The sequence below is a fragment of the Heterodontus francisci genome, chromosome 10 (genome assembly GCF_036365525.1).
Source record: "Heterodontus francisci isolate sHetFra1 chromosome 10, sHetFra1.hap1, whole genome shotgun sequence".
Classification (NCBI taxonomy): Eukaryota; Metazoa; Chordata; class Chondrichthyes; order Heterodontiformes; family Heterodontidae; genus Heterodontus; species Heterodontus francisci.
In genome coordinates this window covers 125,386,589-125,673,971 of record NC_090380.1, presented here as the reverse complement: position 1 = coordinate 125,673,971, position 287,383 = coordinate 125,386,589, and the positions used below count along the sequence as shown (strand labels likewise).

The window sequence follows — 287,383 nt, the reverse complement described above, 5'->3', positions numbered from 1 at the left end:
TCTATGGAGGAGTTGAGGAAAATGGCTGAGCAGTGTGGGATCACTGTATGTGGTGAGGCTGGGAAGTCTGAACTCCTAAGGCTAGTGGTCAACCATTTTTCCCTTGAATCTGAATTAGAAGACAGGGAAAGAGAAAGGGAGAGACAGGAAAAAGAGAGACAGGAGAGGGAGAAAGAGTGAGCCTTTCAAAAGGAATGTGAAGAGAATGAAAGGCAGGAAAGAGAAAGAATATTCTGGAAAGAATGTGAAGAACGAGAGTTGAAGTGGCTTGAGTAAACTAGGAGGCGACAGAGTAACCCCAGTGAAAGCATAGCCAATATGGAGGAGCATAATTCAGGACTGGGTACACAATTGCTAAAACTCGCTCAACTAATTCCAAAATTTAATGAGGAAGATGTGGAAGTGTTTCTTGTGTCTTTTGAGAAATTGGCAAGGCAGCTAAAATGGCCAGCTGAGACCTGGTCTCTCTTATTGCAAAGCAAACTAATTGGAAAAGCCCATGAGGTTTATTCCTTGTTGCCAGATGAGAGTTCATCAAATTATGAACTTACCAAAAATGCTATCCTTGGGCCATATGAATTAGTACCCGAAGCCTACCGCCAAAAGTTTAGAACCCTCAAAAAGCAAGCCAATCAAACTTATCTGGAGTTTGAAAGAAGTAAGTAGCTGGATTTTAACCAGTGGCTGAGGGCTCTTAAAATACTCAGCTCAGCTATGAGACTCTCAGAGAAGTAATCTTGTTCGATGAATTTAAAAACTCTCTCCCATTCTCAATATAGACCCATGTAGAGGAGCAGTGGGGTCAGGGAGTCCGGCAAGCGGCCATTCTGGCCGATGAATTCGCTTTAATTTATAAGTGGTTTCCTGGGGGAGAACCTTTCTTAATCACCCTCACAAATCCAAAAAGGACAAAGGGAGGGAAGGTGATATCCACCCAGGCAGTCCTGGAAGAGAAAGGAAAGCAGGAGACACAGGGGGTCCTCCTCCCGCCAAAAAGGAAGGTGCTGTGAGCAAAAGTGAGACCTGGAGACCTGTGTGCTTTCATTGTAATAAGGCAGGCATTTAAAAGCTGACTGCTGGAAACTAAAGGGGAAACTAAAGGTAGGGTTAATCAGGGCACACCCGCTCAGTGAAGACTGATAAAAAAACACAGAACAAGCTGTGGCTTTAACTGCAGTAAGCGTGCAACCCAGGAAGCTTACTACAGCCAGTCCAGGAAAAGTTAATAGAATATAAAAACAAGCTGGAAACACTCAGCAGGTCTGGCAGCATCTGTGGAGAGAGAAGCAGAGTTAATGTTTCAGGTCAGTGACCCTTCTTCAGAACTGCAGTTTAAAGTTAATAGGATTCCTGAAGGTTATCAGGGTTTTGTATTTGAAGGGAAAGTAACCCCGTATCCCTGGAGTGGGGCAAGCAAGCCCATAGTGATTCTCAGGGACACAGGGGCCACTAGATCCCTTTTACTGGAAAAAGGCTTGACCTTTCTCCCAGAGAGTGCAGTGAACACCAAAATGGTGGAGAATGGTATTGGAGGGCAGTATATGGCTGTACCTGTACGGTGCACCTGGAGTGCGACCTAGTTTCGGGACCGGTGACTGTAGGGATTGTCCCTAGTTTGCCTGTGGACGGGGTTGACCTGCTCCTAGGTAATGATCTGGCAGGGGTGAAGGTGGTAGTCACCCCCCTCCCCACCCCCGTGGTGAAAGTAAGACCACAGGAGGTCAGAGAGATAGGGTGGTGGCAGGAGACAGTCCCCTGCAGAGTCCCTGAATGTGTAATGGATCAGGCCATGTTCAAACCAGCTCCCCCAGAGGAGACTGCATTAGCACTGCAGGCAGATGACCAGGTCTGCCTGTCCGAGACCTTCTTTGGAAAGTTAGGAGACCCAGGGAATTAAATGGATTTTCCCTCACTGAGGCTCAGTAAGCCAACCCAGTATTGCAAGAATTAGCACAGGCTGCCCAGTCTGAAAGTGAAACAGAGGGAGTCCTGGATTGCTAATGTTTAAAGAATGAGGTATTGATGAGGAAATGGAGTTCTCCTCACAGACCTGAGGGCAAGGAGTGGACAGTAGTTCACCAGTTAGTGGTGCCACAGAGGTACCGGGGAGAAATATTAAGAAGGGCCCACGAGACTGCAGTAGCTGTACAACCTGGTATACAAAAAACCAATTCCCTCATAACACAGCAGTTTGACTGGCCAAAATTCCACAAAGATGTGGTGGAGTTCTGCAGGAGTTGCCACATGTGCCAGTTTGAGAGGAAACCCCAACCTACAGTGAAACCTGTGCCCCTAAGTCCTGTACCGTTGTTAGGAGGACCCTCCAGCAGAGAGCTGGTGAACTGTAAGGGACCCCCGCCGAGAACAAACGGGGACAGACAGACACAAGGCTTGCAAAAGTTTAGAAAGAGAAGGGGAAAAAGTGACCAAGAGGGCAGGTTAAAGGAAGTCTGGGAGGAATCCCGGATGAAAACCCTACTGCCCGGTCAACCAACCCCGAAAAATGTGAAACATTAGGCCCCACATCCTCCAATGTAATTGCAGATTCTTGAAGCAGCCCACCAGAGCTGTTAACAGCATTTACAGGAACCTGCAGAGACAAAGAGAGACCTCTAGGGGGCAGAGAAACCGTAAGGGTGATGCCTCACCTAGTCGAAGTGTCACAGGAGAGTGCAGTTAAGTCCGCACAAATGCATGCAAGTAGGAGTGTCTCAGAGAACAAAGGGGGGATTAACAAAGGCTCCTCCCCTGCAGTCAGAGGAAAAGGGAACCACCCATCCCTTGAAGCCAAAAGTCTTTGTATGACTTAGAGATTTCAGAAAAGACCTGCCCACTCCTACTCTCCTGAGAAAAAAAGGGGAACTTAAAGCAGCCCTGGCACACATAAAAGACCATTTTTAATAAACTTTAAGATTGGTCACTGAATGGAAATGAATGAGAGAAATGCATGGTTTTTCTTTCTGTATCTTATATTTCTCTCAAACCCTGTAATGAAATGTGCCGTTTTTCTTCAACTCGCATTTCATTCCCCTGGGTGTGGAGGTGTCAGGCAAAGTCCCCACCTGCCAAGACTGAGGCACACATGATTTCGCCATATGAGTGTTAAAACTTAAAATTGCAAGCCCCTGACTGGAAAGACATTTGCATAGTAACCAACAGTGTTGAATCAATGGGGACCCAGTCATTGCTTCCCCAATACACAGAAGAAGTGATCAGACCAGTTTTGGTCACATGACTGACTGACTGTTGGAGGTTTTGAATTTGCACTTCCAACAGAGGATTTGTACTTAGAAAGCCGTTTGGAACAGAACCTCCTCTCCTGTCTGCCTGCTCCATCTCTTTCCCATGGAACTGAATCTTGTGAGAACATGTGAACCTCAAGGAGAGAAAAGTCTCCTATATGAACAAGGTTTAAGAAGAACACTGGGCCCCGCAAACAGCAAGACTACTACAATCAAGTGAGCTCGAAACACAGTAAACAAGAAACTTTTCTGATATTGCCTCAAACCCCTCTCTACTATATTTTCCTCTCCTCTTTTCTGTCCCTATTTTCATGTGTATTTCGTGTGTGCATAGTAGCGTGGGCATGTCGTATATCCGTAGGCATCAACCGTATTAGAGTTTAAGTCTAAGTTTGAATAAATTTCACTTTTCTCCTTTAAACCTGAGAAAACCTGGTGTGTTGGTTTCTTTGCCTGATAATTGGAAAGCTGTGAACAAGGATTCACAAAAGGGAGAACTCAAAACACAGTGTGTTTAAAAATAAAACCCTGTTACAATAAGACCAGGTGAAGACAGCAGACACCTTTGGCACCTGGTCGTAACAACTCTAAGCATAGCCTGCCTTTCCAATACATCCTCCCCATCAATTTTCACTGCATCCATTACATCTATCATTGCTACTTCTACCAATATTTTATCAGCATCCTTTTGCTTAATAAAGAGCGATACAAAGTATCTCCCTTCACCTCCTCCATCACCCCCTCCCTTTGGCCCCTCTCCTTCGTCCCCTCCCTTCATAGACCACTGGTGGAAGATTTCTCAGGTTCTCTAGAATTCCCTCATTAAATCCCAGTAACACTTCTCTCTTTAAAAATTCTTCCCAAGCCTAATTCAGCCCTCCCAAACCCTCTTCTCTTGGCTCAGCACTCACGTTTGCTAATTTATAAAGTGCCTTGGGATGGTTTTAAAGCAGGTTTTGAAAACAAGGAAAAGATAGAAAAATAAAAAAGCTACAAATGCATCAAATAATGTCATCAATTGTTAGTACATACAGGTCGAAGGTTGGAAAATATTATTTGAGGATCAGCATTGAGCTTCCTATCTACAGTGATGACTGCACACAAACAGCCATTTACCTCATTCAGAATCCACTTGGGTCATGAGCTGATCATAACCTGACTCATACTGACTAACGTCACAATGCGGGTGATTTTCTGAGGAATTACTGATTCCACTAACTTGATTCTTCCATAAGAAAATGAGTGGCAAAATTGTGTTTTGCACTTACCTAATTTGAAATAAAACTGCTACATAACTTGACAGCAGATTTGCTGCTAATTACAATACACCAGTGAGTGCAGGTGAACGGGCTGCTTTCCCCTTTATGCAAGTTATAAAAATGTGGATATAGGTTGGATTGGAGCTTAAGGGGAATAGAGGATTTTATGCCACTAATTCACTGTAAAATACATGAAAAAATGTTAAAACGTAATCATCATTTACAATTTTTAATATTTAACCTCAGGATGTGGGTGTCAATAATCAGGTCACTTTTGTTGCCCATCCCTGTTTGGTTTCAAAGATTCTGATGTCCCCTTGAATATCTGCAGCCCTTGTGATGATGGTGTTTCGATTCTGAGATCGGCCCTCATGCACAGGCCACACGCCAAAGAGCTGCTGCGATCGCACGCGCAGCGGCTCATGTAAATAGCCAGGGTGCACACCCCCCACCAATCAAGTGGAGGGGGTGGGCTGTCCGTCCTCAGCAATGGCATCAGCTGCCTGTGCGTAGGCACTGGCGTCATTTTTAAAGGGCAGATAGCCCTGCTGGTCAATTTGAATTTTTAAAGATACACCCCTCCCCAAAATGTATTAAATACATTTCTAACGCCTCTTTCCCACCTCCAGTAACAGTTACATTAACTATTTTCCCTTTCCCCCTACCAAAACACTTAGCTTTTAAATCTGACCTTCACCCCCGCCCCCTCCACAGACTGCACAAAGTTTGAAGTTCAACCCTTCCTAACATCCCCTACACCCATTACATTTATTTGACCCCCTCGCCCCACACTGAAAATCATAACTCCTCCCGCCTCCCCACCAGTGTCACGCTAGTTTTCCCCGGACGGGGAATTAAAGGCACAGCAGTGCCAGCTGCCACGCCGAAGATCGCTGTGGACCCAGAAGATTGAAGATAAGCTTATGTTAATGTATTCATTTCATTGATTTAAATATGTAGATGCAGGTCCCGTCACCCAGCAGCAGGGGGGGCCGCCACAGAGCCTCGCCGCCACCAGGAGGACAGGCTGGGTCCTCTCGACATTGAGCTCCGTGGTGGGCCTCTTCCAGACCCAGCTTCTGGCCAACCCCCCCACTCCCCCGCCATGGATCACAACGTCAGGGGCTTGGTAAAATCCAGCCCAATATATGTGTGACTTGGACAGGAACTCAGAGGAGATGGTATTTCCACAACATTGATAGGTCTTGTGTGGAAATATGTGCTATCACACTAACCTTGGTGCAGTGCATTCTGTAGGCCATACATACTGCAGTCATGGTGTGCCAGTGGCATAGGGGCTGGATAATGAGCGTGGTATCAGAAGTGTTAATCAAACAGATTGCTAGATGGTGGTGAATTTCTTGAGTGGTGTTGCAGCTTTAGCTGTCCAAGCAAGTGGTGAGAATCAATCATATGCCAGACTTGTCCCTTGTAGATGGTGGAGAGACCATGAGGGGTCCCCAGCCTCTCTCCTGCTCTTGTGATATAGCTGGTCAATGGTGACCTACAGAATCTTGAGGGAATGTCACTAAAGATCAGGGAGCTAGCTGGGCTTTCTCTTATGTGAGATGGTCATCACTTGGCACAAATGAAGGTGCACATTACCTGCCACTTATCAACCTAGGGGTGTCAGTTCTGCTTTCGACTGGTGTGAGCCACTTCATTATCAAGAACTGTGAATGGAGTTCACCATGAGTGAACTGCCTGACACCTGACAAGAGGATCGAGGCAAGGTCATTGATGAAGCAGCTAAAGATGAGTAACTCCCGGCTCCACAAATGTTTGGCCTGCAATAACCAGCTTCCTTTGTGTCAGGTTTACTCCAGCTATTGGAGAGTTTCCCCTTGATTTCCCCCCTTCCTGCTACTGACCGCAATTTTGCTAAAGCCCCTTAGTACCACACTCAGTCAAACTTATCTTTGGCCTACTTATCTGGAGAGACAATGGATAAGTGCCTGGAGGTGGTCAGTGGTCTGTGAAGCAGCGCCTGGAGTGGCTGTAAAGGCCAATTCTAGAGTGACAGGCTCTTCCACAGGTGCTGCAGAGAAATTTGTTTGTCGGGGCTGTTGCACAGTTGGCTCTCTCCTTGCGCCTCTGTCTTTTTTCCTGCCAACTGCTAAGTCTCTTCGACTCGCCACATTTTAGCCCCGTCTTTATGGCTGCCCGCCAGCTCTGGCGAACGCTGGCAACTGACTCCCACGACTTGTGATCAATGTCACAGGATTTCATGTCGCGTTTGCAGACGTCTTTAAAGCGGAGACATGGACGGCCGGTGGGTCTGATACCAGTGGCGAGCTCGCTGTACAATGTGTCTTTGGGGATCCTGCCATCTTCCATGCGGCTCACATGGCCAAGCCATCTCAAGCGCCGCTGACTCAGTAGTGTGTACAAGCTGGGGATGTTGGCCGCCTCGAGGACTTCTGTGTTGGAGATACGGTCCTGCCACCTGATGCCAAGTATTCTCCGGAGGCAGCGAAGATGGAATGAATTGAGACGTCGCTCTTGGCTGACATACGTTGTCCAGGCCTCGCTGCCATAGAACAAGGTACTGAGGACACAGGCCTGATACACTCGGACTTTTGTGTTCCGTGTCAGTGCGCCATTTTCCCACACTCTCTTGGCCAGTCTGGACATAGCAGTGGAAGCCTTTCCCATGCGCTTGTTGATTTCTGCATCTAGAGACAGGTTACTGGTGAAAGTTGAGCCTAGGTAGGTGAACTCTTGAACCACTTCCAGAGCGTGGTCGCCAATATTGATGGATGGAGCATTTCTGACATCCTGCCCCATGATATTTGTTTTCTTGAGGCTGATGGTTAGGCCAAATTCATTGCAGGCAGCCGCAAACCTGTCGATGAGACTCTGCAGGCACTCTTCAGTGTGAGATGTTAAAGCAGCATCGTCAGCAAAGAGGAGTTCCCTGATGAGGACTTTCCGTACTTTGAACTTCGCTCTTAGACGGGCAAGGTTGAACAACCTACCCCCTGATCTTGTGTGGAGGAAAATTCCTTCTTCAGAGGACTTGAACGCATGTGAAAGCAGCAGGGAGAAGAAAATCCCAAAAAGTGTGGGTGCGAGAACACAGCCCTGTTTCACGCCACTCAGGATAGGAAAGGGCTCTGATGAGGAGCCACCATGTTGAATTGTGCCTTTCATATTGTCATGGAATGAGGTGATGATACTTAGTAGCTTTGGTGGGCATCCGATCTTTTCTAGTAGTCTGAAGAGACCACGTCTGCTGACGAGGTCAAAGGCTTTGGTGAGATCAATGAAAGCAATGTAGAGGGGCATCTGTTGTTCACGGCATTTCTCCTGTATCTGACGAAGGGAGAACAGCATGTCAACGGTCGATCTCGCTGCACGAAAGCCACACTGTGCCTCGGTAGACGCGCTCGGCCAGCTTCTGGAGCCTGTTCAGAGCGACTCGAGCAAAGACTTTCCCCACTATGCTGAGCAGGGAGATTCCACGGTAGTTGTTGCAGTCACCGCGGTCACCTTTGTTTTTATAGAGGGTGATGATATTGGCATCGCGCATGTCCTGGGGTACTGCTCCCTCGTCCCAGCACAGGCATAGCAGTTCATGTAGTGCTGAGAGTATAGCAGGCTTGGCACTCTTGATTATTTCAGGGGTAATGCTGTCCTTCCCAGGGGCTTTTCCGCTGGCTAGAGAATCTTTGGCATCACGGAGTTCCGATTTGGTTGGCTGTATGTCCAGCTCATCCATGACTGGTAGAGGCTGGGCTGCATTGAGGGCAGTCTCAGTGACAGCATTCTCCCTGGAGTACAGTTCTAGGTAGTGATCAACCCAGCGGTCCATTTGTTTGTGTTGGTCAGTGATTATGTCCCCTGATTTAGATTTGAGGGGGGCGATCTTCTTGATGGTTGGCCCAAGAGCTCTCTTCATGCCATCATACATTCCTCTGATGTTTCCGGTGTCTGAGGCCAGCTGAATATGACGGCATAGGTGTTGCCAGTAGTTGTTTGTGCAACGCCTAGCTGTTCTTTGTGCAGTGCTTCTGGCTGCTTTAAGTGCTGCGGATGTTAAATCGCTGGGGGCTTTCTTGTAGTTCAACAGTGCAATGCACTTAGCGGCTATGACAGGTTCCAGCTCTTCATTATGAGATTGAAACCAGTCTGCATTTCTCTTCGCACTTTTGCCGTAGGTGGTCAAAGCTGACTCATAGATGGCGTCTCTGATGTGGGCCCGCTGCCTTGACATTCAGGGCAACTAATCTCTCTCCTCCTCCAGTAGTTTTCTCTTGCACCAAGTCTGGGTTAAGGTGATGATGGGACCTGGATTAAGGCAGTCATAGGGGCTGGATCAAGACAGTGATGGGGTCAATTATTTTAAATCCATGGCCTCTGGTTAACAACCCATTTGCCAGAGGAAACAATTTCTCCCTACTTGCTCCATCAAAACACCTCATAATTTTTGAATAGCTCTGTTGGTTGCCCCTTAACCTTCTCTGCTATGAGGAGTGCAGTCTCAGCTTTTCAATCCACATAACTGAACACCTTCAACCTTGGTATCATCCTGGTAAACCTCCTCTGTAGTCTGTCTCGGGTCTTGGCAGCCTTCCTAAAGTGTGCTACTTAAATACTCCAGCTGACAGCTAACTTGTAAAGGTTTAACTTGAAACCAAATATCCCATACACGTTCTTAACCTTCTTATCAATTTGTTCTGCAATCTTCAAGGATTTGTGAATCTGCACCCCCAAGACTTACCTACCAGGACAGCATTGGAGAGGAGCAGACCTGTGGGAAGAACATGGAGCTGGGAGCAGTTAAATAAGGCCCGAGGATCACTGCCTAGAGCACTTACCTTCCGGGAGAGCAGCGGAGAGCAGTGGACCTGTGGGAAGAACACGGAGCGGGGAGCCAATAAATACAGCCCGAGGATTGCGGCCTACAGCACTTTACCTTTCTTGTGCAAATTGTCATAGGCAGTGACAAGGTATTGGAGGTTTTGGAAGGCTTAAAAGTGGACAAATATCCAGGTCCGGACGATTTGTGTCCCAGGATGCTGTGGGAGGCGAGGGTGGAGATTGCAGGGGCTCTGACCCTAATTTTTAATTCCTCTCTGGCCACGGGGGAGGTGCCAGATGACTGGAGAACAGCTAAGGTGGTCCCACTATTTAAGAAAGGTTGTAGAGATAAGCCAGGGAACTACAGACCAGTGAGTCTCACGTCAGTGGTAGGGAAACTATTGGAGAAAATTCTGAAGGAGAGAATTTATCTCCACTTGGAGAGGCAAAATTTGATTAGGAATAGTCAGCATGGCTTTGTCAGAGGGAGGTCATTCCCAACAAATTTGATTGAATTTTTTGAGCATGTGACCAGGTGTGTAGATGAGGGTAGTGCAGTTGATGTAGTTTACATGGATTTCAGCAAAGCCTTTGACAAGGTCCCACATGGGAGACTTATCAAGAAAGCAAATGCACATGGGATACAGGGTTTCTTGATAAGGTGGATTCAAAATTGGCTTAGCTGTAGGAGACAGAGAGTGATGACAGACGGCTGTTTTAGTGACTGGAAGCCAGTGTCCAGTGGCGTACCACAGGGATCTGTGCTGGGTCCCCTATTGTTTGTCATTTATATAAACGACATAGATGAAGATGTGGGGGGTAAGATCAGTAAGTTCGCGGATGACACAAAGATTGGCCAAGTGGTTAACAGTGAGGTTGAGTGTCTTGGGTTACAGGAAGATATACACGGGATGGTCAAATGGGCAGAAAAGTGGCAGATGGAATTTAACCTGAAAAGTGTGAGGTGATACACTTTGGAAGGAGTAATGTGACACGGAAGTATTCAATGAATGGACTGACACTGGGAAGTTCCGAGGAACAAAGGGACCTTGGTGTGTTTGTCCATAGATCTCTGACGGCAGAAGGGCAGGTTAATAGGGTGGTGAAAAAGGCATATGGGACACTTGCCTTTAACAATCAAGGCATAGATTACAAAAGCAGGGAGGTCATGTTGGAGTTGTACAGAACTTTGGTAAGGCCACAGCTGGAGTACTGTGTGCAATTCTGGTCGCCACATTATAGGAAGGATGTGATTGCACTGGAGGGGGTGCAGAGACGATTCACCAGGATGTTGCCTGGGATGGAACATTTAAGCTATGAAGAGAGGTTGGATAGGCTTGGGTTGTTTTCACTGGAGCAGAGAAGACTGAGGGGTGACCTGATCGAGGTGTACAAGATTATGAGGGGCATGGACAGGGTTGATAGGGAGCAGCTGTTCCCCTTAGTTGAAGGGTCAGTTACGAGGGGACACAAGTTTAAGGTGAGGGGCGGGAGGTTTAAGGGAGATTTGAGGAAGAACTTTTTTACCCAGAGGGTGGTGACGGTCTGGAAGGCCCTGCCTGGGAGGGTGGTAGAGGCGGGTTGCCTCACATCCTTTAAAAAGTACCTGGATGAGCACTTGGCACGTCATAACATTCAAGGCTATGGGCCAAGTGCTGGCATATGGGATAAGGTAGACAGGTCAGGTGTTTTAATGCATCGGTGCAGACTCGATGGGCTGAAGGGCCTCTTCTGCACTGTATGATTCTGTGATTCTGAGAGCAGCAGAGAGGAGTGGACCTGCGGGAAGAACACGGAGCAGGGAGTGGATCAATAGAGCCCGAGGATTGCGGCCTACAGCACTTATCTTCCGGGAGAGCTGCAGAGAAGAGTCCAGGTGCACCAGAGTTTGAAAACAAAGTGAACAGTGAAGTCACAGGAAAGCTGCAAGGTGATTGGCTGGTGAGTAACTGCTGTTAGGGAATAACTCCAAATAACTGGGTTAGTACACCAGTGTTAGGGTGCATGTGTAAATATCTTAATAATAAGGAATAAGAGAGTAGCTGGGTTTATTTTGAGTAAGGTTTATTTTAAGTAGTGAACTGTATTGATTTTTAGTAGGATTTATCAGTACTAGTAAGGATGTACTAGCGCATGGGAAAGCCGTCCACTGCTATGTCCAGACTGGCCAAGAGAGTGTTGGAAAATGGCGCACTGACACGGAACACAAAAGTCCGAGTGTATCAGGCCTGTGTCCTCAGTATCTTGCTCTATGGCAGCGAGGCCTGGACAACGTATGTCAGCCAAGAGCGACGTCTCAATTCATTCCATCTTCGCTGCCTCCGGAGAATACTTGGCATCAGGTGGCAGGACCGTATCTCCAACACAGAAGTCCTCGAGGCGGCCAACATCCCCAGCTTGTACACACTACCGAGTCAGCGGCGCTTGAGATGGCTTGGCCATGTGAGCCGCATGGAAGATGGCAGGATCCCCAAAGACACATTGTACAGCGAGCTCGCCACTGGTATCAGACCCACCGGCCGTCCATGTCTCCGCTTTAAAGACGTCTGCAAACGCGACATGAAATCCTGTGACATTGATCACAAGTCGTGGGAGTCAGTTGCCAGCGTTCGCCAGAGCTGGCGGGCAGCCATAAAGACGGGGCTAAAATGTGGCGAGTCGAAGAGACTTAGCAGTTGGCAGGAAAAAAGACAGAGGCGCAAGGAGAGAGCCAACTGTGCAACAGCCCCGACAAACAAATTTCTCTGCAGCACCTGTGGAAGAGCCTGTCACTCTAGAATTGGCCTTTACAGAAACTCCAGGCGCTGCTTCACAAACCACTGACCACCTCCAGGCACGTATCCATTGTCTCTCGAGATAAGGAGGCCAAAGAAGAAGAGTAAGGATTTATTAATAATTCTAAGCTGTTGTAGTATTCTTAAGGTTTTTTTTTGGCGCAGCAAAGGGTCAACTAATAAATAAAGGAATGGCAGGGTTGCTTCAACCTCAAGAGTGCACCTCCTGTGCTATGTGGGAGCTCCAGGATGCTTCCCGTATCCTGGAGAACCATTTATGTAGGAAGTGTCGTCAATTGAAGCAGCTTGAGCTCTGGGTTTTGGAACTTGAGCAGCAGCTGGCAACACTGCAGTGCATTCATGAAGATGGGAGCTATGTGGATAGCACGTTTATAGATGTGGTCACCCCACAGCTTAAGAGTATGCAGGGAGAGAGGGAATGGATGACCACCAGACAGTCAAAAAGAGTCAGGCACGTAGTGCAGGAGACCCATGAGTGCATCTCACTCTCCAACAGGTATTCAGTTCTGAATACTGAGGAAAGTGATGCTTCACCTGGGGAGTGCAGCCAGAGCCAAGACCATGGCACCACGGGTGGCTCAGCTGCACAGGTGTGTACAGGGAAGACTGGAAGAGCCATAGTGATAGGTGATTCAATAGTCAGGGGAACAGACAGGCGTTTCTGTGGCCGCAGACGTGAATCCAGGATGGTGTGTTGCCTCCCTGGTGCCAGGGTCAAGGATGTCACTGCGCGGCTGCAGAGCATCCTGAAGGTGAACAGCCAGCAGTCGTGGTCCACATCGGAACCAATGATGTAGATAGAAGGAGGGATGTGGTCTTGCAGTCAGAATTTAGGGAGCTAGGTAAGAAATTAGCTCAAAAGTAGTGATGTCCGGATTACTCCCTGTGCCACGTGCAAGTGAGTATGGAAATAGAAGGATAAGACAGATGAATGTGTGACAGGAAAGATGGTGCAGGAGGGAGGGCATCAAATTCCTGGGACATTGGGACTGGCTCTGGGGGAGATGGGACCTGTACAGGCTGGACAGGTTGCACCTGAACAGAGCCGGGACTGATTTCCTTGTGGGACGTTTTGCTCATGCTGTTGGGAAGGGTTTAAACTAGTTTGGCAGGGAGAATGGGGACCTGAAGGTAGACTCAGCTGGAACAAAATCAGAAATTGAAATGGAAGATGGAAAATTAATGGATGAGTGTGGAAGACAGAGGAAACGAGGGTTAGAAAATTTAAAAAAGAGTTTAGCAGTGTTCAAGGGAATCTATTTCAATGCAAGGAGTATAGCAAATAAAGCAGATGAGCTGAGGGCACAGATAGGCACGTGGCAGTATGATATCATAGCTATTACAGAGACATGGCTTAAGGAGGGACAGGAATGGCAGCTCAACGTTCCTGGTTACAGGATTTTCAAACGCGATAGGGAGGGGGATAAGAAAGGAGGGAGAGTGGCAATTTTGGTCAAGGAAACTATTACAGTTGTGAGGAGGGATGATATGTTGGAAGGTTCATCAAATGAGGCCATTTGGATTGAGCTAAGGAACAAAAAAGGGGCAATCACACTGCTGGGAGTGTACTATAGACACCCAAACAGTCAGAGGGAGATAGAAGAGCAGATATGCAGGCAAATCTCTGAGAAGTGCAAAAACAATAGGGCAGTAATAGTAGGGGATTTTAATTACCCCAATATTAACTGGGATAGTTTTAGTGTGAAAGGAATTGAGGGAGCAGAATTCTTGAGGTGCATTCAGGAAACTTTTGTCCAACAAGAGGGGGCGCAGTTTTAGACATAGTTGTAGGAAATGCAGCTGGGCAGGTGGAAGGAGTGGCTGTGGGAGAGCATTTTGGTGATAGTGATCATAATTCAGTCAGTTTTAACATAATTATGGAAAAGGACAGAGATAGAACAGGAGTTAAAGTTCTCAATTGGGGCAAGGCCAATTTTACTAAACTGAGGAGTGATTTAGCGGAAGTGGACTGGAAACAGCTACTTGAAGGTAGATCAGTGTTAGAGCAGTGGGAGGTATTCAAAGGGGAGATTCAAGAGGTTCAGGGTAAACATGTTCCCACAAAGAAAAAGGGTGAGGTGGCCAAATCTAGAGCCCATTGGATGTCAAGGAGGTTACAGGGTAAGATAAGGCAGAAAAGGAAAGCTTATGTCCGACACTGAGAACTCAATACTACAGAAAGCTGAGAGGAGTATAGAAAGTGGAGGGGTGAAATCAGAAAGGAAATTAGGAAAGCAAAGAGAGGGCACGAAAGAATATTGGTAAGCAAAATCAAGGTGAACCCAAAGATATTTTATCAATACATTAAGAGTAAGAGGATAACTAAGGAGAGAGTAGGGCCCATAAAAGACCAAAAAAGGTAACCTTTGTGCAGGAGTGGAAGATTTGGTATGGTTCTTAATGAATACTTTGCATCTGTCTTCACAAAAGAGGGGGACGATGCAGATATTGTAGTTAAGGAGGAAGAGTGTAAAATATTGGATGTGATAAACATAGGGAGAGAGGAAGTATTAATGGGATTAGCATCCTTGAAAGTTGATAAATCACCAGGGCCAGACGAAATGTATCCTAGGCTGTTAAAAGAAGCAAGAGAGGAAATAGCAGAAGGTCTGACCATCATTTTCCAGTCCTCACTGGATACAGGTGTGATGCCGGAGGATTGGAGAATTGCTAACGTTGTACCTCTGTTTAAAAAGGGAGTGAAGGATAGACTGAATAATTACAGACCAGTCAGTCTAACCTCTGTAGTGGTCAAATTATTGGAATCTATTCTGAGAGACAGGATAAACTGTCAGTTAGAAAGGCACAGGTTAATCAATGATAGTCAGCATGGATTTGTTAAGGGCTTGTTTCACCAACTTGATCGAATTTTTTGAAGAAGTAACAAGGAAGATAGTTGCGGGTAGTGCAGTTGATGTGATCTACATGGATTTTAGCAAGGCTTTTGACAAGGTCCCACATGGCAGACTGGTTAAAAAAATAAAATCCCATGGGATCCAGGGAAATGCAGCAAGGTGGATACAAAATTGGCTCAGTGGCAGGAAACAAAGGGTAATTGTTGATGGGTGTTTTAGCGACTGGAGGGTTGTTTCCAGTGGCGTTCCACAGGGCTCAGTACTGGGTCCCCTGCTTTTTGTGGTGCTTATTAACGATTTGGATGTAAATTTAGGGGGAATGATCAAGAAATTTGCGGATGACAGAAAGGTTGGCTGTGTTGTAGAAACATAGAAACATAGAAAATAGGAGTAGGAGTAGGCTATTCGGCCCTTCGAGCCTGCTCCGCCATTCATTATGATCATGGCTGATCATCCAACTCAGTAACCTGTTCCCACTTTCGCCCCATATACTTTGCTCCCTTTAAACCCAAGAGCTATATCTAACTCCTTCTTGAAAACATACAATGTTTTGGCCTCAACTGCTTTCTGTGGTAGCGAATTCCACAGGTTCACCACTCTCTGGGTGAAGAAATTTCTCCTCATCTCTGTCCTGAAAGGTTTACCCCGTATCCTTAGACTATGACCCCTGGTTCTGGACTCCCCCACCATTGGGAACATCAAAGAACAAAGAACAAAGAACAAAGATAATTACAGCACAGGAACAGGACCTTCGGCCCTCCAAGCCTGCGCCGATCCAGATCCTCTCTCTAAACATGTCGCCTATTTTCTAAGTTTCTGTTTCTCTTTACTTCCTGCCCATTCATGTATCTGTCTAGATACATCTTAAAAGACTCCATCGTGCCCGCATCTACCACCTCCGCTGGCAATGCGTTCCAGGCGCCCACCACTCTCTGCGTAAAGAACTTTCCACGCATATCCCCCCTAAACTTTTCCCCTTTCACTTTGAACTCGTGTCCTCTAGTAATTGAATCCCCCACTCTGGGAAAAAGCTTCTTGCTATCCACCCTGTCTATACCTCTCATGATTTTGTACACCTCAATCAGGTCCCCCCTCAACCTCCGTCTTTCTAATGAAAATAATCCTAATCTGCTCAACCTCTCTTCATAGCTCGCGCCCTCCATACCAGGCAACATCCTGGTGAACCTCCTCTGCACCCTCTCCAAAGCATCCACATCCTTTTGATAATGTGGCGACCAGAACTGTACGCAGTATTCCAAATGTGGCCGAACCAAAGTCCTATACAACTGTAACATGACCTGCCAACTCTTGTACTCAATACCCCGTCCGATGAAGGAAAACATGCCGTATGCTTTCTTGACCACTCTATTTACTTGCGTTGCCACCTTCAGGGAACAGTGGACCTGAACACCCAAATCTCTCTGGACATCAATTTTCCCCAGGACTTTTCCATTTACTGTATAGTTCACTCTTGAATTGGATCTTCCAAAATGCATCACCTCGCATTTGCCCTGATTGAACTCCATCTGCCATTTCTCTGCCCAACTCTCCAATCTATCTATATTCTGCTGTATTCTCTGACAGTCCCCTTCAGTATCTGCTACTCCACCAATCTTAGTAAATATCCTGGGATATTTAGTTGCCAATCATGCCCTTCCCTCAACCAAGTCTCAGTAATAGCAATAACATCATACTCCCAGGTACTAATCCAAGCCCTAAGTTCATCTGCCTTACCTACTACGCTTCTTGCATTAAAACAAATGCACCTCAGACCACCAGTCCCTTTACATTCATCATCTGCTCCCTGCCTGCACTTCCCCTTAGTCACACTGACTTCATTATCTAGTTCCTTACAGGCTTTCGTTACTACCTCCTTACTGTCAACTGACCTCCTCAATTGGTTCCCATCCCCCTGCCACATTAGTTTAAACCCTCCCCAACAGCGTTAGCAAAAGCACCCCCAAGGACATTGGTTCCAGTCCGGCCCAGGTGTAGACCGTCCAATTTGTAATAGTCCCACCTCCCCCAGAAACGGTCCCAATGTCCCAAAAATCTGAACCCCTCCTTCCTGCACCATCTCTCAAGCCACGCATTCATCCTGACTATTCTTTCATTTTTACTCTGACTATCACGTGGCACTGGTAGCAATCCTGAGATTACTACCTCTGAGGTCCTACTTTTTAACTTGGCTCCTAACTCCCTAAACTCTGCTTGTAGGACCTCATCCCGTTTTTTACCTATATCATTGGTGCCTATGTGCACAACGACAACTGGCTGTTCACCCTCCCCCTTCAGAATGTTCTGCAGCCGATCTGAGACATCCCTGACCCGTGCACCTGGGAGGCAACATACCAGTCGGGAGTCTCGTTTTCGACCACAGAACCGCCTATCTACTCCCCTTACAATCGAATCCCCTATGACTATAGCCCTTCCACTCTTTTTCCCGCCCTTCTGAACAGCAGAGCCAGCCACGGTGCCATGAACCTGGCTACTGCTGCCTTCCCCTGGTGAGCCATCTCCCTCAACAGTATCCAAAACGTTTTCCCTTAGCGGAGGGGTCAGTAACCAGGAGGCATAGATTTAAGGTAAAGGGCAGGAGGTTTAGAGGGGATTTGAGGAAAAGTTTTATCACCCAGAGGGTGGTTGGAATCTGGAACACACTGCCTGAAGAGGTGGTAGAGGCAGGAACTCTCACAATATTTAAGAAGTATTTAGATGAGCACTTGAAACATCATTGCATGCAAGGCTATGGGCCAAGTGCTGTAAAACGGGATTAGAATAGCTTGATAGTTGGCACAGACACGATGGGCCGCAGGGCGAGTTTCTGTGCTGTATAACTCTATGACTCTATAACCATCTCCCGTTGACATACAGTGGCATTACACTTACTGAATCCCCCACTATCAACATCCTGGGGGTTACCATTGATCAGAAACTGAACTGGAGTAGCCATATAAATACCGTGGCTACAAGAGCAGGTCAGAGGCTAGGAATCTTGAGACGAGTAACTCACCTCCTGACTCCCCAAAGTCTGTCCACCATCCACAAGGCACAAATCAGGAGTGTGATGGAATACTCTCCACTTGCCTGGATGGGTGCAGCTCCAACAACACTCAAGAAGCTCGACACCATCCAGGACAAAGCAGCCCGCTTGATTGGCACCCCATCTACAAACATTCACTCCCTCCACCACCGACGCACAGTGGCAGCAGTGTGTACCATCTACAAGATGCACTGCAGCAACGCACCAAGGCTCCTTCGACAGCACCTTCCAAACCTGCGACCTCTACCACCTCGAAGGACAAGAGCAGCAGATGCATGGGAACACCACCACCTGTAAGTTCCACTCCTAGCCACACATCATCCTGATTTGGAACTATATTGCCATTCCTTTACTGTCGCTGGGACAAAATCCTGGAACTCCCTTCCTAACAGCACTGTGGGTGTACCTACCCTACATGGACTGCAGCGGTTCAAGAAGGCAGCTCACCACCACCTTCTCAAGGGCAATTAGGGATGGACAATAAATGCTGGCCTGGCCAGTGATGTCCATCTCCCACGAATGAATAAAAAAAAGCTTCTAAAATTTTCCCTGTAACAGATGTTAAGTTCATTGACCTATAGGTTCCAGCTTTCTGTCTCCCTTCCTTTTTGAATAAAGGAGTTACATTTGCTAATTTTCAGTCTAATGGAACCTTCCCCGAATCTAGAGAATTTTGGAAAATTAAAGCAAACGCATCAACTATCTTACTCGTGTTACGGAATTTCCATTTTGTTTGTTAAAACTTGGAATCTATATTTTTAAACGGAAGAAGCTGACCTTTGGGTGTTTTTTTGAAAGGACGTTCAACAAAAGTTTAGCCAGTAAACAAATTTTTACTGGAAAGCAGGTGATTTCAAGTAAAGACCACAAGGGGTTTGACTTAAGAACTATTTTGTGTTGTGACAAGAGAGAATTTATGATTAGCATGGGACTTGCCTGGAAAAAAGTTGGTTTTATTTTGAACTGATAAAAGCCAGCTTCTTTTTTCGACTAAAGGAATTTGCTGGAGATCAGAAGAACATCCAGGACACTGTTACCTCTCTTTGAAGAATCCCTGCTCAGGAAAAGCAAGGCTTGTATGAAGTTGTACTGTTGCCTCCTGCATTTTTGAAGAAACCCTGAATGGTTGCAGAAAACTTACATATTTAAAAAAGGACTTTGCATCGAATTTGAGAGATGGTGCAGGAGGGAGGGGTTCAGATTTTTGGGACATTGGGACCGGTTCTGGGGGAGGTGGGACTATTACAAATTGGACGGTCTACACCTGGGCCGGACTGCAACCAATGTCCTTGGGGGTGCTTTTGCTAACGCTGTTGGGGAGGGTTTAAACTAATGTGGCAGGGGGATGGGAACCAAATGAGGAGGTCAGTGGACAGTAAGGAGGTAGTAACTAAAGCCTGTAAGGAACTAGATAATGAAGTCAGCGTGACTAAGGGAAAAAGTAGGCAGGGAGCAGATGATGAAAGCAAAGGGACTGGTGGTCTGAGGTGTATTTGTTTTAATGCAAGAAGTGTAGTAGGTAAGTCAGATGAACATAGGGCTTGGATTTGTACCTGGGAGTATGATGTTATTGCTATTACTGGTTAAGGGAAGGGTGTGATTGGCAACTAAATATCCCAGGATACCGATGCTTCAGGCGGGATAGAGAGGGAGGTAAAAAGGGTGGAGGAGTTGCATTACTGGTCAAAGGTGATATCACAGCTGTGCTGAAGGAAGGCACTATGGAGGACTCGAGTTGTGAGGCAATATGGGCAGAACTCAGAAATAGGAAGGGTGCGGTAACAATGTTGGGGCTGTACTACAGGCCTCCCAACAGCGAGCGTGAGATAGAGGTACAAATATGTAAACAGATTATGGAAAGCTGTGGGAGCAACAGGGTGGTGGTGATAGGAGATTTTAATTTTCCCAACATTGACTGGGATTCACTTAGTGTTAGAGGTCTAGATGGAGCAGAATTTGTAAGGAGCATCCAGGAGGGTTTTCTAGAGCAGTATGTAAATAGTCCAACTCGGGAAGGGGCCATACTGGACCTGGTGTTGGGAAATGAGCCCGGCCAGGTGTTTGAAGTTTCAGTAGGGGACTACTTTGGGAATAGTGATCACAATTCCGTAAGTTTTAGAATACTCATGGACAAAGACGAGAGTGGTCCTAAAGGAAGAGTGCTAAATTGGGGGAAGGCCAACTATACCAAAATTCGGCAGGAGCTGGGGAATGTAGATTGGGAGCAGCTGTTTGAAGGTAAATCCACATTTGATATGTGGGAGGCTTTTAAAGAGAGGTTGATTAGCGTGCAGGAGAAACATGTTCCTGTGAAAATGAGGGGTAGAAATGGCAAGATTAGGGAACCATGGATGACAGGTGAAATTGTGAGACTAGCTAAGAGGAAAAAGGAAGCATACATAAGGTCTAGGCGGCTGCAGAAAGACGAAGCTTTGTAAGAATATCGGGATTGTAGGCACAATCTGAAACGAGGAATTAAGAGGGCTAAAAGGGGACATGAAATATCTTTAGCAAACAGGGTTAAGGAAAATCCCAAAGCCTTTTATTCATATATAAGGAGCAAGAGAGTAACTAGAGAAAGGATTGGCCCACTCAAGGACAAAGGAGGAAAGTTATGCGTGGAGTCAGAGAAAATGGGTGAGATTCTAAACGAGTACTTTGCATCGGTATTCACCGAGGAGAGGGACATGACGGATGTTGAGGTTAGGGACAGATGTTTGATTACTCTAGGTCAAGTCGGCATAAGGAGGGAGGAAGTGTTGGGTATTCTAAAAGGCATTAAGGTGGACAAGTCCCCAGGTCCGGATGGAATCTATCCCAGGTTACTGTGGGAAGCGAGAGAGTAAATAGTTGGGGCCTTAACAGATATCTTTGCAACATCCTTAAACATGGGTGAGGTCCCGGAGGACTGGAGAATTGCTAATGTTGTCCCCTTGTTTAAGAAGGGTAGCAGGGATAATCCAGGTAATTATAGACCGGTGAGCCTGACGTCAGTGGTAGGGAAGCTGCTGGAGAAGATACTGAGGGATAGGATCTATTCCCATCTGGAAGAAAATGGGCTTATCAATGATAGGCAACATGGTTTTGTGCAGGGAAGGTCATGTCTTACCAACTTAATAGCATTCTTTGAGGAAGTGACAAAGTTGATTGATGAGGGAAGGGCTGTAGATGTCATATACATGGACTTCAGTAAGGCGTTTGATAAGGTTCCCCATGGTAGGCTGATGGAGAAAGTGAAGTCGCATGGGGTCCAGGGTGTACTAGCTAGATGGATAAAGAACTGGCTGGGCAACAGGAGACAGAGAGTAGCAGTGGAAGGGAGTTTCTCAAAATGGAGCCGTGTGACCAGTGGTGTTCCACAGGGATCCGTGCTGGGACCACTGTTGTTTGTGATATACATAAATGATTTGGAGGAAAGTATAGGTGGTCTGATTAGCAAGTTTGCAGACGACACTAAGATTGGTGGAGTAGCAGATACTGAAGGGGACTGTCAGAGAATACAGCAGAATATAAATAGACTGGAGAGTTGGGCAGAGAAATGGCAGATGGAGTTCAATCAGGGAAAATGCGAGGTGATGCATTTTGGAAGATCCAATTCAAGAGTGAACTATACAGTAAATGGAAAAGTCCTGGGGAAAATTGATGTACAGAGAGATTTGGGTGTTCAGGTCCATTGTTCCCTGAAGGTGGCAACGCAGGTCAATAGAGTGGTCAAGAAGGCATACGGCATGCTTTCCTTCATCGGACGGGGTATTGAGTACAAGAGTTGGCAGGTCATGTTACAGTTGTATAGGACTTTGGTTCGGCCACATTTGGAATACTGCGTGCAGTTCTGGTCGCCACATTACCAAAAGGATGTGGATGCTTTGGAGAGGGTGCAGAGGAGGTTCACCAGGATGTTGCCTGGTATGGAGGGCGCTAGCTATGAAGAGAGGTTGAGTAGATTAGGATTATTTTCATTAGAAAGACGGAGGTTGAGGGGGGACCTGATTGAGGTGTACAAAATCATGAGAGGTATAGACAGGGTGGATAGCAAGAAGCTTTTTCCCAGAGTGGGGGATTCAATTACAAGGGGACACGAGTTCAAAGTGAAAGGGGAAAAGTTTAGGGGGGATATGCGTGGAAATTTCTTTACGCTGAGGGTGGTGGGTGCATGGAACGCTTTGCCAGCGGAGGTGGTAGACACGGGCACGATAGCGTCTTTTAAGATGTATCTAGACAGATACATGAATGGGCAGGAAGTAAAGAGATACAGACCCTTAGAAAATAGGCGACAGGTTTAGATAGAGGATTTGGATCGGCGCAGGCTTGGAGGGCCGAAGGGCCTGTTCCTGTGCTGTAATTTTCTTTGTTCTTTGTTTTGTTTGCCTAAAACCTCTGTTGCTGCACACCTGCTGTAAGACCTATGTGAAGCCCTCTGCAGTTGAATTTCTTTGAATGCCTACCCAAACAGACTGTTCATCAAACTCGCCTGGACCCCTCTGCACCACTGTAGCTGTTAATGCTGCATTTTTACCTGCTGGACCCCTCTGCACCAACACTGCTGCAGCCATCTGGACAGACTGGGAGTGAACTGGGACCATGTCTGAGGCAAGACACTTGGGTGGCCCCACGGTTTAGCGATTATCTCCCTGGAGGTTCTGCTCCAGGCTGCAAGGGAAATGCGGGAGATCCTCTTTCCAAGGGATGGCAAGAAGGGATCCTCCCGCCTGACTAAGCAGGCCTGGTCAATGACCTTCTACCAAGGTGAGTCCTCTATTCCTCTCTTCTCTTTGGGACTTGCATGTTGCTACCAAGGAGGGAGCGCTATATGGTGAGGGAGTGACCACAAAGACAGTGACAAGGGGGTTAGGCATCACCACATCCTGGCAGATGCACAGCAACAATGCACCAAGGCTCCTTAGACAGCACCTTCCAAACCTGTGACCTGATGATCTACATCCCAGATTGTTGAAAGAGGTGGCTGTGGAGACAGTAGATTCATTGGTGGTCGATTCTGGAATGGTTCCTACAGATTGGAAGGCAGCAAATGTAACACCACTATTTAAGAAAGGAGGGAGAGAGAAAACGAGGAACTGCAGACCCGTTAGACTGACATCAATAGTAGGGAAAATGCTAGAATCTATTATAAAGGATGTGATAGCTGGACATTTAGAAAATAATGGTAGAATTGGGCCGAGTCAACATGGATTTATGAAAGGGAAATCATGTTTGACAAACCTGTTGGAGTTTTTTTGGGGATGTAACTAGCAAAATAAATAAGGGGGAACCAGTGGATGTGGTGTATTTGGATTTTCAGAAGGCTTTCGATAAGGTCCTGCACAGGAGGTTAGTAAACAAAATTAGAGCGCATGGGTTTGGGCATGGATTGAGAATTGGTTAATGGACAAAAAACAGAGAGTAGGAACAAAAGGGTCATTCTCAAGTTGGCAGGCTGCAATTAATGGGGTACCGCAAGGATCAGTGCTTGGGCCCCATCTATTCAGAATCTATATAAATGCTTGAGATGTTGATGACACAAAACTAGGTAGGAATGTGAGTTGTTTAGTTTAGTTTAGAGATACAGCACTGAAACAGGCCCTTCGGCCCACCGAGTCTGTGCCGACCATCAACCACCCATTTATACTAATCCTACACTAATTCCATATTCCTACCACATCCCCACATGTCCCTATATTTCCCTACCACCTACCTATACTAGGGGCAATTTACAATGGCCAATTTACCTATCAACCTGCAAGTCTTTCGGCATGTGGGAGGAAACCGGAGCACCTGGAGAAAACCCACGCAGACACAGGGAGAACTTGCAAACTCCACACAGGTAGTACCCAGAATTGAACCCAGGTCGCTGGAGCTGTGAGGCTGCGGTGCTAACCACTGTGCCGTGGTTGGAGGTGAGGCAAACAGTGAGGATGATATGAACTGTCTGCAACAGGACATAGATAGACTCGCAGAATAGGCAGATTGGTGGCAGATGGAATTTAACACTAACAAGTGTGAGGTGATGCTTTTTGGCAGAAGGAATAGGGAGAGGCAATATACACTTAATGGCACAGTTTGAAAGAGTGTGCAGGAACAGAGGGACCTGGGGGTACGTGTGCATCGATCTTTGAAGGTGGCAGGACATATTGAAAGAGTAAAGCATATGGGATCTCGGGCTTCATAATAGAGGCATTGAGTACAAAAGCAGTGAAGTTATGCTGAACCTTTATAAAGCTCTGGTTAGGCCCCAACTAGAGTATTGTGTCTTGGTTCACCACACTTTAGGAGGATGTGAGGATCCTTGACAAGGTACAGAGGAGATTTACCAGAATGATTTCAGGGATGGGGGATTTTAGTTATAAGGTTAGGTTGGAAAAGCTGTGTTTGTTCTCCTTAGAACAAAGGAGATAGAGGGGAAATTTAATAGAAATGTATAAGATTATAACAGGCTTAGATAGCTTAAACAAGGAAAAACAGAGCTACGGGGAGTGAGCAGGGGACTGACAGAAAAGCTTTGTGGAGAGCTGGCATGGACTCAATGAGCTGAATGGCCTCCTTCTGAGTTGTAAATGACTCTATGACCCTAAGCTAGTTAAACACGGTTTGCCCTTAACAAGTTCGTGCAGGCTTTCCTTAATTAATCCACATTTGTCCAAATAACTGTTAATTTTGTCCAGAAGTATCCTTTATAAAAGCTTTCTCACCACCAAGGTTAAGCTGACTGGCCTGTAGTTGCTGAGCTTGTCCTTACAGACATTTTTGAACAAGGGTGTAAAATTTGCAATTCTCCAGTCTACTGGTACCATTCCTGTGTCTAAGAAGGATTGGAAAATTATGGCTAGTGCCTCCGCAAATTTCACCCTTACTTCTCCCAGTATCTTTTTTTAAATTTGTTCACAGGATGTGGGTATCACTGGCCAGGTCAGCATTTATTGCCCATCCCGAATTGAGAAGGTGGTGGTGAGCTGCCTTCTTGAACTGCTGCAGTCCATGTGAGGTAGGTTCACCCACAGTGCTGTTAGGAAGGGAGTTCCAGGATTTTGACCCAGCGACAGTGAAGGAACAGCGCCAGAGTTCCAAGTCAGGATGGTGAGTGACTTGGACAGGAACTTGCAGGTGGTGATGTTCCCATGCATCTGCTGCTCTTGTCCTTCTTGATCCTCAGATGCATCTCCCTGATCTGAAGCCAATATTCGTCGCTTGACCAACATCATTCAAAACAGATTATGTGATCATTACTAGATACACCCTACTGAGCCAGCGGCGCTTGAGATGGCTTGGCCATGTGAGCCGCATGGAAGATGGCAGGATCCCCAAGGACACTCCTGACAAATGGATATCTATCAGGAATACTCCACATCGCTATAAGAGTAGTGCGGGCAAACATTGACTACTTGTGCAAGCAAGAAAATGCCAGATATCTCACTAAATCAGTGTCCAACTTCGTGATGAGAAAGTAAGTCACTAAATTAATCCTCTCATTTAAAGCTTCTTCACAAAATTGCACATTTGTTGTTTATATGATTAACAGTAAGATACATTTTTAATGCCTTTATCTTTCCGAAATTGTCTCACCGGCCACCCATGTAAGACAAAAATTGTAATGTGGCCCTCCCATGTGAAAACATTGGACAACCCTGGTGTAAACATACAGCACATTACTGCCCTAAACATCCCCTCACTCCCCAGCATTGGCTCAAGCTCCTGGTATCACACAAGCTGCTTTACTCAGAGGGTGATGAATCTTTTTAATTCTCTACCCGAAGGCTGTGGAAGTTCAATCATTGAGCATGTTCAAGACAGAAATCGACAGATATCTAAATACTAATGACATCATGGGATATGGGGATAATGCGGGAAAGTGGCATTGAGGTAAATGATCAGCCATGATCTAATTGAATGGTGCTGCAGGTTCAAAGGGCTGAATGGCTTCTCCTGCTCCTAAATTCCTATGTTTACCTCAACAGTCTTCTGTCTGTCGATGCCAAGGCTGTGCATGAGGCTGAGGACCTGCTGATTGTAATTGCCGAGGTTTGAGTTGTAGTCTTTGAGGGAATAGGTCAGTGGTTCCTGTGCCAATATCCAGCAGTGTTGCTTAATCTGTGAGACTGTAATCCGCTTCAGAGGATCCACTATTAACATCCGCCGAATTAAACTTTCACAGTCTGTTAGAGCAAATAACCAATTTTAGTCAGGATTAAGCTCAAACTGCACATAAACTTCACATTACAGGAGTGGCTTCTGGTCAAATTAATCTGAGGAATGTTAAAAAATTAATCTAAAAGGTACTGCCTAGAAATGATAAGTGTGCGGAGACTAAATGTACCTTCAGATAAGAAGAATGGGATTCGGAAACGGCCCTCTATCACCCTCTGCCTCAGAACTGGTAATGTTGGCCCATCAAATGGCAGGGATCCACAAACCAGAACATACAGGACCACTCCCAAACTCTGTTGGAACAAAAGGACATTTGTCATTTCTTCACCTGCACCAGAATCAACAATGTCCCAAGTCTGTTAGCAAGCTTCTTTTGCTTTACGTACCCAGATATCAACATGGGGACCTTCATATTCTTTCCCTTCAAAGACCTCTGGTGCTGCATAGGGTGGGCTTCCACACCACGTGGATAATGGCTCACCGTGCTTATAAAAATTTCCAAAACCAAAATCTGTGAAAGAAGAGGCAGGTTACACACCCAACATATTAAATCCTGCAATAATAAAAGCAAAATACTGCGGATGCTGGAAATCTGAAACAAAAACAAGAAATGCTGGAATCACTCAGCAGGTCTGGCAGCATCTGTGGAAAGAGAAGCAGAGTTAACGTTTCGGGTCAGTGACCCTTCTTCGGAACTGACAAATATTAGAAAAGTCACAGATTATAAACAAGTGAGGTGGGGGTGGGGCAAGAGATAACAAAGGAGAAGGTGCAGATTGGACCAGGCCACATAGCTGACCAAAAGGTCACGGAGCAAAGGCAAACAATATGTTAATGGTGTGTTGAAAGACAAAGCATTAGTACAGATTAGGTGTGAATATACTGAATATTGAACAGCAGCAAGTGCAAACCTGAAGAAAAACAACCTGTGTCTCAGGAGCATCATTCAGAACTTATACAAAGCACAATTTAACTTCATGGGCTGCAAAAGATCCTTTACCGATCATCGTGCCTTCAGTTTCAGCATACCAACATTCCAAAAACCCAAATTCTTTCACTCCCTACTTAGCGCTACCTCTTCCATAAAGTACTCCAATATTCTTTTATATGAAAGACTCGATGCAACTGGAAGCTGTTGTTGTAAATACAGGAGTTGAGGCATGGAGTGATCTATATCCTTGACTGTCCCCCATGCACCCTTGACTGTTCCCCACACCATGGACTGACTGTAAAAGGTGTTGCTCTGGGTACCCACATGGGTCCTAGTTATGCCTGTCTTTTTGTGGGATATGTCGAACATTCCTTGTTCCATTCCTACTCAACTCTTTTTCCGGTCCATTGATGACTCTATCGGTTTTCTGCTCCCGCCCGGAACTAGAAAACTTTATCAGCTTTGCTTCTAATTTCCACCCTTCTCTCACCTTCACATGGTCCATCTCCGACCCTTCCCTTCCCTTCCTCGACTTCTCTGTCTCCATCTCCGGGGATAGGCTGTCTACTAATATTCATTATAAGCCCACTGACTCCCACATTTACCTCGACTACACTTCTTCACACCCTACCTCCTGTAAGGACTCCATTCCATTCTCCCAGTTTCTCCGTCTCCGACGCATCTGCTCTGATGATGCTACCTTCCATGACAGCGCTTCTGATATGACCTCCTTTTTCTTCAACCGAGGATTCCCCCCCACTGTGGTTGACAGGGCCCTCAACCGTGTCTGGCCCATTTCCCGCACCTCTACCCTCACCCCTTCCCCTCCCACCCAGAACCATGACAGGGTTCCCCTTGTCCTCATTTTCCACCCCATCAGCCTCCATATCCAAAGGATCATCCTCTGCCATTTCCGTCACCTCCAGCGTGATGCCACTACCAAACGCATCTTCCCCTCCCTTCCCCTGTCAGCATTCCGAAGGGATCGTTCCCTCCGTGACACCCTGGTCCACTCCTCTATTACCCCCACCACCTCGTCCCCTTCCCACGGCACCTTTCCCTGCAATTGCAGGAGGTGTAATACCTGCCCATTTACATCCTCTCTCCTCACTATTCCAGGCCCCAAACACTCCTTTCAGGTGAAGCAGCGATTTACTTGTACTTCTTTCAATGTAGGTACTGTATTCCTCCGCTCAGTCCGAAAGCAGGACCCCAAGCTTCCGGTTCCTTGCCATTTCAACACTCCCCCCTGCTCTCATGCTCACATCTCTGTCCTGGGCTTGCTGCAGTGTTCCAGCGAACATCAACGCAAGCTTGAATAACAGCATCTCATTTACCGATTAGGCACACTACAGCCTGCCGGACTGAACATTGAGTTCAATAATTTCAGAGCATGATGGGCCCCCCATTTAACTTTTATTTTTAGTTATTTTTTCTTTTTTCCCCTTGAAAAAATTTTTTTTTGTGTTTATTTTATTTTATTTTCGTTTGTTCAGTTTGCTTACCCACTGTTTTTTTTTCATGTTTGTGAACAAAGAACAGTACAGCACAGGAACAGGCCATTCGGCCCTCCAAGCCTGCGCCGATCTTGATGCCTGCCTGAAGAAAAACCTTCTGCACTTCTGGGGCCCATATCCCTCTATTCCCATCCTATTCATGTATTTGTCAAGATGCCTCTGAAACGTCTCTATGGTACCTGCTTCCACCACCTCCCCCGGCAGCAAGTTCCAGGCACTCACCACCCTCTGTGTAAAAAACTTGCCTCCCACATCCCCTCTAAACTTTGCCTCTCGCATCTTAAACCTATGTCCCCTAGTAACTGACTCTTCCAACCTGGGAAAAAGCTTCTGATTATCCACTCTGTCCATGCCGCTCATAGCTTTGTAAACCTCTATCATGTCGCCCCTCCACCTCCGTCGTTCCAGTGAAAACAATCCGAGTTTTTCCAACCTCTCCTCATAGCTAATGCCCTCCAGACCAGGCAACATCCTGGTAAACCTCCTCTGTACCCTCTCCAAAGCCTCCACGTCCTTCTGGTAGTGTGGCGACCAGAATTGCACGCAATATTCTAAGTGTGGCCTAACTAAAGTTCTGTACAGCTGCAACATGACTGCCAATTTTTATACTCTATGCCCCGACCGATGAAAGCAAGCATGCCGTCTGCCTTCTTGACTACCTTATCCACCTGCGTTGCCACTTTCAGTGACCTGTGGACCTAAACGCCCAGATCTCTCTGCCTGTCAATACTCCTAAGGGTTCTGCCATTTACTGTATACCTCCCACCTGCATTAGACCTTCCAAAATGCATTACCTCACATTTGTCCGGATTAAACTCCATCTGCCATTTCTCCGCCCAAGTCTCCAACCGATCTATATCCTGCTGTATCCTCTGACAATCCTCATCATTATCCGCAACTCCACCAACCTTTGTGTCATCCGCAAACTTACTAATCAGACCAGCTACATTTTCCTCCAAATCATTTATATATACTAAGAAACAGCAAAGGTCCCAGCACTGATCCCTGCGGAACACCACTAGTCACATCCCTCCATTCAGAAAAACACCCATCCACTGATACCCTCTGTCTTCTATGACCGAGCCAGTTCTGTATCCATCTTGCCAGCTCACCTCTGATCCCGTGTGACTTCACCTTTTTCCTCAGTCTGCCATGCGGGACCTTGTCAAAGGCTTTACTAAAGTCCATATAGACAACATCCACCGCCCTTCCCTCATCAATCATCTTTGTCCCTTCCTCAAAAAACTCAATCAAATTAGTGAGACACGACCTCCCCTTCACAAAACCATGCTGTCTCTCGCTAATAAGTTTGTTTGTTTTGAAATGGGAGTAAATCCTGTCCCGAAGAATCCTTTCCAATTGTTTCATTGCCTCATTTCCCGGCGGAGCAGCAGGAGAAGGTAGCGACTCTTCGGTGGGTGAGTGAAGGCATCAGGAGCTGTGTTTTAAAAGTAAGTACTTACTGTTTTACTTACTGTTTTCCTTGTCTTTGAGTTTCTTTTGGCGCCGGAGGAACCGGAAGCTGGTCGGCAGCGAGGACTCCTGGGTAGGTATTTTCCTTAAAGGTGCGGAGCTGAGTAAACCCGAGCCGCTACACATGTAGTGTCTCCCACCCATCCTCCTCCTCTAACATAATAATAAGACCCTTTTTACCCTCCTCCTCTAACCAAAAAGGACTGAGCAGGTAAGCTATTTACTGTTTTTTTTTAATATCTATAGTTGTACTTAACTAAGGGGTAATTGAATAAAAGAAATGGCAGCCAGTGTAGTGTATTGCTCCTCCTGCAGAATGTTCGAGGTGAGGGAAACCTCCGGTGGCCCTGCCGACTTCACCTGCTGGAAGTGCATCCGTCTCCAGCTCCAATCAGACCGTGTTAGGGAATTGGAGCTGGAGCTGGATGAACTGAGGATCATTCGGGAAGCTGAGGGGTTGATAGATAGAAGCTACACGGAGGTCGCTACTCCACAAATCAAAGGCAGCTGGGTAACAGTTAGAGGTGGGAAGAGGTCAGTGCAGGGATCTCCTGTGGTCGTTCCCCTCAACAACAAGTATACAGTTTTAGATACTGTTGGGGGGGACGGCCTATCGGGGGCAGGCTGCAGTGACCGGGCCTCTGGCACGGGGTCCTGCACTGTGGCTCAGAAGGGAAGGAGGGAGAATGGGAGAGCACTAGTCATCGGGGACTCGATGGTGAGGAGTACGGACAGGCGGTTCTGTGGGCGCAGGCGAGACGCACGGATGGTTTGTTGCCTCCCTGGTGCCAGGGTCCGTGATGTTTGTGATCGCGTCTTCAGGATCCTTAAAGGGGAGGGGGAGCAGCCAGAGGTCGTGGTGCACATTGGCACCAACGACGTAGGAAGGAAGGGTGGCACAGATGTTAGAAGTGAGTTTAGGGAGTTAGGCTGGAAGCTGAAAGCTCGGACGGACAGAGTTGTTATCTCTGGTTTGTTGCCGGCGCCACGTGATAGTGAGGCTAGGAATAGGGAGAGAGCACAGCTGAACACGTGGCTGCAGGAATGGTGTAGGAGGGAGGGCTTCCAGTTCTTGGATAATTGGACTGCATTCTGGGGAAGATGGGACCTGTTCAAACAGGACGGGCTGCATCTGAACCAGAGGGGCACCAATATCCTGGGAGGGAGGTTTGCTAGTACTGTTCGGGAGGGTTTAAACTAGTTTGGGAGGGGGATGGGAACCGGACTTGTAATCCAGGGACCAGTGGGTCCACTCAGAAAGACAAAGAGTGTAGTGAGGTATTGGGGAAGGTAGCACTGTCGCAGAGGACAGATGGGCACGGAGAAGGGTTAAAGTGCGTATACTTCAACGCAAGAAGCATCAGGAATAAGGTGATTGAATTGAAGGCGTGGATGGGCACTTGGGACTACGATGTTGTGGCCATCACTGAAACGTGGATAGGTGAGGGGGAGGAATGTTTTTTGGAGGTACCTGGTTATAGATGTTTTCATAAGATTAGGAATGGTGGTAAAAGAGGTGGGGGGGTGGCATTGTTAGTTAGAAATAGTGTAACAACTGCTGAAAGAATTTTCGAGGAGGATCTGCCGACTGAGGCACTGTGGGTTGAGGTCAGGAACAGGAAAGGAGCAGTCACCTTGATGGGAGTTTTCTATAGGCCCCCCAATAGCAGCAGGGAGGTGGAAGAGCAGATTGGGAAACAGATTTTGGAAAGGAGCAGAAGTCACAGGGTAGTAATTATGGGGGATTTCAACTTCCCAAATATTGATTGGCAACTCTTTAGATCGAATAGTTTGGATGGGGTAGTGTTTGTGCAGTATGTCCAGGAAGCTTTTCTGACTCAGTATGTAGACTGCCCGACCAGAGGGGAGGCAATATTGGATTTGGTACTAGGTAATGAACCAGGGCAAGTGATAGAGCTGTTGGTGGGCGAGCACTTTGGAGATAGTGATCACAATTCTGTAGCATTCACTGTGGTAATGGAGAGGGATAGGTATGTGCAACAGGGCAAGGTTTACAATTGGGGGAAGGGTAGATATGATGCTGTCAGGCAGGAACTGAGGAGCATAAGTTGGGAGCATATGCTGGCAGGGAAGGGCACGGTCGAAATGTGGAACTTTTTCAAGGAGCAGATAGTAGGGGCCATTGATAAGCATGTCCCTGTCAGACAGGGAAGGGATGGTCATGTGAGGGAACCGTGGTTGACAAGAGAGGTTGAGAGTCTTGTTAGGAAGAAGAAGGATGCGTATATAAAGTTGAGGAAAAAGGGCACAGGCATAGCTCTGGAGGGATACAAGATGGCCAGGAAGGATCTGAAGAAAGGGATTAGGAGAGCTAAGAGAGGGCATGAAAAATGCTTGGCGGGTAGGATAAAAGAAAACCCCAAGGCCTTTTACGCGTATGTCAGAAATATGAGGATGACTAGGGGGACCGTAGGTCCGGTCAAGGACAATAGCGGGAGACTGTGTGTTGAGCCGGAAGAGATAAGTGAGGTTTTGAATGAGTACTTCTCTTCGGTATTTACGAATGAGAAGGGGTGTATTACTGAAGAGGACGGTGTGAAACAGACTGGTAAGCTCGAGGAAGTGCTCGTTAGGAGGGAAGATGTGTTGGGGTTTTTGAATAACTTGAAGATAGACAAGTCTCCCGGGCCTGACGGGGTATATCCAAGGATGTTATGGGAAGCAAGGGATGAAATTGCAGAGCCGCTGGCAATGATCTTTTCATCTTCTCTGCTGACGGGGGTGGTACCAGGTGATTGGAGGGTGGCAAATGTTGTGCCCCTGTTCAAGAAAGGGAATAGGAACAACCCTGGGAATTACAGGCCAGTTAGTCTTACTTCGGTGGTAGGCAAGTTGATGGAAAAGGTGCTGAGGGATAGGATTTCTGAGCATCTGGAAAGACACTGCTTGATTCGGGACAGTCAGCACGGTTTTGTGAGGGGTAGGTCTTGCCTCACAAGCCTGATTGAATTCTTTGAGCAGGTGACCAAGCAAGTGGATGAGGGTAAACCAGTGGATGTGGTGTACATGGATTTTAGTAAGGCATTTGATAAGGTCCCCCATGGTAGACTTATGGAGAAAGTCAGGAGGCATGGGATAGTGGGGAATGTGGCCAGTTGGATTAAGAATTGGCTAACTGATAGAAGGCAGAGAGTGGTCTTAGATGGTAAATACTCAGCCTGGAGCCCAGTTACCAGTGGCGTGCCGCAGGGATCAGTTCTGGGTCCTCTCCTGTTTGTGATTTTTATTAACGACTTGGATGAGGAAGTCGAAGGGTGGGTCAGTAAATTTGCAGATGATACAAAGGTTGGTGGAGTTGTGGATACCGAGGAGGGCTATTGTCGTCTGCAAAGGGACTTGGATAGGTTGCAGTGCTGGGCTGAAAAGTGGCAGATGGAGTTTAACCCTGAAAAGTGTGAGGTCGTCCATTTTGGAAGGACAAACATGAATGCAAAATACTGGGTTAACGGTAGGGTTCTTGGGCATGTGGAGGAGCAGAGAGACCTTGGGGTCTATGTGCATAGATCATTGAAAGTTGCAACTCAAGTGGATAGGGCTGTGAAGAAGGCATATGGGGTGTTAGCGTTCATTAGCAGAGGGATTGAATTTAAGAGCCGAGAGGTGATGATGCAGCTGTACAGGACCTTGGTAAGGCCTCATTTGGAGTACTGTGTGCAGTTCTGGTCGCCTCATTTTAGGAAGGATGTGGAAGCCTTGGAGAGGGTGCAGAGGAGATTTACCAGGATGTTGCCTGGAATGGAGAATAAGTCTTACGAGGAAAGGCTGAACATTCTAGGCCTCTTCTCATTAGAACGGAGAAGGATGAGGGGTGACATGATAGAGGTTTATAAGATGATCAGGGGAATAGATAGGGTAGACAGTCAGAAACTTTTTCCCCGGGTGGAGCAAAGCGTTACAAGGGGTCATAAATTTAAGGTGAAGGGTGGGAGATATAAGGGGGATGTCAGGGGAAGGTTCTTTACCCAGAGAGTGGTCGAGGCATGGAATGCCTTGCCCGGGGAAGTTGTTGAGTCAGAAACTTTAGGGACTTTCAAAAGGCTTTTGGATAGGTATATGGATAAAGGAGAATGATGGGGTATAGATTAAATTGTCCTTGACAGAGGACAAAGGATCGGCACAACATTGTGGGCCGAAGGGCCTGTTCTGTGCTGTATGTTCTATGTTCTATATGTTCTATGTTTCCCTACCACTGACGTAAGGCTCATCGGCCTATAATTTCCTGGATTATCCTTGCCACCCTATTTAAACAAAGGAACAACATTGGCTATTCTCCAGTCCTCTGGGACCTCACCAATGAGGATGCAAAGATTTCTGTCAAGGCCCCAGCAATTTCTTCTTTTGCCTCTCTCAGTATTCTGGGGTAGATCCCATCAGGCCCTGGGGACTTATCTACCTTAATGCTTTGCAAGACACCCAACATCTCCTCCTTTTTGATAATGAGATGACTGAGATTATCTACACTCCCTTCCCTAGACTCATCATCCACCAAGTCCTTCTCTTTGGTGAATACTGATGCAAAGTACTCATTTAGCACCTTGCCCATTTCCTCTGGCTCCACACAGTTTCCCATCTCTGTCCTTGAGTGGGCCAACCCTTTCCCTGGTTACCCTCTTGCTCTTTATATATGTATAAAAAGCCTTGGGAGTCAGTTGCCAGCGATCGCCAGAGCTGGTGGGCAGCCATAAAGGCGGGCTAAAGTGTGGCGAGTCAAAAGAGACTTAGCAGTTGGCAGGAAAAAAGACAGAAGCGTAAGGGGAGAGCCAACTGTGTAACAGCCCCGACAACCAATTTTATCTGCAGCGCCTGTGGAAAAGTCTGTCACTCTAGAATTGGCCTTTATAGCCACTCCAGGTGCTGCTTCACAAACCACTGACCACCTCCAGGCGCGTATCCATTGTCTCCCGAGACAAGGAGGCCAAAGAAGAAGAAAACTAGATTGTTGTTTGTGGGATCTTGATGTGCATGAATTGGCTGCCCTGTCATTCCAATAGTGAATACACTTCATTGGTTCTGAAAGGGGGAGATGTTGGTGTAGTTGTCCTGTCACTACACTAGTAATCCAGTGGTGCAGGCTAATGTCCTGAGAACATGGGTTCAAATCCCAACATAGCAGCTGGTTAAATACCATGAATAAAATCTATTTTCGAATTGAAAGCTAGTCTCACTACTGAAAGTATCATCGATTGTGGTAGAGTAATGTCCTTGCGGGGATGAAATCTGCCATCACTAGACCCTGTGCTTGTGCCACATTGAAAAGGCTTTGCTTTGGGCAAGGTCTTTTCCAAAGGCTTCTTCCGGCCTGCAGGTGCTGCCCAGAGTTGATTGGACAACTGGTCCCTCACCGCTGACGTCAGGCAGTGATTCGCCATGGTAACCGGCACAGGTGTTACGTCACCAGAGTTGCCATGCCGACTGAGTCTGTCATTCACCGGCTGCTTGCGCCCGAGCTGGTCGCTTTGACGTCAGCAATACGTCAATCAGAAGGGGGGGGTTCCGGCGCGCGGGGATCCCGCCTCAGTGTCAGAGTATCTGAGAGAGCGGAGCGGGGCGGCGGGCCGAGCGGGGCTGATACCCGTCATGGTGATGAGCGATTGGGAAGGGGCCGCAGTCTGGCCCCGGCCGCAGCCGCAGCGCCGGCCTCTCAGAGTCGGTTTTTATGACATTGAGAAGACGCTGGGGAAAGGGAATTTCGCAGTGGTGAAGCTGGCGAGGCACCGAGTGACCAGGAGCAGGGTGAGTGACCAGGAGCAGGGTGAGTGACCAGGGGCAGGGTGAGTGACCAGGGGCAGGGTGAGTGACCAGGAGCAGGGTGAGTGACCAGGAACAGGGTGAGTGACCAGGGGCAGGGTGAGTGACCAGGGGCAGGGTGAGTGACCAGGAGCAGGGTGAGTGACCAGGAGCAGGGTGAGTGACCAGGGGCAGGGTGAGTGACCAGGGGCGGGGTGAGTGACCAGGAACAGGGTGAGTGACCAGGGGCAGGGTGAGTGACCAGGGGCAGGGTGAGTGACCAGGAGCAGGGTGAGTGACCAGGAGCAGGGTGAGTGACCAGGAGCAGGGTGAGTGACCAGGAGCAGGGTGAGTGACCAGGAGCAGGGTGAGTGACCAGGAGCAGGGTGAGTGACCAGGAGCAGGGTGAGTGACCAGGAGCAGGGTGAGTGACCAGGAGCAGGGTGAGTGACCAGGAGCAGGGTGAGTGACCAGGAACAGGGTGAGTGACCAGGAGCAGGGTGTGACCAGGAGCAGGGTGAGTGACCAGGAGCAGGGTGAGTGACCAGGAGCAGGGTGAGTGACCAGGAGCAGGGTGAGTGACCAGGAGCAGGGTGAGTGACCAGGGGCAGGGTGAGTGACCAGGGGCAGGGTGAGTGACCAGGGGCAGGGTGAGTGACCAGGGGCAGGGTGAGTGACCAGGGGCAGGGTGAGTGACCAGGGGCAGGGTGAGTGACCAGGGGCAGGGTGAGTGACCAGGAACGGGGTGAGTGACCAGGAACGGGGTGAGTGACCAGGAGCGGGGTGAGTGACCAGGGGCGGGGTGAGTGACCAGGGGCGGGGTGAGTGACCAGGGGCGGGGTGAGTGACCAGGGGCGGGGTGAGTGACCAGGGGCGGGGTGAGTGACCAGGGGCGGGGTGAGTGACCAGGGGCAGGGTGAGTGACCAGGGGCAGGGTGAGTGCTGGGGTAAGGTGGGTGACCAGGAGCAGAATGGGTGACCAGGGGCAGAGTGATTGCTGGGGTAAGGTGAGTGACCAGGGCCAGAGTGAGTGCTCAGGGGCAGTGAGCGACCAGGAGCCGGGTGAGCGACCAGGGGCGGGGTGGGCGACCAGGGGCGGAGTGGGCGACCAGGGGCAGGGTGAGTGCTGGGGTAGGGTGAGTGACCAGGGGCAGAGTGAGTGCTGGGGTAGGGTGAGTGACCAGGGGCAGAGTGAGTGCTGGGGTAGGGTGAGTGACCAGGGGCAGAGTGAGTGCTGGGGTAGGGTGAGTGACCAGGGGCAGAGTGAGTGCTGGGGTAGGGTGAGTGACCAGGGGCAGAGTGAGTGCTGGGGTAGGGTGAGTGACCAGGGGCAGAGTGAGTGCTGGGGTAGGGTGAGTGACCAGGGGCAGAGTGAGTGCTGGGGTAGGGTGAGTGACCAGGGGCAGAGTGAGTGCTGGGGTAGGGTGAGTGACCAGGGGCAGAGTGAGTGCTGGGGTAGGGTGAGTGACCAGGGGCAGAGTGAGTGCTGGGGTAGGGTGAGTGACCAGGGGCAGAGTGAGTGCTGGGGTAGGGTGAGTGACCAGGGGCAGAGTGAGTGCTGGGGTAGGGTGAGTGACCAGGGGCAGAGTGAGTGCTGGAGCAGAGTGAGGTTTGGTGTTTATTTGTCTGCTTGGGGAGGGGAAGGGCCAAACTGCAAACTGACTGAAATCCAAACTTCTTCAGGTTGCAATCAAAATAATCGATAAGTCACGGCTGGACCCTAGGAATCTGGAAAAGATTTATCGCGAGGTGCAGATCATGAAGCTCCTAAACCACCCGCACATCATTAAACTATACCAGGTACAGAAGCCCCAGCCTTCCAACCCCAGAGTGCTGGGAGTGGAGAGGGAGGGAGGGAAGGTATGAGGGAGGGAGAGGGAGGTAATGGAGAGGGTTAATGAGAGTAATGCAGTTGATGTGGTGTTAATGGACTTGCATATGAACTGGGAGCAGGAGCAGTCTGTCTGGCCCCCTCGTGCCTGCTCTGCCATTTTGTCAGATTATGACTGATCTGTTTGTGGGCTCAACTCTGCTTTCCTGCCTACCCCCGATACCTGTCAGAATCTGTCTACCACTGCCATATAAACATTCAATGACTCCGCCTCCACCGCTCTTTGGGGAAGAGTTCCACAGACTCACGATCACCAGAGATAAAAATTTCTCCTCATCTCTCTGATCCTCCATGAGGATGAGAACTTCATGGATAGTATGTTTATAGATGTGGTCACCCTGCAGCTAAAGAGTATGCAGGCAGAGAGGGAATGGGTGGCCACCAGACTATCAAGAAGAAAAAGGCAGGAATTGCAGAAGACCCCTGAGTACGTCTCACTCTCCAACCGGTATTCAGTTTTAAATACTGAGGAAAGTGGTGGTTCTTCTGAGGACAGCAGCCAGAGCCAAGTCCATGGCACCACAGGTGGCTCAGCTGCACAGGGGGACACAAGGAAGACTGGAAGAGAAATAGTGACAGGAGATTCGATAGGGGAACAGACAGGTGTTTCTGTGGCCGTAGATGTGAATCCACAATGGTATGTTACCTAAAATTGCTGGAAATCCTCAGCAGGTCTGGCAGCATCTGTGGCGAGAGAAGCAGAGTTAACGAAGGTTAACTGACCTGAAACGTTAACTCTGCTTCTCTCTCCACAGATGCTGCCAGACCTGATGAGTATTTCCAGCACTTTTTGGTTTTATTTCAGATTTCCAGCATCTGCAGTATTTTGATTTTATATTATGGTATGTTGCTTCTCTGGTGCCAGGGTCAAGGATGTCACTGAACGTCTGCAGAGCACTCTGAGTGGGGAGGGTTAACAGCCAGCAGTCATGGTTCACATTGGTATCAACAACATAGGTAGGAAGGGGGATGTGGCCCTGCAGTCAGAATTTAGGGAACTAGGTAGAAAATTAGTAATCAGGACCTCAAAAGTAGTAATCTCCGGATTACTCCCAGTGCCACTTGCAAGTGAGTATAGAAATAGGAAGATAAAGCAAATGAAAGTGTGGCTGGAAAGATGGTGCAGGAGGGAGGGATTTAGATTCTTGGGACATTGGAACCGGTTCTGGGGGAGATGGGACCTGTACAGGCTGGACGGGTTACACCTAAATAGAGCCGGGACTGAGATTCTTTCAGGACAATTTGCCAGTGCTTTTGGGGAGGGTTTAAACTAACTTGTCAGGGGCGTTGGAATCAGGAGGAAATATCAGAGAGGAATATCAAGGTGCACAGAATACTGAGAGAGATAGATAGCATGCGATTAGGGAATAGTAAGTTATTAGGTGGGGTCAGAGTAAGGGAGAAAGTAATAAAGTCTGAATCAGGGTTAATGTGCATGTATGTGAATGCATGGAATGTGGTTAATAAGACTGGTGAGGTACAGGCACAGATTGCCATGTGGAAATATGATGTTGCTATAACAGAGACCTGGCTCAAAGAAGGGCAGGGCTGGGTGTTAAATATTTCTGGATACAAGGTGTTCAGGAAAGATAGGAAAGCGAAAAAGGGGGAGGGGTGGCGGTACTGATTAAGGAGAGCATTGCAGAGCTGGAGATAAAGGATGTCCCAGAGGGGTCGAGGACAGAAGCTATTTGGCTAGAGCTAAGGAACAAAAAAGGTGCGATTATATTGCTCGGTGTTGTCTATAGACCATCAGCTAGTGGGAAGGATAAAGAGGAACAAATTTGCAAGGAAATGACAGAGAGGTGCAAAAATTATAGTGTAATTATAATGGGGGACTTGAATTATCCAAACATAGACTGGGATAATAGCAGTGTAAAGGGCAGTGAGAGGCAAGCATTCCTAGAGTGTGTTCAGAAAAATGTTCGATAACAGTATGTTTCTTGTCCAACGAGAAAGGAGGCACTGCTAGACCTGGTTCTTGGGAATGAGGTGGACCAAGTGGATCAAGTATCTGTCAGAGATCATTTAGAGGACAGTAATCATTGTACCATAAGGTTTAGGCTGACTATGGAAAAGGACAAAGAACAATCCAGGGTAAGAATAATTAACTGAGGGAAAGCCAACTTCAATGGGGTAATAACAGAGCTGGGCAAATAAATTGGAGTCAAAGGTTGGCAGGAAAAACAGTAGCTGGACAATGGGCTACCTTCAAAGAAGAGATAGTTCGGGCACAGTCAAGGTATGTTCCCTCGAAGGGGAAAGGTAGGGTAAACAAATCCAGAGTTCACTGGATGACAAAAAAGGTAGAGATTAAGGTAAAGAAGAAAAAGTGTGTTTATGGCAGATGCCAGGTAGAAAATACTATTGAGGACCAGGCTGAATATAGAAGGTCCAGAGGGGAAATGAAAAAACAAATAAGAGAAGCAAAGAGAGAGCATGAGAAGAGACTGGCAGCTAACATTAAAGGGAATCTATAGTTTTCTTTAGACATATAAATGGTAAAAGGAGGAAGTGCGGCCAATTAGGGACCATAAAGGGGATTTACACATGGAGGCAGAGGGCATAGCTGAGGTATTAAATGAATACTTTTCATCTGTCTTTACCAAGGAAGAAGATGCAACCCAGGCATGGTGACAGGATGGATTAATGATTTGTTAACGAGCAGAAAACAGAGAGTAGGAATAAACAGGTCATTCTCGTGTTGGCAGGTTGTGGCTTGTGAGGTACCGCAAGGATCAGTACTTGGACCCCAGCTGTTCACAATCTATGTCAATAATTTGGATGTGGGGACCAAATGTAATATTTCCAAGTTCACGGATGACATAAAATTGGTGGGAATGTGTGTTGTGAGGACGATGCAAAGCGGCTTCAAGGGGATTTGGACAGACTTAGTGAGTGGGCAAGAATGTTGCAGATGGACTATAGTGTGGAAAAGTGTGCAGAGTATTTCTTAAATGGTAAGCAAATAGAAAGTGTAGATGTACAAAGGGACCTGGGTGTCCTGGACAATAAGTCACTAAAAGCTAACATGCAGGTGCAGCAAGCAATTAGGAAAGCTAATGGTATGTTAACCTTTATCACAAGAGGATTTGAGTACAAGAGTAGTGAAGTCTTACTTCAATTGTATAGAACCTTGGTTGGACCGCACCTGGAGTACTGTGTGCAGTTTTGGTCCCCTTACCTTAGGAAGGATATTATTGCCATAGAGGGAGTGCAATGAAGGAATCACCAGACTTGTTCTCGGGATGGCGGGACTGTCCTATGAAGAGAGATTGGGGAAACTGGGCCTGTATTCTCTAGAATTTCAAAGAATAAGAGGTGATCTCATTGAAACCTACAAAATACTCACAGGGATAGATAGGATAGATGCAGGTAAGATGCTTCCGGTGATTGGGGAGTCTAGAACCAGGGGACACAATTTCAAAATAAGGGGGAAGCCACTTCGGACAGAGATGAGGAGAAATTTCTTTACTCAGGGTTGTGAATGTTTTTTAAATTCATTCATGGGATGTGAGCGTCACTGGCCAGGCCAGCATTTATTGTCCATCCCTAATTGCCCTTGAGAAGGTGGTGGTGAGCTGCCTTCTTGAACCGCTGCAGTCCATGTGAGGTAGGTACACCCACAGTGCTGTTAGGAAGGGAGTTCTAGGATTTTGACCCAGCGACAGTGAAGGAATGGCGATATAGTTCCAAGTCAGGATGGTGTGTGACTTGGACGGGAACTTGCAGGTGGTGGTGTTCCCATGCATCTGCTGCTCTTGTCCTTCTAGTTGATAGAGGTTGTGGGTTTGGAAGGTGCTGTCTAAGGAGCCTTGATGCATTGCTGCGGTGTATCTTATTGATGGTACACACTGCTGCCACTGTGCGTCGGTGGAGGGAGTGAACGTTTGTGGGCAGGGAGCCAATCAAGCGGGCTGCTTTGTCCTGGATGGTGTCGAGCTTCTTGACGACTGTTGTTGGAGCTGCACCCATCCAGGCACATATTCGGAATTCTCTGCCCCAGAGGGCTGTGGAAGCTCAGTCATTGAGTATGTTTAAAGCAGAGACTGACAGATTTCTAAATACCAATGACATAAAGGGATATGAGGATAGTGTGGGGAAAAGGCATTGTAGTGGATGATCAGCTATGATCATATTGAATGGCAGGGCAGGCTCGATGGGCTGAATGTCCTACTCCTGCTCCTATGTTCATATGAAAGAGGAGGTAATTCAGACACTAGAAAGGTTTAAAATTGATAAGGGGGACCTACTAGATAGGTTGTTTGTACTGAAAGTAGATAAAGCACCAGAACCAGATGAGATGCATCCAAGGATACTGTGGGAAGTGAGGGTGGCGTGGAGGCACTGGCCATAATTTTCCAGTCTTCCTTAGACTCTGGGGTTGTCAGAGGACTGGAGAATTGCAAACACTACACCCTTGTTCAAAAAAGGCAGTAAAGGTAAGCCCAGCAACTACAGGTCAGTAGGTTTAACTTTGATGGTGGGGAAATTTCTAGACAGAATAAGTCAGGACAAAATGAATAGTCACATGGATAAATGCGGGTTAATTAAAGAAATCCAGCATTGATTTCTTAAGGGAAAATCATGTTAGAGTCATAGATTCATGGAGTTATACAGCACAGAAACAGGCTCTTCGGCCCATTGTGTCTGTGCCGGCCATCAAGCACCTAACTATTCTAATCCCATTTTCCAGCACTTGGCCCATAGCCTTGTATGCTATGGCATTTCAATTGCTCATCTAAATACTTCTTAAATGTTGTGAGGGTTCCTGCCTCTACCACCTCTTCAGGCAGTGTGTTCCAGATTCCAACCACCTTCTGAATGAAAAATGTTTTCCTCAAATCCCCTCTAAACCTCCTGTCCTTTACCTTAAATCTATGCCCCCTGGTTATTGACCCCTCCGCTAAGGGAAAAAGTCTCTTCCTATCTAACCTATCTATGCCCCTCATAATTTTGTAAACCTCAATCAGGTCTCCCGTCATCCTTCTCTGCTCTAAGGAAAGCAACCCGAGCCTTTTCAGTCTCTCTTCATAGCTGAAATGCTCCAGCCCAGGCAACATCCTGGTGAATCTCCTCTGCACCCTCTCCAGTGCAATCACATCCTTCCTATAGTGTGGTGCCCAGAACTGTACACAGTGCTCCAGATGTGGCCTAACTAGCGTTTTATACAGCTCCATCATAGCCTCCCTGTTCTTATATTCTATGCCTTGGCTAATAAAGGCAAGTATCCCATATGCCTTCCTAACCACCTTATCTACCTGTGCTGCTGCCTTCAGTGATCTATGGACAAGTACACCAAGGTCCTTCTGACCCTCTGTACTTCCTAGAGTCCTACCATCCATTGTATATTCCCTTGCCTTGTTTGTCCTCCCAAAATTTTATACTTCTCCACAAAGTGCTCTGTTGATGTCTTTGCAGACTGCAATCAAATTGAAATCACTGAATTGATGAACTTACCCTTTACACTGTTAGTGTCGCTGCAAAAACCTTTGAAAAAGTTAGACTTGAATGAGGTTATTAACGGCGTACTAATGTCATAAATTACTCTGTAAAACTTCTTGGCCCTGTAAAAACTAATTTTATATCTGTGGAATGTCAAATTTCTTCAATATGATAAATTACACTTCTCAGGATTAAAGTCCATTTGCCACTGCTCCGACCATCTTACCTGCCCATCTATATCGTCCTGTAATCTAAGCCTTTCCTCCTCACTATTTACAACACCACCAATTTTCGTGTCATCTGCGAACTTACTTATCATACCTCCTATATTCACATCTAAATCATTACTGTACACTACAAACAGCAAGGGTCCCAGCAACGATCCTTGTGGTACACCACTGGTCACAGGCTTCCACTCGCAAAAACAACCCTCGGCCGTTACCCTCTGCCTCCTGCCACTAAGCCAATTTTGGATCCAATTTGCCAAATTGACCTGGATCCCATGGGCTCTTACCTTCTTAACCAATCTCCCATGCGGGACCTTATCAAAAGCCTTACTGAAGTCCATGTATACTACATCAACTGCTTTACCCTCATCTACACGTCTAGTCACCTCCTCGAAAAATTCAATCAAGTTAGTTAGACACGATCTCCCCCTGACAAAGTGTTGCTGACTATCCCTGATTAATCCCTGCCTGTCCAAGTGGAGATTAATCCTGTCCCTCAGAATTTTGACCACTAGTTTCCCTGCCACTGATGCTAGACTCGCTGGTCTGTAATTACCTGGTTTATTCCTGCTACCCTTCTCTGGCACCTCTCCCATGGCCAGAGAGGATTTGAAAATTTGTGTCAGAGCCCCTGCCATCTCCTCCCTTGCCTCACAGAACAGCCTGGGATACATCTCACCTGGGCCTGGGGATTTATCCACTTTTAAGCCCGCTAAAACATCTAATCCTTCCTCACTTTCATTGCGAATAAGTTCAAGTATATCGCAATCCCCCTCCCTGATCCCTACACCTATATCGTCCTTCTCCATTGTGAACACAGATGAAAAGTAATCATTTAAAACCTCACCTATGTCCCCTGGCTCCACACACAGATTGCCACTTTGGTCCCCAATTGGCCCTACTCTTTCCCTGGTTATCATCTTACCCTTAATATACTTATAAAACGCCTTAGGATTTTCCTTTATCTTGCCTGCCAATGTTTTTTCATGCCCCCTCTTCGCTCTCCTTGATTACTTTTTTAAGTACGCCCCTACACTTTCTATACTCCTCTAGTGCCTCCACTGTTTTCAGCCCTCTGAATCTGCCATAAAGCTCCTTTTTTTTCCCTGATCCAATACTCTATATCCCTTGACATCCAGCGTTCCCTGGACTTGTTGGTCCTACCCTTCACTTTAACGGGTACATGTTGGCTCTGAACACTCACTATTTCCTCTTTGATGACTCCCACTGGCCTGATGTAGACATTCCTTCAAGTAGCTGCTCCCAGCACTTTGGCCAGATACTGTTTTATCATATTGAAATTGGCCTTCCCTCAATTCAGTACCTTTATTTCCGGCTCGTCTTTGTCCTTTTCCATAACTACTTAAATCTTAGAGTTATGGTCACTATCCCCGAAATGCTCCCCCACTGATACTTCTACCACTTGTCCAACTCATTCATTAGGATTAGGTCCAGTATCGCCCCTTCTCTTGTAGGACTTTCTACATACTGGCTTAAAAAGCTCTCCTGTCTGCATTTTAAGAATTCCGCCCCCTTTAAGCCTTTTGCGCTAAGACTATCCCAGTTGATATTGGGGAAGTTGAAATCCCCCTACTATTATTACCCTATTATTTTTACACCTCTCTGAGATATGCCGACATATCTGTTCCTCTACCTTTCCCTAACTGTTTGGAGGCCTGTAGTACACGCCCAGCCAAATGATTGCCGCCTTTTTGTTTTTACGTTCTACCCATATGGCCTCATTTGAAGAACCTTCTAAGATATTATCCCTCTTTACTACAGTAATTGACTCCTTGATCAACAGTACAATGCCACCTCCTGTTTTATCCCCTCCCCTATCAAACCTGAAGATTCTATACCCTGGAATATTGAGATGCCAGTCCTGCCCCTCCCTCAGCCATGTCTCTGTGATAGCAACAATATCATAATTCCATGTGCTAATCAATGCCCTCAATTCATCTGCCTTATTAGTAAGACTCCTTGCAATAAAATAAATGCAATCCAGCCTTGCATTTTTCCTTGTGCCTTAACAGGTCTATATTTGCTCTGCCTTCCAGACTGACTCAGTTTCTCTTCTATATTTGACTGTGCATCACCCCCTACTGTACCTCCACTCTGTATCCCATCCCCTGCCAAATTAGTTTAACCACCCCCCACCAACAGCACTAGCAAACTAATTCATGTTCAACTAACTTGCTAGACTGTTTTGAGGAGATAACAGAGAGAGGGTTGATGTGTGTACATGGACTTTCAAAAGGCATTTGGCACAGTCCCACACAACAGACTTGTGAGCAAAATTATAGCTCAAGGAATAAGGGGGATGGAAGCAACATGGAGATGGGGATGGAAGCTACCCAGGTTAATAGGGCTGTTAAGAAGGCATATGGTGTGTTAGCTTTTATTAGTAGGGGGATCGGGTTTCGGAGCCACGAGGTCATGCTGCAGCTGTACAAAACTCTGGTGAGGCCGCACCTGGAGTATTGCGTGCAGTTCTGGTCACCGCATTATAGGAAGGATGTGGAAGCTTTGGAAAGGGTGCAGAGGAGATTTACTAGGATGTTGCCTGGTATGGAGGGAAGGTCTTACGAGGAAAGGCTGAGGGACTTGAGGTTGTTTTCGTTGGAGAGAAGGAGGAGGAGAGGTGACTTAATAGAGACATAAGATAATCAGAGGGTTAGATAGGGTGGATAGTGAGAGTCTTTTTCCTCGGATGGTGATGGCAAACACGAGGGGACATAGCTTTAAGTTGAGGGGTGATAGATATAGGACAGATGTTAGAGGTAGTTTCTTTACTCAGAGAGTAGTAGGGGCGTGGAACGCCCTGCCTGCAACAGTAGTAGACTCGCCAACTTTAAGGGCATTTAAGTGGTCATTGGATAGACATATGGATGAAAATGGAATAGTTTAGGTCAGATGGTTTCACAGGTCGGCGCAACATCGAGGGCCGAAGGGCCTGTACTGCGCTGTAATATTCTAATTCTAATTCTAAAAAAATGGATATGAAATTGGCTGAGTGACAGGAAACAAGGAGTAGTGGTTAATGGATGTTTTTCGGATTGGGGGAAGGTTTGTTGTGGAGTTCCCCAGGGATCAGTGTTGGAACCCTTGCTTTTCCTGATATATATTAATGACCTTGATGTACGGGGCACAATTTCAAAGTTTGCGGATCATACCAAACTTGGAAGCATTGTGAACTGTGAGGAGGATAGTGTAGAACTTCAAAAGGACAGAGGCAAGTTGGTGGAATGGGCAGACAAGTGACAGATGAAATTCAATGCAGAGAAAGGTGAAATGATTCATTTTGCTAGGAAGAATATGGAGAGACAATATAGAATAAAAGGTGCAATTCTAAAGGGGATGCAGGAGCAGAGGGACCTGGGTGTATATGTGCATAAACCATTGAAGGTAGCAGAACAGGTTGAGAGCGTGGTTAATAAAGCATACAGTATAGAAAATAGGAGCAGGAGTAGGCCATTCGGCCCTTTGAGCCTGCTCGGCCATTCATTATGATCATGGCTGATCATCTAACTCAGTAACCTGTTCCCGCTTTTGCCCCATATCCTTTGATCCCTTTAAACCCAAGAGCTATATCTAACTCCTTCTTGAAAAAATACAATGTTTTGGCCTCAACTGCTTTCTGTGGTAGCGAATTCCTCAGGTTCACCACTCTCTGGGTGAAGAAATTTCTCCTCATCTCAGTCCTGAAAGGTTTACCCCGTATCCTTAGGCTATCCTGGGCTTCATTAATAGAGGCATAAAGTACAAGAGTAAGGAAGTTATATTGCACTTGTATAAGACACTAGTTCAGTCTCAGCTGGAGTATTATGTCCAGTTCTGACTGCTGCACTTCAGAACAGATGTGAGGGCATTGGAGAGAGTACAGAAAAGATTAATGAGAATGGTTCCAGGGATGAGGAATTTTAGTTATAAAGATAGATTAGAGAAGTTAGGACTGTTTTCATTGGAGAAGAGAAGGCTGAGAGGTGATTTGATAGAGGTATTCAAAATCATGAGGGGTCTGGACAGAGTAGATAGAGAGAAACTGTTCCCACTCGTGAAAGGATCGAGAACGAGAGGGCACAGATTTAAAGTATTTGGTAAGTGAAGCAAAAGTGAGATGAGGAAAAACTTTTTCACACGGCGAGTGGTTAAGGTCTGGAATGCGCTGCCTGAGAACGTGGTGGAGGCAGGTTCAATCGAAGCATTCAAAAGGGAATTAGACAGTTATATGAAATGGAAGAATGTGCAGTGTTATGGGGAGAAGGCAGGGGAATGAAACTAAGGGAATTGCTCATTCAGAGAGCCAGTGCGGACAGGATGGGCCGAATGGCCTCCTTCTGCACTGTAACGATTCTGTGATTAAATGGGAGACCAATTATTTTAAACTGTGCCCCCTAGTTTTAGTGTCTCCCACAAGGGGAAACGTCCTTTCAATATCCACCCTGTCAAATCCCCTCAGGATCTTATATGTTTCAATAAGATCTCATCACATCCTTCCAAACTCCAATGAATACAGACCCAACCTGTCCAACCTGTCCTCATAAGATAACCTTCTGATCCCAGGAATCTGTTGGGTGAACTTTCTCTGAACTGCTTCCAATGTAGAAACATAGTAAGCATAGAAAAATAGGAGCAGGAGTAGGCCATTCGGCCCTTCGAACCTGCACCACCATTCAATACGATCATGGCTGATCGTCCAAACTCAGTACCCTGTTCCTGCTTTCTCCCCGTATCCCTTGATCCCTTTAGCACTAAGAACTATATCTAACTATTTCTTGAATATATTTAATGATTTGGCCTCAACTGCTTTCTGTGGTAGAGAATTCCACAGGGTCACCACTATTTGTACTTATTACATACAATTTAATTATATCCTTTCTTCAGTCAGTAGACCAAAACTGTACACAATACTCGAGATGTGGTCTCACCAATGCCCTGTACAACTGTAGCAAAACATCTCTACTTTTATATTCCATTCCCCTTGCAATAAATGACAACATTGCATTTGCCTTCTCAATCATTTGCTATACCTGCATATTAACTTTCTGTGTTTCCTGTACCGCCGATTTCTGCAATCTCTCTCCATTTAAATAATGGAGTTATTTAAATCTCCATTTCTATTCTTCCGGCCAAAGTGGACAAGATCACACTTTCCCACATTATACTCCATCTGCCAAATCTTTGCCCACTCACTTAACCTATCAATATCCCTTTGCAGACTGCTTATGTCCACTTCACAATTTACTCTCCTTGTGTCTAACTCTAACAAATTAGTCAAACATGATTTTCCTTTCACAAAACCATGTTTCCAAAAGGCATTTGATAAAATGCCACATAACAGGCTTGTCAGCAAAGTTCGAGCCCATGGAGTAAAAGGGACAGATACAAAATTGGCTGACTGACAGGAAACAGAATAGTTGTGAACGTTTGTTTTTCGTAATGGAGGAAGGTATATATTGGAGTTCCCCAGGGGTCAATGGTGGGACCCCTGATTTTTTTGATATGTGTTAATGACCTAGACCTGGGTGTACAGGGCACTGTTTCGAAATTTGCAGATGACACAACAATTGGAAGTATTGTGAATTGTGAAGAGGATAGTGATGAACTTCAAGGGCACATAGACAGACTGCTGGAATGGGCGGACAAGTGGCAGATGAAATTTAATGCAGAAATTGTAAAGTGATTCATTTTGGTTGGAAGAATGAGGAGAGGCAATATAAATTGAAGGCTACAACTCTAAAGGGGTGCTAGAGCAGAGAGATCTGGGGGTATATGTGCACAAATCATTGAATGTGGCAGAAAGTGATTAATAAGGCATAATGGGATCCTGGGATTTATCAATAGGGGCATTGAGTACAAAAACAAGGAAGTTATGATAAACTTGTATAAACCAATGGTTTGGCCTCAACCGGAGTATTGCGTATAATTCTAGGTACCACACTTTCAGAAGGATGTTAAGGCGTTAGAGAGGGTGCAGAACAGATTCACAAGAATGGTTCCAGGGATGAGGAAGTTCAGTTATGTAGATTAGTTGGAGAAGCTGGGTCTGTTCTCCTGAGAGAAGAGAAGGTTGAGAGGAGATTTGATCGAGGTGCTCAAAATCATGAGGGGTCTGGACAGAGTAAATAAGGAGAAACTGTTCCCATTGGCCGAAGTATCCAGAACCAGAGGACACCGACTTTAGGTGATTGGCAAAAGAAGCAACAGCAACATGAGAAAGAAACTTCTTTATGCAGCGAGTGGTTAGGATCTGGAATGCACTGCTTGAGAGTGTGGTGTGCAATCGAGGCCTTCAAAATAGAAATGAATAATTATCTGAAGAGAAAAAATTTGCAGGGCTATGGGGAAAAGGCAGGGGATTGGGACTAGCTGAGTTGCTCTTGCAGAGAACTGCACAGACTCGATGGGCCAAATGGCCGCCTCCTTTGCTGTAACCATTCTATGATTCTATATAAATAGGGGCTAGGAGTACAAGAGTAAAGAGAGAATGATAAATGAAATCAAAAGTAAAATTTCAAAATCTGAAGATGAGACCAAACTCTAGGCATAGTTAAGAAAAAGGAAGAATACATCAAAAGAAGGCTTTCATAAACTTGCAGATTGGGCAGAATGGCCTGTTTCTCTGCTGTAAATTCTGTCTAACTTTGAAGTAGGTAACAGTTAGGTGTATGGTTTTGAGCACCCCATTATAAAGGGAGACTAAAACCATTGAGAGAGTACAGTGTCAATTCATCAGGATGTTAAACCAGAGTTATGAGGAGGGACTTTTTTTTTGTTCATTCGGGGATGTGGGCTTTGCTGGCTAGGCCAGCATTTATTGCCCATCCCTCAATTGCCCTTGAGAAGTTGACAGTGAGCTGCCTTCTTGAACTTGAGGTAATGGGATTGTTTCCACTGAAACATAGAGAGTTAAGAGGAGGTTTAATAAAAAATTTCAGTATGACATGCGGTCACTGTTGTAATGTTGGAAAGACAGCCAGTTTGTGCAAAACAAACTATTTTAATTCTGTAATAAAAGCAAAATACTGCAGATGCTGGAAATCTGAAATGAAAACAAAAAGTGCTGGAATTACTCAGCAGGTCAGGCAGCATCTGTGAAGAGAGAAACAAAGTTAACCTTTCGGGTCTGTGACCTTGCATCAGAACTGGCAAAAGTTGGAAATAATTAGGTTTTGAGCAAGTGAAGGGGAGGGGGAGAGAACAAAGGGAAAGTGTTTGATAGGGCATAGGTAAATTAAATAACAAAGCTGTCCTAGGACAAAGGCAAAGAGTGTGTTAATGCTTGTGGTGAAAGACAAAGCATTAGTCCAGAGAGAGTGTTAATAGCAGAATAATGAGCAGCTCTGACTACATGAAAAACAGGCACATGGTTAAAAAATAAAATATTAAAAAAATTCTATCTGCATTTGGTCTCCCCAACCTTCAACCGTGTCTGGCCCATTTCCCGCACCTCTGCCCTCACCCCTTCCCCTCCCTCCCAGAATCACGACAGGGTTCCCCTTATCCTCACTTTCCACCCCACCAGCCTCCACATCCTCCCCCACTGTATTCACTGCTCACAATGTGGTCTCCTCTACATTGGGGAGACCAAGCGGAGATTGGGCGACCGCTTTGCGGAACATCTCCACTCAGTCCGAAAGCGTGACCCCGAACTTTCAGTTACTGGCCATTTCAACACTCCCCCAAACTTTCAAGCCAATATTTCTGTCTTTGGCCTGCTCCAGTGTTCCAGTGAACGTCAACGCAAGCTCGAGGAGCAGCACCTGATCTTTCGATTAGGCACTCTACAGCTTTGTGGACTGAACATTGAGTGCAATAACTTCAGAGCATGACCATGTGTTCTGGTGAAGGGTCACTGACCTGAAACGTTAACTCTGCTTCTCTCTCCACAGATGCTGCCAGACCTGCTGAGTATTTCCAGCACTTATTGTTTTTATTTTAATTCTGTGTTCTTGAAGCATCTCACCTCGGGCACATTGAGTCATTTCCTATAGTTAAAATCCTACCTGGAATTTTATGGACAGGATATAACCCTCCAGCAACAGGGGCCACTCTCTGAGCTTTTATCTCCTCTCTCCGCTGACTGCTATACAAACTGCAGGTTTACAGAGCTGAGGCCAGGGTTTGAAGTGCAGTTTTGGCCATTGATCAAGTTGTTTTGGTAATCAGGAGGGTCTAGTTGTCCTTTCCACATGAATTGTTCTCACTCAAGTGTAAAGCTCCTTTGTCCCTGGGCCAAAGGAAATCATTGAATGGCAGTTTCTGTCCTCCTGAGCTGAGACATGATGTTGCCTGAGAGTCTGGCTGTGGTCCCAGAATGTTCAACACGACATACTCTGCTTGCTTTCCCACTTGAACTTGTCGTTTCCTGGAACTGCACTGCTCTCCTTGCAGTTCTTGGTAATTACTCTTTTTGTCTGACGTATTTCGAGCAGTGTTATTACTCAGCCAGTCAGCTGCTCTTGCCTTTTAGCTTTCTTCATTGTGCACTCATCATGCATTTGAGTGTGCGTTAGTCATTTATTTAACCAATTTAAGGTAAAGTTCTAATTGTAAAACGATTAACTTGTATATTAACGATTTGGACGTAAATGTAGGGTGCATTATCAAGAAGTTTGTGGATGACAAAACGATTGGCCGTGTGGTAGATAGCGAGGAGGATAGCTGTCGGCTGCAGGAAGATATTGATGGTCTGGTCAGATGGGCAGGAAAGTGGCAAATGGAGAAGTGTGAGGTGATGCATTTAGGGAGGTCAAACAAGGCAAAGGAATACATGATTTAATGGGAAAATATTGAGAAGTGTAAAGGAGGTGAGGGACCATGGAGTGAATGTCTACAGATCCCTGAAGGTAGCAGGACAGGTGGATAAGGTGGTTAAGAAGGCATTTGGAATCCTTTCCTTTATTAGCTGAGGTATAGCATGAGATGGCTTGGCCATGTGAGCTGCATGGAAGATGGCAGGATCCCCAAAGACACATTGTACAGCGAGCTCGCCACTGGTATCAGACCCACCGGCCGTCCATGTCTCCGCTTTAAAGACGTCTGCAAACGCGACATGAAGTCCTGTGACATTGATCACAAGTCGTGGGAGTCAGTTGCCAGCGTTCGCCAGAGCTGGCGGGCAGCCATAAAGACGGGGCTAAAGTGTGGCGAGTCGAAGAGACAGCAGTTGGCAGGAAAAAAGACAGAGGCGCAAGGGGAGAGCCAACTGTGTAACAGCCCCGACAAACACATTTTTCTGCAGCACCTGTGGAAGAGCCTGTCGCTCTAGAATTGACCTTTATAGCCACTCCAGGCGCTGCTCCACACACCACTGACCACCTCCAGGCGCCTACCCATTGTCTCTCGAGATAAGGAGGCCAAAGAAGCATACAAGAGCAGGGAGGTTATGTTGGAACTGTATAACTCATTGGTTAGGCCACAACTTGAGTACTGTGTGCAGTTCTGGTCACCTCATTACAGAAAGGATGTAATTGCACTAGAGAGGGGACAGATGAGATTTACGAGGATGTTGCCAGGACTGGAAAAATGCAGCTATGAGGAAAGATTGGATAGGCTGGGGTTGTTCTCCTTGGAACAGAGAAGACTGAGGGGAGATCTGATTGAAATGTGCAAAATTTTGAGGGGCCTGGATAGAGAGGGGGGGAGGGGTCTATTCACCTTGGCAGAGAGGTCACTGACGAGGGGGCATAGATTTAGTGATTGGTAGAAAAATTAGAGAGGAGTTGAGGAAAAACTTTTTCACCCAGAGGGTGGTGTCAGAGAGTCATAGAGTTATACAGCACAGAAACAGGCCCTTTGACCCATCGTGTCTGTGCTGGCCATCAAGCACCTATCTATTCTAATCCCATTTTCCAGCACTTGGCCCATAGCCTTAAATACTATGGCGTTTCAAGTGCTCATCTAAATACTTCTTAAATATTGTGAGAGTTCCTGCCTCTACCACCTCTTCAGGCAGTGTGTTCCAGATTCCAACCACCCTCTGGGTGAAAAAATGTTTCCTGAAATCCACTCTAAACCTCCTGCCCCTTACCTTAAATCTATGCCCCCTGGTTATTGACCCCTCCACTAAGGGAAAAAGTTTCTTCCTATCAATGCCCCTCATAATTTTGTACACCTCAATCAGGTCCCCCCTCAGCCTTCTCTGCTCGAAGGAAAACAACCCCAGCCTTTTCAGTCTCTCTTCATAGCTGAAATGCTCCAGGTGATGGTCTGGAACTCACTGCCTGAAAGGGTAATTGAGGCAAAGACCCTCAACTCATTCAAAAGGAGTCTGGATATGCACCTCAAGTGCCTTAATCTGCAGGGCTATGGACCAAATTCTGGAAGGTGGGATTAGAATAGGTGGATTGTTTTTTGGCCAGCACAGCCACAATGGGCCAAGTGGCCTCTTTCTGTGCTTTAAACTTTCTATGATTCTATGAAAACATTCATTGGCAAAAATGATTTTATAAATAAATTCAAATTTCATACCCAGCAATTATACAAGAGATATCCACTGTCTTTTTCACAAGAACACAAGAAGTAGGAGTAGACTACATGGCCCATCAAGCCTGCTCCACCATTCAATACGATCATGGTTGATCTTGGGCTTCAATTCCACTTTCCCGCCTACTGCCATATCTTTTGATTCCCTGAGCGACCAAAAATCTATCTATCCCAGCCTTAAATGTATTCAACGACGGAGCATCCACAACCCTCTGGGGTAATCTCCGGAATACTCCCAAGGCCACGTGTGAGTGAGTACAGAAATAGGAGAATACACCTGATGAATGCATGGCTGGAGAGATGGTGCAGGAGGGAGGGCATCAGATTTCTGGGGTATCAGGACCGGTTCTGGAGAAGGTGGGACCTGTACAAGCCGGATGGTCTACACCTGAATAGGACTGGGACAAATATCCTCACAGGAAGGTTTGCTAGTGCTGTTGGGGATGGTTTAAACTAGATTGACAGGGGGATGGGAACCTGAGGGCAGTTTCAGATAGGACAGATTCAGAGCAGAGAACGGGAGGCAGAAAATTAGCGAGTGACTGAAAGACAAAAGAAGCAAAAGTTAAAAAGTGTGCAGCACAGGAATTTGGCAGTGTTAAAAGGTATTTATTTAAATGCAAGGAGTATAGTAAATAAAGCCAATGAGCTGAGGGCACAGATAGCATGGTTTCATTGCCATAATGGAAACCTGGTTTAAAGAGGGGCACAAAAGACAGCTTAATATCCCTGGATGTAGAGTTTTCAAGCGGGATAGAGAGGGGGATTAAAAAAAAAGGAGTTGTAGCATTATTGGTTAAAGAATCAATAACAGCTGTGAGGAGGGATGATATGCTAATTGAATCATTAAATGAGGCCATATGGGTTGAGTTTAGAAATAAAAAAGGGGCAGCCACACTACTAAGAGTGAACTACAGACCCCCAAATAATGAGAGGGAGGTAAAGAACAAAATTGTAGGCAAATTTCTGAGTGCAAAAACAAAAGGGCAATAATAGTTGGGAATTTCAACTACCCGACTATCAACTGGGATACAAACAGTGTGAAGGGCACAAAATTCTTGAACTGCATTCAATAGAACGTGTTGAGCCAGCACGTAACAAGCCCAACGAGAAGGGGCGCAATTCTAGATTTAGTCTTGGGTAATGAAGCTTGACAAGTGGATGAAGTAGCAGTGGGTGACTATTTTGGAGATTGTGACCATAATATAGTTAGATTTCGTATTATTCTGGAAAAGGACAAAGATAGAACAGGAGTAAAAGTTCTAAATTGGGGGAAGGGAAGTTTTACAAAACTGAGAGGTGATCTGGCGAAAGTGGACTAAATACAGCTACTTGAAGGAAAATCATTGGCAAACCAGTGGGAGGCATTCAAAAGCGAGATTCTACAGGCTCAGTGTAGACATGTCCCCATAAAGGAAAAGGGTATATTGCCAAATGTGGAGCCCCCTGGTTATCTAGAAGCATAAAGGGTAAGATAAAGCAGAAAAAAAAAGATTATGCCAGTCACAAAAAGCTTAATACTTCAAAAATCTGGAGGAGTGTAGAAGTGCAGGGGGTGAAGTAAAAAAGGAAATTAGGAAAGCAAAGAGAGGACATGAAAAATTATTGGCAGGTAAAATCAAGGAAAACCCAAAGATGTTTTATCAGTACATTAAGAGCAAGAGGATAACTAAGAAAAGGGTAGGGCCTATCCGAGATGTACAAGGTAACTTATGTGTGAATGCAGAAGATATGGGCATGAGAACTTTGTCTCTCTCCATAGAGGAGAGGGATGATGCATACATTGTAGTTAAAGAGGAGGAGTGTGAAGTACTAGATACGATGAGCAGAATGAGAGAGGAAATACTAGATGGTCTGACATCCTTGAAAGTAGATAAATCACTAGGGCCGGATGGATTGTATCCAGGTTATTGAAGGAAGCAAGGGAAGAAACAGCAGATGCTCTGAGGATAATTTTCAAATCCTCACCAGATAAAGGCGAGGTACCAGAAGATTGGATGTCTGTGAATGTTGACCATTTTTTTAAAAAAGGGTGTGAGGGATAGGCCAAATAATTATAGGCCATTCAGTCTGACCTCGGTGGTGGGCACATTTTTTAAAAATTCATTCATGGGATGTGGGCGTCACTGGCTACGCCAGCATTTATTGCCCATCCCTAATTGCCCTTGAGAAGGTGGTGGTGAGCTGCCTTCTTGAACCGCTGTAGTCCATGTGGGGTAGGTACACCCACAGTGCTGTTAGGAAGGGAGTTCCTGGATTTTGATCCAGTGACAGTGAAGGAATGGCGATATAGTTCTAAATCAGGATGATGTGTGGCTTGGATGGGAATTTGCAGATGTTGCCATGCATCTGCTGCCCTTGTCCTTCGAGGTGGTAGATGTCGCAGGTTTGGAAGGTGCTGTCTAAGGAGCCTTGGTGTTTTGCTGCAGTGCATCTTGTAGATGGTACACACTGTTGCCACTGTGCGTCGGTGGTGGAGGGAGTGAATGTTTATAGATGGGGTGCCAATCAAGTGGGCTGCTTTGTCCTCAATGGTGTTGAGCTTCTTGAGTGTTGTTGGAGCTGCAGCCATCCAGGCAAGTGGAGAGTATTCCGTCACACTCCTGACTTAGATTAGATTAGATTAGAGATACAGCACTGAAACAGGCCCTTCGGCCCACCGAGTCTGTGCCGAACATCAACCACCCATTTTATACTAATCCTACACTAATCCCATATTCCCAACAAACATCCCCACCTATCCCTATATTTCCCTACCACCTACCTATACTAGTGACAATTTATAATGGCCAATTTACCTATCAACCTGCAAGTCTTTTGGCTTGTGGGAGGAAACCAGAGCACCCGGAGAAAACCCACGCAGACACAGGGAGAACTTGCAAACTCCACACAGGCAGTACCTGGAATCGAACCCGGGTCCCTGGAGCTGTGAGGCTGCGGTGCTAACCACTGCACCACTGTGTCTTGTAGATGGTGGACAGGCTTTGGGGAGTCAGGAGGTGAGTTACTCGCCACAGGATTCCTAGCCCCTGACCTGCTCTTGCAGCCACGGTATTTATATGGCTACTCCAGTTCAGTTTCTGATCAATGGTAACCCCCAGGATGTTGATGGTGGGGGATTCAGCGATCGAATGCCATTGAATGTCAAGGGGAGATTCTCTCTTCTTGGAGATGGTCATTGCCTGGCATTTGTGTGGCGCGAATGTTACTTGCCACTTATCAGCCTAAGCCTGGATATTGTCCAGGTCTTGCTGCATTTCTATTAGAACTGCTTCAGTATCTGAGGAGTTACGAATGGTGCTGAACATTGTGCAATCATCAGTGAACATCCCCACTTCTGACCTTATGATTGAAGGTCATTGATGAAGCAGCTGAAGATGGTTGGGCCTAGGACACTACCCTGAGGAACTGCTGCAGTGATGTCCTGGAGCTCAGATGAATGACTTTCAACAACCACAACCATCTTCCTTTGCACTAGGTATGACTCCAACCAGTGGGGAGTTTTCCCCCGATTCCCATTGACTTCAGTTTTTCTCGGGCTCCTTGATGCCATACTCGGTCAAATGCTGCCTTGATGTCAAGGGCAGTCACTCTCACCTCACCTGTTGAGTTCAGCTCTTTTGTCCATGTTTGAACCAAGGCTGTGATGAGGTCAGGCGCTGAATGGCCCTGGCAGAACCCAAACTGAGTGTCACTGAGTAGGATATTATTAAGCAAGGACTACTTGATAGCACTGTTGACAACACCACCTTACTGATGATTGAGAGTAGGCTGATGGGGCGGTAATTGGCCGGGTTGGACTTGTCCTGCTTTTTGTAAATTGGACATACCTGGGCAATTTTCCACACTGCAGGTAGATGGCAGTATTGTAGCCGTACTAGAGCAGCTTGACTAAGGGCACGGCAAGTTCTGGAGCACAGGTCTTCAGTGCTATTGCCGGAGTGTTGTCAGGGCCCGTAGCCTTTGCAGTATCCAGTACCTTCAGTCATTTCTTGATATCATGTGGAGTGAATCGAATTGGCTGAAGTCTGGCGTCTGTGATGCTGGAGACTTCAGGAGGAGGCCGAGATGGATCATCAACTCGGCACTTCTGGCTGAAGATTGTTGCAAATGCTTCTGCCTTATCTTCTACACTGATGTGCTGGGCTCCCCCATCATTGAGGATGGGGATATTTGTGGAGCCACCTCCTCCAGTTAGTTGCTTAATTGTCCACCACCATTCACAACTGGGCGTGGCAGGACTGCAGAGCTTAGATCTGATCCGTTGGTTTTGGGATCGCTTAGCTCTGTCTATCACATGCTGCTTACGCAGTTTTGCACGCAGATAGTCCTGTGTTGTAGCTTCACCAGGTTGACACCTCATTTTGAGGTATGCCTGGTGCTGCTCCTGGCATGCCCTCCTGCACTCTTCATTGAACCAGGGTTGGTCACTTGGCTTGATGGTAATGGTAGAGTGGGGGATATTCCAGGCCATGAGCTTACAGATTGTGGTTGAGTACAATTCTGCTGCTGCTGATGGCCCACAGCGCCTCATGGATGCCCAGTTTTTCATTGCTAGATCTGTTCGAAATCTATCCCATTTAGCACGGTGGTAGTGCCACACAATACGATGGAGGGTATCCTCAATGTGAAGATGGGACTTTGTCTCCACAGGACTGTGCGGTGGTCACCCCTACCAATACAGTCATGCACAGAAGCATCTGCGGCAGGCAGATTGGTGAGGACGAGGTCAAGTATATTTTTCCGTCTTGTTGGTTCCCCCACCACCTGCCGCAGACCCAGTCTAGCAGCTATGTCCTTTAGGACTTGGCCAGCTCGGTCAGTAGTGGTGCTACAAAGCCACTCTTGGTGATGGACCTTGAAGTCCCCCACCCAGAGTACATTCTGCACCCTTGCCACCCTCAGTGCTTCCTCCAAGTGCTGTTCCATCAGCTGAGGGAGGGTGGTAGGTGGTAATCAGTAGGAGGTTTCCTTGCCCATGTTTGTCCTGATACTATAAGACATCATGGGGTTTGGCGTCGATGTTGAGGACTCCCAGGGCAACTCCCTCCCAACTGTATACCACTGTGCCGCCACCTCTGCTGGGTCTGTCCTGCCGGTGGGACAGGACATACCCGGGGATGGCGATGGCATTGTCTGTAAGGTATGGTTAAGTAACTATGAATGACTATGTCAGGCTGTTGCTTGACTAGTCTGTGGGACAGCTCTCCCAACTTTGGCACAAGCCTCCAGATGTTAGTAAGGAGGACTTTGCAGGGTCGACAGGGCTGGGTTTGCCGTTGTCGTTTCCGGTGCCTCGGTCGATGTTGGATGGTCCATCTGGTTTCATTCCATGGTGACTTTGTAGTGGTTAGATCCACTGAGTGTCTTGCTAGGCCATTTCAGAGGGTATTTAAAGGTTAACCAAGCTATTAGAATCAATTCTGAGATATAGGATAAACTGTCACTTAGAAAGGTACAGATTAATCGGGGATAGTCAGCATGGATTTGTGTCTTTCTAACTTAATTGAATTTTTTGGGGAAGTAACAAGGAGGATTGATGTGGGTAGTGCAATGGATGATGTCTACATAGAGTTTAATAAGGCATTTGACAAGGTCCCACATGGCAGACTGGTCAGAAAAGTAAAAGCCCATGGGATACAGGGGAATGTGGCGAGTTGGATCCAAAATTGGCTCAGTGACAGAAAACATACAAACATACGAATTAGGAGCAGGAGCAGGCCACTTGGCCCTTCGAGCCTGCTCCACCATTCAATAAGTTCATGGCTGAACTGATTACTCCATCTACCCCCGATAACCTTCCACCCCCAAACAGAGGGTAATGGTCGTGGGATGTTTTTGTGAATAGAAGGCGGTTTCCAGTGGCGTTCCACAGGGTTCAGTGTTGAGTCCCTTACTGTTTGTGGTATATATTAATGATTTGGACTTAAATGTGAGAGGCATGATTGCAAAATTTGCAGATGACACAAAAATTGGTCGTGTAGTTGATAGTGAAGAGGATAGCTGTAGACTCCAGAATGATATCAATGGTTTGGTTGAGTGAGCAGAAAAGTGGCAAATGGAATTCAATCTGGAGAAGTGTGAGGTAATGCACTTGGGGAGTGCAAAGGAATACACAATAAACGGGAGGATATTGAGAGGGGTCGAGGAAGTGAGAGACCTTGGAGTGCATGTCCACAGGTCCCTGAAGGTGGCAGGACAGGTAGATAGAGTGGTGAAGAAGGCATATGGAATGCTTTCCTTTGTTGGTTGAGGTACAGAATACAAACGCAGGGATGTGATGCTGGAATTGTATAAAACGTTGGTTAGGTCAGAGCTGGAGTATTGCGTACAGTTCTGGTCACCACATTACAGGAAGGACAGAATTGCTCTGGAGAGAGTACAGAAGAGATTTACAAGAATGTTGCCAGGGCTATGAGGAAAGATTGGATCAGCTAGGGTTGTTTTCTTTAGAACCGAGGAGGCTGAGGGGTGACTTAATAGAGTTGTACAAAATTATAAGGGGCCTAGATAGACAGACAGACTTTTTCCGATAGTGGAGAGGTCAATTACCGGGGGCACCGATTTATTGTGATTGGTAAATGGTAAAAGGTTTAGAGGGGACATGAGGTGTCTGGAATTTGCTGCCCGGATTGGTGATGGAGGCAGAAACCCTCAACTCATTTAAAAGATACCTGGACCTGCACCTGAAGTGCTGTAACCTGCAAAGTTACGGACCAGGTACTGGAAAGTGGGATTAGAATGGGCAGCTAGTATTTTTAGCCAACACAGACATGATGGGTTCAATGGCCTCTTTCTGTGCTGTAACTTTTCTATGGTTTCCAGAGAATTCCAAAGATTCACAACCCTTTGAGTGAAGTATTTTCTCCCCATCTCACTCCTAAATGATCAACCCCTTATCCTGAGACTGTACCTGTGTTTTAGATTCCTCAACCAGTGGAAAAATCTCTGTGTCTAACCTATCCAGCCGCTTCAGAACAAAGAACAGCACAGGAACAGGCCATTCGGCCCTCCAAGCCTGCGCCGATCTTGATGCCTGTCTAAACTAAAACCTTCTGCACTTCCGGGGACCGTATCCCTCTATTCCCATCCTATTCATGTATTTGTCAAGATGTCTCTTAAACGTCGCTATCGTACCTGCTTCCACCACCTCCCCTGGCAGCAAGTTCCAGGCACTCACCACCCTCTGTGTAAAGAACTTTCCTCGCACATCCCCTCTAAACTTTGCCCCTTGTACCTTAAACCTATGTCCCCTAGTAACTGACTCTTCCACCCTGGGAAAAAGCTTCTGACTATCCACTCTGTCCATGCCGCTCATAACTTTGTAAACCTCCATCATGTCGCCCCTCCACCTCCGTCGTTCCAGTGAAAACAATCCGAGTTTATCCAATCTCTCCTCATAGCTAATGCCCTCCAGACCAGGCAACATCCTGGTAAACCTCCTCTGTACCCTCTCCAAAGCCTCCACGTCCTTCTGGTAGTGTGGCGACCAGAATTGCACACAATATTCTAAGTGTGGCCTAACTAAAGTTCTGTACAGCTGCAGCATGACTTGCCAATTATTATACTCTATGCCCCGACCGATGAAGGCAAGCATGTCGTATGCCTTCTTGACTACCTTATCCACCTGCGTTGCCACTTTCAGTGACCTGTGGACCTGTACGCCCAGATCTCTCTGCCTGTCAATACTCCTAAGGGTTCTGCCATTTACTGTATACTTCCCACCTGCATTAGATCTTCCAAAATGCATTACCTCACATTTGTCCGGATTAAACTCCACCTGCCATTTCTCCGCCCAAGTCTCCAACCGATCTATATCCTGCTGTATCCTCTGACAATCCTCATCACTATCCGCAACTCCACCAACTTTTGTGTCGTCTGCAAACTTACTAATCAGACCAGCTACATTTTCCTCCAAATCATTTATATATACTACAAACAGCAAAGGTCCCAGCACTGATCACATCCCTCCATTCAGAAAAGCACCCTTCCACTGCTACCCTCTGTCTTCTATGACCGAGCCAGTTCTGTATCCATCTTGCCAGCTCGCCTCTGATCCCACTTGACTTCACCTTTTGTACCAGTCTGCCATGAGTGACCTTGTCAAAGGCTTTACTGAAGTCCATATAGACAACATCCACTGCCCTTCCTTCATCAATCATCTTTGTCACTTCCTCAAAAAACTCAATCAAATTAGTGAGACACGACCTCCCCTTCACAAAACCATGCTGCCTCTTGCTAATAAGTCCATTTGTTTCCAAATGGGAGTAAATCCTGTCCCGAAGAATCCTCTCCAATAATTTCCCTACCACTGATGTAAGGCTCACCGGCCTATAATTTCCTGGATTATCCTTGCTACCCTTCTTAAACAAAGGAACAATATTGGCTATTCTCCAGTCCTCTGGGACCTCACCTGTAGCCAATGAGGATACAAAGATTTCTGTCAAGGCCCCAGCAATTTCTTCCCTTGCCTCCCTTAGTATTCTGGGGTAGATCCCATCAGGCCCTGGGGACTTATCTACCTTAATGCTTTGCAAGACACCCAACACCTCCTCTTTTTTGATAATGAGATGACTGAGACTATCTACACTCCCTTTCCTAGGCTCATCATCCCCCAAGTCCTTCTCTTTGGTGAATACTGATGCAAAGTACTCATTTAGTACCTCGCCTATTTCCTCTTGCTCCACACATGGATTCCCTTCTCTGTCCTTGAGTAGGCCAACCCTTTCCCTAGTTACCCTCTTGCTCTTTAAATATGTATAAAAAGCCTTGGGATTATCTTTAATCCTGTTTGCCAATGACTTTTCATGACCCCTTTTTGCCCTCCTGACTCCTTGCTTAAGTTCCTTTCTACTGTCTTTATATTCCTCAAGGGATTCGTCTGTTCCTAGCCTTCCAGCCCTTACGAATGCTTCCTTTTTCTTTTTTTTTTACAGAATCTTGTATGTTTCAATGAGATCGCCTCTCATTCTTCTAAACTCCAAAGAATATAGGCCCAATTTACTCAGCCTCTCATCATAGGACAGCTCCCTTATCTCAGGGACCAATTTAGTGAATCTTCGGTGTACCACCTCCAATACAAGTATACCCTTTCTTAATGTGGAGACCAAAACTGCACACAGTATTTCAGGTGTGGTCTCACCAAAGCCCTGTACAGTTTTGGTAAGTCTTCTTTATTCCTGTACTCAAATCCCTTTGCAATAAAGGCCAACGTGCCATTTGCCTTCCTAATTGCTTGCTGTACCTTCATGCTAACTTTCTGCATTCCTTGTGCAGACTGACCCAAGTTTCTTTGAACATCAACAGTTACAAATATTCTGCTTTTCTAGTGCTAGTGCTGTTGGGGAGGGTTTAAATTAGATTGGCAGGAGGTTGGGAAGCTGAGAGGGAGCTCAGATTGGAGGGAAGCAAAACTGGTAACAGGAAGTAGAAAAGTAGTAAACAAAATTAGAAGGCAGACATCAAATAGGATCAGAATGAGAAATAATGTTAAGACAAAGTTAAAAGCACTGTATCTTGAATGCATGCAGCATTCGCAACAAAGTAAATGATTTGAAGGCACAAACAGTGGTGAATTGGACTGATTTAATTGCCGTTACGGAGAAGTGGTTACAGGGTGGCCAGGACTGGAACTGAATATTCAGGAATATTCATCATTTAGGAAGGATAGGCATGGGGGAAACAGCGGTGGGGTAGTGCTGTTATTAAGGGACGAGATCAGTACATGAGTGAAAAAGGATCTTAGTTTGAAGGAGCAAAATGTAGAATCAGTTTGGGTGGAGCTAAGAAACAGCAAGGTGCAGCAAACATTGGTGGGAGTTGTTTATAGGCCACCAAACTGTCATGGTAATAGTGGGCACAGTATAAATCAGGAAATTAGAGGTGCATGTAGCATGGGCTATACAGTAATAATGGGTGACGTCAATTTACATGTAGAATGGGTAATACTGTGGAGGAAGAATTCCTGGAGTGTATATAAGGTGGGTTTCTGGAGCAGTATATTGAAGAACCAACTAGAAATTGGGCTATTTTAGATTTAGTATTATGTAATGAGAAAGGTCTAATTAATATCCTTGCTGTAAAGGAGCCATTAGGAAATAGTGACCCCAATATGATAGAATTTCACATTAAGTTTGAAAGAGATGTAGTTTATTCTGAAAGTAGGATCTTCAATCTGAAGAAAGGAAACTATGAAGGTATGAGGGGCAAGTTGGCTATGGTGGATTGGGAAAATACATTAAAAATTTGACAGTCGACAGACAATGGCTACTATTCAAAGAAGTATTACATGGTTTACAACAAATATACATTCCTCTCAGACACAAAAACCCAACAGGAAAGATGAATCAACCGTGGCTAACAAAATAAATTAAAGATTGCATTAGATCAAAGGAAGTGGCTTATAAGGTTGCCAGAAAAAGTGGTAAGCCTGAGGATTGGGAGTAATTTAGAATCCAGCAAAGGATGACCAAGAAACTGTTAAAGAAAGCGTAAAGAATATGAATGCAAGCAAGTGCAAAACATAAAAGGCGGACTGTAAAAGCTTCTTTAGATATGTGAAAAGGAAACAATTAGCAAGGACAAATGTGGGTCCGTTGCAAGCGGAGACAGGAGACTTTATAGTGGAGAATGGGGAAATGGTGAAGAGTCTAAACAATTACTTTGTCTTCATGGAGGAAGATACAGAAAATCTCTCAGATGTATGAGGGAACCAATGGACTTGTAAAACGAGGAACTGAAAGAAGTTAGTATTAATAAAGAGGTAGTACTCGAAAAATTAATTGGATTGAAAGTTGATAAATCTCCTGGACCAGGTGAGCTACATCCCAGAGTATTGAAGGAGGTGGCTATAGAGATAGTGGATGCATTGGTGGTTATTTTTCAAAATTCTATAGATTCTGGAAGGGTTCCTGCAGACTGGAAAGTAGCAAATGTATTAATAAGGGAGTGAGAGAGAAAACGAGGAACTACAGACCTATAAGTTTGATGTCAGCAGTAGGGAAAATGTTAGAATCTATTATAAAGGATGTGATAACTAGACACAGGGAAAAACATAAGATTGGGCAGAGTCAAGATAGTTTCATGAAAGGGAAATCATGTTTGACAAACCTGTTGGAGTTTTTTGAGGATGTTCTTTGTAGCATCGATAAAGGAGAACCAGTGCATGTGGTGTATTTGGAGTTTCAGAAGGCTTTTGATAAGGTACCACACAGGAGCTTAGTAAACAGATTTAAAGCACATGGGATAGGGGGTAAAATACTGCTTTGGATTGAGAATTAGTTAACAGACAGAAAACAGAGTAGGAATAAATGGGTCATTCTCAGGATGGCCGGCTGTTACTAGTGACGTGCTGGAAGGATCAGTGCTTGGGCCCCAGCTGTTCACAATCTATAGAAATGATTTGTATGTCGAGACCAATTGTAATATTTCCAAATTTGATTATGTTACAAAACTAGGTGGGAATAAAGCTGTGAGGAGGATGCCAGAGGGCTTCAAGGGGAATTTTGACAGGCTAAGTGAATGAGCAAGAACATGGCAGATGGAATATAATGTGAATAAGTGTGAAGTTATCCACTTTGGTAGAAAAAAACAGAAAGACAGAGCATTTCTTAAATGGTGAGAAATTGGGAAATGTTGATGTCCAAAGGGACCTGGGTGTCCTTGTTCATGAGTCAGTAAAAGCTAGTATGAAGGTGCAGCAAGCAATTAGGAAGGCAAATGGTATGTTGGCCTTCATTGCATGGGGATTTGAGTACAGGAGTAAATGCGTTTTGGTGCAATTGTATATAGCCTTGTTGAGACCGCACCTGGAGTATTTTGTACAGTTTTGGTCGTCTCATCTAAGGAAGGATATACTTGCCATAGAGGGAGTGCAACAGAGGTTCACCAGACTAATCCCTGGGATGGTGGGATTGTCTTCTGAGGAGAGATTGCAGAAACTGGGCCTGTATTTAAAGAATGAGAGGTTATCTCATTGAAACTTACAAAATTCTTACAAGCTGTGACAGGGTAGATGTGGATAGGATGTTTCCCCTGGCTGATGAGTCCAGAACTAGGGGACATAGTCTCAGAATAAGGGGCAGACCATTTAAGAGTGAGATGAGGAGGAATTTCTTTACTCAGAGGGTGGTGAATTCTTTATCCCAGAGGGCTGTGGAAGCTCAATGAGCTTGTTCAAGACAGAAATCAATAGATTTCTGGATGCTAATGACATCAAGCAATATGGGGATAGTGGGGGAAAATGGCGTAGAGGTAGATGATCAGCCATGATGTGTTTGAATGGTGGAGCAGGCTCGACGGGCCGAATGGCCTACTCCTGCTCATATTTCCTATGTTCCTATGTTCTATTCTTACAAAGTGCATAACTTCACACTTCCCTACGTTATACTCCATCCACCACCATCTTGTTGCCCACTCACTTCACCTGTCTATATTTCTTTGCAGCCTCTCTGTGTCCTCCCCACAGTTTACCATTCCACCTATCTTTGTATCATCAGAAAACTTATCTGCATTATTCTCTGTCTCTTCATCTAAGTCATTAATATAGATTGTAAATAGCTGAGGCCCCAGCACTGATCCTTGCGGCACTCCACTTTTCACTGCTTGCCAACTTGAAAAAGCCCCATTTATGTCCACTCTTTGCTTCCTGTCTGTTAATCAATCCTCTTCCCTTTTAATTTGCTTAATTTTATACACACGAATGTAAACCTCTGAAAATTTTCCATGTACTCCCAGGGCAGGTACGACATGGGGTTAGATATCGAGTCTGGCTGCCTCCAATACTGTCCCATCAAATACTCCCAGGAGATGTACAGCATGGGTTAGATACAGAGTAAAGCTCCCTCTACACTGTCCCCATTAAACATTCCCAAGACAGGTATAGCACGGGGGTTAGATACAGAGTAAAGCTCCCTCTACACTGTCCCCGTCAAACACTCCCAGGACAGGTACAGCACAGGGTTAGATACAGAGTAAAGCTCCCTCTACACTGTCCCCATCAAACACTCCCAGGACAGGTACAGCACAGGGTTAGATACAGAGTAAAGCTCCCTCTACACTGTCCCTGTCAAACACTCCCAGGACAGGTACAGCACTGGGATTGGCTGCTCTCTGATTTGGAAGCCTGAGTGCATCAACGAGGTGCAGCTGACTGTGGCTGTGTGCAGAGGTTGGAGGCTGCAGGCTGTGTGACTGCTGCAAGAGGGAGACTCAAACTGAAACAAAAGTTTTTTTCCAAATTTCAACAAAGGAAGGAAGGCGAAGAACTGGAAGCTCTTTTGTGAGTTTGCTTGGTACTGAAAGTCTTTTTCATTGATTGTTGGGGATGGGGAAAGAAGAGACCTGAAGACCTTGGGTGGGGCTGTATTGTTCAATAGGGAGCTCCTGTGTTTAGCATCTTTGGATAGGGAGCTCCGTCCCCACCCCAACTACTAAGCCTGGGACAGCTGGAGCTGCCCAGGTGAAGAGACTTATTATCTGAACATCGAAGGAGGCGTGTGCCTGGGCAGCTTACAGCTGACCCAGGTGAAGACATCACCCCACCCCACCCTCCCAACTGGAAGACCAGCTACAAGACTTGTGCAATACTAACAAAGACTGATTCCTCTTGGCCTTCCTCTCCCTCAGCCTCTTCCCCTGTGCTACATCCTTTAAATGTTGCTTTTTTGATTTATTGTATTTGCTCTTTTTTTTTTCTCTCAGCAAAGTGCCTGTAACTCTTCTACCCCATGACTTCTCAGTCCTCTCCGGTGGCGGGGCCCTCCTATGCTGCAGCAGCTGCGACAGCTGCTCCTGTGGCCCCGTCACCATTTAAAATCTTAACATCAAAGCATGGGGTGAAGAGTTACACCCACCCTACCATGACTATTGAGGCTTGTGTTAAGGCAATGGCCGTGGTTGTCGGCCCCTCGGCCATTGTTGCAGACTCAAAGATGTATGGGAAGGCTGTGTTCTTCCTGAAGACCAAGCGGGCTGTGTCCCTCGCCCTAAGTACGGGGCTCTCAGTGGGTGGGATTTTCCTGCCAGTGGACCCTCTGGGGGGCCACTGCACATCGGGTAATCTTGTCGAACGTCCCACCCTTCATTCCTGATGAGCTCCTCCTCCCCCACCGACACCATCAGTCGGTTCCGGGGGCTGTGGTTTTCACAGCCTCACGGCGGGGAGGGGAGCGCCCGTCCGAGTGGAAGGAAGACACGGGGGAAAAAAGAAACATCAAGAGGCGCGTCCCCTGGACACTTTGACACAATCCGAGCCTGAGCTCAGCCCAAAGCCCATTCCCATGGAATCCACCTGTCACAGGGCTGGGCTCAGGCCCAGGGTGACTAAAAAGGAAAAAAAGGAGGCGGAGGCCTCTGATGACATTGAGGTCTCTGAGCCTCCGCGCCCTAGTGGGAAAAAGAGGAGAAGGCACCCCTCCACAGAGGTAATGAGGGGCCCTGAGGTGCAGGGCCCATCTGTTGGAGGGGAGCTGTCTCCTGTTTCGGGTCCTCAGGTTCCCCCTACCGCCACCACCAAGGCTACAAAGTCTGGGCAGGAGCTCCCTATTCCTCAGGATGGAGGGGAGGGGAAGGCCCCGGTACATGAGGCCCCTCCTGAAGGAGTAAGTGGGGCCCTGCTTGTGGTGGGGGAGCCTGGGGACGCCACCCATTCTGTCACTGCTGCTGGGTCGGGTGCCCTGAATGAAGGGGAGGGCGACGCCCCAGAGGGTCAGCCCTCCCAGCCGGAGTCCACCACCAACCAGGAGACACCGGACCCGGTGAAAACTGAGAATGCTGCCCCATCTGCTGGGCCTGTGGGTGCTGGCGGAGCGGGAGATGGCCTCCTCTCCGCCTCCGGTCTCGGCTCCGGCTGGATTTCCGGAGTCGGGAACTTCTGTCTCCCCTGGACCACTCATTGGCCTGGGGTCGGAGGTGGAGGGGAGTTCTGGGCTGCTGGCGCCCACAGGCTCCAGTTTCACAGTAAAACCCAGAGAGGACTCCTCCGCCATCGATCCTGGGGGTGGGATCGTGATGGAGGCAGGACCAGCTGGCGGTTACGACCCGGAGAAGGATGGGGATTCGGTGGGGGGCACGGAGGATGATCTTGATTCCATCGCCAGTGAGGTGGTGGAGTCCCTCGTGCCTCCCACCGAATCTCCTCTCATCCCCACGGCGGAACTCCGGGATTTCCTCGCGGTTTGCAGGGGCTGCCGCAATAAAGTTCAGCTGGCCCTCGACCGCTGACCATCCAGTCCGTCCGTGCCGCCCTTAAGATAGCGGGCAAGCGCGCGGGCGTGAAACTGGTTGAGAGGCGCCGTTTTAATGTGTTCCTCAATGGGTTGCTGGGGGAGTGGAGGGCCAGGAGCACTTCCACTCCCTCCTCACAGTGAGGTGTTGGTGACGGGTTTTAAGTACCTTTGACATGAAGATAACCATAGCCAGCCTCAACATCAACGGCAGCAGGGGGTCTCACCGCAGATTTCACAATCTCTTAGTCCTCAGGGAAGGGAGATACGCGGTGAGCTTTCTGCAGAAAACCCACACCGTTCCGGGAGACGAAGCCACCTGGCTCCTGGAGTGGCAGGGTGGGGTCTACATGAGTCACCTCACCCCTATTTCTAGTGGGGTGGCTATCTTGTTGGCCCCGACTTTTCAGCCGGAGATCTTGGGGGTCAAGGAGCTAGTGCCGGGCCGCTTGCCCCACCTCGCCGTTCACCTGGGTAGCGTGCCGCTCCACTTTGTGAAAGTGTACGCGCCCAGACCTGGCGCGTTGCAAGCGCGCTTCTTTGAAGAAGTGTCTGCTCTCTTGAGCTCCATCGATAGCGGCGAGTGCATCATCCTCGGGGGGGATTTTAACTGCACCCTCGAGGTGGGGGATCGTTCCGGTCCCCAGCGCGGCCAAGCGTCGGTGGAGAAGTTGAGGGGACTGATCAGCTCCCTTAACTTGGTGGACGTCTGGCGGAATCTCCATCCCACCTCCAGCGCCTTCACGTGGAGGTCTGGAGGAGGAGGGTCGCGAATTGACCGCCTCTACATTTCGCAGGCGTACGTCTCCCGCGTTTCGGCGGCCTCCATGCGGCTGGTGCCGTGCTCGGACCACCACCTGGTGTGGGCGGAGTTCACTCCGCTCCGCACGCGGGCGGGGTCCGCGTACTGGCACTTTAACAACCGGCTGCTGGAGGATGAGCGATTTCGGGACTCGTTTTGTCGATTTTGGGCCGACTGGAGAAGGAAGCAGGGGGGCTTCCCCTCCTTGAGGCCATGGTGGGATGTGGGCAAGACTCACATCCGCGTCTTCTGTCAGGAGTGCGCGAAGGGGTCGACTAAGAGGCGGGAGGCCGTGATCGGGCGCCTTGAGAGGGAAGTGCTCGACTTAGAGTCCCGCCTCGGTCATGCCGTCGTGGACTCGGCCCTGTGGCAGGCGTACAAAGAGAAGAAGGGCGCGCTGAGGGACCTGCAGCTCATAGGGTCCCGAGGCGCGTACGTGAGGTCGCGGATCCAGATCCTGGAAGGTTTGGACCGCGCCTCACCCTTCTTCTACTCGCTGGAAAAATGGCGGGGGGTCCGTAAGCAGCTCGTCGAGCTGCTGGCCGACGACGGATCCTCCATCACGGATCCGGAGGGAATGGGCCTCCTGGTCCGTACTTATTACAGTACGTTGTTCTCTCCGGATCCGTCCAGCGAGGATGCGCGCAGAGTTTTGTGGGAGGACCTGCCGCAGGTCAGCCCGGAGGGCACCGAAGGATTGGAGGCTCCGCTCATGTTGGCGGAACTGACTGGCGCCCTCCACCAGCTCTCAAGGGGCAAATCCCCAGGGCTGGATGGGTTGACCGTGGAGTTCCTCAGGGCGTTCTGGGACGTCCTGGGGGACGATTACGCGCGGGTCCTGGGGGAAAGCCTGGCGACCGGGCAGATGCCCCTCTCGTGGCGCAGGGCGGTCATCGTCCTGCTGCCGAAGAGGGGTGATCTCCACCTGCTTAAAAACTGGTGTCCAGTCTCCCTCCTCAGCACGGATTATAAGATCTTTGCCCAGGCTATGTCTACCCGCCTGGGCTCTGTGCTGGCCCACATGATCCACCCCGACCAGTCCTACACGGTCCCGGGCCGGTCCATCCAGGACAACATCCACCTGGTCCGGGACCTGATCCATCTTTCCCAGAGGACTGGTCAGTCGGTCGCCTTTCTCTCCCTCGATCAGGAGAAGGCGTTCGACAGGGTGGATCATGAATACCTTTTCGGGACTCTGCGCACTTTCGGACTCTGGCCGCATTTCGTGGCCCGGGTCCGACTTTTATACGCCGCCGCAGAGTGTCTAGTCAAAGTTACCGGGTCCTTGACGGTCCTTGAGTTACCGGGTCCTTGAGTGCGTCAGGGATGCCCCATGTCTGGCCAATTGTATACCATCTGTGTGGAGCCCTAACCTGTGCCTGCTTCGCAGGAGGTTGACGGGATTGGCTGTGCGTGAGCCGGCCATGCGGGTCGTCCTCTTGGCTTACGACGACGACGTGCTCCTCATGGTCACAGATCCCGTTGACTTGCGGAGGATGCGCGACTGCCAGCAGAGCTTTTCTGCCGCGTCCTCCGCGAGGATCAATTGGGAGAAATGTTCCGGACTCCTGGTGGGTCAGTGGCGGAGGTGTTGACACCTTTTGCATGGAGCACCACGCACCTCCTCTATCTGGGAGTCCACCTTCGCCCCACTGAGGAAGCCTGGCCAGCAAACTGGCCGGAGTTGGAGACGAAAGTCACCGCTCGGCTGGGGCGCTGGACAGGACCGCTCCGAGTGCTTTCCTACAGGGGCCGAGCGCTGGTCAGAAACCAACTGGTGGCCTCCATGTTGTGGTACCGGTTGGTCACTTTGGCCCCGCCCCCTGCATTCGGCAACAAGATCCAGAAGAAACTCGTCGATTTCTTCTGGGGCAGGAGGAAACACTGGGTCTCTGCCGCGGTCCTAAGTCTCCCGATTGAGGAGGGCGGTCAGTCGCTGGTGTGCGTCTGCACCCAGGCTGCGACTCTCCGCCTTCGGACCCTGCAGAGATACCTGTACGTCGAGCGTACTCCCAGATGGTGTGCACTGGCGACGTATTTTTTCCGCCAGTGTCACTGCCTTCAAGACGACACGCAGCTCCCGGTGGAGTCCGTTAGCCGCGCCTCTCTGAGGGAGTTGCCTGTCTTTTACCGCGATCTATTCCGAGTCTGGAACATGGTCGCCTCCAGTCAGGGAGCTCACCCGCCGGCGGAGGAGAGTGCCTCGGCTGTCGACTCTGGGGACGGTCCGGCGGGCGGAAGAGTAGCTGAAACCCCCGGGACGCCCTTCACTGCGGGTGGCGAGGGGGCTCGGGAGTGTGGCACGCTCCCGGCCGAGCTGACACCCGCTCGGCTGGAACTGCTCATCGGACCCAGGCCCTGAAACCCTCCTCGGGAGCCGGTCCCGCACAACCCAAGCTGCCTCTCGGGAATGCCCTCCGTGCCATTCCAATCGGTGCGGAGGGGTTTCCTGTACGGGCTGCTCCTGCACACTCTCCACTTCCTCGCCCTCGTCAGCCGGCCGGACATACCCTGGCGGTCCGCGTTGCCATCTGGCAGCGAGGGGAAACCCCGATGGAGGTCTCTCTACGCGGGAGTCTTCCTTCCCCCTTTACATCGGGGACCTGGGGTGGAGGGTGTTGCGCAGAGCAGTCCCGTGCAATAGGCTTTTAAGTAGGTTCACGGACTCCCAGGCCGCCTGTACTTTCTGTGGCCTGGACGGGTCCGTGTTCCACATATATACGGGGTGTGCGAGGTTGCAGCCCCTCTTTGAGTATCTGAAGGGGCTGCTGCTCAAGTTCTGGCTGCGCTTCAGTCCCACGCTCCTGATCTTTGGGCACCTGGTGCGGAGGGGCGTGGGCCGGGAGGAGGATCTCCTCGTCGGTCTGCTCCTGGGCCTGGCCAAGGTGGCAATTCACAGGTCCAGGTTGCAGGCCGTCGGAGGGTCCGTCCTCCCCGATTGCCTGCCCCTCTTCCGCGGTTATGTTCGCGTCCGGGTGTCCCTGGAGAAGGAGCATGCGGTGTCCGCCGGTACGCTGGAGGCCTTCCGTGACCAGTGGGCACCGCAGGGACTGGAGTGCATCGTCGACGCCGAGAATGGCATTTTAATTTGAGTTTTTGTTTATCTGGTTTTAATAAAGTTATTTTAAAACTGTAAATATGTATATAAAGGGGGCTTGAGGAATAAAGGCCCCCTCGACATAAAAAAAAACCAAAAGAAAAAATGGGGTTAGATACAGAGTAAAGCTCCTTCTACACTGTCCCCATCAAATACTCCCAAGACAGGGACAGCCCGGGGTTAGATACAGCGTTAAGCTCCTTCTACACTGTCCCCATCAAATACTCCCAAGACAGGGACAGCCCGGGGTTAGATACAGCGTTAAGCTCCCTCTACACTGTCCCCGTCAAATACTCCCAAGACAGGGACAGCCCGGGGTTAGATACAGAGTTAAGCTCCTTCTACACTGTCCCCATCAAATACTCCCAAGACAGGGACAGCCCGGGGTTAGATACAGCGTTAAGCTCCCTCTACACTGTCCCCGTCAAATACTCCCAAGACAGGGACAGCCCGGGGTTAGATACAGCGTTAAGCTCCCTCTACACTGCCCCATTAATGTGCTTCATTTGCAATTTTAGAAGCGTTCCCCACCCATGTTAGTTTGCCCTCTCTCACACCACTAATCTGTTTTGAGCCTACAGGACCTGCATTTAAACTGCCAGAAAATGAGTTTTCATGGGTTCTTGTAGCTGGTGGAGAGGGAGAGTACTCCCAACAGTCAGCTTGCTTAAAGTCAGTGCACTGGAGCAGGAACACTGTTTCATGTTGTCCAATGTGTTTTTTTAGAGCGATTTCTGGAATTCAAAGTTGGCTTGGCCTGTTATCGGGGTAAAACTGAAAAGCATAGTGCACTTAACACTATTATAACGTTATAATTAAATTCTTTAAGATCCTGGATAATCTGTTTTTTGACTCCAAAGGTAATGGAAACGAAGGACATGCTGTATATTGTGACAGAGTTTGCACAGAATGGAGAGATGTTTGGTGAGTCTGTGTTTCCTCTTTGGAAGTATCTTGCGCTGAGTTAAGAGCTGATTTCCATTTGCTGTGAAAGATGAGCAAGCAGTAACTACATTCTTTGTAATCTATAGATTACCAGCAGTAACCTTCGCTTTGGCCTCCTTGTCTCAAGAGACAATGGGTAAGCACCTAGAGGTGGTCAGTGGTTTGTGAAGCAGCGCCTGGAGTGGCTATAAAGGCCAATTCTAGAGTGACAGACTCTTCCACAGGCACTGCAGATAAAATTGGTTGTTGGGGCTGTTACACAGTTGGCTCTCCCCTTGCGCTTCTGTCTTTTTTCCTGCCTATTGCTAAGTCTTTCGACTCGCCATCCCTTTAGCCCCGCCTTTATGGCTGTCCGCCAGCTCTGGCGATAACTGGCAAGTAACCACATCTATTGTAATCTATAGATTACCAGTAGTAATCACAGCCTTTCTAATCTATAGATTACCTGTCTACAAACGGCCCCTTGAGTGAGAGTGAGGCTCGTAGCAAGTTCTGGCAGATCCTGACAGCAGTGGAATATTGTCACAATCACCACATTGTTCACAGGGATCTGAAGAGTGAGAATCTACTCCTGGATGATAATATGAACATTAAGATTGCAGGTAAGAGTGTGTTTCTGTCAACCTCAGTGCTGCTTTGTGTCCTGTTAATGCCAGTGACTGGTGTTTTAGATGTTTCTGCGTTTCATTCTGTGGAAATTAATGAACATGTTGAACCTGTTCTCCAAAACATTTTCTTTCCCTCTGCTACATACTGTTCTGTTGTGCTCAGGTTAGGGACAAGCTCATTACTAGGTTGCACTTCCACCTGCAGTAAAGAGGAGGTGAAAGGGGCTCCAAGCTCCACTCATGGTCTTTACTTCCTTTTCTGACAACAAAGAGCCGCGGCACTAACCCTGGTAAAACGAGGCAGTCGATGGTGCGTGGGGGCAGTCGGGAATGTGGGGGTGCAGTCAAGGGTGGGTGGGGGAAGATGGGGGTGTAGGAGGTCAGTCCATGATGTAGGAGGAGCAGTCAGGGAGTGTGGGGGGCAGTCGAGGATGTGGTGTAAGAGATCCCTGCTCCCATTTACCCCTTGCTAATGGTTCTTGACTTTAGGATTTTATAAAGGACAAATTGCACAGATACAGGGTTTGACTGAACCACAAACTTGTTTATTAAAACCCTCCTAACACCCTGATACAAAGACCTCGAAACTGATTTAAAGGACACCACACAACACCTTGATTGGTTAGTCCGATTTAAATCCCTCCACAATTTAACCTCAGCTCCTACCCAAATGCACAAGTCACCACGACTTATAAGATGAACCTTTTTTGAAAAATCACAGGGAAAACCCCATGTTTCTGCCCCAAACTCACTCAATTCAAAACCCAAACCCTCCCAGGATTTGGTTGTTACACTTAACATTACTCTCAGCCCCAAATACCTTTTGGATTTGGCTGGTAACTTACAATCCTCCATGCGCTTGGTGCTTCCGGTGAGAGCCAGGTTGACAGTTCCTGACCCCCCTCCTTGATTGCAGTCCCAAACCCGTCGATCTGGTCCCTTTTATGCTGATCCTTATCGAAATATCATAAGCACACATCTGAAGCCATTCAGGTGGATGGTCAGTGCTTGGCACCTTTTAATCTCTTTCGTCTGTTATCTGCCTGGTCCAGACAGATCCATTTAGTGCTGATGTTATTTCTATGAACGATAAACAATGAACTCCACCAAGGTGAGGTATTCCAGGCTGCAGAGCTGATATACATGAAAAGGTTTCTCTCCTGTCTTGACAGGAGTGAATGCTGTGCTCTGGGGCAGGTTAGTTGTAACAATGGCCTCCCCAATTACTATGTTGGGTTACATGATGACCGTTATCCTGTGTCACTGTTATGATAATGTCCCAAATTCCGTCCTTTAATAGTATCAGTTCTGTTGTGATGTTGGAATGTTTGAAATTGACCCATTGCAATGCAGCCTGCCTCTGTGTGCCTTGTGTTGAGGTTTGGCTCTCATTCACAGTACTAGTGTCCATGGGGGTTGGCGTTCCTTCCCCATACTTCATAAAGTCCAGTTTTAGAGTCATAGAGGTACACAGCACAGAAACAGGCCCTTTAGCCCATCGTGTTTGTGCCAGCCATTAAGCACTTATATATTCTAATCCCATTTTCCATCACTTGGCACGTATGCTATGGTGTTTCAAGTGCTCATCTAAATACTACTTAAATGTTGTGAGGGTTCCTGCCCTTCAGGCAGTGTGTTCCAGATTCCAACCACCCTCTGGGTGAAAAACATTTTCCTCAAGTCCCCTCTAAACCTCCTGTCCCTTACCTTAAATCTATTCCCCCTAGTTACCCCTCTGTTAAGGGAAAAAGTTTTTTTTCCTATCAAGGCCCCTCATAATTTTGTATACCCCCCTCAGCCTTCTCTGCTCTAAGGAAAACAACCCCAGCCTATCCAGTCTCTCCTCATAGCTGAAATGCTCCAGTCCAGGTAACATCCTGATGAATCTCCTCTGCACCCTCTCCAGTGCAATCACATCCTTCTTATAGTGTGGTGCCCAGAACTGTACACAGTACTCCAGCTGTGGCCTAACTAGCATTTTATACAGCTCCATCCTAACCTCCCTGCTTTTATATTCTATGTCTCGGCTAATAAAGGCAAGTATCCCATATGCCTTCCTAACCGCCTTTTCTACCTGTGCTGCTGCCTTCAGCGATCTATGGACAAGTACACCAAGGTCCCTGTGACTCTCGGTACTTCCTAGGGTCCTACCATCCATTGTATATTCCCTTGCCTTGTTAGTCCTCCCAAAATGCACCACCTCACACTTCTCAGGATTAACTTACATTTGCCACTGCTCCGCCCATCTTACCAGCCCATCTATATCGCCCTGTAATCTAAGGCTTTCCTCACTATTTACAGCACTACCAATTTTAGTGTCATCTGCAAACTTACTGATCATACCTCCTATATTCACGTTTAAATCATTAATGTACACTACAAACAGCAAGGGTCCCAGCACCGATCCCTGTGGTACACCACTGGTCACATGTTTCCAATCGCAAAAACAACCCTCGACCATCACCCTCTGCCTCCTGCCATTAAGTCAATTTTGGATCCAATTTGCCAAATTGCCCTGGATCCCATGGGCTCTTACCACCTCAACCAATCTCCCATGCGGGACGTTATCAAAAGTCTTACTGAAGTCCATGTAGACTACATCAACTGCTTTACCCTCATCTACACATCTAGTCACCACCTTGAAAAATTCAATCATGTTAGTTAGACACGACCTCCCCCTGACAAAGCCATGCTAACTATCCCTGATTAATCCCTGCCTCTCCAAGTGGAGATTAATCCTATCCCTCAGAATCGTTTCCAATAGTTTCCCAACCACTGATGTTAGACTCACTGGCCTGTAATTACCTGGTTTATCCCTGCTACCCTTCTTGAATAATGGTAGCGCATTCGCTGTCCTCCAGTCCTCTGGTACTTCTCCTGTGGCCAGAGAGGATTTGAAAATTTGTGTCAGAGCCCCTGCTATCTCCTCCCATGCCTCACATAACAGCCTGGGATACATCTCATCTGGGCCTGGGGATTTATCCACATTTGAGCCTGCTAATGCAGCTAATACTTCCTCCCTTTCAATGTTAATATGTTCAAGTATATCACGTTCCCCCTCCCTGATCTCCACACCTACATCGTCCTTCTCCATAGTGAACACAGATGAAAAGTAATCATCTAAAACCTCGCATATGTCCTCTGGCTCCACACACAGATTGCCACTTTGGTCCCTAATGGGCCCTAATCTTTCCCTTGTTATCCTCTTGCCTTTAATATACTTATAAAACGCCTTTGGATTTTCCTTTATCTTTCCCGCCAATGTTTTTTCATGTCCCTTCTTCGCTCTCCTAATTACTTTTTTAAGTACCCCCCCTACACTTTCTATACTCCTCTAATGCCTCCACTGTTTTCAGTACTCCAAATCTGCCATAAGCCTCCTTTTTGTTCCTGATCCAATCCTCTATATCCCTTGACATCCAGGGTTCCCTGGACATGTTGGTCATACCCTTCACCTTTATGGGAACATTTTGGCCCTGAACTCCCACTATTTCCTCTTTGAATGACTCCCACTGGTCTGATGTAGACTTTCCTACAAGTAGCTGCTCCCAGTTCACCTTGGCCAGATCCTGTTTTATTATGCTGAAATCGACCTTCCCACAATTCAGTACCTTTATTTCCGGTCAAATAAAAGCAAAATACTGCAGATGCTGGAAATCTGAAATAAAAACAAGAAGTGCTGGAAATGCTCAGCAGGTCTGGCAGCATCAGTGGAGAGAGAAACAGAGTTAATATTTCAGGCCAGTGACCCTTCTTCAGAACTAGCTGATATTAGAAATGTGAAAGGTTATAAGCAAGTAAAGCGGGGTGGGGCAAGAGATAACAAAGGAGGTGTAGATAGGACAAGGTCACAGAGAATAACCGACCAGAAGGGCATGAAGCAAAGGCAAACAATATGTTAATGGTGTGTTGAAAGACAAAGCATTAGTACAGAGAGGGTGTTAAAAGACTGAAAATTGAACAGCCGTAAGCACAATATGAATAGGATGGGAATAGAGGGATATGGGCCCCGGAAGTGCAGAAGGTGTTAGTTTAGGCAGGCATCAAGATCGGCGCAGGCTTGGAGGGCCGAATGGCCTGTTCCTGTGCTGTACTGTTCTTTGTTCACAAACATGAAAAAAAACAGTGGGTAAGCAAACTGAACAAACGAAAATAAAATAAACACAAAAAAAAATTTTTTCAAGGGGAAAAAAGAAAAAATAACTAAAAATAAAAGTAAAATGGGGGGCCCATCATGCTCTGAAATTATTGAACTCAATGTTCAGTCCGGCAGGCTGTAGTGTGCCTAATCGGTAAATGAGATGCTGTTATTCAAGCTTGCGTTGATGTTCGCTGGAACACTGCAGCAAGCCCAGGACAGAGATGTGAGCATGAGAGCAGGGGGGAGTGTTGAAATGGCAAGCAACCGGAAGCTTGGGGTCCTGCTTTCGGACTGAGCGGAGGAATACAGTACCTACATTGAAAGAAGTACAAGTAAATCGCTGCTTCACCTGAAAGGAGTGTTTGGGGCCTGGAATAGTGAGGAGAGAGGATGTAAATGGGCAGGTATTACACCTCCTGCAATTGCAGGGAAAGGTGCCGTGGGAAGGGGACGAGGTGGTGGGGGTAATAGAGGAGTGGACCAGGGTGTCACGGAGGGAACGATCCCTTCGGAATGCTGACAGGGGAAGGGAGGGGAAGATGCGTTTGGTAGTGGCATCACGCTGGAGGTGACGGAAATGGCAGAGGATGATCCTTTGGATATGGAGGCTGATGGGGTGGAAAATGAGGACAAGGGGAACCCTGTCATGGTTCTGGGTGGGAGGGGAAGGGGTGAGGGTAGAGGTGCGGGAAATGGGCCAGACACGGTTGAGGGCCCTGTCAACCACAGTGGGGGGGAATCCTCGGTTGAAGAAAAAGGAGGTCATATCAGAAGCGCTGTCATGGAAGGTAGCATCATCAGAGCAGATGCGTCGGAGACGGAGAAACTGGGAGAATGGAATGGAGTCCTTACAGGAGGTAGGGTGTGAAGAAGTGTAGTCGAGGTAAATGTGGGAGTCAGTGGGCTTATAATGAATATTAGTAGACAGCCTATCCCCGGAGATGGAGACAGAGAAGTCGAGGAAGGGAAGGGAAGGGTCGGAGATGGACCATGTGAAGGTGAGAGAAGGGTGGAAATTAGAAGCAAAGCTGATAAAGTTTTCTAGTTCCGGGCGGGAGCAGAAAACCGATAGAGTCATCAATGGACCGGAAAAAGAGTTGAGTAGGAATGGAACAAGGAATGTTCGACATATCCCACAAAAAGACAGGCATAACTAGGACCCATGTGGGTACCCAGAGCAACACCTTTTACAGTCAGTCCATGGTGTGGGGAACAGTCAAGGGTGCATGGGGGACAGTCAAGGATATAGATCACTCCATGCCTCAACTCCTGTATTTACAACAACAGCTTCCAGTTGCATCGAGTCTTTCATATAAAAGAATATTGGAGTACTTTATGGAAGAGGTAGCGCTAAGTAGGGAGTGAAAGAATTTGGGTTTTTGGAATGTTGGTATGCTGAAACTGAAGGCACGATGATCGGTAAAGGATCTTTTGCAGCCCATGAAGTTAAATTGTGCTTTGTATAAGTTCTGAATGATGCTCCTGAGACACAGGTTGTTTTTCTTCAGGTTTGCACTTGCTGCTGTTCAATATTCAGTATATTCACACCTAATCTGTACTAATGCTTTGTCTTTCAACACACCATTAACATATTGTTTGCCTTTGCTCCGTGACCTTTTGGTCAGCTATGTGGCCTGGTCCAATCTGCACCTTCTCCTTTGTTATCTCTTGCCCCACCCCCACCTCACTTGTTTATAATCTGTGACTTTTCTAATATTTGTCAGTTCCGAAGAAGGGTCACTGACCCGAAACGTTAACTCTGCTTCTCTTTCCACAGATGCTGCCAGACCTGCTGAGTGATTCCAGCATTTCTTGTTTTTGTTTCAGATTTCCAGCATCCGCAGTATTTTGCTTTTATTATTGCAGGATTTAATATGTTGGGTGTGTAACCTGCCTCTTCTTTCACAGATTTTGGTTTTGGAAATTTTTATAAGCACGGTGAGCCATTATCCACGTGGTGTGGAAGCCCACCCTATGCAGCACCAGAGGTCTTTGAAGGGAAAGAATATGAAGGTCCCCATGTTGATATCTGGGTACGTAAAGCAAAAGAAGCTTGCTAACAGACTTGGGACATTGTTGATTCTGGTGCAGGTGAAGAAATGACAAATGTCCTTTTGTTCCAACAGAGTTTGGGAGTGGTCCTGTATGTTCTGGTTTGTGGATCCCTGCCATTTGATGGGCCAACATTACCAGTTCTGAGGCAGAGGGTGATAGAGGGCCGTTTCCGAATCCCATTCTTCTTATCTGAAGGTACATTTAGTCTCCGCACACTTATCATTTCTAGGCAGTACCTTTTAGATTAATTTTTTAACATTCCTCAGATTAATTTGACCAGAAGCCACTCCTGTAATGTGAAGTTTATGTGCAGTTTGAGCTTAATCCTGACTAAAATTGGTTATTTGCTCTAACAGACTGTGAAAGTTTAATTCGGCGGATGTTAATAGTGGATCCTCTGAAGCGGATTACAGTCTCACAGATTAAGCAACACTGCTGGATATTGGCACAGGAACCACTGACCTATTCCCTCAAAGACTACAACTCAAACCTCGGCAATTACAATCAGCAGGTCCTCAGCCTCATGCACAGCCTTGGCATCGACAGACAGAAGACTGTTGAGGTAAACATAGGAATTTAGGAGCAGGAGAAGCCATTCAGCCCTTTGAACCTGCAGCACCATTCAATTAGATCATGGCTGATCATTTACCTCAATGCCACTTTCCCGCATTATCCCCATATCCCATGATGTCATTAGTATTTAGATATCTGTCGATTTCTGTCTTGAACATGCTCAATGATTGAACTTCCACAGCCTTCGGGTAGAGAATTAAAAAGATTCATCACCCTCTGAGTAAAGCAGCTTGTGTGATACCAGGAGCTTGAGCCAATGCTGGGGAGTGAGGGGATGTTTAGGGCAGTAATGTGCTGTATGTTTACACCAGGGTTGTCCAATGTTTTCACATGGGAGGGCCACATTACAATTTTTGTCTTACATGGGTGGCCGGTGAGACAATTTCGGAAAGATAAAGGCATTAAAAATGTATCTTACTGTTAATCATATAAACAACAAATGTGCAATTTTGTGAAGAAGCTTTAAATGAGAGGATTAATTTAGTGACTTACTTTCTCATCACGAAGTTGGACACTGATTTAGTGAGATATCTGGCATTTTCTTGCTTGCACAAGTAGTCAATGTTTGCCCGCACTACTCTTATAGCGATGTGGAGTATTCCTGATAGATATCCATTTGTCAGGAGTGTCCTTGGGGATCCTGCCATCTTCCATGCGGCTCACATGGCCAAGCCATCTCAAGCGCCGCTGGCTCAGTAGGGTGTATCTAGTAATGATCACATAATCTGTTTTGAATGATGTTGGTCAAGCGACGAATATTGGCTTCAGATCAGGGAGATGCATCTGAGGATCAAGAAGGACAAGAGCAGCAGATGCATGGGAACATCACCACCTGCAAGTTCCTGTCCAAGTCACTCACCATCCTGACTTGGAACTCTGGCGCTGTTCCTTCACTGTCGCTGGGTCAAAATCCTGGAACTCCCTTCCTAACAGCACTGTGGGTGAACCTACCTCACATGGACTGCAGCAGTTCAAGAAGGCAGCTCACCACCACCTTCTCAATTCGGGATGGGCAATAAATGCTGACCTGGCCAGTGATACCCACATCCTGTGAACAAATTTAAAAAAAGATACTGGGAGAAGTAAGGGTGAAATTTGCGGAGGCACTAGCCATAATTTTCCAATCCTTCTTAGACACAGGAATGGTACCAGTAGACTGGAGAATTGCAAATTTTACACCCTTGTTCAAAAATGTCTGTAAGGACAAGCTCAGCAACTACAGGCCAGTCAGCTTAACCTTGGTGGTGAGAAAGCTTTTATAAAGGATACTTCTGGACAAAATTAACAGTTATTTGGACAAATGTGGATTAATTAAGGAAAGCCTGCACGAACTTGTTAAGGGCAAACCGTGTTTAACTAGCTTAGGGTCATAGAGTCATTTACAACTCAGAAGGAGGCCATTCAGCTCATTGAGTCCATGCCAGCTCTCCACAAAGCTTTTCTGTCAGTCCCCTGCTCACTCCCCGTAGCTCTGTTTTTCCTTGTTTAAGCTATCTAAGCCTGTTATAATCTTATACATTTCTATTAAATTTCCCCTCTATCTCCTTTGTTCTAAGGAGAACAAACACAGCTTTTCCAACCTAACCTTATAACTAAAATCCCCCATCCCTGAAATCATTCTGGTAAATCTCCTCTGTACCTTGTCAAGGATCCTCACATCCTCCTAAAGTGTGGTGAACCAAGACACAATACTCTAGTTGGGGCCTAACCAGAGCTTTATAAAGGTTCAGCATAACTTCACTGCTTTTGTACTCAATGCCTCTGTTTATGAAGCCCGAGATCTCTCTCTCTGCCCCCTCTCTTTCTCTCTCTGCCCTCTCTCTCTCTCTCTCTCTCTCTCTCTGCCCCCTCTCTTTCTCTCTCTCTGTCTCCTCTCTGTCTCAGTCCCCCCCTTCTCTGTCTCAGTCCCCCCCTTCTCTGTCTCAGTCCCCCCCTTCTCTGTCTCAGTCCCCCCCTTCTCTGTCTCAGTCCCCCCCCCCCCCCCGCTCTCTGTCTCAGTCCCCCCCCCCCACTCTCTGTCTCGCTCTCTCTCTCAGTCCCCCCCCCCCCACTCTCTGTCTCAGTCCCCCCCCCCCCACTCTCTGTCTCAGTCCCCCCCCCCCCCGCTCTCTCTCTCGCTCTCTCTCTCTCGCTCTCTCTCTCTCGCGCTCTCTCTCTCGCGCTCTCTCTCTCGCGCTCTCTCTCTCGCGCTCTCTCTCTCCTCGCGCTCTCTCTCTCTCGCGCTCTCTCTCTCTCGCGCTCTCTCTCTCTCGCGCTCTCTCTCTCTCGCGCTCTCTCTCTCTCGCGCTCTCTCTCTCTCGCGCTCTCTCTCTCTCGCGCTCTCTCTCTCTCTCGCGCTCTCTCTCTCTCGCGCTCTCTCTCTCTCTCTCGCGCTCTCTCTCTCTCTCTCGCGCTCTCTCTCTCTCTCTCGCGCTCTCTCTCTCTCTCTCTCGCGCTCTCTCTCTCTCTCTCGCGCTCTCTCTCTCTCTCTCGCGCTCTCTCTCTCTCTCTCTCGCGCTCTCTCTCTCTCTCTCGCGCTCTCTCTCTCTCTCTCGCGCTCTCTCTCTCTCTCTCTCGCTCTCTCTCTCTCTCTCTCTCGCGCTCTCTCTCTCTCTCTCGCGCTCTCTCTCTCTCTCTCGCGCTCTCTCTCTCTCTCTCGCGCTCTCTCTCTCTCTCTCTAGCGCTCTCTCTCTCTCTCTCGCGCTCTCTCTCTCTCTCAGCGCTCTCTCTCTCTCTCGCGCTCTCTCTCTCTCTCGCAGCTCTCTCTCTCTCTCGCGCTCTCTCTCTCTCTCCGCGCTCTCTCTCTCTCTCTCGCGCTCTCTCTCTCTCTCGCGCTCTCTCTCTCTCTCTCGCGCTCTCTCTCTCTCTCGCGGCTCTCTCTCTCTCTCGCGCTCTCTCTCTCTCTCGCGCTCTCTCTCTCTCTCGCGCTCTCTCTCTCTCTCGCGCTCTCTCTCTCTCTCGCGCTCTCTCTCTCTCTCTCGCGCTCTCTCTCTCTCTCTCGCGCTCTCTCTCTCTCTCGCGCTCTCTCTCTCTCTCGCGCTCTCTCTCTCTCTCGCGCTCTCTCTCTCTCGCGCTCTCTCTCTCTCGCGCTCTCTCTCTCTCGCGCTCTGACAGTTGCAGGGAGCGGGGGCGCTCAGCACGGCAGCTTTTGTGGTTGGTCAGTTTTTTTTTAAATCACACTGTCAGTTTCACAGCTGACAGGTGTTCACATCGGGAACAGCAGTTTCTGAACTTTGGACAGATTTGGCGTTTTCTGACAGGCTTGAAATAAAAGTCGGAACATGCCAGACACCCCAAACCTGTGCAAAGTTCAGAAACCGCTGTTCCCATTGTCAGCACTTGTTAGCTGTGAAACCGACTTGCGATTTTTAAAAAATGCTGGTCTGAAAGAAGAAGACAATGGAATATTTCTCATCTCGGAAATCCGTCTATGGGCCAGATGGAAACCTTTGGCGATCCAGATGCTGGCCGGTGTGCTGTATGGTGGACAACCCTGGTTTACACCTATGTCACAAAGTGGAAGTTGTAGAAAATTGAAAACCATTGCCTTTAATGTTAAATTTCAAATTAGAAGTAATTTATTAAAGATAATGTTCCATAATTAAAATTATTTTTAAAATGCTGGGTTGGTTTGGCGTCCTTCCATCTATGAAAGCTGATGGACACTCAACAAACAATCCATTTAACTGGGGTGTCTTCTCTTGGTGCACCTTTGCTGATGGCTGTGAAGGACAATCCTCGAGAGGCAGGTTCTGCCACAAGTGCCACATGTGAAGCTGCCATGTGACGCTGTGAGTTTTTGCTTTTGACGTTGGCGCCTGTTACTAAGCTGCTGTAGCAACTGTGCACACCAGTCCACGGGATGTGTCTCCATTTCCCTCTTTCACCAACTAGTGACTCCAGGTGCTATAGTCAACATTTAGGCCCTTCATGTTACGCTTGCAAGCATCCTTGAAGCCGAACTTTGGGCGCCCAGCTACCTCACCATCCGAGAACTCCTTTGGTCTTCCATTCTGTGGACATGTCCGATCCACTGAAACTGCCTCTGTTTGATTAGTGCCAACACACTTGGGAGCTTTGATGTTAAATATCAAAGTAGAAGTAATTTATTAAAAAATAACTTTCCATAATTAAAATTATTTTTTAAATATTGGAATGTATAGTTATGGAATTGACTGGATGTGACTTGAGCACATGTAGTTATAATACCAAATATCTTGTGTTGTCTGGTTTCATGCTGCTGATAGATGCTATAATTTTAGATCCTTATGTTACTTCATTCAATGGAATTTTTATTTTGCAGTCATTGCAGAACAGCAGTTACAACCATTTTTCTGCAATCTACTACCTTCTTCTCGAACGAGTTAAAGAGTACAAAAGTAACCAAGCAGTAAACTGTCAGAGCTCAGCACAATATCAAGTGCCCGGATCGGCCACCGGACACGTACAAACAGGGGTGAGTAATGAATGGTTGCTGTGTTAAGTGGAGTTTAATGGAACCTGCAGTGCATTTCTGGGGAGGTTCTAGTGACTTTATTTTCTAAAGTGTAAAGTAATATTAACATCAAGGAACAAGTGACGATCAGAAATGCTGATTGACTAGTGTGAGCTTCACACTTGGGCCCTGTGATAATCTCTCTATACTTGTTTCATTCAGGGTTGCCTTGCATCCTCCATCTGGTCACTGCATTTCTTATTTTTATGATTTACTGGCTTTTAGGTGTCTCGAGAGGCTTTTGCTGTGGAATTGATGACTCCTTGTGTACAAATTGGACCCCAATCCACTCCCATGCTTCACAGTGACTTGGAATGTGACCTTGCCTGTTCTTTGCAGGTTAGTCCAAGAATGCATTTAAAGGGAGGGATGGTTTATATTTGCTTTATACAGTAGTTTAACATTGTTAAATATCTGAGAATAATAAACTACATTTAAAATAAAATTGATGTAGCTGCTGAACTCTGGAAAATCTCTTGCTCCACTTTGCATTTTTTTTAAGATTGTATGAAATAACTTATTTCACAAGCGAAACCACTAAACTTCCTTTCATTTTCCATTTATTGATTTAAGCAGCCAGTCCTTCCCCCAGTGGATGCATCAGTCGATGTTCTGATCAGGAATCGATCAGTGTCTCGCAGCAACTTACTAGAAAGTGCTGTCAATGGAGAAGTGAGACAGGAGAAGGACCTGGAGGAACATGTGATGGAGAAAGTCCAGAACTCTTTGCACATTGTAAGCAGTGCAATCCGGCGACACACAGTGGCTGAAGTTTCTACACACTTCAGCAACCACACTGCACCCTGTAAGTTTTTGTCAATTTCTCAGTTGCTATAAAGTGGAGATTTGGGAAGGGTTTGTCTGTTCATTAGGGTCTCTCAGTAAAGCAGTATTTTGAGGGAGTTCCAAAGTCTGGAAGCACTATCTGGGAGTTCTGAGGTTCTAAGAACTCTGGAGAGAGGTCCTGATTTCTGGGAGCATTGAGGAGAGTGTGCCAGGGTTTTAGAGAGTTGTGGATTGCTGGGGCATCGGGTAGCACAGAGAATGCAGTCCAGGCTTTGTCAGTACTGAGTCTGAGGTCCAACTGGATGAAGAGGGTTTGTTGTTGTCAGTTTGTTAATATTGGGCTTACTGGAAGGGAACATGCTTGAGAAGGGAAACGGAATTCAAAACTACCATTGTTCCCTTTAAAGCCATCAGATTCCCACCATTCGGTCTCGGACCGAATCTGTCTTGTCTCTTTTACATCCTCTGGTATTCATGCCCCACTGATCCCTTCATCAGCTGCTTGCTGTCTTTACTTCTTGGCATTAAACATTTAATGAATTTTCTGTTTTATAACATTAAAAGAAATTTGCAGCATGGAGTTCCAGCTCCCTGTGAGAGCCTGTGACAACAGGCGGAGCTTTCCAGCTCCCTGTGAGAGCCTGTGACAACAGGCGGAGCGTTCCGGCTCCCTGTGTGAGCCTGTGACAACAGGCGGAGCGTTCCGGCTCCCTGTGTGAGCCTGTGACAACAGGCGGAGCTTTCCAGCTCCCTGTGAGAGCCTGTGACAACAGGCGGAGCGTTCCGGCTCCCTGTGTGAGCCTGTGACAACCGAACTGTACAGTTAATAAGCTTTGCCCAATTATATGGTTGTTAATGAGCAAACGAAAAGCATCTAAAAGCAGAAATATCAGTTGTAGGCCAGGCTAAGGTCTTCAAGATTTAATGAAATTTTAAGGTAAGCCACAATGTAGTGAGTATATTTAATTACCTGTGGAAGAAATATGTAATTTTGTACAGCATCTTACTCCTGGTAACCATGCTTAAATCTCTGCAGCACCGGGGCTGCTCAGAGTCACTGGCTGGGAGTGGGTGGTGGAGTGATTCTTGGGGAGAGTTGCTGAGATTCTCTGCTGTTTATCTCTGGGTTTTTACAGAATTCACTGTTTCTTGACATTTATCATCCACTTTGCTGTGATGGTCAGTTTGACGGATGCCTGGTTATGGGCAGGTGGGGGGAATTGTTTGGGGTGTCCAGGGAACGGGGTAGTGGGTAAGGGTGGTTTCTGGAGTAACCATGCACACATTTCAGCGGCTTCGGATTCAGCCCACAGCCAGTCCCCCAGAGTTTGAGCACGGCTCTTATCTCCCAGTTTGGCATGGAAATGTCTAATGATCTCTTTCCCCCAATTCCCCCACATACAGCGTCCCCTGCACGCACATGAGTACAGTAAGGTACAACAACTGGCTGAATCACTTGTCCCCCGGCACTTGCACACACAGTGACGCACACATAGCAACACACGTGCAGGTAGCCACATGTGCACATAGTGACACACACATGTAGCGACAGACACACAGTAGCACACATTGATGCGCACAGCGACACATGCATGTAGCAACGTGCACATAGCGACGTGTAGCGAGAGACACGCACAGTGCGGGCACACAGTGACGCGCACAGCGACATATGCAAGTGCACAGTGACACGTGTGAGCATGTACAAGCAGATGCATGCATGTGCACAGCGACATAAGCATGTGCACAGCAATACATGCATGCAGTGACGCATGTACACGACACACACCGACAGTCTGTGAATCACTCGTTCCCTCAAACTTCTTAAGTTTTCTCACCAACTGTTAAAATATTAAATGCGACCAAAAAGTTTGAAAACAAGAAGGACAGTTTGTGGTCAGGAAGTTTTATGTGGACAAGATTTTTAATCATAAATTTCACCACTTTTCTGTTGACTTGTGAAATTTGCATAAAATATCAGGTGAGCTCAGTGTTATAGAGTCATAGTCATTACGGCACAGAAGGAGGCCATTCGGCCATCGAGTCCATGCCAGCTCTCTGTAGAGCCATGCAGTCAGTCCCACTCCCACACTCTATCCTCGTAGCCCTGCAAGTTTATTTCCCTCAAGTGCCCATCCAATTTCTTTTTGAAATCATTCATCATCTCCACTTCCACCATCCTCGTAGGCAGCTGCCTACAAATGAGTTCTTCCTCACATCCCCCCCCTGCATCTCTTGTCCAAAACCTTAAATCTGTGTCCCCTAGTCCTTGTGCAATTAGCTAATGGGAATAGCTTTTCTTTGTTTACCATGTCTAAATCTGTCATAATCTTGTACACCTCTATCAAATCTCCCCGCAATCTCCTTTGCTCCAAGGAGATTGTGCTGTGACAATGTGATTCATTTTATATTTCAAAAGTCGTGACTATGTAGAAATGTGGGTTTTGGATGCGTGTGACTGGGCTTGTTACTTGGGGCAGCAGTGGTGTTAACACGGAGACACTGCAGTTGAAGACCTCGAGGCATCACTGCAAAGGGTAGCAGCATTGACATAGTTTCCACTTTCCATAGGTATTGTCGTCTCCTCACAGGCCAGCATACCAGAGGGTGCATGTTCTGAAAGCTGCCTAATGTCCTCATCCAATGATGGATTCCATTCCACAAAGAGCCCTAGCCTTACAGACAAGGTGATGACCCCAGCTTTTGTGTACACCACCTCTGCAACTCCGATACTGCAGGCACAGGAAAATGGAGCTGGGATCAGTGACACTCAGCTCCCAGTCACTTTCCAGGAAGGACGTAGAGCCTCTGACACCTCAATAACTCCAGGTAAATCTCCAGGAAAGCTTCAGATTTGCAACTTAGCAGTTGAAACAAGAATTTAACCCTATGTATGTGGTTGGGCCGTTGCTGAGTTCTGTTGGTTTTCCAGGACTGAAGCCTTTCCGACAGCAGCTGCGTAAAAGCACCAGAGCGAAAGGATTATTTGGGCTTAACAAAATCACTGGTTTTACTCGGCATGTCTGGCGGTCTCCATCCTGCATCAGGCCACGGAATGGACCGTGCCATCAGCACCCTCCTAGCAGCCCCCAGCAGGTAAACTTCAAGCCACTTCAACAATTTTATATAATCTTTCATTTGTAACATTTTACCTTTTCAAACAGTGGTTGTGATTGTTACTGATGTAGTTGTGTTTGTGATTCAGGTTGTGAGCGTTTTGCCCACTCTCTCCATCGGGATCTCCACAGAAGGCAGAAATCTGCTGGAGGAAGTTTTACACCAACAGAGGTGAGCTCGGTTTCTGTTAAAGGTCATGGGAAACTTTCCAATTATTTAAAACCCTGAAGTAACAGGCACAGAGTTCAGTTACATAATTGTAATCAGCTAGAGGGTTGCTGCTGCACAAACAGTCTTTTATCCAAGAGATTAAAAAAATCCAGGAATCTTTGGGAATTTGGAAAAAATGCAGGAAGTGTGTAGCATTTAGTTAACGGAAACTTGATGAATGTTTTCCGGCAATAGCAGGAATTAAAATGAAACCTCAGTGACCCTGGGTTTCCACTTCTGATTGCAGTCCAGTGACTGCAGCTGGAGAGCAAGGTTTGTACCATTTTGCTGTGGACCCTGACCCCATATTACAATCCAATAGCCTGATGCTCACTGTCTAGACACACAAACTGTGTCTGTGTGGGAGGGGAGCAGGGACCTGTCAGATGCACCTCAGGGTGCTTGTGCTTTTTTGGGTTCAGTGGGGATAGGTTTTGATTCAGACTCTGAACTCTTATCAGTTTGAGAGCAATGGGCTGGGAGGGAATATAAAACATTACAAATCATCTCTCTCATTTCTAACTTTTTTTGCAGAATGCTGCAGCTGAGATATCCAAACAATCCCCAACCCAAAAGCTTTGTACAGCCCAACCCTATCAAGACTCCTGTGTTCCAGAGCAAAGTGAAAACAGCACCGCATGGTTTTAAAACTGCACCTCACCTAATACCCCCTTTCCTTCTGTCTGACTTTACACATGCAGACTCTGAGACAGTCTACAGAGCTCAGTCACAGTTGCACTGCTTAGTAGGTGTCAGTCTGTCACAACCTCCTCCCAACACCAGCCCTTTGGATTTATATCCCACATTCTCCAAATTCCTCCAACAAACTCCATTCTCATCACCAGAGCACAGCGAGGGTCTGGGAGTGGACTGTGAAATGGAAGATCTCACAGCAACACAACTTAGCAAAATTGTGCTGGTGAATTAAGCTGCTCAGCTGTGCAAACTCTGAATTCTGCAAGTTTTAAAGCAATAAAACCTTCAGTCTGTGATATTCTGGTAAATAACTGCACTTGACAAAAGTCAATCAACAATGTAGATTTGTGAAGTGTTTGTGTGTCTGGGAACTTCAGTAACCAAAGGATGATTCCACTCCCCCATTGATATTTATAAGCTGCAATCTAAAGCATAAGTCACTTTAATTATCAATTCACGCCAAAAGTAAACTCAGGTCTGTTCAAGGAAGCATCGAATATCGGGACTGTCTGTCTCTGTCCAGTCAGTAGGTGAGGATATACTGGCCAGAATTACCTCAAGCATAGAAGAGGCTGTTCTGCTGTATTGAGCCACTCAATCAGATCAACTGTATTCCAACCATGAATCTGTGTTTTCGTGAAGTGAAATTACTGAATTTCTGGACAAATTCACCTTCATCTTCTGCAGGAATCCACAGATTTTACAGCTAAACATTCTGTGAGCATCTGAAAAATCTGTCTGGCTACAAAAGAGAGAATCCTTGTACTCCTAGAATTGTTTGGCTGTGTACTGGGTTTGAAATTCCCACGATTGCATTAGATTTATCAGGAAATATATTGTTATAAAGAATCCAGAGGAGACCGGGATTCTGCTGCTCATGTGAAAGTGTTTTATATTATCCAATTAGGAATGAATCTACTTTAGGGACTGTGCAATAATCTTTTCCAATTTGTACCTGATGTAAAGAGAAATGAACAATTTTAAAGTACCTTATTTACGTGTTAGTAAAGTAATGAAATCTGATCAAAAACCACTTGTGTTTGTATAGTGATTCCTATGTCTGTTAAGCCACTATGTAGTTGCCATGATTTTTCTGTGTTTTAAAATGGTCCCAGTTACTTCCAGGTTCAGCTAGAGATTGATTTGAGCTTTTCTCAGTATTTGGCCACCCTGCATTTTAGTTGAGTTTTTTAGTTGTTGTGTACTCCTGCACTTGGAGACCAAATGCTGGGAACAGGGGGTCAGGCAGCATCTGCACTGAGAGAAGCAGAATTAATGTCAATGACCTTTCAGCAGAACTGACTTGCACATCAGTCTGGCTTCTCAACACAGTATTACAAGCAAGCCAGCACCTTCTACTGGATAAATGGAGGAGACAGCTGGATGCTTGCACATTCGCTTCAGAGAATAGAAATACAGGACTGCAGTTATAAAAGCAGAAAGTGCTGCAAATACACAGCAGTTCTGGCAACATCTGTGGAGAGAGAAACAGAGTTAACTTTTCAGGTCTGTCATCATGAAAGGTCATTAACCTGAAACATTACCTCTGTTTCTTATTATTTCTTTTTATTTCAGATTTCCAGCATCCGCAGTATTTTGCTTTTATTTTACAGGACTCCAGTCGTTAGCTGTGCTGCCTTGCCTCACTGGATTATAACTGTCAACTCTTTTGAGGCCAAAAGGGCAGTGGTTTTGTCACTGTTGGACAGATTTAAAGCATTAAACTTGTTTCTCTCAGTTTCCTAATGCCCAGAATGGGTGTTGCCTCCATCTCTGGACTGAGCTGAGCTTCTCCTGAGGGGTTCTCAGTTCCTGGAAATGGAGGGTGCTGGAGTTTTTTTAAATTTGCTTCATTGGATGTGGGCGTCGCTGGCTAGGGAGGGAGTTCCAGGATTTTGATCCAGTGACAGGGGAGGTGGCACAGTGGTATTGTCACTGGACTAGTAATCCAGAGGGTAGTGCTCTGGGGACGTGGATTTGAATCCTACCACAGCAGATGGTGAAATTTGAATTCAATTAATAAAATATGGAATTAAAAAGCTAGTCCAACGATGGCCATGAAACGATTGTCGATTGTTGTAAAAACCCATCTGGTTCACTAATGTCCTTTAGGGAAGGAAATCTGCTGTCCTTACCTGGTCTGGCCTACAGCAACGTGGTTGATAGGGATGGGTAATAAATGCTGTCCTAGGCAGTGACGTCCACATCCCACGAACAAATTTTAAAAAAGTAAAGGAACAGCAATATATTTCCTGGTCAGGATGGTGTGTGCTTGGAGGTCACTCCTGTGGCCTACAAAGAACAGAGCAGGAAAGCAGGGCACCAACAGTGAGGACTCCTTTGTCCAGCTCGGAGTCAGCTCGACCACACAAGTCTTTTGTTTTTTTAACAGTTGACTTTAACCTGCCTGTTTGACAAATCCTCATTTATTCTCATTCAAGGCCAATGGGAAGCTACACTATAGTTGAAAGTATTTGTGGGTTACTGGTTTGAATTTTAGGAAGCAGTGAAATGAATTGACTGCTTGATCCACCAGATGGTAAACATATTCTTATTGTAATAATTGCTCATTGTTGACTTTGTTGAATCGACCAATGTTTCGATGTTTCATTTTATTTATGTAATTATTTATTGATTTTAAACAAATAAAACTGGCTTTCAGGTTTATTTTGTTGCATTTGTCTGTTTAATGCCTCCAGGTCCTCAATGGGTCTTGTTACAGGGAACTACAAGCTTAGACCAGCCTCATGGCAAAGGTTGTTTCATTCCCAAGTCCCATTAATCTTGAATAAAAACAGAAAGTGTTGGAAATACTCAGCAGGTCTGGCAGCATCTGTGGAGAGAGAAGCAGAGTTAACGTTTCAGGTCTGTGACCTTTCATCAGAGCTGGCAAAGGTTAGAAATGTAATAGGTATTAAGCAAATAAAGTGGAGGTTGGGGAGGAAGGAGAACAAAAGGGAAGGTGTGTGATAAGAGGGCTGGAGAGATTAACTGACAAGGAGGTCATGGGGCAAAGGCAGAGAGAGTGTGCTAATGGTTTGGTGAAAGACGAAGCATTAGTGCAGAGAGAGTGTAAATGACAGAATGATGAGTAGCCGCAGCCAAAAGCACAAACATGAAAACCCCAGTTTTAAGGCAGGCACATGATAAAGAAATACTAAAATAAAATGATAAAAAAAGGGCCCGTTATGCTCTGAAATTATTGAACTCAATGTTCAAGAGTGTCTAATCGGAAAATGAGGTGCTGTTCCTCGAGCTTGCGTTGATGTTCACTGGAACAGGACAAAGACAGAAATATGGGCATGAGAGCAAGGGGTTGTGTTGAAATGGCAAGCAACTCTTTACACTGTTTTATATCTGCGAATCTGACTCCATGAATTAAAATAAATCACCTTCCAAACCTGCGACCTCTACTACCTAGAAGGACAAGGGGAGTAGACACGTGGGAACACAACCACCTGCAAGTTCCCTTCCAAGTCACACACTATCCTGACTTGGAACTATATTGCCGTTCCTTCACTGTCACTGGGTCAAAATCCTGGAACTCCCTTCCTAACAGCACTGTGGGTCTACCTACCCCACATGGGCTGCAGTGGTTCAAGAAGGCAGCTCACCACCACCTTCTCAAGGGCAATTAGGGATGGGCAATAAATGCTGGCCTAGCCAGTAACATTCACATCCCATGAAAGATTTAAAGTGCTACAGCATATCGTACATGCTCATTACTATCGGCAGGTATCCTGCAACAATTTCATTGCCTTCCTTTTCGTATCCTGATCTCTATACTTGTGTGTGTGTGTTTGTTTGTGCCTTTACCTGTCTCTGTCTCTCAGCTGTGCCTCAGTTGCTGTCATTCTTGCCTCTGATTTAGGAGGTTGTGCGTTCAAGTCTCACTCCAGGGTCAAAGTCAAGGCTGACTTTCGAATGCAATAGTAGGGTAGTGCTGCACTGTCAAAGGTGCTGTCTTTCACTCCTGCTGCTCACTTAGGTGGGTGTAAAAGGTCCTGTGGTGCTATTTTGAGAAAAACGGGAATTATCCCCAGTGTCCTCAATCAACATGACAAAAACAAATCTGGTTGTTATCATGTTGCTGTTTGTGGGAGCTTGCTGTGCACAAATTGGCTATCATGCTTCCTACAATACAAAAGTACTTCCTGAGATGTAAAACAGTTTAGGGTGTCCCGAGATCGTAAAAGGTGCTATATAATTTTTATCATTCATTCGTGGAATGTGAGCGTCACTGGCAAGGCCAGCATTTATTGCCCATCCTTAATTGCCCGTGAGAAGGTGGTGGTGAATCACCTTGAACTGCTGCAGTCCATGTGGTGTAGGTACATCCACAGTGTTGTTATGAAGGGAGTTCCAGGATTTTGACCCAGCGACAGTGAACGAGCGGCGATGTAGTTCAATGTCATGATGGTGTGTCACTTGGAGGGGAACTTGCAGGTGGTGAAGTTCCCATATACCACCTCACTCTTGTCGGAGACCGTCATGATGTGGTTCTTTTCCTCGCTCTCTCCTGGTTAATTACCTCATGCTGCCCTGGTTAAGTTCCTCACAGTCCGAGTTAAATACTTCACTCTTCTAGTTATTTTCCTCACTTTCCTGTTTATTTTCCTCACTTTATCCTTATTAATTTCCTCACTCCTGGCTAATTAACTTACTCTCTCCTGGTGTATTTCCTCGCTCTGCCAGTTGATTTCCCAACTCTCCTGGTTAAGTTCCTAACTCTCCTGATTCAATTCCAAACTCTCCTGGTTAATTTGTTACTTCTGGTAATTTTCCTCACTCTCTCCAGCTTCTTTTCCTCATTCTCCTGGTTAATTTCCTCACTCTAATCCAGGTCTTTCCCTCACGCTCTCGTTAATTTCCTCACTCTCTCCTGAATTAATTTCCTCAATCTATTCTGGTTATTTTCCTCACTGTATCCTGATTACTTACTTTACTCTCCCCTGATCAATTTTCCACACTCTCTTGATTAAATTCCTCACTTTCTTGATTAAATTCCTCACTCTCCTGATTAAATTCATCACTCTCCTGATTAAATTCCTCACTCTCCTTGTTAGATTCCTCACTCCTTGTTAGATTCCTCACTCTCCTTGTTAGATTCCTCACTCTCCTTGTTAGATTCCTCACTCTCCTTGTTAGATTCCTCACTCTCTTGATTAAATTCCTCACTCTCCTGATTAAATTCCTCACTCCTTGCTAAATTCCTCACTTTCTTGATTAAATTCCTCACCCTCCTGGTTAATTTCCTTACTCTCCTTGTTAAATTCCTCACTCTCTTGATTAAATTCCTCACTCTCCTGATTAAATTCATCACTCTCCTGATTAAATTCCTCACTCTCCTTGTTAGATTCCTCACTCCTTGTTAGATTCCTCACTCCTTGTTAAATTCCTCACTCTCCTTGTTAAATTCCTCACTCTCCAGTTTAAATTCCTCACTCTCCTAGTTAATTTCCTCACTCCTTGCTAAATTCCTCACTCTCCTTGTTAAATTCCTCACTCCTTGTTAAATTCCTCACTCTCCTTGTTAAATTCCTCACTCTCCAGTTTAAATTCCTCACTCTCCTAGTTAATTTCCTCACTCACCTGATTAAATTCCTCTCTCCAGATTCTATTCCTCACTCTCCTGAATAAATTCCTCACTCTCCTGAATAAATTCCTCACTCTCCTGAATAAATTCCTCACTCTCCTGAATAAATTCCTCACTCTCCTGAATAAATTCCTCACTCTCCTGATTAAATTCCTCACTCCTTGTTAAATTCCTCACTCCTTGTTAAATTCCTCACTCCTTGTTAAATTCCTCACTCTCCTGAATAAATACCTCACTCTCCTGATCAAATTCCTCTCTCCAGATTCTATTCCTCACTCTCCTGAATAAATTCCTCACTCTCCTGAATAAATTCCTCACTCCTTGTTAAATTCCTCACCTTGTTAAATTCCTCACTCTCCTGATTAAATTCCTCACTCTTATTAAATTCATCACTCTCCTGAATAAATTCCTCACTCTCCTGATTAAATTCCTCACTCCTTGTTAAATTCCTCACTCTCCTGAATAAATACCTCACTCTCCTGAATAAATACCTCACTCTCCTGATCAAATTCCTCTCTCCAGATTCTATTCCTCACTCTCCTGAATAAATTCCTCACTCTCCTGAATAAATTCCTCACTCTCCTGAATAAATTCCTCACTCTCCTGATTAAATTCCTCACTCCTTGTTAAATTCCTCACTCTCCTGATTAAATTCCTCACTCCTTGTTAAATTCCTCACTCTCCTGAATAAATACCTCACTCTCCTGATTAAATTCCTCACTCTCCTGATTAAATTCCTCACTCTCCTGATTAAATTCCTCACTCTCCTTATTAAATTCCTCACTCTCTTGATTAAGTTCCTCACTCCTTGTTAAATTCCTCACTCTTCTGATCAAATTCATCACTCTCCTGATTAAATTCCTCACTCCTTGTTAAATTCCTCACTTTCCTGATTAAATTCATCACTCTCCTGATTAAATTCCTCACTCCTTGTTAAATTCCTCACTCTCCTGATTAAATTCCTCACTCATTGTTAAATTCCTCACTCTCCTGATCAAATTCCTCACTCCTTGTTAAATTCCTCACTATCCTGATCAAATTCCTCACTCTCCTGATTAAATTCATCACTCTCTTGATTAAATTCCTCACTCTCCTGATCAAATTCCTCACTCTCCTGATTAAATTTCTCACTCCTTGTTAAATTCCTCACTCTCCTGATTGAATTCCTCACTCTCTTGATTAAATTCCTCACTCTCCTGGTTAAATTCCTCACTCTCCTGGTTAAATTCCTCACTCTCCTAGTTAATTTCCTCACTCTCCTAGTTAATTTCCTCACTCTCCTGATTAATTTCCTCACTCTCTTGATTAATTTCCTCACTCTCTTGATTAATTTCCTCACTCTCCTGATTAAATTCCTCTCTCCAGATTCTATTCCTCACTCTCCTGATTAAATTCCTCACTCTCCTGATTAATTTCCTCACTCTCCCGGTTAATTTCCTCACTCTCCCGGTTAATTTCCTCACTCTCCCGGTTAATTTCCTCACTCTCCCGGTTAATTTCCTCACTCTCCTGATTAATTTCCTCACTCTCTTGATTAAATTCCTCAATCTCTTGATTAAATTCCTCACTCTCCTTGTTATATTCCCCTCTCTCCTGATTAATTTCCTCTCTCCAGATTCTATTCCTTACTCTCCTGAATAATTTCCTCACTCTCCTGATTAAATTCCTCACTCCTTGTTAAATTCCTCACTCTCTTGATTAATTTCCTCACACTCCTGGTTAATTTCCTCACACTCCTGGTTAATTTCCTCACACTCCTGGTTAATTTCCTCACTCTCCCTGTTAATTTCCTCACTCTCCTGATTAATTTCCTCACTCTCTTGATTAATTTCCTCACTCTCCTGATTAAATTCCTCTCTCCAGATTCTATTCCTCACTCTCCTGATTAAATTCCTCACTCTCCTGATTAATTTCCTCACTCTCCCGGTTAATTTCCTCACTCTCCCGGTTAATTTCCTCACTCTCCCGGTTAATTTCCTCACTCTCCCGGTTAATTTCCTCACTCTCCCGGTTAATTTCCTCACTCTCCTGATTAATTTCCTCACTCTCTTGATTAAATTCCTCAATCTCTTGATTAAATTCCTCACTCTCCTTGTTATATTCCCCTCTCTCCTGATTAATTTCCTCTCTCCAGATTCTATTCCTTACTCTCCTGAATAATTTCCTCACTCTCCTGATTAAATTCCTCACTCCTTGTTAAATTCCTCACTCTCTTGATTAATTTCCTCACACTCCTGGTTAATTTCCTCACACTCCTGGTTAATTTCCTCACACTCCTGGTTAATTTCCTCACTCTCCCGGTTAATTTCCTCACTCTCCTGATTAATTTCCTCACTCTCTTGATTAATTTCCTCACTCTCTTGATTAAATTCCTCAATCTCTTGATTAAATTCCTCACTCTCCTTGTTATATTCCCCTCTCTCCTGATTAATTTCCTCTCTCCAGATTCTATTCCTTACTCTCCTGAATAATTTCCTCACTCTCCTGATTAAATTCCTCACTCCTTGTTAAATTCCTCACTCTCTTGATTAATTTCCTCACACTCCTGGTTAATTTCCTCACACTCCTGGTTAATTTCCTCACACTCCTGGTTAATTTCCTCACTCTCCCTGTTAATTTCCTCACTCTCTTGATTAATTTCCTCACTCTCCTGATTAAATTCCTCTCTCCAGATTCTATTCCTCACTCTCCTGATTAAATTCCTCACTCTCCTGATTAAATTCCTCACTCTCCTGATTAAATTCCTCACTCTCCTGATTAATTTCCTCACTCTCCTGATTAAATTCCTCACTCTCTTGATTAATTTCCTTACTCCCCTTGTTAATTCCTCACTCTCCTTGTTAATTTCCTCACTCTCCTGATCAAATTCCTCACTCTCCTGATCAAATTCCTCACTCTCCTGATTAATTTCCTCACTCTCCTGATTAAATTCCTCACTCTCCTGATTAAATTCCTCACTCTCCTGATTAAATTCCTCAATCTCTTGATTAATTTCCTCACACTCCTGGTTAATTTCCTCACACTCCTGGTTAATTTCCTCACTCTCCTGGTTAATTTCCTCACACTCCTGGTTAATTTCCTCACACTCCCTGTTAATTTCCTCACTCTCTTGATTAATTTCCTCACTCTCTTGATTAATTTCCTCACTCTCCTGATTAAATTCCTCTCTCCAGATTCTATTCCTCACTCTCCTGATTAAATTCCTCACTCTCCTGATTAAATACATCACTCTCTTGACTAAATTCCTCACTCTCCTTATTAAATTCCTCACTCCTGGTTAATTTCCTCACTCTCCTGATTGAATTCCTCACTCTCTTGATTAAATTCCTCACTCTCCTAGTTAAATTCCTCACTCTCCTAGTTAAATTCCTCACTCTCCTAGATAATTTCCTCACTCTCCTGATTAAATTCCTCACTCTCCTGATTAAATTCCTCACTCTCCTGATTAAATTCCTCACTCTCCTGATTAAATTCCTCACTCTCCTGATTAAATTCCTCACTCTCCTTGTTATATTCCTCACTCTCCTGACTAAATTCCTCAATCTCCTGATTAATTTCCTCACTCACCTGATTAAATTCCTCAATCTCCTGATTAATTTCCTCACTCTCTTGATTAGTTTCCTCTCTCCAGATTCTATTCCTTACTCTCCTGAATAATTTCCTCACTCTCCTGATTAAATTCCTCACTCCTTGTTAAATTCCTCACTCTCTTGCTTAATTTCCTCACACTCCTGGTTAATTTCCTCACTCTCCCTGTTAATTTCCTCACTCACCTGATTAAATTCATCACTCTCTTGACTAAATTCCTCACTCTCCTTGTTAAATTCCTCACTCTCCTGGTTAAATTCCTCACTCTCCTAGTTAATTTCCTCACTCTCCTGATTAAATTCCTCACTCTCCTGATTAAATTCCTCACTCTCTTGATTAATTTCCTTACTCTCCTTGTTAATTTCGTCACTCTCCTGGTTAATTTCCTCACTCTCCTGATTAGTTTCCTCACTCTCCTTGTTAATTTCCTCACTCTCCTGATCAAATTCCTCACTCTCCTGATTGAATTCATCACTCTCTTGATTAAATTCCTCACTCTCCTGATTAAATTCCTCACTCCTTGTTAAATTCCTCACTCTCCTGATTAAATTCCTCACTCTCCTTATTAAATTCATCACTCTCTTGATTAAGTTCCTCACTCCTTGTTAAATTCCTCACTCTCCTGATTAAATTCCTCACTCTCCTGGTTAATTTCCTCACTCTCCTGATTAGTTTCCTCACTCTCCTAGTTAATTTCCTCACTCTCCTGATTAAATTTCTCACTCTCCTGATTAAATTCCTCAATCTCCTGATTAATTTCCTCAATCTCCTGATTAATTTCCTCACTCTCCTGATTAAATTCCTCAATCTCCTGATTAATTTCCTCACTCTCCTGATTAATTTCCTCACTCTCCTGGTTAATTTCCTCACTCTCCTGATTAGTTTCCTCACTCTCCTTGTTAATTTCCTCACTCTCCTGATCAAATTCCTCACTCCTTGTTAAATTCCTCACTCTCCTGATTGAATTCATCACTCTCTTGATTAAATTCCTCACTCTCCTGATTAAATTCCTCACTCCTTGTTAAATTCCTCACTCTCCTGATTAAATTCCTCACTCTCCTTATTAAATTCATCACTCTCTTGATTAAGTTCCTCACTCCTTGTTAAATTCCTCACTCTCCTGATCAAATTCCTCACTCTCCTGATTAAATTCCTCACTCCTTGTTAAATTCCTCACTTCTGAACAAATTCCTCACTCTTCTGAACAAATTCCTCACTCTCCTGATTAAATTCCTCACTCCTTGTTAAATTCCTCACTCTCCTGATTAAATTCATCACTCTCCTGATTAAATTCCTCACTCCTTGTTAAATTCCTCACTCTCCTGATTAAATCCCTCACTCCTTGTTAAATTCCTCACTCTCCTGATCAAATTCCTCACTCCTTGTTAAATTCCTCACTATCCTGATCAAATTCCTCACTCTACTGATTAAATTCATCACTCTCCTGATTAAATTCCTCACTCCTTGTTAAATTCCTCACTCTCCTGATCAAATTCCTCACTCTCCTGATCAAATTCCTCACTCTCCTGATCGAATTCCTCACTCTCCTGATCGAATTCCTCACTCTCCTGATCGAATTCCTCACTCTCCTGATCGAATTCCTCACTCTCCTGATCGAATTCCTCACTCTCCTGATTGAATTCCTCACTCTCTTGATTAAATTCCTCACTCCTTGTTAAATTCCTCACTCTCCTGATTAAATTCCTCACTCTCCTTATTAAATTCATCACTCTCTTGATTAAGTTCCTCACTCCTTGTTAAATTCCTCACTCTCCTGATCAAATTCCTCACTCTCCTGATTAAATTCCTCACTCCTTGTTAAATTCCTCACTTCTGAACAAATTCCTCACTCTTCTGAACAAATTCCTCACTCTCCTGATTAAATTCCTCACTCCTTGTTAAATTCCTCACTCTCCTGAATAAATTCATCACTCTCCTGATTAAATTCCTCACTCCTTGTTAAATTCCTCACTCTCCTGATTAAATCCCTCACTCCTTGTTAAATTCCTCACTCTCCTGATCAAATTCCTCACTCCTTGTTAAATTCCTCACTATCCTGATCAAATTCCTCACTCTCCTGATTAAATTCATCACTCTCCTGATTAAATTCCACTCTCCTGATCAAATTCCTCACTCTCCTGATCAAATTCCTCACTCTCCTGATCGAATTCCTCACTCTCCTGATTGAATTCCTCACTCTCCTGATTGAATTCCTCACTCTCCTGATTGAATTCCTCACTCTCCTGATTGAATTCCTCACTCTCTTGATTAAATTCCTCACTCTCTTGATTAAATTCCTCACTCTCTTGATTAAATACCTCACTCTCCTGGTTAAATTCCGCACTCTCCTGATTAAATTCCTCAATCTCCTGATTAATTTCCTCACTCTCTTGATTAATTTCCTCACTCTCCTGATTAAATTCCTCTCTCCAGATTCTATTCCTTACTCTCCTGAATAAATTCCTCACTCTCCTGATTAAATTCCTCACTCTCCTGATTAAATTCCTCACTCCTTGTTAAATTCCTCACTCTCCCGGTTAATTTCCTCACTCTCCTGATTAATTTCCTCACTCTCTTGATTAAATTCCTCACTCTCTTGATTAAATTCCTCACTCTCCTGATTAAATTCCTCACTCTCCTGATTAAATTCCTCACTCTCCTGATTAAATTCCTCACTCTCCTGAATAAATTCCTCACTCTCCTGATTAAATTCCTCACTCCTTGTTAAATTCCTCACTCTCCTGAATAAATACCTCACTCTCCTGATCAAATTCCTCTCTCCAGATTCTATTCCTCACTCTCCTGAATAAATTCCTCACTCTCATGAATAAATTCCTCACTCTCCTCAATAAATTCCTCACTCTCCTGATTAAATTCCTCACTCCTTGTTAAATTCCTCACTCTCCTGATTAAATTCCTCACTCCTTGTTAAATTCCTCACTCTCCTGAATAAATACCTCACTCTCCTGATCAAATTCCTCACCTTGTTAAATTCATCACTCTCCTGATTAAATTCCTCACTCCTTGTTAAATTCCTCACTCTCCTGATCAAATTCCTCACTCTCCTGATCGAATTCCTCACTCTCCTGATTGAATTCCTCACTCTCCTGATTGAATTCCTCACTCTCCTGATTGAATTCCTCACTCTCCTGATTGAATTCCTCACTCTCCTGATTGAATTCCTCACTCTCATGATTAAATTCCTCACTCTCTTGATTAAATTCCTCACTCTCTTGATTAAATTCCTCACTCTCCTGGTTAAATTCCGCACTCTCCTAGTTAATTTCCTCACTCTCCTGATTAAATTCCTCAATCTCCTGATTAATTTCCTCAATCTCCTGATTAATTTCCTCACTCTCTTGATTAATTTCCTCACTCTCCTGATTAAATTCCTCTCTCCAGATTCTATTCCTTACTCTCCTGAATAAATTCCTCATTCTCCTGAATAAATTCCTCACTCTCCTGATTAAATTCCTCACTCTCCTGATTAAATTCCTCACTCCTTGTTAAATTCCTCACTCTCCCGGTTAATTTCCTCACTCTCCCGGTTAATTTCCTCACTCTCTTGATTAAATTCCTCACTCTCTTGATTAAATTCCTCACTCTCCTGATTAAATTCCTCACTCTCCTGATTAAATTCCTCACTCTCCTGAATAAATTCCTCACTCTCCTGATTAAATTCCTCACTCTCCTGATTAAATTCCTCACTCCTTTTTAAATTCCTCACTCTCCTGAATAAATACCTCACTCTCCTGATCAAATTCCTCTCTCCAGATTCTATTCCTCACTCTCCTGAATAAATTCCTCACTCTCCTGAATAAATTCCTCACTCTCCTGAATAAATTCCTCGCTCTCCTGATTAAATTCCTCGCTCTCCTGATTAAATTCCTCACTCCTTGTTAAATTCCTCACTCTCCTGATTAAATTCCTCACTCCTTGTTAAATTCCTCACTCTCCTGAATAAATACCTCACTCTCCTGATCAAATTCCTCACCTTGTTAAATTCCTCACTCTCCTGATTAAATTCCTCACTCTCCTTATTAAATTCATCACTCTCTTGATTAAGTTCCTCACTCCTTGTTAAATTCCTCACTCTCATGAATAAATTCCTCACTCTCCTCAATAAATTCCTCACTCTCCTGATTAAATTCCTCACTCCTTGTTAAATTCCTCACTCTCCTGATTAAATTCCTCACTCCTTGTTAAATTCCTCACTCTCCTGAATAAATACCTCACTCTCCTGATCAAATTCCTCACCTTGTTAAATTCATCACTCTCCTGATTAAATTCCTCACTCCTTGTTAAATTCCTCACTCTCCTGATCAAATTCCTCACTCTCCTGATCGAATTCCTCACTCTCCTGATTGAATTCCTCACTCTCCTGATTGAATTCCTCACTCTCCTGATTGAATTCCTCACTCTCCTGATTGAATTCCTCACTCTCTTGATTAAATTCCTCACTCTCTTGATTAAATTCCTCACTCTCTTGATTAAATTCCTCACTCTCCTGGTTAAATTCCGCACTCTCCTAGTTAATTTCCTCACTCTCCTGATTAAATTCCTCAATCTCCTGATTAATTTCCTCAATCTCCTGATTAATTTCCTCAATCTCCTGATTAATTTCCTCACTCTCTTGATTAATTTCCTCACTCTGTTGATTAATTTCCTCACTCTCCTGATTAAATTCCTCTCTCCAGATTCTATTCCTTACTCTCCTGAATAAATTCCTCACTCTCCTGAATAAATTCCTCACTCTCCTGATTAAATTCCTCACTCTCCTGATTAAATTCCTCACTCCTTGTTAAATTCCTCACTCTCCCGGTTAATTTCCTCACTCTCCTGATTAATTTCCTCACTCTCTTGATTAAATTCCTCACTCTCTTGATTAAATTCCTCACTCTCCTGATTAAATTCCTCACTCTCCTGATTAAATTCCTCACTCTCCTGAATAAATTCCTCACTCTCCTGATTAAATTCCTCACTCTCCTGATTAAATTCCTCACTCCTTTTTAAATTCCTCACTCTCCTGAATAAATACCTCACTCTCCTGATCAAATTCCTCTCTCCAGATTCTATTCCTCACTCTCCTGAATAAATTCCTCACTCTCCTGAATAAATTCCTCACTCTCCTGAATAAATTCCTCGCTCTCCTGATTAAATTCCTCACTCCTTGTTAAATTCCTCACTCTCCTGATTAAATTCCTCACTCCTTGTTAAATTCCTCACTCTCCTGAATAAATACCTCACTCTCCTGATCAAATTCCTCACCTTGTTAAATTCCTCACTCTCCTGATTAAATTCCTCACTCTCCTTATTAAATTCATCACTCTCTTGATTAAGTTCCTCACTCCTTGTTAAATTCCTCACTCTCCTTATTAAATTCATCACTCTCTTGATTAAGTTCCTCACTCCTTGTTAAATTCCTCACTCTTCTGATCAAATTCATCACTCTCCTGATTAAATTCCTCACTCCTTGTTAAATTCCTCACTTTCCTGATTAAATTCATCACTCTCCTGATTAAATTCCTCACTCCTTGTTAAATTCCTCACTCTCCTGATTAAATTCCTCACTCCTTGTTAAATTCCTCACTCTCCTGATCAAATTCCTCACTCCTTGTTAAATTCCTCACTCTCCTGATCAAATTCCTCACTCCTTGTTAAATTCCTCACTCTCCTGATCAAATTCCTCACTCTCCTGATTAAATTTCTCACTCCTTGTTAAATTCCTCACTCTCCTGATTGAATTCCTCACTCTCTTGATTAAATTCCTCACTCCTTGTTAAATTCCGCACTCTCCTAGTTAATTTCCTCACTCTCCTGATTAAATTCCTCAATCTCCTGATTAAATTCCTCAATCTCCTGATTAATTTCCTCACTCTCTTGATTAATTTCCTCACTCTCCTGATTAAATTCCTCTCTCCAGATTCTATTCCTTACTCTCCTGAATAAATTCCTCACTCTCCTGAATAAATTCCTCACTCTCCTGATTAAATTCCTCACTCTCCTGATTAAATTCCTCACTCCTTGTTAAATTCCTCACTCTCCCGGTTAATTTCCTCACTCTCCCGGTTAATTTCCTCACTCTCCTGATTAATTTCCTCACTCTCTTGATTAAATTCCTCACTCTCCTGATTAAATTCCTCACTCTCCTGATTAAATTCCTCACTCTCCTGAATAAATTCCTCACTCTCTTGATTAAATTCCTCACTCTCCTGATTAAATTCCTCACTCCTTTTTAAATTCCTCACTCTCCTGAATAAATACCTCACTCCTTGTTAAATTCCTCACTCTCCTTATTAAATTCATCACTCTCTTGATTAAGTTCCTCACTCCTTGTTAAATTCCTCACTCTTCTGATCAAATTCATCACTCTCCTGATTAAATTCCTCACTCCTTGTTAAATTCCTCACTCTCCTGAATAAATACCTCACTCTCCTGATCAAATTCCTCACCTTGTTAAATTCATCACTCTCCTGATTAAATTCCTCACTCCTTGTTAAATTCCTCACTCTCCTGATCAAATTCCTCACTCTCCTGATCAAATTCCTCACTCTCCTGATCGAATTCCTCACTCTCCTGATTGAATTCCTCACTCTCCTGATTAAATTTCTCACTCCTTGTTAAATTCCTCACTCTCCTGATTGAATTCCTCACTCTCTTGATTAAATTCCTCACTCCTTGTTAAATTCCTCACTCTCCTGGTTAAATTCCTCACTCTCCTAGTTAATTTCCTCACTCTCCTGATTAATTTCCTCAATCTCCTGATTAATTTCCTCACTCTCTTGATTAATTTCCTCACTCTCTTGATTAATTTCCTCACTCTCCTGATTAAATTCCTCTCTCCAGATTCTATTCCTTACTCTCCTGATTAAATTCCTCACTCTCCTGATTAAATTCCTCACTCTCCCGGTTAATTTCCTCACTCTCCCGGTTAATTTCCTCACTCTCCTGATTAATTTCCTCACTCTCTTGATTAAATTCCTCACTCTCTTGATTAAATTCCTCACTCTCTTGATTAAATTCCTCACTCTCCTTGTTATATTCCTCACTCTCCTGACTAAATTCCTCAATCTCCTGATTAATTTCCTCACTCTCTTGATTAATTTCCTCTCTCCAGATTCTATTCCTTACTCTCCTGAATAATTTCCTCACTCTCCTGATTAAATTCCTCACTCCTTGTTAAATTCCTCACTCTTCTGATCAAATTCCTCACTCTCCTGATCAAATTCCTCACTCTCCTGATCGAATTCCTCACTCTCCTGATTGAATTCCTCACTCTCCTGATTGAATTCCTCACTCTCCTGATTGAATTCCTCACTCTCCTGATTGAATTCCTCACTCTCCTGATTGAATTCCTCACTCTCCTGATTGAATTCCTCACTCTCTTGATTGAATTCCTCAGTCTCTTGATTAAATTCCTCACTCTCTTGATTAAATTCCTCACTCTCCTGGTTAATTTCCTCACTCTCCTGATTAGTTTCCTCACTCTCCTGATTAAATTCCTCAATCTCCTGATTAATTTCCTCAATCTCCTGATTAATTTCCTCACTCTCCTGATTAAATTCCTCACTCTCTTGATTAATTTCCTCACTCTCCTTGTTAATTTCGTCACTCTCCTGGTTAATTTCCTCACTCTCCTGATTAGTTTCCTCACTCTCCTTGTTAATTTCCTCACTCTCCTGATCAAATTCCTCACTCTCCTGATTGAATTCATCACTCTCTTGATTAAATTCCTCACTCTCCTGATTAAATTCCTCACTCCTTGTTAAATTCCTCACTCTCCTGATTAAATTCCTCACTCTCCTTATTAAATTCATCACTCTCTTGATTAAGTTCCTCACTCCTTGTTAAATTCCTCACTCTCCTGATTAAATTCCTCACTCCTTGTTAAATTCCTCACTTCTGAACAAATTCCTCACTCTTCTGAACAAATTCCTCACTCTCCTGATTAAATTCCTCACTCCTTGTTAAATTCATCACTCTCCTGATTAAATTCATCACTCTCCTGATTAAATTCCTCACTCCTTGTTAAATTCCTCACTCTCCTGATTAAATCCCTCACTCCTTGTTAAATTCCTCACTCTCCTGATCAAATTCCTCACTCCTTGTTAAATTCCTCACTATCCTGATCAAATTCCTCACTCTCCTGATTAAATTCATCACTCTCCTGATTAAATTCCTCACTCCTTGTTAAATTCCTCACTCTCCTGATTGAATTCCTCACTCTCCTGATTGAATTCCTCACTCTCCTGATTGAATTCCTCACTCTCCTGATTGAATTCCTCACTCTCTTGATTGAATTCCTCAGTCTCTTGATTAAATTCCTCACTCTCTTGATTAAATTCCTCACTCTCCTGGTTAATTTCCTCACTCTCCTGATTAGTTTCCTCACTCTCCTGATTAAATTCCTCAATCTCCTGATTAATTTCCTCAATCTCCTGATTAATTTCCTCACTCTCCTGATTAAATTCCTCACTCTCTTGATTAATTTCCTCACTCTCCTTGTTAATTTCGTCACTCTCCTGGTTAATTTCCTCACTCTGATTAGTTTCCTCACTCTCCTTGTTAATTTCCTCACTCTCCTGATCAAATTCCTCACTCTCCTGATTGAATTCATCACTCTCTTGATTAAATTCCTCACTCTCCTGATTAAATTCCTCACTCCTTGTTAAATTCCTCACTCTCCTGATTAAATTCCTCACTCTCCTTATTAAATTCATCACTCTCTTGATTAAGTTCCTCACTCCTTGTTAAATTCCTCACTCTCCTGATTAAATTCCTCACTCCTTGTTAAATTCATCACTCTCCTGATTAAATTCATCACTCTCCTGATTAAATTCCTCACTCCTTGTTAAATTCCTCACTCTCCTGATTAAATCCCTCACTCCTTGTTAAATTCCTCACTCTCCTGATCAAATTCCTCACTCCTTGTTAAATTCCTCACTATCCTGATCAAATTCCTCACTCTCCTGATTAAATTCATCACTCTCCTGATTAAATTCCTCACTCCTTGTTAAATTCCTCACTCTCCTGATCAAATTCCTCACTCTCCTGATCAAATTCCTCACTCTCCTGATCAAATTCCTCACTCTCCTGATCAAATTCCTCACTCTCCTGATTGAATTCCTCACTCTCCTGATTGAATTCCTCACTCTCCTGATTGAATTCCTCACTCTCCTGATTGAATTCCTCACTCCTAGTTAAATTCCTCACTCTCCTGATTAAATTCCTCACTCTCCTTATTAAATTCATCACTCTCTTGATTAAGTTCCTCACTCCTTGTTAAATTCCTCACTCTCCTGATTAAATTCCTCACTCCTTGTTAAATTCCTCACTTCTGAACAAATTCCTCACTCTTCTGAACAAATTCCTCACTCTTCTGAACAAATTCCTCACTCTCCTGATTAAATTCCTCACTCCTTGTTAAATTCCTCACTCTCCTGATTAAATTCATCACTCTCCTGATTAAATTCCTCACTCCTTGTTAAATTCCTCACTCTCCTGATTAAATCCCTCACTCCTTGTTAAATTCCTCACTCTCCTGATCAAATTCCTCACTCCTTGTTAAATTCCTCACTATCCTGATCAAATTCCTCACTCTCCTGATTAAATTCATCACTCTCCTGATTAAATTCCTCACTCCTTGTTAAATTCCTCACTCTCCTGATCAAATTCCTCACTCTCCTGATCGAATTCCTCACTCTCCTGATCGAATTCCTCACTCTCCTGATTGAATTCCTCACTCTCCTGATTGAATTCCTCACTCTCCTGATTGAATTCCTCACTCTCCTGATTGAATTCCTCACTCTCTTGATTGAATTCCTCACTCTCTTGATTAAATTCCTCACTCTCTTGATTAAATTCCTCACTCTCTTGATTAAATACCTCACTCTCCTAGTTAATTTCCTCACTCTCTTGATTAATTTCCTCACTCTCCTGATTAAATTCCTCTCTCCAGATTCTATTCCTTACTCTCCTGAAAACATTCCTCACTCTCCTGAATAAATTCCTCACTCTCCTGATTAAATTCCTCACTCTCCTGATTAAATTCCTCACTCCTTGTTAAATTCCTCACTCTCCCGGTTAATTTCCTCACTCTCCTGATTAATTTCCTCACTCTCTTGATTAAATTCCTCACTCTCTTGATTAAATTCCTCACTCTCCTGATTCAATTCCTCACTCTCCTGATTAAATTCCTCACTCTCCTGAATAAATTCCTCACTCTCCTGAATAAATTCCTCACTCTCCTGATTAAATTCCTCACTCTCCTGATTAAATTCCTCACTCCTTGTTAAATTCCTCACTCTCCTGAATAAATACCTCACTCTCCTGATCAAATTCCTCTCTCCAGATTCTATTCCTCACTCTCCTGAATAAATTCCTCACTCTCCTGAATACATTCCTCACTCTCCTGATTAAATTCCTCACTCCTTGTTAAATTCCTCACTCTCCTGATTAAATTCCTCACTCCTTGTTAAATTCCTCACTCTCCTGAATAAATACCTCACTCTCCTGATCAAATTCCTCACCTTGTTAAATTCATCACTCTCCTGATTAAATTCCTCACTCCTTGTTAAATTCCTCACTCTCCTGATCAAATTCCTCACTCTCCTGATCGAATTCCTCACTCTCCTGATTGAATTCCTCACTCTCCTGATTGAATTCCTCACTCTCCTGATTGAATTCCTCACTCTCCTGATTGAATTCCTCACTCTCTTGATTAAATTCCTCACTCTCTTGATTAAATTCCTCACTCTCTTGATTAAATTCCTCACTCTCCTGGTTAAATTCCGCACTCTCCTAGTTAATTTCCTCACTCTCCTGATTAAATTCCTCAATCTCCTGATTAATTTCCTCAATCTCCTGATTAATTTCCTCACTCTCTTGATTAATTTCCTCACTCTCCTGATTAAATTCCTCTCTCCAGATTCTATTCCTTACTCTCCTGAATAAATTCCTCACTCTCCTGAATAAATTCCTCACTCTCCTGATTAAATTCCTCACTCTCCTGATTAAATTCCTCACTCCTTGTTAAATTCCTCACTCTCCCGGTTAATTTCCTCACTCTCCTGATTAATTTCCTCACTCTCTTGATTAAATTCCTCACTCTCTTGATTCAATTCCTCACTCTCCTGATTAAATTCCTCACTCTCCTGATTAAATTCCTCACTCTCCTGAATAAATTCCTCACTCTCCTGAATAAATTCCTCACTCTCCTGATTAAATTCCTCACTCTCCTGATTAAATTCCTCACTCCTTGTTAAATTCCTCACTCTCCTGAATAAATACCTCACTCTCCTGATCAAATTCCTCTCACCAGATTCTATTCCTCACTCTCCTGAATAAATTCCTCACTCTCCTGAATAAATTCCTCACTCTCCTGAATAAATTCCTCGCTCTCCTGATTAAATTCCTCACTCCTTGTTAAATTCCTCACTCTCCTGATTAAATTCCTCACTCCTTGTTAAATTCCTCACTCTCCTGAATAAATACCTCACTCTCCTGATCAAATTCCTCACCTTGTTAAATTCCTCACTCTCCTGATTAAATTCCTCACTCTCCTTATTAAATTCATCACTCTCTTGATTAAGTTCCTCACTCCTTGTTAAATTCCTCACTCTTCTGATCAAATTCATCACTCTCCTGATTAAATTCCTCACTCCTTGTTAAATTCCTCACTTTCCTGATTAAATTCATCACTCTCCTGATTAAATTCCTCACTCCTTGTTAAATTCCTCACTCTCCTGATTAAATTCCTCACTTCTTGTTAAATTCCTCACTCTCCTGATCAAATTCCTCACTCCTTGTTAAATTCCTCACTATCCTGATCAAATTCCTCACTCTCCTGATTAAATTCATCACTCTCTTGATTAAATTCCTCACTCCTTGTTAAATTCCTCACTCTCCTGATCAAATTCCTCACTCTCCTGATTAAATTTCTCACTCCTTGTTAAATTCCTCACTCTCTTGATTAAATTCCTCACTCTCTTGATTAAATTCCTCACTCTCCTTGTTAAATTCCTCACTCTCCTAGTTAATTTCCTCACTCTCCTGATTAATTTCCTCAATCTCCTGATTAATTTCCTCACTCTCTTGATTAATTTCCTCACGCTCTTGATTAATTTCCTCACTCTCCTGATTAAATTCCTCTCTCCAGATTCTATTCCTTACTCTCCTGAATAAATTCCTCACTCTCCTGAATAAATTCCTCACTCTCCTGATTAAATTCCTCACTCTCCTGATTAAATTCCTCACTCTCCCGGTTAATTTCCTCACTCTCCCGGTTAATTTCCTCACTCTCCTGATTAATTTCCTCACTCTCTTGATTAAATTCCTCACTCTCTTGATTAAATTCCTCACTCTCTTGATTAAATTCCTCACTCTCCTTGTTATATTCCTCACTCTCCTGACTAAATTCCTCAATCTCCTGATTAATTTCCTCACTCACCTGATTAAATTTCTCAATCTCCTGATTAATTTCCTCACTCTCTTGATTAATTTCCTCTCTCCAGATTCTATTCCTTACTCTCCTGAATAATTTCCTCACTCACCTGATTAAATTCATCACTCTCTTGACTAAATTCCTCACTCTCCTTATTAAATTCCTCACTCCTGATTGAATTCCTCACTCTCCTGATTGAATTCCTCACTCTCCTTGTTAAATTCCTCGCTCTCCTAGTTAAATTCCTCACTCTCCTAGTTAAATTCCTCACTCTCCTAGTTAAATTCCTCACTCTCCTAGTTAATTTCCTCACTCTCCTGATTAAATTCCTCACTCTCCTGATTAAATTCCTCACTCTCCTGATTAATTTCCTCACTCTCCTGATTAAATTCCTCACTCTCCTGATTAAATTCCTCACTCTCCTGATTAAATTCCTCACTCCCCTTGTTAATTTCCTCACTCTCCTTGTTAATTTCCTCACTCTCCTTGTTAATTTCCTCACTCTCCTGATCAAATTCCTCACTCTCCTGATTAAATTCCTCACTCTCCTGATTAATTTCCTCACTCTCCTGATTAAATTCCTCACTCTCCTGATTAAATTCCTCACTCTCCTGGTTAAATTCCTCACTCTCCTTGTTAATTTCCTCACTCTCCTTGTTAATTTCCTCACTCTCCTGATCAAATTCCTCACTCTCCTGATTAAATTCCTCACTCTCCTGATTAATTTCCTCACTCTCCTGATTAAATTCCTCACTCTCCTGATTAAATTCCTCACTCTCCTGGTTAAATTCCTCACTCTCCTGGTTAATTTCCTCACTCTCCTGATTAGTTTCCTCACTCTCCTGATCAAATTCCTCACTCTCCTTATTAAATTCATCACTCTCTTGATTAAGTTCCTCACTCCTTGTTAAATTCCTCACTCTTCTGATCAAATTCATCACTCTCCTGATTAAATTCCTCACTCTCTTGATTAAATTCCTCACTCTCTTGATTAAATTCCTCACTCTCCTTGTTATATTCCTCACTCTCCTGACTAAATTCCTCAATCTCCTGATTAATTTCCTCACTCTCTTGATTAATTTCCTCTCTCCAGATTCTATTCCTTACTCTCCTGAATAATTTCCTCACTCTCCTGATTAAATTCCTCACTCCTTGTTAAATTCCTCACTCTTCTGATCAAATTCCTCACTCTCCTGATCAAATTCCTCACTCTCCTGATCGAATTCCTCACTCTCCTGATCGAATTCCTCACTCTCCTGATTGAATTCCTCACTCTCCTGATTGAATTCCTCACTCTCCTGATTGAATTCCTCACTCTCCTGATTGAATTCCTCACTCTCTTGATTGAATTCCTCACTCTCCTGATTGAATTCCTCACTCTCTTGATTGAATTCCTCAGTCTCTTGATTAAAATCCTCACTCTCTTGATTAAATTCCTCACTCTCCTGGTTAATTTCCTCAATCTCCTGATTAATTTCCTCACTCTCCTGATTAAATTCCTCACTCTCTTGATTAATTTCCTTACTCTCCTTGTTAATTTCGTCACTCTCCTGGTTAATTTCCTCACTCTCCTGATTAGTTTCCTCACTCTCCTTGTTAATTTCCTCACTCTCCTGATCAAATTCCTCACTCTCCTGATTGAATTCATCACTCTCTTGATTAAATTCCTCACTCTCCTGATTAAATTCCTCACTCCTTGTTAAATTCCTCACTCTCCTGATTAAATTCCTCACTCTCCTTATTAAATTCATCACTCTCTTGATTAAGTTCCTCACTCCTTGTTAAATTCCTCACTCTCCTGATTAAATTCCTCACTCCTTGTTAAATTCCTCACTTCTGAACAAATTCCTCACTCTTCTGAACAAATTCCTCACTCTCCTGATTAAATTCCTCACTCCTTGTTAAATTCATCTCTCTCCTGATTAAATTCATCACTCTCCTGATTAAATTCCTCACTCCTTGTTAAATTCCTCACTCTCCTGATTAAATCCCTCACTCCTTGTTAAATTCCTCACTCTCCTGATCAAATTCCTCACTCCTTGTTAAATTCCTCACTATCCTGATCAAATTCCTCACTCTCCTGATTAAATTCATCACTCTCCTGATTAAATTCCTCACTCCTTGTTAAATTCCTCACTCTCCTGATCAAATTCCTCACTCTCCTGATCAAATTCCTCACTCTCCTGATCAAATTCCTCACTCTCCTGATTGAATTCCTCACTCTCCTGATTGAATTCCTCACTCTCCTGATTGAATTCCTCACTCTCCTGATTGAATTCCTCACTCTCTTGATTAAATTCCTCACTCCTTGTTAAATTCCTCACTCTCCTGATTAAATTCCTCACTCTCCTTATTAAATTCATCACTCTCTTGATTAAGTTCCTCACTCCTTGTTAAATTCCTCACTCTCCTGATCAAATTCCTCACTCTCCTGATTAAATTCCTCACTCCTTGTTAAATTCCTCACTTCTGAACAAATTCCTCACTCTTCTGAACAAATTCCTCACTCTTCTGAACAAATTCCTCACTCTCCTGATTAAATTCCTCACTCTCCTTATTAAATTCATCACTCTCTTGATTAAGTTCCTCACTCCTTGTTAAATTCCTCACTCTCATGAATAAATTCCTCACTCTCCTCAATAAATTCCTCACTCTCCTGATTAAATTCCTCACTCCTTGTTAAATTCCTCACTCTCCTGATTAAATTCCTCACTCCTTGTTAAATTCCTCACTTCTGAACAAATTCCTCACTCTTCTGAACAAATTCCTCACTCTTCTGAATAAATTCCTCACTCTCTTGATTAAATTCCTCACTCTCTTGATTAAATTCCTCACTCTCTTGATTAAATACCTCACTCTCCTGGTTAAATTCCGCACTCTCCTAGTTAATTTCCTCACTCTCTTGATTAATTTCCTCACTCTCCTGATTAAATTCCTCTCTCCAGATTCTATTCCTTACTCTCCTGAAAACATTCCTCACTCTCCTGAATAAATTCCTCACTCTCCTGATTAAATTCATCACTCTCCTGATTAAATTCCTCACTCCTTGTTAAATTCCTCACTCTCCTGATTAAATCCCTCACTCCTTGTTAAATTCCTCACTCTCCTGATCAAATTCCTCACTCCTTGTTAAATTCCTCACTATCCTGATCAAATTCCTCACTCTCCTGATTAAATTCATCACTCTCCTGATTAAATTCCTCACTCCTTGTTAAATTCCTCACTCTCCTGATCAAATTCCTCACTCTCCTGATCAAATTCCTCACTCTCCTGATCGAATTCCTCACTCTCCTGATTGAATTCCTCACTCTCCTGATTGAATTCCTCACTCTCCTGATTGAATTCCTCACTCTCCTGATTGAACTCCTCACTCTCTTGATTGAATTCCTCACTCTCTTGATTAAATTCCTCACTCTCTTGATTAAATTCCTCACTCTCTTGATTAAATACCTCACTCTCCTGGTTAAATTCCGCACTCTCCTAGTTAATTTCCTCACTCTCTTGATTAATTTCCTCACTCTCTTGATTAATTTCCTCACTCTCCTGATTAAATTCCTCTCTCCAGATTCTATTCCTTACTCTCCTGAAAACATTCCTCACTCTCCTGAATAAATTCCTCACTCTCCTGATTAAATTCCTCACTCTCCTGATTAAATTCCTCACTCCTTGTTAAATTCCTCACTCTCCCGGTTAATTTCCTCACTCTCCTGATTAATTTCCTCACTCTCTTGATTAAATTCCTCACTCTCTTGATTAAATTCCTCACTCTCCTGATTCAATTCCTCACTCTCCTGATTAAATTCCTCACTCTCCTGAATAAATTCCTCACTCTCCTGAATAAATTCCTCACTCTCCTGATTAAATTCCTCACTCTCCTGATTAAATTCCTCACTCCTTGTTAAATTCCTCACTCTCCTGAATAAATACCTCACTCTCCTGATCAAATTCCTCTCTCCAGATTCTATTCCTCACTCTCCTGAATAAATTCCTCACTCTCCTGAATACATTCCTCACTCTCCTGATTAAATTCCTCACTCCTTGTTAAATTCCTCACTCTCCTGATTAAATTCCTCACTCCTTGTTAAATTCCTCACTCTCCTGAATAAATACCTCACTCTCCTGATCAAATTCCTCACCTTGTTAAATTCATCACTCTCCTGATTAAATTCCTCACTCCTTGTTAAATTCCTCACTCTCCTGATCAAATTCCTCACTCTCCTGATCGAATTCCTCACTCTCCTGATTGAATTCCTCACTCTCCTGATTGAATTCCTCACTCTCCTGATTGAATTCCTCACTCTCCTGATTGAATTCCTCACTCTCTTGATTAAATTCCTCACTCTCCTGGTTAAATTCCGCACTCTCCTAGTTAATTTCCTCACTCTCCTGATTAAATTCCTCAATCTCCTGATTAATTTCCTCAATCTCCTGATTAATTTCCTCACTCTCTTGATTAATTTCCTCACTCTCCTGATTAAATTCCTCTCTCCAGATTCTATTCCTTACTCTCCTGAATAAATTCCTCACTCTCCTGAATAAATTCCTCACTCTCCTGATTAAATTCCTCACTCTCCTGATTAAATTCCTCACTCCTTGTTAAATTCCTCACTCTCCCGGTTAATTTCCTCACTCTCCTGATTAATTTCCTCACTCTCTTGATTAAATTCCTCACTCTCTTGATTCAATTCCTCACTCTCCTGATTAAATTCCTCACTCTCCTGATTAAATTCCTCACTCTCCTGAATAAATTCCTCACTCTCCTGAATAAATTCCTCACTCTCCTGATTAAATTCCTCACTCTCCTGATTAAATTCCTCACTCCTTGTTAAATTCCTCACTCTCCTGAATAAATACCTCACTCTCCTGATCAAATTCCTCTCTCCAGATTCTATTCCTCACTCTCCTGAATAAATTCCTCACTCTCCTGAATAAATTCCTCACTCTCCTGAATAAATTCCTCGCTCTCCTGATTAAATTCCTCACTCCTTGTTAAATTCCTCACTCTCCTGATTAAATTCCTCACTCCTTGTTAAATTCCTCACTCTCCTGAATAAATACCTCACTCTCCTGATCAAATTCCTCACCTTGTTAAATTCCTCACTCTCCTGATTAAATTCCTCACTCTCCTTATTAAATTCATCACTCTCTTGATTAAGTTCCTCACTCCTTGTTAAATTCCTCACTCTTCTGATCAAATTCATCACTCTCCTGATTAAATTCCTCACTCCTTGTTAAATTCCTCACTTTCCTGATTAAATTCATCACTCTCCTGATTAAATTCCTCACTCCTTGTTAAATTCCTCACTCTCCTGATTAAATTCCTCACTTCTTGTTAAATTCCTCACTCTCCTGATCAAATTCCTCACTCCTTGTTAAATTCCTCACTATCCTGATCAAATTCCTCACTCTCCTGATTAAATTCATCACTCTCTTGATTAAATTCCTCACTCCTTGTTAAATTCCTCACTCTCCTGATCAAATTCCTCACTCTCCTGATTAAATTTCTCACTCCTTGTTAAATTCCTCACTCTCCTGATTGAATTCCTCACTCTCTTGATTAAATTCCTCACTCTCTTGATTAAATTCCTCACTCTCCTTGTTAAATTCCTCACTCTCCTAGTTAATTTCCTCACTCTCCTGATTAATTTCCTCAATCTCCTGATTAATTTCCTCACTCTCTTGATTAATTTCCTCACTCTCTTGATTAATTTCCTCACTCTCCTGATTAAATTCCTCTCTCCAGATTCTATTCCTTACTCTCCTGAATAAATTCCTCACTCTCCTGAATAAATTCCTCACTCTCCTGATTAAATTCCTCACTCTCCTGATTAAATTCCTCACTCTCCCGGTTAATTTCCTCACTCTCCCGGTTAATTTCCTCACTCTCCCGGTTAATTTCCTCACTCTCCTGATTAATTTCCTCACTCTCTTGATTAAATTCCTCACTCTCTTGATTAAATTCCTCACTCTCCTTGTTATATTCCTCACTCTCCTGACTAAATTCCTCAATCTCCTGATTAATTTCCTCACTCACCTGATTAAATTCCTCAATCTCCTGATTAATTTCCTCACTCTCTTGATTAATTTCCTCTCTCCAGATTCTATTCCTTACTCTCCTGAATAATTTCCTCACTCACCTGATTAAATTCATCACTCTCTTGACTAAATTCCTCACTCTCCTTATTAAATTCCTCACTCCTGATTGAATTCCTCACTCTCCTGATTGAATTCCTCACTCTCTTGATTAAATTCCTCACTCTCCTTGTTAAATTCCTCGCTCTCCTAGTTAAATTCCTCACTCTCCTAGTTAAATTCCTCACTCTCCTAGTTAAATTCCTCACTCTCCTTGTTAATTTCCTCACTCTCCTGATCAAATTCCTCACTCTCCTGATTAAATTCCTCACTCTCCTGATTAAATTCCTCACTCTCCTGATTAATTTCCTCACTCTCCTGATTAAATTCCTCACTCTCCTGATTAAATTCCTCACTCTCCTGATTAAATTCCTCACTCTCCTTGTTAATTTCGTCACTCTCCTGGTTAATTTCCTCACTCTCCTGATTAGTTTCCTCACTCTCCTGATTAAATTCCTCACTCTCCTGATCAAATTCCTCGCTCTCCTTGTTAAATTCCTCGCTCTCCTAGTTAAATTCCTCACTCTCCTAGTTAAATTCCTCACTCTCCTAGTTAAATTCCTCACTCTCCTTGTTAATTTCCTCACTCTCCTGATTAAATTCCTCACTCTCCTGATTAAATTCCTCACTCTCCTGATTAAATTCCTCACTCTCCTGATTAAATTCCTCACTCTCCTTGTTAATTTCGTCACTCTCCTGGTTAATTTCCTCACTCTCCTGATTAGTTTCCTCACTCTCCTGATTAAATTCCTCACTCTCCTGATCAAATTCCTCACTCTCCTTATTAAATTCATCACTCTCTTGATTAAGTTCCTCACTCCTTGTTAAATTCCTCACTCTTCTGATCAAATTCATCACTCTCCTGATTAAATTCCTCACTCCTTGTTAAATTCCTCACTTTCCTGATTAAATTCATCACTCTCCTGATTAAATTCCTCACTCCTTGTTAAATTCCTCACTCTCCTGATTAAATTCCTCACTCCTTGTTAAATTCCTCACTCTCCTGATCAAATTCCTCACTCCTTGTTAAATTCCTCACTATCCTGATCAAATTCCTCACTCTCCTGATTAAATTCCTCACTCTCCTGATTAAATTTCTCACTCCTTGTTAAATTCCTCACTCTCCTGATTGAATTCCTCACTCTCTTGATTAAATTCCTCACTCCTTGTTAAATTCCTCACTCTCCTGATTGAATTCCTCACTCTCTTGATTAAATTTCTCACTCCTTGTTAAATTCCTCACTCTCCTGATTGAATTCCTCACTCTCTTGATTAAATTCCTCACTCTCTTGATTAAATTCCTCACTCTCCTTGTTAAATTCCTCACTCTCCTAGTTAATTTCCTCACTCTCCTGATTAATTTCCTCAATCTCCTGATTAATTTCCTCACTCTCTTGATTAATTTCCTCATTCTCTTGATTAATTTCCTCACTCTCCTGATTAAATTCCTCTCTCCAGATTCTATTCCTTACTCTCCTGAATAAATTCCTCACTCTCCTGAATAAATTCCTCACTCTCCTGAATAAATTCCTCACTCTCCTGATTAAATTCCTCACTCTCCCGGTTAATTTCCTCACTCTCCCGGTTAATTTCCTCACTCTCCCGGTTAATTTCCTCACTCTCCTGATTAATTTCCTCACTCTCTTGATTAAATTCCTCACTCTCTTGATTAAATTCCTCACTCTCCTTGTTATATTCCTCACTCTCCTGACTAAATTCCTCAATCTCCTGATTAATTTCCTCACTCACCTGATTAAATTCCTCAATCTCCTGATTAATTTCCTCACTCTCTTGATTAATTTCCTCTCTCCAGATTCTATTCCTTACTCTCCTGAATAATTTCCTCACTCACCTGATTAAATTCATCACTCTCTTGAATAAATTCCTCACTCTCCTTATTAAATTCCTCACTCCTGATTGAATTCCTCACTCTCCTGATTGAATTCCTCACTCTCTTGATTAAATTCCTCACTCTCCTTGTTAAATTCCTCGCTCTCCTAGTTACATTCCTCACTCTCCTAGTTAAATTCCTCACTCTCCTAGTTAAATTCCTCACTCTCCTTGTTAATTTCCTCACTCTCCTGATCAAATTCCTCACTCTCCTGATTAAATTCCTCACTCTCCTGATTAATTTCCTCACTCTCCTGATTAAATTCCTCACTCTCCTGATTAAATTCCTCACTCTCCTGATTAAATTCCTCACTCTCCTGATTAAATTCCTCACTCTCCTTGTTAATTTCGTCACTCTCCTGGTTAATTTCCTCACTCTCCTGATTAGTTTCCTCACTCTCCTGATTAAATTCCTCACTCTCCTGATCAAATTCCTCACTCTCCTTGTTAAATTCCTCACTCTCCTAGTTAAATTCCTCACTCTCCTAGTTAAATTCCTCACTCTCCTTGTTAATTTCCTCACTCTCCTGATCAAATTCCTCACTCTCCTGATTAAATTCCTCACTCTCCTGATTAATTTCCTCACTCTCCTGATTAAATTCCTCACTCTCCTGATTAAATTCCTCACTCTCCTGATTAAATTCCTCACTCTCCTGATTAAATTCCTCACTCTCCTTGTTAATTTCGTCACTCTCCTGGTTAATTTCCTCACTCTCCTGATTAGTTTCCTCACTCTCCTGATTAAATTCCTCACTCTCCTGATCAAATTCCTCACTCTCCTTATTAAATTCATCACTCTCTTGATTAAGTTCCTCACTCCTTGTTAAATTCCTCACTCTTCTGATCAAATTCATCACTCTCCTGATTAAATTCCTCACTCCTTGTTAAATTCCTCACTTTCCTGATTAAATTCATCACTCTCCTGATTAAATTCCTCACTCCTTGTTAAATTCCTCACTCTCCTGATTAAATTCCTCACTCCTTGTTAAATTCCTCACTCTCCTGATCAAATTCCTCACTCCTTGTTAAATTCCTCACTATCCTGATCAAATTCCTCACTCTCCTGATTAAATTCCTCACTCTCCTGATTAAATTTCTCACTCCTTGTTAAATTCCTCACTCTCCTGATTGAATTCCTCACTCTCTTGATTAAATTCCTCACTCCTTGTTAAATTCCTCACTCTCCTGATTGAATTCCTCACTCTCTTGATTAAATTTCTCACTCCTTGTTAAATTCCTCACTCTCCTGATTGAATTCCTCACTCTCTTGATTAAATTCCTCACTCTCCCGGTTAATTTCCTCACTCTCCTAGTTAATTTCCTCACTCTCCTGATTAATTTCCTCAATCTCCTGATTAATTTCCTCACTCTCTTGATTAATTTCCTCACTCTCTTGATTAATTTCCTCACTCTCCTGATTAAATTCCTCTCTCCAGATTCTATTCCTCACTCTCCTGAATAAATTCCTCACTCTCCTGAATAAATTCCTCACTCTCCTGATTAAATTCCTCACTCCTTGTTAAATTCCTCACTCTCCCGGTTAATTTCCTCACTCTCCCGGTTAATTTCCTCACTCTCCTGATTAATTTCCTCACTCGCTTGATTAAATTCCTCTCTCTTGATTAAATTCCTCACTCTCCTTGTTATATTCCTCACTCTCCTGACTAAATTCCTCAATCTCCTGATTAATTTCCTCACTCACCTGATTAAATTCCTCAATCTCCTGATTAATGTCCTCACTCTCTTGATTAATTTCCTCTCTCCAGATTCTATTCCTTACTCTCCTGAATAATTTCCTCACTCTCCTGATTAAATTCCTCACTCCTTGTTAAATTCCTCACTCTCTTGATTAGTTTCCTCACACTCCTGGTTAATTTCCTCACTCTCCCTGTTAATTTCCTCACTCACCTGATTAAATTCATCACTCTCTTGACTAAATTCCTCACTCTCCTTATTAAATTCCTCACTCTCCTGATTAAATTCCTCACTCTCCTGATTAAATTCCTCACTCTCCTGATTAATTTCCTTACTCTCCTGGTTAATTTCGTCACTCTCCTGGTTAATTTCCTCACTCTCCTGATTAGTTTCCTCACTCTCCTAGTTAATTTCCTCACTCTCTTGATTAAATTCCTCACTCTCCTGATTAAATTCCTCACTCTCCTGATTAGTTTCCTCACTCTCCTAGTTAATTTCCTCACTCTCCTGATTAAATTCCTCAATCTCCTGATTAATTTCCTCACTCTCCTGATTAAATTCCTCACTCTCCTGATTAAATTCCTCAATCTCCTGATTAATTTCCTCACTCTCCTGATTAAATTCCTCACTCTCCTGATTAAATTCCTCACTCTCCTGATTAAATTCCTCAATCTCCTGATTAAATTCCTCACTCTCCTGGTTAATTTCCTCACTCTCCTGATTAGTTTCCTCACTCTCCTGATTAGTTTCCTCACTCTCCTGATTAGTTTCCTCACTCTCCTTGTTAATTTCCTCACTCTCCTGATCAAATTCCTCACTCTCCTGATTGAATTCATCACTCTCTTGATTAAATTCCTCACTCCTTGTTAAATTCCTCACTCTCCTGATTAAATTCCTCACTCTCCTTATTAAATTCATCACTCTCTTGATTAAGTTCCTCACTCCTTGTTAAATTCCTCACTCTCCTGATCAAATTCCTCACTCTCCTGATTAAATTCCTCACTCCTTGTTAAATTCCTCACTCTTCTGAACAAATTCCTCACTCTCCTGATTAAATTCCTCACTCCTTGTTAAATTCCTCACTCTCCTGATTAAATTCATCACTCTCCTGATTAAATTCCTCACTCCTTGTTAAATTCCTCACTCTCCTGATTAAATCCCTCACTCCTTGTTAAATTCCTCACTCTCCTGATCAAATTCCTCACTCCTTGTTAAATTCCTCACTATCCTGATCAAATTCCTCACTCTCCTGATCAAATTCCTCACTCTCCTGATCAAATTCCTCACTCTCCTGATCAAATTCCTCACTCTCCTGATTAAATTCCTCACTCCTTGTTAAATTCCTCACTCTCCTGTTTAAATTCCTCACTCTCCTGATCAAATTCCTCACTCTCCTGATTGAATTCCTCACTCTCCTGATTGAATTCCTCACTCTCCTGATTGAATTCCTCACTCTCCTGATTGAATTCCTCACTCTCCTGATTGAATTCCTCACTCTCCTGATTGAATTCCTCACTCTCTTGATTGAATTCCTCACTCTCTTGATTGAATTCCTCACTCTCTTGATTAAATTCCTCACTCTCTTGATTAAATTCCTCACTCTCTTGATTAAATACCTCACTCTCCTAGTTAATTTCCTCACTCTCCTGATTAAATTCCTCAATCTCCTGATTAATTTCCTCAATCTCCTGATTAATTTCCTCACTCTCCTGATTAATTTCCTCACTCTCTTGATTAATTTCCTCACTCTCCTGATTAAATTCCTCTCTCCAGATTCTATTCCTTACTCTCCTGAATAAATTCCTCACTCTCCTGAATAAATTCCTCACTCTCCTGATTAAATTCCTCAGTCTCCTGATTAAATTCCTCACTCCTTGTTAAATTCCTCACTCTCCCGGTTAATTTCCTCACTCTCCTGATTAATTTCCTCACTCTCTTGATTAAATTCCTCACTCTCCTGATTAAATTCCTCACTCTCCTGATTAAATTCCTCACTCTCCTAGTTAATTCCCTCACTCTCCTGATTAAATTCCTCACTCTCCTGATTAAATTCCTCAATCTCCTGATTAATTTCCTCACTCTCCTGATTAAATTCCTCACTCTCCTGGTTAATTTCCTCACTCTCCTGATTAGTTTCCTCACTCTCCTGATTAGTTTCCTCACTCTCCTGATCAAATTCCTCACTCTCCTGATTGAATTCATCACTCTCTTGATTAAATTCCTCACTCTCCTGATTAAATTCCTCACTCCTTGTTAAATTCCTCACTCTCCTGATTAAATTCCTCACTCTCCTTATTAAATTCATCACTCTCTTGATTAAGTTCCTCACTCCTTGTTAAATTCCTCACTCTCCTGATCAAATTCCTCACTCTCCTGATTAAATTCCTCACTCCTTGTTAAATTCCTCACTCTTCTGAACAAATTCCTCACTCTCCTGATTAAATTCCTCACTCCTTGTTAAATTCCTCACTCTCCTGATTAAATTCATCACTCTCCTGATTAAATTCCTCACTCCTTGTTAAATTCCTCACTCTCCTGATTAAATCCCTCACTCCTTGTTAAATTCCTCACTCTCCTGATCAAATTCCTCACTCCTTGTTAAATTCCTCACTATCCTGATCAAATTCCTCACTCTCCTGATCAAATTCCTCACTCTCCTGATTAAATTCATCACTCTCCTGATTAAATTCCTCACTCCTTGTTAAATTCCTCACTCTCCTGTTTAAATTCCTCACTCTCCTGATCAAATTCCTCACTCTCCTGATTGAATTCCTCACTCTCCTGATTGAATTCCTCACTCTCCTGATTGAATTCCTCACTCTCCTGATTGAATTCCTCACTCTCCTGATTGAATTCCTCACTCTCCTGATTGAATTCCTCACTCTCTTGATTGAATTCCTCACTCTCTTGATTAAATTCCTCACTCTCTTGATTAAATTCCTCACTCTCTTGATTAAATACCTCACTCTCCTGGTTAAATTCCGCACTCTCCTAGTTAATTTCCTCACTCTCCTGATTAAATTCCTCAATCTCCTGATTAATTTCCTCAATCTCCTGATTAATTTCCTCACTCTCTTGATTAATTTCCTCACTCTCCTGATTAAATTCCTCTCTCCAGATTCTATTCCTTACTCTCCTGAATAAATTCCTCACTCTCCTGAATAAATTCCTCACTCTCCTGATTAAATTCCTCACTCTCCTGATTAAATTCCTCACTCCTTGTTAAATTCCTCACTCTCCCGGTTAATTTCCTCACTCTCCTGATTAATTTCCTCACTCTCCTGATTAATTTCCTCACTCTCCTGATTAATTTCCTCACTCTCTTGATTAAATTCCTCACTCTCCTGATTAAATTCCTCACTCTCCTGATTAAATTCCTCACTCTCCTGATTAATTTCCTCAATCTCCTGATTAATGTCCTCACTCTCCTGATTAAATTCCTCTCTCCAGATTCTATTCCTTACTCTCCTGAATAAATTCCTCACTCTCCTGATTAATTTCCTCACTCTCCTGATTAAATTCCTCACTCTCTTGATTAAATTCCTCACTCTCCTTATTAAATTCATCACTCTCTTGATTAAGTTCCTCACTCCTTGTTAAATTCCTCACTCTTCTGATCAAATTCATCACTCTCCTGATTAAATTCCTCACTCCTTGTTAAATTCCTCACTCTCCTGATTAAATTCATCACTCTCCTGATTAAATTCCTCACTCCTTGTTAAATTCCTCACTCTCCTGATTAAATTCCTCACTCCTTGTTAAATTCCTCACTCTCCTGATCAAATTCCTCACTCCTTGTTAAATTCCTCACTATCCTGATCAAATTCCTCACTCTCCTGATTAAAGTCATCCCTCTCTCCAGATTCTATTCCTTACTCTCCTGAATAAATTCCTCACTCTCCTGAATAAATTCCTCACTCTCCTGAATAAATTCCTCACTCTCCTTATTAAATTCCTCACTCCTTGTTAAATTCCTCACTCTCCCGGTTAATTTCCTCACTCTCCTGATTAATTTCCTCACTCTCTTGATTAAAGTCCTCACTCTCCTTGTTAAATTCCTCACTCTCCTGGTTAAATTCCTCACTCTCTTGATTAAATTACTCACTCCTTGTTAAATTCCTCACTCTCTTGATTAAATTCCTCACACTCCTGGTTAATTTCCTCACTCTCCTGATTGAATTCCTCACTCTCTTGATTAAATTCCTCACTCTCCTGGTTAAATTCCTCACTCTCCTAGTTAATTTCCTCATTCTCCTGGTTAAATTCCTCACTCTCCTAGTTAATTTCCTAACTCTCCTGATTAAATTCCAAACTCTCCTGGTTAATTTGTTACTTCTGGTAATTTTCCTCACTCTCTCCAGCTTCTTTTCCTCATTCTCCTGGTTAATTTCCTCACTCTAATCCAGGTCTTTCCCTCACGCTGTCGTTAATTTCCTCACTCTCTACTGAATTAATTTCCTCAATCTATTCTGGTTATTTTCCTCACTGTATCCTGATTACTTACTTTACTCTCCCCTGATCAATTTTCCTCACTCTCTTGATTAAATTCCTCACTCTCTTGATTAAATTCCTCAGTCTCCTGATTAAATTCCTCACACTCCTGGTTAATTTCCTCACTCTCCTGGTTAGATTCCTCACTCTCCTGGTTAGATTCCTCACTCTCCTGATTAAATTCCTCACTCTCCTTGTTAAATTCCTCACTCTCCTGACTAAATTCCTCACTCTCCTGATTAATTTCCTCAATCTCCTGATTAATTTCCTCACTCTCTTGATTAATTTCCTCTCTCCAGATTCTATTCCTCACTCTCCTGAATAATTTCCTCACTCTCCTGAATAATTTCCTCACTCTCCTGAATAAATTCCTCACTCTCCTGATTAAATTCCTCACTCCTTGTTAAATTCCTCATTCTCTTGATTAATTTCCTCACACTCCTGGTTAATTTCCTCACTCTCCCTGTTAATTTCCTCACTCTCCTGATCAAATTCCTCACTCACCTGATTAAATTCATCACTCTCTTGATCAAATTCCTCACTCTCCTTATTAAATTCCTCACTCCTGGTTAATTTCCTCACTCTCCTGATTGAATTCCTCACTCTCTTGATTAAATTCCTCACTCTCCTTGTTAAATTCCTCACTCTCCTAGTTAATTTCCTCACTCTCCTGATTAAATTCCTCACTCTCCTGATTAAATTCCTCAATCTCCTGATTAATTTCCTCACTCTCCTGATTAGTTTCCTCACTCTCCTTGTTAATTTCCTCACTCTCCTGATCAAATTCCTCACTCTCCTGATTGAATTCATCACTCTCTTGATTAAATTCCTCACCTGATTAAATTCCTCACTCCTTGTTAAATTATCTCTGCTACCCTTCTTAAACAAGGGGACAACATTAGCAATTCTCCAGTCCTCCGGGACCTCACCCGTGTTTAAGGATGCTGCAAAGATATCTGTTAAGGCCCCAGCTATTTCCTCTCTCGCTTCACTCAGTAACCTGGGATAGATCCCATCCGGACTTGGGGACTTGTCCACCTTAATGCCCTTTAGAATACCCAACACTTCCTCCCTCCTTATGCCGACTTGACCTATTGTAATCAAACATCTGTTCCTAACCTCAACATCCGTCATGTCCCTCTCCTCGGTGAATACCGATGCAAAGTACTCGTTTAGAATCTCACCCATTTTCTCTGACTCCACGCATAACATTCCTCCTTTGTCCTTTAGTGGGCCAATCCTTTCTCTAGTTACCCTCTTTCTCCTTATATATGAATAAAACGCTTTGGGATTTTCTTTAACCCTGTTTGCTAAAGATATTTCATGACCCCTTTTAGCCCTCTTAATTCCTCGTTTCAATTGGTCCTACATTCCCGATATTCTTTCAAAGCTTCGTCTTTCATCAGCCGCCTAGACCTTATGTATGCTTCCTTTTTCCTCTTAGCTAGTCTCACAATTTCACCTGTCATCCATGGTTCCCTAATCTTGCCATTTCTATCCCTCATTTTCACAGGAACATGTCTCTCCTGCAAGCTAATCAACCTCTCTTTAAAAGCCTCCCACATATCACATGTGGATTTACCTTCAAACAGCTGCTCCCATCTACATTCCCCAGCTCCTGCCAAATTTTGGTATAGTTGGCCTTCCCCCAATTTAGCACTCTTCCTTTAGGACCACTCTCGTCTTTGTCCATGAGTATTTTAAAGCTTACGGAATTGTGATCACTATTCCCAAAGTAGTCCCCTACTGAAACTTCAACAACCTGGCCGGGCTCATTCCCCAACACCAGGTCCAGTATGGCCCCTTCCCGAGTTGGACTATTTACATACTGCTCTAGAAAACCCTCCTGGATGCTCCTTACAAATTCTGCTCCATCTAGACCTCTAACACTAAGTGAATCCCAGTCAATGTTGGGAAAATTAAAATCTCCTATCACCACCACCCTGTTGCTCCTACATCTTTCCATAATCTGTTTACATATTTGTACCTCTATCTCACGCTCGCTGTTGGGAGGCCTGTAGTACAGCCCCAACATTGTTACCGCACCCTTCCTATTTCTGAGTTCTGTCCATATTGCCTCACTGCTCGAGTCCTCCATAGTGCCCTCCTTCAGCACAGCTGTGATATCCTCTTTGACCAGTAATGCAACTCCTCCACCCCTTTTACCTCCCTCTCTATCCCGCCTGAAGCATCGATATCCTGGGATATTTAGTTACCAATCATGCCCTTCCCTCAACCAAGTCTCAGTAATAGCAATAACATCATACTCCCAGGTACTAATCCAAGCCCTAAGTTCATCTGCCTTACCTATTACACTTCTTGCATTAAAACAAATGCACCTCAGACCACCAGTCCCTTTATATTCATCATCTGCTCCCTGCCTGCTCTTCCCCTTAGTCACACTGATTTCATTATCTAGTTCCTTACAGTCTTTTGTTACTACCTCCTCACTGACAACTGACCTCCTCAATTGGTTCCCATCCCCCTGCCACATTAGTTTAAACCCTCCCCAACAGCGTTAGCAAAAGCACCCCCAAGGACATTGGTTCCAGTCCGGCCCAGGTGTAGACCGTCCAATTTGTAATAGTCCCACCTCCCCCAGAACCGGTCCCAATGTCCCAAAAATCTGAACCCCTCCTTCCTGCACCATCTCTCAATCCACGCATTCATCCTGACTATTCTTTCATTTTTACTCTGACTATCACGTGGCACTGGTAGCAATCCTGAGATTACTACCTCTGAGGTCCTACTTTTTAACTTGGCTCCTAACTCCCTAAACTCTGCTTGTAGGACCTCATCCCGTTTTTTACCTATATCATTGGTGCCTATATGCACAACGACAACTGGCTGTTCACCCTCCCCCTTCAGAATGTTCTGCAGCCGATCTGAGACATCCCTGACCCGTGCACCTGGGAGGCAACATACCATTCGGGAGTCTCGTTTTCGACCACAGAATCGCCTATCTACTCCCCTTACAATCGAATCCCCTACGACTATAGCCCTTCCACTCTTTTTCCCGCCCTTCTGAACAGCAGAGCCAGCCACGGTGCCATGAACCTGGCTACTGCTGCCTTCCCCTGGTGAGCCATCTCCCTCAACAGTATCCAAAACGGTATACTTGTTTTGGAGGGAGATGACCGCAGGGGACTCCTGCGCTGCTTTCCTGCTCTTTCTCTGCCTTTTGGTCACCCATTCCCTTTTCTCCCTCAGCAATCCTAATCTGCGGTGTGACCAATTCGCTAAACGTGCTATCCACGACCTCCTCAGCATCGCGCATGCTCCAAAGTGAGTCCATCCGCAGCTCCAGAGCCGTCATGCGGTCTAACAAGAGCCGCAGTTGGACACACTTCCTGCACGTGAAGGAGTCAGGGACATCAGCCATGTCCCTGAGCTCCCACATTGAGCAAGAGGAGCATGACACGGGTCTGAGATCTCCTGCCATTTTTCATCTTAAACTTAACTTAGTTAAATGAAAAAGGAACGAAAAGTTTTTACCAATCACGATAAAACCAGAGAAATAGAAAAAGCCTTACCTTATATACACCCCACCGAGTCCTTTTTTTTGGTTAGAGGAGGAGGGCGGGTAGGAGACACTACAAGTGTGGTGTCTCGGGTTCAGAAACCGCCCAAATATATCGTGTTTTACTTACCCAGCAGCCCCCTGGCCTCCGCCGAAAACAAAAGGAAATTAAGTTTACTTTCAAACTGACCTTCCCAGCTGCTCACTCGCTCGCACTCTCTGCTCCCGAAAAAGCTGCTGCAATGAAAGGAAAGTTATTTTAAACCGCCCAAATATATAGTGTTTTACTTACCCAGCAGCCCCCTGGCCTCCGCCGAAAACAAAAGGAAATTAAGTTTACTTTCAAACTGACCTTCCCAGCTGCTCACTCGCTCGCACTCTCTGCTCCCGAAAAAGCTGCTGCAATGAAAGGAAAGTTATTTTAAACCGCCCAAATATATAGTGTTTTACTTACCCAGCAGCCCTCTGGCCTCCGCCGAAAACAAAAGGAAATTAAGTTTACTTTCAAACTGACCTTCCCAGCTGCTCACTCGCTCGCACTCTCTGCTCCCGAAAAAGCTGCTGCAATGAAAGGAAAGTTATTTTAAAACCGCCCAAATATATAGTGTTTTACTTAACCAGCAGCCCCCTGGCCTCCGCTGAAAACAAAAGGAAATTAAGTTTACTTTCAAACTGACCTTCCCAGCTGCTCACTCGCTCGCACTCTCTGCTCCCGAAAAAGCTGCTGCAATGAAAGGAAAGTTATTTTAAAACCGCCCAAATATATAGTGTTTTACTTCCCCAGCAGCCCCCTGGCCTCCGCTGAAAACAAAAGGAAATTAAATTTACTTTCAAACTGACCTTCCCAGCTGCTCACTCTCTCGCACTCTCTGCTCCCGAAAAAGCTGCTGCAATGAAAGGAAAGTTATTTTAAACCGCCCAAATATATAGTGTTTTACTTACCCAGCAGCCCTCTGGCATCCGCCGAAAACAAAAGGAAATTAAGTTTACTTTCAAACTGACCTTCCCAGCTGCTCACTCGCTCGCACTCTCTGCTCCCGAAAAAGCTGCTTCCCAGCTGCTCACTCGCTCGCACTCTCTGCTCCCGAAAAAGCTGCTGCAATGAAAGGACTGTTGGGGGGGATGACCTCCCAGGGGAAAGCAGCAACAGCCAAGTTCGTGGCACCACGGATGGCTCTGCTGCACAGCAGGGGGGGAAAAGGGGTGGAAGAGCTATAGTGATAGGGGATTCTATCGTAAGGGGCACAGATAGGCGTTTCTGTGGCCACAAATGTGACTCCAGGATGGTATGTTGCCTGTCAGGTGCTAGGGTCAAGGACGTCACGGAGCGGCTGCAGGACATTCTGAAGGGGGAGGGTGCGCAGCCAGAGGTCGTGGTACACATTGGTACCAATGACATAGGTAGAAAAAGGGATGAGGTCCTGCAAGAAGAATTTAGGGAGCTAGGTAGCAGATTAAAAAGCAGGACCTCTAAGGTTGTAATCTCTGGATTACTCCCGGTGCCACGTGCCAGTGAGTTTAGGAATAGGAGGATAGAGCAGATGAATGCGTGGCTGAGGAGATGGTGCAGGAGGGAGGGCTTTAGTTTCCTGGATCACTGGGTCTGTTTCTGGCAAAGGTGGGACCTGTACAAGATGGACGGGTTGCACCTGAACTGGAACGGGACAAGCATCCTTGCTGGGAGATTTGCTAGTGCTGTTGGGGGGTTTTAAACTAATTTGGCAGGGGGGTGGGATACAGAGTGGAGATACAGTAGGGGGTAAAAGAGAACAGAAAGTGAGTCTGCCTGGAAGGCAGAGCAAATATAGACCTGGTAAGGCACAAGGGAAAAATGCAAGGTTGGATTACATCTATTTCAATGCAAGGAGTCTTAGTAGTAAGGCAGATGAATTGAGGGTGTTTTTATTGCTATCACAGAGACTTGGCTGAGGGAGGGACAGGACTGGCAACTCAATATTCCAGGGTATAGAATCTTTAGGCACGACAGGGGAGGTGATAAAAGAGGAGGTGGCATTGCACTGTTGATCAAGGAGTCAATTACTGCATTAAGGAGGGATGATATCTTAGAAGGTTCCTCAAATGAGGCCATATGGGTAGAACTTAAGAACAAAAAGGGGGCAATCACTTGGCTGGGAGTGTACTACAGGCCTCCAAACAGTCTGGGAAAGATAGAGGAACAGATTTGTATTCAAATCTCAGAGAGGTGTAAAAATAATAGGGTAATAATAGTAAGGGATTTCAACTTCCCCAATATCAACTGGGATAGTCTTAGTGCAAAAGGCTTAAAGGGGGCGGAATTCTTAAAATGCAGACAGGAGAGCTTTTGAGCCAGTATGTAGAAAGTCCTACAAGAGAAGGGGCAGTAATGGACCTAATACTAGGGAATGAAGCAGGACAATTGGTAGAAGTGTCAGTGGGGGAGCATTTCGGGGATTGTGACCAAAGCTCTGTGAGATTTAAGGTAGTTATGGAAAAGGACAAAGACGGGCCAGAAATAAAGGTACTGAATTGGGGGAAGGCCAATTTCAATTTGATAAAACAGGATCTGGCCAAAGCGGACTGGAAGCAGCTACTTGTAGGAAAGTCTACATCAGGCCAGTGGGAGTCATTCAAAGAGGAAATAGTGAGGGTTCAGAGCCAACATGTACCCGTTAAGGTGAAGGGTAGGACCATCAAGTCCAGGGAACGCTGGAGGTCGAGGGATATGGAGGATTGAATAAGGGAAAAAAAGGAGGCTTACGCCAGATCCCAAGTGCTGAAAACAGCGGAGGCCCTAGAGAAGTGTAGAAAGTGTCGGGGGTACTTAAAAAAGTAATTAGGAGAGCGAAGAGGGGGCATGAAAAAACATTGGCGGGCAAGATAAAGGAAAATCCCAAGGCGTTTTATAAGACTCTTAAGGGTAAGAGGATAACCAGGGAAAGAGTAGGGCCCATTAGGGACCAAATTGGCAATCTGTGTGTGGAGCCGGAGGACATAGGTGAGGTTTAAAATGATTACTTTTCATTTGTGTTCACTGTGGAGAAGGACGATATAGGTGTAGAGATCAGGGAGGGGGATTGTGATATACTTGAACATATTAACATTGAAAGGGAGGAAGTATTAGCTGTTTTAGCGGGCTTAAAAGTGGATAAATCCCCAGGCCCAGATGAGATGTATCCCAGGCTGTTATGTGAGGCAAGGGAGGAGATATCAGGGGCTTTGACACAAATTTTCAAATCCTCTCTGGCCACAGGAGAGGTACCAGAGGACTGGAGGACAGCGAATGGAGGACCATTATTCAAGAAGGGTAGTAGGGATAAACCAGGTAATTACAGGCCGGTGAGTCTAACATCCGTGTTGGAAAAATATTGGAAAAAATTCTGAGGGACAGGATTAATCTCCGCTTGGAGAGGCAGGGATTGATCAGGGATAGTCAGCATGGCTTTGTCAGGGGAAGATCGTGTTTGACTAACTTGATTGAATTTTTCGAGGAGGTGACTAGATATGTAGATGAGGGTAAAGCAGTTGATGTAGTCTACATGGACTTCAGTAAGGCTTTTGATAAGGTCCCGTATGGGAGATTGGTTAAGAAGGTTTAGTTTAGAGATACAGCACTGAAACAGGCCCTTCGGCCCACCGAGCCTGTGCCGACCATCAACCACCCGTTTACACTAATCCTACACTAATCCCATATTCCTATCACATCCCCACCTATCCCTATATATTTCCCTACCACCTACCTATACTAGGGGCAATTTCTAATGGCCAATTTACCTATCAACCTGCAAGTCTTTGGCATGTGGGTGGAAACCGGAGCACCCGGAGGAAACCCATGCAGACACAGGGAGAACTTGCAAACTCCACACAGGCAGTGCCCGGAATTGAACCCGGGTCGCTGGAGCTGTGAGGCTGCAGTGCTAACCACTGCGCCACTGTGCCGCCCCATGGGATCCAGGGCAATTTGGCAAATTGGATCCAAAATTGGCTTAATGGCAGGAGGCAGAGGGTAATGGTCAAGGGTTGTTTTTGCGATTCGAAGCCTGTGACCAGTGGTGTACCACAGGGATCGGTGCTGGGACCCTTGCTGTTTGTAGTGTATATTAATGATTTAGATGTGAATATAGGAGGTATGATCAGTAAGTTCGCAGATGACACGAAAATTGGTGGTGTAAATAATGAGGAGGAAAGCCTTAGATTACAGGACAATATAGATGGGCTGGTAAGATGGGCGGAGCAGTGGCAAATGGAATTTAATACTGAGAAGTGTGAGGTGATGCATTTTGGAAGGACTAACAAGGCAAGGGAATATACAATGGATGGTAGGACCCTAGGAAGTACAGAGTGTCAGAGGGACCTTGGTGTACATGTCCATAGATCACTGAAGGCAGCAGCACAGGTAGGTAAGGTGGTTAGGAAGGCATATGGGATACGTGCCTTTATTAGCAGAGGCATAGAATATAAGAGCAGGGAAGTTATGATAGAGCTGTATAAAACGCTAGTTAGGCCACAGCTGGAGTACTGTGTACAGTTCTGGTCACCACACTATAGGAAGGATGTGATTGCACTGGAGAGGGTGCAGAGGAGATTCACCAGGATGTTGCCTGGGCTGGAGCATTTCAGCTATGAAGAGAGACTGAAAAGGCTAGGGTTGTTTTCCTTGGAGCAGAGAAGGCTGAGGGGAGACATGATTGAGGTACAAAATTATGAGGGGCATAGATAGGTTAGATAGGAAGAACCTTTTTCCTTTAGTGGAGGGGTCAATAACCAGGAGGAAGAGATTTAGGGTAAGGGGCAGGAGGTTTAGAGGGGATTTGAGGAAAAACTTTTTCAGCCAGATGGTGGTCCAGAGGGCACTCTGAATCTGCCATAAGCCTCCTTTTTTTTCCTGATCCAATCCTCTATATCCCTTGACATCCAGGGTTCCCTGGACTTGATGGTCCTACCCTTCACCTTAACGGGTACATGTTGGCTCTGAACCCTCACTATTTCCTCTTTGAATGACTCCCACTGTCCTGAAGTAGACTTTCCTACAAGTAGCTGCTTCCAGTCCGCTTTGGCCAGATCCTGTTTTATCAAATTGAAATCGGCCTTCCCCCAATTCAGTACCTTTATTTCTGGTCCATCTTTGTCCTTTTCCATAACTACCTTAAATCTTACAGAGTTATGGTCACTATCTCCGAAATGCTCCCCCACTGACACTTCTACCACTTGTCTGGCTTCATTCCCTAGGATTAGGTCCAGTACTGCCCCTTCTCTTGTAGGCCTTTCTACTGACTGGCTCAAAAAGCTCTCCTGTATGCATTTTAAGAATTCCGCCCCCTTTAAGCCTTTTGCACTAAGACTATCCCAGTTGATATTGGGGAAGTTGAAATCCCCCTACTATTATTACCCTATTATTTTACATCTCTCTGAGATTTGCCTCCATATCTGCTCCTCTATCTCTCCCAGACTGTTTGGAGGCCTGTAGTACATACCCACCCAAGTGATTGCCCCCTTTTTGTTTTTAAGTTCTACCCATATGGCCTCATTTGAGGAACCTTCTAAGATATCATCCCTCCTTACTGCAGTAATTGACTCCTTGATCAACAGTGCAATACCACCTCCTCTTTTATCCCCTCCCGTATCACGCCTGAAATTCTATACCCTGGAATATTGAGTTGCCAGTCCTGCCCTTCCCTCAGCCAAGTCTCTGTGATAGCAATAATATCATAATGCCATCCGATAATTAATGCCCTCAATTCATCTGCCTTACTAGTAAGACTCCTTGCATTAAGATAGATGCAAACCAGCCTTGCATTTCTCACTTGTGCCTTAACAGGTCTATATTTGCTCTGCCTTCCAGATTGACTCAGTTTCCCTTCTATATTTGACTGTGCATCACCTCCTACTGCAGCTCCACTCTGTATCCCATCCCCCTGTCAAATTAGTTTAAACCGCCCCAACAGCGCTAGCAAACCTCCCAGCAAGGATGTTGGTCCCGTTCCGGTTCAGGTGCAACCCGTCAAACTTGTACAGGTCCCACCTTTGCCAGAAACAGAGCCAGTGATCCAGTAACCTAAAGCCCTCCCTCCTGCACCATCTCCTCAGCCACACATTCATCTGCTCTATCCTCCTATTCCCAAACTCACTAGCACGTGGCACCGGGAGTAATCCAGAGATTACAACCTTTGAGGTCCTGCTTTTTAATCTGCTACCTAGCTCCCTAAATTCTTGTTGCAGGACCTCATCCCTCTTTCTACCTATGTCGTTGGTACCAATGTGTACCACATTGACCTCTGACTGTTCACCCTCTCCCTTCAGAATGTCCTGCAGCCGCTCCAAGACATCCTTGACCCTAGCACCAGAATGGCAACATACCATCCTGGAGTCTCGTTTGTGGCCACAGAAATGCCTGTCTGTTCCTCTTACAATTGAATCCCTTATCACCATGGATCTCCCACTTTTTTCCTCCCCTGCTGTGCCGCAGAGCCCTCCGTGGTGCCACGAACTTGGCTGTTGCTGCTTTCTCCTGGGAGCTCATCCCCCCCAACAGTATCCAAAGCGGTATAGCTGTTTGAGAGGGGGATGGTCACAGGGGACTCCTGCACTAACTGCCTGCGCCTACTACTCCGTCTGGTGGTCACCCATCTCTTTTCTGCCTGTGCAGCCATTACCTGCGGTGTGACCAGCTCACTAAACGTGCTATCCACGACGTCCTCAGCATCGTGAATTCACCCGCAGCTCCGTAATGCGGGTAGCCAGTAGCTGCAGATGGATACACTTCCTGCACACATGGTCATCAGGGACACTGGAAGCGTCCCTGATTTCCCACATAGCACAGGAGGAGCATATCACGGGGCTGAGCTCTCCTGCCATGATCTACCCTTAGATTAACCTCCTTAGTTACTCCCTTTACTTTAGAGTACTAATTACGACAGGGACCTTATTTTACTCCAAACACTACCTACTACAATCTAAATTCCCTACCTTTACTTCAGCTAATGAAAGTAGTAAAAAAAGGTAGAAATACCCACCTGTTCCTACTCCCCTTGCAACGCGTCACTTTCTGAACTGTGACATCAGTCGTGGAACTCTCTCGCTGTCCCTGTGAGAGTGTGTGTGAGTTTGCCCTTTTTAAGCTGCTGGAACTCCCGCTTGCCGGTTCCTGTCTCCTCGTAGGTCCCCCTTGGTCTCACTCTGTGTGAATGAAGTGTGCCAGCGTGTACCGATCGTGGCTCCTCCCATTGCATCATTGGCCTTCCAGAATTGCCAATGTATGGAATAACATCATTGCCATTCCTGTGCATCTCCACAGATGCAGTAATATGGACAATGGCTCAGTATTCTGCTGCCAGTAATGGTGGCCGCTAAGATGTTGCAGATTTTTTTTTTATTCATTCATGGGATGTGGGCGTCGCTGGCCAGGCCAGCATTTATTGCCCATCCCTAATTGCCCTTGAGAAGGTGGTGGTGAGCTGCCTTCTTGAACCGCTGTAGTCCATGTGGGGTAGGTACACCCACAGTGCTGTTAGGAAGGGAGTTCCAGGATTTTGACCCAGCAACAGTGAAGGAACGGTGATATAGTTCCAAGTCAGGATGGTGTGTGGCTTGGAGGGGAACTTGCAGGTGGTGGTGTTCCCATGCATTTGCTGCCCTTGTCCTTTTAGTTGGTAGAGGTCGTGGGTTTGGAAGGTGCTGTCTGAGAAGACTTGGTGAGTTGCTGCAGTGCATCTTGTAGATGGTACACACTGCTGCCACTGTGCGTCGGTGGTGGAGGGAGTGAATGTTGAAGGTGGTGGATGGGGTGACAATCAAGTGGACTGCTTTGTCCTGGATGGTGTCGAGCTTCTTGAGTGTTGTTGGAGCTGCACCCATCCAGGCAAGTGGAGAGTATTCCATTACACTCCTGAGTTGTGCCTTGTAGATGGTGGACAGGCTTTGGGGAGTTGGGAGGTGAGTTACTTGCCTCAGGATTCCTAGCCTCTGATCTGCTCTTGTAGCCACGGTATTTATATGGCTACTCCAGTTCAGTTTCTGGTCAATGGTAGCCCCTAGGATGTTGATAGTGGGGGATTCAGTGATGGTAATGCCATTGAATGTCAAGGGGAGATGGTTAGATTCTCTCTTGTTGGAGATGGTCATTGCCTGGCACTTGTGTGGCGCAAATGTTACTTGCCACTTATCTGCCCAAGCCTGGATGTTGTCCAGGTTTTTCTGCATTTCTACACGGACTGCTTCAGTATCTGAGGAGTCACGAATGGTGCTGAACATTGTGCAATCATCAGTGAACATCCCCACTTCTGACCTTATGATTGAAGGAAGGTCATTGATGAAGCAGCTGAAGATGGTTGGGCCTAGGACACTACCCTGAGGAACTCCTGCAGTGATGTCCTGGAGCTCAGATGATTGACCTCCAACAACCACAACCATCTTCCTTTGTGCTAGGTATGACTCCAGCCAGTGGAGGGTTTTCCCCCTGATTCCCATTGACATCAGTTTTGCTAGGGCTCCTTGATGCCATACTCGGTCAAATGCTGCCTTGATGTCAAGGGCAGTCACTCTCACCTCACCTCTTGAGTTCAGCTCTTTTGTCCATGTTTGAACCAAGGCTGTAATGAGGTCAGGAGCTGAGTGGCCCTGTCGGAACCCAAACTGAGCGTCATTGAGCAGGTTATTGCTAAGCAAGTGCTGCTTGATGGCACTGTTGATGACACCTTCCATCACTTTACTGATGATTGAGAGGAGGCTGATGGGGTGGTAATTGGCCGGGTTGGACTTGTCCTGCTTTTTGTGTACAGGACATACCTGGGCAATTTTCCACATTGCCGGATAGATGCCAGTGTTGTAGCTGTACTGGAACAGCTTGGCTAGGGGTGCGGCAAGTTCTGGAGCACAGGTCTTCAGTACTATTGCCGGAATATTGTCAGGGCCCATAGATGCGGACTGCTGCACAATAGGTGAATGAGGGTGCTGTGTGGTGTGCAGAGGCCACGGTGGTTCCTATGGCGTGGAGAACCTTTGAGCAATGAGGCACTGCCGTGCATCCCTAGCTCGCTGCTCGCCCTGCATGCAGTGCCTGGATGTTCTCTGTCCTCCCTTGTGCATTCCCTGCTGTAAGACCTCAGTGTCATCATTGTCCGAGGATGAGTCTTGTTCATGTCTCTCCTCATTCTGCAAGGCCTCCCTCCTATTGACTGTGTAGTTGTGCAGAGCACAGCAAACAGCAATGATGTGAGCGACTCTTTCTGGCCTGTACTGCAGGGCACCAACTGATCAATCCAGGCAACGGAATCGCATTTTCAGCATGCCGATCGCCTGCTCAATGGTGGCTCCTGTAGCTCCATGGCTGGCGTTGTTTCTCTCTTCTGCAGCAGTGTTGCGGTGTCTCACCGGCGTCAGGAGCCATGTCTGCAAGGGATAGCTCTTGTCTCCAAGAGGCCACCCCTCTATCTGAGCCATTTCAGTGAACAGCAACGGCAACTGCGACTGGCGCAGGATTAAGGCGTCATGGCAGCTGCCTGGAAAGCGGGCACAGAGTTGCATGAATCGCTTCCAGTGATCACATACGAGCTGCACATTGAATGAGTGGAAGCCCTTACGGTTTACGTATTCAGCTGGTCACCCGGCGGGAGCCTTGATTGCCACATGGGTGCAGTCTATGACCCCTTGCACCTGTGGGAATCCTGCTATGGAGCTGAAACCGATGGTCCTCTGGGCTTGGCTTCCAGGGTCCATCATGAAGCAGATATAGTCACCAGTCCTCCAGAACAGGGCATGGGTGAACTCCGTGATGCCGCAGTGCACTGCTGACTGTGTGACCCCACAAAGGTCTCCGGTGGGCTCCTGAAATGAAGCAGTGGCGTAAAAATTGAGAGTTGCTGGCACTTTGAGGGCCACAGGCATTGGATGTCCTCCAAAGCCCCTGGGCTGCAGGTCATCATGAAGCAGGGCACAGAGATGTGTCACCACCTCTCTCCACATCTGCAGTCACTTGTGACACTGGCGCTCTGACGTCTGCAGGTATGTCATGTGGGATCCGTAGATGCTCGGCGGTCTGTAGTGGCGAGCTCTCCATGAGGGCTGCTACTCACCACCAGGGGTCTCTGTGTGGGTTGCAACTGCCTATTGATTTTGACTGCGGTACATATGGGATCCTCTCAAGAAGCACATCAATGAATATAGAGTGAACCATCCCCATCTTCAAGTTGCAATTCAACTTGGTTCCTTCAATGCTTCAAAGGTTCCTGACAGGGCAGAGATTGATGTTGAGTGGAACATCAGGTGCTTTCATGCAGCAGCTGTGTGGTAGGGTATAACATTGCCCGTCTTAGCTCCCACTAAGAGTGGCACCGCATGACCACATGGAGATTGAAACTGCTGCATAGATTGACCCACAAGACATATAGGTTTCACACGCCTACCATCTCTGGTACTCTCCCCACATACAGGGTGACTCGAGTGCAATTGCTCCTTCAATGGCAGAGACAGTCAATGGCACAGAACTGCCAACCATTACCGAGGGTGGAATCGCAGTGGCCCCCTTCCAGAATGCAGAGTGAGACCCCTGAATATCCCCCCTCTCTCCTCCCCGCCGGATTTTCAAATCGTGAATGGGATGGCACGTGATATCTGCCCATTCGCAAAAAGTCTGTAAGTGTCAGTGGAGAGATGTGGGGGCTGCATTATCAGCAAAGGTAAGTACTCTTTACCATATGCTAATTGTGGTGCCTCTGCCGTGCAGAAGCGGGTGCGGGGGAGGGGCTGCACCAAGGTCCCGCCGCCGGTAGTAATCTGTGGCGGGTCTCTCTTGACTTCAGGGGTCGATGCGGGCCTCTCCCCACAGTATTTTACCAGTTCCCGCGCCGTGACCTGCGGCGTAAGGGGCTGGTAAAATTCAGCCCAGTAACTTTCTTTTTCTCACTTTAACTTTGACTAAATTAAGAGGGCTAAAAGGGGTCATGAAATATCTTTAGTAAACAGGGTTAAGGAAAATCCCAAAGCCTTTTATTCATATATAAGGAGCAAGAGGGTAACTAGAGAAAGGATTGGCCCACTCAAGGACAAAGGAGGAAAGTTATGCGTGGAGTCAGAGAAAATGGGTGAGATTCTAAATGAGTACTTTGCATCGGTATTCACCGAGGAGAGGGACATGACGGATGTTGAGGTTAGGGACAGATGTTTGATTACTCTAGGTCAAGTCGGCATAAGGAGGGAGGAAGTGTTGGGTATTCTAAAAGGCATTAAGGTGGACAAGTCCCCAGGTCCGGATGGGATCTATCCCAGGTTACTGAGGGAAGCGAGAGAGGAAATAGCTGGGGCCTTAACAGATATTTTTGCAGCATCCTGAAACACGGGTGAGGTCCCGGAGGACTGGAGAATTGCTAATGTTGTCCCCTTGTTTAAGAAGGGTAGCAGGGAAAATCCAGGTAATTATAGACCGGTGAGCCTGACGTCAGTGGTAGGGAAGCTGCTGGAGAAGATACTGAGGGATAGGATCTATTCCCATTTGGAAGAAAATGGGCTTATCAGTGATAGGCAACATGGTTTTGTGCAGGGAAGGTCATGTCTTACCAACTTAATAGAATTCTTTGAGGAAGTGACAAAGTTGATTGATGAGGGAAGGGCTGTAGATGTCATATACATGGACTTCAGTAAGGTGTTTGATAAGGTTCCCCATGGTAGGCTGATGGAGAAAGTGAAGTCGCATGGGGCCCAGGGTGTACTAGCTAGATGGATAAAGCACTGGCTGGGCAACAGGAGACAGAGAGTAGCAGTGGAAGGGAGTTTCTCAAAATGGAGACGTGTGACCAGTGGTGTTCCACAGGGATCCGTGCTGGGACCACTGTTGTTTGTGATATACATTAATGATTTTGAGGAAAGTATAGGTGGTCTGATTAGCAAGTTTGCAGACGACACTAAGATTGGTGGAGTAGCAGATAGTGAAGGGGACTGTCAGAGAATACAGCAGAATATAGATAGATTGGAGAGTTGGGCAGAGAAATGGCAGATGGAGTTCAATCAGGGCAAATGCGAGGTGATGCATTTTGGAAGATCCAATTCAAGAGTGAATTATACAGTAAATGGAAAAGTCCTGGGGAAAATTGATGTACAGAGAGATTTGGGTGTTCAGGTCCATTGTTCCCTGAAGGTGGCAACGCAGGTAAATAGAGTGGTCAAGAAGGCATACGGCATGCTTTCCTTCATCGGACGGGGTATTGAGTACAAGAGTTGGCAGGTCATGTTACAGTTGTATAGGACTTTGTTTCGGCCACATTTGGAATACTGCGTGCAGTTCTGGTCGCCACATTACCAAAAGGATGTAGATGCTTTGCAGAGGGTGCAGAGGAGGTTCACCAGGATGTTGCCTGGTATGGAGGGCGCTAGCTATGAAGAGAGGTTGAGTAGATTAGGATTATTTTCATTAGAAAGACGGAGGTTGAGGGGGGACCTGATTGAGGTGTACAAAATCATGAGAGGTATAGACAGGGTGGATAGCAAGAAGCTTTTTCCCAGAGTGGGGGATTCAATTACAAGGGGTTACGAGTTCAAAGTGAGAGGGGAAAAGTTTAGGGGGGATATGCGTGGAAAGTTCTTTACGCAGAGGGTGGTGGGTGCCTGGAACGCGTTGCCAGCGGAGGTGGTCGATGCGAACACGATAGCGTCTTTTAAGATGTATCTAGACAGATACATGAATGGGCAGGAAGCAAAGAGATACAGACCCTTAGAAAATAGGCGACAGGTTTAGATAGAGGATCTGGATCGGCGCAGGCTTGGAGGGCCGAAGGACCTGTTCCTGTGCTGTAATTTTCTTTGTTCTTTGTTCTTTGTTCTTTGTTCTTAAAGGCATCTTAAGTTGTCCCTCTTACCTCATTCTGATGACTCTCACTTTCCCACTCCAGCTCTCCCAATCTACGTTCTAACCAATGTCCTCGTAGGAGGCACCCACGGTTACTGCAGACACAGTTGCCCATTGTCTCCCCAATCTTCTCTGCAGTTCCAAACCTTTTCTGAAGCATTCATTCTCCTCCTGTTGTTTAAACTGTCTTTTATTTTCCTGAACGTCAAACATGACTGTACCAGCGTTCAGGTTAGAGACAGGCTGTTGCTGTGACAGAGTAGTCGTACGCTTGTGGCACAGCTCCAAATCTCAAACCTGCTGGCTCTGTGGCTCAACCTCTTTATCTTTCTGAGTAGCAGTCTCTTGGCTCCACTGAGTGCTGTAAGCCAGAAGGTTTTTTGCCTTCTCTATCTTTAACTTCTTCTGGCCTATCTTATCTTGAATGAATTTCTGCTTGAAATCCCATTTAGCATCTTTAGACAACATGGCTGTAATTTTACGCCACCCCAAGGAGCCGGGTGGTGATGGGGGGGTGGCGTGAAATGGAGCGGGAAGCTCTGGGAGGCCTTCCTGACCCACTCCCACCTCTGCCCCACTTTACGTAGGGCACGGGGGCGGTGGGGGGTGTGTGCAAAAAACAGGCCGCCCGCCCCAGGCCAATCAAGGCCATTAATTTGCCAGTTAACGGCCACTTAGGGGCCTTTGCCTATCTCCACGCTGATTTTACGTGTGGCAAGCGGGCGTCCTGGAGCCCAGAAAAGCCACCCAGGAAAAGCTGGCAGCCTCTCAGTGCCCCATGAGTGGGCCCTGACAATCGGGCACAGGGTAACATAGAAACATAGAAAATAGGAGCAGGAGTAGGCCATTCGGCCCTTCGAGCCTGCTCTGCCATTCATTATGATCATGGCTGATCATCCAACTCAATAACCTCTTCCCGCTTTCGCCCCATATCCTTTGATCCCTTTAGACCCAAGAGCTATCTCTAACTCCTTCTTGAAAACATATAATGTTTTGGCCTCAACTGCTTCTGTGGTAGCAAATTCCACAGGCTCACCACTCTCTGGGTGAAGAAATTTCTCCTCATCTCAGTCTTGAAAGGTTTACCCCGTATCCTTAGACTATGACCCCTGGTTCTGGACTCCCCCACCATCGGAAACATCCTTCCTGCATCTACCCTGTCAAGTCCTGTCAGAATTTTATAGGTTTCTATGAGATCCCCCCTCACTCTTCTGATCTCCAGCGAATATAAGCCTCACCGACTCAATCTCTCCTCATACATCAGTCCCGCCATCCCAGGAATCAGTCTGGTAAACCTTCTCTGCACTCCCTCAATAGCAAGAACATCCCTCCTCAGATAAGGAGACGAAAGCTGCACACAATATTCCAGGTGCGGCCTCACCAAGGCCCTGTGTAATTGCAGCAAGACATCCCTGCTCCTGTACTCGAATCCTCTCGCTATGAAGGCCAACATACCATTTGCCTTTTTTACCGCCTGTTGCACCTGCATGCTTACCTTCAGTGACTGGTGTATGAGAACACCCAGGTCTCACTGCATATTACCCTCTCTCAGTTTATAGCCATAATAAGATTCAGATAATAATCTGCCGATTGTGGTCTGCCCCTGCTTCCCCAACCATGCCCAGGACCCAAGACGCCCCACCGACATCCCCCCCCAAATGACCACCCATGCCTCACCGGGGCCCAACCGATTACCCCCGGCGAGGCAACCCAAACTTACCTGGACTCCTGGGTCTATGTCCTTGGCTGAGCTGCAGTCCCAGCAGTGGCCACCGTTCCCGGTGGCGCTGCTGGGTCTAAGAGCTCCCGGCCCGCTGATTGGCTGGCAGCTCAATAAGGTGGGACTTCCTCTCTCAAGCGGGTGGAAGTCCCGCCTCAGAACAATTAAAGCCTGGGGACCCATAAAATGCGGGTCGGATCCCCAGGCTAGGTGGAAGCGGGCTCGCCACCGACTTTTACATCTCCCATCTGCCAAACGTAAAATCCAACCCCATGACTTTATTATTCTTTTTGTATATTCTCGTTTAAGTGCCTTTGGATCACTGGTGGATCCTTTAGGGTCTCCACACTCCCCAAAAGGGTTTTCCCTCCCAAGGCGCATGTTGGCCGGTCTCGCGGATTCGAGATCCGGCATTTCTCTCACAAAGCGTTCATAACGCGCCAAATTCCATCTGTAAGATTTAATAAGATAGGGGTGTTTTATACCCCCTTCTAAAGTGGAAACAGACTTGGCAGCACAACAGCTTGTAATATATTGACTTTATTGAGATAAAGGAAGGACAAGTTTGTTAAGTACTCAGATAAACCATAGTCACAAACTCAGGCAGTAATTAACAGTCTAACACAGATACTACCCATATTAGAGACTGGACAACAGAGCACACAACTCTTTCTCTTGTAGCTTTGGGTCCTCAAGCTTTTGTCTCTCTCTCTCTCTCGTAATTTCCTTTGTTGTTGTTCAAATTTCTCTGCCGTACAGTAGCAAGGAATGGACTTCTTTGATCCTGGAGGTTTTCCAGTTAAACCTCCCCTCTCCCAATCAGTGATTAGTCTTGTATTAAAGTGTGCCTTTCTTAACCAATCAAGGATCATTTTGTGATGATTGCTAACTTTTTGAATTTGTGTAAGTACGACACAAGGGGGTCTTTGTGTTGACTACTTTATCTCAATGCCTTTACTTTTCGAGGACGTCTTATCTCACTACGAGACAAATCTACGCAGAAGCTGTTCTCACTGTCTGCTCTCACAGTCTCACACTTTTGCTGCAAGTAAGCAATTTAAAACTTGACATAATCTCCCAGAATCCCTTTGTCTTGACATCTTGTCTATACTGTGCCCTATTTCCTAAGTTTTAACATGTTATCATACTACAAAGAAGGGTTCTAATAAAGTTAAATGTTAGTTTATGATAATAAGTCATTTGTTAGTTTATAATACCTAGATTCGAACAATTTGTATTCTGGTTAGTAACTTTTAGCAACCTAATAATCTTACAGTAAGTATACCACATCCACCAATTCCCCTTTATCATTTCTGTTAGTAACATCATCAAAAAACTCCAACACGTTCGTCAAAGATGATTTCCCATTCATAAATCCATATTGACTCAATCGGATCATTATTATCCAAGTATCCATTTATCACATCCTTTTGATTAGATTCTAGCATTTTCCCAATGACTGATGTAAGGCTAACAGGTCTGTAGTTTCCTGTTTTCTCTCTCCCTCCCTTCTTAAATAGTGGGGTGACATTTGCGACCTTCCAATCTGCAGAAACTGCTTCAGAATCTATAGAATTTTGGAAAATGTTCAGCAATGCATCCACTATCTCCATAGCTACCTCTTTTAATATTCTGGGATGTAGAATATCAGATCCTGGGGATTTATCAACCTTCAGACCCATTAATTTCTCCAATACAACCTTCTTACTAATACTAATTTCCTTCAATTTCTCATTCCTCCTAATCCCTTGGGTCTTTAATTTTGGGAGATTTCATGTATCTTCCTCAGTGAAGACAGACACAAAGCGTCTCTGCCATTTCTCTATTCTCCCATTATAAACTCGCCTGACTCTGCCTGTAATGGACCTACATTTGTCTTAGCCAAACGTTTCCTTTTTATGTACCTATAGAAGCTTTTACAGTCCATTTTTATATTTTTTGCCAGCTTACATTCATATTTTATTCACCCTTTCTTTGTCAGTTTCTTTGCCCTCCTTTGCTGTATTCTAATATCCTCCCAGTCCTCAGGTTTACTACTATTTCTGACAACTTTATAGGCCTTTTCTTTTAATCTTACACAATCCTTAACTTCCTTTGTTAGCCACGGTTGACTGCCTTTACTTTTGGGGTTTTTGTGCCTTGAAGGAATGCATAGTTGCTGTAAACTATATAATATTTCTTTAAAGACTATCCATTGCCAATGTACTTTCATATCTTTTAATGTATTTTCCCAATCCAGCTCAACCAATTTGCCCTTCATACGTTCAGAATTTCCTTTGTTCAAATTTAACAGCCTGGCTTCAAATTGAACTACTTCACTTCGAAATATAATGTAAAATTCTATCATCCCTAAAGGTTCTTTTGCAACAAGATTATTAATTAGCCCTTTCTCATTACATAATACTAGATCTAAAATAGCCTGTTCTCTAGTTGGTTCCTCAACATACTGCTCTAGAAAACCATCCCTAACACACTCAAGAAACTCGTCTTCCACAGCATTAGTGCTCATTAGGTTTACCCAGTCTATATGCAGATTGAAGTCACCCATAATTTCTGTATTACCCACAGTAATAATCTAATCTCCTGATTAATACCATGCCCCACACCACCACTACTGTTTGGTGGCCTATAAACAATTCCTACCAATGTTTACTGCCCCTTGCTGTTTCTTAGCTTCACCCAAACAGATTCCACATTTTGTTCTTCCGATCTGAGATCCTCCCTTACTAATGTAAATACAGGCGTGTGAGAGAGGTGTTTCTAATGTACTGATCCCTTCCCTTATTATCAGCACAACACCACCTCCTTTTCCTTTTTTCCTGTCCTTCCTAAATGTCAAATATCCTTGAATATTCAGTTCCCAGTCTTGGTCACCCTGTAGCCACGTTTCTGTTTCGATGTGCCTGTCAAAAAAACCTTGAATATTGTGCATTTGTTTGATTTTGGATGGAAAGTGCAGCCACAGTGTGAAGGTTGAAGCTTTATTGCCAGTTTGTGCCCACTGTCAATACAATGAAAGAAACTACAGTAAAGGAAATTACATCGAGTCAGTTACAGACAGATCTGGGAGAGATGACACTGACATTTGCATCCAGTGTCAAAGCTGACAGTTGGGTCCAACAATTGCATTGGTATTTTCACTCAAATGTGAGTGCTACAAGTTTCAGCCGAGCCCTAAGTACAGGGGATAGAGACTCGCTCATCACTGATCACTTCAGCTCATGGATCTGCTCTGATCTCAGGCTGGGTACCAAGCTTCTCCTCATGGGTCACAGGGATTGGTCGGTCTTGCTGATTTGAATCATCACCTGTTCTGATTTTCGGACAACAAAGAGTCAATGAACCATCGCTAGACAGTGAGCAGGTGATGGACACCAGGTCCAGGTTACTGGGCAGATGGTAAATGCGGTGAAATTCACGGGAAACACGTCCTTGGTCCTCCTATAGAGAGAGGAACATCATTCAGACCAAATCCACAGTACAGTATCAGATAGGAGTGACTATGTCTATACCCCATTGCGTAGGGTACATGTACACAAACTCTCTCACACACCTGTATCTGGGGTAGACCTCTCTAACCCCTCTCTCATATTCCCATGTCTGGGGTAGACCTCTCTAACCCCTCTCTCACACTCTGTATTAAATATTTTCATAAAATGCGAGTGTCGTTGGATAGGCAAGCATTTACTGCCCATCCCTAATTGCCCTGAGAAGGTGGTGGTGAGCTGCCTCCTTGAACAGCTGCAGTCCATGTCGTGTAGGTACATCTACAGTGCTGTTAGGAAGGGAGTTCCAGGATTTTGACTCAGCGACAGTGAAGGAACAGCGATATAGTTGCAAGTCAGGATGGTGTGTGACTTGGAGGGGACCTTGCAGGTGGTGGTGTTCCCATGAACTGCTGCCCTTGTCCTTCTAGGTGATAGAGGTCACGGGGTTGGAAGCTGCTGTCAAAGGAGCCTTGGTGCATTGCTGCAGTGCATCTTGTAGATGGTACACACTGCTGCCACTGTGCGTTGGTGATGGAGGGAGTGAATATTGAAGGTGGTGTATAGGATGATGATCAAGCGGCCTACTTTGTCCTTGAGTGTTGTTGGAGCTGCACCCATCCAGGCAAGTGGAGAATATTCCATCACACTCCTGACTTGTGCCTTGTAGATGGTGGACAGGCTTTGGGGAGTCAGGAGATGAGCTACTTGCCACAGAATTCCCAGCCTCTGATCTGCTCTTGTAGCCACGGTATTTATATTTATACTCCAGTTCAGTTTCTGGTCAATGGTAGCCCCTAGGATGTTGATAGTGGGGGATTCATAGAAAATAGAAAACAGGAGCAGGAGTAGGCCATTCAGCCCTTTGAGCCTGCTCCGCCATTCATTATGATCATGGCTGATCATCCAACTCAGTAACCTGTTCCTGTTTTCCCTCCATATCCTTTGATCCCTTTAAACCCAAGAGCTATCGATATCTAACTCCTTCTTGAAAACATACAATGTTTTGGCTTCAACTGCTTTCTGTGGTAGCGAATTCCACAGGCTCACCACTCTCTGGGTGAAGAAATTTCTCCTCATCCCAGTCTTGAAAGGTTTACCCCGTGTCCTTAGACAATGACCCATCGATGGTAATGCCATTGAATGTCAAGCGGAGATGGTTAGATTCTCTCTTGTCGGAGATAGTCATTGCCTGGCACTTGTGTGGCACAAATGTAACTTGCCACTTATCAGCCCAAGCCTGAATGGTGTTCAGGTCTTGCTGCATGTGGGCATGGATTGCTTCATTTCCAAGTTTGCAGACGACACAAAGCTGGGGGGAAATGTGAGCTGTGAGGAGGATGCAAAGAGGCTCCAATGTGATTTGGACAAGTTGGGTGAGTGGGCAAATGCGTGGCAGATGCAGTATAACGTGGTTAAATGTGAGGTTATCCACTTTGGTTGTAAAACAGAAAGGCAGATTATTATCTGACTGGGAAAGGGGGAGGTGCAACGAGACCTGGGTATCCTTGTACACCAGTCACTGAAAGCAAGCATTCAGTTGCAGCAAACAGTTAGGAAGGCGAATGGTATGTTGGCCTTTATTGTAAGAGGATTTGAGTACAGGAGCAAGGATGTCTTACTGCAGTTATACAGGGTCTTGGTGAGACCATATCTGGAGTACTGTGTGCAGTTTTGGTCTCCTTATCTGAGGAAGGATGTTTTTGCCATGGAGGGAGTGCAAAGAAGATTTACTAGGCTGATTCCTGGGATGGCAGGATTGATGTATGAGGAGAGATTGGGCCGACTAGGCCCATATTCACTAGAGTTTAGAAGAATGAGAGGGGATCTAATAGAAACCTATAAAATTCTAACAGGACTAGACAGGTTGGATGTAGGGAGGATGTTCCTGATGGCTGGGGAGTCCAGAACCAGTGGTCACAGTCTCAGGATACGGGGTATGCCATTTAGAACCGAGATGAGGAGAAATTTCTTCACTCAGAGGGTGGTGAACCTGTGGAATTCTCTACCGCAGAAGGCAGTGGAGGCCAAGTCATTAAATATATTCAAGAAGGAGATAGATATATTTCTTAATGCCAAAGGGATCAAGTGATATGGGGAGAAAGCGGGAACAAGGTACTGAATTAGACAATCAGACATGATATTTTCTATGTTTCTATGTTTCAGTATCTGAGGATATAAAAACAGAAAGTTCTGGAATTACTCAGCAAGTGTGGAAGCAGCTGTGGAGAGAGAAACAAAGTTAACGTTTCATCTGAACTGAAAGGTCACCTGCTGAATAATTCCAGCACTTTCTGTTTCTATTTCAGATTTCCAGCATCTGCAGTATTTTGCTTTTATTTCAGGATCTGAGGAGTTGTGAATATTACTTAACTCTGTGCAGCCTAGGGCAATCCTCCCCACTTCTGACCTTATGATTGAAGGTAGGTCATTGATGAAGCAACTGAAGTTGGTTGAGCCTAGGACACTACCCTGAGGAACTCCTGCAGTGATGTCCTGGGGCTGAGATAATTAGCCTCAAACGAATACAACCATCTTCCTTTGCGCTAGGTATGACTCCAGCCAGCAGAGAGTTTCCCCCCTGATTCCCATTGACCTCAGTTTTGCAAGGGCTCCTTGATGCCATACTCGGTCAAATGCTGCCGATGTCAAGGGTAGTCACTCTCACCTCACCTCTTGAGTTCAGCTCTTTTGTCCATGTTTGAACCAAGGCTGTAATGAGGTCAGGAGCTGAGTGGCCCTGGCGGAACCCAAACTGAGAGTCACTGAGCAGGTTATTGCTAAGCAAGTGCCGCTTGATGGCACTGTTGATGACACCTTCCATCACTTTACTGATGATTGAGAGGAGGCTGATGGGGAGGTAATTGGCCGGGTTGGACTTGTCCTGCTTTTTGTGTACAGGACATACCTGGGCAATTTTCCACATTGCAGGGTAGATGCCAGTGTTGTAGCTGTACTGCAACAGCTTGGCTAGGGGCGCAGCAAGTTCTGGAGCACAGGTCTTCAGTACTATTGCCGGAATATTGTCAGGGCCCATAGCCTTTGCAGTATCCAGTGCCTTCAGTCGTTTCTTGATATCACACGGAGTGAATCGAATTGGCTGAAGTCTGGCATCTGTGATGCTGGGGACTTCAGGAGGAGGCCGAGATAGATCATCAACTCGGCACTTCTGACTGAAGATTGTTGTAAATGCTTCAGTCTTATCTTTTGCACTATTATAAAATAAAAACAAAAAATGTCCACTGGAGTTGTACCAGATGATTGGAGGGTGGCAAATGTTGTTCCCTTGTTCACGAAAGGGAATAGGGATAACCCTGGGAATTATAGACCAGTCAGTCTTACGTCGGTAGTGGGCAAATTATTGGAGAGGATTCTGAGAGACAGGATTTATGATTATTTGGAAAAGCATGGTTTGATTAGAGACAGTCAGCATGGCTTTGTAAGGGGCAGGTCATGCCTCACAAGCCTTATTGAATTCTTTGAAGATGTGACAAAACACATTGATGAAGGAAGTGCAGTGGATGTGGTGTATATGGATTTTAGCAAGGCGTTTGATAAGGTTCCCCATGGTAGGCTCATTCAGAAAGTAAGGAGGCATGGGATACAGGGAAAGTTGGCTGTCTGGATACAAAATTGGCTGGCCCATAGAAGTCAGAGGGTGGTAGTAGATGGAAAGTATTCAGCATGGAGCTCGGTGACCAGTGGTGTTCCACAGGGATCTGTTCTGGGACCTCTGCTCTTTGTGATTTTTATAAATGACTTGGATGAGGGAGTGGAAGGCTGGGTTAGCAAGTTTGCCGATGACACAAAGGTTGCTGGAGTTGTGGATAGTGTGGAAGGCTGTTGTAGGTTGCAACGGGACATTGACAGGATGCAGAGCTGGGCTGAGAAGTGGCAGATGGAGGTCAACCTGGAAAAGTGTGAAGTGATTCATTTTGGAAGGTCGAATTTAAATGCGGAATACAGGCTTAAAGACAGGATTCTTGGTAGTGTGGAGGAACAGAGGGATCTTGGGGTCCATGTCCATAGATCGCTCAAAGTTGCCACCCAAGTTGATAGGGTTGTTAAGAAGGCGTATGGTGTGTTGGCTTTCATTAACAGGGGGATTGAGTTTAAGAGCCACGAGGTTATGCTGCAGCTCTATAAAGCCCTGGTTAGACCACACTTGGAATATTGTGTTCAGTTCTGGTGGCCTCATTATAGGAAGGATGTGGAAGCTTTAGAGAGGGTGCAGAGGAGATTTACCAGGATGCTGCCTGGACTGGAGGGCATGTCCTACGAAGAAAGATTGAGGGAGCTAGGGCTTTTCTCATTGGAGCGAAGAAGGATGAGAGGTGACTTGATAGAGGGGTACAAGATGATGAGAGGCATAGCTAGAGTGGATAGTCAGAGACTTTTTCCCAGGGTGGAAAGGGCTATCACCAAGGGGCATAATTTTAGGGTGATTGGAGGAAAGTTTCGGGGAGATGTCAGAGGTAGGTTCTTTACACAGAGAGTGGTGGGTGCGTGGAATGCGCTGCCAGCGGTGGTAGTAGAAGCAGATACATTAGGGGCATTTAAGCGACTCTTGGATAGGTACATGGATAATAGTAGAATGAAGGGTAGGTAGTTACTTAGATCTTAGAGTAGGTTAAAGGTTCGGCACAACATCGTGGGCCGAAGGGCCTGTACTGTGCTGTACTGTTCTATGTTTTATGTTATATGTTCACTCAGCAGGTCTGGCAGCATCTGTGGAAAGAGAAGCAGAGTTAACATTTTGGGTCAGTGACCCTTGTTCCGAAGAAACGTTAACTCTGCTTCTCTTTCCACAGATGCTTCCAGACCTGCTGAGTGGTTCCAGCATTTCTTGTTTTAATTTCAGATTTCCAGCATCCGCAGTATTTTGCTTTTATCTTTTGCACTGATGTGCTGGGCTCCCCCATCATTGAGGATGGGGATATTTGTGGAGCCTCGTCCTACTGTTAGTTGTTTAATCGTCCACCACCATTCACAACTGGATGTGGCAGGACTGCAGAGCTTAGATCTGCTCCATTGGTTATGGGATCGCTTAGCTCTGTCTATCGCATGCTGCTTCTGCTGTTCAGCATGCATCTAGTTCGGTGTTGTAGCTTCACCAGGTTGACACCTCATTTTGAGGTATGCCTGGTGCTGCTCCTGGCATGCCCTCCTGCACTCTTCATTGAACCAGGGTTGGTTCCCGGACTTGATGGTAATGGTAGAGTGGGGGATTTACCAGGCCATGAGGTTACAGATTGTGGTTGAATACAATTCTGCAGCTGCTGATGGCCCACAGCGCCTCATGGATGCCCAGTTTTGAGCTGTGAGATTTGTACTGAGTCTATCTCATTTAGCACAGTGGTAGTGTCACACAACATGATGGAGCGTGTCCTCAATATGAAGGTGGGACTTAATTTCTACAAGGACTGTGTGGTGGTTACTCCTAACAATACTGTCATGGATAGATGCGACAGGCAGATTGGTGAGGACGAGGTCAAGTAGATTTTTCCCTCTTGCTGGTTCCCTCACCACCTGCCACAGACCCAGCCTAGCAGATATGTCCTTCAGGACTTGGTCAGCTCGGTCAGTCGTGGTGTTACCTAGCCACTTTTGGTAATGGACATTGAAGTCTCCCACCCAGAGTACATTCTGTGCCCGTGCTACCCTCAGTGCCTCTTCCAATTGGTGTTCAACATGCAAGAGTACTGATTCATCAGCTGGCGGGGGGCGAGGGGGCAGGCTGTAGATGTAATCAGCAGAAGGTTCCTTGACCATGTTTGACCTGATGCTCTGCGACTTCATAGGGTCCGGAATCAATGTTGAGGACTCCCAGGGCCACTCCCTCCTGACTGTATACCACTGTGCTGCCACCTCTGGTGGGTCTATCCTGCCGGTCGGATTGTTGCGGAATGCTCAGCATCATCAGAACAGATGCGTCGGAGACGGAGAAACTGGGAGAATGGATTGGAATTCTTACAGGAGGCAGGGTGTGAAGAAGTGTAGTTGAGGTAGCTCGTGGGAGTCAGTGGGCTTATAATGAATATTAGTAGACAGTCTATCACCAGAGATGGAGGCAGAGAAGTCAAGGAAGGGAAGGGAAGTGTCAGAGATGGATCATGTAAAGATGAGAGAAGGGTGGAAATTGGAAGCAAAGTTGATAAAGTTTTCTAGTTCGGGGCGGGATCAGGAAACGGCACCGATACAGTCATCAATGTACTGGAAAAAGAGTTGGGGGAGGGGGCCTGAGTAGGACTGGAAGAAGGAATGTTTGACATATCCCACAAAAAGACAGGCATAACTAGGACCCATGTGGGTACCCATAGCGACACCTTTTACTCGAAGAAAGTGAGTGGAGTTGAAGGAGAAGTTGTTCAATTTGAGAATAAGTTCAGCCAGGCGGAGGAGGGTGGTGGTGGATGGGGACTGGTTGGGCCTCTGTTCAAGGAAGAAGCGGAGAGCCCTCAAACCGTCCTGGTGGGGGATAGAGGTGTAGAGAGATTGGACGTCCATAGTGAAGAGGAGGCGGTTGGGGCCAGGAAACTGGAAATGGTCAAAATGACGTAGGGAGTCAGAAGAGTCACAGATGTAGGTGGGAAGAGACTGGACCAGGGGAGAAAAGATAGAGTCAAGATAGGAAGAAATAAGTTCAGTGGGGCAGGAACAGGCTGAAACAATGGGTCTGCTGGGACAGTCCTGTTTGTGGATTTTGGGAAGAAGGTAGAAGCGGGCTGTCCGGGTTTGTGGGACTATGAGGTTGGAAGCTGTAGAGGGAAGATCTCCAGAGGAGATAGAACTATAGAACCATAGAAAAATTACAGCACAGAAGGAGGCCATTCAGTCCATCGTGTCTGTGCCAGCCGAAAATCTAGCTGCCCAATCTAATTCCACCTTCCAGCACCTGGTCTATAGCCTTGCAGGTTACAGCACTTCAGGTGCATGCCCAGGTACCTTTTAAATGAGCTGAGGGTTTCTGCCTCCACCACCAATCCTGGCAGTGAATTCCAGACACCCACCATCCTCTGGGTGAAAAAGTATTCCCTCATGTCCCCTCTAATCCTTCTACCAATCACCTTAAATCTGTGCCCCCTGGTAATTGACCTCTCCGCTAGGGGAAACAGGTCCTTCCTGTCTACTCTATCTAGGCCCCTCATAATTTTGTATACCTCAACTAAGTCACCCCTCAGCCTCCTCTGTTCTAAGGAAAACAACCCTAGCCTATCCAATCTTTCTTCATAGCTGCAATTTTCAAGCCCTGGCAACATTCTTGTAAATCTCCTCTGTACTCTCTCCAGAGCAATTATGTCCTTCCTGTAATGTGGTAACCAGAACTGTACGCAATACTCCAGCTGTGGCCTAACCAGTGTTTTATACAGTTCCAGCATTACATCCCTGCTTTTGTATTCTATACCTCGGCCAATAAAGGAAAGCGTTCCATATGCCCTCTTCCCCACTCTATCTACCTGTCCTGCCACCTTCAGGGACCTGTGGACATGCACTCCATGGACTCTCACTTCTTCTACCCCTCTCACTATCCTCGTGTTTATTGTGTATTCCTTTGCTTTATTTGCCCTCCCCAAATACATTACCTCACACTTCTCTGGATTGAATTCCATTTGCCACTTTACCGCCACTCAACCAAATCATTGACATCATTCTGGAGTCTACAGCTATCCTCTTCACTATCAACTCCATCGCCAATTTTTGTGTCATCAGCAAATTTCCCACATTTAAGTCCAAATCATTAATAGATACCACAAACAGCAAGGTACCCAACACTCAGCCCTGTGGAACACCACTGGAAACAGCTTTCCATTCACAAAAATATCATCGACCATTACCCTTTGTTTCCTGTCCCTGAGCCAATTCTGGATCCAACCTGCCACATTCCTCTGTATCCCATGGGCTTTCATTTTTTTTAGATTAGATTTTAGATTAGAGATACAGCACTGAAACAGGCCCTTCGGCCCACCGAGTCTGTGCCGAACATCAACCACCCATTTATACTAATCCTACACTAATCCCATATTACTACCAAACATCCCCACCTGTCCCTATATTTCCCTACCACCTACCTATACTAGTGACAATTTATAATGGCCAATTTACCTATCAACCTGCAAGTCTTTTGGCTTGTGGGAGGAAACCGGAGCACCCGGAGAAAACCCACGCAGACACAGGGAGAACTTGCAAACTCCACACAGGCAGTACCCGGAATTGAACCCGGGTCCCTGCAGCTGTGAGGCTGCGGTGCTAACCACTGCGCCACTGTGCCGCCCTGGTTTACTAAAGAAGTTGATGCGCTTGTCTGCGGAACCTTGTCAAATGCCTTACTAAAACCCATGTAGACCACATCCACTGCACTACCCTCATCAATCCTCAATGAATTCAATTAAGTTAGTAAGACATGACCTTCCCTTAACAAATCCATGCTTACTATCCCTGATTAATCCGTGCCTTTCTAAGTGACAGTTTATCCTGTCTCTCAGAATTGATTCTAATAATTTGCCCACCATCGAGGTCAGACTGACCGGCCTATAATTATTTGGGCTATCCCTCGCACCCTTTTTAAACAATGGTACAATGTTCGCAGACGTCCAATCCTCTGGTGCCTCACCTGTATGTAGTGAGGATTTGAAGATGATCCTCAGTGCATCCGCTATTTCCTCCCTGGCTTCCTTTAACAACCTGGGATGCAATCCAGCCGGCCCTGGCGATTTATCCACTTTCAAGGATGTCAGACCCTCTAGTACTTCCTCTCTCATTTTGCTTATCATATCTAATATTTCACATTCATCCTCTTTAATACAGTGTCTGCATCAACCCTCTCCTTTGTGAAGATAGAGACAAAAAACTCATTAAGAACCATGCCACATCTTCTGCATCCACGTGTAAGTTCCCTTGTATATCTCTGATAGGCCCTAACCTTTCTTTAGTTAGCCTCTTGCTCTTAAAGTACTGATAAAACGTCTTTGGGTTTTCCTGAATTTTACCTGCCAATAATTTTTCATGTCCTCTCTTTGCTTTTCTAATTTCCTTTTTTACTTCACCCCTGCACTTTCTATACTCCTCTTGGCTTTCTAAAGTATTAAGTTTTTTTGTGATTGTCATAAGCTTTCTTTTTCTGCTTCAACATACCCTGTAAGCCTCTAGATAACCAGGGGACTCTAGATTTGACCGTACCACCCTTTATCTTTATGGGGACATGCCTACACTGAGCCTGTAGAATCTCGCTTTTGAATGCCTCCCACTGGTTTGCCAATGATTTTCCTTCAAGTAGCTGTATCCAGTCCACTTTCGCCAGATCACCACTCAGTTTTGTAAAAATTTCCCTTCCCCCACTTTAGAACTTTTACTCCTGTCTTATCTTTGTCCTTTTCCCTGATTATGCTAAAACTAACTGTATCACGATCACTATCTCCAAAATGGTCACCCACTGTTACTTCATCTACTTGCCCGAAGACTAAATCTAGAATTGTGCCCCCTCTCATTGCAGTTCAAGAATTTTGTGCCCTCTGTGCCCTTCACACTGTTTGTATCCCAGTTGATATCAAGGTAGTTGAAATCCCCAACTATTATTGCCCTATAGTTTTTGCACTCAGAAATTATCTCCCTCTCACTATTTGGGGGTCTATAATACACTCCTAGTAGTGTGGCTGCCCCATTTTTATTTCTGATCTCCACCCATATGGCCTCATTTGATGATTCATTTAGCATATCATCCCTCCTCACAGCCGTTATTGATTCCTTAACCAATAATGCTACATCCCCTCCTTTTTTATCCCCCTCTCTATCCCACCTGAAAACTCTATATCTAGGTATGTTGAGCTGCCATTCTTGCCCCTCTTTAAGCCAAGTTTCCGTTATAGCAATGAGATCGTGTTGCCCTCAGCTCATTGGCTTTATTTACTATACTCCTTACATTTATAAATACTTTTTAACACTGCCAAATTCCTGTGCTGCATACTTTTTAACTTTTGCTTCTTCTGTCTTTCAGAGTCACTCGCTAATTTTCTGCCTCCTGTTCTCTGCTCTGAATCTGTCCTATCTGAAACTGCCCTCAGGTTCCCATCCCCCTGTCAATCTAGTTTAAACCATCCCCAACAGCACTAGCAAACCTTCCTGTGAGGATATTTGTCCCAGTCCTATTCAGGTGTAGACCATGCAGAGGTCAGTGACAGTCCTGTGGACAGTAGCTTGATGTTCGGTGGTGGGGTCATGGTCCAGGAGGAAGTAGGAAGAAGTGTCTGAGAGTTGGCACTGAGCCTCTGCAAGGTAGAGGTCAGTATGCCAGACAACAACAGCACCACCCTTATCTGCAGGTTTGATGACAATGTCGGGGTTAGACCTGAGAGAATGGAGTGCGGCACGTTCAGAGGGGGGCAGGTTAGAGTGAGTGAGGGGGCAGAGAAATTGAGACGGCAGATGTTTCGCCGACTGTTTTCAATGAAAAGATCAAGAGCGGGTAAGAGGCCAGAGGGAGGGGTCCAGGTAGAGGGAGAATGCTGGAGGCGGGTGAATGGGTCTACTGGTCGGGGGGAGGACTCCTGGACAAAGAAGTGAGCGCGGAGGCAGAGGCGACGGAAGAAGAGCTCAACGTCATGCCGAGCACGAAATTCATTGAGGTGGGGGTGTAAGTGGATAAAACTGAGACCTTTGCTGAGTACAGAATGTTCAGCGTCAGAGAGAGGGAGGTCAGGGGTTATACTGAATACCCGGCAAGGGGTCAGATCAGAAGGGGTGGGGTCAGAGAGAAGTGAATGGGAAGAAGGATCTGGAGGGGCATTAGTCCCCATCAGCTGCTGGAGCTTGTGTTCCTTATCACCTGAAAGGAAGAAAAAAAGCTTTTTATTAATGCATCGGATAAGATGAAGGATGAAATGAAACTACGAAGTAGAACAGCTTTGAGATAAGGTGAGGCGGTGCTTCTGGAGAGAGAGGTTCAGTGTGTACATGTGGCGGTGCATGGCACTGAGTGTGGATCTCAGGATGTGGCGAGAACAGCAGTCCGAGGAACGTTGTATTTCGCAGAGATACCTATAATCCTGGGTGGATTCAAAACACAAAGGATGAAACATCAGTTGGAATCCACGTGGAATAAGTCGGACCCGGAGACAGTCACTGAGGAAGGAGATGTAGCTGTAAAAATGAGTTTTGGTAGACACTTTATCAAACACCAGGAGGGAAATAGAAAGTAATGAAGGTGAACAAGGTAAAAGAGACAAACGAAAATTCTGTTGGAGAGATGAACAGAACTTCTTCAAGGTAGGCATTCCTGGAAGAGATGTGGCAGTGAATTAAACACTAAAATAAAAGCAAAATACTGCGGATGCTGGAAATCTGATGGTCTTACACTCCTGTGTTCGTCGAGGTCCCTCTAACCCCCCTCATAGAATTAGTATCTGGGGAGATCCATTTAATCTCTCTCTTACAGTCCTCTGTCTGGGAAGTTCTCTTTCACCTCTAACATGCACTCTGTGATCGGAGGTGGCCGCTCCATCCCCTCTTTCACACTGCAATAGATTGGAGGCCCATTTAAGGTACTTGGGAAAAGAGCCACAGCTGAGATGTGGAGAATTCTTTTTATGCAGTGAGTTGTTGTGATCTGGAATGTGCTGCCTGAAAGAACGGTGGAAGCAGATTCAATAATAACTTTCAAAAGGGAATTGGATAAATATTTGAAGGAGAAAAATTTTTGGCCTGTGGGGAAAGAGCAGGGGAATGGGACTAATTGTATAACTCTTTCAGTAAGATGGCACAGGCTTAATGGGCCAAATGGTCTCCTTATGTGTTGTCTCATTCTATAAGATCCAGCATGTATTTATAACAGTTAACCTGTCTATATCTCTTTGCAGCCTCTCTACATCCTCCCCACAGTTTATCTTTCCACCCAGCTTTGTATCATCAACAAACTTAGATACCTTACTCTCTGACTCTTCATCTAAGTCATTAATATAGAGTGTAAATAGCTGAGCCGCCAGCACTGATCCTTGCGGCACCCCACTATTCACTGCTTGCCAACTTGAAAATGTCCCATTCATGCCCACTTGTTCCTTCCTGTCCATTAACCAATCTCCTATCCATGCTAATATATTACCCTTAACACCATGAGACCTTATCTTGCCTATTAACTTTTTGTGTGGCACCTTATTGAATGCCTTTTGAAAATCCAGGTATACTACATCTACTGGTTCCCCTTTATCTACCCTACTAGATACATCCTCAAAAAACTCTAATAAATTTGTCAAACAGGGTTTCCCTTTACTAAAACCATGCTGACTTGTTCTAATCATACTGTGCTTTTCGAAGTGCATTGTTAAGATTTTCTTAATAATAGATTCCAACATTTTCCCAGCAACTGATGTTACGCTAACTGGCCTGTAGTTCCCTGTTTTCTCTCTCCTTCCTTTCTTAAAAAGTGTTGTAACATTTGGTAAGTGAGAGAAATTGACGGAGCAAGGGAAGAGCTGCTGTTCTAGTCTTACACAAGAGACAGAGACATGAGAGATCTAGAGGAATTCATTAGGTGAGCAACTGAAAGCAGAGATTTGAAAAGAGCGGGAGTGAGAGTCAGAGCGGAGCAAGATCGGCTGTCCCAGGAGTGAAGTGACATCACAGGATAAGGAGTCACGTGGGGTGAGCTTTCCAGTAAACTTTTAATTTAATCTAAATTAATCAACTGTAAAGTTAAGCTAGATTGATTAATTAGTACAAATACTAGAAAACTGATGCCAATTTTGTAATTTATCATATAATTACAATCAGTACTCAATTAATCAGATCCAGGAGATAAAGTTAACATTAAATAAGAAGGGATAGTAACACTAAGGATTTGAGAATTTTTCCAGAAATTTAAATTGAAAGTTTTTAGATAACATTTCAGTTAATCTCCCTATAAAATACAATGACATCTGGATTGTTTGGCTCCATTCTAAATGGAAAGGTTTTAGAATTATCTGATGCTACAATGTAGTCAGTCACAATACTGAAAGAGAAGCAGCTGATTAGTGATAGCTGGTCAGTCTTTATTTAAGTCATAAGTTAAATAGTCTAATAAATACAGGCATGGCAGGGCAGCTGAGACCCATTGAGTGTGCATCCTGTTCCATGTGGGAACTCCAGGACACTTCTCGTGTCCTGGATAACCATATCATCAGCTCCAGCAGTTTGAGCTCCGGATTTCGGAGCTTGAGCAGCAGCTGTACACATCTGTAAATATGAGTTTCATGAATAGTATGATTATAGATGCGATCACCCCACAGCTTAAAGGTATACAGACTGCCAGACAGTCAAGGAGGACCAGACAAGTAGTGCAGGAGTCCTCTGAGTACATCTTGCTCTCTAACCAGTATTCCATTCTGAATACTGGCGAGAGTGATGGTTCTTCTGGGGAGTGCAGCAAGAGCCAAGTCCATTGCACCATGGCTAGGTCAGCTGTACTGGGGGAGCCAGAGGAAGATTGGGAAATCAATAGTAATAGGAGATTTGACAGTTAAGGGAACAGACAGGTGTTTCTGTGGCGGCACACGTGAATCCAGGATGCTGTGTTGCCTCCCTGGTTCCAGGGTCAAGGATGTCACTGAACGGCTGCAGAGCATCCTGAGGGGGGAGGGTGAACAGCCAGCAGTCGTGGTCCTATCAATACCAATGACATAGGTAGAAAGATGGATGAGGTCTGCAGGCAGAATTTTGGGAGCTAAGTAAGAAATTAGTAGGCAGGACCTCAAAAGTAGTCTCTTTTTTTCTCTTTTGGGCCTCCTTATCTCGAGAGACAATGGATACGCGCCTGGAGGTGGTCAGTGGTTTGTGAAGTACTCAAAAGTAGTAATCTCTGGATTACTCCCACTACTATGTGCAAGTGAGTATAGAAATAGGAGGATAGAACAGATGAATGCATGGCTGGAGAGATGGTGCAGAAGGGAGGTCTTTAGCTTACTGGGACATTGGGACTGGTTCTGGGGGAGATGGGACCTGTAAAGGCCGCATGGGTTGCACCTGAACAGAGCCAGGACCAATGTCCTTGAGGGACGATTTGCTAGTGCTATTGGGGAGGGTTTAAACTAACTTAGCAGAGTATGGGAACAAGGAGGTAAATTTTGAGAGGAAAACCAAGGTGCACAGAGATTTGGGAAAGACAGATTGCACTAGAGTAGACAATAGTGAGGTATTAGCTGGGGTCAGAGTAAATGAGAATGAAATAAGGTCCAAATTGAGTTTACTATGCATGCATGTGTTGTAAGGCTAAGTAAGGTTGGTGAACTGCAGGCGCAGATAGCCACATGGAAATATGATGTTGTGGCTATAACAGAAACCTGGCTCAAAAAAGGGCAGGACTGGATATAAATATTCCTGGATACAAAATGTTCAGGGAAGGAAAGAAAGGAGGTGGGGTAGCAGAATTAATTAAGGAAAACATTACAGTGCTGGAGAGAAAGGATGTCCTTGAGGGGTCAAGGACAGAACCTATTTGGTTAGAGCTAAGAAACAACAGAGGTGTCATTACACTACTGGCTGTATTCTATAGGCCACCAACTGGTGGGAAAGATATAGAGGAGAAAATCTGCAAGGAAATTACAGAGAGGTGCAAGAATAATAGAGTAGTTATAATGGGAGACTTCAGTTATCCTAATATAGAATGGGATAGTAATAATGTATAGGACAGAGAGAAGAAGAGTTTATGAAGTATGTCCAGGAGAATTTTCTAGGTCAGTATGTTTCCAGTCCAACAAGGAAGGAGGCATTGCTGGATCTGGTTTTTTTTATTCATTCACGGGATGTGGGCGTCACTGGCCAGGCCAGCATTTATTGCCCATCCCTAATTGCCCTCGAGAAGGTGGTGGTGAGCTGCCTTCTTGAACCGCTGCAGTCCATGTGGGGTAGGTACACCCACAGTGCTGTGAGGAAGGGAGTTCCAGGATTTTGACCCAGCGACAGTGAAGGAACGGCGATATAGTTCCAAGTCAGAATGGTGTGTGACTTGGAGGGGAACTTGCCGGTGGTGATGTTCCCATGTATTTGCTGCCCTTGTCCTTCTAGTTAGTAGAGATCGCGGGTTTGGAAGGTGCTGTCTAAGGAGCCTTGGTGCATTGCTGTAATGCATCTTGTAGATGGTACACACTGCTGCCACTGTACGTCGGTGGTGGAGGGAGTGAATGTTTGTGGATGGGGTGCCAATCAAGCGGGCTGCTTTGTCCTGGATGGTGTCGAGCTTCTTGAGTGTTCTTGGAGCTGCACCCATCCAGGCAAGTGGAGAGTATTCCATCACACTCCTGACTTGTGCCTTGTAGATGGTGGACAGGCTTTGGGGAGTCAGGAGGTGAGTTACTCGCCTCAGGATTCCTAGCCTCTGACCTGCTCTTGTAGCCATGGTATTTATATGGCTATTCCAGTTCAGTTTCTGGTCAATGGTAACCCCCAGGATGTGGATAGTGGGGGATTCAGCGATGGTAATGCCATTGAATGTCAATGGGAGATGGTTAGATTCTCTCTTGTTGGAGATGGTCATTGCCTGGCACTTGTGTGGCGCGAATGTTACTTGCCACTTATCAGCCCAAGCCTGGAGATTGTCCAGGTCTTGCTACATTTCTACACGGACTGCTTCAGTATCTGAGGAGTCACGAATGGTGCTGAACATTGTGCAATCATCAGCGAACATCCCCACTTCTGACCTTATGATTGAAGGAAAGCCATTGATGAAGCATCTGAAGATGGTTGGGCCTAGGACACTACCCTGAGGAGCTCCTGCAGTGATGTCCTGGAGCTCAGATGATTGACCTCCGACAACCACAACCATCTTTCTTTGCGCTAGGTATGACTCCAGCCAGCTGAGGGTTTTCCCCCTGATTCTCATTGACCTCAGTTTTGCTAGGGCTCCTTGATGCCATACTCGGTCAAATGCTGCCTTGATGTCAAGGGCAGTCACTCTCACCTCACCTCTTGAATGAGGTTCTGTGAATTAGGTGCACTGAGACCTGCTGAGTCTGGTGAGAAGGAGTTTTAAGGGTTAATTTCTATATAAAGTCTAATTTTTCTTCAATTTAGCAATTAACTAAAAATTACTCCTTAAGTTAAGAGAAGTTACGTTTTATTTCAGGCTTAAAACAGGGGTATACAAGCTCTCTGGGTTCAGCTGCTGCCATACCGTAACTGTAAAAACTATTTATTGCAATTAGAATAACTATAATAACCTATGACTTCAATCTGCATATAGACTGGGTAAACCTGAAGAGCACTAATGCTGCAGAAGTCGAGAGTCGAGTTTCTGGAGTGTATGTTGAGGAACCGAATAGAGAACTGGCTATTTTGGATCTAGTATTATATAATGAGAAAGGGCTAATTAATAATCCTGTGTAAAAGAACCTTTAGGGATGAGTGACCATAATATGGTTTTACTTTCTGTTTGAAAGTGAGGTAGTTTAATGTGAAGCCAGGGTGTTGAGAACAGGCCATCCTAGACTGGGTATTGTGTAATGAGAGAGGAATAATGACAATCTAGTGGTGCGTGACCCCTTGGGGATGAGCGACCATAATATGATAGAATTCTTCATCAAGATGGAGAGTGACGTAGTTGATTCTGAGACTAGGGTCCTGAATCTTAGTAAAGGAAACTACGAAGGTGTGAGGCGCGAGTTGGCTATGACGGATTGGGAAACATTACTTAAAGGGATGACAGTGGATAGGCAATGGCAAACATTTAAAGAGCACATGGATGAACTGCAACAATTGTTTATCCCTGTCTGGCGCAAAAGTAAAACGGGAAAGGTAGCCAAACGATGGCTTACAAGGGAAAATAGGAAATAGCATTAGATCCAAGGAAGAGGCATATAAATTTGTCAGGAAAAATCAACAGAACTGAGGATTGGGAGCAGTTTAGAATTCAGCAAAGGAGGACCAAGGGATTGATTAAGAAGGGGAAAATAGAGTACGAGAGCAAGCTTGTGGGGAACATAAAAACTGACTGTAAAAGTTTCTATAGGTATGTGCAGAGAAAAAGATTAGTGAAGACAAATGTAGATCCCTTACAGTCAGAAACAGGGGAATTTATTATGGGGAGTTAAGAAATGGCTGAGCAACTAAATGCATAGTTTGGTTCTATCTTCACAAAGGAGGACACAAATATCATACCAGAAATGTTGGGGAACACAGGGCTTAGTGAGAGAGAGGAACTGAAAGAAATCAGTATTAGTAGAGAAATGGTGTTGGGGAAATTGATGGGATGGAAGGTCGATAAATCCCCAGGGCCTGATGGTCTACATCCCAGAGTACTTAAGGAAGTGGCCCTAGAAATAGTGGATGCATTGGTGGTCATTTCTGGTATGATATTTGTGTCCTCCTTTGTGAAGACAGAACCAAAGTATGCATTTAGTTGGTCAGCCATTTCTTTACTCCCCATAATAAGTTCCCCTGTTTCTGACTGCCAGGGACCTTACTGATCTGATTGGGCATAGTCAACATGGATTTATGAATGGGAAATCATGTTTGACGAACCTGTTGGAGTTTTTTGAGGATGTTACAAACAGAATTGATAAAGGAAAGTCTGTGGACGTAGTATACTTGGATTTTCAGAAGGCTTTTGCTATGGTTGCTAAATTTGCAGAGGACACAAAGATAAGTAGGAAGGTAAGTGGTCAAGAGGCCATAAAGAGCCTACAAAGGGATTTAGATAGGTTACGTGAATGGGTAAAAATTTGGCAAATGGAGTATAATGTGGGAAAATGTGAACTTATCTACATTGGCAGGAAGAATAGAAAAGCAGAATATTATTTAAATGAAGAGAGATTGCAGAATTCAGTGGTGCAGAGGGATCTGCGTGTCCTGGTACATGAATCACAGCAAGTTAGTATGCAGATACAGCAAGTGATTAGGAAGGCAAATGGAATGTTATCATTTATTGCAAAGGGAACAGTGTATAAAAGTAGGGTAGTTTTGCTACAGCTGTACAGGGCATTGGGGAGACCACATCTGGAGGACTGTGGACAGATTTGGTCTCCTTGTATGAAAAAGGATATAAGCAGTTAAGAGAAGTTTCACTGGACTGATTCCTGGGATGAAGTGGTTGTCTTGTGAGGAATGGTTGAGCAGGTTGGGTCTATACTCATTGGGGTTTAGAAGAATGAGAGGTGATCTCATTGAAAAATATAAGATCCTGAGAGGACTTGACAGGGTAGATGCTGGAAGGATGTTTCCACTCATAGGCAAGACTAGAACTAGGAGACACAGATTAAAAATAAGGGGTGTCCCATTTAAGATGGAGATGAGGAGATATTTTTTTCTCTCACAGGGTTGTCAGTGTTTGGAATTTTCTTCCTCAGAGAGCAGCGGAGGCTGGGTCATTGAATTTATTCAAGGCTGAGTTAGACAGATTTTTGATAAACAAGGGAGTTAAGTGTTATGGGGGGAAACAGGAAAGTGGAGTTGAGGTCACGTTCTGATTAGCAATAATCTTATTGAATGGTAGAGCAGGCTCGAAGGGCCAAATAGCCTACTCCTGCTGATAATTCCTATGTCCATATGTATGTTAGTACTTTTTTTAATTCATTCATGGGATGTGGGCGTCGCTGGCCAGTCCAGCATTTATTGCCCATCTCTAATTGCCCTTGAGAAGGTGGTGGTGAGCTGCCTTCTTGAACCGCTGCAGTCCATGTGGGGTAGGTACACCCACAGTGCTGTTAGGAAGGGAGTTCCAGGATTTTGACCCAGTGACAGTGAAGGAACGGCGATATAGTTCCAAGTCAGGATGGTGTGTGACTTGGAGGGGAACTTGCAGATGGTGGTGTTCCCATGCATTTGCTGCACTTGTCCTTCTAGTTGGTAGAGGTCGCAGGTTTGGAAGGTGCTGTCTAAGGAGCCTTGGTGCGTTGCTGCAGTGCATCTTGTAGATGGTACACACTGCTGCCACTGTGCGTTGGTTGTGGAGGCAGTGAATGTTTGTGGATGGGGTGACAATCAAGTGGGCTGCTTTGTCCTGGATGGTGTCGAGCTTCTTGAGTGTTGTTGGATTTGCACCCATCCAGGCAAGTGTAGAGTATTCCATCACACTCCTGACTTGTGCCTTGTAGATGTGGACAGGCGTATATGAATGATAGGGTATTTTTATTTATTTAGAGATACAGCACTGAAACAGGCCCTTCGGCCCACTGAGTCTGTGCTGACCAACAACCACCCATTTTATACTAATCCTACATTAACCCCATATTCTCTACCACATCCTCACCATTCTCCTACCACCCACCTACACTAGGGGCAATTTACAATGGCCAATTTACCTATCAACCTGCAAGTCTTTGGCTGTGGGAGGAAACTGGAGCACCCGGCAGAAACCCACGCGGGTTTCACAGGGAGAACTTGCAAACTCCACACAGGCAGTACCCAGAACTGAACCTGGGTCACTGGAGCTGCGAGGCTGCGGTGCTAACCACTGCGCCACTGTGCCGGGTATGATAGGGTAGATAGAGAGAAAGTATTTCCTCTGGTGGGAGAATCCAGAGTCAGAGGTAGAACCTTAAACGTAGACCAAAGCCATTCAAGGGTCATATCAGGAAGCACTTCACATAAATGGGAGTGGACACAGAGAAATATCTGTTCATAGAAGTACCATGGGATGTTCAGCACACATTCTCCTGAAAGCCAGTCCAGAGCTGTAGCCCCAAGTTGATTTGTGGCTGAACTATCTCCAGGCACTTTGAACCCATACCTAGGCCTCTTCTACACTCTGTTCTCCATGTAAAACCTGGCTTACCTGCAGAGGCTGTTAGCTGCTTCAAAGGTAAATTCAATACTAAGTCTTCTACAAATTCACGAGGTGCTGCAGCAATCCTGCACTTTACTTCCATCTCAGGGCAACTTATCCAAGGATAGGTAGAAACATAGAAACATAGAAAATAGGAGCAGGAGTAGGCCATTCAGCCCTTCGAGCCTGCTCCACCATTCATTATGATCATGGCTGATCATCCAACTCAGTAACCTGTTCTTTTGCCCCATACCCTTTGATCCCTTTAGACCCAAGAGCTATATCTAACTCCTTCGTGAAAACATACAATGTTTTGGCCTCAACTGCTTTCTGTGCTAGCAAATTCCACAGGCTCACCACTCTCTGGGTGAAGAAATTTCTCCTCATCTCAGTCCTGCAAGGTTTATCCCGCATCCTTAGACAATGACCCCTGGTTCTGGACTCCCCCACCATCGGGAACATCCTTCCTGCATCTACCCTGTCAAGTCCTGTTAGAATTTTATAAATTTCGATGAGATTCCCCCCTCAGTCTGAACTCCAGTGAATATAATCCTAACTGACTCAATCTCTCCTCATACGTCAGTCCAGCCATCAAAGGAATTGGTCTGGTAAACCTTCACTGCACTCCCTCTATAGCAAGAACATCCTTCCTCAGATAAGGAGACAAAAACTGCACACAATATTCCAGGTGTGGCCTCACCCAGACCCTGTATAATTACAGCAAGACATCCCTGCTCCTGTACTCGAATCCTCTCGCTATGAAGGCCAACATACCATTTGCCTTCTTTACCGCCTGTTGCACCTGCATGCTTACCTTCAGTGACTGGTGTACGAGAACACCCAGGACACGCTGCAGATTCCCCTCTCTCAGTTTATAGCCGTTCAGATAATAATCTGCCTTCCTGTTTTTGCTACCAAAGTGGATAACCTCACATTTATCCACATACAGCATCTGCCATGCATGTGCCCACTCACTCAACTTGTCCAAATCACCCTGAAGCCTCTCTGCATCCTCCTCACAACTCACCCTTCCACCTAGTTTTGTGTCATCTGCAAGTTTGGAGATATTACATTTAGTTCCCTCATCTAAATCATTGACATATATTGTGAATAGCTGGGGTCCGAGCACCGATCCCTGCGGTACCCCACTAGTCACTGCCTGCCATTCGGAAAGACCCATTTATTCCTACTCTTTGTTTCCTGCCTGCCAACCAGTTCTCTATCCATCACAATACACTACCCCCAATCCCATGCGCTTTAATTTTACATGCTAATCTGTTTTGTGGGACTTTGTCGAAAGCCTTCTGAAAGTCCAAATAAACCACATCCACTGGCTCCCCCTCATCAACTCGACTAGTTACATCATCGAAGAATTCTAGTAGATTTGTCAAGCATGATTTCCCTTTCGTAAATCCATGCTGACTCTGTCTGATTCTACCACTGTTCTCTAAGTGCTCTGCTATAAAATCTTTGATAATGGACTCTAGAATTTTCCCCACTACCGACGTCAGGCTGACTGGTCTATAATTCCCTGTTGTCTCTCTACCTCCCTTTTTAAATACCTCCCTTTTTAAATAGTGGGGTTACATTAGCTACCCTCAAATCTGTAGGAACTGTTCCAGAGTCTATAGAATCTTGGAAGATGACCACCAATGCATCCACTATTTCTAGGGCCACTTCCTTAAGTACTCTGGGATGTAGATTATCAGGCCCTGGGGATTTATCGGCCTTCAATCCCATCAATTTCCCCAACACCATTTCTCTACTCAGACTGATTTCTTTCAGTTCCTCTCTCTCACTAAACCCTGTGTTCCCCAACATTTCTGGTATAATATTTGTGTCCTGCTTTGTGAAGACAGAACCAAAGTATGCATTTAGTTGGTCAGCCATTTCTTTGTTCCCCATAATGAATTCCCCTGTTTCTGACTGTAAGGGACCTACATTTGTCTTCACTAATCTTTTTCTCTTCACATACCTATAGAAACTTTTACAGACAGTTTTTATGTTCCCCGCAAGCTTGCTCTCGTACTCTATTTTCCCCTTCTTAATCAATCCCTTGGGCCTCCTTTGCTGAATTCTAAACTGCTCCCAATCCTCAGGTGTTGTTTTTTCTGGCAAATTTATATGCCTCTTCCTTGGATCTAATGCTATCGCTAATTTCCCTTGTAAGCCATGGTTTGGCTCCCTTTCCCATTTTACTTTTGCGCCAGACAGGGATAAACAATTGTTGCAGTTCAGCCATGCACTCTTTAAATGTTTGCCATTGCCTGTCCACCGTCATCCCTTTAAGTAACGTTTCCCAATCCATCATAGCCAACTCGCGCCTCATACCTTCGTAGTTTCCTTTATTAAGATTCAGGACCCTAGTCTCAGAATCAACTACGTCACTCTCCATCTTGTTGAAGAATTCTATCATGTTATGGTCGCTTGTCCCCAAGGGGTCTTGCACAACTAGATTGTCAATTATTCCTCTCTCATTACACAATACCCAGTCTAGGATGGTCTGTTCTCTAGTTGCTTCCTCAACGTATTGGTCCAGAAAACCATCCCGTATACACTCCATGAATTCCTCCTCTACGGTATTGTGACTAATTTGTTTTGCCCAATCTATATGCAGATTAAAGTCACCCATAATTACGGATGCTCCTTTATCACATGCATCTCTAATTTCCTGTTTAATGCCATTCCCAACATCGCCACTACAGTTTGGGGATCTATATACAACCCCCACTAACGTTTTTTGCCTCTTAGTGTTTCTCGGCTCTACCCATACAGATTCCACATTGTCAGAGCTAATATCTTTCCCCACTATTGCGTTAATTTCCTCTTTAACCAGCAATGCAACTCCACCGCCTTTTGCTTTTTGTCTGTCCTTCCTAAATACTGAATACCTCTCGATGTTTATTTCCCATCCCTGGTCACCTTGCAGCCATGTCTCCGTAATCCCGACTATATCATACCCGTTTCCATCTATTTGCGTGATTAATTCATCCACTTTATTGTGAATGCTCTGCACGTTAAGACACAAAGCCTTAAGGCTTGTCTTTTTAACATTACTTGTCCCCTTCCCACTATTTTTCACTGTGGCCCTGTTTGATTCTGGCCCTTGATTTCTCTGCCTATCACTTTTCTTATTCCCTTTACTGTCTTTTGTTCTTGTCTTTGATCCCCCCTCCTCTCACTACTTACAAAGGTTCCCATCCCCCTGCCATTTTAGTTTAAACCCTCCCCAACCACTCTAGCAAATACTCCCCCTAGGACATCAATCCCGGTCCTGCCCAGGTGTAACCCGTCCAGTTTGTACTGGTCCCACCTCCCCCAGAACCGGTCCTAATGCCCCAGGAATCTAAAACCCTCCCCCTCACACCATCTCTTCAGCCACACATTCATCCGATATATCCTGCTATTTCTACTCTGACTAGCACGTGGCACTGGTAGTAATCCGGAGATCACTACCTTTGAGGTCCTACTTTTCAACTTACTTCCTAGCTCCCTATATTCTGCTTTTAGAACCTCATCCTTTTCTTTACCTATGTTGTTTGTACCAATGTGTACCACGACCATTGGCTGTTCACCCTCCCCCTTTAGAATGTCCTGCAACCGCTCTGAGTCATCCTTGACCCTAGCAACAGGGAGGCAACATACCATCCTGGAGTCTCTTTTGCAGCCACAGAAATACCTATTTATTCCCCTTACAATTGAATCCCCTATAGCTATTGCATTCCCACATTTTTTACTCCTCCCCTGTGCAGCAGAGCCAACCGTGGTGCAATGAATTGGGCTGTTGCTGCTTTCCCCTGAGAGGCCATTCCTCCCAACAGTATCCAAAGCAGTATACCTGTTTTGCAGGTGAATAGCCACAGGAGATTCCTGCACTGCCTGCCTAGTCCTCTTGCTCTGCCTGGTGGTCACCCATTCCCTTCCTGCCTGTGGGGTCTGAGCCTGCGGTGTGACCATCTCTCTATACGTGCTATCCACGATACTCTCCGCCTCGCCACGAATTCTTACCTTCCGGGAGCGGAGCGGAGAGGAACAGAGCGGACCTGTGGGGAGAACGCCGAGAGCAGAACCCATAAATTGACCCCGAGAATCGAGGCCCAGTCTCTTACCTCCGGGAGCGGAGTGGAAAGGAGTTCTTCCAGCGCACCGGAGTTTTGAAAAAAAAAGACAACTAGGTAGAAAGTTAAAAAACAGGACCTCGAGGGTTGTAATCTCGGGATTACTCCCTGTGCCACGTGCCAGTGAGGCTAGAAATAAGAAGATAGTGCAGCTAAACACGTGGCTGAACAGCTGGTGTAGAAGGGAGGGTTTCAGATATCTGGACCATTGGGATCTCCTCCGAGACAGGTGGGACCTGTACAAGAAGGACGGGTTGCATCTAAACTGGAGGGGCACAAATATCCTGGCTGCGAGGTTTGCTAGCGTCACTCGGGAGGGTTTAAACTAGTGTGGCAGGGGGGTGGGAACCAGAGCAGTAGGACAGCAAGTGAAATAACTGAGGGGGAACTCGTGAATAAGGCCAGTAGGACTAAGAGGAAGAGCAGGCAGGGAGATGTTGCTGAGCAGAGTGGGAGTGGTGGTCTGAAGTGCTGTGAGTTCAGCCACTGGACTGTGGGAGCAGCCAAGCTTCTTGTGACCAATGAGTGAGTGATATTGGCCATAGCAGTCAGGTTAGGAGACATCGCCACTTCTCAATGACATTTGGGGAAAGGTGATCTAAGGACAGGAGAAAAATCTCAAGATTGAGGCCATAAACCCACCTGTCGTTCTGAGTGTTTCCCATGAATCTCCACATAGTCATCAACAACCTTGACACTTAGATCCTCGGGTGAGAAATGTTTGACATTCAGGTTAATCATAAATCTGTCCTTCTCAGAGCGCACCTGAAAGACAATATTCATAGCCAGTAGCACATACCACACACAGTAGTCCCAGTTCCACCCGGGAAGTTTATAGGAGAAAGATGCTCTGTCCCATCCTTTCATAATTTTAAACACTTCTGCCGTATCGCCCCATAATTTACACTTCACCAGAGTTAGCAATGAGGAAAATCATTCAATATCCATAGAAAATATTGCACGTACAACATGGAAACAAACCTTTCAGCCCAACCAGTCTGTGCTGTCGTTTACCCGCCACATGAACAAGTTGTTCCAATCACATTTACCCACCTTATTCCAATATCACTTCAGCATCTTCTCCAATATCCACCTAAGCTAATCTATTCTGCAGTGTTAACAGTTTCTGACTCAACCACTAACCCTTGAAATAAATTCCACAGCCTCATAACTGTCAGTGTGAAGAATTTCTCCTGCACTCTATTCTAAATATCTTACATTTAATCTTGTATCACTGGGCCCTGGTTTTTGACCCCTTAACAACTGAGAATATTTTGCTTCTATCTGCTCTGTCCCATCCTTTCATAATTTTTAATCCTTCAGTCATATCACTCCATAACTTGTAATGTTCTTAAAAAACATTCTTCAAGATTCTCTTTGCATTTGTATTTCCTCAGTGCAGGCAGCATTCCAGTGAATCTCTGATCCACCCACTGAAACCGTAACATTATTTCAGGAGTGAGAGAGGCCATCATGTAAAATTTCAAGATTTATAATTTGTAACGATATGACTTTACTCTGTATCAAATCCATTTTATTTTTTAAGGAAGCCTTTATACACCAGGCCCCCTTTATATATTTGTCGAAGGGGCCTTTATTCCCCAGGCCCCCCTCATATACATTTCATAAAATAACTTTATTAAAATCGAATAAATAAAACAAAACTCAAATTAAAATGTCATCCTTGGTGTTGATGATGCACTCCAGTCCCTGCGGTGCCCACTGGCTTCAAGTGTACTGGCGGACACCACATTGTCCGTCTCCAGGGACAACCGGGCATAAACATAACCTCGGAAGAGGGGCAGGCAATCAGGGAGGACGGACCCCCCGACAGCCCGCAGCCTGGACCTGTGAATTGCCACCTTGGCCAGGCCCAGGAGCAGACTGACGAGGAGACCCTCCTCTAGGCCCATGCCCCTCCGTACTGGGTGCCAAAGATCAGGAGCATGGGACTGAAGTGCAGCCAGAACTTGAGGAGCAGCCCCTTCAAATACTCAAAGAGGGGCTGCAACCTCGCACACTCCAGATATACAAGGAACACGGACTCGTCCAGGCCGCAGAAATTACAGGCGGCCTGGGAGTCCATGAACCTATTTAAAAGTCTATTGCACGGGACTGCCCTGTGCAGCACCCTCCATCCCAGGTCCCCGATGTAAAGGGGGAGCACTCCCACGTAGAGAATCCTCCATCGGGGTTTCCCCTCACTGCCAGATGGCAACACGGACTGCCAGGGCGTGTCCGGCCGGCTGACAAGGGCGAGGAAGTGGAGAGTGTGCAGGAGGACCCCATACAGGAAACCCCTCCGTGCCGTGTGGAATGGCACGAAGGGCATTTTAGTTTAGTTTAGTGATACAGCACTGAAACAGGCCCTTCGGCCCACCGAGTGTTGCTGACCATCAACCACCCATTTATACTAATCCCACACTAATCCCATATTCCTAGCACATCCCCACCTGTCCCTATATTTCCCTACCACCTACCTATACTAGGGGCAATTTATAATGGCCAATTTACCTACCAACCTGCAAGTCTTTTGGCATGTGGGAGGAAACCGGAGCACCCGGAGAAAACCCACGCAGACACAGGGAGAACTTGCAAACTCCACACAGGCAGTACCCAGAATCGAACCCGGGTCCCTGGAGCTGTGAGGCTGCGGTGCTAACCACTGCGCCACTGTGCCGCCCATTTCTGAGAGGCGGCTCGGGTTGTGCGGGCAACATCTGATTTTTTTTTTATTCATTCACAGGATGTGGGCATCGCTGGCCAGGCCAGCATTTATTGCCCATCCCTAATTGCCCTTGAGAAGGTGGTGGTGAGCTGCCTTCTTGAACCGCTGCAGTCCATGTGGGGTAGGTGCACCCACAGTGCTGTTAGGACGAGAGTTCCAGGATTTTGACCCAGCGACAGTGAAGGAACGGCGATATAGTTCCAAGTCAGGATGGCGTGTGACTTGGAGGGGAACTTGCAGGTGGTGGTGTTCCCGAGCCCCCTCGCCACCCGCAGTGAGGGGCGTCCCGGGGGGTTCAGCTACTCCTCCGCCTGCCGGTCAATCCCCGGAGTCGGCCGCCCAGACAGCCGAGGCGCTCTCCTCTGCCGGCGGGGGAGTGCCCTGACTGGAGGCGACCATGTTCCAGACTCGGAATAAATCCCGGTAAAAGACAGGCAACTCCCTCAGAGGGGCGCGGCTAACGGACTCCGCCGGGAGCTGCGTGTTATCTTGAAGGCAGTGACGCTGGCGGAAAAAATACGTTGCCAGTGCACACCATCTGGGAGGACGCTCAACGTACAGGTATCTCTGCAGGGTCTGAAGGCGGAGAGTCGCAGCCTGGGTGCGGACGCACACCAGCGACTGGCCGCCCTCCTCGATCGGGAGAATCAGGACCGCGGCAGAGACCCAGTGTTTCCTCTTGCCCCAGAAGAAATCGATGAGTTTCTTCCGGATCCTGGTGGCAAACGCAGGGAGCGGGGCCAAAGTGACCAATCGGTACCACAGCATCAAGGTTTATGACCAGCGCTTGGCCCCTGTAGGAAAGAACTCGGAGCAGTCCTGTCCAGCGCCCCAGCCGAGTGGTGACTTTCACCTGCAGCTCCTGCCAGTTTTCCGGCCAGGCTTTCTCCACCCGCCATTGACCTACCAGGAGTCCGGAACATTTCTCCCAATTGATCCATGCGGAGGACACGGCAGAAAAGGTCTGCTGGCAGTCGCGCTTCCTCCGCAAGTCAACGGGATCTGTGACCGCGAGGAGCACGTCATCGGCGTAAGCCGAGAGGACGACCCACTTGGCCGGCTCGCGCAGAGCCAATCCCGTCAACTTCCTGCAAAGCAGGCACAGGAAAGGCTCCACGCAGATGGTGTATAATTGGCCGGACATGGGGCAACCCTGACGCACTCCTCTCCCAAAGCGAAGGGGCGCCATCAAGGACCCATTAACCTTGACTAGACACTCTGTGGCGGCATATAAAACTCGGACCCGGGCCTCAAAATGCGGCCCGGGTCCGAAAGTGCGCAGAGTCTCGAAAAGATATTCATGATCCACCCTGTCGAACGCCTTCTTCTGATCGAGGGAGAGAAAGGCGACCGACTGACCAGTCCTCTGGGAAAGATGGATCAGGTCCCGGACCAGGTGGATGTTGTCCTGGATGGACCGGCTGGGACTGTGTAGGACTGGTGGAGGTGGATCATGTGGGCCAGCACGGAGCCCAGGCGGGTAGACATAGCCCGGGCAAAGATCATGTAATCCGTGCTGAGGAGGGAGACCAGACACCAGTTTTTAAGCAGGCGGAGATCGCCCCTCTTCGGCAGCAGGACGATGACTGCCCTGCGCCACGAGAGGGGCATCTCCCTGGTCGCCAGGCTTTCCCCCAGGACCCGCGCGTAATCGTCCCCCAGGACGTCCCAGAACGCCCTGAGGAACTCCACAGTCAACCCGTCCAGCCCCGGGGATTTGCCCCTCGAGAGCTGGTGGAGGGTGCCGGTCAGCTCCGCCAACGTGAGCGGAGCCTCCAATCCTTCGGTGCCCTCTGGGCTGACCTTTGGCAGGTCCTCCCACAAAACTCTGCACGTGTACTTGCTGGATGGATCCGGAGAGAACAACGCACTGTAATAAGTCCGGACCAGGAGGCCCATTCCCTCCGGATCCGTGATGGAGGATCCGTCGTCGGCCAGCAGCTCGACAAGCTGCTTACGGACCCCCCGCCATTTTTCCAGCGAGTAGAAGAAGGGTGAGGCGCGGTCCAAATCTTCCAGAATCTGGATCCGTGACCTCACGTACGCGCCTCGGGACCCTATGAGCTGCAGGTCCCTCAGCGCGCCATTCTTCTCTTTGTACGCCTGCCACAGGGCCGGGGCCGCGACGGCATGACCAAGGCGGGACTCCAAGTCAAGCACCTCCCTCTCTAGGCGCCCGATCTAGGCTTCCCGCCTCTTGGTCGACCCCTTCGCGTACTCCTGACAGAAGACATGGATGTGAGTCTTGCCCACATCCCACCATAGCCTCAAGGAGGGGAAGCCCCCCTGCTTCCTTCTCCAGTCGGCCCAGAATCGACAGAACGAGTCCCGAAATCGCTCGTCCTCCAGCAGCCGGTTGTTAAAGTGCCAGTACGCGGACCCCGCCCGCGTGCGGAGCGGTATGAACTCCGCCCACACCAGGTGGTGGTCTGAGCACGGCACCAGCCATATGGAGGCCGCCGAAACGCGGGAGACATATGCCTGCGAAAAGTAGAGGCGGTCGATTCAGGACCCTCCTCCTCCAGACCTCCACGTGAAAGCGCTGGAGGTGGGATGGAGATTCCGCCAGACACCCACCAAGTTGAGGGAGCTGATCAGTCTCCTCAACTTCTCCACAAACGCTTGGCCGCGCTGGGGACCGGAGCGATCCCCCACCTCGAGGGTACAGTTAAAATCCCCCCCGAGGATGATGCACTCGCCACTATCGATGGAGCTCAAGAGAGTGTACACTTCTTCAAAGAAGCGCGCTTGCAACGCGCCAGGCCTGGGCGCGTACACGTTCACAAAGTGGAGCGGCACGCTACCCAGGCGAACGGCGAGGTGGAGCAAGCGGCCCAGCACTAGCTCCTTGACCCCCAAGATCTCCGGCTGAAAAGTCAGCACCAACAAGATAGCCACCCCACTAGAAACAGGGGTGAGGTGACTCATGTAGACCCCACCCTGCCACTCCAGGAGCCAGGTGGCTTCGTCTCCCGGAACGGTGTGGGTTTCCTGCAGAAAGCTCACCGCGTATCTCCCTTCCCTGAGGACTGAGAGATTGTGAAATCTGCAGTGAGACCCCCTGCTGCCGTTGATGTTGAGGCTGGCTATGGTTACCTTCATGTCAAAGGTACTTAAAACCCGTCACCAACACCTCACTGTGAGGAGGGAGTGGAAGTGCACCTGGCCGTCCACTCCCCCAGCAACCCATTGAGGAACGCATTAAACCAGCACCTCTCAACCAGTTTCACGCCTGTACCCTTCCCCGCTTTCTTGAGGCCAGCACGGACGGACCAACCAGATTCTACCAACGGCCAAGGGCCAGCTGAACTTTATTGCGGCAACCCCTGCAAGACGCGAGGAAATCCCAGAGTTCCACCGTGGTGATGAGAGGAGACTCGGTGGGAGGCACAAGGGACTCCACCACCTCACTGGCGATGGAATCAAGATCCTCCTCCTCCGGGTCTTCACCGCCAGCAGTCGACACACCCACCACACACTGTGGCGCGGACGTCCTGGCCGCGCCAGCTGGTCCCATCTCCGTCACAATCCCATCCCCAGGATCGATGGCAGAGTAGCCATAGAGTCATAGAGAGATACAGCACTGAAACAGGCCCTTCGGCCCACCGAGTCTGTGCCGAACATCAACCACCCATTTATACTAATCCTACACTAATCCCATATTACTACCAAACATCCCCACCTGTCCCTATATTTCCCTACCACCTACCTATACTAGTGACAATTTATAATGGCCAATTTACCTATCAACCTGCAAGTCTTTTGGCTTGTGGGAGGAAACCGGAGCACCCGGAGAAAACCCACGCAGACACAGGGAGAACTTGCAAACTCCACACAGGCAGTACCCAGAATCGAACCCGGGTCCCTGGAGCTGTGAGGCTGCGGTGCTAACCACTGCGCCACTGTGCCGCCCATTTCTGAGAGGCGGCTCGGGTTGTGCGGGCAACATCTGATTTTTTTTTTATTCATTCACAGGATGTGGGCATCGCTGGCCAGGCCAGCATTTATTGCCCATCCCTAATTGCCCTTGAGAAGGTGGTGGTGAGCTGCCTTCTTGAACCGCTGCAGTCCATGTGGGGTAGGTGCACCCACAGTGCTGTTAGGACGGGAGTTCCAGGATTTTGACCCAGCGACAGTGAAGGAACGGCGATATAGTTCCAAGTCAGGATGGCGTGTGACTTGGAGGGGAACTTGCAGGTGGTGGTGTTCCCGAGCCCCCTCGCCACCCGCAGTGAGGGGCGTCCCGGGGGGTTCAGCTACTCCTCCGCCTGCCGGTCAATCCCCGGAGTCGGCCGCCCAGACAGCCGAGGCGCTCTCCTCTGCCGGCGGGGGAGTGCCCTGACTGGAGGCGACCATGTTCCAGACTCGGAATAAATCCCGGTAAAAGACAGGCAACTCCCTCAGAGGGGCGCGGCTAACGGACTCCGCCGGGAGCTGCGTGTTATCTTGAAGGCAGTGACGCTGGCGGAAAAAATACGTTGCCAGTGCACACCATCTGGGAGGACGCTCAACGTACAGGTATCTCTGCAGGGTCTGAAGGCGGAGAGTCGCAGCCTGGGTGCGGACGCACACCAGCGACTGGCCGCCCTCCTCGATCGGGAGAATCAGGACCGCGGCAGAGACCCAGTGTTTCCTCTTGCCCCAGAAGAAATCGATGAGTTTCTTCCGGATCCTGGTGGCAAACGCAGGGAGCGGGGCCAAAGTGACCAATCGGTACCACAGCATCAAGGTTTATGACCAGCGCTTGGCCCCTGTAGGAAAGAACTCGGAGCAGTCCTGTCCAGCGCCCCAGCCGAGTGGTGACTTTCACCTGCAGCTCCTGCCAGTTTTCCGGCCAGGCTTTCTCCACCCGCCATTGACCTACCAGGAGTCCGGAACATTTCTCCCAATTGATCCATGCGGAGGACACGGCAGAAAAGGTCTGCTGGCAGTCGCGCTTCCTCCGCAAGTCAACGGGATCTGTGACCGCGAGGAGCACGTCATCGGCGTAAGCCGAGAGGACGACCCACTTGGCCGGCTCGCGCAGAGCCAATCCCGTCAACTTCCTGCAAAGCAGGCACAGGAAAGGCTCCACGCAGATGGTGTATAATTGGCCGGACATGGGGCAACCCTGACGCACTCCTCTCCCAAAGCGAAGGGGCGCCATCAAGGACCCATTAACCTTGACTAGACACTCTGTGGCGGCATATAAAACTCGGACCCGGGCCTCAAAATGCGGCCCGGGTCCGAAAGTGCGCAGAGTCTCGAAAAGATATTCATGATCCACCCTGTCGAACGCCTTCTTCTGATCGAGGGAGAGAAAGGCGACCGACTGACCAGTCCTCTGGGAAAGATGGATCAGGTCCCGGACCAGGTGGATGTTGTCCTGGATGGACCGGCTGGGACTGTGTAGGACTGGTGGAGGTGGATCATGTGGGCCAGCACGGAGCCCAGGCGGGTAGACATAGCCCGGGCAAAGATCATGTAATCCGTGCTGAGGAGGGAGACCAGACACCAGTTTTTAAGCAGGCGGAGATCGCCCCTCTTCGGCAGCAGGACGATGACTGCCCTGCGCCACGAGAGGGGCATCTCCCTGGTCGCCAGGCTTTCCCCCAGGACCCGCGCGTAATCGTCCCCCAGGACGTCCCAGAACGCCCTGAGGAACTCCACAGTCAACCCGTCCAGCCCCGGGGATTTGCCCCTCGAGAGCTGGTGGAGGGTGCCGGTCAGCTCCGCCAATGTGAGCGGAGCCTCCAATCCTTCGGTGCCCTCTGGGCTGACCTTTGGCAGGTCCTCCCACAAAACTCTGCACGTGTACTTGCTGGATGGATCCGGAGAGAACAACGCACTGTAATAAGTCCGGACCAGGAGGCCCATTCCCTCCGGATCCGTGATGGAGGATCCGTCGTCGGCCAGCAGCTCGACAAGCTGCTTACGGACCCCCCGCCATTTTTCCAGCGAGTAGAAGAAGGGTGAGGCGCGGTCCAAATCTTCCAGAATCTGGATCCGTGACCTCACGTACGCGCCTCGGGACCCTATGAGCTGCAGGTCCCTCAGCGCGCCATTCTTCTCTTTGTACGCCTGCCACAGGGCCGGGGCCGCGACGGCATGACCAAGGTGGGACTCCAAGTCAAGCACCTCCCTCTCTAGGCGCCCGATCTAGGCTTCCCGCCTCTTGGTCGACCCCTTCGCGTACTCCTGACAGAAGACATGGATGTGAGTCTTGCCCACATCCCACCATAGCCTCAAGGAGGGGAAGCCCCCCTGCTTCCTTCTCCAGTCGGCCCAGAATCGACAGAACGAGTCCCGAAATCGCTCGTCCTCCAGCAGCCGGTTGTTAAAGTGCCAGTACGCGGACCCCGCCCGCGTGCGGAGCGGTATGAACTCCGCCCACACCAGGTGGTGGTCTGAGCACGGCACCAGCCATATGGAGGCCGCCGAAACGCGGGAGACATATGCCTGCGAAAAGTAGAGGCGGTCGATTCAGGACCCTCCTCCTCCAGACCTCCACGTGAAAGCGCTGGAGGTGGGATGGAGATTCCGCCAGACACCCACCAAGTTGAGGGAGCTGATCAGTCTCCTCAACTTCTCCACAAACGCTTGGCCGCGCTGGGGACCGGAGCGATCCCCCACCTCGAGGGTACAGTTAAAATCCCCCCCGAGGATGATGCACTCGCCACTATCGATGGAGCTCAAGAGAGTGTACACTTCTTCAAAGAAGCGCGCTTGCAACGCGCCAGGCCTGGGCGCGTACACGTTCACAAAGTGGAGCGGCACGCTACCCAGGCGAACGGCGAGGTGGAGCAAGCGGCCCAGCACTAGCTCCTTGACCCCCAAGATCTCCGGCTGAAAAGTCAGCACCAACAAGATAGCCACCCCACTAGAAACAGGGGTGAGGTGACTCATGTAGACCCCACCCTGCCACTCCAGGAGCCAGGTGGCTTCGTCTCCCGGAACGGTGTGGGTTTCCTGCAGAAAGCTCACCGCGTATCTCCCTTCCCTGAGGACTGAGAGATTGTGAAATCTGCAGTGAGACCCCCTGCTGCCGTTGATGTTGAGGCTGGCTATGGTTACCTTCATGTCAAAGGTACTTAAAACCCGTCACCAACACCTCACTGTGAGGAGGGAGTGGAAGTGCACCTGGCCGTCCACTCCCCCAGCAACCCATTGAGGAACGCATTAAACCAGCACCTCTCAACCAGTTTCACGCCTGTACCCTTCCCCGCTTTCTTGAGGCCAGCACGGACGGACCAACCAGATTCTACCAACGGCCAAGGGCCAGCTGAACTTTATTGCGGCAACCCCTGCAAGACGCGAGGAAATCCCAGAGTTCCACCGTGGTGATGAGAGGAGACTCGGTGGGAGGCACAAGGGACTCCACCACCTCACTGGCGATGGAATCAAGATCCTCCTCCTCCGGGTCTTCACCGCCAGCAGTCGACACACCCACCACACACTGTGGCGCGGACGTCCTGGCCGCGCCAGCTGGTCCCATCTCCGTCACAATCCCATCCCCAGGATCGATGGCAGAGTAGCCATAGAGTCATAGAGAGATACAGCACTGAAACAGGCCCTTCGGCCCACCGAGTCTGTGCCAATCATCAACCACCCATTTATACTAATCCTACATTAATCCCATACTCCTACCACATCCCCACCTTCCCTCAATTCTCCTACCACCTACCTACACGAGGGGCAATTTATAATGGCCAATTTACCTATCAACCTGCAAGTCTTTGGCTGTGGGAGGAAACCGGGGCACCCGGAGGAAACCACGCAGACACAGGGAGAACTTGCAAACTCCACACGGGCAGTCCCCAGAACTGAACCCGGGTCGCTGGACCTGTGCGTCTGCAGTGCTAACCACTGTGCCACTGTGCCGCCCCGAGTCCTCTCTGGGTTCTAGAATGGAACTGCAGCCTGTGGCGCCAGCAGTTCAGGATCCCCCTCCACCTCTATCCCCAGGCCAATGAGTGGTCCAGGGGAGATGGAAGTACCTGATTCCGCAAATCCAGCCGTAACAGGGACTGGAGGTGGAGAGAGGAGGCCATCTCCCATCCTGTCAGCGCCCACAGGACCAGCAGACAGGGAATTACACAGATTGGCCTCTGGGTCGGGTGCATCCCGGGCGGCAGCGTCAGGCTGTTGGGAGGGCGGCCCCTCACAGGTCTCGCCCTCACCCAGGGCACCTGACCTATCGTCCAAAGGAATGATTTCTCCCGTGGGGTCCACAGACTCCCCTACCAAGGGTGAGTCCCCCACCTCAGGAGTTGACAAGCTTACAGGGGCATCTCTCTCACCTCCGTTCTGAGGGGTGGAGGGTTCCCGCCCAGGGCTCGAGGCCCTGATCATGCTGGGTGGCAGGGGGAGCCTGAGAACCCACGCCAGGGGATGGACCCAGTGGTTCAAGGCCTTTTTCAGAGGAGGGACGTCTCCTCCTCTTATTTCGGGAGGGGCGCGGAGGCTCAGAGACCTCCATGTCATCAGGGGTCTCTGCCTCTGCACCCACCTTTTGCCTGATCACCCTGGGCCTGAGCCCAGCCCTGGGGCATGGGGATTCCCTGGGAGCGGGCCTTGGGTTGAGCTCAGGCTCGGGCTGAGCCATGGTGTCCAGGGCATGCGCCTTTCGATGTTTATATTTCCTCCGCGCTTTCCTTCCACTTGGACGGGCACTCCCCACCCCGTTGCAGACATGGCACCACGCCCCATCCGAACTCCAGAAGACGTGGTAGGCTGTCCCCTGGAACTCCACATTGAAATAGCCATCCATGACCTCCTCCCGCGCCAGCTGCATGAATAGCTGGCGGCGGAAGGAGTACACATGTCGGAGGCTGTTCTCCCGAAGACCGAGCGGGACTGGGGTGAGCCCAGTCTTTACTTCCCCCAGATGGTGCAGGTGGGGAAGGAGGAGCTCACCGGGAATGAAGGGCAAGACATTTGACAAAATGATTCATTGTGCAGTGGCCTCCAGGGGGTCCACTGGCAGAAAGGTCCTGCCCACGGTGAGCCCCTTGCTCAGGGTCAGGGACACCGCCCGCTCGGTCTTCGGGAATAACACAGCCTTCCCGTACATTTTAGAGGCAGCAACAATGGCCGAAGGGCCGACAACCTCGGCCATTGCTTTCACGCATGCCTCTATCGTCATGTTTGGGTGGACGTAGCTCTTGACCCCATGAGTAGATGTTATTAGTGCAAACGGTGACGGGGCAACAGGTGCAGCTGCAGCAGCCGCAGCAGCATATGTACGGGAAGGCCCCGCCACCGGCGAAGGAGGGCTTGCCATAGGGTCTAAGAGCCACGTCCACCCCTAAGAAAGAAAGCAAATTAACACAGTTGAAACAAAAAAAAACTTTAAACAAAGTGGTGTGGGAGTAGAGGAGGATAGGGGTAGGAAGGTAAAGGAAAAGGGGAGGATAAGTGACTGAGTGGAGGAAGGGAGAGAAAGGCTGAAAAGGATGTCTGTTCCAACTGCCATTTGGAACACCTTGATAACAATTAGTCCAAAACTATTGTAGACTTCCAGTTAGGGGTGGGGCTTATTCACCTGGGATGGCTAGAGCCGCCCGGTACTCTCCTATTCTGATTTACACAAAAAGCCTTCACCTGGGCAACTCCAGCAGGCAGTTGGGGTGGGGAGGGAGCTCCCTGTGTGCAAGCACCAATAAAAATACAAGGGCCCCCCTACTGGATTTGGCAGCCCCACCCATGAGTCTTCCGGCCTTTTCTTCCTCCCCCAAACAGTTCAGACTTAGAGTCTTTCAGGTGCTCTGACATCCACCTCTCCAAAAGAATTGCAGCCTTTCTTGATGGCTTCACTCCACTCTGCAGTCTCCTCTCTCCAGTTACTACAGTCTCCTCTCTCCAGTTACTGCATTCCTGTCTCTCTAGTTACTGCAGTCTCCTCTCCAGTTACTGCATTCTTGTCTCTCCAGTTACTGCAGTCTCCTCTCTCCAGTTACTGCAGTCACCTCTCTCCAGTTACTGCATTCTTGTCTCTCCAGTTACTGCAGTCTCCTCTCTCCAGTTACTGCATTCTTGTCTCTCTAATTACTGCAGTCACCTCTCTCCACTCTGCACTCTCCTCTCTCCAGTTACTGCAGTCTCCTCTCTCCAGTTACTGCATTCTTGTCTCTCCAGTTACTGCAGTCTCCTCTCTCCAGTTACTGCATTCTTGTCTCTCCAGTTACTGCAGTCTACTCTCTCCAGTTACTGCAGTCTTGTCTCTCCAGTTACTGCACTCTCCTCTCTCCAGTTACTGCAGTCTCCTCTCTCCAGTTACTGCAGTCTCCTCTCTCCAGTTACTGCAGTCACCTCTCTCCAGTTACTGCAGTCTCCTAGCTCCAGTTACTGCAGTCTCCTCTCTCCACTCTGCAGTCTCCTCTCTCCAGTTACTGCATTCTTGTCTCTCTAGTTACTGCAGTCTCCTCTCTCCAGTTACTGCAGTCTCCTATCTCCAGTTACTGCAGTCACCTCTCTCCAGTTACTGCAGTCCCCTCTCTCCAGTTACTGCACTCTCCTCTCTCCAGTTACTGCAATCTCCTCTCTCCAGTTACTGCAGTCCCCTCTCTCCAGTTACTGCACTCTCCTCTCTCCAGTTACTGCAATCTCCTCTCTCCAGTTACTGCAGTCTCCTCTCTCCAGTTACTGCAGTCTCCTCTCTCCAGTTACTGCAGTCTCCTCTCTCCAGTTACTGCAGTCTCCTCTCTCCAGTTACTGCAGTCACCTCTCTCCAGTTACTGCACTCTCCTCTCTCCAGTTACTGCAGTCTCCTCTCTCCAGTTACTGCAGTCACCTCACTCCAGTTACTGCAGTCTCCTCTCTCCAGTTACTGCAGTCTCCTCTCTCCACTCTGGGATGGCTAGAGCCGCCCTGTACTCTCCTATTCTGATTTACACAAAAAGCCTTCACCTGGGCAACTCCAGCAGGCAGTTGGGGTGGGGAGGGAGCTCCCTGTGTGCAAGCACCAATAAAAATACAAGGGCCCCCCTACTGGATTTGGCAGCCCCACCCATGAGTCTTCCGGCCTTTTCTTCCTCCCCCAAACAGTTCAGACTTAGAGTCTTTCAGGTGCTCTGACATCCACCTCTCCAAAAGAATTGCAGCCTTTCTTGATGGCTTCACTCCACTCTGCAGTCTCCTCTCTCCAGTTACTACAGTCTCCTCTCTCCAGTTACTGCATTCCTGTCTCTCTAGTTACTGCAGTCTCCTCTCCAGTTACTGCATTCTTGTCTCTCCAGTTACTGCAGTCTCCTCTCTCCAGTTACTGCAGTCACCTCTCTCCAGTTACTGCATTCTTGTCTCTCCAGTTACTGCAGTCTCCTCTCTCCAGTTACTGCAGTCTCCTCTCTCCAGTTACTGCATTCTTGTCTCTCTAATTACTGCAGTCACCTCTCTCCACTCTGCACTCTCCTCTCTCCAGTTACTGCAGTCTCCTCTCTCCAGTTACTGCATTCTTGCCTCTCCAGTTACTGCAGTCTCCTCTCTCCAGTTACTGCATTCTTGTCTCTCCAGTTACTGCAGTCTACTCTCTCCAGTTACTGCAGTCTTGTCTCTCCAGTTACTGCACTCTCCTCTCTCCAGTTACTGCAGTCTCCTCTCTCCAGTTACTGCAGTCTCCTCTCTCCAGTTACTGCAGTCTCCTCTCTCCAGTTACTGCAGTCACCTCTCTCCAGTTACTGCAGTCTCCTCGCTCCAGTTACTGCAGTCTCGTCTCTCCACTCTGCAGTCTCCTCTCTCCAGTTACTGCATTCTTGTCTCTCTAGTTACTGCAGTCTCCTCTCTCCAGTTACTGCAGTCTCCTATCTCCAGTTACTGCAGTCACCTCTCTCCAGTTACTGCAGTCCCCTCTCTCCAGTTACTGCACTCTCCTCTCTCCAGTTACTGCAATCTCCTCTCTCCAGTTACTGCAGTCCCCTCTCTCCAGTTACTGCACTCTCCTCTCTCCAGTTACTGCAATCTCCTCTCTCCAGTTACTGCAGTCTCCTCTCTCCAGTTACTGCAGTCTCCTCTCTCCAGTTACTGCAGTCTCCTCTCTCCAGTTACTGCAGTCTCCTCTCTCCAGTTACTGCAGTCTCCTCTCTCCAGTTACTGCAGTCTCCTCTCTCCAGTTACTGCATTCTTGTCTCTCCAGTTACTGCAGTCTCCTCTCTCCAGTTACTGCAGTCTCCTCTCTCCAGTTACTGCAGTCACCTCTCTCCAGTTACTGCAGTCTCCTCTCTCCAGTTACTGCAGTCTCCTCTCTCAACTCTGCACTCTCCTCTCTCCAGTTACTGCAGTCTCCTCTCTCCAGTTACTGCAGTCTCCTCCCTCTAGTTACTGCAGTCTCCTCTCTCCAGTTACTGCAGTCACATCTCTCCAGTTACTGCAGTCTCCTCTCTCCAGTTACTGCAGTCTCCTCTCTCCAGTTACTGCATTCTCCTCTCTCCAGTTACTGCAGTCTCCTCTCTCCAGTTACTGCAGTCTCCTCTCTCCAGTTACTGCAGTCTCCTCTCTCCAGTTACTGCAGTCTCCTCTCTCCAGTTACTGCAGTCACCTCTCTCCAGTTACTGCAGTCACCTCTCTCCAGTTACTGCAGACTCCTCTCTCCAGTTACTGCAGTCTCCTCTCTCCAGTTACTGCATTCTCCTCTCTCCAGTTACTGCAGTCTCCTCTCTCCAGTTACTGCAGTCTCCTCTCTCCAGTTACTGCAGTCTCCTCTCTCCAGTTACTGCAGTCACCTCTCTCCAGTTACTGCAGTCTCCTCTCTCCACTCTGCACTCTCCTCTCTCCAGTTACTGCAGTCTCCTCTCTCCAGTTACTGCAGTCTCCTCTCTCCAGTTACTGCATTCTTGTCTCTCTAGTTACTGCAGTCTCCTCTCTCCAGTTACTGCAGTCTCCTATCTCCAGTTACTACAGTCACCTCTCTCCAGTTACTGCAGTCTCCTCTCTCCAGTTACTGCCGTCTCCTCTCTCCACTCTGCACTCTCCTCTCTCCAGTTACTGCAATCTCCTCTCTCCAGTTACTGCAGTCTCCTCTCTCCAGTTACTGCAGTCTCCTCTCTCCAGTTACTGCAGTCTCCTCTCTCCAGTTACTGCATTCTTGTCTCTCCAGTTACTGCAGTCTCCTCTCTCCAGTTACTGCAGTCTCCTCTCTCCAGTTACTGCATTCACCTCTCTCCAGTTACTGCAGTCTCCTCTCTCCAGTTACTGCAGTCTCCTCTCTCAACTCTGCACTCTCCTCTCTCCAGTTACTGCAGTCTCCTCTCTCCAGTTACTGCAGTCGCCTCCCTCTAGTTACTGCAGTCTCCTCTCTCCAGTTACTGCAGTCACCTCTCTCCAGTTACTGCAGTCTCCTCTCTCCAGTTACTGCAGTCTCCTCTCTCCAGTTACTGCATTCTCCTCTCTCCAGTTACTGCAGTCTCCTCTCTCCAGTTACTGCAGTCTCCTCTCTACAGTTACTGCAGTCACCTTTCTCCAGTTGCTGCAGTCACCTCTCTCCAGTTACTGCAGTGTCCTCTCTCCAGTTACTGCAGTCACCTCTCTCCAGTTACTGCATTCTTGTCTCTCCAGTTACTGCAGTCTCCTCTCTCCAGTTACTGCAGTCTTCTCTCACCAGTTACTTCAGTCTCCTCTCTCCAGTTACTGTAGTCACCTCTCTCCAGTTACTGCAGTCACCTCTCTCCAGTTACTGCAGTCTCCTCTCTCCAGTTAGTGCATTCCTGTCTCTCCAGTTACTGCAGTCAACTCTCTCCAGTTACTGCATTCTTGTCTCTCTAGTTACTGCAGTCTCCTCTCTCCAGTTATGGCAGTCTCTTCTCTCCAGTTACTGCATTCTTGTCTCTCCAGTTACTGCACTCTCCTCTCTCCAGTTACTGCATTCTTGTCTCTCCAGTTACTGCAGTCTCCTCCCTCCAGTTACTGCAGTCACCTCTCTCCAGTTACTGCAGTCACCTCTCTCCAGTTACTGCAGTCACCTCTCTCCAGTTACTGCATTCTTGTCTCTCCAGTTACTGCAGTCTCCTCTCTCCAGTTACTGCAGTCTCCTCTCTCCAGTTACTGCAGTCTCCTCTCTCCACTTATTGCATTCTTGTCTCTCTAGTTATTGCAGTCACCTCTCTCCAGTCTGCACTCTCCTCTCTCCAGTTACTGCAGTCTCCTCTCTCCAGTTACTGCATTCTTGTCTCTCCAGTTACTGCATTCTTGTCTCTCCAGTTACTGCAGTCTCCTCTCTCCAGTTACTGCATTCTTGTCTCTCTAGTTACTGCAGTCTCCTCTCTCCAGTTACTGCAGTCTCCTCTCACCAGTTACTGCAGTCTCCTCTCTCCAGTTACCGCAGCCTCCTCTCTCCACTCTGCACTCTCCTCTCTCCAGTTACTGCAGTCTCCTCTCTCCAGTTACTGCAGTCTCCTCTCTCCAGTTACTGCAGTCTCCTCTCTCCAGTTACTGCAGTCTCCTCTCTCCAGTTAATGCAGTCACCTCTCTCCAGTTACTGCAGTCTCCTCTCTCCAGTTACTGCAGTCACCTCTCTCCAGTTACTGCAGTCTCTTCTCTCTAGTTACTGCAGTCTCCTCTCTGCAGTTACTGCATTCTTGTCTCTCCAGTTACTGCAGTCTCCTCTCTCCAGTTACTGCATTCTTGTCTCTCTAGTTACTGCAGTCTCCTCTCTCCAGTTACTGCAGTCACCTCTCTCCAGTTACTGCAGTCTCTTCTCTCCAGTTACTGCAGTCACCTCTCTCCAGTTACTGCATTCTTGTCTCTCCAGTTACTGCAGTCTCCTCTCTCAAGTTACTGCAGTCTCCTCTCTCCAGTTACTGCAGTCACCTCTCTCCAGTTACTGCACTCTCCTCTCTCCAGTTACTGCAGTCTCCTCTCTCCAGTTACTGCAGTCACCTCACTCCAGTTACTGCAGTCTCCTCTCTCCAGTTACTGCAGTCTCCTCTCTCCAGTTACTACAGTCACCTCTCTACAGTTACTGCAGTCACCTCTCTCCAGTTACTGCACTCTCCTCTCTCCAGTTACTGCAGTCTCCTCTGTCCAGTTACTGCAGTCTCCTCTCTCCAGTTACTGCAGTCACCTCTCTCCAGTTACTGCATTCTTGTCTCTCCAGTTACTGCAGTCTCCTCTCTCCATTCACTGCAGTCTCCTCTCTCCAGTTACTGCAGTCTCCTCTCTCCAGTTACAACAGTCACCTCTCTCCAGTTACTGCAGTCACCTCTCTCCAGTTACTGCAGTCTCCTCTCTACAGTTACTGCAGTCAACTCTCTCCAGTTACTGCATTCTTGTCTCTCTAGTTACTGCAGTCTCCTCTCTCCAGTTACGGCAGTCTCCCCTCTCCAGTTCCTGCATTTCTGTCTCTCCAGTTACTGCACTCTCCTCTCTCCAGTTACTGCATTCTTGCCTCTCCAGTTACTGCAGTCTCCTCTCTCCAGTTACTGCAGTCTCCTCTCTCCAGTTACTACAGTCCCCTCTCTCCAGTTACTGCAGTCACCTCTCTCCAGTTACTGCAGTCTCCTCTCTCCAGTTACTGCAGTCACCTCTCTCCAGTTACTGCAGTCACCTCTCTCCAGTTGCTGCATTCTTGTCTCTCCAGTTACTGCAGTCTACTCTCTCCAGTTACTGCAGTCTCCTCTCTCCAGTTACTGCATTCTTGTCTCTCTAGTTACTGCAGTCACCTCTCTCCAGTTACTGCAGTCTCCTCTCTCCAGTTACTGCATTCTTGTCTCTCCAGTTACTGCAGTCTCCTCTCTCCAGTTACTGCATTCTTGTCTCCCTAGTTACTGCAGTCTCCTCTCTCCAGTTACTGCAGTCACCTCTCTCCAGTTACTGCAGTCTCCTCTCTCCAGTTACTGCAGTCTCTTCTCTCTAGTTACTGCAGTCTCCTCTCTGCAGTTACTGCATTCTTGTCTCTCCAGTTACTGCAGTCTCCTCTCTCCAGTTACTGCATTCTTGTCTCTCTAGTTACTGCAGTCTCCTCTCTCCAGTTACTGCATTCTTGTCTCTCCAGTTACTGCAGTCTCCTCTCTCCAGTGATTGCATTCTAGTCTCTCAAGTTACTGCAGTCTCCTCTCTCCAGGTACTGCAGTCACCTCTCTCCAGTTACTGCAGTCTCTTCTCTCCAGTTACTGCAGGCACCTCTCTCCAGTTACTGCATTCTTGTCTCTCCAGTTACTGCAGTCTCCTCTCTCAAGTTACTGCAGTCTCCTCTCTCCAGTTACTGCAGTCACCTCTCTCCAGTTACTGCACTCTCCTCTCTCCAGTTACTGCAGTCTCCTCTCTCCAGTTACTGCAGTCACCTCACTCCAGTTACTGCAGTCTCCTCACTCCAGTTACTGCAGTCTCCTCTCTCCAGTTACTACAGTCACCTCTCTCCAGTTACTGCAGTCACCTCTCTCCAGTTACTGCACTCTCCTCTCTCCAGTTACTGCAGTCTCCTCTCTCCAGTTACTGCAGTCTCCTCTCTCCAGTTACTGCAGTCACCTCTCTCCAGTTACTGCAGTCTCCTCTCTACAGTTACTGCAGTCAACTCTCTCCAGTTACTGCATTCTTGTCTCTCTAGTTACTGCAGTCTCCTCTCTCCAGTTACGGCAGTCTCCCCTCTCCAGTTCCTGCATTCCTGTCTCTCCAGTTACTGCACTCTACTCTCTCCAGTTACTGCATTCTTGCCTCTCCAGTTACTGCAGTCTCCTCTCTCCAGTTACTGCAGTCTCCTCTCTCCAGTTCCTACAGTCACCTCTCTCCAGTTACTGCAGTCACCTCTCTCCAGTTACTGCAGTCTCCTCTCTCCAGTTACTGCATTCTTGTCTCTCCAGTTACTGCAGTCTCCTCTCTCCAGTTACTGCAGTCTCCTCTCTCCAGTTACTGCATTCTTGTCTCTCTAGTTACTGCAGTCACCTCTCTCCAGTTACTGCAGTCTCCTCTCTCGAGTTACTGCAGTCTCCTCTCTCCAGTTACTGCAGTCTCCTCTCTCCAGTTACTGCATTCTTGTCTCTCCAGTTACTGCAGTCTCCTCTCTCCATTTACTGCAGTCTCCTCTCTCCAGTTACTGCAGTCTCCTCTCTCCAGTTACAACAGTCACCTCTCTCCAGTTACTGCAGTCACCTCTCTCCAGTTACTGCAGTCTCCTCTCTACAGTTACTGCAGTCAACTCTCTCCAGTTACTGCATTCTTGTCTCTCTAGTTACTGCAGTCTCCTCTCTCCAGTTACTGCAGTCTCCTCTCTGCACTCTGCATTCTCCTCTCTCCAGTTAATGCAGTCTCCTCTCTCCAGTTACTGCAGTCTCCTCTCTCCAGTTACTGCAGTCTCCTCTCTCCAGTTATTGCAGTCTCCTCTCTCCAGTTACTGCAGTCTCCTCTCTCCAGTTTATGCAGTCTCCTCTCTCCAGTTACTGCAGTCTCCTCTCTCCAGTTACTGCAGTCTCCTCTCTCCAGTTACTGCAGTCTCCTCTCTCCAGTTACTGCAGACTCCTCTCTCCAGTTACTGCAGACTCCTCTCTCCACTCTGCACTCTCCTCTCTCCAGTTACTGCATTCTTCTCTCTCCAGTTACTGCTGTCTCCTCTCTCTAGTTACTGCAGTCACCTCTCTCCAGTTACTGCAGTCTCCTCTCTCCAGTTACTGCATTCTCCTCTCTCCAGTTACTGCAGTCTCCTCTCTCCAGTTACTGCAGTCACCTCTCTCCAGTTACTGCAGTCTCGTCTCTCCAGTTACTGCAGTCTCCTCTCTCCAGTTAATGCAGTCACCTCTCTTCAGTTACTGCAGTCACCTCTCTTCAGTTACTGCAGTCTCCTCTCTCCAGTTACTGCATTCTCCTCTCTCCAGTTAGTGCAGTCACCTCTCTTCAGTTACTGCAGTCTCCTCTCTCCAGTTACTGCAGTCTCCTCTCTCCAGTCCGCACTCTCATCTCTCCAGTTACTGCAGTCTCATCTCTGCACTCTGCATTCTCCTCTCCCCAGTTACTGCAGTCTCCTCGCTCCAGTTACTGCATTCTTGTCTCTCCAATTACTGCAGTCTCCTCTCTCCAGTTACTGCAGTCACCTCTCTCCAGTTACTGCAGTCACCTCTCTCCAGTTACTGCAGTCTCCTCTCTCCAGTTACTGCAGTCTCCTCTCTCCAGTTACTGCAGTCTCCTCTCTCCAGTTACTGCAGTCTCCTCTCTCCAGTTACTGCAGTCTCCTCTCTCCAGTTACTGCAGTCTCCTCTCTCCAGTTACTGCAGTCTCCTCTCTCCAGTTATTCAGTCTCCTCTCTCCAGTTATTCAGTCTCCTCTCTCCAGTTACTGCAGTCACCTCACTCCAGTTACTACAGTCACCTCTCTCCAGTTACTGCAGTCTCCTCTCTCCAGTTACTGCAGTCACCTCTCTCCAGTTACTGCATTTTTGTTTCTCCAGTTACTGCAGTCTCGTCTCTCCAGTTACTGCAGTCTCGTCTCTCCAGTTACTGCAGTCTCGTCTCTCCAGTTACTGCAGTCACCTCTCTCCAGTTACTGCAGTCACCTCTCTCCAGTTACTGCAGTCTCCTCTCTACAGTTACTGCAGTCACTTCTCTCCAGTTACGGCAGTCTCCTCTCTCCAGTTACTGCATTCTTGTCTCTCCAATTACTGTAGTCTCCTCTCTCCAGTTACTGCAGTCTCCTCTCTCCAGTTACTGCAGTCTCCTCTCTCCAGTTACTGCAGTCTCCTCTCTCCAGTTACTGCAGTCTCCTCTCTCCACTCTGCACTCTCCTCTCACCAGTTAATGCACTCTCCTCTCTCCAGTTAATGCAGTCTCCTCTCTCCAGTTACAGCAGTCCCTCTCTCCAGTTACTGCAGTCTCCTCTCTCCAGTTACTGCAGTCTCCTCTCTCCAGTTACTGCAGTCTCCTCTCTCCAGTTACTGCAGTCTCCTCTCTCCAGTTTATGCAGTCTCCTCTCTCCAGTTTATGCAGTCTCCTCTCTCCAGTTTATGCAGTCTCCTCTCTCCAGTTAGTGCAGTCTCCTCTCTCCACTCTGCACTCTCCTCTCTCCAGTTACTGCAGTCTCCTCTCTCCAGTTACTGCAGACTCCTCTCTCCACTCTGCACTCTCGTCTCTCCAGTTACTGCATTCACCTCTCTCCAGTTACTGCATTCTCCTCTCTCTAGTTACTGCAGTCAGCTCTCTCCAGCTACTGCAGTCTCCTCTCTCCAGTTACTGCATTCTCCTCTCTCCAGTTACTGCAGTCACCTCTCTTCAGTTACTGCAGTCTCCTCTCTCCAGTTACTGCAGTCACCTCTCTCCCCTCCGCACTCTCCTCTCTCCAGTTACTGCAGTCTCCTCTCTCCACTCTGCACTCTCCTCTCTCCAGTTAATGCAGTCTCCTCTCTCCAGTTACTGCAGTCTCCTCTCTCCAGTTACTGCAGTTTCCTCTCTCCAGTTACTGCAGTCTCCTCTCTCCAGTTACTGCAGTCGCCTCTCTCCAGTTACTGCAGTCTCCTCTCTCCAGTTACTGCAGTCTCCTCTCTCCAGTTACTGCAGTCTCCTCTCTCCAGTTACCGCAGTCTTCCCTCTCCAGTTACCGCAGTCTCCCCTCTCCAGTTACTGCAGTCCCCTCTCCAGTTACTGCAGTCACCTCTCTCCAGTTACTGCAGTCTCCTCTCTCCAGTTACTGCTGTCACCTCTCTCCAGTTACTGCATTCTCCTCTCTCCAGTTACTGCATTCTTCTCTCTCCAGTTACTGCAGTCACCTCTCTCCAGTTACTGCATTCTCCTCTCTCCAGTTACTGCTGTCTTCTCTCTCCAGTTACTGCAGTCACCTCTCTCCAGTTACTGCAGTCTCCTCTCTCCAGTTACTGCAGTCACCTCTCTCCAGTTACTGCATTCTCCTCTCTCCAGTTACTGCATTCTCCGCTCTCCAGTGACTGCAGTCACCTCTCTCCAGTTACAGCAGTCACCTCCCTCCAGTTACTGCAGTCTCCTCTCTCCAGTTACTGCTGTCTCCTCTCTCCGGTTACTGCAGTCACCTCTCTCCGGTGACTGCAGTCACCTCTCTCCAGTGTCTGCATTCTCCTCTCTCCAGTTACTGCATTCTCCTCCCTCCAGTTACTGCTGTCTCCTCTCTCCACTCTGCACTCTCCTCTCTCCAGTTACTGCTGTCTCCTCTCTCCAGTTACTGCATTCTCCTCTCTCCAGTTACTGCACTCTCCTCTCTCCAGTTACTGCACTCTCCTCTCTCCAGTTACTGCACTCTCCTCTCTCCAGTTACTGCAGTCTCCTCTCTCCAGTTACTGCAGTCTCCTCTCTCCAGTGACTGCAGTCTCCTCTCTCCAGTTACTGCAGTCTCCTCTCTCCAGTTACTGCAGTCTCCTCTCTCCAGTTACTGCAGTCACCTCTCTCCAGTTACTGCAGTCTCCTCTCTGAAGTTACTGCAGTCTCCTCTCTGAAGTTACTGCAGTCTCATCTCTCCACTCTGCACTCTCCTCTCTCCAGTTACTGCAGTCACCTCTCTCCAGTTAATGCAGTCACCTCCCTCCATTTACTGCAGTCACCTCTCTCCAGCTACTGCAGTCTCCTCTCTCCAGTTACTGCATTCTTGTCTCTCCAGCGACTGCAGTCTCCTCTCTCCAGTTACTGCAGTCTCCTCTCTCCAGTTACTGCCTTTTTGTCTCTCCAGTTACTGCAGTCTCCTCTCTCCAGTTACTGCAGTCACCTCTCTCCAGTTACTGCAGTCACCTCTCTCCAGTTACTGCAGTCTCCTCTCTTCAGTTACTGCAGTCACCTCTCTCCAGTTACTGCAGTCTCCTCTCTCCAGTTACAGCTGTCACCTCTCTCCAGTTACTGCAGTCTCCTCTCTCCAGTTACTGCTGTCTCCTCTCTCCGGTTACTGCAGTCACCTCTCTCCGGTTACTGCAGTCACCTCTCTCCAGTGTCTGCATTCTCCTCTCTCCAGTTACTGCATTCTCCTCCCTCCAGTTACTGCTGTCTCCTCTCTCCACTCTGCACTCTCCTCTCTCCAGTTACTGCTGTCTCCTCTCTCCAGTTACTGCATTCTCCTCTCTCCAGTTACTGCACTCTCCTCTCTCCAGTTACTGCACTCTCCTCTCTCCAGTTACTGCACTCTCCTCTCTCCAGTTACTGCAGTCTGCTCTCTCCAGTTACTGCAGTCTCCTCTCTCCAGTTACTGCAGTCTCCTCTCTCCAGTTACTGCAGTCTCCTCTCTCCAGTTACAGCAGTCACCTCTCTCCAGTTACTGCAGTCACCTCTCTCCAGTTACTGCAGTCTCCTCTCTGAAGTTACTGCAGTCTCCTCTCTGAAGTTACTGCAGTCTCATCTCTCCACTCAGCACTCTCCTCTCTCCAGTTACTGCAGTCACCTCTCTCCAGTTAATGCAGTCACCTCCCTCCATTTACTGCAGTCACCTCTCTCCAGCTACTGCAGTCTCCTCTCTCCAGTTACTGCATTCTTGTCTCTCCAGCGACTGCAGTCTCCTCTCTCAGTTACTGCAGTCTCCTCTCTCCAGTTACTGCCTTTTTGTCTCTCCAGTTACTGCAGTCTCCTCTCTCCAGTTACTGCAGTCACCTCTCTCCAGTTACTGCAGTCTCCTCTCTTCAGTTACTGCAGTCACCTCTCTCCAGTTACTGCAGTCTCCTCTCTCCAGTTACTGCATTCTTGTCACTCCAATTACTGCAGTCTCCTCTCTCCAGTAACTGCAGTCACCTCTCTCCAGTTACTGCAGTCACCTCTCTCCAGTTACAGCAGTCTCCTCTCTCCAGTTACAGCAGTCTCCTCTCTCCAGTTACAACAGTCTCCTCTCTCCAGTTACAACAGTCTCCTCTCTCCAGTTACTGCAGTCCCCTCTCTCCACTCTGCACTCTCCTCTCTCCAGTTAATGCAGTCTCCTCTCTCCAGTTACTGCAGTCGCCTCTCTCCAGTTACTGCAGTCTCCTCTCTCCAGTTACTGCAGTCTCCTCTCTCCAGTTACTGCAGTCTCCTCTCTCCAGTTACAGCAGTCTCCTCTCTCCACTCTGCACTCTCCTCTCTCCAGTAACTGCAGTCTCATCTCTCCAGTTACTGCAGACTCCTCTCTCCACTCTCCACTCTCCTCTCTCCAGTTACTGCATTCTCCTCTCTCCAGTTACTGCAATCTCCTCTCTCTAGTTACTGCAGTCACCTCTCTCCAGTTACTGCAGTCTCCTCTCTCCAGTTACTGCATTCTCCTCTCTCCAGTTACTGCATTCTCCTCTCTCCAGTTAGTGCAGTCACCTCTCTCCAGTTACTGCAGTCTCCTCTCTCCAGTTACTGCAGTCTCCTCTCTCCACTCCGCACTCTCCTCTCTCCAGTTACTGCAGTCTCCTCTCTCCACTCTGCACTCTCCTCTCTCCAGTTACTACAGTTTCCTCCATCCAGTTACTGCTGTCTCCTTTCTCCACTCTGCACTCTCCTCTCTCCAGTAACTGCAGTCTCATCTCTCCAGTTACTGCAGACTCCTCTCTCCACTCTCCACTCTCCTCTCTCCAGTTACTGCATTCTCCTCTCTCCAGTTACTGCAATCTCCTCTCTCTAGTTACTGCAGTCACCTCTCTCCAGTTACTGCAGTCTCCTCTCTCCAGTTACTGCATTCTCCTCTCTCCAGTTACTGCATTCTCCTCTCTCCAGTTAGTGCAGTCACCTCTCTCCAGTTACTGCAGTCTCCTCTCTCCAGTTACTGCAGTCTCCTCTCTCCACTCCGCACTCTCCTCTCTCCAGTTACTGCAGTCTCCTCTCTCCACTCTGCACTCTCCTCTCTCCAGTTACTACAGTTTCCTCCATCCAGTTACTGCTGTCTCCTTTCTCCACTCTGCACTCTCCTCTCTCCAGATACTGCTGTCTCCTCTCTCCAGTTACTGCAGTCTCCTCTCTCCAGTTACTGCAGTCTCCTCTCTCCATTTACTGCAGTCTCCCCTCTCCAGTTACTGCAGTCCCCACTCCAGTTACTGCAGTCACCTCTCTCCAGTTACTGCATTCTCCTCTCTCCAGTTACTGCATTCTCCTCTCTCCAGTTACTGCAGTCACCTCTCTCCAGTTACTGCAGTCACCTCTCTCCAGTGACTGCAGTCTCCTCTCTCCAGTTACTGCTGTCTCCTCTCACCAGTTACTGCAGAAACCTCTCTCCGGTAACAGCAGTCTCCTCTCTCCAGTTTCTGCATTCTCCTCTCTCCAATTACTGCATTCTCCTCTCTCCAGTTACTGCAGTCACCTCTCTCCAGTTACTGCAGTCTCCTCTCTCCAGTTACTGCAGTCTCCTCTCTCCAGTTACTGCAGTCTCCTCTCTCCACTCTGCACTCTCCTCTCTCCAGTTACTGCAGTCTCCTCTCTCCAGTTACTGCAGTCTCCTCTCTCCAGTTACTGCAGTCTCCTCTCTCCAGTTACTGCAGTCTCCTCTCTCCAGTTACTGCAGTCCCCTCTCCAGTTGCTGCAGTCACCTCTCTCCAGTTACTGCAGTCTCCTCTCTCCAGTTACTGCAGTCTCCTCTCTCCAGTTACTGCAGTCACCTCTCTCCAGTTACTGCATTCTCCTCTCTCCAGTTACTGCATTCTCCTCTCTCCAGTTACTGCATTCTCCTCTCTCCAGTTACTGCAGTCACCTCTCTCCAGTTACTGCAGTCACCTCTCTCCAGTTACTGCAGTCTCCTCTCTCCAGTTACTGCAGTCACCTCTCTCCAGTTACTGCATTCTCCTCTCTCCAGTTACTGCATTCTCCGCTCTCCAGTTACTACAGTCACCTCTCTCCAGTTACAGCAGTCACCTCTCTCCAGTTACTGCAGTCTCCTCTCTCCAGTTACTGCTGTCTCCTCTCTCCGGTTACTGCAGTCACCTCTCTCCGGTTACTGCAGTCTCCTCTCTCCAGTGTCTGCATTCTCCTCTCTCCAGTTACTGCATTCTCCTCCCTCCAGTTACTGCTGTCTCCTCTCTCCACTCTGCACTCTCCTCTCTCCAGTTACTGCTGTCTCCTCTCTCCAGTTACTGCATTCTCCTCTCTCCAGTTACTGCACTCTCCTCTCTCCAGTTACTGCAGTTTCCTTTCTCCAGTTACTGCAGTCTCCTCTCTCCAGTTACTGCAGTCTCCTCTCTCCAGTTACTGCAGTCTCCTCTCTCCAGTTAATGCAGTCACCTCTCTCCAGTTACTGCAGTCTCCTCTCTCCAGTTACTGCAGTCACCTCTCTCCAGTTACTGCAGTCTCCTCTCTGAAGTTACTGCAGACTCATCTCTCCACTCTGCACTCTCCTCTCTCCAGTTACTGCAGTCAACTCTCTCCAGTTAATGCAGTCACCTCCCTCCATTTACTGCAGTCACCTCTCTCCAGCTACTGCAGTCTCCTCTCTCCAGTTACTGCATTCTTGTCTCTCCAGCGACTGCAGTCTCCTCTCTCCAGTTACTGCAGTCTCCTCTCTCCAGTTACTGCCTTTTTGTCTCTCCAGTTAATGCAGTCTCCTCTCTCCAGTTACTGCAGTCACCTCTCTCCAGTTACTGCAGTCACCTCTCTCCAGTTACTGCAGTCTTCTCTCTTCAGTTACTGCAGTCACCTCTCTCCAGTTACTGCAGTCTCCTCTCTCCAGTTACTGCATTCTTGTCACTCCAATTACTGCAGTCTCCTCTCTCCAGTAACTGCAGTCACCTCTCTCCAGTTACCGCAGTCACCTCTCTCCAGTTACTGCAGTCTCCTCTCTCGAGTTACTGCATTCTCCTCTCTCCAGTTACAGCAGTCTCCTCTCTCCAGTTACTGCAGTCCCCTCTCTCCACTCTGCACTCTCCTCTCTCCAGTTAATGCAGTCTCCTCTCTCCAGTTACTGCAGTCTCCTCTCTCCAGTTACTGCAGTCTCCTCTCTCCAGTTACTGCAGTCTCCTCTCTCCAGTTACTGCAGTCTCCTCTCTCCAGTTACTGCAGTCTCCTCTCTCCAGTTACTGCAGTCTCCTCTCTCCACTCTGCACTCTCCTCTCTCCAGTAACTGCAGTCTCATCTCTCCAGTTACTGCAGACTCCTCTCTCCACTCTCCACTCTCCTCTCTCCAGTTACTGCATTCTCCTCTCTCCAGTTACTGCAATCTCCTCTCTCTAGTTACTGCAGTCACCTCTCTCCAGTTACTGCAGTCTCCTCTCTCCAGTTACTGCATTCTCCTCTCTCCAGTTACTGCATTCTCCTCTCTCCAGTTAGTGCAGTCACCTCTCTCCAGTTAATGCAGTCTCCTCTCTCCAGTTACTGCAGTCTCCTCTCTCCACTCCGCACTCTCCTCTCTCCAGTTACTGCAGTCTCCTCTCTCCACTCTGCACTCTCCTCTCTCCAGTTACTGCAGTCTCCTCTCTCCACACTGCACTCTCCTCTCTCCAGTTACTGCAGTTTCCTCCATCCAGTTACTGCTGTCTCCTCTCTCCACTCTGCACTCTCCTCTCTCCAGTTACTGCTGTCTCCTCTCTCCAGTTACAGCAGTCTCCTCTCTCCAGTTACTGCAGTCTCCTCTCTCCAGTTACTGCAGTCTCCTCTCTCCAGTTACTGCAGTCTCCTCTCTCCAGTTACTGCAGTCTCCCCTCTCCAGTTACTGCAGTCCCCACTCCAGTTACTGCAGTCACCTCTCTCCAGTTACTGCATTCTCCTCTCTCCAGTTACTGCATTCTCCTCTCTCCAGTTACTGCAGTCACCTCTCTCCAGTTACTGCAGTCACCTCTCTCCAGTTACTGCAGTCTCCTCTCTCCAGTTACTGCAGTCTCCTCTCGCCAGTTACTGCAGTCTCCTCTCTCCAGTTACTGCAGTCTCCCCTCTCCAGTTACTGCAGTCCCCACTCCAGTTACTGCAGTCACCTCCCACCAGTTACTGCATTCTCCTCTCTCCAGTTACTGCATTCTCCTCTCTCCAGTTACTGCAGTCACCTCTCTCCAGTTACTGCAGTCACCTCTCTCCAGTTACTGCAGTCTCCTCTCTCCAGTTACTGCTGTCTCCTCTCACCAGTTACTGCAGAAACCTCTCTCCGGTTACAGCAGTCTCCTCTCTCCAGTTTCTGCATTCTCCTCTCTCCAGTTACTGCATTCTCCTCTCTCCAGTTACTGCAGTCTCCTCTCTCCAGTTACTGCAGTCTCCTCTCTCCACTCTGCACTCTCCTCACTCCAGTTACTGCAGTCTCCTCTCGCCAGTTACAGCAGTCTCCTCTCTCCACTCTGCACTCTCCTCTCTCCAGTTACTGCAGTCTCCTCTCTCCAGTTACTGCAGTCTCGTCTCTCCAGTTACTGCAGTCTCCTCTCTCCAGTTACTGCAGTCTCCTCTCTCCAGTTACTGCAGTCTCCTCTCTCCAGTTAATGCAGTCACCTCTCTCCAGTTACTGCAGTCTCCTCTCTCCAGTTACTGCAGTCTCCTCTCTCCAGTTACTGCAGTCATCTCTCTTCAGTAACTGCAGTCTCCTATCTCCAGTTACTGCAGTCTCCTCTCTCCAGTTACTGCATTCTTGTCTCTCTAGTTACTGCAGTCACCTCTCTCCAGTTACTGCAGTCTCCTCTCTCCAGTTACTGCATTCTTGTCTCTCCAGTTACTGCAGTCTCCTCTCTCCAGTTACTGCATTCTTGTCTCCCTAGTTACTGCAGTCTCCTCTCTCCAGTTACTGCAGTCACCTCTCTCCAGTTACTGCAGTCTCCTCTCTCCAGTTACTGCAGTCTCTTCTCTCTAGTTACTGCAGTCTCCTGTCTGCAGTTACTGCATTCTTGTCTCTCCAGTTACTGCAGTCTCCTCTCTCCAGTTACTGCATTCTTGTCTCTCTAGTTACTGCAGTCTCCTCTCTCCAGTTACTGCATTCTTGTCTCTCCAGTTACTGCAGTCTCCTCTCTCCAGTGATTGCATTCTAGTCTCTCAGGTTACTGCATTCTCCTCTCTCCAGGTACTGCAGTCACCTCTCTCCAGTTACTGCAGTCTCTTCTCTCCAGTTACTGCAGGCACCTCTCTCCAGTTACTGCATTCTTGTCTCTCCAGTTACTGCAGTCTCCTCTCTCAAGTTACTGCAGTCTCCTCTCTCCAGTTACTGCAGTCACCTCTCTCCAGTTACTGCACTCTCCTCTCTCCAGTTACTGCAGTCTCCTCTCTCCAGTTACTGCAGTCACCTCACTCCAGTTACTGCAGTCTCCTCACTCCAGTTACTGCAGTCTCCTCTCTCCAGTTACTACAGTCACCTCTCTCCAGTTACTGCAGTCACCTCTCTCCAGTTACTGCACTCTCCTCTCTCCAGTTACTGCAGTCTCCTCTCTCCAGTTACTGCAGTCACCTCTCTCCAGTTACTGCAGTCTCCTCTCTACAGTTACTGCAGTCAACTCTCTCCAGTTACTGCATTCTTGTCTCTCTAGTTACTGCAGTCTCCTCTCTCCAGTTACGGCAGTCTCCCCTCTCCAGTTCCTGCATTCCTGTCTCTCCAGTTACTGCACTCTCCTCTCTCCAGTTACTGCATTCTTGCCTCTCCAGTTACTGCAGTCTCCTCTCTCCAGTTACTGCAGTCTCCTCTCTCCAGTTACTGCAGTCTCCTCTCTCCAGTTACTACAGTCACCTCTCTCCAGTTACTGCAGTCACCTCTCTCCAGTTACTGCAGTCTCCTCTCTCCAGTTACTGCATTCTTGTCTCTCCAGTTACTGCAGTCTCCTCTCTCCAGTTACTGCAGTCTCCTCTCTCCAGTTACTGCATTCTTGTCTCTCTAGTTACTGCAGTCACTTCTCTCCAGTTACTGCAGTCTCCTCTCTCGAGTTACTGCAGTCTCCTCTCTCCAGTTACTGCAGTCTCCTCTCTCCAGTTACTGCATTCTTGTCTCTCCAGTTACTGCAGTCTCCTCTCTCCATTTACTGCAGTCTCCTCTCTCCAGTTACTGCAGTCTCCTCTCTCCAGTTACAACAGTCACCTCTCTCCAGTTACTGCAGTCACCTCTCTCCAGTTACTGCAGTCTCCTCTCTACAGTTACTGCAGTCAACTCTCTCCAGTTACTGCATTCTTGTCTCTCTAGTTACTGCAGTCTCCTCTCTCCAGTTACTGCAGTCTCCTCTCTGCACTCTGCATTCTCCTCTCTCCAGTTAATGCAGTCTCCTCTCTCCAGTTACTGCAGTCTCCTCTCTCCAGTTACTGCAGTCTCCTCTCTCCAGTTATTGCAGTCTCCTCTCTCCAGTTACTGCAGTCTCCTCTCTCCAGTTTATGCAGTCTCCTCTCTCCAGTTACTGCAGTCTCCTCTCTCCAGTTACTGCAGTCTCCTCTCTCCAGTTACTGCAGTCTCCTCTCTCCAGTTACTGCAGACTCCTCTCTCCAGTTACTGCAGACTCCTCTCTCCACTCTGCACTCTCCTCTCTCCAGTTACTGCATTCTTCTCTCTCCAGTTACTGCTGTCTCCTCTCTCTAGTTACTGCAGTCACCTCTCTCCAGTTACTGCAGTCTCCTCTCTCCAGTTACTGCATTCTCCTCTCTCCAGTTACTGCATTCTCCTCTCTCCAGTTACTGCAGTCACCTCTCTCCAGTTACTGCAGTCTCGTCTCTCCAGTTACTGCAGTCTCCTCTCTCCAGTTAATGCAGTCACCTCTCTTCAGTTACTGCAGTCACCTCTCTTCAGTTACTGCAGTCTCCTCTCTCCAGTTAGTGCAGTCACCTCTCTTCAGTTACTGCAGTCTCCTCTCTCCAGTTACTGCAGTCTCCTCTCTCCACTCCGCACTCTCCTCTCTCCAGTTACTGCAGTCTCATCTCTGCACTCTGCATTCTCCTCTCCCCAGTTACTGCAGTCTCCTCGCTCCAGTTACTGCATTCTTGTCTCTCCAATTACTGCAGTCTCCTCTCTCCAGTAACTGCAGTCACCTCTCTCCAGTTACTGCAGTCACCTCTCTCCAGTTACTGCAGTCTCCTCTCTCCAGTTACTGCAGTCTCCTCTCTCCAGTTACTGCAGTCTCCTCTCTCCAGTTACTGCAGTCTCCTCTCTCCAGTTACTGCAGTCTCCTCTCTCCAGTTACTGCAGTCTCCTCTCTCCAGTTACTGCAGTCTCCTCTCTCCAGTTACTGCAGTCTCCTCTCTCCAGTTACTGCAGTCTCCTCTCTCCAGTTATTCAGTCTCCTCTCTCCAGTTATTCAGTCTCCTCTCTCCAGTTACTGCAGTCACCTCTCTCCAGTTACTACAGTCACCTCTCTCCAGTTACTGCAGTCTCCTCTCTCCAGTTACTGCAGTCACCTCTCTCCAGTTACTGCATTTTTGTTTCTCCAGTTACTGCAGTCTCGTCTCTCCAGTTACTGCAGTCTCGTCTCTCCAGTTACTGCAGTCTCGTCTCTCCAGTTACTGCAGTCACCTCTCTCCAGTTACTGCAGTCACCTCTCTCCAGTTACTGCAGTCTCCTCTCTACAGTTACTGCAGTCACTTCTCTCCAGTTACGGCAGTCTCCTCTCTCCAGTTACTGCATTCTTGTCTCTCCAGTTACTGCAGTCTCCTCTCTCCAGTTACTGCAGTCTCCTCTCTCCAGTTACTGCAGTCTCCTCTCTCCAGTTACTGCAGTCTCCTCTCTCCACTCTGCACTCTCCTCTCACCAGTTAATGCACTCTCCTCTCTCCAGTTAATGCAGTCTCCTCTCTCCAGTTACTGCAGTCCCTCTCTCCAGCTACTGCAGTCTCCTCTCTCCAGTTACTGCAGTCTCCTCTCTCCAGTTACTGCAGTCTCCTCTCTCCAGTTACTGCAGTCTCCTCTCTCCAGTTACTGCAGTCTCCTCTCTCCAGTTTATGCAGTCTCCTCTCTCCAGTTTATGCAGTCTCCTCTCTCCAGTTAGTGCAGTCTCCTCTCTCCACTCTGCACTCTCCTCTCTCCAGTTACTGCAGTCTCCTCTCTCCAGTTACTGCAGACTCGTCTCTCCAGTTACTGCATTCACCTCTCTCCAGTTACTGCAGTCTCCTCTCTCCAGTTACTGCAGTCAGCTCTCTCCAGCTACTGCAGTCTCCTCTCTCCAGATACTGCATTCTCCTCTCTCCAGTTACTGCAGTCACCTCTCTTCAGTTACTGCAGTCTCCTCTCTCCAGTTACTGCAGTCACCTCTCTCCCCTCCGCACTCTCCTCTCTCCAGTTACTGCAGTCTCCTCTCTCCACTCTGCACTCTCCTCTCTCCAGTTAATGCAGTCTCCTCTCTCCAGTTACTGCAGTCTCCTCTCTCCAGTTACTGCAGTTTCCTCTCTCCAGTTACTGCAGTCTCCTCTCTCCAGTTACTGCAGTCTCCTCTCTCCAGTTACTGCAGTCTCCTCTCTCCAGTTACTGCAGTCTCCTCTCTCCAGTTACTGCAGTCTCCTCTCTCCAGTTACCGCAGTCTCCCCTCTCCAGTTACCGCAGTCTCCCCTCTCCAGTTACTGCAGTCCCCTCTCCAGTTACTGCAGTCTCCTCTCTCCAGTTACTGCTGTCACCTCTCTCCAGTTACTGCATTCTCCTCTCTCCAGTTACTGCATTCTTCTCTCTCCAGTTACTGCAGTCACCTCTCTCCAGTTACTGCATTCTCCTCTCTCCAGTTACTGCTGTCTTCTCTCTCCAGTTACTGCAGTCACCTCTCTCCAGTTACTGCAGTCTCCTCTCTCCAGTTACTGCAGTCACCTCTCTCCAGTTACTGCATTCTCCTCTCTCCAGTTACTGCATTCTCCGCTCTCCAGTTACTGCAGTCACCTCTCTCCAGTTACAGCAGTCACCTCTCTCCAGTTACTGCAGTCTCCTCTCTCCAGTTACTGCTGTCTCCTCTCTCCGGTTACTGCAGTCACCTCTCTCCGGTTACTGCAGTCACCTCTCTCCAGTGTCTGCATTCTCCTCTCTCCAGTTACTGCATTCTCCTCCCTCCAGTTACTGCTGTCTCCTCTCTCCACTCTGCACTCTCCTCTCTCCAGTTACTGCTGTCTCCTCTCTCCAGTTACTGCTTTCTCCTCTCTCCAGTTACTGCACTCTCCTCTCTCCAGTTACTGCACTCTCCTCTCTCCAGTTACTGCAGTCTCCTCTCTCCAGTTACTGCAGTCTCCTCTCTCCAGTTACTGCAGTCTCCTCTCTCCAGTTACTGCAGTCTCCTCTCTCCAGTTACTGCAGTCTCCTCTCTCCAGTTACTGCAGTCTCCTCTCTCCAGTTACTGCAGTCTCCTCTCTCCAGTTACTGCAGTCACCTCTCTCCAGTTACTGCAGTCTCCTCTCTGAAGTTACTGCAGTCTCCTCTCTGAAGTTACTGCAGTCTCATCTCTCCACTCTGCACTCTCCTCTCTCCAGTTACTGCAGTTACCTCTCTCCAGTTAATGCAGTCACCTCCCTCCATTTACTGCAGTCACCTCTCTCCAGCTACTGCAGTCTCCTCTCTCCAGTTACTGCATTCTTGTCTCTCCAGCGACTGCAGTCTCCTCTCTCCAGTTACTGCAGTCTCCTCTCTCCAGTTACTGCCTTTTTGTCTCTCCAGTTACTGCAGTCTCCTCTCTCCAGTTACTGCAGTCACCTCTCTCCAGTTACTGCAGTCACCTCTCTCCAGTTACTGCAGTCTCCTCTCTTCAGTTACTGCAGTCACCTCTCTCCAGTTACTGCAGTCTCCTCTCTCCAGTTACAGCAGTCACCTCTCTCCAGTTACTGCAGTCTCCTCTCTCCAGTTACTGCTGTCTCCTCTCTCCGGTTACTGCAGTCACCTCTCTCCGGTTACTGCAGTCACCTCTCTCCAGTGTCTGCATTCTCCTCTCTCCAGTTACTGCATTCTCCTCCCTCCAGTTACTGCTGTCTCCTCTCTCCACTCTGCACTCTCCTCTCTCCAGTTACTGCTGTCTCCTCTCTCCAGTTACTGCATTCTCCTCTCTCCAGTTACTGCACTCTCCTCTCTCCAGTTACTGCACTCTCCTCTCTCCAGTTACTGCAGTCTCCTCTCTCCAGTTACTGCAGTCTCCTCTCTCCAGTTACTGCAGTCTCCTCTCTCCAGTTACTGCAGTCTCCTCTCTCCAGTTACAGCAGTCACCTCTCTCCAGTTACTGCAGTCTCCTCTCTCCAGTTACTGCAGTCTCCTCTCTCCAGTTACTGCTGTCTCCTCTCTCCGGTTACTGCAGTCACCTCTCTCCGGTTACTGCAGTCACCTCTCTCCAGTGTCTGCATTCTCCTCTCTCCAGTTACTGCATTCTCCTCCCTCCAGTTACTGCTGTCTCCTCTCTCCACTCTGCACTCTCCTCTCTCCAGTTACTGCTGTCTCCTCTCTCCAGTTACTGCATTCTCCTCTCTCCAGTTACTGCACTCTCCTCTCTCCAGTTACTGCACTCTCCTCTCTCCAGTTACTGCACTCTCCTCTCTCCAGTTACTGCAGTCTCCTCTCTCCAGTTACTGCAGTCTCCTCTCTCCAGTTACTGCAGTCTCCTCTCTCCAGTTACTGCAGTCTCCTCTCTCCAGTTACTGCAGTCACCTCTCTCCAGTTACTGCAATCTCCTCTCTGAAGTTACTGCAGTCTCATCTCTCCACTCTGCACTCTCCTCTCTCCAGTTACTGCAGTCACCTCTCTCCAGTTAATGCAGTCACCTCCCTCCATTTACTGCAGTCACCTCTCTCCAGCTACTGCAGTCTCCTCTCTCCAGTTACTGCATTCTTGTCTCTCCAGCGACTGCAGTCTCCTCTCTCCAGTTACTGCAGTCTCCTCTCTCCAGTTACTGCCTTTTTGTCTCTCCAGTTACTGCAGTCTCCTCTCTCCAGTTACTGCAGTCACCTCTCTCCAGTTACTGCAGTCACCTCTCTCCAGTTACTGCAGTCTCCTCTCTTCAGTTACTGCAGTCACCTCTCTCCAGTTACTGCAGTCTCCTCTCTCCAGTTACTGCAGTCACCTCTCTCCAGTTACTGCAGTCTCCTCTCTCCAGTTACTGCTGTCTCCTCTCTCCGGTTACTGCAGTCACCTCTCTCCGGTTACTGCAGTCACCTCTCTCCAGTGTCTGCATTCTCCTCTCTCCAGTTACTGCATTCTCCTCCCTCCAGTTACGGCTGTCTCCTCTCTCCACTCTGCACTCTCCTCTCTCCAGTTACTGCTGTCTCCTCTCTCCAGTTACTGCATTCTCCTCTCTCCAGTTACTGCACTCTCCTCTCTCCAGTTACTGCACTCTCCTCTCTCCGGTTACTGCACTCTCCTCTCTCCAGTTACTGCAGTCTCCTCTCTCCAGTTACTGCAGTCTCCTCTCTCCAGTTACTGCAGTCTCCTCTCTCCAGTTACTGCGGTCTCCTCTCTCCAGTTACTGCAGTCACCTCTCTCCAGTTACTGCAGTCACCTCTCTCCAGTTACTGCAGTCTCCTCTCTGAAGTTACTGCAGTCTCCTCTCTGAAGTTACTGCAGTCTCATCTCTCCACTCTGCACTCTCCTCTCTCCAGTTACTGCAGTCACCTCTCTCCAGTTAATGCAGTCACCTCCCTCCATTTACTGCAGTCACCTCTCTCCAGCTACTGCAGTCTCCTCTCTCCAGTTACTGCATTCTTGTCTCTCCAGCGACTGCAGTCTCCTCTCTCCAGTTACTGCAGTCTCCTCTCTCCAGTTACTGCCTTTTTGTCTCTCCAGTTACTGCAGTCTCCTCTCTCAAGTTACTGCAGTCACCTCTCTCCAGTTACTGCAGTCACCTCTCTCCAGTTACTGCAGTCTCCTCTCTTCAGTTACTGCAGTCACCTCTCTCCAGTTACTGCAGTCTCCTCTCTCCAGTTACTGCATTCTTGTCACTCCAATTACTGCAGTCTCCTCTCTCCAGTAACTGCAGTCACCTCTCTCCAGTTACTGCAGTCACCTGTCTCCAGTTACAGCAGTCTCCTCTCTCGAGTTACTGCATTCTCCTCTCTCCAGTTACAACAGTCTCCTCTCTCCAGTTACTGCAGTCCCCTCTCTCCACTCTGCACTCTCCTCTCTCCAGTTAATGCAGTCTCCTCTCTCCAGTTACTGCAGTCGCCTCTCTCCAGTTACTGCAGTCTCCTCTCTCCAGTTACTGCAGTCTCCTCTCTCCAGTTACTGCAGTCTCCTCTCTCCAGTTACAGCAGTCTCCTCTCTCCACTCTGCACTCTCCTCTCTCCAGTAACTGCAGTCTCATCTCTCCAGTTACTGCAGACTCCTCTCTCCACTCTCCACTCTCCTCTCTCCAGTTACTGCATTCTCCTCTCTCCAGTTACTGCAATCTCCTCTCTCTAGTTACTGCAGTCACCTCTCTCCAGTTACTGCAGTCTCCTCTCTCCAGTTACTGCATTCTCCTCTCTCCAGTTACTGCATTCTCCTCTCTCCAGTTAGTGCAGTCACCTCTCTCCAGTTACTGCAGTCTCCTCTCTCCAGTTACTGCAGTCTCCTCTCTCCACTCCGCACTCTCCTCTCTCCAGTTACTGCAGTCTCCTCTCTCCACTCTGCACTCTCCTCTCTCCAGTTACTGCAGTTTCCTCCATCCAGTTACTGCTGTCTCCTTTCTCCACTCTGCACTCTCCTCTCTCCAGTTACTGCTGTCTCCTCTCTCCAGTTACTGCAGTCTCCTCTCTCCAGTTACTGCAGTCTCCTCTCTCCAGTTACTGCAGTCTCCCCTCTCCAGTTACTGCAGTCCCCACTCCAGTTACTGCAGTCACCTCTCTCCAGTTACTGCATTCTCCTCTCTCCAGTTACTGCATTCTCCTCTCTCCAGTTACTGCAGTCACCTCTCTCCAGTTACTGCAGTCACCTCTCTCCAGTGACTGCAGTCTCCTCTCTCCAGTTACTGCTGTCTCCTCTCACCAGTTACTGCAGAAACCTCTCTCCGGTAACAGCAGTCTCCTCTCTCCAGTTTCTGCATTCTCCTCTCTCCAGTTACTGCATTCTCCTCTCTCCAGTTACTGCAGTCACCTCTCTCCAGTTACTGCAGTCTCCTCTCTCCAGTTACTGCAGTCTCCTCTCTCCAGTTACTGCAGTCTCCTCTCTCCACTCTGCACTCTCCTCTCTCCAGTTACTGCAGTCTCCTCTCTCCAGTTACTGCAGTCTCCTCTCTCCAGTTACTGCAGTCTCCTCTCTCCAGTTACTGCAGTCCCCTCTCCAGTTACTGCAGTCACCTCTCTCCAGTTACTGCAGTCTCCTCTCTCCAGTTACTGCAGTCACCTCTCTCCAGTTACTGCATTCTCCTCTCTCCAGTTACTGCATTCTCCTCTCTCCAGTTACTGCAGTCACCTCTCTCCAGTTACTGCAGTCACCTCTCTCCAGTTACTGCAGTCTCCTCTCTCCAGTTACTGCAGTCACCTCTCTCCAGTTACTGCATTCTCCTCTCTCCAGTTACTGCATTCTCCGCTCTCCAGTTACTACAGTCACCTCTCTCCAGTTACAGCAGTCACCTCTCTCCAGTTACTGCAGTCTCCTCTCTCCAGTTACTGCTGTCTCCTCTCTCCGGTTACTGCAGTCACCTCTCTCCGGTTACTGCAGTCTCCTCTCTCCAGTGTCTGCATTCTCCTCTCTCCAGTTACTGCATTCTCCTCCCTCCAGTTACTGCTGTCTCCTCTCTCCACTCTGCACTCTCCTCTCTCCAGTTACTGCTGTCTCCTCTCTCCAGTTACTGCATTCTCCTCTCTCCAGTTACTGCACTCTCCTCTCTCCAGTTACTGCAGTTTCCTTTCTCCAGTTACTGCAGTCTCCTCTCTCCAGTTACTGCAGTCTCCTCTCTCCAGTTACTGCAGTCTCCTCTCTCCAGTTAATGCAGTCACCTCTCTCCAGTTACTGCAGTCTCCTCTCTCCAGTTACTGCAGTCACCTCTCTCCAGTTACTGCAGTCTCCTCTCTGAAGTTACTGCAGTCTCATCTCTCCACTCTGCACTCTCCTCTCTCCAGTTACTGCAGTCACCTCTCTCCAGTTAATGCAGTCACCTCCCTCCATTTACTGCAGTCACCTCTCTCCAGCTACTGCAGTCTCCTCTCTCCAGTTACTGCATTCTTGTCTCTCCAGCGACTGCAGTCTCCTCTCTCCAGTTACTGCAGTCTCCTCTCTCCAGTTACTGCAGTCTCCTCTCTCCAGTTACTGCCTTTTTGTCTCTCCAGTTAATGCAGTCTCCTCTCTCCAGTTACTGCAGTCACCTCTCTCCAGTTACTGCAGTCACCTCTCTCCAGTTACTGCAGTCTTCTCTCTTCAGTTACTGCAGTCACCTCTCTCCAGTTACTGCAGTCTCCTCTCTCCAGTTACTGCATTCTTGTCACTCCAATTACTGCAGTCTCCTCTCTCCAGTAACTGCAGTCACCTCTCTCCAGTTACTGCAGTCACCTCTCTCCAGTTACTGCAGTCTCCTCTCTCGAGTTACTGCATTCTCCTCTCTCCAGTTACAGCAGTCTCCTCTCTCCAGTTACTGCAGTCCCCTCTCTCCACTCTGCACTCTCCTCTCTCCAGTTAATGCAGTCTCCTCTCTCCAGTTACTGCAGTCTCCTCTCTCCAGTTACTGCAGTCTCCTCTCTCCAGTTACTGCAGTCTCCTCTCTCCAGTTACTGCAGTCTCCTCTCTCCACTCTGCACTCTCCTCTCTCCAGTAACTGCAGTCTCATCTCTCCAGTTACTGCAGACTCCTCTCTCCACTCTCCACTCTCCTCTCTCCAGTTACTGCATTCTCCTCTCTCCAGTTACTGCAATCTCCTCTCTCTAGTTACTGCAGTCACCTCTCTCCAGTTACTGCAGTCTCCTCTCTCCAGTTACTGCATTCTCCTCTCTCCAGTTACTGCATTCTCCTCTCTCCAGTTAGTGCAGTCACCTCTCTCCAGTTAATGCAGTCTCCTCTCTCCAGTTACTGCAGTCTCCTCTCTCCACTCCGCACTCTCCTCTCTCCAGTTACTGCAGTCTCCTCTCTCCACTCTGCACTCTCCTCTCTCCAGTTACTGCAGTCTCCTCTCTCCACACTGCACTCTCCTCTCTCCAGTTACTGCAGTTTCCTCCATCCAGTTACTGCTGTCTCCTCTCTCCACTCTGCACTCTCCTCTCTCCAGTTACTGCTGTCTCCTCTCTCCAGTTACTGCAGTCTCCTCTCTCCAGTTACTGCAGTCTCCTCTCTCCAGTTACTGCAGTCTCCTCTCTCCAGTTACTGCAGTCTCCCCTCTCCAGTTACTGCAGTCCCCACTCCAGTTACTGCAGTCACCTCTCTCCAGTTACTGCATTCTCCTCTCTCCAGTTACTGCATTCTCCTCTCTCCAGTTACTGCAGTCACCTCTCTCCAGTTACTGCAGTCACCTCTCTCCAGTTACTGCAGTCTCCTCTCTCCAGTTACTGCAGTCTCCTCTCTCCAGTTACTGCAGTCTCCTCTCTCCAGTTACTGCAGTCTCCTCTCTCCAGTTACTGCAGTCTCCCCTCTCCAGTTACTGCAGTCCCCACTCCAGTTACTGCAGTCACCTCTCTCCAGTTACTGCATTCTCCTCTCTCCAGTTACTGCATTCTCCTCTCTCCAGTTACTGCAGTCACCTCTCTCCAGTTACTGCAGTCACCTCTCTCCAGTTACTGCAGTCTCCTCTCTCCAGTTACTGCTGTCTCCTCTCACCAGTTACTGCAGAAACCTCTCTCCGGTTACAGCAGTCTCCTCTCTCCAGTTTCTGCATTCTCCTCTCTCCAGTTACTGCATTCTCCTCTCTCCAGTTACTGCAGTCTCCTCTCTCCAGTTACTGCAGTCTCCTCTCTCCACTCTGCACTCTCCTCACTCCAGTTACTGCAGTCTCCTCTCGCCAGTTACAGCAGTCTCCTCTCTCCACTCTGCACTCTCCTCTCTCCAGTTACTGCAGTCTCCTCTCTCCAGTTACTGCAGTCTCCTCTCTCCAGTTACTGCAGTCTCCTCTCTCCAGTTACTGCAGTCTCCTCTCTCCAGTTAATGCAGTCACCTCTCTCCAGTTACTGCAGTCTCCTCTCTCCAGTTACTGCAGTCTCCTCTCTCCAGTTACTGCAGTCATCTCTCTTCAGTAACTGCAGTCTCCTATCTCCAGTTACTGCAGTCTCCTCTCTCCAGTTAATGCAGTCTCCTCTCTCCAGTTGCTGCAGTCACCTCTCTCCAGTTAATGCAGTCACCTCCCTCCATTTACTGCAGTCACCTCTCTCCAGCTACTGCAGTCTCCTCTCTCCAGTTACTGCATTCTTGTCTCTCCAGCTACTGCAGTCTCCTCTCTCCAGTTCCTGCAGTCTCCTCTCTCCATTTACTGCATTCTTGTCTCTCTAGTTACTGCAGTCACCTCTCTCCACTCTGCAGTCTGCTCTCTCCAGTTACTGCAGTCTCCTCTCTCCAGTTACTGCAGTCTCCTCTCTCCAGTTAATGCAGTCACCTCTCTCCAGTTACTGCAGTCTCCTCTCTCCAGTTACTGCACTCTCCTCTCTCCAGTTACTGCACTCTCCTCTCTCCAGTTACTGCACTCTCCTCTCTCCAGTTACTGCACTCTCCTCTCTCCAGTTACTGCACTCTCCTCTCTCCAGTTACTGCAGTCTCCTCTCTCCAGTCTGCACTCTCCTCTCTCCACTCTGCACTCTCCTCTCTCCAGTTACTGCAGTCTCCTCTCTCCAGTTAATGCAGTCACCTCTCTCCAGTTACTGCAGTCTCCTCTCTCCAGTTACTGCAGTCTCCTCTCTCCAGTTACTGCAGTCTCCTCTCTCCAGTTACTGCAGTCTCCTCTCTCCAGTTACTGCATTCTCGTCTCTCCATTTACTGCAGTCTCCTCTCTCCAGTTACTGCAGTCTCGTCTCTCCAGTTACTGCAGTCATCTGCCTCCAGTTACTGCATTCTTGTCTCTCCAGTTACTGCAGTCTCCTCTCTCCAGTTACTGCACTCTCCTCTCTCCAGTTACTGCACTCTCCTCTCTCCAGTTACTGCACTCTCCTCTCTCCAGTTACTGCACTCTCCTCTCTCCAGTTACTGCACTCTCCTCTCTCCAGTTACTGCACTCTCCTCTCTCCAGTTACTGCACTCTCTTCTCTCCAGTTACTGCACTCTCCTCTCTCCAGTTACTGCACTCTCCTCTCTCCACTCCGCACTCTCCTCTCTCCAGTTACTGCAGTCTCCTCTCTCCACTCTGCACTCTCCTCTCTCCAGTTACTGCAGTCTCCTCTCTCCACACTGCACTCTCCTCTCTCCAGTTACTGCAGTCTCCTCTCTCCAGTTACTGCAGTCTCCTCTCTCCACTCAGCACTCTCCTCTCTCCAGTTACTGCAGTCTCCTCTCTCCAGTTACTGCAGTCTCCTCTCTCCAGTTACTGCATTCTCCTCTCTCCAGTTACTGCAGTCTCCTCTCTCCAGTTACTGCAGTCTCCTCTCTCCACTCTGCACTCTCCTCACTCCAGTTACTGCAGTCTCCTCTCGCCAGTTACAGCAGTCTCCTCTCTCCACTCTGCACTCTCCTCTCTCCAGTTACTGCAGTCTCCTCTCTCCAGTTACTGCAGTCTCCTCTCTCCAGTTACTGCAGTCTCCTCTCTCCAGTTACTGCAGTCTCCTCTCTCCAGTTAATGCAGTCACCTCTCTCCAGTTACTGCAGTCTCCTCTCTCCAGTTACTGCAGTCTCCTCTCTCCAGTTACTGCAGTCATCTCTCTTCAGTAACTGCAGTCTCCTATCTCCAGTTACTGCAGTCTCCTCTCTCCAGTTAATGCAGTCTCCTCTCTCCAGTTGCTGCAGTCACCTCTCTCCAGTTAATGCAGTCACCTCCCTCCATTTACTGCAGTCACCTCTCTCCAGCTACTGCAGTCTCCTCTCTCCAGTTACTGCATTCTTGTCTCTCCAGCTACTGCAGTCTCCTCTCTCCAGTTCCTGCAGTCTCCTCTCTCCATTTACTGCATTCTTGTCTCTCTAGTTACTGCAGTCACCTCTCTCCACTCTGCAGTCTGCTCTCTCCAGTTACTGCAGTCTCCTCTCTCCAGTTACTGCAGTCTCCTCTCTCCAGTTAATGCAGTCACCTCTCTCCAGTTACTGCAGTCTCCTCTCTCCAGTTACTGCACTCTCCTCTCTCCAGTTACTGCACTCTCCTCTCTCCAGTTACTGCACTCTCCTCTCTCCAGTTACTGCACTCTCCTCTCTCCAGTTACTGCACTCTCCTCTCTCCAGTTACTGCAGTCTCCTCTCTCCAGTCTGCACTCTCCTCTCTCCACTCTGCACTCTCCTCTCTCCAGTTACTGCAGTCTCCTCTCTCCAGTTAATGCAGTCACCTCTCTCCAGTTACTGCAGTCTCCTCTCTCCAGTTACTGCAGTCTCCTCTCTCCAGTTACTGCAGTCTCCTCTCTCCAGTTACTGCATTCTCGTCTCTCCATTTACTGCAGTCTCCTCTCTCCAGTTACTGCAGTCTCGTCTCTCCAGTTACTGCAGTCATCTGCCTCCAGTTACTGCATTCTTGTCTCTCCAGTTACTGCAGTCTCCTCTCTCCAGTTACTGCACTCTCCTCTCTCCAGTTACTGCACTCTCCTCTCTCCAGTTACTGCACTCTCCTCTCTCCAGTTACTGCACTCTCCTCTCTCCAGTTACTGCACTCTCCTCTCTCCAGTTACTGCACTCTCTTCTATCCAGTTACTGCACTCTCCTCTCTCCAGTTACTGCACTCTCCTCTCTCCAGTTACTGCACTCTCCTCTCTCCACTCCGCACTCTCCTCTCTCCAGTTACTGCAGTCTCCTCTCTCCACTCTGCACTCTCCTCTCTCCAGTTACTGCAGTCTCCTCTCTCCACACTGCACTCTCCTCTCTCCAGTTACTGCAGTCTCCTCTCTCCAGTTACTGCAGTCTCCTCTCTCCACTCAGCACTCTCCTCTCTCCAGTTACTGCAGTCTCCTCTCTCCAGTTACTGCAGTCTCCTCTCTCCAGTTACTGCAGTCTCCCCTCTCCAGTTACTGCAGTCTCCCCTCTCCAGTTACTGCAGTCTCCTCTCTCCAGTTACTGGAGTCTCCTCTCTCCACTCTGCACTCTCCTCTCTCCAGTTAATGCAGTCTCCTCTCTCCAATTACTGCAGTCTCCTCTCTCCAGTAACTGCAGTCACCTCTCTCCAGTTACTGCAGTCACCTCTCTCCTTTTACTGCAGTCTCCTCTCTCCAGTTACTGCAGTCTCCTCTCTACAGTTACTGCAGTCTCCTCTCTCCAGTTACTGCAGTCTCCTCTCTCCAGTTGCTGCACCCTCCTCTCTCCAGTTACTGCAGTCTCCTCTCTCCAGTTATTCAGTCTCCTCTCTCCAGTTATTCAGTCTCCTCTCTCCAGTTACTGCAGTCACCTCTCTCCAGTTACTACAGTCACCTCTCTCCAGTTACTGCAGTCTCCTCTCTGCAGTTACTGCAGTCACCTCTCTCCAGTTACCGCATTTTTGTCTCTCCAGTTACTGCAGTCTCCTCTATCCAGTTACTGCAGTCACCTCTCTCCAGTTACTGCAGTCACCTCTCTCCAGTTACTGCAGTCTCCTCTCTCCAGTTACTGCAGTCTCCTCTCTCCAGTTACTGCAGTCACCTCTCTCCAGGTACTGCAGTCTCCTCTCTCCAGTTACTGCATTCTTGTCTCTCCAATTACTGCAGTCACCTCTCTCCAGTTATGGCAGTCTCCTCTCTCCAGTTACTGCATTGTTATGTCTCCAATTACTGCAGTCTCCTCTCTCCAGTTACTGCAGTCTCCTCTCTCCAGTTACTGCCGTCTCCTCTCTCCACTCTGCACTCTCCTCTCTCCAGTTAATGCACTCTCCTCTCTCCAGTTAATGCACTCTCCTCTCTCCAGTTACTGCAGTCTCCTCTCTCCAGTTACTGCAGTCTCCTCTCTCCAGTTACTGCAGTCTCCTCTATCCAGTTACTGCAGTCTCCTCTCTCCAGTTTATGCAGTCTCCTCTCTCCAGTTACTGCAGTCTCCTCTCTCCAGTTACTGCAGTCTCCTCACTCCACTCTGCACTCTCCTCTCTCCAGTTACTGCAGTCTCGTCTCTCCAGTTACTCCAGACTCCTCTCTCCACTCTGCACTCTCCTCTCTCCAGTTCCTGCAGTCTCCTCTCTCCAGTTACTGGAGTCTCCTCTCTCCACTCTGCACTCTCTTCCCTCCAGTTACTGCAGTCTCCTCTCTCCAGTTACTGGAGTCTCCTCTCTCCACTCTGCACTCTCTTCCCTCCAGTTACTGCAGTCTCGTCTCTCCAGTTACTGCAGTCTCGTCTCTCCAGTTACTGCAGTCACCTCTCTCCAGTTACTGCAGTCACCTCTCTCCAGTTACTGCAGTCACCTCTCTCCAGTTACTGCAGTCACCTCTCTCCAGTTACTGCAGTCTCCTCTCTCCAGTTACTGCAGTCACCTCTCTCCAGTTACTGCAGTCTCCTCTCTCCAGTTACTGCAGTCTCCTCTCTCCAGTTACTGCAGTCTCCTCTCTCCAGTTACTGCATTCTTGTCTCTCCAATTACTGTAGTCTCCTCTCTCCAGTTACTGCAGTCTCCTCTCTCCACTCTGCACTCTCCTCTCACCAGTTAATGCACTCTCCTCTCTCCAGTTAATGCAGTCTCCTCTCTCCAGTTACTGCAGTCCCTCTCTCCAGCAACTGCAGTCTCCTCTCTCCAGTTACTGCAGTCTCCTCTCTCCAGTTACTGCAGTCTCCTCTCTCCAGTTTATGCAGTCTCCTCTCTCCAGTTAGTGCAGTCTCCTCTCTCCACTCTGCACTCTCCTCTCTCCAGTTACTGCAGTCTCCTCTCTCCAATTACTGCAGACCCCTCTCTCCACTCTGCAATCTCCTCTCTCCAGTTACTGCATTCACCTCTCTCCAGTTACTGCAGTCTCCTCTCTCTAGTTACTGCAGTCAGCTCTCTCCAGTTACTGCAGTCTCCTCTCTCCAGTTACTGCATTCTCCTCTCTCCAGTTACTGCAGTCACCTCTCTTCAGTTACCGCAGTCTCCTCTCTCCAGTTACTGCAGTCTCCTCTCTCCCCTCCGCACTCTCCTCTCTCCAGTTACTGCAGTCTCCGCTCTCCACTCTGCACTCTCCTCTCTCCAGTTAATGCAGTCTCCTCTCTCCAGTTAATGCAGTCTCCTCTCTCCAGTTACTGCAGTCTCCTCTCTCCAGTTACTGCAGTCTCCTCTCTCCAGTTACTGCAGTCTCCTCTATCCAGTTACTGCAGTCTCCTCTCTCCAGTTTATGCAGTCTCCTCTCTCCAGTTACTGCAGTCTCCTCTCTCCAGTTACTGCAGTCTCCTCACTCCACTCTGCACTCTCCTCTCTCCAGTTACTGCAGTCTCGTCTCTCCAGTTACTCCAGACTCCTCTCTCCACTCTGCACTCTCCTCTCTCCAGTTCCTGCAGTCTCCTCTCTCCAGTTACTGGAGTCTCCTCTCTCCACTCTGCACTCTCTTCCCTCCAGTTACTGCAGTCTCCTCTCTCCAGTTACTGGAGTCTCCTCTCTCCACTCTGCACTCTCTTCCCTCCAGTTACTGCAGTCTCCTCTCTCCAGTTACTGCAGTCTCCTCTCTCCAGTTACTGCAGTCTCCTCTCTCCAGTTACTGCAGTCTCCTCTCTCCAGTTACTGCAGTCTCCTCTCTCCAGTTACTGCAGTCTTCTCTCTCCAGTTACTGCAGTCTCCTCTCTCCAGTTACTGCAGTCACCTCTCTCCAGTTACTGCAGTCTCCTCTCTCCAGTTACTGCATTCTTGTCTCTCCAATTACTGCACTCTCCTCTCTCCAGTTACTGCAGTCTCCTCTCTCCAGTTACTGCAGTCTCCTCTCTCCACTCTGCATTCTCCTCTCTCCAGTTAATGCAGTCTCCTCTCTCCAGTTACTGCAGTCTCCTCTCTCCAGTTATTGCATTCTCCTCTCTCCAGTTACTGCAGTCTCCTCTCTACAGTTACTGCAGTCTCCTCTCTCCAGTTACTGCAGTCTCCTCTCTCCAGTTACTGCAGTCTCCTCTCTCCAGTTACTGCAGTCTCCTCTCTCCAGTTACTGCAGTCTCCTCTCTCCAGTTACTGCAGACTCCTCTCTCCACTCTGCACTCTCCTCTCTCCAGTTACTGCATTCTTCTCTCTCCAGTTACTGCTGTCTCCTCTCTCTAGTTACTGCAGTCACCTCTCTCCAGTTACTGCAGTCTCCTCTCTCCAGTTACTGCATTCTCCTCTCTCCAGTTACTGCATTCTCCTCTCTCCAGTTACTGCAGTCACCACTCTTCAGTTACTACAGTCTCCTCTCTCCAGTTACTGCAGTATCCTCTCTCCAGTTAATGCAGTCACCTCTCTTCAGTTACTGCAGTCTCCTCTCTCCAGTTACTGCATTCTCCTCTCTCCAGTTACTGCAGTCACCTCTCTTCAGTTACTGCAGTCTCCTCTCTCCAGTTACTGCATTCTCCTCTCTCCAGTTACTGCAGTCTCCTCTCTCCAGTTACTGCAGTCTCCTCTCTCCAGTTACTGCAGTCTCCTCTCTCCAGTTACTGCAGTCTCCTCTCTCCAGTTATTCAGTCTCCTCTCTCCAGTTATTCAGTCTCCTCTCTCCAGTTACTACAGTCACCTCTCTCCAGTTACTGCAGTCTCCTCTCTCCAGTTACTGCAGTCACCTCTCTCCAGTTACTGCATTTTTGTTTCTCCAGTTACTGCAGTCTCGTCTCTCCAGTTACTGCAGTCTCGTCTCTCCAGTTACTGCAGTCACCTCTCTCCAGTTACTGCAGTCACCTCTCTCCAGTTACTGCAGTCACCTCTCTCCAGTTACTGCAGTCACCTCTCTCCAGTTACTGCAGTCTCCTCTCTCCAGTTACTGCAGTCACCTCTCTCCAGTTACTGCAGTCTCCTCTCTCCAGTTACTGCAGTCTCCTCTCTCCAGTTACTGCAGTCTCCTCTCTCCAGTTACTGCATTCTTGTCTCTCCAATTACTGCAGTCTCCTCTCTCCAGTTACTGCAGTCACCTCTCTCCAGTTACTGCAGTCTCCTCTCTCCACTCTGCACTCTCCTCTCACCAGTTAATGCACTCTCCTCTCTCCAGTTAATGCAGTCTCCTCTCTCCAGTTACTGCAGTCCCTCTCTCCAGCAACTGCAGTCTCCTCTCTCCAGTTACTGCAGTCTCCTCTCTCCAGTTACTGCAGTCTCCTCTCTCCAGTTTATGCAGTCTCCTCTCTCCAGTTAGTGCAGTCTCCTCTCTCCACTCTGCACTCTCCTCTCTCCAGTTACTGCAGTCTCCTCTCTCCAGTTACTGCAGACCCCTCTCTCCACTCTGCAATCTCCTCTCTCCAGTTACTGCATTCACCTCTCTCCAGTTACTGCAGTCTCCTCTCTCTAGTTACTGCAGTCAGCTCTCTCCAGTTACTGCAGTCTCCTCTCTCCAGTTACTGCATTCTCCTCTCTCCAGTTACTGCAGTCACCTCTCTTCAGTTACCGCAGTCTCCTCTCTCCAGTTACTGCAGTCTCCTCTCTCCCCTCCGCACTCTCCTCTCTCCAGTTACTGCAGTCTCCGCTCTCCACTCTGCACTCTCCTCTCTCCAGTTAATGCAGTCTCCTCTCTCCAGTTACTGCAGTCTCCTCTCTCCAGTTACTGCAGTCTCCTCTCTCCAGTTACTGCAGTCTCCTCTCTCCAGTTACTGCAGTCTCCTCTCTCCAGTTACTGCAGTCTCCTCTCTCCAGTTACTGCAGTCTCCTCTCTCCAGTTACTGCAGTCTCCTCTCTCCAGTTACTGCAGTCTCCTCTCTCAAGTTACTGCAGTCTCCTCTCTCCAGTTAGTGCAGTCTCCTCTCTCCAGTTACTGCAGTCTCCTCTCTCCAGTTACTGCAGTCTCCTCTCTCCAGTTACTGCAGTCTCCTCTCTCCAGTTACTGCAGTCTCCTCTCTCCAGTTACTGCAGTCTCCTCTCTCCAGTTACTGCAGTCTCCTCTCTCCAGTTACTGCAGTCTCCTCTCTCCAGTTACCGCAGTCTCCCCTCTCCAGTTATTGCAGTCCCCTCTCCAGTTACTGCAGTCACCTCTCTCCAGTTACTGCAGTCTCCTCTCTCCAGTTACTGCAGTCACCTCTCTCCAGTTACTGCATTCTCCTCTCTCCAGTTACTGCATTCTCCTCTCTCCAGTTACTGCAGTCACCTCTCTCCAGTTACTGCATTCTCCTCTCTCCAGTTACTGCTGTCTCCTCTCTCCAGTTACTGCAGTCACCTCTCTCCAGTTACTGGAGTCTCCTCTCTCCAGTTACTGGAGTCTCCTCTCTCCAGTTACTGGAGTCTCCTCTCTCCAGTTTCTGCATCCTCCTCTCTCCAGTTACTGCATTTTCCTCTCTCCAGTTACTGCAGTCACCTCTCTCCAGTTACTGCATTCTCCTCTCTCCAGTTACTGCAGTCTCCTCTCTCCAGTTACTGCAGTCTCCTCTCTCCAGTTACTGCAGTCTCCTTCTCTCCAGTTACTGCAGTCTCCTCTCTTCAGTTACTGCAGTCTCCTCTCTCCAGTTACTGCAGTCACCTCTCTCCAGTTACTGCAGTCACCTCTCTCCAGTTACTGCAGTCTCCTCTCTCCAGTTACTGCAGTCTCCTCTCTCCAGTTACTGCAGTCTCCTCTCTCCAGTTACTGCAGTCACCTCTCTCCAGTTACTGCAGTCTCCTCTCTCCAGTTACTGCATTCTTGTCTCTCCAATTACTGCAGTCACCTCTCTCCAGTTACTGCAGTCTCCTCTCTCAAGTTACTGCATTCTTGTCTCTCCAATTACTGCAGTCTCCTCTCTCCAGTGACTGCAGTCTCCTCTCTCCAGTTACTGCAGTCTCCTCTCTCCAGTTACTGCAGTCTCCTCTCTCCAGTTACTGCAGTCTCCTCTCTCCACTCTGCACTCTCCTCTCTCCACTCTGCACTCTCCTCTCTCCACTCTGCACTCTCCTCTCTCCAGTTAATGCAGTGTCCTCTCTCCAGTTACTGCAGTCTCCTCTCTCCAGTTACTGCAGTCTCCTCTCTCCAGTTACTGCACTCTCCTCTCTCCAGTTACTGCAGTCTCCTCTCTCCAGTTACTGCAGTCACCTCTCTCCAGTTACTGCAGTCTCCTCTCTCCAGTTACTGCATTCTTGTCTCTCCAATTACTGCAGTCACCTCTCTCCAGTTACTGCAGTCTCCTCTCTCAAGTTACTGCATTCTTGTCTCTCCAATTACTGCAGTCTCCTCTCTCCAGTGACTGCAGTCTCCTCTCTCCAGTTACTGCAGTCTCCTCTCTCCAGTTACTGCAGTCTCCTCTCTCCCCTCCGCACTCTCCTCTCTCCAGTTACTGCAGTCTCCGCTCTCCACTCTGCACTCTCCTCTCTCCAGTTAATGCAGTCTCCTCTCTCCAGTTACTGCAGTCTCCTCTCTCCAGTTACTGCAGTCTCCTCTCTCCAGTTACTGCAGTCTCCTCTCTCCAGTTACTGCAGTCTCCTCTCTCCAGTTACTGCAGTCTCCTCTCTCCAGTTACTGCAGTCTCCTCTCTCCAGTTACTGCAGTCTCCTCTCTCCAGTTACTGCAGTCTCCTCTCTCAAGTTACTGCAGTCTCCTCTCTCCAGTTAGTGCAGTCTCCTCTCTCCAGTTACTGCAGTCTCCTCTCTCCAGTTACTGCAGTCTCCTCTCTCCAGTTACTGCAGTCTCCTCTCTCCAGTTACTGCAGTCTCCTCTCTCCAGTTACTGCAGTCTCCTCTCTCCAGTTACTGCAGTCTCCTCTCTCCAGTTACTGCAGTCTCCTCTCTCCAGTTACCGCAGTCTCCCCTCTCCAGTTATTGCAGTCCCCTCTCCAGTTACTGCAGTCACCTCTCTCCAGTTACTGCAGTCTCCTCTCTCCAGTTACTGCAGTCACCTCTCTCCAGTTACTGCATTCTCCTCTCTCCAGTTACTGCATTCTCCTCTCTCCAGTTACTGCAGTCACCTCTCTCCAGTTACTGCATTCTCCTCTCTCCAGTTACTGCTGTCTCCTCTCTCCAGTTACTGCAGTCACCTCTCTCCAGTTACTGGAGTCTCCTCTCTCCAGTTACTGGAGTCTCCTCTCTCCAGTTACTGGAGTCTCCTCTCTCCAGTTTCTGCATCCTCCTCTCTCCAGTTACTGCATTTTCCTCTCTCCAGTTACTGCAGTCACCTCTCTCCAGTTACTGCATTCTCCTCTCTCCAGTTACTGCAGTCTCCTCTCTCCAGTTACTGCAGTCTCCTCTCTCCAGTTACTGCAGTCTCCTTCTCTCCAGTTACTGCAGTCTCCTCTCTTCAGTTACTGCAGTCTCCTCTCTCCAGTTACTGCAGTCACCTCTCTCCAGTTACTGCAGTCACCTCTCTCCAGTTACTGCAGTCTCCTCTCTCCAGTTACTGCAGTCTCCTCTCTCCAGTTACTGCAGTCTCCTCTCTCCAGTTACTGCAGTCACCTCTCTCCAGTTACTGCAGTCTCCTCTCTCCAGTTACTGCATTCTTGTCTCTCCAATTACTGCAGTCACCTCTCTCCAGTTACTGCAGTCTCCTCTCTCAAGTTACTGCATTCTTGTCTCTCCAATTACTGCAGTCTCCTCTCTCCAGTGACTGCAGTCTCCTCTCTCCAGTTACTGCAGTCTCCTCTCTCCAGTTACTGCAGTCTCCTCTCTCCAGTTACTGCAGTCTCCTCTCTCCACTCTGCACTCTCCTCTCTCCACTCTGCACTCTCCTCTCTCCACTCTGCACTCTCCTCTCTCCAGTTAATGCAGTGTCCTCTCTCCAGTTACTGCAGTCTCCTCTCTCCAGTTACTGCAGTCTCCTCTCTCCAGTTACTGCACTCTCCTCTCTCCAGTTACTGCAGTCTCCTCTCTCCAGTTACTGCAGTCACCTCTCTCCAGTTACTGCAGTCTCCTCTCTCCAGTTACTGCATTCTTGTCTCTCCAATTACTGCAGTCACCTCTCTCCAGTTACTGCAGTCTCCTCTCTCAAGTTACTGCATTCTTGTCTCTCCAATTACTGCAGTCTCCTCTCTCCAGTGACTGCAGTCTCCTCTCTCCAGTTACTGCAGTCTCCTCTCTCCAGTTACTGCAGTCTCCTCTCTCCAGTTAATGCAGTCTCCTCTCTCCACTCTGCACTCTCCTCTCTCCACTCTGCACTCTCCTCTCTCCACTCTGCACTCTCCTCTCTCCAGTTAATGCAGTGTCCTCTCTCCAGTTACTGCAGTCTCCTCTCTCCAGTTACTGCAGTCTCCTCTCTCCAGTTACTGCAGTCTCCTCTCTCCAGTTTATGCAGTCTCCTCACTCAAGTTACTGCAGTCTCCTCTCTCCACTCTGCACTCTCCTCTCTCCAGTTACTGCAGTCTCCTCTCTCCAGTTACTGCAGTCTCCTCTCTCCAGTTACTGCAGTCTCCTCTCTCCACTCTGCACTCTCCTCTCTCCAGTTACTGCATTCTCCTCTCTCCAGTTACTGCAGTCACCTCTCTCCAGTTACTGCAGTCACCTCTCTCCAGTTACTGCAGTCTCCTCTCTCCAGTTACTGCAGTCTCCTCTCTCCAGTTACTGCATTCTCCTCTCTCCAGTTACTGCAGTCTCCTCTCTCCAGTTACTGCAGTCTCCTCTCTCCAGTTACTGCAGTCTCCTCTCTCCAGTTACTGCAGTCTCCTCTCTCCAGTTACTGCTGTCTCCTCTCTCCAGTTACTGCTGTCTCCTCTCTCCAGTTACTGCTGTCTCCTCTCTTCAGTTACTGCAGTCTCCTCTCTCCAGTTACTGCAGTCTCCTCTCTCCACTCCGCACTCTCCTCTCTCCAGTTACTGCAGTCTCCTCTCTCCACTCTGCATTCTCCTCTCTCCAGTTACTGCAGTCTCCTCGCTCCAGTTACTGCATTCTTGTCTCTCCAATTACTGCAGTCTCCTCTCTCCAGTAACTGCAGTCACCTCTCTCCAGTTACTGCAGTCACCTCTCTCCAGTTACTGCAGTCTCCTCTCTCCAGTTACTGCATTCTCCTCTCTCCAGTTACTGCAGTCTCCTCTCTCCAGTTACTGCAGTCTCCTCTCTCCAGTTACTGCACTCTCCTCTCTCCAGTTACTGCACTCTCCTCTCTCCAGTTACTGCTCTCTCCTCTCTCCAGTTACTGCTCTCTCCTCTCTCCAGTTACTGCAGTCTCCTCTCTCCAGTTACTGCAGTCTCCTCTCTCCAGTTACTGCAGTCTCCTCTCTCCAGTTATTCAGTCTCCTCTCTCCAGTTATTCAGTCTCCTCTCTCCAGTTACTGCAGTCACATCTCTCCAGTTACTGCAGTCTCCTCTCTCCAGTTACTGCAGTCTCCTCTCTCCACTCTGCACTCTCCTCTCTCCAGTTACTGCATTCTCCTCTCTCCAGTTACTGCAGTCACCTCTCTCCAGTTACTGCAGTCTCCTCTCTCCAGTTACGGCATTCTCCTCTCTCCAGTTACTGCAGTCTCCTCTCTCCAGTTACTGCAGTCTCCTCTCTCCAGTTACTGCAGTCTCCTCTCTCCAGTTACTGCAGTCTCCTCTCTCCAGTTACTGCAGTCTCCTCTCTTCAGTTACTGCAGTCTCCTCTCTCCAGTTACTGCAGTCTCCTCTCTCCACTCCGCACTCTCCTCTCTCCTCTCTCCAGTTACTGCAGTCTCCTCTCTCCACTCTGCACTCTCCTCTCTCCAGTTACTGCAGTCTCCTCGCTCCAGTTACTGCATTCTTGTCTCTCCAATTACTGCAGTCTCCTCTCTCCAGTAACTGCAGTCATCTCTCTCCAGTTACTGCCGTCACCTCTCTCCAGTTACTGCAGTCTCCTCTCTCCAGTTACTGCATTCTCCTCTCTCCAGTTACTGCAGTCTCCTCTCTCCAGTTACTGCAGTCTCCTCTCTCCAGTTACTGCAGTCTCCTCTCTCCAGTTACTGCAGTCTCCTCTCTCCAGTTACTGCACTCTCCTCTCTCCAGTTACTGCTCTCTCCTCTCTCCAGTTACTGCTCTCTCCTCTCTCCAGTTACTGCTCTCTCCTCTCTCCAGTTACTGCTCTCTCCTCTCTCCAGTTACTGCTCTCTCCTCTCTCCAGTTACTGCAGTCTCCTCTCTCCAGTTACTGCAGTCTCCTCTCTCCAGTTACTGCAGTCTCCTCTCTCCAGTTACTGCAGTCTCCTCTCTCCAGTTACTGCAGTCTCCTCTCTCCAGTTACTGCAGTCTCCTCTCTCCAGTTATTCAGTCTCCTCTCTCCAGTTACTGCAGTCTCCTCTCTCCAGTTACTGCAGTCTCCTCTCTCCAGTTACTGCAGTCTCCTCTCTCTAGTTACTGCAGTCACCGCTCTCCAGTTACTGCAGTCACCTCTCTCCAGTTACTGCAGTCTCATCTGTACAGTTACTGCAGTCACCTCTCTCCACTTACTGCAGTCTCCTCTCTCCAGTTACTGCATTCTTGTCTCTCCAATTACTGCAGTCACCTCTCTCCAGTTACGGCAGTCTCCTCTCTCCAGTTACTGCATTCTTGTCTCTCCAATTACTGCAGTCTCCTCTCTCCAGTTACTGCAGTCTCCTCTCTCCAGTTACTGCAGTCTCCTCTCTCCAGTTACTGCAGTCTCCTCTCTCCAGTTACTGCAGTCTCCTCTCTCCAGTTACTGCAGTCTCCTCTCTCCACTCTGCACTCTCCTCTCTCCAGTTAATGCACTCTCCTCTCTCCAGTTAATGCACTCTCCTCTCTCCAGTTAATGCAGTCTCCTCTCTCCAGTTACTGCAGTCCCTCTCTCCAGTTACTGCAGTCCCTCTCTCCAGTTACTGCAGTCTCCTCTCTCCAGTTACTTCAGTATCCTCTCTCCAGTTACTGCAGTCTCCTCTCTCCAGTTACTGCAGTCTCCTCTCTCCTGTTTATGCAGTCTCCTCTCTCCTGTTTATGCAGTCTCCTCTCTCCACTCTGCACTCTCCTCTCTCCAGTTACTGCAGTCTCCTCTCTCCAGTTACTCCAGACTCCTCTCTCCACTCTGCACTCTCCTCTCTCCAGTTACTGCAGTCCCCTCTCTCCAGTTACTGGAGTCTCCTCTCTCCACTCTGCACTCTCCTCCCTCCAGTTACTGCAGTCTCCTCTCTCCAGTTACTGCAGTCTCCTCTCTCCAGTTACTGCACTCTCCTCTCTCCAGTTACTGCTCTCTCCTCTCTCCAGTTACTGCAGTCTCCTCTCTCCAGTTACTGCAGTCTCCTCTCTCCAGTTACTGCAGTCTCCTCTCTCCAGTTACTGCAGTCTCCTCTCTCCAGTTATTCAGTCTCCTCTCTCCAGTTATTCAGTCTCCTCTCTCCAGTTACTGCAGTCACCTCTCTCCAGTTACTACAGTCACCTCTCTCCAGTTACTACAGTCACCTCTCTCCAGTTACTGCAGTCTCCTCTCTCCAGTTACTGCAGTCACCTCTCTCCAGTTACTGCATTTTTGTCTCTCCAGTTACTGCAGTCTCCTCTCTCCAGTTACTGCAGTCACCGCTCTCCAGTTACTGCAGTCACCTCTCTCCAGTTACTGCAGTCTCATCTGTACAGTTACTGCAGTCACCTCTCTCCACTTACTGCAGTCTCCTCTCTCCAGTTACTGCATTCTTGTCTCTCCAATTACTGCAGTCACCTCTCTCCAGTTACGGCAGTCTCCTCTCTGCAGTTACTGCATTCTTGTCTCTCCAATTACTGCAGTCTCCTCTCTCCAGTTACTGCAGTCTCCTCTCTCCAGTTACTGCAGTCTCCTCTCTCCAGTTACTGCAGTCTCCTCTCTCCAGTTACTGCATTCTCCTCTCTCCAGTTACTGCAGTCTCCTCTCTCCAGTTACTGCAGTCTCCTCTCTCCAGTTAATGCACTCTCCTCTCTCCAGTTAATGCAGTCTCCTCTCTCCAGTTACTGCAGTCCCTCTCTCCAGTTACTGCAGTCCCTCTCTCCAGTTACTGCAGTCCCTCTCTCCAGTTACTGCAGTCTCCTCTCTCCAGTTACTGCAGTCTCCTCTCTCCAGTTACTGCAGTCTCCTCTCTCCAGTTACTGCAGTCTCCTCTCTCCTGTTTATGCAGTCTCCTCTCTCCTGTTTATGCAGTCTCCTCTCTCCACTCTGCACTCTCCTCTCTCCAGTTACTGCAGTCTCCTCTCTCCAGTTACTCCAGACTCCTCTCTCCACTCTGCACTCTCCTCTCTCCAGTTACTGCAGTCCCCTCTCTCCAGTTACTGGAGTCTCCTCTCTCCACTCTGCACTCTCCTCCCTCCAGTTACTGCAGTCTCCTCTCTCCAGTTACTGCATTCTTGTCTCTCCAATTACTGCAGTCACCTCTCTCTAGTTACTGCAGTCTCCTCTCTCCAGTTACTGCATTCTTGTCTCTCCAATTACTGCACTCTCCTCTCTCCAGTTACTGCAGTCTCCTCTCTCCAGTTACTGCAGTCTCATCTCTCCAGTTACTGCAGTCTCATCTCTCCAGTTACTGCAGTCTCCTCTCTCCAGTTAATGCAGTCTCCTCTCTCCAGTTACTGCAGTCTCCTCTCTCCAGTTACTGCAGTCTCCTCTCTCCAGTTACTGCAGTCTCCTCTCTCCAGTTACTGCAGTCACCTCTCTCCAGTTACTGCAGTCACCTCTCTCCAGTTACTGCAGTCACCTCTCTCCAGTTACTGCAGTCACCTCTCTCCAGTTACTGCAGTCACCTCTCTCCAGTTACGGCAGTCTCCTCTCTACAGTTACTGCAGTCACCTCTCTCCACTTACTGCAGTCTCCTCTCTCCACTTACTGCATTCTTGTCTCTCCAATTACTGCAGTCACCTCTCTCCAGTTACTGCATTCTTGTCTCTCCAATTACTGCAGTCTCCTCTCTCCAGTTACTGCAGTCTCCTCTCTCCAGTTACTGCAGTCTCCTCTCTCCACTCTGCACTCTCCTCTCTCCAGTTAATGCAGTCTCCTCTCTCCAGTTACTGCAGTCTCCTCTCTCCAGTTTATGCAGTCTCCTCACTCAAGTTACTGCAGTCTCCTCTCTCCACTCTGCACTCTCCTCTCTCCAGTTACTGCAGTCTCCTCTCTCCAGTTACTGCAGACTCCTCTCTCCAGTCTGCACTCTCCTCACTCCAGTTACTGCATTCTCCTCTCTCCAGTTACTGCAGTCTCCTCTCTCTAGTTACTGCAGTCACCTCTCTCTAGTTACTGCAGTCACCTCTCTCCAGTTACTGCAGTCTCCTCTCTCCAGTTACTGCATTCTCCTCTCTCCAGTTACTGCATTCTCCTCTCTCCAGTTACTGCAGTCTCCTCTCTTCAGTTACTGCAGTCTCCTCTCTTCAGTTACTGCAGTCTCTTCTCTCCAGTTACTGCAGTCTCCTCTCTCCACTCCGCACTCTCCTCTCTCCAGTTACTGCAGTCTCCTCTCTCCACTCTGCATTCTACTCTCTCCAGTTACTGCAGTCTCCTCGCTCCAGTTACTGCAGTCTTGTCTCTCCAATTACTGCAGTCTCCTCTCTCCAGTAACTGCAGTCACCTCTCTCCAGTTACTGCAGTCTCCTCTCTCCAGTTACTGCAGTCTCCTCTCTCCAGTTACTGCAGTCTCCTCTCTCCAGTTACTGCAGTCTCCTCTCTCCAGTTACTGCAGTCTCCTCTCTCCAGTTTACTGCACTCTCCTCTCTCCAGTTACTGCACTCTCCTCTCTCCAGTTACTGCACTCTCCTCTCTCCAGTTACTGCAGTCTCCTCTCTCCAGTTACTGCAGTCTCCTCTCTCCAGTTACTGCAGTCTCCTCTCTCCAGTTACTGCAGTCTCCTCTCTCCAGTTACTGCAGTCTCCTCTCTCCAGTTATTCAGTCACCTCTCTCCAGTTACTGCAGTCACCTCTCTCCAGTTACTACAGTCACCTCTCTCCAGTTACTGCAGTCTCCTCTCTCCAGTTACTGCAGTCACCTCTCTCCAGTTACTGCATTTTTGTCTCTCCAGTTACTGCAGTCTCCTCTCTCCAGTTACTGCAGTCACCGCTCTCCAGTTACTGCAGTCACCTCTCTCCAGTTACTGCAGTCTCATCTGTACAGTTACTGCAGTCACCTCTCTCCACTTACTGCAGTCTCCTCTCTCCAGTTACTGCATTCTTGTCTCTCCAATAACTGCAGTCACCTCTCTCCAGTTACGGCAGTCTCCTCTCTCCAGTTACTGCATTCTTGTCTCTCCTATTACTGCAGTCTCCTCTCTCCAGTTACTGCAGTCTCCTCTCTCCAGTTACTGCAGTCTCCTCTCTCCAGTTACTGCAGTCTCCTCTCTCCAGTTACTGCAGTCTCCTCTCTCCAGTTACTGCAGTCTCCTCTCTCCAGTTACTGCAGTCTCCTCTCTCCAGTTACTGCAGTCTCCTCTCTCCAGTTACTGCAGTCTCCTCTCTCCAGTTACTGCAGTCTCCTCTCTCCAGTTACTGCAGTCACCTCTCTCCAGTTACTACAGTCTCCTCTCTCCAGTTACTGCAGTCTCCTCTCTCCAGTTACTGCAGTCTCCTCTCTCCAGTTACTGCAGTCACCTCTCTCCAGTTACTGCATTTTTGTCTCTCCAGTTACTGCAGTCTCCTCTCTCCAGTTACTGCAGTCACCGCTCTCCAGTTACTGCAGTCACCTCTCTCCAGTTACTGCAGTCTCATCTGTACAGTTACTGCAGTCACCTCTCTCCACTTACTGCAGTCTCCTCTCTCCAGTTACTGCATTCTTGTCTCTCCAATAACTGCAGTCACCTCTCTCCAGTTACGGCAGTCTCCTCTCTCCAGTTACTGCATTCTTGTCTCTCCTATTACTGCAGTCTCCTCTCTCCAGTTACTGCAGTCTCCTCTCTCCACTCTGCACTCTCCTCTCTCCAGTTAATGCACTCTCCTCTCTCCAGTTAATGCAGTCTCCTCTCTCCAGTTACTGCAGTCTCCTCTCTCCAGTTACTGCAGTCTCCTCTCTCCAGTTACTGCAGTCTCCTCTCTCCATTTACTGCAGTCTCCTCTCTCCAGTTACTGCAGTCTCCTCTCTCCAGTTACTGCAGTCTCCTCTCTCCAGTTACTGCAGTCTCCTCTCTCCTGTTTAAGCAGTCTCCTCTCTCCAGTTACTCCAGACTCCTCTCTCCACTCTGCACTCTCCTCTCTCCAGTTACTGCAGTCCCCTCTCTCCAGTTACTGGAGTCTCTTCTCTCCACTCTGCACTCTCCTCCCTCCAGTTACTGCATTCTCCTCTCTCCAGTTACTGCAGTCTCCTCTCTCCAGTTACTGCAGTCTCCTCTCTCCAGTTACTGCAGTCTCCTCTCTCCAGTTACTGCAGTCACCTCTCTCCAGTTACTGCAGTCACCTCTCTCCAGTTACTACAGTCACCTCTCTCCAGTTACTGCAGTCACCTCTCTCCAGTTACTGCAGTCACCTCTCTCCAGTTACTGCATTTTTGTCTCTCCAGTTACTGCAGTCTCCTCTCTCCAGTTACTGCAGTCACCGCTCTCCAGTGACTGCAGTCACCTCTCTCCAGTTACTGCATTCTCATCTGTACAGTTACTGCAGTCACCTCTCTCCACTTACTGCAGTCTCCTCTCTCCAGTTACTGCATTCTTGTCTCTCCAATAACTGCAGTCACCTCTCTCCAGTTACGGCAGTCTCCTCTCTCCAGTTACTGCATTCTTGTCTCTCCTATTACTGCAGTCTCCTCTCTCCAGTTACTGCAGTCTCCTCTCTCCAGTTACTGCAGTCTCCTCTCTCCAGTTACTGCAGTCTCCTCTCTCCAGTTACTGCAGTCTCCTCTCTCCAGTTACTGCAGTCTCCTCTCTCCAGTTACTGCAGTCTCCTCTCTCCAGTTACTGCAGTCTCCTCTCTCCAGTTACTGCAGTCACCTCTCTCCAGTTACTACAGTCACCTCTCTCCAGTTACTGCAGTCTCCTCTCTCCAGTTACTGCAGTCACCTCTCTCCAGTTACTGCATTTTTGTCTCTCCAGTTACTGCAGTCTCCTCTCTCCAGTTACTGCAGTCACCGCTCTCCAGTTACTGCAGTCACCTCTCTCCAGTTACTGCAGTCTCATCTGTACAGTTACTGCAGTCACCTCTCTCCACTTACTGCAGTCTCCTCTCTCCAGTTACTGCATTCTTGTCTCTCCAATAACTGCAGTCACCTCTCTCCAGTTACGGCAGTCTCCTCTCTCCAGTTACTGCATTCTTGTCTCTCCTATTACTGCAGTCTCCTCTCTCCAGTTACTGCAGTCTCCTCTCTCCACTCTGCACTCTCCTCTCTCCAGTTAATGCACTCTCCTCTCTCCAGTTAATGCAGTCTCCTCTCTCCAGTTACTGCAGTCTCCTCTCTCCAGTTACTGCAGTCTCCTCTCTCCAGTTACTGCAGTCTCCTCTCTCCAGTTACTGCAGTCTCCTCTCTCCGGTTACTGCAGTCTCCTCTCTCCAGTTACTGCAGTCTCCTCTCTCCTGTTTATGCAGTCTCCTCTCTCCTGTTTATGCAGTCTCCTCTCTCCAGTTACTGCAGTCTCCTGTCTCCACTCTGCACTCTCCTCTCTCCAGTTACTGCAGTCTCCTCTCTCCAGTTACTCCAGACTCCTCTCTCCACTCTGCACTCTCCTCTCTCCAGTTACTGCAGTCCCCTCTCTCCAGTTACTGGAGTCTCTTCTCTCCACTCTGCACTCTCCTCCCTCCAGTTACTGCATTCTCCTCTCTCCAGTTACTGCAGTCTCCTCTCTCCAGTTACTGCAGTCTCCTCTCTCCAGTTACTGCAGTCTCCTCTCTCCAGTTACTGCAGTCACCTCTCTCCAGTTACTGCAGTCACCTCTCTCCAGTTACGGCACTCTCCTCTCTCCAGTTACTGCAGTCACCTCTCTCCAGTTACTGCAGTCTCCTCTCTCCAGTTACTGCATTCTTGTCTCTCCAATTACTGCAGTCACCTCTCTCTAGTTACTGCAGTCTCCTCTCTCCAGTTACTGCATTCTTGTCTCTCCAATTACTGCACTCTCCTCTCTCCAGTTACTGCAGTCTCCTCTCTCCAGTTACTGCAGTCTCCTCTCTCCAGTTACTGCAGTCTCCTCTCTCCAGTTACTGCAGTCTCCTCTCTCCACTCTGCACTCTCCTCTCTCCAGTTAATGCAGTCTCCTCTCTCCAGTTACTGCAGTCACCTCTCTCCAGTTACTGCAGTCACCTCTCTCCAGTTACGGCAGTCTCCTCTCTCCAGTTACGGCAGTCTCCTCTCTCCAGTTACGGCAGTCTCCTCTCTCCAGTTACGGCAGTCTCCTCTCTCCAGTTACTGCGGTCACCTCTCTCCACTTACTGCAGTCTCCTCTCTCCAGTTATTGCATTCTTGTCTCTCCAATTACTGCAGTCACCTCTCTCCACTTACTGCAGTCTCCTCTCTCCAGTTACTGCATTCTTGTCTCTCCAATTACTGCACTCTCCTCTCTCCAGTTACTGCAGTCTCCTCTCTCCAGTTACTGCAGTCTCCTCTCTCCACTCTGCACTCTCCTCTCTCCAGTTAATGCAGTCTCCTCTCTCCAGTTACTGCCGTCTCCTCTCTCCAGTTACTGCAGTCTCCTCTCTCCAGTTTATGCAGTCTCCTCTCTCCAGTTACTGCAGTCTCCTCTCTCCAGTTACTGCAGTCTCCTCTCTCCACTCTGCACTCTCCTCTCTCCAGTTACTGCAGTCTCCTCTCTCCAGTTACTGCAGTCTCCTCTCTCCAGTTACTGCAGACTCCTCTCTCCAGTTACTGCATTCTCCTCTCTCCAGTTACTGCAGTCTCCTCTCTCTAGTTACTGCAGTCACCTCTCTCCAGTTACTGCAGTCTCCTCTCTCCAGTTACTGCATTCTCCTCTCTCCAGTTACTGCAGTCACCTCTCTTCAGTTACTGCAGTCTCCTCTCTCCACTCCGCACTCTCCTCTCTCCAGTTACTGCAGTCTCCTCTCTCCAGTTACTGCTGTCTCCTCTTTCCACTCTGCATTCTCCTCTCTCCACTCTGCATTCTCCTCTCTCCAGTTACTGCAGTCACCTCTCTCCAGTTACTGCAGTCTCCTCTCTCCAGTTACTGCAGTCTCCTCTCTCCAGTTACTGCATTCTCCTCTCTCCAGTTACTGCAGTCACCTCTCTTCAGTTACTGCAGTCTCCTCTCTCCAGTTACTGCAGTCTCCTCTCTCCACTCCGCACTCTCCTCTCTCCAGTTACTGCAGTCTCCTCTCTCCACTCTGCATTCTCCTCTCTCCAGTTACTGCAGTCTCCTCTCTCCAGTTACTGCAGTCTCCTCTCTCGAGTAACTGCAGTCACCTCTCTCCAGTTACTGCAGTCTCCTCTCTCCAGTTACTGCAGTCTCCTCTCTCCAATTACTGCAGTCTCCTCTCTCCAGTTACTGCAGTCTCCTCTCTCCAGTTACTGCAGTCTCCTCTCTCCAGTTACTGCAGTCACCTCTCTCCAGTTACTGCAGTCACCTCTCTCCAGTTACTGCAGTCACCTCTCTCCAGTTACTGCAGTCTCCTCTCTACAGTTACTGCAGTGACCTCTCTCCAGTTACTGCAGTCTCCTCTCTCCAGTTACTGCATTTTTGTCTCTCCAGTTACTGCAGTCACCTCTCTCCAGTTACTGCAGTCACCTCTCTCCAGTTACTGCAGTCACCTCTCTCCAGTTACTGCAGTCACCTCTCTCCAGTTACTGCAGTCACCTCTCTCCAGTTACTGCAGTCTCCTCTCTCCAGTTACTGCAGTCTCCTCTCTCCAGTTACTGCAGTCTCCTCTCTCCAGTTACTGCAGTCTCCTCTCTCCAGTTACTGCAGTCTCCTCTCTACAGTTACTGCACTCTCCTCTCTCCAGTTACTGCATTCTCATCTCTCCAATTACTGCAGTCACCTCTCTCCAGTTACTGCAGTCTCCTCTCTCCAGTTACTGCAGTCTCCTCTCTCCAGTTACTGCATTCTTGTCTCTCCAATTACTGCAGTCTCCTCTCTCCAGTTACAGCAGTCTCCTCTCTCCAGTTACTGCAGTCTCCTCTCTCCAGTTACTGCAGTCTCCTCTCTCCAGTTACTGCAGTCTCCTCTCTCCACTCTGCACTCTCCTCTCTCCAGTTAATGCAGTCTCCTCTCTCCAGTTACTGCAGTTTCCTCTCTCCAGTTACTGCAGTCTCCTCTCTCCAGTCATTGCAGTCTCCTCTCTCCAGTTACTGCAGTCTCCTCTCTCCAGTTACTGCAGTCTCCTCTCTCCAGTTACTGCAGACTCCTCTCTCCAGTTACTGCAGACTCCTCTCTCCAGTTACTGCAGTCACCTCTCTCCAGTTACTGCACTCTCCTCTCTCCAGTTACTGCATTCTCCTCTCTCCAGTTACTGCATTCTCCTCTCTCCAGTTACTGCAGTCACCTCTCTTCAGTTACTGCAGTCTCCTCTCTCCAGTTACTGCAGTCTCCTCTCTCCACTCCGCACTCTCCTCTCTCCAGTTACTGCAGTCTCCTCTCTCCAGTTACTGCAGTCTCCTCTCTCCAGTTACTGCAGTCTCCTCTCTCCAGTTACTGCAGTCTCCTCTCTCCAGTTACTGCAGTCTCCTCTCTCCACTCCGCACTCTCCTCTCTCCAGTTACTGCAGTCTCCTCTCTCCAGTTACTGCAGTCTCCTCTCTCCAGTTACTGCAGTCTCCTCTCTCCAGTTACTGCAGTCTCCTCAATCCAGTTACTGCAGTCTCCTCTCTGCAGTTACTGCAGTCACCTCTCTCCAGTTACTGCAGTCACCTCTCTCCAGTTACTGCAGTCACTTCCATCCAGTTACTGCAGTCTCCTCTCTCCAGTTACTGCATTCTTGTCTCTCCAATTACTGCAGTCTCCTCTCTCCAGTTACTGCAGTCTCCTCTCTCCAGTTACTGCATTCTCCTCTCTCCAGTTAATGCATTCTCCTCTCTCCAGTTACTGCATTCTCCTCTCTCCAGTTACTGCATTCTCCTCTCTCCAGTTACTGCATTCTCCTCTCTCCAGTTACTGCAGTCTCCTCTCTCCAGTTACTGCATTCACCTCTCTCCAGTTACTGCATTCACCTCTCTCCAGTTACTGCAGTCACCTCTCTCCAATTACTGCAGTCTCCTCTCTCCAGTTACTGCAGTCTCCTCTCTCCACTCTGCACTCTCCTCTCTCCAGTTACTGCAGTCTCCTCTCTCCAGTTACTGCAGTCTCCTCTCTCCAGTTACTGCAGTCTCCTCTCTCCAGTTACTGCTGTCTCCTCTCTCCAGTTACTGCAGTCCCCTCTCCAGTTACTGCAGTCACCTCTCTCCAGTTACTGCTGTCACCTCTCTCCAGTTACTGCTGTCACCTCTCTCCAGTTACTGCTGTCACCTCTCTCCAGTTACTGCAGTCTCCTCTCTCCAGTTACTGTAGTCACCTCTCTCCGGTTACTGCAGTGTCCTCTCTCCAGTTACTGCAGTCCCGTCTCCAGTTACTGCAGTCACCTCTCTCCAGTTACTGCTGTCTCCTCTCTCCAGTTACTGCTGTCTCCTCTCTCCAGTTACTGCAGTCTCCTCTCTCCAGTTACTGCAGTCACCGCTCTCCAGTTACTGCAGTCTCCTCTCTCCAGTTACTGCATTCTCCTCTCTACAGTTGCTGCAGTCTCCTCTCTACAGTTGCTGCAGTCTCCTCTCTCCAGTTGCTGCAGTCTCCTCTCTCCACTCTGCACTCTCCTCTCTCCAGTTACTGCAGTCTCCTCTCTCCAGTTACTGCAGTCTCCTCTCTCCAGTTACTGCAGTCTCCTCTCTCCAGTTACTGCAGTCTCCTCTCTCCAGTTACTGCAGTCTCCTCTCTCCAGTTACTGCAGTCTCCTCTCTCCAGTTACTGCAGTCTCCTCTCACCAGTTACTGCATTCACCTCTCTCCAGTTACTGCAGTCTCCTCTCTCCAGTTACTGCAGTCTCCTCTCTCCAGTTACTGCAGTCTCCTCTCTCCAGTTACTGCAGTCTCCTCTCTCCAGTTACTGCAGTCTCCTCTCTCCAGTTACTGCAGTCACCTCTCTCCAATTACTGCAGTCACCTCTCTCCAATTACTGCAGTCTCCTCTCTCCAGTTACTGCAGTCTCCTCTCTCCAGTTACTGCAGTCTCCTCTCTCCACTCTGCACTCTCCTCTCTCCAGTTACTGCAGTCTCCTCTCTCCAGTTACTGCAGTCTCCTCTCTCCAGTTGCTCTAGTCTCCTCTCTCCAGTTACTGCAGTCTCCTCTCTCCAGTTACTGCAGTCTCCTCTCTCCAGTTACTGCAGTCTCCTCTCTCCAGTTACTGCAGTCTCCTCTCTCCAGTTACTGCAGTCTCCTCTCTCCAGTTACTGCAGTCTCCTCTCTCCAGTTTATGCAGTCTCCTCTCTCCAGTTTATGCAGTCTCTTCTCTCCACTCTGCACTCTCCTCTCTCCAGTTACTGCAGTCTCCTCTCTCCAGTTACTGCAGACTCCTCTCTCCACTCTGCACTCTCCTCTCTCCAGTTACTGCATTCTCCTCTCTCCAGTTACTGCAGTCTCCTCTCTCCAGTTACTGCAGTCTCCTCTCTCCAGTTACTGCAGTCTCCTCTCTCCAGTTACTGCAGTCTCCTCTCTCCAGTTACTGCAGTCTCCTCTCTCCAGTTACTGCAGTCTCCTCTCTCCAGTTTATGCAGTCTCCTCTCTCCAGTTTATGCAGTCTCTTCTCTCCACTCTGCACTCTCCTCTCTCCAGTTACTGCAGTCTCCTCTCTCCAGTTACTGCAGACTCCTCTCTCCACTCTGCACTCTCCTCTCTCCAGTTACTGCATTCTCCTCTCTCCAGTTACTGCAGTCTCCTCTCTCCAGTTACTGCAGTCTCCTCTCTCCAGTTACTGCAGTCTCCTCTCTCCAGTTACTGCAGTCTCCTCTCTCCAGTTACTGCAGTCTCCTCTCTCCAGTTACTGCAGTCTCCTCTCTCCAGTTACTGCAGTCTCCTCTCTCCAGTTACTGCAGTCTCCTCTCTCCAGTTACTGCAGTCTCCTCTCTCCAGTTACTGCATTCTCCTCTCTCCAGTTACTGCATTCTCCTGTCTCCAGTTACTGCAGTCACCCATCTCCAGTTACTACAGTCTCCTCTCTCCAGTTACTGCTGTCTCCTCTCTCCAGTTACTGCAGTCACCTCTCTCCAGTTACTGCATTCTCCTCTCTCCAGTTACTGCAGACTCCTCTCTCCACTCTGCACTCTCCTCTCTCCAGTTACTGCATTCTCCTCTCTCCAGTTACTGCAGTCTCCTCTCTCCAGTTACTGCAGTCTCCTCTCTCCAGTTACTGCAGTCTCCTCTCTCCAGTTACTGCAGTCTCCACTCTCCAGTTACTGCAGTCTCCACTCTCCAGTTACTGCAGTCTCCTCTCTCCAGTTACTGCAGTCTCCTCTCTCCAGTTACTGCAGTCTCCTCTCTCCAGTTACTGCAGTCTCCTCTCTCCAGTTACTGCAGTCTCCTCTCTCCAGTTACTGCATTCTCCTCTCTCCAGTTACTGCATTCTCCTGTCTCCAGTTACTGCAGTCACCTATCTCCAGTTACTACAGTCTCCTCTCTCCAGTTACTGCTGTCTCCTCTCTCCAGTTACTGCAGTCACCTCTCTCCAGTTACTGCAGTCTCCTCTCTCCAGTTACTGCAGTCTCCTCTCTCCAGTTACTGCAGTCTCCTCTCTCCAGTTAGTGCATTCTACTCTCTCCAGTTAGTGCATTCTACTCTCTCCAGTTACTGCAGTCTCCTCTCTCCAGTTACTGCAGTCTCCTCTCTCCAGTTACTGCAGTCTCCTCTCTCCAGTTACTGCAGTCTCCTCTCTCCAGTTACTGCAGTCTCCTCTCTCCAGTTACTGCAGTCTCCTCTCTCCAGTTACTGCAGTCTCCTCTCTCCACTCTGCACTCTCCTCTCTCCAGTTACTGCAGTCTCCTCTCTCCAGTTACTGGAGTCTCCTCTCTCCACTCTGCACTCTCCTCCCTCCAGTTACTGCAGTCTCCTCTCTCCAGTTACTGCAGTCTCCTCTCTCCACTCTGCACTCTCCTCTCTCCAGTTACTGCAGTCTCCTCTCTCCAGTTAATGCAGTCACCTCTCTCCAGTTACTGCAGTCACCTCTCTCCAGTTACTGCAGTCACCTCTCTCCAGTTACTGCAGTCACCTCTCTCCAGTTACTGCAGTCTCCTCTCTCCAGTTACTGCAGTCTCCTCTCTCCACTCTGCACTCTCCTCTCTCCAGTTAATGCGGTCACCTCCCTCCAGTTACTGCAGTCACCTCTCTCCAGTAACTGCAGTCACCTCACTCCAGTAACTGCAGTCTCCTCTCTCCAGTTACTGCATTCTCGTCTCTCCAGCTACTGCAGTCTCCTCTCTCTAGTTACTGCAGTCTCCTCTCTCCAGTTACTGCATTCTTGTCTCTCTAGTTACTGCAGTCTCCTCTCTCCAGTTACTGCAGTCACCTCTCTCCAGTTACTGCAGCCTCCTCTCTCCAGTTACTGCAGTCTCCTCTCTCCAGTTACTGCAGTCTCCTCTCTCCAGTTACTGCAGTCTCCTCTCTCCACTCTGCACTCTCCTCTCTCCAGTTACTGCAATCTCCTCTCTCCATTTACTGCAATCTCCTCTCTCCAGTTACTGCAGTCTCCTCTAACCAGTTACTGCAGTCTCCTCTAACCAGTTACTGCAGTCTCCTCTCTCCAGTTACTGCAGTCACCTCTCTCCAGTTACTGCAGTCTGCTCTCTCCAGTTACTGCAGTCTGCTCTCTCCAGTTACTGCAGTCTCCTCTCTCCAGTTACTGCAGTCTCCTCTCTCCAGTTACTGCAGTCTCCTCTCTCCAGTTACTGCAGTCTCCTCTCTCCAGTTACTGCAGTCTCGTCTCCCCAGTTATTGCAGTCACCTGCCTCCAGTTACAGCATTCTTGCCACTCCAGTTACTGGAGTCTCCTCTCTCCAGTTACTGCAGTCACCTCTCTCCAGTTACTGCAGTCTCCACTCTCCAGTTACTGCAGTCTCCACTCTCCAGTTACTGCAGTCTCCACTCTCCAGTTACTGCAGTCTCCTCTCTTCAGTTACTGCAGTCTCCTCTCTTCAGTTACTGCAGTCTCCTCTCTTCAGTTACTGCAGTCTCCTCTCTTCAGTTACTGCAGTCACCTCTATCCAGTTACTGCAGTCTCCTCTCTCCAGTTACTGCAGTCTCCTCTCTCCAGTTACTGCAGTCTCCTCTCTCCATTTACTGCAGTCACCTCCCTCCAGTTACTGCAGTCACCTCTCTCCAGTAACTGCAGTCTCCTCTCTCCAGTAACTGCATTCTTGTCTCTCCAGCTACTGCAGTCTCCTCTCTCTAGTTACTGCAGTCTCCTCTCTCTAGTTACTGCAGTCTCCTCTCTCCAGTTACTGCATTCTTTTCTCTCTAGTTACTGCAGTCTCCTCTCTCCAGTTACTGCAGTCACCTCTCTCCAGTTACTGCAGCCTCCTCTCTCCAGTTACTGCAGTCTCCTCTCTCCAGTTACTGCAGTCTCCTCTCTCCACTCTGCACTCTCCTCTCTCCAGTTACTGCAATCTCCTCTCTCCAGTTACTGCAATCTCCTCTCTCCAGTTACTGCAGTCTCCTCTCTCCAGTTACTGCAGTCTCCTCTAACCAGTTACTGCAGTCTCCTCTCTCCAGTTCCTGCAGTCACCTCTCTCCAGTTACTGCAGTCACCTCTAACCAGTTACTGCAGTCTCCTCTCTCCAGTTACTGCAGTCTCCTCTCTCCAGTTACTGCAGTCTCCTCTCTCCAGTTACTGCAGTCTCCTCTCTCCAGTTACTGCAGTCTCCTCTCTCCAGTTACTGCAGTCTCGTCTCCCCAGTTATTGCAGTCACCTGCCTCCAGTTACAGCATTCTTGCCACTCCAGTTACTGGAGTCTCCTCTCTCCAGTTACTGCAGTCACCTCTCTCCAGTTACTGCAGTCTCCTCTCTTCAGTTACTGCAGTCACCTCTCTCCAGTTACTGCAGTCTCCTCTCTCCAGTTACTGCAGTCACCTCTCTCCAGTTACTGCAGTCTCCTCTCTCCAGTTACTGCAGTCTCCTCTCTCCAGTTACTGCAGTCTCCTCTCTCCATTTACTGCAGTCACCTCCCTCCAGTTACTGCAGTCACCTCTCTCCAGTAACTGCAGTCTCCTCTCTCCAGTAACTGCATTCTTGTCTCTCCAGCTACTGCAGTCTCCTCTCTCTAGTTACTGCAGTCTCCTCTCTCCAGTTACTGCATTCTTGTCTCTCTCGTTACTGCAGTCTCCTCTCTCCAGTTACTACACTCTCCTCTCTCCAGTTACTGCACTCTCCTCTCTCCGGTTACTGCAGTCTCCTCTCTCCACTCTGCATTCTCCTCTCTCCAGTTACTGCAGTCTCCTCTCTCCAGTTACTGCAGTCTCCTCTCTCCAGTTACTGCATTCTCCTCTCTCCAGTTACTGCAGTCTCCTCTCTCCAGTTACTGCAGTCTCCTCTCTCCAGTTACTGCAGTCTCCTCTCTCCAGTTACTGCAGTCTCCTCTCTCCAGTTACTGCAGTCTCCTCTCTCCAGTTACTGCAGTCTCCTCTCTCCAGTTACTGCAGTCTCCTCTCTCCAGTTACTGCAGTCTCCTCTCTCCAGTTACTGCATTCTCCTCTCTCCAGTTACTGCATTCTCCTGTCTCCAGTTACTGCAGTCACCTATCTCCAGTTACTACAGTCTCCTCTCTCCAGTTACTGCTGTCTCCTCTCTCCAGTTACTGCAGTCACCTCTCTCCAGTTACTGCATTCTCCTCTCTCCAGTTACTGCAGACTCCTCTCTCCACTCTGCACTCTCTTCTCCAGTTACTGCATTCTCCTCTCTCCAGTTACTGCAGTCTCCTCTCTCCAGTTACTGCAGTCTCCTCTCTCCAGTTACTGCAGTCTCCTCTCTCCAGTTACTGCAGTCTCCACTCTCCAGTTACTGCAGTCTCCACTCTCCAGTTACTGCAGTCTCCTCTCTCCAGTTACTGCAGTCTCCTCTCTCCAGTTACTGCAGTCTCCTCTCTCCAGTTACTGCAGTCTCCTCTCTCCAGTTACTGTATTCTCCTGTCTCCAGTTACTGCAGTCACCTATCTCCAGTTACTACAGTCTCCTCTCTCCAGTTACTGCTGTCTCCTCTCTCCAGTTTCTTCAGTCACCTCTCTCCAGTTACTGCAGTCTCCTCTCTCCAGTTACTGCAGTCTCCTCTCTCCAGTTACTGCAGTCTCCTCTCTCCAGTTAGTGCATTCTACTCTCTCCAGTTAGTGCATTCTACTCTCTCCAGTTACTGCAGTCTCCTCTCTCCAGTTACTGCAGTCTCCTCTCTCCAGTTACTGCAGTCTCCTCTCTCCAGTTACTGCAGTCTCCTCTCTCCAGTTACTGCAGTCTCCTCTCTCCAGTTACTGCAGTCTCCTCTCTCCAGTTACTGCAGTCTCCTCTCTCCACTCTGCACTCTCCTCTCTCCAGTTACTGCAGTCTCCTCTCTCCAGTTACTGGAGTCTCCTCTCTCCACTCTGCACTCTCCTCCCTCCAGTTACTGCAGTCTCCTCTCTCCAGTTACTGCAGTCTCCTCTCTCCACTCTGCACTCTCCTCTCTCCAGTTACTGCAGTCTCCTCTCTCCAGTTAATGCAGTCACCTCTCTCCAGTTACTGCAGTCACCTCTCTCCAGTTACTGCAGTCACCTCTCTCCAGTTACTGCAGTCACCTCTCTCCAGTTACTGCAGTCTCCTCTCTCCAGTTACTGCAGTCTCCTCTCTCCACTCTGCACTCTCCTCTCTCCAGTTAATGCGGTCACCTCCCTCCAGTTACTGCAGTCACCTCTCTCCAGTAACTGCAGTCACCTCTCTCCAGTAACTGCAGTCTCCTCTCTCCAGTTACTGCATTCTCGTCTCTCCAGCTACTGCAGTCTCCTCTCTCTAGTTACTGCAGTCTCCTCTCTCCAGTTACTGCATTCTTGTCTCTCTAGTTACTGCAGTCTCCTCTCTCCAGTTACTGCAGTCACCTCTCTCCAGTTACTGCAGCCTCCTCTCTCCAGTTACTGCAGTCTCCTCTCTCCAGTTACTGCAGTCTCCTCTCTCCAGTTAGTGCAGTCTCCTCTCTCCACTCTGCACTCTCCTCTCTCCAGTTACTGCAATCTCCTCTCTCCAGTTACTGCAATCTCCTCTCTCCAGTTACTGCAATCTCCTCTCTCCAGTTACTGCAGTCTCCTCTAACCAGTTACTGCAGTCTCCTCTAACCAGTTACTGCAGTCTCCTCTCTCCAGTTACTGCAGTCACCTCTCTCCAGTTACTGCAGTCTGCTCTCTCCAGTTACTGCAGTCTCCTCTCTCCAGTTACTGCAGTCTCCTCTCTCCAGTTACTGCAGTCTCCTCTCTCCAGTTACTGCAGTCTCCTCTCTCCAGTTACTGCAGTCTCGTCTCTCCAGTTACTGCAGTCTCGTCTCCCCAGTTATTGCAGTCACCTGCCTCCAGTTACAGCATTCTTGCCACTCCAGTTACTGGAGTCTCCTCTCTCCAGTTACTGCAGTCACCTCTCTCCAGTTACTGCAGTCTCCACTCTCCAGTTACTGCAGTCTCCTCTCTTCAGTTACTGCAGTCTCCTCTCTTCAGTTACTGCAGTCACCTCTCTCCAGTTACTGCAGTCTCCTCTCTCCAGTTACTGCAGTCACCTCTCTCCAGTTACTGCAGTCTCCTCTCTCCAGTTACTGCAGTCTCCTCTCTCCATTTACTGCAGTCACCTCCCTCCAGTTACTGCAGTCACCTCTCTCCAGTAACTGCAGTCTCCTCTCTCCAGTAACTGCATTCTTGTCTCTCCAGCTACTGCAGTCTCCTCTCTCTAGTTACTGCAGTCTCCTCTCTCCAGTTACTGCATTCTTGTCTCTCTAGTTACTGCAGTCTCCTCTCTCCAGTTACTGCAGTCACCTCTCTCCAGTTACTGCAGCCTCCTCTCTCCAGTTACTGCAGTCTCCTCTCTCCAGTTACTGCAGTCTCCTCTCTCCACTCTGCACTCTCCTCTCTCCAGTTACTGCAATCTCCTCTCTCCAGTTACTGCAATCTCCTCTCTCCAGTTACTGCAGTCTCCTCTAACCAGTTACTGCAGTCTCCTCTAACCAGTTACTGCAGTCTCCTCTCTCCAGTTCCTGCAGTCACCTCTCTCCAGTTACTGCAGTCACCTCTAACCAGTTACTGCAGTCTCCTCTCTCCAGTTACTGCAGTCTCCTCTCTCCAGTTACTGCAGTCTCCTCTCTCCAGTTACTGCAGTCTCCTCTCTCCAGTTACTGCAGTCTCCTCTCTCCAGTTACTGCAGTCTCCTCTCTCCAGTTACTGCAGTCTCCTCTCTCCAGTTACTGCAGTCTCCTCTCTCCACTCTGCACTCTCCTCTCTCCAGTTACTGCACTCTCCTCTCTCCGGTTACTGCAGTCTCCTCTCTCCACTCTGCATTCTCCTCTCTCCAGTTACTGCAGTCTCCTCTCTCCAGTTACTGCAGTCTCCTCTCTCCAGTTACTGCTGTCTCCTCTCTCCAGTTACTGCTGTCTCCTCTCTCCAGTTACTGCTGTCTCCTCTCTCCAGTTACTGCAGTCTCCTCTCTCCAGTTACTGCAGTCTCCTCTCTCCAGTTACTGCAGTCTCCTCTCTCCAGTTAATGCAGTCCCCTCTCTCCAGTTACTGCAGTCTCCTCTCTCCAGTTACTGCAGTCTCCTCTCTCCAGTTACTGCAGTCTCCTCTCTCCAGTTACTGCAGTCTCCTCTCTCCAGTTACTGCAGTCTCCTCTCTCCAGTTACTGCAGTCTCCTCTCTCCAGTTACTGCAGTCTCCTCTCTCCAGTTACTGCAGTCTCCTCTCTCCAGTTACTGCAGTCTCCTCTCTCCAGTTACTGCAGTCTCCTCTCTCCACTCTGCATTCACCTCTCTCCAGTTACTGCAGTCTCCTCTCTCCAGTTACTGCAGTCTCCTCTCTCCACTCTGCATTCTCCTCTCTCCAGTTACTGCACTCTCCTCTCTCCGGTTACTGCAGTCTCCTCTCTCCACTCTGCATTCTCCTCTCTCCAGTTACTGCAGTCTCCTCTCTCCAGTTACTGCAGTCTCCTCTCTCCAGTTACTGCAGTCTCCTCTCTCCAGTTACTGCAGTCTCCTCTCTCCACTCTGCACTCTCCTCTCTCCAGTTACTGCAGTCTCCTCTCTCCAGTTACTGCAGTCTCCTCTCTCCAGTTACTGCAGTCTCCTCTCTCCAGTTTCTGCAGTCTCCTCTCTCCACTCTGCATTCTCCTCTCTCCACTCTGCATTCTCCTCTCTCCAGTTACTGCAGTCTCCTCTGTCCAGTTACTGCAGTCTCCTCTCTCCAGTTACTGCAGTCTCCTCTCTCCAGTTGCTGCAGTCTCCTCTCTCCAGTTGCTGCAGTCTCCTCTCTCCAGTTGCTGCAGTCTCCTCTCTCCAGTTACTGCAGTCTCCTCTCTCCAGTTACTGCAGTCTCCTCTCTCCAGTTACTGCAGTCTCCTCTCTCCAGTTACTGCAGTCTCCTCTCTCCAGTTACTGCAGTCTCCTCTCTCCAGTTACTGCAGTCTCCTCTCTCCAGTTACTGCAGTCTCCTCTCTCCAGTTACTGCAGTCTCCTCTCTCCAGTTACTGCAGTCTCCTCTCTCCAGTTACTGCAGTCTCCTCTCTCCAGTTACTGCAGTCTCCTCTCTCCAGTTACTGCAGTCTCCTCTCTCCAGTTACTGCAGTCTCCTCTCTCCAGTTACTGCAGTCTCCTCTCTCCAGTTACTGCAGTCTCCTCTCTCCAGTTACTGCAGTCTCCTCTCTCCAGTTACTGCAGTCTACTCTCTCCAGTTACTGCAGTCTCCTCTCTCCAGTTACTGCAGTCTCCTCTCTCCACTCTGCATTCACCTCTCTCCAGTTACTGCAGTCTCCTCTCTCCAGTTACTGCAGTCTCCTCTCTCCACTCTGCATTCTCCTCTCTCCAGTTACTGCACTCTCCTCTCTCCGGTTACTGCAGTCTCCTCTCTCCACTCTGCATTCTCCTCTCTCCAGTTACTGCAGTCTCCTCTCTCCAGTTACTGCAGTCTCCTCTCTCCAGTTACTGCAGTCTCCTCTCTCCACTCTGCATTCTCCTCTCTCCAGTTACTGCACTCTCCTCTCTCCAGTTACTGCAGTCTCCTCTCTCCAGTTACTGCAGTCTCCTCTCTCCAGTTACTGCAGTCTCCTCTCTCCAGTTACTGCAGTCTCCTCTCTCCAGTTACTGCAGTCTCCTCTCTCCACTCTGCACTCTCCTCTCTCCAGTTACTGCAGTCTCCTCTCTCCAGTTACTGCAGTCTCCTCTCTCCAGTTTCTGCAGTCTCCTCTCTCCACTCTGCATTCTCCTCTCTCCAGTTACTGCAGTCTCCTCTCTCCAGTTACTGCAGTCTCCTCTCTCCAGTTACTGCAGTCTCCTCTCTCCAGTTACTGCAGTCTCCTCTCTCCAGTTACTGCAGTCACCTCTCTCCAGTTGCTGCAGTCTCCTCTCTCCAGTTGCTGCAGTCTCCTCTCTCCAGTTGCTGCAGTCTCCTCTCTCCAGTTGCTGCAGTCTCCTCTCTCCAGTTGCTGCAGTCTCCTCTCTCCAGTTGCTGCAGTCTCCTCTCTCCAGTTGCTGCAGTCTCCTCTCTCCAGTTGCTGCAGTCTCCTCTCTCCAGTTACTGCAGTCACCTCTCTCCAGTTACTGCAGTCTCCTCTCTCCAGTTACTGCAGTCTCCTCTCTCCAGTTACTGCAGTCTCCTCTCTCCAGTTACTGCAGTCTCCTCTCTCCAGTTACTGCAGTCTCCTCTCTCCAGTTACTGCAGTCTCCTCTCTCCAGTTACTGCAGTCTCCTCTCTCCAGTTACTGCAGTCTCCTCTCTCCAGTTACTGCAGTCTCCTCTCTCCAGTTACTGCAGTCTCCTCTCTCCAGTTACTGCAGTCTCCTCTCTCCAGTTACTCCAGTCTCCTCTCTCCAGTTACTCCAGTCTCCTCTCTCCAGTTACTCCAGTCTCCTCTCTCCAGTTACTCCAGTCTCCTCTCTCCAGTTACTCCAGTCTCCTCTCTCCAGTTACTCCAGTCTCCTCTCTCCAGTTACTCCAGTCTCCTCTCTCCAGTTACTCCAGTCTCCTCTCTCCAGTTACTCCAGTCTCCTCTCTCCAGTTACTGCACTCTCCTCTCTCCAGTTACTGCAGTCTCCTCTCTCCAGTTACTGCAGTCACCTCTCTCCAGTTACTGCAGTCATCTCTCTCCAGTTACTGCAGTCATCTCTCTCCAGTTACTGCAGTCATCTCTCTCCAGTTACTGCAGTCTCCTCTCTCCAGTTACTGCAGTCTCCTCTCTCCAGTTACTGCAGTCTCCTCTCTCCAGTTACTGCAGTCTCCTCTCTCCAGTTACTGCAGTCTCCTCTCTCCACTCTGCATTCACCTCTCTCCAGTTACTGCAGTCTCCTCTCTCCAGTTGCTGCAGTCTCCTCTCTCCAGTTGCTGCAGTCTCCTCTCTCCAGTTGCTGCAGTCTCCTCTCTCCAGTTGCTGCAGTCTCCTCTCTCCAGTTACTGCGTTCTCCTCTCTCCACTCTGCATTCTCCTCTCTCCAGTTACTGCACTCTCCTCTCTCCGGTTACTGCAGTCTCCTCTCTCCACTCTGCATTCTCCTCTCTCCAGTTACTGCAGTCTCCTCTCTCCAGTTACTGCAGTCTCCTCTCTCCAGTTACTGCAGTCTCCTCTCTCCAGTTACTGCAGTCACCTCTCTCCAGTTACTGCAGTCTCCTCTCTCCAGTTACTGCAGTCTCCTCTCTCCAGTTGCTGCAGTCTCCTCTCTCCAGTTGCTGCAGTCTCCTCTCTCCAGTTGCTGCAGTCTCCTCTCTCCAGTTGCTGCACTCTCCTCTCTCCAGTTGCTGCACTCTCCTCTCTCCACTCTGCACTCTCCTCTCTCCACTCTGCACTCTCCTCTCTCCACTCTGCACTCTCCTCTCTCCAGTTACTGCAGTCTCCTCTCTCCAGTTACTGCAGTCTCCTCTCTCCAGTTACTGCAGTCACCTCTCTCCAGTTACTGCAGTCTCCTCTCTCCAGTTACTGCAGTCTCCTCTCTCCAGTTACTGCAGTCTCCTCTCTCCAGTTACTGCAGTCTCCTCTCTCCAGTTACTGCAGTCTCCTCTCTCCAGTTACTGCAGTCTCCTCTCTCCAGTTACTGCAGTCTCCTCTCTCCAGTTACTGCAGTCTCCTCTCTCCAGTTACTCCAGTCTCCTCTCTCCAGTTACTCCAGTCTCCTCTCTCCAGTTACTCCAGTCTCCTCTCTCCAGTTACTCCAGTCTCCTCTCTCCAGTTACTCCAGTCTCCTCTCTCCAGTTACTCCAGTCTCCTCTCTCCAGTTACTCCAGTCTCCTCTCTCCAGTTACTCCAGTCTCCTCTCTCCAGTTACTGCAGTCTCCTCTCTCCAGTTACTCCAGTCTCCTCTCTCCAGTTACTCCAGTCTCCTCTCTCCAGTTACTCCAGTCTCCTCTCTCCAGTTACTCCAGTCTCCTCTCTCCAGTTACTCCAGTCTCCTCTCTCCAGTTACTCCAGTCTCCTCTCTCCAGTTACTGCAGTCTCCTCTCTCCAGTTACTGCACTCTCCTCTCTCCAGTTACTGCACTCTCCTCTCTCCAGTTACTGCACTCTCCTCTCTCCAGTTACTGCAGTCTCCTCTCTCCAGTTGCTGCAGTCTCCTCTCTCCAGTTGCTGCAGTCTCCTCTCTCCAGTTGCTGCAGTCTCCTCTCTCCAGTTGCTGCAGTCTCCTCTCTCCAGTTGCTGCAGTCTCCTCTCTCCAGTTGCTGCAGTCTCCTCTCTCCACAACAGTTCCAGCAGCACAGGTGCAGCTGCTTCCCCCCAATTCCAGACAGGATGTGCTCCACAAATTGCCCAATCAACCCCGTTTTATTTTTATCCTGGAAGTGTTTGATGGAGGACAGTGTAGATGGAGCTTTACTCTGTATCTAACCCCGTGCTGTACCTGTCCTGGGGAGTGTTTGATGGGGGACAGTGTAGAGGGAGCTTTACTCTGTATCTAAGCCCCGTTTTTTTTTCCAGGCCTCTTTTATATTTTTCATGTCGAGGGGGCCCTTATTCCTCAGGCCCCCTTTATATACATATTTACAAAAATATCTATTAAAAACAGAAAAATAACCAAAACTCAAATTAAAATGCCATTCCCTGCGGTGCCCACTGGTCGCGGAAGGCCTCAAGCGTACCGGCGGACACCGCATGCTCCCTCTCCAGTGACACCCGGGCGCGAACATAACCGCAGAAGAGAGGCAGGCAATCGGGGAGGCCGGACCCCCCGACGGCCCACAGCCTGGACCTGTGAATTGCCACCTTGGCCGGGCCCAGGAGCAGACCAACGGGGAGATCCTCCTCCCGGCCCACGCCCCTCCGCTCCAGGAGCCCAAAGATCAGGAGCGTGGGATTGAAGTGCAGCCAGAACTTGAAGAGCAGCCCCTTCAGATACTCAAATAGGGGCTGCAACCTCGCACACTCCAGATATACAAGGAACACGGACTCGTCCAGGCCGCAGAAAGTACAGGCGGTCTGGGAGTCCGTGAACCTACTTAAACGTCTATTGCACGGGACTGCCCTGTGCAACACCCTCCACCCCAGGTCCCCGATGTAAAGGTGGAAGACTCCCGCGTAGAGAGACCTCCATCGGGGTTTCCCCTCGCCGCCAGATGGCAACGCGGACCGCCAGGGCGTGTCCGGCCGGCTGACGAGTGCGAGGAAGTGGAGAGTGTGCAGGAGCAGCCCGTACAGGAAACCCCTCCGCACCGATTGGAATGGCACGGAGGGCATTTCCGAGAGGCAGCTCAGGTTGTGTGGGACCGGCTCCCGAGAAGGGTTTCGGGGCCTGGGTCCGATGAGCAGTTCCGGCTGAGCGGGGGTCAGCTCGGTCGGGATCGCTCCGCACTCCCGAACCCCCTCGCCACCCGCAGTGAGGGGCGTCCCAGGGGTTTCGGCTACTCCTCCGCCCGCCGGACCATCCCCGGAGTCGGCCGCCCAGACAGCCGAGGCGCTCTCCTCCTTCGGCGGGGGAGCGCCCTGACTGGAGGCGACCATGTTCCAGACTCGGAATAGATCCCGGTAAAAGACAGGCAACTCCCACAGAGAGGCACGGCTAACGGACTCCACCGGGAGCTGCGTGTCGTCTTGAAGGCAGTGACACTGGCGGAAAAAATACGTCGCCAGCGCACACCATCTGGGAGGATGCTCGACGTACAGGTATCTCTGCAGGGTCCGAAGGCGGAGAGTCGCAGCCTGGGTGCAGACGCACACCAGCGACTGGCCGCCCTCCTCGATCGGGAGACTCAGGACCGCGGCAGAGACCCAGTGTTTCCTCCTGCCCCAGAAGAAATCGACGAGTTTCTTCTGGATCTTGTTGGCGAATGCAGGGGGCGGGGCCAAAGTGACCAACCGGTACCACAACATGGTGGCCACAAGTTGGTTTATGGCCCCTGTAGGAAAGCACTCGGAGCAGTCCTGTCCAGCGCCCCAGCCGAGCGGTGACTTTCGCCTCCAACTCCTGCCAGTTTGCCGGCCAGGCTTCCTCAGCGGGGCTAAGGTGGACTCCCAGATAGAGGAGGTGCGTGGTGCTCCACGCAAAAGGCGTCAACACCTCCGCCACTGACCCACCAGGAGTCCGGAACATTTCTCCCAATTGATCCTCGCGGAGGACGCGGCAGAAAAGGTCTGCTGGTAGTCGCGCATCCTCCGCAAGTCAACGGGATCTGTGACCGCGAGGAGCACGTCGTTGGCGTAAGCCAAGAGGACGACCCGCATGGCCGGCTCGCGCAGAGCCAATCCCATCAACCTCCTGTGAAGCAGGCACAGAAAGGGCTCCACGCAGATGGTATACAATTGGCCGGACATGGGGCATCCGACGCACACCTTTCCCAAAGCAAAGGGGCGCCGTCAAGGACCCATTAACCTTGACTAGACACTCTGCGGCAGCGTATAAAAGTCAGACCCGGGACACGAAATGCGGCCTGAGTCCGAAAGTGCGCAGAGTCCCGAAAAGGTATTCGTGATCCACCCTGTCGAATGCCTTCTCCTGATCGAGGCAGAGAAAGGCGACTGACTGACCAGTCCTCTGGGAAAGATGGATCAGTTCCTGGACCAGGTGGATGTTGTCCTGGATGGACCGGCCCGGGACCATGTAGGACTGGTCGGGGTGGGTCATGTGGGCCAGCATGGAGCCCAGGCGGGTAGACATAGCCCGGGTGACCGGGCGCCAGTTTTTAAGCCGCTGGAGATCGCCCCTCTTGAGCAGCAGGAATTCGGTCGCCAGGCTTTCCCGCAGGATCCACGGGTAATCGTCCCCCAGGACGTCCCAGAACGCCCTGAGGAACTCCAAGGTCAACCCATCCAGCCCTGGGGATTTGCCCCTCGAGAGCTGGTGGAGGGCGCCGGTCAGCTCCGCCAACATGAGCGGAGCCTCCAATCCTTCGGCGCCCTCCGGGCTGACCTGCGGCAGGTCCTCCCACAAAACTCTGCGCGCATCCTCGCTGGACGGATTCGGAGAGAACAACGCACTGTAATACGTCCGGACCAGGAGGCCCATTCCCTCTGGATCCGTGATGGAGGATCCGCCATCGGCCAGCAGCTAGACGAGGTGCTTACGGACCCCCCGCCATTTTTCCAGTGAGTAGAAGAAGGGTGAGGCGCGGTCCAAATCTTCCAGGATCTCGCCCTTCTCTTTGTACGCCTGCCACAGGGCCGGGTCCGTGACGGCATGACCGAGGCGGGGCTCCAAGTCGAGCACCCCCCTCTCTAGGTGCCCGATCTCGGCTTCCCGCCTCTTAGTCGACCCCTTCGCGCACTCCTGACAGAAGACGCGGATGTGAGTCTTGCCCACATCCCACCATAGCCTCAAGGAGGGAAAGCCCCCCTGCTTCCTTCTCCAGTCGGCCCAGAATCGACGGAACGAGTCCCGGAACCGCTCGTCCTCCAGCAGCCGGTTGCTAAAGTGCCAGTACGCGGACCCTGCCCGCGTGCGGAGTGGAATGAACTCTGCCCACGCCAGGTGGTGGTCCGAGCACGGCACCAGCCGCATGGAGGCCGCCGAGACGCGGGAGACGTACGCCTGCGAAAAGTAGAGGCAGTCGATTCGGGACCCTCCTCCTCCAGACCTCCACGTGAAGGCGCTGGAGGCGGGATGGAGATTCCACCAGACGTCCACCAAGTTGAGGGAGCTGATCAGTCCCCTCAACTTCTCCACCGACGCTTGGCTGCGCTGGGGACCGGAGCGATCCCCCACCTCGAGGGTGCAGTTACAATCCCCCCCGAGGATGATGCACTCGCTACTATCGATGGAGCTCAAGAGAGCGGATACTTCTTCAAAGAAGCGCGCTTGCAACGCGTCGGGCCTGGGCGCGTACACTTTCACAAAGTGGAGCGGCACGCTACCCAGGCGAACGGCGAGGTGGAGCAAGCGGCCCGGCACTAGCTCCTTGACCCCCAAGATCTCCGGCTGAAAAGTCGGGGCCAACAAGATAGCCACCACACTAGAAATAGGGGTGAGGTGACTCATGTAGACCCCACCCTGCCACTCCAGGAGCCAGGTGGCTTCGTCTCCCGGAACGGTGTGGGTTTCCTGCAGAAAGCTCACCGCGTACCTCCCTTCCCTGAGGACTGAGAGATTGTGAAATCTGCGGTGAGACCCCCTGCTGCCATTGATGTTGAGGCTGGCTATGGTTATCTTCATGTCAAAGGTACTTAAAACCCATCACCAAGAGCTCACTGTGAGGAGGGAGTGGAAGTGCACCTGGCCTTCCACTCCCCCAGCAACCCATTGAGGAACACATTAAACCAGCACCTCTCAACCAGTTTCACGCCCGCGCCCTTGCTCGCTTTCTTGAGGGCGGCACCGTCGGACTGGATGATCAGCGCCAGATTCGACCAACGGTCGAGGGCCAGCTGAACTTTATTGCGGCAGCCCCTGCAAACCGCGAGGAAATCCCGGAGTTACAAAGAACAAAGATAATTACAGCACAGGAACAGGCCCTTCGGCCCTCCAAGCCTGCGCCGATCCAGATCCTCTCTCTAAACATGTCGCCTATTTTCTAAGCTTCTGTATCTCTTTTCTTCCTGCCCATTCATGTATCTGTCTAGATACATCTTAAAAGACTCCATCGTGCCCGCATCTACCACCTCCGCTGGCAATGCGTTCCAGGTGCCCACCACCCTCTGCGTAAAGAACTTTCCACGCATATCCCCCCTAAAACTTTTCCCCTTTCACTTTGAACTCGTGTCCTCTAGTAATTGAAACCCCCACTCTGGGAAAAAGCTTCATGCTATCCACCCTGTCTATACCTCTCATGATTTTGTACACCTCAATCAGGTCCCCCCTCAACCTCCGTCTTTCTAATGAAAATAATCCTAATCTACTCAACCTCTCTTCATAGCTAGCGCCCTCCATACCAGGCAACATCCTGGTGAACCTCCTCTGCACCCTTTCCAAAGCATCCACATCCTTTTGATAATGTGGCGACCAGAACTGTACGCAGTATTCCAAATGTGGCCGAACCAAAGTCCTATACAACTGTAACATGACCTGCCAACTCTTGTACTCAATGCCCCGTCCGATGAAGGAAAGCATGCCGTATGCCTTCTTGACCACTCTATTGACCTGCGTTGCCACCTTCAGGGAACAGTGGACCTGAACACCCAAATCTCTCTGGACATCAATTTTCCCCAGGACTTTTCCATTTACTGTATAGTTCACTCTTGAATTGGATCTTCCAAAATGCATCACCTCGCATTTGCCCTGATTGAACTCCATCTGCCATTTCTCTGCCCAACTCTCCAATCTATCTATATTCTGCTGTATTCTCTGACAGTCCCCTTCACTATCTGCTACTCCACCAATCTTAGTGTCGTCTGCAAACTTGCTAATCAGACCACCTATACTTTCCTCCAAATCATTAATGTATATCACAAACAACAGTGGTCCCAGCACGGATCCCTGTGGAACACCACTGGTCACACGTCTCCATTTTGAGAAACTCCCTTCTACTGCTACTCTCTGTCTCCTGTTGCCCAGCCAGTTCTTTATCCATCTAGCTAGTACACCTTGGACCCCAAGCACCTTCACTTTCTCCATCAGCCTGCCATGGGGAACCTTATCAAACGCCTTACTGAAGTCCATGTATATGACATCGACAGCCCTTCCGTCATCAATCAACTTTGTCACTTCCTCAAAGAATTCTATTAAGTTGGTTAGACATGACCTTCCCTGCACAAAACCATGTTGCCTATCACTGATGAGCCCATTTTCTTCCAAATGGGAATAGATCATATCCCTCAGTATCTTCTCCAGCAGCTTCCCTACCACTGACGTCAGACTCACCGGTCTATAATTTCCTGGATTATCCCTGCTACCCTTCTTAAACAAGGGGACAACATTAGCAATTCTCCAGTCCTCCGGGACCTCACCCGTGTTTAAGGATGCTGCAAAGATATCTGTTAAGGCCCCAGCTATTTCCTCTCTCGCTTCCCTCAGTAACCTGGGATAGATCCCATCCGGACCTGGGGACTTGTCCACCTTAATGCCCTTTAGAATACCCAACACTTCCTCCCTCCTTATGCCGACTTGACCTAGAGTAATCAAACATCTGTTCCTAACCTCAACATCCGTCATGTCCCTCTCCTCGGTGAATACCGATGCAAAGTACTCGTTTAGAATCTCACCCATTTTCTCTGAGTCCAAGCATAACATTCCTCCTTTGTCCTTTAGTGGGCCAATCCTTTCTCTAGTTACCCTCTTTCTCCTTATATATGAATAAAAGGCTTTGGGATTTTCCTTAACCCTGTTTGCTAAAGATATTTCATGACCCCTTTTAGCCCTCTTAATTCCTCGTTTCAGATTGGTCCTACATTCCCGATATTCTTTCAAAGCTTCGTCTTTCATCAGCCGCCTAGACCTTATGTATGCTTCCTTTTTCCTCTTAGCTAGTCTCACAATTTCACCTGTCATCCATGGTTCCCTAATCTTGCCATTTCTATCCCTCATTTTCACAGGAACATGTCTCTCCTGCACGCTAATCAACCTCTCTTTAAAAGCCTCCCACATATCACATGTGGATTTACCTTCAAACAGCTGCTCCCAATCTACATTTCCCAGCTCCTGCCGAATTTTGGTATAGTTGGCCTTCCCCCAATTTAGCACTCTTCCTTTAGGACCACTCTCGTCTTTGTCCATGAGTATTTTAAAGCTTACGGAATTGTGATCACTATTCCCAAAGTAGTCCCCTACTGAAACTTCAACAACCTGGCCGGGCTCATTCCCCAACACCAGGTCCAGTATGGCCCCTTCCCGAGTTGGACTATTTACATACTGCTCTAGAAAACCCTCCTGGATGCTCCTTACAAATTCTGCTCCATCTGGACCTCTAACATTAAGCGAATCCCAGTCAATGTTGGGAAAATTAAAATCTCCTATCACCACCACCCTGTTGCTCCTACATCTTTCCATAATCTGTTTACATATTTGTACCTCTATCTCACGCTCGCTGTTGGGAGGCCTGTAGTACAGCCCCAACATTGTTACCGCACCCTTCCTATTTCTGAGTTCTGTCCATATTGCCTCACTGCTGGAGTCCTCCATAGTGCCCTCCTTCAGCACAGCTGTGATATCCTCTTTGACCAGTAATGCAACTCCTCCACCCCTTTTACCTCCCTCTCTATCCCGCCTGAAGCATCGATATCCTGGGATATTTAGTTGCCAATCATGCCCTTCCCTCAACCAAGTCTCAGTAATAGCAATAACATCATACTCCCAGGTACTAATCCAAGCCCTAAGTTCATCTGCCTTACCAACTACACTTCTTGCATTAAAGCAAATGCACCTCAGACCACCAGTCCCTTTATATTCATCATCTGCTCCCTGCCTGCTCTTCCCCTTAGTCACACTGACTTCATTATCTAGTTTCTTACAGGCTTTTGTTACTACCTCCTCACTGTCAACTGACCTCAATTGGTTCCCATCCCCCTGCCACATTAGTTTAAACCCTCCCCAACAGCGTTAGCAAAAGCACCTCCAAGGACATTGGTTCCAGTCCGGCCCAGGTGTAGACCGTCCAATTTGTAATAGTCCCACCTCCCCCAGAACCGGTCCCAATGTCCCAAAAATCTGAACCCCTCCTTCCTGCACCATCTCTCAAGCCACGCATTCATCCTGACTATTCTTTCATTTTTACTCTGACTATCACGTGGCACTGGTAGTAATCCTGAGATTACTACCTCTGAGGTCCTACTTTTTAACTTGGCTCCTAACTCCCTAAACTCTGCTTGTAGGACCTCATCCCGTTTTTTACCTATATCATTAGTGCCTATGTGCACAATGACAACTGGCTGTTCACCCTCCCCCTTTAGAATGTTCTGCAGCCGATCTGAGACATCCCTGACCCGTGCACCTGGGAGGCAACATACCATTCGGGAGCCTCGTTTTCGACCACAGAACCGCCTATCTACTCCCCTTACAATCGAATCCCCTACGACTATAGCCCTTCCACTCTTTTTCCCGCCCTTCTGAGCAGCAGAGCCAGCCACGGTGCCATGGACCTGGCTACTGCTGCCTTCCCCTGGTGAGCCATCTCCCTCAACAGTATCCAAAACGGTATACTTGTTTTGGAGGGAGATGACCGCAGGGGACTCCTGCGCTGCCTTCCTGCTCTTTCTCTGCCTTTTGGTCACCCATTTCCTTTCTCCCTCAGCAATCCTAATCTGCGGTGTGACCAATTCACTAAACGTGCTATCCACGACCTCCTCAGCATCGCGCATGCTCCAAAGTGAGTCCATCCGCAGCTCGAGAGCCGTCATGCGGTCTAACAAGTGCTGCAGCTGGACACACTTCCTGCACGTGAAGGAGACAGGGTCATCAGCCATGTCCCTGAGCTCCCACATTGAGCAAGAGGAGCATGATACGGGTCTGAGATCTCCTGCCATTTTTAATCTTAAGTTTAAACTTAGTTAAATGAAAAAGGAACGAAAAGTTTTTACCAATCACAATAAAACCAGAGAAATCGAAAAAGCCTTACCTTATAAACACCCCACCGAGTCCTTCTTTTTTGGTTAGAGGAGGAGGGCGGGTGGGAGACACTACAAGTGTGGTGTCTCGGGTTCAGAAACCGCCCAAATATATAGTGTTTTACTTACCCAGCAGCCCCCTGGCCTCCGCCGAAAAACAAAAGGAAATTAAATTTACTTTCAAACTGACTTTCCCAGCTGCTCACTCGCTCACACGCTGCTCCCGAAAAAGCTGCTGCACTGAAAGGAAAGTTATTTTAAACCACCTAAATATATAGTGTTTTACTTACCCAGCAGCCCCCTGGCCTCCGCCGAAAAACAAAAGGAAATTAAATTTACTTTCAAACTGACTTTCCCAGCTGCTCACTCGCTCACACGCTGCTCCCGAAAAAGCTGCTGCACTGAAAGGAAAGTTATTTTAAACCACCCAAATATATAGTGTTTTACTTACCCAGCAGCCCCCTGGCCTCCGCCGAAAAACAAAAGGAAATTAAATTTACTTTCAAACTGACTTTCCCAGCTGCTCACTCGCTGCTCCCGAAAAAGCTGCTGCACTGAAAGGAAAGTTATTTTAAACCGCCCAAATATATAGTGTTTTACTTACCCAGCAGCCCCCTGGCCTCCGCCGAAAAACAAAAGGAAATTAAATTTACTTTCAAACTGACTTTCCCAGCTGCTCACTCGCTCACACGCTGCTCCCGAAAAAGCTGCTGCACTGAAAGGAAAGTTATTTTAAACCACCCAAATATATAGTGTTTTACTTACCCAGCAGCCCCCTGGCCTCCGCCGAAAAACAAAAGGAAATTAAATTTACTTTCAAACTGACTTTCCCAGCTGCTCACTCGCTGCTCCCGAAAAAGCTGCTGCACTGAAAGGAAAGTTATTTTAAACCGCCCAAATATATAGTGTTTTACTTACCCAGCAGCCCCCTGGCCTCCGCCGAAAAACAAAAGGAAATTAAATTTACTTTCAAACTGACTTTCCCAGCTGCTCACTCGCTGCTCCCGAAAAAGCTGCTGCACTGAAAGTTCCGCCGTGGGGATGAGAGGAGATTCGGTGGGAGGCACGAGAGACTCCACCACCTCACTGGCGATGGAATCAAGATCATCCTCCGTGCCCCACAGCGAATCCCCATCCTCCTCCGGGTCGTCACCGCCTGCGGCTGACACACCCACCACACACTGTGGGTCGGACGCCCCGGCCGCACCAACTGGTCCTGCCTCCGTCACGATCCCACCCCCAGGATCGATGGCGGAGGAGTCCTCTCTGGGTTCTAAGATGGAACTCGAGCCTGTGGGTACAGCGGTTCAGGACCCCCCCTCCACCTCCGACCCCAGGCCAATCAGCGGCCCAGGGGAGACGGGAGTTTCCGACTCCGGTAATCCATCCGGAGCCAAGACTGGAGGCGGAGAGAAGAGGCCATCTCCCGCTCCACCAGCACCCACAGACCCAGCAGATGGGGCAGAATTTTCAATTATCACCGGGTCAGGTGTGTCCTGGTTGCTGGTGGACTCCGGCTGGGAGGGCCGACCCATTGGGGCCTCGCCCTCCCCTCCACTCAGGGCACCCAACCCAGTGGCAGAATGGGAGGCGTCCCCAGGCTCCCCCACCACAAGCAGGGCTCCACTTACTCTTTCAGGAGGGGCCTCATGTACAGGGGACTCCCCCTCCCCTCTATCCTGAGGAGTAGGGAGCTCCTGCCCAGACTTTGAAGCCTTGATGGTGTTGGTGTTAGGGGAAACCTGGGGACCTGAGCAAGGAGACAGCTCCCCCCCCAACAGATGGGCCCTGCACCTCAGGGCCCTGTGTTACCTCTGTGGAGGGGGTTCCTTCTCCTCTTTTTCCCGTTTGGGCGCGGAGGCTCAGAGACCTCCATGCCAGCAGAGGCCTCCGCACTCTCTTTTTTTTAGTCACCCTGGGCCTGAGCCCAGCCCTGGGGCCAGTGGGCTCCCCGAGATCGGGCCTTGGGCTGAGCTCAGGCTTGGGTTGTGTCAATGTGTCCAGGGGACGCGCCTCTTGATGTTTCTTTTTCCTCCGCGTCTTCCTTCCACTCGGATGGGCACTCCCCTCCCCGCCGGAGGCTGTGAAAACCACAGCCTCCGGAACCGACTGAGCGGTGTCTGTTGGATGTGTGGGGGGAGTGGGAGGAGGTGCAGTGGCGCCACCCTGGGCCGCCGAGGTGGAGCTGGCGGCCGGGAGGTTCGGGCAGTCCTTACGAACATGCCCTACCCCCTTGCAGATGTGGCACCGCGCCTCGTCCGAGGTCCAAAAGACGTGGTAGGCCGTCCCCTGGAACGCCACAATGAAGTGGCCCTCCAAGACCTCCTCCCGCGCCAGCTGCATAAATAACTGGCAGCGGAAGGAGTAGACATGTCGGAGGCTGTGCTCCCGAAGACCGAGCGGGACTGGGGTGATCCCCGACCTCACCTCCCCCAGATGGTGCAGGTGGGGGAGGAGGAGCTCATCAGGAATGAAGGGTGGGACGTTTGACAACATTACCCGCTGCGCAGTGGCCCCCAGAGGGTCCACTGGCAGGACAGTCCCATCCACTGTGAGCCCCGTACTTAGGGCAAGGGACACCGCCCGTTCGGTCTTCAGGAAGAACACAGCCTTCCCATACATCTTTGAGGCTGCCACAATGGCCGAGGGGCCGACAACCTCAGCCATTGCCTTAACACAAGCCTCAATAGTCATGGTAGGGTGGGTGTAACTCTTCACCCTATGCTTTGTTGTTAAAATTTTAAATGGTGACGGGGCCACAGGAGCAGCTGTCGCAGCTGCTGCAGCATAGGAGGGCCCCGCCACCGGAGAGGACTGAGAAGTCATGGGGTAGAAGAGTTACACGCACTGTGTCGAGAGCAAGAAAGAAAAGGGCAAATACAATAATAAATCAAAAATGCAAACACTTAAAGGATTATAGCACAGGGGAAGAGGCTGAGGGAGAGGAAGACCAAGAGGAATCAGTCTTTGTTGGTATTTGCACAAGTCTTTTAGCTGGTCTTCCAGTTGGGAGGGTGGGGTGATGTCTTCACCTGGGTCAGCTGTAAGCTGCCCAGGCACACGCCTCCTTCGATGTTGAGATAATATGTCTCTTCACCTGGGCAGCTCCAGCAATCAATGAAAAAGACTTCAGTATAAAACAACTCACAAATGATGCTTCCCGTTGTTCCAGTTCTCTGCCTTCCTTCCTTTGTTGAGAATGTGGAAAAACCTTTGTTTCAGTTTGAGTCTCTCCCTCTACACACAGCCACAGTCAGCTGCACCTCGTTGATGCACTCAGCACTCAGATTTCCAAATCAGAGAGCAGCCAATCCCAGTGCTGTACCTGTCCTGGGAGTGTTTGATGGGGACAGTCATAGAGTCATAGAGACGTACAGCATAGAAACAGGCCCTTCGGCCCACCGTGTCCATGCCGACCATAATGCCTATCTATACTAATCCCACCTGCCTGCATTAATTCCATATCCCTCTATGCCTTGCTCATTCAAGTACCTGTCCAGATGCCTCTTAAATGTTGCTACTGTTCCTTCCTCCACCTCCTCTGGCAGCTCATTCCAGATACCCACTATTCTTTGTGTGAAAAATTTACCCCTTTGATCCCCTTTAAACCTCCTCCCTCTCACCTTAAATCGATGCCCTCTAGTTTTAGTCACCCCTACCATGGGAAACAGACTCTGGCTATCTACCCTATCTATGCCTCTCATAATTTTATATACCTCTATCATGTCCCCTCTCAGCCTCCTTCGCTCCAGGGAAAACAGACCCAGCCTATCCAATCTCTCTTTATAACTCAAGCCCTCCAAACCAGACAACATCCTTGTGAATCTTTTCTGCACCCTCTCTAGCTTAATCACATCTTTCCTGTAGTGCAGTGACCAGAACTGCACACAGTACTCCAAATGCGGCCTAACCAACGTCATGTACAACTGTAACATGACGTCCCAACTCTTGTACTCAATGCCTCAGCCGATGAAGGCAAGCATGCCATACGCCTTCTTCACCACCCTGTCTACCTGTGTTGCCACTTTCAGGGAATTATGTACTTGCACCCCAAGGTCTCTCTGCTCAACAACACTCCCCAGGGCCCTGCCATTCACTGTATTTGTCCTGCTCTGATTTAACTTCCCAAAATGCATCACTTCACACTTGTCTGCATTAAATTCCATTTGCCACTCCCTTGCCCACTTTCCCAGTTGATCTATATCCTGTTGTAACCTTAGACAACCTTCTTCACTGTCCACTATACCACCAATTTTAGTGTCATCTGCAAACTTACTAATCATGCCCCTTACATTCACATCCAAGTCACTAATATATATGACAACAGAGGGCCCAGCACCGATCCCTGCGGCACACCACTGGTCACCGGCCTCCAATCTGAAAAACAACCCTCCACTACCACCCTCTGCCTCCTATCACCAAGCCAATTTTGTATCCAATTTGCTAGCTCTCCTGGATCCCATGTGTTCAAACCTTCTGGACCAGCCGACCATGTGGGACCTTGTCAAAGGCCTTCCTAAAGTCCATGTAGACAACGTCCATCGCCCTGCCCTCATCAATCCTTTTGGTCACCTCCTCGATAAACTCAATCAAATTCGTTAGACATGATTTCCCACGCACAAAGCCATGCTGACTATCCCTAATCAGACCTTGCCTTTCCAACTGCATATAAATCCTGTCTCTCAGAATCCCTTCCAGTAACTTTCCCACCACTGATGTAAGGCTCACCAGCCTGTAGTTCCCTGGCTTATCCCTGCTGCCCTTCTTAAATAAAGGCACAACATTAGCTATCCTCCAGTCTTACGGTACCTCACCCGTGGCTAACGATAATATAAAAATCTCTGCCAGGGCCCCAGCAATCTCCTCCATTGCTTCCCAAAGCATCCTAGGATACACCTGGTCAGGCCCTAGGGATTTATCCACCTTAATGCGCTTCAAAACCTCCAACACCTCCTCCTTTGTAATGTTGATATGCTCCAGGATATCGGTGTTCCCTCCCTTGAACTCACTAGCTTCCATGACCTTCTCCACGGTAAATACAGATGAGAAATATTAATTTAAGACCTCGCCCATTTCCCGTGGCTGCACACATAGATTACCACACTGATCCTAAAGGATCCTTATTCTCTCCCTAGCTACCCTTTTACTCTTAATATACTTATAGAATCTTTTAGGATTCTCCTTTATCTTATCTGCCAGGGAAATCTCATGGCCCCTTTTCACCCTCCTAATTTCCTTCTTAAGTGTACTCCTGCATCCCCTATACTCCTCGAGGGACTCGCTCGATCCCAGCTGCCTCCTTCTTTGTCCTGACAAGACCCTCAATATCCCTCGTCAACCAAGTTTCCCTAAACTTGCCGGCCTTGCCCTTCCATCTAACAGGAACATTCCGGCCCTGAACTCTTCCTATCTCACTTTTAAAAGCCTCCCACTTGCCAGACGTCCCTTTACCTGTAAACAGCCTCTCCCAGTCAACTTTTGAGAGTTCCTGTCTGATGCCATCGAAATTAGCCTTCCCCCAATTTAGGACTTCAACCTGAGAACCAGTCCTATCCTTTTCCATCACTATCTTGAAGCTAATAGAGTTATGGTCACTGGTTCCAAAGTGCTCCCCCACTGACACATCAACTACCTGCCCATCCTCATTTCCTAAGAGGAGGTCGAGTGTAACCCCTTCTCTAGTAGGGCCATCCACATACTGCTTCAGAAAACTATCCTGGACACACTTAACAAAGTCTTCCCCATCTGATCCCTTAGCACTAAGGCAGTCCCAGTCAATATTAGGGAAGTTAAAATCATCTACTATTACAACCCTATAATTCCTACACCTATCTGTGATTTCCCTACATATATGCTCCTCCACTTCCCTCTGACTATTGGGCCTATAGTATAATCCCATCAAAGTGATCACCCCTTTCTTATTTCTAAGTTCTACCCATATGGCCTTGCTGGACGTTCCCCCCGGGATATCCTCTCTAAGCACTGCCTTGATGTCCTCCCTAATCAATAGTGCAACTCCCCCTCCTCTCTTACCTCCACCTCAGTCACGCTGGAAGGATTGGTACCCCGGAATATTGAGCTGCCAGTCCTGCCCATCCCTCAACCACGTTTCTGTAATAGCTATAATATCACAATCCCATGTACTGATCCATGCTCTGAGTTCATCTGCCTTACCTGTAAGGCTTCTTGCATTAAAGTAAATGCAGTTTAGCCTACCAGACCTTCCACACTCCCCGTCCTGCCCCTGCCCGGCCTGTCTACTGGACTTGCTTGCTTTAACCTCTGCATTTACCTCAACTATCTCATCTGAGAGACTACTACTTTGGGTCCCACCCCCCTGCAAGACTAGTTTAAACAGTGTAGAGGGAGATTTACTCTGTATCTAACCCCCATGCTGTACCTGTCCTGGGAGTGTTTGATTGGACAGTGTAGAGGGAGCTTTACTCTGTATCTAACCCCCGTACTGTACCTGTCCTGGGAGTTTTTGATGGGACAGTGTAGAGGGAGCTTTACTCTGTATCTAACCCCCATGCTGTACCTGTCCTGGGAGTGTTTGATTGGACAGTGCAGAGGGAGCTTTACTCTGTATCTAACCCCCATGCTGTACCTGTCCTGGGAGTGTTTGATTGGACAGTGCAGAGGAAGCTTTACTCTGCCTGATGAATCTGTTTGAATTTTTTGAAGAGTAGATTAAAGTAGTGGACAGGGAAATGTCGATAGATATTATTTATATGGACCTCCAGAAGGCATTTTATAAAATCCTTCATAGAAGACTGTGAACTAAAGTTTAAGCTTCTAATTTCCACCCTTCTCTCACCTTCACATGGTCCAACTCCAACCCTTCCATTCCTCGACTTCTCTGTCTCCATCTCCAGGGATAGGTTGTCTACTAATATTCATTATAAGCCCACCGACTCCCACAGCTACCTCGACTACACTTCTTCACACCCTGCCTCCTGTAAGGACTCCATTCCATTCTCCCAGTTTCTCCATCTCCGACGCATCTGCTCTGATGATGCTACCTTCCATGACAGCGCTTCTGATATGTCTTCCTTTTTCCTCAACCGAGGATTCCCCCACTGTTGTTGACAGGGCCCTCAACCGTGTCTGGCCCATTTCCCGCACCTCTACCCTCACCCCTTCCCCTCCCTCCCAGAACCGCAACAGGGTTCCCCTTGTCCTCACTTTCCACTCCATCAGCCTCCACATCCAAAGGATCATCCTCCGCCATTTCCGCCACATCCAGCGTGATGCCACTACTAAACGCATCTTCCCCTCCCCTCCCCTGTCAGCATTCTGAAGGGATCGTTCCCTCCATTACCCCCACCACCTGTTCCCTTCCCATGGCACCTTCCCCTGCAATCGCAGGAGGTGTAATACCTGCCCATTTACAACAAAGAACAAAGAACAGTACAGCACAGGAACAGGCCATTCGGCCCTCCAAGCCTGCGCCGATCTTGATGCCTGCGTAAACTAAAACCTTCTGCACTTCCGGGGACCCTATCCCTTTATTCCCATCCTATTCATGTATTTGTCAAGATGCCTCTTAAACGTCTCTATGGTACCTGCTTCCACCACCTCCCCCGGCAACAAGTTCCAGGCACTCACCACCCTCTGTGTAAAGAACTTGCCTCGCACATCCCCTCTAAACTTTTCCCCTCTCACCTTAAACCTAAGTCCCCTATTAACTGACTCTTCCATCCTGGGAAAAAGCTTCTGACTATCCACTCTGTCCATGCCACTTATAACTTTGTAAACCTCTATCATGTCGCCCCTCCACCTCCGTTGTTCCAGTGAAAACAATCCGAGTTTATCCAACCTCTCCTCATAGCTAATGCCCTCCAGACCAGGCAACATCCTGATAAACCTCTTCTGTACCCTCTCCAAAGCCTCCACGTCCTTCTGGTAGTGTGGCGACCAGAATTGCATGCAATATTCTAAGTGTGGCCTAACTAAAGTTCTGTACAGTTGCAGCATGACTTGCCAATTTTTATACTCTATGCACCAACCGATGAAGGCAAGCATGCCGTATGCCTTCTTGACTACCTTATCCACTTGCGTTGCCACTTTCAGTGACCTGTGGACCTGTACGCCCAGATCGCTCTGCCTGTCAATACTCCTAAGGGTTCTGCCATTTACTGTATACTTCCCACCTGCATTAGATCTTCCAAAATGCATTACCTCACATTTGTCCGGATTAAACTCCATCTGCCATTTCTCTGCCCAAGTCTCCAACCGATCTATATCCTGCTGTATCCTCTGACAATCCTCATCACTATCCACAACTCCACTAACCTTTGTGTCGTTCGCAAACTTACTAATCAGACCAGCTACATTTTCCTCCAAATCATTTATATATACTACAAACAGCAAAAGTCCCAGCACTGATCCCTGCGGAACACCACTAGTCACATCCCTCCATTCAGAAAAGCACCCTTCCACTGATACCCTCTGTCTTCTATGACAGAGCCAGTTCAGTATCCATCTTGCCAGCTCCCCTCTGATCCTGTGTGACTTCACCTTTTGTACCAGTCTGCCATGAGGGACCTTGTCAAAGGCTTTACTGAAGTCCATATAGACAACATCCACTGCCGCAGTGCTGTAGTGTTCCAGTGAACATCAACGCAAGCTCGAGGAACAGCATCTCATTTACCAATTAGGCACACTACAGCCTGCCGGACTGAACATTGAATTCAATCATTTCAGAGCATGGCAAGCCCCCCCCCCCCCCCCCTTTTTTAGTTATTTTTTCTTTTTTATTTGTTTATTTTATTTTAGTTTGTTTCTACTGTGCCTGCGCACTTTTTTTTTCTTGTTTGTGCTTGTGGCTGTTCAGCTTTCTGTCAATTCACACCCTCTCTGTACTAATGCTTTGTCTTTCACCACACCATTAACACACCGGTTGCCTTTGCTCCATGACCTTGTGGTCAGCTATTCTGTGACCTTGTCCTCTCAACACCTTCTCTTTTGTTATCTCTTGCCCCACCCCCGCTCTACTTGCTTAAAATCTTTTACATTTCTAATATCTGCCGGTTCTGAAGAAGGGTCACTGACCTGAAACGTTAACTCTGCTTCTCTCTCCACAGATGCTGCCAGACCTGCTGAGTATTTCCAGCATTTCTTGTTTATATTATATTATTATTGAAGCTCATGGAATTGAGGGCAAATTATTGACCTGGGTGGGCAATTGACTGAGTGGCAGGAGACAGAGTAGGGATAATGGACAGGCATTCGAATTGGCAGGCTGCAACTAGTAACATTCTACAAGGATCTGTGTTGGGACGTCAAATATTCACTGTATTTATTAACAACTTAGATAATGGGATAGAAAGCCACTTATTCAAATTAATCAATGACACAAAGATAAGCAGCACTGTAAGCAGTGTACATGGAAGCATAAAATTAGCAAGAGGTATTGTTAGATTAAGTGAATGGGCAAAACTGGCAAATGGATTTCAATGTCGGCAAATGTGGGGTCGCAATCTATCACTTCACAGCTGTTAACAGGGAGCCAATGTACAACTCCCACTACAGTCTTCAATCCTTTTCTAATTTTCTGCGCACCCTCACCCTGCACACGCTTCCTTCCCTTCCTCTCACAGCATGCACTGCTGGCCCTCGCCCCACACACCCTGCCCTCCCTCCTCATTGTCTGTCCTGCCTACCCTCACCCCACATGCCCTTGCCATACTTCCCTCACTCTTCCTGACAACATCTTTGTTCTGTTCGCCTGATCTCCTTCACCCTGCCCCTCCTCACCCTGTCAACCCTGCTCGCCCTCTCCCTCCTAGCCCTCACCCTCACCCTGCCTGCCCTGCCCATGCCCTCGTCCTGCCCGATCTCGCCCTCACTCTGCCCTGTTCTTGCCCTCGTCCTGCCCGATCTCACCCTCACTCTGCCCGAACTCACCCTCACTCTGCCCTGCTCTTGCCATCGTCCTGCCCGATCTCACCCTCACTCTGCCCGATCTCACCCTCACTCTGCCCGATCTCACCTTCACTCTGCCCTGCTTTTGCCATCGTCCTGCCCGATCTCACCCTCACTCTGCCCGATCTCACCCTCACTCTGCCCTGCTCTTGCCATCGTCCTGCCCGATCTCACCCTCACTCTGCCCGATCTCACCTTCACTCTGCCCTGCTCTTGCCATCGTCCTGCCTGAACTCACCTTTGCTCTGCCCAAAGACCACCAACAAGTGCAATAACATTTTTCAACTCAAGTTAATTAGCAATTAGTTTAGAGAACTGGTTACTAAGACAAGTTATTGCTTAATTCAATCTAAATGTTAACCTGAATATGTTAATAGAATAGAATCATTTAACAATATACCTGAAATGAATTACATGCAGAATATTTATGAAGGAAGTCACAATACTATTACTGTGATTGCACTGCTGCATTTATCATTAATTTAATTAATAATCTTGTCAGTTACAAAGTGAGATTTTACCTCAGAGATGCCCGAGTCCAGCATGTTCCGGAATATTGGCAGCCTGTAGTAGGGGCTGATGGTGGAAGAGAAGATAGGAAAGAAATCATAGTCAAAAGGACCTTCACCAAAAAACTGATCAAACAGGCGGCTTGGATAGAAAGAGCCCAGAGAACGCCTGAACCAGGGATACTGAATGGCAAGATCCATACTGCTGGGGATTTGCAATCTTGTCTCCACACAACACTGGGAGAGTGTCGATCCCAGCAACCAGTTCCATTTATATACTTGTTGTACTGAATGGACCAGTAATCTGGATGGTTCTGGAATGACGAACTCATGACTAAAGTTGGAAAAACTGTTGGTTGTCAGCAGATTCTGGATGGGTGACTGGACAGGACACTCCCAGCTTTGCTGACAGAGGAAACTAACTCTGCAAATTAACTTGCTGCTTTGAAGTAAAAGGCAGTCTGTTCAGGCAAAGAAAGATATGCCACAGACTGTCAGCATATTTCAATAATCATACTGCACTGTAAATGGGAAACAGCCAGCCGAGTGATACATTAACGACTTCACAGTTTGTATTACACAGGATATCAGAGAGCTAGGATTATGTGTTTTTTCAATTCTTTCATGGGGCATCGCTGACCAGGTCAGCATTTATTGCCCATCCCTAATTGCCCTTGAGAAGGTGGTGGTGAGCTGCCTTCTTGAACAGCTGCAGTCCATGTGGGGTAGGTACACCCACAGTGCTGTTAGGAAGGGAGTTCCAGGATTTTGACCCAGCAACAGTGAAGGAACGGCGAGAAAGTTCCAAGTCAGGATGGTGTGTGACTCGGAGAGGAACATGTAGCTGGTGGTGTTCCCATGTATTTGCTGCTCTTGTCCTTCTAGTTGGTAGAGGTTGCGGGTTTGGAAGGGACTGTTGAAGGAGCCTTGGTGAGTTGCTGCAGTGCATCTTGTAGATGGTATACACTGCTGCCACTGTGCGTCAGTGATGAAGGGAGTGAATGTTGAAGGTAGTGAATGGGATGCCAATCACACTGCTTCAGTATCTGAGGAGATGCGAATGGTGTGGAACATTATGCAATCATCAACGAACATCCCCATTTCTGACCTTATGAAGCAACCTAGGACACTGCCCTGAGGAACTCCTGCAGTGATGTCTGTACTGGGGCTGAGATGTTTGACATCCAACAACCACAACCATCTTCCTTTGTGCTTGGTATGACTCCAGCCAGTGGAGGGTTTTCCCCCGATTCCCATTGACTCCAGTTTTTCTCGGGCTCCTTGATGCCATACTCGGTCAAATGTTGACTTGATGTCAAGGGCAGTCACTCTCACCTCACCTCTTGAGTTCAGCTCTTTTGTCCATGTTTGAACCAAGGCTGTAATGAGGTCAGGATCCCAGTAGTCCCGTAGAAGCCAAATTGGGCATCAGTGAGCAGGTTATTACTGAGTAAGTACCACTTGATAGTAGTGTCAAGGGCAATTAGGGACGGGCAACAAATGCTGGCCTTGCCAGCGACACTCAAGCCCGAAGAACAAATGACAAAAAAAAGCCTTGCATCACTTTAATGATGATCGAAAATAGACTGATGAGCTGTTAATTGGCCGGGTTGGATTTGTCCTGCTTTTTGGGAACAGGATATAACTGGCCAATTTTCCACATTGCAGGGTAGATGCCAGTGTTGCAGCTGTACTGGAACAGCTTGGCTAGGGGGCGTGGCTAGTTCTGGAGCACAGGTCCTCAGTACTATTGCCGGAATGTTGTCAGGGCCCGTAGCTTTTGCAGTATCCAGTGCCTTCAGTCGTTTCTTGATATCTTGTGGAGTGAATTGAATTGGCTGAACTCTGGCATCTGTGATGCTGGGGACCTCAGGAGGAGGCCGAGATGGATCATCCACTCGGCACTTATGGCTGAAGATAGTTGCAAATGCTTCAGCCTTATCTTTTGCGCTGATGTTCTGGGCTCCCCCATCGTTGAGGATGGGGATATTTGTGGAGCCTCCTCCTCCGGTTAGTCTGTCCGCCACCATTCATGACTGAATGTGGCAGAATCTGATCTATCGATTGCGGGATCGCTTAGCTCTGTTTATAGCATGCTTCTTCTGCTGTTTAGCATGCATGTAGTCCTATGTTGTAGCTTTAACAAGTCGGCATCTTATTTTTAGGTATGCCTGTTGCTGCACTTGGCATGCTCTCTGGCACTCCTCATTGAACCAGAGTTAATCCTCTGGCTTGAAGGTAATGATAGAGCGGGAGATGTTTTTTTTTTATTCATTCATGGGATGTGGGCATCGCTGGCCAGGCCAGCATTTATTGCCCATCCCTAATTGCCCTTGAGAAGGTGGTGGTGAACTGCCTTCTTGAACCGCTGCAGTCCATGTGGGGTAGGTATACCCACTGTGCTGTTAGGAAGGGAGTTCCAGGATTTTGACCCAGCGACAGCGAAGGAACGGTGATATAGTTCCAAGTCAGGATGGTGTGTGACTTGGAGGGGAACTTGCAGATGGTGATGTTCCCATGTATTTACTGTCTTTGTCCTTCTAGGTGGTAGAGGTCGCGGGTTTGGAAGGTGCTGTCTAAGGAGCCTTGGTGCATTGCTGCAGTGCATCTTGTAGATGGTACACACTGCTGCTACTGTGCGTCGATGGTGCAGAGAGTGAATGTTAGTGCATGGAGTGCCAATCAAGCGGGCTGCTTTGTCCTGGATGGTTTATTTATTTATTTAGAGATACAGCACTGAAACAGGCCCTTCGGCCCACCGAGTCTGTGCCGACCATCAACCACCCATTTATGCTAACCCTACACTAATCCCATATTCCTACTACATCCCCACCTGTCCCTATATTCCCCTACCACCTACCTATACTAGGGGCAATTGCTAATGGCCAATTTACCTATCAACCTGCAAGTCTTTGGCATGTGGGAGGAAACCGGAGCACCCGGCGGAAACCCATGCGGTCACAGGGAGAACTTGCAAACTCCACACAGGCAGTACCCAGAATTGAACCCAGGTCGCTGGAGCTGTGAGGCTGCGGTGCTAACCACTGCGCCACTGTGCCGCCCACACATGAATGGTGTCGAGCATCTTGAGTGGTGTTGTAGCTGCACCCATCCAGACAAGTGGAGAGTATTCCATCACACTCCTGGCTTGTGCCTTGTAGATGGTGGACAGGCTTTGGGGAGTCAGGAGGTGAGTTACTCGCTGCAAGATTCCTAGTCTCTGACCTGCTCTTGCAATAGGCATGTGCACGCTCCAGGAAATCCTTCTCCACAGTATTATTGCTAATTTGTTTTGACCAATCTATATATAGATTAAAGTCACCCATGATTACAGTACTCTGTACAGTATTGGTCTCCATATTTAAGGAATATTTATATGGCTACTCCAGTTCAGTTTCTGGTCAATGGTAACCCCCAGAATGTTGATAGTGGGGGATTCAGCGATGGTAATGCCATTGAATGTCATGGGGAGATGGTTAGATTCTCTTTTGTTGGAGATGCTCATTGCCTGGCACTTGTGTGGCGCAAATGTTACTTGCCACTTATCAGCCCAAACCTGGATATTGTCCAGGTCTTGCTGCATTTCTACACGGACTGCTTCAGTATCTGAGGAGTCACGAATGGTGCTGAACATTGTGCAATCATTGTGAACATCCCCACTTCTGGCCTTATGATTGAAGGCAGATCATTGATGAAGCAGCTGAAGATGGTTGGGCCTAGGACACTACCCTGAGGAACTCCTGCAATGATGTCCTGGAGCTGAGATGATTGACCTCCAACCACCACAACCATCTTCCTTTGCGCTAGGTATGACTCTAGCCAGCAGAGAGTTTCCCCCCTGATTCCCATTTTCAGTTTTGCTCGGGCTCCTTGATGCCATACTCGGTCAAATGCTGCCGATGTCAAGGGCAGTCACTCTCACCTCACCTCTTGAGTTCAGCTCTTTTGTCCATGTTTGAACCAAGGCTGTAATGAGGTTACAGATAGTGATTGAATACAATTCTGCTGCTCATGGCCCACAGCACCTCATTTTTGCCCAGTTTTGAGCCGTTATATTTGTTCTGAGTCTATTCCATTTAATACGGTGGTAGTGCCACACATCTCGATGAAGCGTGTCCTCAGTGTGAAGATGGGATTTGTCTCCACAATTAAGGACTGTGCAGTGGTCATTGCTACCAATACCGTCATGGATAGATGCATCTGTGACAGGTAGATTGGTGATGACGAGGTCAAGAAGGTTTTTCCCTCTTGTTGGTTCCCTCACCACTAGCAGCAGACCCAGTCTAGCAGATATGTCCTTTAGGGCTCAGTCAGTAATGGTGCTACCGAGACACTCTTGGTAATGGACACTGAAGTACATTTTGTGTACCTATCAAGTGCTTCTATCAAGTGATGTTCAACATGGAGGAGTACTGACATATCAGATGAGGGAATGTGGAAGGTGGCGATCAATAAGAGGTTTCCTTGCCTGTGTTTGACCTAATTCAATGAGGGGTCCGGAGTCCAGGTTGAGGACTCCCAGGTCCACTCCCTTCCGATTGTATACCACTGTGCCACCACCTCTGGTGGGTCTGCCATGTCGGTTGGACAGGATATACCCAGGGATGGTGAAAGAGGGGTCTAAGACGTTGTCTAAGACTAGTTTTTAAAACTTGAATAAGGACAACTATGTGGATATGAAAGCTGAGCTGGCTGAAGTGAACTGTGTTACTAGGCTTAGAGATAGAGTCATACAGTCATATGGTCATAGAGTCATACAGCACAGAAACAGGCCCTTCGGCCCATCATGTCTCTGCCGGCTGTCAAACACCCAACTATTCTAATCCCATTTTCCAGCACTTAGCCCGTAGCCTTGTATGCTATGGCATTTCAAGTGCTCATCTAAATAATTCTTAAATGTTGTGAGGGTTCCTGCCTCTACCAACCCTTCAGGCAGTGTGTTCCAGATTCTAAACACCCTGTGGGTGAAAAAACTTTTCCTCAAATCTCCTCTAAACCTCCTGCCCCTTACCTTAAATCTATGCCCCCTGGTTATTGACCCCACCGCTAAGGGAAAAAGTTTCTTCCTATCTAACCTATCAATGCCCCTCATAATTTTCTATACCTCAATCATGTCCCCCCTCAGCCTTTTCTGCTCTAAGGAAAACAACCCTAGCCTTTTCAGTCTCTCTTCATATAGATCAGATAGCTCAATTGAGAAGAAGTGGCAGACATTTAAGGGGATATTTCAGAATAAGTATATTCCTACTATAAAGAAAACTTCTGAGGGAAGGACCCACCATCCATGGTTAATTAAAGAAGTTAAGGAAAGCATCAAACTTGAAGAAAAGTCATATAATTGCACAAAGATGAGTGGCAGGTCAGATGATTGGTCAGAATATAAAGAATGGCAGAGAATGACTAAAAGGTTAATCAGGAGAAAGAAATTAGAGTATGAGAGAAAGCTGGCTAGGAATGTAAAAACGGATAGCAAGAGTTTCTACAGGTATTTAAAAAGGAAAAGAGACTGGGGGGAGGCAGAAAATAGGTTTTGACTGGAGTTTAGAAGAGTGAGGGGAGACTTGATTGAAGTTTATAAGATCCTGAATGGTCTTGACAAGGTGGATGTGGAAAGGATGTTTCCTCTTGTGGGTGAGTCCAGAACTAGGGGGCACTAATTTAAAATTAGGGGTCACCCTTTTAGGACAGAGATGAGGAGAAGTTTTTTCTCTGAGGGTTGTGCGACTTTGGAACTCTCTGCCTCAGAAGGTGGTGGAGGCGGAGTCATTGAATATTTTTAAGGCGGAGCTAGATAGATTCTTGTTAGGCAAGGGAATCAAAGATTATCTGCCATGATCTTATTGAATGGCAGAGCAGGCTCGAGGGGCCGAATGGACTACTTCTGCTCCTAATTCGTATGTTCGTATGTCTGTAAGGTATGATTTGGTGAGTATGACTATATCAGGCTGTTGCTTGTCTAGTCTGTCAGACAGATCTCCCAATCTTGGCACAAGATGTTAGTTACACAGGATATCAGAGAGCAGGGTGTGTGTTACATGGGATATTGCAAAACTGGGATGTTTTGAGGGCATGGAAAGGGGAGCTTGTTCCCATTAGAAATACCATTGTATTTCTTGGGTTCAGTGTGATGGGGCATTATCACAGAGGAGCTCTCGCTGTCTCTGATCTGGTCACTGTATGCAGCACCTTAAGGCTGTGGCTGGAAAAACTTCAGATCCACAGTAATTGCAATATTGAAATCAACAAGGTGTTTTTATTGTGTTAACACCCAAAATAAACCTGACCCTTAAACCAAGGACCCTTACGTCAATGGCTGTTTGTGTCTGGTGTCTGACCTGCACTTTCACTGACAGCTCCAGAATAATGCAGAAAGTTTCCTCAGCCAAGGATCAGATGAAATCTTCAGAAGATACAAACAAAGGAAATTAAAAATTTATTTCCCATAACTCACGATCAACCATAGGATTCAAAACAATGTTCCCACATAAATACAGCAAACAGTTAGAGGAATGCTCAAGCAGACCACATTGAATAAAGAGAGATTTTTTTAACCTTATTTTCCAGATGTGAGCGTTGCTGGTAAGACCAGTATTTATTGTCTATTTCCAGTTGCCTTGTGCAACTGAGTGATTTATGAAGTCACTCACGAGGGTAGCTAAAAGTCAACCAAGTTGTGGGTCTGGAGTCACATATAGGCCCAGACCAGGTAAGGACACTAGGTTTCCTTCCCCAAAGCACATTAGTGAACTAGTTGGGTTCTTGTAAATATAGATATCAGGAAATGCTTCTAATGCACAATAGGACTGAATTTCCTGAATTGAGCTTGGAAACTGGGCTCCACATGCAGGCTGTGGCTCACGGCATCAGGCAGAAGGCGTAAACGCCAGCAGGACTGCACTCGGCAGTTAGTCAGCAGGAAAGTTCCAAGCTGAGAACATCATGCATGGAACTCATTATTTATGTAAGTCTTTGTTGTACTCTCTCTAGAGCCTCATTATCATACCTGCAGTGTGGAGCCTAATACCGCACACAGGCACAGAAGCACTGGAGAAAGTGCAAAAATGATTTACAAGGATGATATCAGAACTGAGAGATTACAGCAACGAGGAAAGATTGAACAGTTTGGGAATTTTTTCTTTTGTTGTTTGTCATATATATTAATGACTTGGATGTGAATGTAGGGGCATGATTAGTAAGTTTGCAGATGGCACCAAAATTGGTGGTAGAGTGGACAGTGAAGTAGGTTGTCTAAGGTTACAACAGGATATAGATCAACTGGGAAAGTGGGCAAGGGATTGGCAAATGGAATTTAACGCAGACAAGTGTGAAGTGATGCCATTTTGGCGGAATGCCTCATCACCAGAACTTTCAAACAAGCACCAAGATGTAGCTTGGCTGGTGGTGAGAAGAGCCCTCCCCGTCAGATCCTTCCTGCACGCCCGAAGTTCGCCCCCTCCGCAGAATGCCCGCACGGTGGCTGTGGTGGGGAAGAGACGGTTGCCCACCTCCTTCTGGAATGTGTCTTTGCAAAGCAGGTGTGGAAAGAGATGCAATGGTTTTTGTCGAGGTTCATCCCAAGCAGCTCTGTAACACAGGAGTCTGTGCTCTACGGGCTGTTCCGAAGGACGCACACCGAGACAAACATCAACTGCTGCTGGAGGACTATTAATTCAGTGAAAGACGCCCTTTGGTCTGCCCGAAACCTGCTGGTCTTCCAGCGCAGAGTTGTCCACCACCGAATGTTGCAGACTGGCACATTCCAAGGTCCAGGACTACGTGCTGAGGGACACACTAAAGCTTGGGGCAGCCACAGCAAAGGCTCAATGGGGAAAAACCACTGTGTAAGGTCCCCCCACCAAGCTGAACTGAGGGGTTGGATCCATGAGAAACCCCTCGAACTGTATCTGGAAAATTTTCATTTGCTGTAAAATGTAAAAATGTAATTGGCATGACAAATGTGAAATGGAAGGGTTGTGAGGCAACTCATGATTGTAATGAAGCAAACGGACCTCCTTTGCACTTTGTATTTTTTGACTTGGTGCTGTTTGAAACTGGTAATGTAATTTTTACTGATTTGTATGAATAAAATATATTTTGGAAAAAAAAAGTGTGAAGTGATGCATTTTGGGAAGTTAAACAAGGGCAGGACATATACAGTGAATGGCAGGGCCCTGGGGTGTGTTGTTGAGCAGAGAGACCTTGGGGTGCAAGTACATAGTTCCCTGAAAGTAGTAACACAGGTAGACAGGGTGGTGAAGAAGGCATATGGCATGCTTGCCTTCATCAGCCGAGGCATTGAGTACAAGAGTTGGGATGTCATGTTACAGTTGTACATGACGCTGGTTCGGCCGCATTTGGAGTACTGTGTGCAGTTCTGGTCGCCGCACTACAGGAAAGATGTGATTAAGCTAGAGAGGGTGAAGAAAAGATTCACAAGGATGTTGCCTGGTTTGGAGGGCTTGAGTTATAAAGAGAGATTGGATAGGCTGGGTCTGTTTTCCCTGGAGCGAAGGAGGCTGAGAGGGGACATGATAGAGGTATATAAAATTATGAGAGGCATAGATAGGGTAGATAACCAGAGTCTGTTTCCCATGGTAAAAGTGACTAAAACTAGAGGGCATAGATTTAAGGAGAGAGAGAGGAGGTTTAAAGGGGATCAAAGGGGTAAATTTTTCACACAAAGAATAATGGGTATCTGGAATGAGCTGCCTGAGGAGGTGGTGGAGGCAGGAACAGTAGTGACATTTAAGAGGCATCTGGACAGGTACTTGAATGAGCAAGGCATAGAGGGATATGGAATTAATGCAGGCAGGTGGGATTAGTATAGATAGGGATTATGGTCGGCATGGACGCGGTGGGCCGAAGGGCCTGTTTCTATGCTGTACGACTCTATGACTCAATGACTGTGACTATGACAGAGTTAGTTTAGTTTAGTTTAGAGATACAGCACTGAAACAGGCCCTTCGGCCCACCGAGTCTGTGCCGACCATCAACCACCCATTTATACTAATCCTACACGAATCCCATATTCCAATAACATCCCCCCCGGTCCCTATATATTCCCCTACCACCTACCTATACTAGGGGCAATTTCTAATGGCCAATTAACCTATCAACCTGCAAGTCTTTGGCATGTGGGAGGAAACCGGAGCACCCGGAGGAAACCCACGCAGACACAGGGAGAACTTGCAAACTCCGCACAGGCAGTACCCAGAATTGAACCCGGGTCGCTGGAGCTGTGAGGCTGCAGTGCTAACCACTGCGCCACTGCCAGACTTAGTGGACACCTGAAAGAGGTCTTTAAAATTATGAATGGATTGGACAAGGTTGATGTGGAGGGAATGGGGGCAAAATTGAGCTCTGTTATGCCTATTCTTTGGGTGCTACAAGGCCCCTTAAGATTCTAAAATGACATTCACAGCATGCACACAACATCTGATGTGAGGTGTGCCAGTGACCATATTGGTAAGAGGTTAGCTTGTGCAAAACTAATGTCTGTCAGCAGATTGCAGAATATAAAGATCCTGATGTCAATCAGTGTATAATGCTGATTTGATGCCAGTTCTGCCATTTTAGAGTCATAGAGTAATTACGGCACAGAAGGAGGCCATTCGGCCCATCAGGTCCATGCTGGCTCTCTTTAAAGCAATCCAAGCAGTTCCATTCCCTGGCTCTATTCCAGTGATGCTGCAAATTTATTTCCCTCAAGCACCCATCCATTTTCCTTTTGAAATCATTAATTTTCTTCACATCCACCATCCCCATAGCTAGCAAGTTCCAGGTCATTCACACTTGATTATGTTACGACCAAGGTTGGAGAAATGCACTGTTAATTCAGTCCCACTACTCCACAGGTCACAGCATATTAGTAAAGTTTCCCATTACCGGAAAATAGCCAAATTAAACATGTTATTTATCCTCCAGAATAAAGCACACTAAATCAGGTTTCTTTAAACAACAAAAAAATTAACTATTTATTAATAAGCCAAGTTTTAAAGGATAATGAGATAAATCTACATGTATGAACAGATTTTATAACTCCCTATTCTTCCTAACCCTCATGCACACACACATACATTCAAAAATCTGTTAACTGGGGAAAATGGGTGATTTAATTTGTAAATGTTTCTTAGGAGCAATAAAATAATTGTTTGTCAGAGTCTGGTAGAATATTTCCAGATTAGTGAGGTGTCCAAGGGTCGAATAGTTGGTTGCCCTTGATGCAGCGGGTCATGGCGCGGGGGCCAGTAAAATGTTGTAGGGAGAGGCCCATCTTGACCCATGACGTCGAGAAGGGCCTGTTGCATATCACCGACGGCGGTGTGCCCCCCACCCTCTCCCCGCTGCCAGGCAGTGAGGCCTTAATTTCCATGTTAAAATAAGGCCTAATGAAATGCAAATTCACCTACCTGCAGGCGGCGGCTGTCCCACTCCGATATTACGGCTGTCATTTGTGCTCCGCATACCTTCGGAACTCCGTACGGAGGTCCGGGCGAGAACCTGGTGGGGAGGGGGGAGTAATAAAATTGTCAAGGCGGGAGGGGTGGAGGAACAGGGGGAACACTTTTTATTGGATGTGGGGATGGTGGGAAGGGGTTAGAGGCCAAATGCTCAAAGGTTCGGGGGAAAGTTCGGGAAGGGAACAAATTATTTTTTGAGAATAAATGCCACTTAAATGATCATTGAGGGGGTTGGGGGAGGGCCTCAACATCTTTATTCATTGTTAATAAAACTTCACCTTTAAAAATTAAAATTACATTGTAAGGGCTTAAAGCCCTTTAAAAATGGCGCTGACGCCTGTGCAGTGGCAAACGGCAGCACCCTCATAAAATTCTCTCCAGATGAGTTTGATAAACAGTCTGTGATGAGTAGGCATTCAAGGCAATTCGTCTGCAGCAGATGTCACACAGATTTTTAAGTTTAAGGTGTAGCAACAGGTATACTTAAATTTTAAAGCAGCATTCTAACAGTAGAAACTTTCTTGAAATGTCAGGATCTTCCAAAAACAAGACAAAAAGCAACAGAACTCATTCTTGAGGCAGGGATTTTTCAGACTGGAGGCGACAGCAACCTGCCAGAACCAAACACAGGGGCTCTTTTCTCCAAAGCAGTGTTCTCCAGAGTGTAGCAACTATCCTTTTCCTGGGTCTTTTCTCTCTCTTCAGGCAGCTCAATACTTTAAATGTAGTATTTCTTTGAGAGATGAAAGGTTTCTGTTGCAGTTTCTCTAGTCTATCAGCAAATCACAGCTCCAGTTCACTGCTAGCTGCTTGTGCAGCTCCTTGGTCTTTTTCCCTGCAGAACTGAAACTAAAAGCTTTCAGCAGAGAAGCCACAAGACTGTCATAAAATCTCCTGTTGCTTGGATACAAATTGCCACGCAGTCTGTTCTCCAGCCAGTTCAGCATTCAATGTTCTCAGAAAATCCTTTTTTGTTCTCAGACTTAAAGGCACACAGACCTCTTAGTTTAAAAAACTCTTATGATAATTAGGAACATAGGAGCAGGAGCAGGCCATTCAGCCCATCGAGCCTGCCCCGCCATTCAGTATGATCATAGCTGATCATCCATTTCAATGCCTTTTTCCCACACTATCCCCATATCCCTTTATGTCATTGGTATTTAGAAATCTGTCAATCTCTGCTTTAAACATACTCAATGACTGAGCTTCCACAGCCCTCTGGGATAGAGAATTCCAAAGATTCACAACCCACTGAGTAAAGAAATCTCTCCTCATCTCTGCCCCAAGTAGCTTCCTCCTTATTTTGAAATGGTGTCCCCTGGTTCGAGACTCCCCAACCAGGGGAAACATCTTACCTGCATCGACTCTGTCTATCCCTTTAAGTATTTTGTAAGTTTCAATGAGATCACCTCTCATTCTTCGAAACTCTAGAGAATACAGGCCCAGTTTCCCCAATCTCTCTGCATAGGACAGTCCCGCCATCCCGGGAACAAGACTGGTGAACCTTCATTGCACTCCCTCTATGGCAATAATATCCTTCATAAAGTAAGGGGATCAAAACTGCACACAGTACTCCAGGTGCAGTCCAACCAAGGTTCTATATAATTGAAGCAAGACTTCACTACTCCTGTACTCAAATCCTCTTACGATGAAGGCTAACATACCATTAGCCTTCCTAATTGCTTGCTGCACCTGCTTGATGCATGTATCTCTTGCCCGAAACCTGCAATCTGTGTCCCCCAGTCCTTGTAGCAACAGCTAATGGGAAGAGTTTTTCTTTGTCTACCTTATCTAAGCCTGTCATAATCTTATACACCTCTATTCAATCTCCCCACAGTCTCCTTTGCTCCAGGGAGAACAACCCCAGCTTTTCCAACCTTACCTTGTAGCTAAAATCATGGTCCCTGGAACCATTCTGGTAAATCACCTCTGCACCCTCTCAAGGACCCTCACATCCTTCCTAAAGTGTGGTGACCAGAACTGGATGCAATACCCCAGTTGGGGCCTAACCAGAGCTTTATAAAGGTTCAGCATAACTTCCCTGCTTTTGTTCACAACAAGGTAGATGATTTGAAGGCACAAATAGAGGTAAATGGGTCTGATTTAATTGCCATTACAGAGACGTGGTTACAGGGTGACTAAGACTTGGAATTGAATATTGAAGGATATTCTTCATTTAGGAAGGATGGACAAAAAGGAAAATGAGTTGGGGTAGTGCTGTTAATAAGGGACAAGATCAGTAAATTAGTGTGAGAGGATCTTAGATCGAAGGATCAAAATGTAAAATCAATTTGGGTGGAGCTAAGAAAGAGCAAGGTGCAGCAAACATTGGTGGGAGTTGTTTATAGGCCAAACTGTAGTGTTAATGTTAAATCAGGAAATTAGAGGTGCATGTAATAATGGGTAACACAGTAATAATGGGCTACTTCAATTTACATATAGACTGGGTAAACCTAATCAGCATTAATGCTGCGGAGGCTGAATTCCTGGAGTGTGTATGAGATGGGTTTCTGAAGCAGTACGTTGAAGAGGCAACTAGGAATTGGGCTGTTTTAGATTTATTACTATGTAATGAGAAAGGGCTAATTAATAACCTTGCTGTAAAAGAGCCTTTGGGAAATAGTGGCCATAATATGATAGAATTTTACAATAAGTTTGAAAATGTTATTGTTCATTCTGAAACTCAGGTCTTAAATCTGAACAAAGGAAACTATATAGATAAGAGGGGCAAGTTCGCTGTGGTGGATTGGGAAAATACACAGAATCACAGAATTGTAACAGCGCAGAAGGAGGCCATTTGGCTGCACTGGCTCTCCGAATGAGCAATACACCTAGTGCCACTCCCCCACCTTCTCCCCATAACCCTGCACATTCTTCCTTCTCATATAACTGTCTAATTCCCTTTTGAATGCTTCAATTGAACCTGCCTCCATCACATTCTGAGACAGCGCATTCCAGACCTTAACCACTCGCTGTGTGGAAAGGCTTTTCCTCATGTCACTTTTGCTTCTCTTAACAAATACTTTAAATCTGTGCCCTCTCGTTCTCGATCCTTTCACAAGTGGGAACAGTTTCTCTCTATCTACTCTGTCCAGACCCCTCATGATTTTGAATACCTCAATCAAATCACCTCTCAGCCTTCTCTTCTCCAATGAAAACAGTCCTAACTTCTCCAATCTATCTTCATAACTGAAATTCCTCATCCCTGGAACCGTTCTCATGAATCTTTTCTACACTGTCGAACGGCTTCACATCTTTCCTAAACTGTGGCATCCAGAACTGGACGCAATACTCCAGCTGAGGTCAAACTAGTGTCTTATACAAATTCAACATAACTTCCTTGCTCTTGTACTCTATGCCCCTATTAATAAATCCCAGGATACTGTATGCTTTATTAACCGCTCTCGCGACCTGTCCTGCCACCTTCAATGATTTATGCACATAAACACCCAGGTCCCTCTGCTCCTGCACCCCCTTTAGAATTGTCCCCTTTATTTTATATTGTCTCTCCATGTTCTTCCTACCAAAATGAATCACTTCACATTTCTCTGCATTGAACTTCATCTGTCACTTGTCTGCCCATTCTACCAACTTGTCTTTGTCCTTTTGAAGTTCTACACTATCCTCCTCACGGTTCACCATGCTTCCAAGTTATGTATCATCCACAAACTTTGAAATTGTGCCCTGTTCACCAAGGTCTAGCTCATTAATATATATCAGGAAAAGCAAGGGTCCCAACACTGACCCCTGGTGAACTCCACTACAAACCATCATACACCCGAAAAACATCCATTAACCACTACTTTGTTTCCTGTCACTCAGCCAATTTCATATCCATGTTGCTACCGACCCTTTTATTCCATGAGCTACAAGTTTGCTCACAAGTCTATTGTGTGGCATGGTATCAAACGCCTTTTGGAAGTCCATGTACACCACATCAACAGCATTGCCCTCATCAACCCTCTCTGTTACATAGAGTCATAGAGTCATACAGCAGAGAAACAGGCCCTTCAGCCCATTGTGTCTGTGCTGGCCATCCAACACCCAACTATTCTAATCCCATTTTCCTGCACTTGGCCCATAGCCTTGTATACTATGACATTTCAAGTGCTCATCTAAATACTTAAATGTAGTGAGGGTTCCTGCCTCCACCACCTCTTCAGGCAGTGTATTCCAGATTCTGAGTGAAAAAATTTTTCCTCAAATCCCCCCTAAACCTCCTGCCCCTTACCTTAAATCTATGCCCCCTGGTTCTTGGCCCCACCGCTAAAGGAAAAAGTTTCTTCCTATCTAACCTATCAATGCCCCTCATAATTTTGTATACCTCAATCATGTCCCCCCTCAGCCTTCTCTGCTCTAAGGAAAACAACCCTATTCTTTTCAGTCTCTTTTCATAGTTGAAACGCTCCAGCCCAGGCAACATCCTAGTTCTCCCAAAATGCATTACCTCACACTTTTCAGGATTAAATTCCATTTGCCACTGCTCCGCCCATCTTACCAGCCCATCTATATCTCCCTGTAATCTCCTCACTATTTACAACACCAATTTTTGTGTCATCTGTGAACTTACTTATCATACCTCCTATATTCATGTCTAAGTCATTAATGTACACTACAAACAGCAAGGGTCCCAGCAACGATCCTTGTGGTACACCACTGGTCACAGGCTTCCACTTGCAAAAACAGCCCTCGACCATTACCCTCTGCCTCCTGCCACTAAGCCAATTTTGGATCCAATTTGCCAAATTACCCCGGATCCCATGGGCTCTTACCTTCTTAACCAATCTCCCATGCGGGACCTTATCAAAAGTCTTATTGAAGTCCATGTAGACTACATCAACTGCTTTACCCTCATCTACACATCTAGTCACCTCCTCGAAAAATTCAATCAAGTTAGTTAGATATGATATCCCCCTGACAAAGACATGCTGACTATTCCTGATTAATCCCTGCCTCTCCAAGTGGAGATTAATCCTGTCCCTCAAAATTTTTTCCAATAGTTTCCCTGCCACTGATGTTAGACTCACCGACCTGTAATTACCTGGTTTATCCCTGCTACCCTTCTTGAATAATGGCACCACATTCGCTGTCCTCCAGTCCTCTGGTACCTCTCCTGTGGCCAGAGAGGATTTGAAAATTTGTGTCAGAGCCCCTGCTATCACCTCACATAACAGCCTGGGATACATCTCATCCGGGCCTGGGGATTTATCCACTTTTAAGCCCACTAAAACAGCTAATACTTCCTCTATTTCAATGTTAATATGTTCAAGTATATCACAATTCCCCTCCCTGATCTCTACACCTATATCGTCCTTCTCCATAGTGAATACAGATGAAAAGTAATTATTTAAAACCTCACCTATGTCCTCTGGCTCCACACACAGATTGCCACTTTGGTCCCTAATGGGCCCTACTCTTTCCCTGGTTATCCTCTTGCCCTTAATATACTTATAAAACGCCTTAAGATTTTCCTTTATCTTGCCCACCAATGTTTTTTCATGTCCCCTCTTCACTCTCCTAATTACTTTTTTAAGTACCCCCCTACACTTTCTACACTTCTCTAGTGCCTCCACTGTTTTCAGCACTCCAAATCTGCCATAAGCCTCCTTTTTTTTCCTGATCCAATTCTCTATATCCCTTGACATTCAGGGTTCCCTGGACTTGTTAGTCCTACCCTTCACCTTAACGGGTACAAGTTGGCTCTGAACCCTCACTATTTCCTCTTTGAATGACTCCCACTGGTCTGATGCAGACTTTCCTACAAGTAGCTGCTCCCAGTCCACTTTAGCCAGATCCTGTTTTATCAAATTGAAATCGGCCTTCCCCCAATTCAGTACCTTTATTTCTGGTCCATCTTTGTCCTTTTCCCCAGCTACCTTAAATCTTACAGAGTTATGGTCACTATCCCCAAAATGCTCCCCCACTGACACTTGTACCACTTGTCAAGCTTCATTACCTAGGATTAGGTCCAGTACTGCCCCTTACCTCCTCAAAAAACTCCAGCAAGTTAGTTAAACATGATTTTCCCTTAGGAAATCCATGCTGGCTTGCTTTAATTAACCTGCATTTATCCATGTTACAATTAACTTTGTCCTGAATTAATCTTCCTAGAATTTTTCCCACCACCGAAGTTAAACTGACTGGCTTGTAGTTGCTGGGCTTATCTTTACACCCTTTTTTGAACAAGGGTGTAACGTTTGCAATTCTCCAGTCCTCTGGCATCACCCCAGAGTCTAAGGAAGACTGAAAAATTATGGCCAGTGCATCCGCAAGTTCCACTCTCACTTCCCTCAGAATCCTTGGATGCATCTCATCCGGTCCTGGTGCTTTATCCACTTTAGATACAGACAGCCTATCCAACACTTCCTCCTTATCAATTTTAAACCCCTCTAGTGACTGAATTACCTCCTCTTTCACTGCTGCCTGGGTTGCATCTACTTCAAGGTGGAGTATTCATTTAATACCTCAGCTATTCCCCCGCCTCCATGTGTAAATCCCCTTTCTGGTCCCTAATCGACCCCACTCCTCCTTTGACCACCCTTTTACTATTTATATGGCTATAGAAAACTTTGGGATTCCCTTTTAATGTTAGCTGCCAGTCTCTGTTCATATTCTCTCTTTGTTTCTCTTACTGCTTTCTCACTTCCCCTCTGGAACTTCTATATTCAGCCTGGTTCTCAATAGTATTTTCTACCTGACATCTGTAAGCACACTTTTTCTTCTTTATCTTAATCTCTACCTCTTTTGTCATCCAGGGAGATCTAGATTTATTTGCTCAACTTTTCCCCTTCGAGGGGACATACCTTGACTGTGCCCTAACTATCTCTTCTTTGAAGGTAGCACATTGCTCCGTTACTGGTTTTCCTGCCAGCTTTCAACTCCAATTTATTCGCCCCAGCTCCATTCTTACCCCATTGAAGTTGGCCTTCCCCCGGTTAATTATTCTTACCCTGGATTGCTCTTTGTCTTTTTCCATAATCAGCCGAAACCTTATGATACAATGATCACTATCCCCTAAATGCTCTCCTACTGATAACTTGATCCACTTGATCCACCTCATTCCCAAGAACCAGGTCTAGCAGTGCCTCCTTTCTCATTGGACTCGCAACATACTGTTGCAGAAAAATTTCCTGAACACACTCTAGGAAGTCTTGCCCCTCACTGCCCTTTACACTGTTATTATCCCAGTCTAGAATAAAGAACAGTACAGCACAGGAACAGGCCATTCGGCCCTCCAAGCCTGCGCCGATCTTGATGCCTGTCTAAACTAACACCTTCTGCACTTCCGGGGTCCGTATCCCTCTATTTCCATCCTATTCATGTATTTGTCAAGATGCCTCTTAAACGTTGCTATCGTACCTGCTTCCACCACCTCCCCCGGCAGCAAGTTCCAGGCACTCACCACCCTCTGTGTAAAGAACTTGCCTCGCACATCCCCTCTAAACTTTGTCCCTCTCACCTTAAACCTATGTCCTCTAGTAACTGACTCTTCCACCCTGGGAAAAAGCTTCTGACTATCCACTCTGTCCATGCCACTCATAACTTTGTAAACCTCTATCATGTCGCCCCTCCACCTCGATCGTTCCAGTGAAAACAATCCGAGTTTATCCAACCTCTCCTCATAGCTATTGCCCTCCAGACCAGGCAACATCCTGGTAAACCTCCTCTGTACCCTCTCCAAAGCCTCCACGTCCTTCTGGTATTGTGGCGACCAGAATTGCACGCAATATTCTAAGTGTGACCTAACTAAAGTTCTGGACAGCTGCAGCATGACTGGCCAATTTTTATACTCAATGCCCCGACCGATGAAGGCAAGCATGCCGAATGCCTTCTCGACTACCTTATCCACCTGCGTTGCCACTTTCAGTGACCTGTGGACCTGTACGCCCAGATCTCTCTGCCTGTCAATACTCCCAAGGTTTCTGCCATTTACTGTATACCTCCCACCTGCATTAGACCTTCCAAAATGCATTACCTCACATTTGTCCGGATTAAACTCCATCTGCCATTTCTCTGCCCAAGTCTCCAACCGATCTATATCCTGCTGTATCCTCTGACAATCCTCATCACTATCCGCAACTCCACCAACCTTTGTGTCGTCCGCAAACTTACTAATCAGACCAGCTACATTTTCCTCCAAATCATTTATATATACTACAAACAGCAAAGTTCCCAGCACTGATCCCTGCGGAACACCACTAGTCACATCCCTCCATTCAGAAAAACACCCATCCACTGATACCCTCTGTCTTCTATGACCGAGCCAGTTCTGTATCCATCTTGCCAGCTCACCTCTGATCCCGTGTGACTTCACCTTTTGTACCAGTCTGCCATGAGGGACCTTGTCAAAGGCTTTACTGAAGTCCATATAGATAACATCCACTGCCCTTCCTTCATCAATCATCTTCGTCACTTCCTCAAAAAACACAATCAAATTAGTGAGACACGACCTCCCCTTCACAAAACCATGCTGCCTCTTGCTAATAAGTTCGTTTGTTTCCAAATGGGAGTAAATCCTGTCCCGAAGAATCCTCTCTAATAATTTCCCTACCACTGACGTAAGGCTCACCAGCCTATAATTTCCTGGATTATCCTTGCTACCCTTCTTAAACAAAGGAACAACATTGGCTATTCTCCAGTCCTCTGGGACCTCACCTGTAGCCAATGAGGATGCAAAGATTTCTGTCAAGGCCCCAGCAATTTCCTCCCTTGCCTCCCTCAGTATTCTGGGGTAGATCCCATCAGGCCCTGGGGACTTATCTACCTTAATGCTTTGCAAGACACCCAAAACTCCTCCTTTTTGATAATGAGATGACTGAGACTATCTGTACTCCCTTCCCTAGGCTCATCATCCACCAGGTCCTTCTCTTTGGTGAATACTGATGCAAAGTGTTCATTTAGCACCTCGCCCATTTCCTCTGGCTCCACACATAGATTCCCATCTCTGTCCTTGAGTGTGCCAACCCTTTCCCTAGTTACCCTCTTGCTCTTTATATACGTATAAAAAGCCTTGGGATTTTCCTTAATCCTGTTTGCCAATGACTTTTCATGACCCCTTTTAGCCCTCCTAACTCCTTGCTTAAGTTCCTTCCTACTGTCTTTATATTCCTCAAGTGCTTCGTCTGTTCCCAGCCTTCCAGCCCTTACAAATGCTTCCTTTTTCTTTCTAACTAGGCTCACAATATCCCGCGTTATCCAAGCTTCCCGAAACTTGCCAAACTTGTCTTTCTTCCTCACAGGAACATGCTGGTCCTGGATTCTAATCAGCTGACGTTTTTTTTTAGAATTAGAATTAGAACATTACAGCACAGTACAGGCCCTTCGGCCCTCGATGTTGCGCCGACCTGTGAAACCATCTGACCTACACTATTCCATTTTCATCCATATGTCTATCCAATGACCACTTAAATGCCCTTAAAGTTGCAGGCAGGGCGTTCCACGCCCCTACTACTCTCTGAGTAAAGAAACTACCTCTAACATCTGTCCTATATCTATCACCCCTCAACTTAAACCTATGTCCCCTCATGTTTGCCATCACCATCCGAGGAAAAAGACTCTCACTATCCACCCTATCTAACCCTCTGATTATCTTATATGTCTCTATTAAGTCACCTCTCCTCCTCCTTCTCTCTAACGAAAACAACCTCAAGTCCCTCAGCCTTTCCTCGTAAGACCTTCCCTCCATACCAGGCAACATCCTAGTAAATCTCCTCTGCACCCTTTCCAAAGCTTCCACATCCTTCCTATAATGCGGTGACCAGAACTGCACGCAATACTCCAGGTGCGGCCTCACCAGAGTTTTGTACAGCTGCAGCATGACCTCGTGGCTCCGAAACTCAATCCCCCTACTAATAAAAGCTAACACACCATATGCCTTCTTAACAGCCCTATTAACTTGGGTAGCAACTTTCAGGGATTTATGTACCTGGACACCAAGATCTCTCTGCTCATCTACACTACCAAGAATCTTCCCATTAGCCCAGTACTCTGCATTCCTGTTACTCCTTCCAAAGTGAATCACCTCGCACTTTTCCGCATTAAACTCCATTTGCCATCTCTCAGCCCAGCTCTGCAGCCTATCTATGTCCCTCTGTACCCTACAACATCCTTCGGCACTATCCACAACTCCACCGACCTTCGTGTCATCCGCAAATTTACTAACCCACCCTTCTACACCCTCATCCAGGTCATTTATAAAAATGACAAACAGCAGTGGCCCCAAAACAGATCCTTGTGGTACACCACTAGTAACTAAACTCCAGGATGAACATTTGCCATCAACCACCACCCTCTGTCTTCTTTCAGCTAGCCAATTTCTGATCCAAAGCTCTAAATCACCTTCAATCCCATACTTCCGTATTTTCTGCAATAGCCTACCGTGGGGAACCTTATCAA

The 287,383-nt window shown here is 47.4% G+C and overlaps 2 protein-coding genes and 1 long non-coding RNA gene across 7 annotated transcripts; 1 reads left to right on the top strand and 2 right to left on the bottom strand.

Annotated features, from left to right (window-relative positions):
- Positions 1–25,902: 25,902 nt before the first annotated feature.
- Positions 25,903–51,397, bottom strand: LOC137374746 (uncharacterized). The gene is made up of 4 exons (XR_010975900.1): positions 51,375–51,397; positions 26,523–26,647; positions 26,306–26,429; positions 25,903–26,144 (listed from the first exon to the last, which is right to left on the bottom strand). It is a non-coding gene; the product is annotated as an uncharacterized lncRNA (long non-coding RNA).
- LOC137374745 (serine/threonine-protein kinase SIK2-like) lies at positions 35,585–93,248 on the top strand. Of its 5 annotated transcripts, none has more exons than XM_068041321.1 (14): positions 35,585–35,811; positions 37,489–37,605; positions 73,840–73,903; positions 74,365–74,526; positions 80,582–80,706; positions 80,800–80,923; positions 81,085–81,290; positions 85,584–85,736; positions 86,001–86,114; positions 86,352–86,580; positions 89,130–89,387; positions 89,491–89,654; positions 89,764–89,846; positions 90,420–93,248. In XM_068041321.1, the coding sequence occupies exons 1-14, from the start codon at positions 35,656–35,658 to the stop codon at positions 90,811–90,813; spliced, it is 2,349 nt and encodes a 782-aa protein (XP_067897422.1). In that variant the 5' UTR covers positions 35,585–35,655; the 3' UTR covers positions 90,814–93,248. The 5 variants fall into 5 exon arrangements, with proteins under 5 accessions (XP_067897422.1, XP_067897421.1, XP_067897424.1 ...); XM_068041320.1 differs by having other exon boundaries at positions 86,349–86,580; XM_068041324.1 differs by lacking the exon at positions 35,585–35,811 and adding an exon at positions 36,377–36,398 and having other exon boundaries at positions 86,349–86,580.
- Positions 93,249–147,485: 54,237 nt separating this feature from the next.
- cryaa (crystallin, alpha A) lies at positions 147,486–266,749 on the bottom strand. The gene is made up of 3 exons (XM_068040080.1): positions 266,541–266,749; positions 172,438–172,560; positions 147,486–147,910 (listed from the first exon to the last, which is right to left on the bottom strand). The coding sequence occupies exons 1-3, from the start codon at positions 266,727–266,729 to the stop codon at positions 147,689–147,691; spliced, it is 534 nt and encodes a 177-aa protein (XP_067896181.1). The 5' UTR covers positions 266,730–266,749; the 3' UTR covers positions 147,486–147,688.
- Between the last annotated feature and the right edge of the window lie 20,634 nt (positions 266,750–287,383).

What these genes read in the sequence shown, in the direction of transcription:
- LOC137374745 (XM_068041320.1), top strand. Translation starts at nt 35,656, where the DNA reads ATGGTGATGAGCGATTGGGAAGGGGCCGCAGTCTGGCCCCGGCCGCAG. An exon ending in ACATCATTAAACTATACCAG is followed by an intron (nt 37,606 to 73,839) that starts GTACAGAAGCCC and finishes TTGACTCCAAAG; the next exon opens with GTAATGGAAACGAAGGACAT. An exon ending in ACCTTGCCTGTTCTTTGCAG is followed by an intron (nt 86,115 to 86,348) that starts GTTAGTCCAAGA and finishes TATTGATTTAAG; the next exon opens with CAGCCAGTCCTTCCCCCAGT.
- cryaa (XM_068040080.1), bottom strand. Translation starts at nt 266,729, where the DNA reads ATGGATCTTGCCATTCAGTATCCCTGGTTCAGGCGTTCTCTGGGCTCT. An exon ending in TGGACTCGGGCATCTCTGAG is followed by an intron (nt 172,561 to 266,540) that starts GTAAAATCTCAC and finishes ATTGTCTTTCAG; the next exon opens with GTGCGCTCTGAGAAGGACAG. An exon ending in GGAAACACTCAGAACGACAG is followed by an intron (nt 147,911 to 172,437) that starts GTGGGTTTATGG and finishes CTCTCTCTATAG; the next exon opens with GAGGACCAAGGACGTGTTTC.